This window comes from Anolis carolinensis, chromosome 2 (assembly GCF_035594765.1).
Source record: "Anolis carolinensis isolate JA03-04 chromosome 2, rAnoCar3.1.pri, whole genome shotgun sequence".
In the NCBI taxonomy this organism is placed as follows: domain Eukaryota; kingdom Metazoa; phylum Chordata; class Lepidosauria; order Squamata; family Dactyloidae; genus Anolis; species Anolis carolinensis.
This window is the reverse complement of record NC_085842.1, coordinates 83,766,868-84,055,225: the sequence shown is the minus strand read 5'-3', so window position 1 is coordinate 84,055,225 and position 288,358 is coordinate 83,766,868. Positions and strand designations below refer to the sequence as shown.

The 288,358-nt window shown below is 41.5% G+C and overlaps 14 protein-coding genes across 18 annotated transcripts; 1 reads left to right on the top strand and 13 right to left on the bottom strand.

Moving 5' to 3' along the window:
* Window positions 1-274: 274 nt before the first annotated feature.
* LOC103277925 (taste receptor type 2 member 8-like) lies at window positions 275-1,207 on the bottom strand. The gene has a single exon (XM_008105118.3). The coding sequence runs from the start codon at window positions 1,205-1,207 to the stop codon at window positions 275-277; it is 933 nt and encodes a 310-aa protein (XP_008103325.1).
* Window positions 1,208-8,417: 7,210 nt separating this feature from the next.
* LOC134295884 (taste receptor type 2 member 105-like) lies at window positions 8,418-9,982 on the bottom strand. Its single transcript, XM_062969366.1, has 2 exons — window positions 9,781-9,982; window positions 8,418-9,552 (listed from the first exon to the last, which is right to left on the bottom strand). Exons 1-2 carry the CDS (start codon window positions 9,980-9,982, stop codon window positions 9,086-9,088), a joined length of 669 nt encoding a protein of 222 aa, XP_062825436.1. The 3' UTR covers window positions 8,418-9,085.
* Window positions 9,983-15,485: 5,503 nt separating this feature from the next.
* Window positions 15,486-19,689, bottom strand: LOC134296096 (taste receptor type 2 member 40-like). Its single transcript, XM_062970097.1, has one exon. It carries the CDS (start codon window positions 18,311-18,313, stop codon window positions 17,699-17,701), a length of 615 nt encoding a protein of 204 aa, XP_062826167.1. The 5' UTR covers window positions 18,314-19,689; the 3' UTR covers window positions 15,486-17,698.
* A 2,946-nt stretch (window positions 19,690-22,635) lies between these two features.
* LOC107982344 (taste receptor type 2 member 9-like) lies at window positions 22,636-23,897 on the bottom strand. The gene has a single exon (XM_062970096.1). It carries the CDS (start codon window positions 23,738-23,740, stop codon window positions 22,841-22,843), a length of 900 nt encoding a protein of 299 aa, XP_062826166.1. The 5' UTR covers window positions 23,741-23,897; the 3' UTR covers window positions 22,636-22,840.
* Window positions 23,898-35,503: 11,606 nt separating this feature from the next.
* On the bottom strand, window positions 35,504-37,451 carry LOC103277926 (taste receptor type 2 member 143-like). Its single transcript, XM_016990820.2, has one exon. It carries the CDS (start codon window positions 36,395-36,397, stop codon window positions 35,504-35,506), a length of 894 nt encoding a protein of 297 aa, XP_016846309.1. The 5' UTR covers window positions 36,398-37,451.
* Window positions 37,452-51,713: 14,262 nt separating this feature from the next.
* On the bottom strand, window positions 51,714-53,104 carry LOC107982345 (taste receptor type 2 member 39-like). The gene has a single exon (XM_062969365.1). It carries the CDS (start codon window positions 53,102-53,104, stop codon window positions 52,199-52,201), a length of 906 nt encoding a protein of 301 aa, XP_062825435.1. The 3' UTR covers window positions 51,714-52,198.
* Window positions 53,105-86,633: 33,529 nt separating this feature from the next.
* Window positions 86,634-89,460, bottom strand: LOC134295882 (taste receptor type 2 member 8-like). Its single transcript, XM_062969364.1, has one exon. It carries the CDS (start codon window positions 89,458-89,460, stop codon window positions 88,570-88,572), a length of 891 nt encoding a protein of 296 aa, XP_062825434.1. The 3' UTR covers window positions 86,634-88,569.
* Window positions 89,461-107,161: 17,701 nt separating this feature from the next.
* Window positions 107,162-145,154, bottom strand: mst1 (macrophage stimulating 1). Of its 2 annotated transcripts, none has more exons than XM_008105036.3 (18): window positions 144,588-145,154; window positions 142,615-142,747; window positions 141,063-141,175; window positions 132,043-132,157; window positions 131,618-131,754; window positions 129,156-129,276; window positions 128,069-128,187; window positions 124,779-124,941; window positions 120,521-120,651; window positions 119,442-119,544; window positions 115,754-115,890; window positions 115,186-115,221; window positions 114,887-114,998; window positions 113,988-114,065; window positions 112,001-112,147; window positions 110,842-110,948; window positions 109,101-109,240; window positions 107,162-108,719 (listed from the first exon to the last, which is right to left on the bottom strand). In XM_008105036.3, the coding sequence occupies exons 1-18, from the start codon at window positions 144,640-144,642 to the stop codon at window positions 108,558-108,560; spliced, it is 2,109 nt and encodes a 702-aa protein (XP_008103243.1). In that variant the 5' UTR covers window positions 144,643-145,154; the 3' UTR covers window positions 107,162-108,557. The 2 variants fall into 2 exon arrangements, with proteins under 2 accessions (XP_008103243.1, XP_062826165.1); XM_062970095.1 differs by having other exon boundaries at window positions 124,779-124,938; window positions 144,588-145,153.
* A 7,352-nt stretch (window positions 145,155-152,506) lies between these two features.
* ifrd2 (interferon related developmental regulator 2) lies at window positions 152,507-177,555 on the top strand. The gene is made up of 12 exons (XM_003217617.4): window positions 152,507-152,721; window positions 163,775-163,891; window positions 164,751-164,835; window positions 166,188-166,312; window positions 168,793-168,950; window positions 169,075-169,125; window positions 172,907-173,088; window positions 173,344-173,449; window positions 174,330-174,467; window positions 175,190-175,318; window positions 175,615-175,710; window positions 176,811-177,555. Exons 1-12 carry the CDS (start codon window positions 152,676-152,678, stop codon window positions 176,889-176,891), a joined length of 1,314 nt encoding a protein of 437 aa, XP_003217665.1. The 5' UTR covers window positions 152,507-152,675; the 3' UTR covers window positions 176,892-177,555.
* A 1,559-nt stretch (window positions 177,556-179,114) lies between these two features.
* lsmem2 (leucine rich single-pass membrane protein 2) lies at window positions 179,115-189,044 on the bottom strand. The gene is made up of 4 exons (XM_003217558.4): window positions 188,855-189,044; window positions 181,644-181,793; window positions 181,192-181,434; window positions 179,115-179,995 (listed from the first exon to the last, which is right to left on the bottom strand). The coding sequence occupies exons 1-4, from the start codon at window positions 188,874-188,876 to the stop codon at window positions 179,868-179,870; spliced, it is 543 nt and encodes a 180-aa protein (XP_003217606.1). The 5' UTR covers window positions 188,877-189,044; the 3' UTR covers window positions 179,115-179,867.
* Window positions 189,045-190,410: 1,366 nt separating this feature from the next.
* Window positions 190,411-216,075, bottom strand: hyal3 (hyaluronidase 3). Its single transcript, XM_062970094.1, has 4 exons — window positions 215,904-216,075; window positions 193,703-194,686; window positions 192,364-192,453; window positions 190,411-191,653 (listed from the first exon to the last, which is right to left on the bottom strand). Exons 2-4 carry the CDS (start codon window positions 194,621-194,623, stop codon window positions 191,258-191,260), a joined length of 1,407 nt encoding a protein of 468 aa, XP_062826164.1. The 5' UTR covers window positions 194,624-194,686; window positions 215,904-216,075; the 3' UTR covers window positions 190,411-191,257.
* Window positions 200,938-216,116, bottom strand: naa80 (N-alpha-acetyltransferase 80, NatH catalytic subunit). Its single transcript, XM_062969363.1, has 4 exons — window positions 215,954-216,116; window positions 209,703-209,751; window positions 204,377-204,519; window positions 200,938-202,353 (listed from the first exon to the last, which is right to left on the bottom strand). The coding sequence occupies exons 1-4, from the start codon at window positions 216,114-216,116 to the stop codon at window positions 201,335-201,337; spliced, it is 1,374 nt and encodes a 457-aa protein (XP_062825433.1). The 3' UTR covers window positions 200,938-201,334.
* A 1,616-nt stretch (window positions 216,117-217,732) lies between these two features.
* Window positions 217,733-229,667, bottom strand: LOC100563785 (hyaluronidase 1). Of its 2 annotated transcripts, XM_062970092.1 has the most exons (5): window positions 229,631-229,667; window positions 224,089-225,545; window positions 222,086-222,175; window positions 220,771-221,065; window positions 217,733-220,370 (listed from the first exon to the last, which is right to left on the bottom strand). In XM_062970092.1, exons 2-5 carry the CDS (start codon window positions 225,007-225,009, stop codon window positions 220,042-220,044), a joined length of 1,635 nt encoding a protein of 544 aa, XP_062826162.1. In that variant the 5' UTR covers window positions 225,010-225,545; window positions 229,631-229,667; the 3' UTR covers window positions 217,733-220,041. The 2 variants fall into 2 exon arrangements, with proteins under 2 accessions (XP_062826162.1, XP_008103249.1); XM_008105042.3 differs by lacking the exon at window positions 229,631-229,667 and having other exon boundaries at window positions 224,089-228,997.
* Window positions 229,668-247,916: 18,249 nt separating this feature from the next.
* Window positions 247,917-262,048, bottom strand: LOC100563983 (hyaluronidase-2). 3 transcript variants are annotated; one of them, XM_062970091.1, is made up of 4 exons: window positions 261,906-262,048; window positions 256,482-257,462; window positions 251,979-252,068; window positions 247,917-249,320 (listed from the first exon to the last, which is right to left on the bottom strand). In XM_062970091.1, exons 2-4 carry the CDS (start codon window positions 257,409-257,411, stop codon window positions 248,916-248,918), a joined length of 1,425 nt encoding a protein of 474 aa, XP_062826161.1. In that variant the 5' UTR covers window positions 257,412-257,462; window positions 261,906-262,048; the 3' UTR covers window positions 247,917-248,915. The 3 variants fall into 3 exon arrangements, with proteins under 3 accessions (XP_062826161.1, XP_008103250.1, XP_003217669.1); XM_008105043.3 differs by lacking the exon at window positions 261,906-262,048 and adding an exon at window positions 261,748-261,874; XM_003217621.4 differs by lacking the exon at window positions 261,906-262,048 and adding an exon at window positions 261,591-261,741.
* Window positions 262,049-288,358: the final 26,310 nt, after the last annotated feature.

Sequence of the window (288,358 nt, the reverse complement as noted above, 5' to 3'; positions counted from 1 at the left end):
TTTCTTTTGTGTTAAATGAGCTGTCTTTGTCAATTTTGTTCTGTTGTTTGCCTTGTATTCCTGTTTTCACAAACAGTAATCCTTAAAAGAGCAAGCACCAATTTTCAATGGATGAAAAGTTTTTCATTGCTTCAGTAACAGATTTTCTCTCATTGCGATGATAAATTATGTTTAAAGAGGATAAGTCGAGGTTAAGAGCTTGCCTCCCCACACTCTATAGCACTTATATGGACTTACTACTGTCCCGATTGTGTGGACTATTTGTTGTCCAGGATTAAATCTGTGAACAAACAGTATGTCTGCATAGTTCCTGAGAAATTCTTAGAAGAATCTGGGTAGCTGTCCTCTTTAGCTTGGAATTTACCAGCACCAGAATGGCAGCCTGAGCATGAGAGTACAGCAGCACCACAAATATAGCAGAAATTTGTTTCCCATTCTCAAAATGTATGGTCATACTTAATGTTTCCCCCACATAAAACAGTACATAAAAGAATAAGAGAGAGAGCATTGTCTGAGCTGCCTTGAGATGAGCTTCTGCTTGGATGCTCCTAAAACTTGACTTTTCTCTTGTCATCCTGTGGATATGTCTGCAGAGTGACACAATAGACAAGATGGAACAAAATAAAACCACAAGAAGGGGACAAGAAGTACCGATAGCCAAAAATAAAACTTTGAAATAATCAACAGTCTTTCTTAATGTCTGTTCTTGAGTCCTGTTTGCAACGCTGGCTGTTCTATTGCTCTGGAATTCAAAAAGAAACTCATGAAATGCAAAAAAGGAAATGAACAAGGAAATGAGTAGGGATCCTAACAGGAGACGGTGTATTAGCCAAGATATCCTCATCTTGCACCAAACCAACAGGACATGGGTGCTGTTCACTATCTTGATGCAATAGAAGAGAGAGAGCCAGGCAGTAAGCCAAAATCTGAAGAATGTGACAAAGAAAACAAAGAAAAAGATTATTGGTAATATCAACTGGTCGCTGCAGATAAACACATTTTCACCAATTACAGATGCAGTCTGTAAAATGATGGCAAAAACGTTGGATATTCCCAGAACCAGAAGGAGCTGTTCACTGGAAGCAAGGCTTCTGCATTTGATCCATTTTCGTATAATCACTGTAGCTATAAAGCCATTGGAAATGAGTCCACCCAGAGTCAAGTCAGCTGCAACTACGAGAAAGGCAGTAATTTGGAGAGAAAACATATTTCCTACTCAGACCCTTCTGTAAAGATAGCCTTTACTCACTCAAACAAAGTTGTTTTGTTGAGTTTAAAAGTGCAGGTAACAGACCTGTGCCATGCCTTTTAAAACATAGGGAAATATATTATATGAAATATTCATCAGATTATTCAAATTATGGAGCTCCAATTTCCATAGTGCAACCTCTCTAACTCCTTTCCACAAAGTTTGTATATTGGCTTGCTTCCCTTTTTTGATTATAATTTTTAAAGACAAGTAACAGCACATCTCCATGCCTGTACCAAGCTATTTGTATGATTTTTCCTCTTAATTAAATGTTTCCTTTTCTTGCAAGGTAAGACTGTTTGTCAAACTTCCCACTCATGCAGGGGTTTGCATCAGTAAAAAGGGATTTCAAAGTCAAAACTATGTCCTTGCAGAATAAACAAAATAGGAAAAGCATTTAAATTCCAAAATGCTTATTTATTTTTAATTACTGTTTGAACTGTTTGTATGGACAGTGCTTCAGTACTTTGAAAATCCAGAAGTAAAGAGATGAGGAATTCACAGTTTGGGACGAGTTCAGTCACTGCAGCTTTTAAATAATAATAATAATAATAATAATAATAATAATAATAATAATAATAATAATAATAATTATTTCTAGACCGCCCTCTCTCTCCAGCAGGACTCAGGGCAGTTAACATAGATATAAACGGCAAACATTAAATGCCACAACTACTTCACTTAATATCAAAGTTCCAAATTAATAAAAGTTCCAAATTAGAAAAACAATAAATTTAAACATGACACTCAGTAAAAAACATTATTGCACAGAGCGAGCGTATACCTGGACCGAATTAAATGACCAAGTTGCAGACAATGTTCAGTATTTGTTGTAGTATTCACTTAGACCATAGCTGCCATGGGGTGACAATTATGTGAATCCTCCTCCTCTCCTTATGCTAATGATGACGGAGACCCCCGCCTTTAAATTCATCTGACTGCGGAGGGTTCCACAGATCCGGATCACCAACCGAAGGAAAAACGCGCGGACCACAACGAATTATTATTAATTTCTTTTATCACTCCCCCCCCCCCAGTCCTAACATTGTAACTAATCCCCCAATAAAAGTATCCTTTCTTTTAACTTGAAGCTCTCTCCAGTGGTTATTTTGTATCCCTTTTTCTGGCCTCTCTGCATGCAAAAACCTTTTTCCTATCTTCCACTAACCCAGCCGCTGTTCAACTCTGGCGGGAAGCCTCCTCAGCTCTCCCTGCCATTGCGTAACATGGCGAACGGAACAATCTAACCCATAACTTTACCAAAAATACTCCAAGCATGCCCATCTTTTATATCTAACACTTTTGGAAGCCCCTGGTTCCGGGACCACCAACAGCGCCAGAATCGGTTCAGTTTAAAACTTCGGATCAGCTGACTGTCAAAAAGGCGGCTCCGATCGCTCTTTTACAGTTGCAGCCGCTTCCCGGCTCCCATGGCTGGTGGATTGCCTTTGCAGGGACACAAGCTTCTCCCAGGGCGGCTGGTAGTGGACTGCCATCTCCCCTGGAAGGGAAATGTAGTTTCCTCAAGGACCAGCTGTGATCTCTACTGCGGAAAGAGCTTCCGGATGAATTTCTCCTATTCATTCATCTTCATTTTTATGAATGACCGGACTTCTCATTCATATACTTGTCTTCAGTTCTATGAATCGCCGGGTTACCCAGAACAGAGATCAACAGGAATTCTTTCACTTTATTATTTTTATGAACTTCCAATTGCCTGAGCTGTTTATGAACTTTTCATGAATTGTATGCTTATGTGTTTATGAAATATTGGAATCAATTCTTTATTAACTGTTTAGCCAAATGTAATTTGGTCTGTAGGTCCCCTGGAAGAATCCCAAATTCATATATTTCCCCTTTTTATATATTATATTATATTACAAAAAAAAGGAAACCGGGTTTACTCTCCGCTTTAAAGCCGGAGAGAACCTGAATTTCCTCCTGGTCCCCAGGAAACCCGCGATACAGATTGTTTACACACACACACCCCAGCCTATACTTCGACTCAGAACTCACTCAATTTCACACCAAAAATCACCCTTTTTCATATTTATGCCTATAATCGCCTAGTCTTTAAAATACAACCAGCAGAAACCATTTTTGACCATTTTTCCTCGGCTCAACAGCTGATTGTCAGACAGCGCTCTTTGTGTAAATAGCCTCCCGATCAGCGCTATTAGCGCAGGGAGGGAAAATGAGCTATAAGTGTTAATATTTAATACTTTTTTTGGTAGTTTTGGGGTGAAATGGCTATAATATGATTCTCTATATTCCCTAGTATGTTTTAATCAATGAAGGCACAGTCTGAACTCTAGCTGAACCCGGAAATCCCTCCCTCCCTCTTCTTGAACCTTGAGCTCCACACACAAAGAAAGGTAAACGGTCACCATAAAACTTTATCTATTTGCATCTGCATGACCCATAGCTAGAGAGTGTCACCTAAGATCGGAGCAGCCCCACGGGTGATTGAATCTCATATGGAAATGTTGACCACAATCCCATCCTGGACCCCTAGGGAGCCAAAGGAAGACTCCCCACTGGTCCTGTTTCTGTAATCCCATAGTGTCAATATAAACTGACATCTCCGCCATACCTCAAGGTATTCATGAACTGTGTACGTGCGTAAAGGACCCCGGACATCCCAAATGACCTTATTAAAAAAAACAGCAATAATCTTAAGATTATCCTGGAAGGCGCTAGCCTCGGGTGATCGCTTTGCATAAGATAACTCCAATGATTCATTCACCAAAACCCATTGTCTAGCTGACTCCCGCCTTCCCCAACCTGATTGGCCCTGGCAGAGGCGAGGGTTGCTCCTCATTGGCTCGGCCACAGAGCGGGAAGCCCAACTCCCGCCTAGTGCGGCGCCCTTGCCCAATCAGCAGCCAGATGAGCGGAGGGACGGGGCGGGAAGTTCAAACAGACTTCAAACTTGAAAATGTATAAAATGGCTTTATTTCTCAATGTAAAATTACATCTTGCATGTCGATCTATCACTGCTGGATGTCCGTTCAATAAACACTTTGGCAGTTTTTTCCTTCAACTTGGCAGTCTTTTCCTTTCGGTCTCAGGTAAATTTATATTCCGGGTTATTTTCTGCCTCCCTAACGGCTCGCCAAGGCTCGTTCCCTTTCAGATCTCCCTCACAGGGCAGATCTGGGCTAACTGCGGTCTCGATAACACTAAGGTGCATAAATGTGTCTTTAACTGTTTCTTAAAGGAGAGAAGGATGGAGACCATTTTTATTTCTTTAGGGAGGGAGTTCCAGTATTCCAGCTTTTTCAAAGTGCTTTCAATAAGACTTGGTGGAATGAGAAGAGCTAGCATGCAACAGGGGTTTGTGATGGAACAACTTTTAGCAGCCTCATGCGATATGTTACATACTCAATTCACTATTTACAAAGGGTGAGGAAAGACTGAAGAGGAAGACCCTATAAAAAAGAGAGATTGGACAGAAAAGAAAGCCATAAATGCCCTATGCTCAGATAATAGCATTCTGCTCCATAAAGAAATGTGAAAAAATATACCTTTTTCATTCTTCTATAGTATCCTGAAGTAGTGTGAAAGCGAAATCAAATGTCTTTATGAGTTGTGCACAAGCCAGAACAAGGTTGGAAGCTTTTAAGTGAACTTTTAACTGCAGTTTGGGCTGGGCTGATCTATCTTTCTTGGAGTTTTTGATTTAATAACAATTTGTATAACTTTTATCTTTTGGCTAGAAGCCGCAGTGGCTAAATGGGTTAAACCCTTGTGCCAGCTAAATTGCTGACCCGAAGGTTGGATTGCTGACCTGAAGGTTGCCGGTTTGAATCCACGAGATGGGGTGAGCTCCCATCTGTCAGCTCTAGCTTGCGGGGACATGAGAGAAGCCTCCTAGATAACACTTGGGGGCATCCCCTGGGCAACGTCTCTGTAGATGGCCAATTCTCTCACACCAAAAGCAACTTGAAGTATGTTCTCAAGTCACTTCTAACACAATAAAAAAATCTTGTGGTTGATGGATGAAGTAACAGCACTCTCTCCACCACCACAACCCCCCCCCCTACTTTCACCCCAGGGATACAAGCATGTTTCATCCAGAGTGAGAAAAGAAAGCTAGTTTGATCTCAGAAATGTAATGAAAATTGTATTATCATTTGTAGCTTACAACAGAAAAAACAGTGTTGATAGCATTAGTAGTTTTCTATCTAGAATTACCTATATTTACTTGAGTATAATGCATCATCAAATGTAATACACAACTGAATTTGAATGTGTGCTTTATTTAAAAAAGGATTTGTTGTCAATTGTAATCTGAGGCCTACTGTGCCCCTCCATCTGGTCTTCCCATCAGCCTTTTCACTGCCGCCGCTGCCTCTTTCTTCTCTCCTCTGCTGGGATCTCCTGCTCAACAGCACATATGAGTTTAGGTGTGCAATTCTAAGGCACCATTGAATCTAATGTGCTGTCAGGTTTCTCCCAGGTTTGGCTATGTAGCAAGCAGGAAACACACAAGAGTAAGCCAGAGTCAGTCCAAGGTCAAGGCACCAGTGAATCGCATACAAGGGATAAAGAGTAAAGCAACCCATGAGGACTTTCCAAAGTTCCATTATCCAAGAAATCCATATCAAACACAGTACAAGGTGTAATACACAATCTACCACCAAAATCCAAGATTCAGTCTATCACACAAAGTCCAAGAAAACACACAAGGTCTCAAGGCTACAGCTCCAACAAAGAAATTGCTACCAGGAACTGACTGCCTCAACTCATAGAATCATAGAATCATAGAGTTGGAAGAGACCTCATGGGCCATCCAGTCCAACCCCCTGCCAAGAAGCAGGAAATCGCATTCAAAGCACCCTCGACAGATGGAGCCTCCAAAGAAGGAGCCTCCACCACACTCCGGGGGAGAGAGTTCCACTGCTGAACAGCCCTCACAGTGAGGAAGTTCTTCCTGATGTTCTGGTGGAATTTCCTTTCCTGTCGTTTGAAGCCATTGTTCCGTGTCCTAGTCTCCAGGGTGGCAGAAAACAAGCTTGCTCTCTCCTCCCTATGACTTCCCCTCACATATTTATACGTGGCTATCATGTCCCCTCTCAACCTTCTCTTCTGCAGGCTAAACATGCCCAGCTCTTTAAGCCACTCCTCATAAGACTTGTTCTTCAGACCCTTAATCATTTTAGTCGCCCTCCTCTGGACGCTTTCCAGCTTGTCAACATCTCCCTTCAACTGCGGTGCCCAAAATTGGACACAGTATTCCAGGTGTGGTCTGACCAAGGCAGAATAGAGGGATAGCATGACTTCCCTGGATCTAGACACTATACTCCTATTGATGCAAGCCAAAACTCCCAACTATTTATGCTGGTCCTGCAGCTGCTCCCAATTGCCATCCCTCCTCCCTGCCAAACAACTGGATCTGCCACCTTGAATTCCTTCTCTCCTCAGCTGCAGCTGGGCTGGAATGCTTAACACTTGGTCTTTTAGCTCAGAGACCACTCCTCCCAATATCAATCACTGACCTTTGTCCCCAACTACACCCAGTTCCTCACCCAGGAAGTCCTCTCCAGGCTAAGGGGTGCAGACTCAGACGCAGCAGACAGACTCAGGTTTTCCTGTACTGTAGTAAAGAATTTATTAAGTTTTTCACCATACACATTCCATCTATCATGAGCTTTAAAACATGAGAATATGAGAATAATAAACATATTTTGAACCAAAAGGACAGTGAATTGTGATTTGTACCAATCAGAGCAATATCAATTATTGTCAAATGTCTATGAAATGTCAATGTCTGTAAACAGCGAGCATGTCAGATCTGGGAATTTCTGCTAGCATCCTTCTTTGATCACCGAAGCAGTCAACCTCAGATTCCTTCCCAATCTCTGCATGTCTTGATTGGAAAACATTGGAACAAACCTAGTATTCGGGACGTTTCAATCCATTTGTATGTATGAGGACAGGGGAGGTGCAAACAATGGAACAATACAATATGTAACACACAGCATTTAGGAATGGGGAAATCTTCTCACTGCACCACATTTTTTATTATTCCCTGTGTCCAAAGCTGCCAAACATGGAGGGAATCAGGCAATATGGATTGAGTAAATATCCTAAGGCATCACATCCTATCTGGTTTTGGAAGCAAAGCAACGCCAACCCTGGTAAGTACTTGATAGAAGATTGATGATGAATGCTGTAGGCTAGATTTCAGAAGGAACACGGTGATGTATAATCTGGTATAAGAAAAATCCATGGGGTGAAATCAAACCTATCGAGGCTACTGGACCAGTTATGGGTTAGCAGCAGGTGAAATATCTTTAATTCTGATGTTATAGTATGTGTATATTTCTCCAATTTATGTATCGCTTTTCTCGTGACATAGGACCCAAGGCAGCTTACAATAATTAAAGTTTAGCTAGAAACTTATTTTGTTTCTTAGTTATTGTTTGTCTTCAAGTTGTTTCTCAACATAGTGTTATCTTAAGGCATAACTATCCCAGGATTTTCTTGGCAAGATTTGTTCAGAGGAGGGTTGTACTTGCCTTCCTCTCAGAGAGTGTGACTTGGCCAAGGTCACCCAATGAGTTTTCATAGCCATGTGGGGATTTGAACCCTGTTTTTCAGAGCTGTAGTCTAATGTTCAAACCACAAACTACACTAGCTCAGAAACTTATTTTACAAAATCTTTTAAAAACCACAAATAAATACCAGTTCACATGGTTAAAAGTTAAAATATTTCCAACATAATTTTTAAAATGCAAGATAAAAATATACCATATTATTATATGTTTTCTTTAAGTTGTTCTAGCCAGCAATTTAACTACTGTATTTTGCAATAGGTGCAGCTGCTGAGATATTTTCAAGGTAGACCAATACAGAAAGCTTTGCAGTAATCTAATGGGGAGGTGTCCAGGCCACCAACTACTATGGTCAATTTATAGGCTGTAGTTGCCAGTCAAAGCTGGTTAATCTGCTAGAGTCAAACTGCAGAATCAGGCAGTGAACCAACATGTGGAAGAAACATAAAATATTGTCCAGATAGATAAAATCTACTTCATAAAAGCACTGCTAGATCCAGAGATAAGTCCTTTACAAAGTAGGCTAAATAAGTTATTTTTCAAAGCTGAAAACACAACAGAATTGCAGTGTCTACACAACTAGTTAATCTGCATCTTGTCAGTTGCTGTATCTGTTTCAATGCCATTTTAGATGTCACAACTCTGTGATCCAAAACCTGAGGTTATGAATTGCCATCAGATAGAGTTTGATCACAATCTGATTTCCAGTATTCTTTGCCTCCTGTGCATCAATTTAGAGACTACATTTCTTTGGATTATACATTGCCATTTTCAGGTCAGTAGTGGGAGTCAGAAATCCAGTAATCAGTTCTGCAGTAGGTGGTGGATGTGTCAGTTAGTGCCACATGAAGAATATTCTCTTTGAGATGGATGACTGATTGTGAGCCAAAACAAGTGTGTTCTTTGTCATGGAGTTTGCCCTGCCATACCTTAAAAGAGAACTAAATATCCAGCATAGGTTAGGTTCTAACTAACTAGAAAGGTACATGGCATGAGGGAAGAGATTTTATTTCTCCTGTCATTAAGCTACTTGGATTCACACACACAAACACAAGCAGTGAAGCTTCTTTATGCATTTCCTCTTCTCCATCCCATCCCCATTAATAATGGGTGCAAAACAGCTGGTTTCAATCAGGACTGTTGGAATATGAAAGGTGTAATCTCCCTTTACCATATCTGTTCCAGATCTGTTCCAGTTCCTCTGCCAATTATTTTGGGGTTTTTTTAAATCAAGCATGTCAAACAATCTCATTATTTTTCAAAATGCACATTTATCTCAACCTTCAAGAGACCTTTTTCTTTGAAGCAGCTGATTAAATGCCTCCCTCAGTTTTGGGTTAGTGAAAATCAGTACAGCAGCTTGAGCAGGGGAATACGTTATCAGCACAAATGAAGCAAAAGTCATTTCCATAGTCGCCATTTCTACAACTATAGACCAGGTATGTGCCATAAAATAGGAAACATAAAGGAATAAAAGGAAGAGCACTATCCAAACTGCTTTAATATGAGCTTCTGTTTGGAGATCCTTAAAACTGGACGTGGTACTTGCCATCCGACAGACATGCCTAGAGAGTGAAGCAATAACCATGATGGAGCAAAATAAAACCACAATAAGGGGACTGCTGGAACCAATAATTAAAAATAAAAGACGAAAAAAGCCCAGATAGTCTTTAAACTTTACTTGAGTGTAGCTTGTAACATTTCCTGTTGTGTTGCTTTGGAATTCCGTAGGAAATATCTTTACTGAAATGCAGGAAACAAAGAAGGAGAGGGCCACAGATCCTATAAGAAGCCGGGGTATTAGCCATGATATCCTCATCTTGCACCAAAGGAAGAGGGCATGTGTGCTATTCACTATCTTGATGCAATAGAAGACACAGAGCCAGGCAGTGAACCAGAATCTGGTCACAGCGGCAAAAAATGTAGCAGGAAATATTTTGAATAATAGTAAGTTATTGGTGACATACGTACCCCAGAAATATAGAATTGTTAAAATGGTGCTGCAAATATTGGACAGAGCCAGACTCAGAAAGAGCTGTTCACTGGAAGCAAGTCTTCTGTGTTTGGTCCATTCCCTGATAGTCACTGTAGCTATAAAGCCATTGGAGATGAGTCCACCAAAACCCAAGTCAGCTACAGCTAGCAAAAAGACAAAGATCTGGATTGAAGGCATGTCTCCTGTTGGTCTGGTTTTTGCAGCCCCTATTGTAAAGGGGTGTTCATTCACATGCCCACATTGACTGAGCTGAATTAAAAAGTGTAGGTAGCAGGTATGTGGTGTTCTTTTTAACATACTCAGAATCACATAAGCAGGCTATTCATCAATGTAGGCAAATTAATAGGGCTCTCATTTCCTTAATGATTGACTGGAACCAGGCCCGTAGCCAGGATTTTGATTCGGGGGGGGGGGGGGGGCGAGTCTGAGTGAGAGAGGATCTACCGTAGCAAACCTTTTGTATCGTTATGCCAATACCCCCATGCATATAGCATGGTGATCAGATCATGATATGAATAAACATAACAGTTTAAATAATAAATGTTATTTATTTACTTTCATTAACAAAATGTTTAGAATACTTTTTGACTTATTTTTTACTTTACAGCAACAATCTTCTTTTCTTCTCCCCGGCCATTTTGTCAATTACTTTTTCTGGTTTGATAGTGATGACCCAATGGATGGAAATCATTGCTAGTCCACTAAGTCTCTGGCCTGTCATTAAACTTCCTGATATACTTTTCACTCTCTTCATGGTTGAAAACAATCTGTGCATAGAGGCAGGGATTGGGGAATGATTGCTCTTTTTCAAATGGACTTGTTGTTTTCCTGGATCCAGAGAGTCTTAGAAGGCAGCCGACGGGCTTGACGCATTCCACTCCCAGCCACAAGTGTGGCGAGACTTCGATGCATGGGCGCAAAGGCCTGCCGAATGCACAGGCACGAAGGCCTATTGCGGCCTCCGAATGGTCTGTGGTGTGGCAGCATCCTCTTTGGCGCCTGGGCTGTCGGCGCACTCCCCTTCCTCTCCCGGCACTGAAGGCTGAAACAAGGGGCACCGAAAAGGAAAGAGAGTGAGCCGAGGGCCCAGGCACGGACAAAGACACCACCATGCCACATAATAGTAAGGCCTTCTCGTGGACCACCCTGAGAATTTTGGGGGGAGGGCTGAAGCCCCTCAACCCCCCCCCCCCGGCTACATGCCTGACCGGAACATACAAACCTGAAAGACATTCTATAAATCAGTATCAGTCTCTGTTCTGACACTATGTGGAGAAGGTCTTCTAGAGACAATTCACATATTATTCTACCAGTGAAGGATGTCAGGAGGCACAGTTATTGATGGTGAAAGAAGGAAACCTTAAGGAAGATCAATGGAAAGATTTCTGCAGGCCTTGCTGATGCAGTTTACTACTTCTCTTGCTGATTGCTACTTGAACTGTTCTGAGATACAACTGCCGAGCAGTTTCCATGTTTATTTTTGCTGCTGCTTAAACCAACTACTGTTCTGCTGTGGTCAACTGGCTTCTCTAGGACTCGGTGTTGCGGCCAAACTTCAAACAAAATGCAAACATCATCTATTGACATTTTACCTTAAGAGACGTAGCTTGATTGCAAAGATCAGTCAACTTCCCTGCTTCCCAGTGCATCCAGACCACATACTGTAATGGGAATCTACATGGGCAAAAACCACTACATGGTTCCTCTGCTATTTAAGAACAGGTGTCCCAAGCTGAGCTTGACTTCCATCTAACATCTGTTGCTGCAATAAGGGAATCCCTAACAGACTGTGAATGGATGCACAGGTGCCACAAACAAGATCTAGGCCCATGCGAAAATTGGCAAAAAGTTGTGAAAAAGACAGACAGAGGCTCTAATGCCTGCCTAATTGCTAACATATAATGAAAGTCAGAGCCGGCCCAAGGTAATTTTCAAGTGTAGGCCAACAGAATTTTGGCACCCCCCCCCCCCCAAAAAAAACCCTTCAGGGTGAGAAGGGCGGGACACAAGGAATCAAAATAAATAAATAAATAAATAAAACCAGGACAGTAAAAAAAGAACACTCAAAAACAGGGGAATTCCAGACATGAAGCAATTAGGGCCAGCTAACACCTCCCAACAAAGGATCCCCCCAGGCAGGAAGCAGCCAGGCTTTGAAGCTGCAAGGCCATTCAAAGCTAATCAAGGAGGCCAACTACAACATCCACACTTGCCTAAGACAGACAAAGGTTCTTTGAGTTCTTTCTCCCAACCTTGACATTCCATAGATATACAAACCCCACTTGCCTAGTTTCCAACAGACAACCTCACAATTTCTGAGGATGCCTGCCACAGATGTGGGTGAAACATCAGAAGAGAATGCTTCTGGAACATGGCCATACAGTCTGGAAAAGTCACAGCAACCCAACAATCCAATACTCTGCTTAAATGCCTTCAGAGATATAGGCCCTGTCTAAACTACCATAAAAAAGACAGATTACCAGCTTTGAACTGGATTATATATGGCAGTGTAGACTCATATAATCCATATCAATGAAGTTAATGTGGATTATCTGCTTTGATGGATTACATGGCCGTATAGAAAGGGGCCATAAACTCCTAATACACTCTAAGGCCCCTTCCACACAGCAGAATAAAATCCCACATTTTCTGCTTTGAACTGGAATATATGGTAGTGTGGACTCAGATAACCCAGTTCAAAGCAGATTTTTGGAATTTTCTGCCGTGATATTCTGGGATATAGGGCTGTGCGGAAAGGCCCCTCGCCTCCCTGAACACAGATACAGTACATTCTAGTTCTGTATTCAATCCATGCAACACAGCATACCCACAACGCAGGAGAGGAGGGATCCTCCAGCCCTCTTCAAATCAAACTTTGGAGTCAACATTTTCCCCCCTGCCTCTTTTTTTCCCTCTTGATTTCAACAAGGCTCTAGATCCGGAACAATGTAACAACATCCATTGCAGGAAGAAGAGGGGAGATTGTGAGGTTTATCCACAAACACACACACTGTTAAACACCCTCATTCCCTCTTCTCTTTCTAACAAGTGTCTCTTTAACTCTTTGCCTCCCGCTTCGTCCTGAAACAGCCTGAATGCTGTTCGATGCCCTTTGGAGAGGAGGTCAAATGCCCTCCCAGAAGGACAGACACACTTCTCCATTGAGGAGGGGGATAATAAGAGATCCGCACGAAAGGGGCTAGGAAAGAAGGCCGCCAAGCCAGGGTTCGCTTCTCCAACCATGCCAGATGGGTTCCAAAACCCAATTTCTTCCTCTTCTTTCCTCCCCTGAGCTGCCCAATGAGAGGCGGAGCCAGGCCCAGCAAGGCCCCACCACCCCGGGTGAAGGTAGGAAGAATGGAAGGAGGGAGGAAGCGGCTGGGTCCTTGCTGGGGCCTGGCTCTGCCTCTCTCCAGCACCCCTCCAAAACCAGGAAGGGGGGGGAAGTGCGAAGAAGCCCCGCGCCACTGCCGCCTCTTCAGTTCCGTAGCGGGCGTCAGGGGCATTCTCGGTCAGCTCGAGCCTCGCGGAGGGAGAGGTGCAAACAAAAGGGAGGCAAGAAGCGCAAACAGAAAGTTGTTTTTAGGGCACTTGGAGGTGCCTCAAGAGGAGTCTCAACGGTGCCCCCAGATGATGGCGCCCGAGGCAAGTGCGTCATTTGCCCCGCGGTTGAACCGGCCCTGGTGAGAGTCAGTGGGGAAGAAGTGAACAGGCAAAGAAAGCACCAGAGTCTAGCTTATATAACAGGGAGCAGACTAAAGTGAAGCTTATGATCGGTCCCTTCTCATCACATGCACATTGGCCTACTTTCCCCTGAGCAAATAAAAGCTACACGGGCTCTTGAGAAGGAGAAGGACAGCTGACCCCTGACAAATGTGGCATCCTCTCATTCTGGCATTCCTCTGCCGCTGCAAAAAACACAGTAATTCAGGAATGTTCTTGCGGTCTCAGCAGAAAATGAAACTCCAGTTTCAATAAAACACACATTACATTTATTGAAATGGAAATGTCACATCATTATTGATTATGGATGAAGAGTCTTGGCCCAAGTATGGGTCTGTATCAAGGCATTTCTTAAGGTGTTGCCAACCACGGTGAACCAAGGCAAACCGACAACCTACTGGATATGCCTGGATTGGCAGAATAGGCAGAACCTGCTGTGTGGTTCTCTTGTCCTGTGGAAATGGGGACACAGGGGTCCACGTTCCTCAAACTGGACCAGGACCCATTACAGAAATGCCAGTAGAGGAGTCTGACTTCCACCTCCAGCCAAACCTACTGCAGCTATATCATGACAAAATTTTGTAAAATATTACATCAAATGTCCCTGATGATCCAAGGCCCCTTCCACACAGCTGAATAAAATCCCACATTATCTGATTTGAACTGGAATATATGGCATTGTGGACTCAGATAACCCGGTTCAAAGCAGATGTTGTGGGATTTTCTGCCTTGATATTCTGGCTATATGGCTGTGTGGAAGGGCCCTCAATCTTAATGGTGGTTATCTTTTCTCAGTTGCTTTGTTTCCATCCTGCCAGACTATATTGCAGTAATGCTTGGAAACTGAGCATGGATAATCTCAAGATCTGATTTTGCCTTCTCAGTAACCTGCAGCCTTTTTGAATATCCTGAGATCATTTATGGCAAGTTGAATTACGATCACATTGAGAAGGCTTGACTACTGTAATTTTTTTCAATAACATAAACAGCAGCAAATCCCATAATACCTCTTTCCAGCAGATATAGAGGATATGCATTCAGGTTTCCAAGCAAAGGTGTGTCACATTCTTGGAGACATATTGCCCACTCCCATGCTGGTGGCGTCCAAATTGTGTTCCCCTTTTCTCTGAAAATTCTGCTCTCACATTTGACTCCCATGCAAATCTCAATCATTTGGATTTTATAAATTTATCTTCTTGTATTATTTTACATAAGCCTGAAATTTGCACAGATGTTTCATTTTTATTATCCAACGTTCTGCCGGCCTGTTTATGTTGGATAAGTGAGACTCTACTGTATATTTATAATCTTATATTATCTTCTTAGAAGTGGATTATATGAGGCCCCTTCTACACAGCTGTATAAAATGCACACTGAAGTGAATTATCTGGCAGTGTGGACTCAAGATAATCCAGTTCAAAGCAGATAATATAAGATTATAAATGGGTAATATAGCTGTGTGGAAGGGCCTTGAGTCTACACTGCCATATAATCCAGTGAAAATCAGATAATCTGCATTTTATAGGCAGTGGGGAAGAGGCCTGAGGCCTAACTGTGTCTGTCCCCTGGGCTGAGTAGGTTGCTAGGAGACCAAGTGGGCAGAGTTCTAACTGGCAGAAATTGGATAAAAACAATTATTCTTCTCCCTCTAATTAGGACTTTATTTTTCTTTTCTTTTTGTTGTATGAACGTAGAGGCATGGATGAGGGGTTGTGTTGCCAAGGTTAGTGTTTCTGGGATGTGTAGTTTTGTTGTTTTGTCCTAGGCCGACATTTTTTTATCCTTTTATATATATAGATTGATTGTGTCTGTGAATCTAATTTCCTTGTACTTGCTCCCTCTAATCTTCCAATGTCTTTATTAGTATAAAGGTTTTTGTAATAGCTTACTATTATCTCTTTTAAATCTCCGTCATTAGTTTTTAATTTCACATTTTCATCCCTTAATGTTGGGCTCGGGCTGTGGCGCAGGCTGGAGAGCAAGGCAGCTGTAACCAGCTGCAATGAATCACTCTGACCAGGAGGTCATGAGTTCGAGCCCCTCTCGGAGCCTATGATTGTCTTGTCTTTGTTCTATGTTAAAAGGCATTGAATGTTTGCCTATATGTGTAATGTGATCCGCCCTGAGTCCCCTTCGGGGTGAGAAGGGCGGAATATAAATGCTGTAAATAAAATAAATAAATAAATGTCGATATCTTGTCACTCTCTTTCTTTTCTTTTTTTTAGTTAACTAGCCAGTCTCTTGGTATTATTTATAGAATTAATCTGGAAGTCATTCCTTACTAACATATGTTTGTTACTTTAATTTTCTCTAAATTATATATTTGCTTTTTAGTTTCTTTCCATGTTTCTGTATGGGTTGTTTTGGAGGGTCTGAAATAATCTGTGTTGTTCCTGTTTTAATGTCTCACGTCTCTCCTTAAATTTCTTTGAATATCCTTTTCCATTGTGTTGTATCTACCCCTAATCACAGCTTTAAAAGCATCTCATATTATATTCTCCTTTATATCAGGCATTCTGTTGCTCCTAAAATAGCTGTTTTATTCTGAGTTTTATGCTGGTGTTACATTCTTATGTGTTTTAGTCAATTGTATTTTATACTGTGTTTTATTTCATATCTTGTTTTTAGGCACCTTGTGCCTTGTGTATGCCACCCCAAGACCCTTCAGGGAGATGGTGGTGGGATACAAGAATTAAGTTGTTGTTGTTGTTGTTGTTGTTGTTGTTGTTGTTGTTGTTGTTGTTGTTGTTTACCCCTTTTATATCTTTTATTATATAATTCACAGTTCAGATCTCCTCCAATGATTATGTCCCCTACTACCTGCTGCTCTAGTATTTTAACAGTTTTATTCATAAATCTTATCTGGTTCCAGTTGGGGGCATAGACACTGATTAGTGAGTCCTTTCAATAATTTATTTTCTCTCTTACCATTATAAACCTCTTGTTGGCATCTGTTATTATTTTTTCTAATTCAAAATCCAGGTAATTTTTTATGATAATGGCTACCCCTTGGGATTTATTTGTACCTCTAGATTCGAATTGAGAAATCCAATTGCTAAAACTTAATAATTTAGATCTGTTTTTCTTTTTATGGGTCTTCTGCAGAAATGCAATCTGTATTTGGTTTTCCTTTAGAAGCTTCCATAGCCTACACTTTTTAAATTGTAATCCCAAACCATAAATATTAACCGACATAATGTTTTGTTCACCCATACAGCTTTAATTTGTTAATATTTGAACTCTTCAGGATGTCAATGCCCCTTATTTCAAAGCTATACTTAACTGTTCCCTCTGTTCCCTGTCTGTATTTCAATTCCCCCTGCTGTCTGTGGGAGGAATGGCTAAGATACTAATGTGGGTTCAGGCCCAGGCTATCTAGAAAACTGTATCTTCTTGTATAAACCTGCCTAGGTTCTTCGATCAGCCGAGGAGGCCCTACTCTCAGTCCGACCTATATCCCAAGCATGGCTGCTGGGAATGGGAGAGGCTGCCTTCTCAGTGGCTGCCCCTTGTCTTTGGAATGCCTTCTCCAAGGAGAGCAAAATGGCCCCTCCTTACTCGATTTTAAAAAGCAACGTAAACCATTCTTATGCTCGCAAGCATATGGCGAGAAGGAAGAATAGAGCTTACAACACTGATAAGTAGAATGGAAAGGAAATGAACTTGATATTCCACCTTAGCTGGTTTTAATGGCTTAAGTGTTGATTATTTAACTGATAATTATTTAAATTATCTTACTTGTTTTATTTGTTTTAAGTTACATGTTTTAACTTATGTAATGTATTGTATTGTTTGTTGTTAATATTTTTACTTTATTTTATACAGGCATTGAATGTTTTCCTTTATTATTTTGGAAGTTGCCCTGAGTCCCCTAGGGGAGATATGGTTGGCTACAAATAAAGTATTATTATTAGTTGTATTATTATTCTTGCCATCTTCCAGGCCATAACCCTGGGGTTGTGCTATCCCTGCTCATTTCACCTATTAGTTTTGATACATCAGTGCAGATTACATATCTCAAACTCAAGGCCTTTAATCTCTTAACTCTTAAATCCTTCTAGCTCAGCAATGTCCCTTTTTTCTTAAGCAATTTCCAATACATATAAACACCCCACAAGCAACCCCTCTAACTGTAAGCTATAGTTAACAATTATTTTGCTTAAACAGTGATTAATTGGATCCAATGATCCTCAAAACCAGAATGGCAGCCTGAACTAGACCATATGCCATCATCGCTGCTGAAACAAAGAATCTTTCAGTGTATGTATCTGTAGTCATAGACAAAGTCTGTATCACAAAACATGAAAGATAAATCAACAGCAAGGAGAACACTGTTCCAGTTGCCTCAATATGAGCTTTACTTTGAAAACCTCTAAAAATGTCCTTACCTGTCATCCAACAAACATGTCTAAAGGGTGAGGCAACAACCAGAGTGGAACAAAGTAAAACTATAAAAAGGGGAGAACATGAACCATTTTTTTCTAAAAAGAATTGGAAATGAAGATCACTAGCTCTCAGTAATTTTCCTTGGCTCAATTTTGGAACCATTGTTGTTATGTTGTTTTGGAGGTGTATAGAATCCATTTCCAATGCCTCCAGGGAACCAAAAATGGATATGAGCAGAGATCCTGCAATAAGATGTGGTACTAGCCATGATATCCTCAGTTTGCACCAAAGGAAGAGGAAATGGATGCTGTTTACTATCTTGATGCAACAGAAAACACAAAGCCAAGCACTGAGCCAAAATCTGGAGAAGACAGCAAATATAGAAACTGGGAAGAGCATTTTAGTGCCATGTTTTGCTTGAAGCTGAATATTGTGAAATCATGAATGAAAAATAGAAACAGTTACACTCCAGCCCCAAACACAGAAAGAGCTGTTCAATAGAAGCAAGGCTCCAAATTTGGTCCATTCAATGGTAATTGTTGTAACAATAAAGCCATTGGAGATGAGTCCAATGATGATTAAGACAATTGTGGTTACTGAAAAACCAATGAACTCAAGAAGGGGCATATCCCTCAATCTTCCAGACTCTCCAGTATTGGAAGACTTCACTTGCCCTACCAAAGCTATGGAGCTGAGACAGGGAAAAGCAAACATATATATAGTATACCTATTAAACACCATGGATTAAAATATTGAGCTATTCAAACTATGCAAATAGATGCAGCTTTCCTTTTACGCATTTCCATAGTCACTCTCTTGAACAATTATGCAGATTCTGGTTAGACAGAAGATCTATGAATTCTGCAAATCTCAGGTGATGCTTGGTTTTATCAGCTGCATACATACAATTTTATTCAGGCTATCTTCTGGATGTCCTTAATGTTGCTCTTCTGGGGGAAACTGACAAGAGAGTGAAGATAAGTGGTGTTTGAACAACAGAACATTCAGAAGCAAGGAGGAACACAACCCATCCTCCCAGCTTTGCAGGGGTCAGTTTCCTACCCTATCCTGTTGGCAGCTGCCTGATCTGTGCAAGCACAATAACTGATAGTCCCAGATGTTTCCTTGCATGCACTGGTTGTCTGTTCATAGAATCATAGAATCATAGAATAGTAGAGTTGGAAGAGACCTCATGGGCCATCCAGTCCAACCCCCTGCCAAGAAGCAGGAAATCGCATTCAAAGCACCCCCGACAGATGGCCATCCAGCCTCTGCTTAAAAGCCTCCAAAGAAGCAGCCTCCACCACAGTCCGAGGAAGAGAGTTCCACTGCCGAACAGCTCTCACAGTCAGGAAGTTCTTCCTGATGTTCAGGTGGAATCTCCTTTCCTGTAGTTTGAAGCCGTTGTTCCGCGTCCTAGTCTGCAGGGCAGCAGAAAACAAGCTTGCTCCCTCCTCCCTATGACTTCCCCTCACATATTTGTACATGGCTATCATGTCTCCTCTCAGCCTTCTCTTCTGCAGGCTAAACATGCCCAGCTCTTTGAGCCTCTCCTCATAGGGCTTGTTCTCCAGACCTTTGATCATTTTAGTTGCCCTCCTCTGGACGCATTCCAGCTTGTGAACATCTCCCTTCAACTGTGGTGCCCAGAATTGGACGCAGTATTCCAGGTGTGGTCTGACCAAGGCAGAATAGAGGGGGAGCATGACTTCCCTGGATCTAGACGCTATTCCCCTATTGATGCAGGCCAGAATCCCGTTGGCTTTCTTAGCAGCCGCATCACATTGCTGGCTCATGTTTAACTTGTTGTCCACGAGGACTCCAAGATCTTTTTCGCACACACTGCTGTCTAGCCAGGCATCCCCCATTCTGTATCTTTGCATTTCATTTTTTTCTGCCTAAATGAAGTATCTTGCATTTGTCCCTGTTGAACTTCATTTTGTTAGTTTTGGCCCATCTCTCTAGTCTGTCAAGATTGTTTTGAATTCTGCTCCTTTCTTCTGGAGTGTTGGCTATCCCTCCCAGTTTGGTGTCGTCTGCAAACTTGATGATCGTGCCTTCTAACCCTTTGTCTAAGTCATTAATAAAGATGTTGAACAGAACCGGGCCCAGGACGGAGCCCTGCGGCACTCTACTTGTCACTTCTTTCCAAGGTGAAGAGGATGCATTGGTGAGCACCCTTTGGGTTCGTTCGCTTAGCCAATTACAGATCCACCTAACTGTAGTTTTGTCTAGCCCACATTTTACTAGTTTGTTTGCCAGAAGGTCATGGGGGACTTTGTCGAAGGCCTTACTGAAATCCAGGTACGCTACATCCACGGCATTCCCTGTATCGACCCAACTCGTAACTCTGTCGAAAAAAGAGATCAGATTAGTCTGGCATGACTTGTTTTTGGTAAATCCGTGTTGACTATTAGCAATGACTGCATCTGTTTCTAAGTGTTTGCAGACAACTTCCTTAATGATCTTTTCCAGAATTTTGCCTGGTATCGATGTGAGGCTGACCGGACGGTAATTGTTTGGGTCGTTCTTTTTTCCCTTCTTGAAGATAGGGACCACATTCACCCTCCTCCAATCTGCTGGGACTTCTCCCGTTCTCCAGGAACTCTCAAATATGATTGCCAGTGGTTCTGAAATAACTTCCGCTAGTTCCTGTTGTTACTTAAACCAACTTCACTTGTTCAGTACCTCATTGTGTTCCCATAAAATCAAACATATTCATTTCTTCTCTTTACGAAAGTCAAAAACCCTAATTTTCTAGATGATTCTGAATGAGTGTAATCTAAATATGTATACAGATACTGTTTCAGTCCTGCTGTTTTTTATAACCTACTTTGTATAATGTTGTTTACAGAAAGGGGCATGGAAATGTATGTTCTAGATATGTGGGGGTGGTGGTAACTATATCATATTCAATTTGCATCCCTTTGTTTAGAACAAAAGGCTGTTTTGTCTCATTATATGACATTCTATTTGATACCTGCAAAAATATCATTTGTACACTATGTACCTCAGATGCTACCTTGAAAGTGGATAATGCATACAAGAAAGATGGAAAGACATTCTGATTTTACTACAAAGGAAATGCATTTGCACATAATGTGAAGCAGAAGCATTTGTATTCTGTACAAGTGCACTTTTAATAGGAGAAAATTATGCAGCAGGAATATATATACAGGTTTTCAGAATTCCAAAATCTGAAATATTCCAAAATCCAAAATTGTCCACATGAGTAGCTGAGATAGTAATCCTTTGCTTCCTAATGTTAAGTGTATACACATCTGAATTCATGCATCATATTATCGAAATATTATTCAGGGTGTGTACATAAGATATATATGAAACACGATGAATTTCATATTTAGTTTTGTACCCAATCTCCAAGGTATTTCGTTATCACAAATATTGCATTAGATGGACTCAGGCTTTCAAGAAAACAAGTTCTCTCTTCAAAATATTATTAAAATATAACGGCTCTAAAGTTATAGATGTCATTGAAGCCACTCTAAAACTATCAAAGATGAAGCCCACCAGGACCAAATAACCAAAAATGGGAGAAAACATATATCCTGATTTTCTCACTCTAGCAGATGTAGAGGTCACATTCTGCAAAGAAAGGCAGAATGTATATATTGGAATTTAGGCAGAAAAATGTATTAGGAACTGAACATAATACAATGCAAATTTAATGGGACTCTCCTGTTACTTGTTTCCATATGACTGATGATGGTTAATTGTGTTTGTCTTAGAAGATGGGAATGAAACATCACCGGGCAGCCAAAGAGATTAATTTTTGCATAAGAAATTCTAATATTGACTCTGGAAAGAGGAAAAGTTAGCAAAACTGACAACTACAGATGAGAAGCACAGAAAAAATGGCTCAGGATGTTTTAAATATGTTGGAACTGAATGTAAAGTCATGCAAAGGGGCAGAGTTATCTGGTTATATGTTTCCATAAGATGGAAATGTCACTGATAATTAAGCTATAGATAGTTCTACACCACCATATTTTTTCAGGCTTCAAGAAAGGAGATATAGTAGGTTTGAGAACTTTGTGATAAGAGTTAAAATGAAATCTGTAACATTTAAAGCAGTGGTTCCCAACCAGAATTCTCAATCTAAATCCCAATCAAAACATCCCTGCAACTTAAACGCATTAAAAATTAACTTCCCATCCCATCAGTTAACCACATCTGCAAAACTGCTATAATCAATTTCTTGCTAAGAGTCAATAGTTAAAATTATTTCAAAATCTCTGAGTAGTGTTATTCCTTCTTTTAATATGAAAACTTGTTCCCAGTTTTATACAAAATTATCCACAGATCTCTCTTTAATCAATATGTATAGTTTGTCCAACGTTGTCATTTCCCAACTTTTTATGATTCCTTCTTCTTTTATTGGAAGCATAAAGCAAAATGTTATAATCCCCTTCTTTGAACTGGTGATTTGCAAGATCCAGCAGAAATAGTTCTGAATTTGGATAGATTCTAATTATTTAAATGTTTTGCATCAATATTGTTATCAGTTCCTGTACCTTTTTGCAGGTCAACTACATGTGCCTTCTAGAGATTCATATTTCCAACATATATTATAGGCCTTTTTGAATATTTTTGAAAGTGTTGTTGGGTTTAGGTGCCGTCTGTATCTAAACTCAACAAAAAGGGACAAGAAGTCAGTAGTTGCCACTTAGAGAATGTTACCTTTCTGGTGGATAGCCAACTGAGCAGCAAATTGTCTACCCTACATTTCTCTGGCAACCTTGATTTAAAAAGAGAAAGTTAAATAGCTGCTGAAATTGCTGACTGAAAGGTTGGCAATTCAAATCACTGTATAAACAAAGAAAGCTTCATCTTTGCTTATATCCATTGTCCAAGTCCTAATCTTTGCCTCATAAAATGAACCATAAAAGAAGGGGAAATGCTGCATCAATTTTTCTCCTCACATATTAAGACTGTTCTTTGAACCATCACGGCTAAGGCCTGCTTTAATTTGGGGTTATTCAACACCAGAATGACAGCCTGAGCGGGAGAGTATACCATCATCACTCCTGGAAGAAATAATTGGCTCTTCAATAAGGTCATAGACAAAGTCTGTGCCACATAAAATGAAAGAAAAAGCAATAGCAGAGAGAGCACTGTCCGAGCTGCCTGGATATGAGCTTTTGTCTGAAAACTCCTGAGATGGGATTCTTTACCTGTCATTTGACAGACATGTCGACAGAGTGAGGCAACAACTAAAATGGAACACAATAAAACCAAAAGGAAGGGACAACCAGATCCAACAGTTAAAAAGAACAAAATTAAAATGTTGACACTTTCATTATGTGACATCCCTTGGATCACAGTTGTAGCATTGGCCGGTGGTGATAATATATACATAAAACTTAAAGCCATAATTAAAACAAACAAGGAGATAATAATAGATCCCATCAGAAGTCGGGGTATCAGCCATGATATCCTCAGTTTGCACCAAAGGGAGAAAGTGTGGGTACTGTTCACAATCTTGATGCAGTAGAAGAAACATAGCAAGACAGTGAGCCAATATCTGAATATCACAACAGAGGAAAAAAAGGAGAACCATGTCTGGAAAATGTTTACATTGTAATTGGATAAAGTTGTAAAACTGAAGCAGTACATACTAAAGACAATTGTCACACACACATTGGACAGGCCTAGGCTTAGAAAGAGCTGTTCATTGGATGCAAGTCTCCTGCATTTAGTCCATGCAGTGATCATCACGGTAACAATAAAGCCATTAGAGATGAACCCGCTGATGTTCAAGACAGCTGCAATTACCAAAAAAGCAATGTCCCCAGGAGAAAACATATCTCCTGTGCTTCTGATTCTTGCAAAGGATGCTGTGCGAGGCTTTATTTATATAACCAAGGTTGATGAGCAGAGGCAGAAAATGCTCATTTCAGACCCACACTGTCCATTTTATGTTGATGAACCACCATCACACTATGCAAATTAATGAGTTTCTCATGTTGCCTATTTCCTTACTGCTTTTGTTTATTGCACACTACATAGCCCAAGGCTTGCTTTTGTATCAGAGGAGGAATTGTGCTCAGTTTTAGTGGCTACGTGTGTAAAGGGGTGGGGGTGAATAAAAGGACCTGTTTACCTGCCTCTGCCTTGAATGCCTGAGGTAAGAAAATTGCAATAGTGTTGAAATACTACTGTTGAAAGACAGAAACCCAAAGAGAGGACAAACAAAAGTGGTTTGCAAAGATCTTGGCAGGGACAGTCCAATTTTTCTGTCATGTTGATTTGTATGAGAAAGGTGTTGATATAATTTTGGTGGACCCTTTCCCTGCTGCTTCACTCTACTGTTCCTGATATGGCCTCTTGTCACCTTTTCAGTTCTATACTATGAGACCTTTCCGGCTTTAATCAGAATAAGAATCATGTACTGGACTATGGGCTACATGCAGCCATTGAATCAGGGTCAGTGTGACACTTGAATCCCTCACATGACACACACCAACTCTCCAAGTATCCTGCACCCCTCCAAAAGACTTCTGCTGTGGAGAGAAAACATTCTTTATGGGCATGATTGGCACTGCTCTCATCCGTTTGCCTGATTCTACCTGACTTTGACTTTGCTGGCACTTGATGCTTCCAAATACATGACAGGTTGGTGCAGAGTTTTAAAAACTCTTCTCTTATCACTGACTTAATGTAATTGTTATACACAGGCCAGTTATTTATAGTTTTTAATACTCAAGCATTCCAAGGCAAAATAAATAACAGCTCATCAAAGTTTGGTCTTCAAGAGGCTAAGGCTCCAGGTAGCTGTCCGCTTAGTTGAGGCTAAATAGAAGGACTTTTTTGTTGACCTTGATCTGAGCTTTCAGGTGGGAAATGTTACTATGAAACTCTTTCATTGTTATTCTTAAAATATGCCTGTAGAGTATAGGAACAGTCAGGATGAAAACTGGTAAAACTACAATAAACTTGCCACCCAAACCAATAAATGAGAGATTAAGGCAGAAGAGCTTATATTCAAATAGCTGTGCCTGGCCACGCGTTACTGTGGTGTAGTCCTAAGTGGGGTTTTCTTCATGGCATTCAAGGTGGCCTAGAAAGGACTCCCTTAGGGATGAAGCAGACAGGATTTGAAGCTGTGAGGCTATTCAATGGTATTCAAGTTGGCCAACAATGGAGTCCCCTAGGTATAAATCAGGCAGGCTTCGAATCTGCAAGGCTATTCAGTGGTATTCAAGTTGCCCATAAAATCCCACATTATCTGGTTTGAACTGGATTATATGGCAGTGTGGACTCAGATAACCCAGTTCAAAGCAGATATTATCGATTATCTGCCTTTATTGTGTGTGAGTGACCACATGGTCAAAGCCGTAATAATAATAATAATAATAATAATAATAATAATAATAATAATAATAATAATAATGCTCTGTGAGTGACCACCTGGCCAAAGCCATAAGCATTGCTGTAGCATTGTCTGCTGGTTTTGAAAAAAATGTAATAAATATGTTATTTAGGCAGCAGTGGCCATTCCCCAGATGGAGGAAGAGGAGGAATGAGTGCAGTGGTGGGGAAAAGATCTCCCTCCTAGATTTCACTAGGTAGGAAGGAACCAGGCAAGTGTGGTTTATATACCTGTGGAGTAATATCCAGCGTGGGAGAAAGAGCTGTTGTGTGTTGGAGGCAAGAATGAATGCTGCAATTAGTCACTTTGATTAGCATGTAATTGCCTTGTAGGTTCAAACCCTGGCTGATTCTTTCCTGAGGGAATCCTTTGTCGGGAGGTGTTAGCTGGCCCTGATTGTTTCCTGTCTTTTAGTGTCAATCTGTGGCTGATTCCGGCCTGGGGGAATCCTTTGTTGGGAGGTGTTAACTGGCCATGATTGTTTTCTGTCTTGTAGCTTCAAGCCCTGGCTGCTTGCTGCCTAGGGGAATCCTTTGTTGGGAGGTGTTAGCTGGCCCTGATTGATTTCTATTTGGAATTCCCCTGTTTTCAGAGTGTTGTTCTTTATTTACTGACCTGGTGTTAGATGTTTTTTAATGCTTGGAGCCAGGTTTTGTAGGTTTTGTGGGAGCTACTGGTGTCAGGGAAGAACATGCTAGAACATGTATCGGCAGCTCCTGTATCAGTGTCTTACACCAATTTGTAGATATAATTCTCTGCCCCAAAAGTCAGAAGTCATGAATTTTTGTTAATCACAGTTTGTGAACCATCTTTCCAACCAGTTTGTGAACCTTTTCTCTTTGTCATCTCTGCATTCAATGTGAGGCTGTATTTCCTGGTGTTACAATGTCAATGATTCTTTTTTATTGTTTGAATTGATATATCCAATGGATAGTTCTGTTCTGTTTAAGGATGGCATTGTCAAGTAGTCATTACTATTTGAAGAATGCAGTGTTTCCTTTTTAAATTAATTTTATTAGATTTTCAAAAAGTAACTTAAATCCAACAAATTAAAAAAACAAGATATTAAAATAGAAAGCAAAGCAAAATAATCCAGAACAAAAATAACCACATAATATGCCCACCCTCTTACTTCCTCCCATCCCTGCCAACTAAAACTAACCAATGAGCTCTTTCCTCTGTTAAAAATAATTTTAAAAAACAGTATTATTATTATTATTATTATTATTATTATTATTATTATATTTATTTATACCCACTTTAGCTCCCCCAAAGGAGACTCAACATTTAAAACACTACTGACTTTCCCTCTTCTGAAGCAAAATCAACTATCAAGTTATTATATCATATTATTATATGTACTTCTTGTTCTACTTCATTACATTTCAGTTTCTTCTGAAATGTAATTGCAAATATATTTAAAATTAATACATAACCAGAAGTAACATTAAAATAATCAATTTAACTGCTTTGAATAAAGTTAAACATTTATATAAAGTTATCATCTTTAGCTCAGCACCTCAATATCCCCCCTTTCTTTGCTTTTCATTTAAATTGGTCTTATTTCATGTGATCTATTTCTGTATTTCACAAATTTGTTTCGCTGTAATATCTTATTGCATTTTCCTTTTAATCTCAATATTCTTATTTCACCAGTCCACCTCTTTCATTAAAAAAATCTTTATTTGTATTTTTAATTCTGACAGAATTCTCAGTTTTATTTATCCAATCCATTCTCAATATTCTTCTCATGCCTCAGGTCATCATTTAAATATGTTTAGCATGTTTTCCCATCTGAATTGACTATAATATATTTTGTATGAGCTTTGTATATATGTTTCAATCTTTCTTGAAGACTTAAATATCTTTCCTCCTTTTTTCTTGGAGCATTTTCTCCTCAGTCTGAAGATAAGTTTGTATCTGCTCCCCTGGTTAAGTCATGTCTACATTGACACGTTGAACTGTTTCGAACTCTTTGTGAAAATTCACATGTTTCTTTCACTCTGGTTCTATTATTGTTACCTTTGTCTTTTCTCCTTTTGTGATGACCCATGGGCCTTGTAGTCCTGCTCATGACATTGTGATGCCTGATGAAGAAGAAAACTTGGGTTTTTTACCTTCCCAGTCAGAACTGGATTCTTCCCAGACAGATTCTTCCCAGCCAGATCTGGGAACCTTGCACCTGCAAGAGGGTTATGTTCCAGAAGTATGTCAAACAAACACTGAGGCTACATCTCCTGTGTTTTCTCGCCATGAGTTTTGTAAACAACAGAGAGGTTTGGAAGCAGCCTCGCGCAGGAGTGCTAGAATAATTGCTAAGAATTTAGCCAATTAAGTCTGCTTTCCATGAGAATCTTTAAGGAGTCAAACATCTGGTCTCAGAGATTAGCTTTCGTTTCTGGTTCCCAGAGAACTGCTCTCGGCGGGAAAGTTAGACTCTATATAGGTGTTTTACCCGCGGAGTAACTTTGCGGAGTCAATTCGTCAGCCTCCGGAGCGAGTTGTGTCTGGACAGCGCGCTCCGATCCAAGCCTCGTTCCTGTTCAAGCCTTGTTCTTGTTTTCAAGCCTTCGCTCCTGTTTCCCAGCCTTGTTTACCTACGGACCTTGCCTCGCCTTTCAGGACTAAGCCTTGCCTTGTTTCACGGATTTTACCAAGTAATTCCACGGATCTTGTTCTTGTTCCTTGTTACCTTGTGTCACGATTCAAGCCTTGTTTTCAAGTATCAAGTTAATTCCTAGCCTTGCTCAAGTTCATGGACTAAAGGACCTTGTCATCTCCCCTCACTTTGCCTGGCAAAGTGAGTGTTTCGGTTATTGGATTACAACTTTGGACCTTAATATTTCATATTGGACATTGTTTCTTTGGACTAATTTTGACCTTTCCTGAAAGGTCTGCTTCTGGACTAACTTTTACATTTGCTTTTATTAACTTTATATATTTCCTTAATAAAGATATTAGATAGAATCTGGCCTCTGCGTATGGTTATTGGTGCTCTGTAGCCTGGGTCGCGACAGTTTGACTCCGCCACCCTAAGCACCAATTAACCTCGGCCAGAATGTCTACCGGAGCCGGACCTGGACCGGGCGGCCAGCCGATTACCTACACCATCGACAAGGATGAGGTGGACCGAATCCGTGATAAGCTCAATGCACAGGATGGGGAAATAAAGGGTTTGAAGGAACGCGGAATCCGTCTTCCGGCCATGGCGTTGCCAACCAAGTTTACTGGAGAAGCTTCTAAGGTTCATGTTTTCCGTCGCCAATGCCAAGCTTATCTAGAGGCCCGTGCTGCCGAGTTTCCCCAAGAAGACATCAAGGTGGCGTGGGTTTACAGTCTTCTAGACGGGCCAGCGGCCAACTGGGCGACGGCACTGTTCGACCAAGCCTCTCCACACCTAAGATCAGCGCAACGCTTCTTGGACCACCTTAAGGAGACTTGGGGAATCGAGGACAATTTGGAGGCAGCCGGGCACAAACTCCGCCGCCTCTTCCAAGGAGACAGACCCATGTCTCAGTACATAGCCGAGTTCTGAGTGCTGGCCCACAACACCGGCTGGAACGATGTTGCCCTCAGAGGACAATTTCGGGAGGGTCTCAACATTGAAATGCTGGAGGAAATCTCCAAGGTGGATCCTCCCCAAACGCTTGAAGCACTCATCGATCAATGTTTACGGGCTGAAGTCATGATTGCCAACAGGAAACAGTGGGTACGAGGCCAGAGCGGTAGAGCTGGGGCAAAACCCCCCGCTCCCGCCAGCGTTCAGCCGCGTCCAGTGAGGAGACCCCCACCACCATCCCCATACCCCAGAGGGAGCGAGGAGGTGCCGATGCAGTTGGGCAATGTGCGTCCCAGATTAGATGCCGCCGAGAAGGCCCGCCGCCAACGCCTAAATCTCTGTTGGTATTGCGGGAATGGGGGCCACTTCGCCAGAGAGTGCCCAGCCAAAGGGAAGCCCGCCGCCCGTCTTGCGGCGGCGTCCTCCACGGAGACGAAGGCGTCTGAGGCGGCTGGCACACAGCCGGCGGGGGAAGCCAACGACCGGGCGTAGAGAGGCTCGCCAACCCGGTCAAGAAACCCATTCAAGAGCCGCCAACCGGGGTCCTGTTCCTTCTAGTGGTCACCTTATGGTCAGCAAAAAAGGGACCCGTCATGATCCACGCCATGATAGACTCAGGAGCTACCAACAATTTCATTGATAGAGAGTATGCCGACTCTCTGGGATTACAATATCATGACTTCAAGAATGCCCGTGTGGTGCAAGCCATCGATGGCCGCCCTCTCAAGACGGGCCCCGTAAGCCAGTGGTCGGAACCCACCAGGATGTGGATAAGGGAACATATGGAAGAGATTTCCTTCTTTGTTACTGAGGTTCCCCATTTCCCTGTGATTTTGGGGATTCCATGGCTGACACTTCACGACCCAAGCATCTCCTGGTCCAACAGAGAACTGCAGTTTGCTTCAAAGTACTGCCAAAACCATTGCCTCGTAGCCAAGGTCTGCCATGCCACAGACACCGAGCCCATTATCACCTTGCCAAAGAAGTACTCCGAGTATTGGGATGTATTCAATGAAAAAGAAGCCGAAAAATTACCCCCACATAGACCTTATGACTGTGCCATTGACTTGGTGGAGGGGGCCCCGATCCCGCGAGGGCATCTCTACTCCCTGACTGAACCAGAGCAAGAAGCTCTCAGGGAATTCATAGAGACAAACCTTCGCAAGGGATTCATCAGACCCTCTCAATCCCCAGCCGCCTCCCCAGTGATGTTTGTGAAGAAGAAGTCAGGGGAATTACGCTTGGTGGTGGACTACAGAGCATTGAACAATATCACTAAGCGGAACAGCTATCCCCTGCCCTTAATCTCGGATCTACTAGACCGACTTCGAGGAGCCAAGGTCTACACCAAGCTGGACCTACGGGGGGCTTATAATCTAGTTCGCATCAGAGAAGGGGACGAGTGGAAGACCGCCTTCCAGACTAAATTCGGATTATTCGAGTCCCGAGTTATGAATTATGGTTTATGCGGAGCTCCCGCAACGTTCCAGCATTTTGTCAATGACATTTTTCAGGACTATCTAGATCGGTTCTTGATCATCTACCTGGACGATTTTTTGGTGTTTTCTAGATCACAATCAGAACATGAGAACCACGTTAAAATGGTGTTACAACGATTGCGGGATCATGGACTTTATGCCAAGCTGGAAAAATGCGCTTTTGATCTACAAGAGGTAGATTTCCTGGGGTACCGCATCTCGCCTCTAGGGCTCTCCATGGACCCGGCAAAAGTTTCAGCAGTATTGGAATGGCGGGCGCCAACCAACAAGAAAGAGGTGCAGCGATTCTTGGGGTTCGCGAACTATTACCGCAAGTTCATTCCAGATTTTGCCCGCTGGTCTGACCCAATCACCAGCTGCATCCGTGGGAAACAGCCCTTCCGCTGGACTGATCAAGCAGAGAAAGGGTTCCAGCAACTAAAGAAATTATTCACATCCCAGCCAATCCTTCAGCATCCAGATCCTGAAACCCTTTTTGTGGTGCAAGCGGACGCCTCTGATGTGGCAATTGGGGCTGTGCTCCTACAACCGGTGGGAGATCACCTTCATCCTTGTGCCTATTATTCTCGTCAACTAACCGCACCAGAGAGGAACTATACCATTTGGGAAAAAGAACTATTAGCCATAAAGGCAGCTTTTGAAACTTGGAGACATTGGCTAGAAGGGGCCAAATTTCCCATTGAAGTCCACACTGATCATCGGAATCTAGAACATCTAAGAACTGCCCGTAAGCTAAATCAGAGGCAGCAACGTTGGGCTTTATTCTTTGAACGTTTCAACTTCCAGATTCATTATGTGACCCCAGCCCAAACCAAGCAAGCAGACGCCCTGTCACGTAAACCGGAATACGCTGCAGGACGCAAGGAGACCTTTGAATCCCAACTACTACAACCCGAGAACTTTGCCACGCTCACAGTGGGGAACACCAAATCCACTCCCATTGATTCAACTCCCTCTACTCCAGGACCCATCTGTGCTCAAGAAATCAGGGCTAGTCAGCAAGCAGATGCCTGGGCGCAGGACCAACTTCGTCAAGGTCTGCATTTTCCCTTTTCGCTTAAAGATGGACTGCTTTGCTATAGAAATCATGTTTATATCCCACCCGGACCGGGCAGGGAAAAAGCACTACGTCTGTGTCATGACTGCAAACCAGCAGGGCATTTCGGACTATTTAAAACCATGCATTTGATCCTAAGAGATTTCTGGTGGCCCAAGATCCGCAAAGATGTGGAAAAATATGTCAACACCTGCCCAGTATGCCAGCGCTCCAAGATAAGAAGGGAGAAGCCCTCAGGGCTTCTACACCCCCTTCCTACCCCATCTCGCCCATGGGAAATAATTTCTGCGGATTTTATCACTGACTTACCACCTTCCTGTGGATTCACCACGATCCTAGTGGTGGTGGACCTTTTCACCAAATTAGCCCATTTCATTCCCTGTGAAGGCCTTCCCACGGCCCAAGAGACTGCAGATTTATTCCTCCAACATGTTTTCAGACTACATGGATTGCCCAAGAGTTTGGTCACAGACCGTGGATCCCAATTCACCTCTCGTTTCTGGAAGGCACTACAAAAACTATTGGGCATAGACTCTCGTTTATCTTCAGCTCATCATCCTCAAACGGATGGGCAAACGGAGCGCACCAATGCCACTTTGGAACAGTACCTTCGCTGTTATGTAAACTACCAACAGGACAATTGGGCTTCTCTGTTACCACTGTCGGAGTTTGCCTACAACAATGGAGTCCAGGCTTCTACAAAAGAAACGCCGTTCTTTGCAAACTACGGCTTCCATCCACGTTTCTTTCCCCCTGTCATTGAAACTTCAGAAATCCCCGCAGCAGAGGATTGGCTGCAGGAACTCACAGCGGTGCAACAACTTTTGCTCCAGCAACTGGAACAAGCCAAGGAGGACTATAAACGTCACGCGGACAAACATCGCCAGCCGGGCCCCGAAATCAAGGTAGGAGATCGGGTTTTTCTGTCCACTCGCTTTTTGCCCTCCCATCGCCCTTGCCGGAAGTTAGATGCCCGTTTCATTGGTCCCTATCCAGTGGTGGCGCAATTAAACCCCGTGACTTTCAAACTCCAACTTCCGCGTTCAATGCGCATTCACCCAGTGTTTCACCGCTCCCTGCTCCTTCCGGCGGATGGTGTGCGGCCAGATGTAGACCGGCCGGCCCCCGTCCCTATTTTGGTGGATGGGGAGGACGAGTTCGAGGTTCAGGACATTTTGGATTCTCGCTTTCACCGCCGCCGCCTGCAATATCTCATTGACTGGGTGGGCTTTGGCCCTGAGGAACGCTCTTGGGAAGACGCCTCCACAGTCCATGCTCCTGATCTAACCCGTCGCTTTCATCAGACCTATCCCGCCAAGCCACGACCTCGCGCCTCGGGGAGAGAGTCCCAGTTTGGGAGGGGGCTTGAGGAGGGGGATAGTGTGATGACCCATGGGCCTTGTAGTCCTGCTCATGACATTGTGATGCCTGATGAAGAAGAAAACTTGGGTTTTTTACCTTCCCAGTCAGAACTGGATTCTTCCCAGACAGATTCTTCCCAGCCAGATCTGGGAACCTTGCACCTGCAAGAGGGTTATGTTCCAGAAGTATGTCAAACAAACACTGAGGCTACATCTCCTGTGTTTTCTCGCCATGAGTTTTGTAAACAACAGAGAGGTTTGGAAGCAGCCTCGCGCAGGAGTGCTAGAATAATTGCTAAGAATTTAGCCAATTAAGTCTGCTTTCCATGAGAATCTTTAAGGAGTCAAACATCTGGTCTCAGAGATTAGCTTTCGTTTCTGGTTCCCAGAGAACTGCTCTCGGCGGGAAAGTTAGACTCTATATAGGTGTTTTACCCGCGGAGTAACTTTGCGGAGTCAATTCGTCAGCCTCCGGAGCGAGTTGTGTCTGGACAGCGCGCTCCGATCCAAGCCTCGTTCCTGTTCAAGCCTTGTTCTTGTTTTCAAGCCTTCGCTCCTGTTTCCCAGCCTTGTTTACCTACGGACCTTGCCTCGCCTTTCAGGACTAAGCCTTGCCTTGTTTCACGGATTTTACCAAGTAATTCCACGGATCTTGTTCTTGTTCCTTGTTACCTTGTGTCACGATTCAAGCCTTGTTTTCAAGTATCAAGTTAATTCCTAGCCTTGCTCAAGTTCATGGACTAAAGGACCTTGTCATCTCCCCTCACTTTGCCTGGCAAAGTGAGTGTTTCGGTTATTGGATTACAACTTTGGACCTTAATATTTCATATTGGACATTGTTTCTTTGGACTAATTTTGACCTTTCCTGAAAGGTCTGCTTCTGGACTAACTTTTACATTTGCTTTTATTAACTTTATATATTTCCTTAATAAAGATATTAGATAGAATCTGGCCTCTGCGTATGGTTATTGGTGCTCTGTAGCCTGGGTCGCGACACCTTTTGCATTAGTTGTTTTCTTTGAGCAATCTGATGCGACTCCTAAAATTTGCTTGGATTCTATTTTTCTATTATGTCTTGTTTGAATCTGGTTGCCATTTGAGTTAGGTTTTCCTTGATCTGCAATAACAATGACATAATCTGAATTTTCAATATTTTTTCTGTGTTTTTTATAAAGAGCTAAATAAGAACAAAAGAGAAGAGAATACAACTTTACTTTCCATCAGCAAAGATTGCAATTTATTCACTGGTTGAAATTGGCTTACTTCTTCTTGGAAAATGAACTATTTTTTCTCTCTTTCACTCATTTTAATTCTTGTCAATTTACAATCTTTATGGCTCTTCACCTTTATCTTAGTATTGTGGTTGTCAAGAAATAATTCTCTCTAAAGTGTTTTTTAACTCATGGTTCAGTCTTCCCCTCCTCCAACAACCAAAGAAAGAACAGCCTCATTTCTGAACTCCAAAGAAAGGATGCAAGGGGGAGGTGATAACCACCTAGAAAGCTTGATCTTAAATCTTCTGGTCATATATAGACAGAGTTAATTTGAGAAATAAATATATTTGCCTTTAAATTGAGGATGTTCCCAATCTTCACTCTTTTTTTAGTTGATTATCCTAATGGAAGGATACTTTTCTTGAAATTTATCCAGCTTGAAAGCTAGGGCAAATTCTGAAGAAAGTATAAAGTTGGCTGACCTTGAGATATTATCTTTTCTGTGACCACTACTCCCATATGGATTCACAGAACACTAAGAGAAATACCGGCTCATGTGAATAATCTTCAGAACCTCTATAGAGAGAGTCTTCTACCAGCTGGTTGTGGAGCCCCACAACCAGCTTCCCTCTGTCGTTTGGTTTCCCTCTCATACCAAGCCAAAGTGAAAGAGAACATCAGTCCTTAGTCACACCTGAAGTCAGAAAATGTGATTTTTCAAAGTAGATAAGTTATTTTTCCTACATTTTCTCTGACATCCTTAATTTTGAATAATTTGAAAAATAAGTATTTCAAGCAGAGACACCTAGACTGCATTGGTATCTAGAATGAAGAAAGAGGTGTTTAATCTTTGTACCCACATCTGCATGTCTTCTATTAGGAAAGCTTACTTTTTGCAACAAAGGAAGAATCACATCAATATCAAGTGTAAAAGAGATGTAAAATCCAGTCATGATCACAGGGGTAGCAAAGCTCTTTTCGTGATACCAAATCCAGTTCTTCTTATGTCAACTCGTTTTAAGTTTGTACAATTTCTCCAAAGTCATTAATTTATTAAATGAATCATGTCCAAATGAATCATATGAATACCTGTTGTTTTTTAAATGCAAAGTTTGAGAGAATGATATAAAGGTAAAACCTAGAAAAAGACTTACATATGACATTTGGTCAGCCTTTCTAGAAATCTTTCACTAACTCGGTTGTCTTTTGAATTCCTATTCTCCTGCTTTTATTTTACTGGAATACCATAGTGTATAACTGCCCAAAGAAAACCCACATCAAGTATAACCTTCAAGATGTTAAGGGTTTGCTTTTTGAAACATATGGGTAAATGTCTGTTTCATTTTGGAGCTTATCAGAAGAAAGACAGAAGATGGAACTGGGGAGTCCAGCATCATCACAGATGGTTCATCTCTGCTTATATCCATTGTCCAAGACTAGATAATATGCACATAAAACAAAAAATAAAGAAAGAAGAATTACAGTATTAGCTTTAGTTCTCACATATTAAAGCTTGATTCTTTGAACCATCAAGGATAATCCTTTCTTTAATTTGGGGTTATTCAACACCAGAATGGCAGCTTGAGCTGGAGAATATACAGCCATCACTGCCAAAATAAATTCTTCACTGTATTCTATATTTTCAGTCATAGAAAAAGTCTGTACAATAAAAAATAAAAGATAAAGCAATAGCAGAGATAGCACTGTCCCAGCTGCCTTGATATGAGCTTTTGTCTGAAAACTCCTGAGATGGGGTTCTTTACCCGACATTTGACAGATGTGCCCACAGAGTGAGGCAACAACTAAAATGGAACACAATAAAACCACAAGAAAAGGACAACCAGATCCAACAGCTGAAAAGAACATATCAAAACTTGTGATGGTTTCTTTCAGTAATTTTCCTCGGGTAAGCATTGTATCATTGGCCACTGGGCTTTCTTGCGGTGATATATGCATAGTACTTAATGACACAATGAAAGCTAACAAAGCGATAATAACAGATCCCACCAGAAGTCGGGGTATTAGCCATGACATCCTCAGTTTGCACCAAAGGAAGAAAGTGTGGGTACTGCTCACAATCTTGATGCAGTAGAAAAAACATAGCAGTGCAGTGAGCCAATATCTGAATATCACAGCAAAGAAAAAAAAGGAGTACCATATCTCAAAAATTAAAGAACTGAAATTATCTTCAGATGCAAAACCAAAGTGGAATACACCAATGACAATTGTCACGCACCCATTGGACAGAGCCAGGCTTAGAAGAAGCTGTTCAATGGATGCAAGGGTCCTGCATTTAGTCCACTGAATGATCACAATAACGATAAAGCCATTACAGATGAGCCCACTGATGTCCAAGACAGCTTCAGTTACCAATAAGGCAATAGTCTTGGGAGAAGACATATCTCTTGAACTTCTGATTCTTGCACAGGAAGCAGTTAATCATTTTATTTAGAAAATAAATATTGCTGAGCAGAAGTAGAAAATGCTGGAAGCAGACCTGTGCTGTCCATTTTAGTGCACTGGAAATATCATCAAACTATGCAAATGAATGAGTTTCTCATGTTGCCTGCTTCCTTAGTGCTTTTGTTTGTTGCAGACTACATTGAACTGCCTGTCCCTCAGCTTGATTTTTGTATCAGAGGAAAACTGCACTGTTTTGTTGACTATGTGGGCAAAAGACGTTTGATAGAAATGGCTCATTTCCCTGCCTCTAAAGGTAAGCCGTTGCAGGAGTGTGAAAATACAATTGTTAAAAGATGAAAACCCAAAGACAAGACAAGGAAGAATCATTACACAAGCCTTTGCAGAGCAGTCCACATTTTCTGTCTTGCGTTGATTTGTATGAGAAAGGTATTGACCGAACTTTTGTTGAAATCCTTTCCAGGTGCATTACTCAACAGTTCCTGTCATGACCTCTTGTCTACATCTGTAATCAGGTTACGAATTGTGTAGACCATAGACTACAAAGCACCCTTGAATGTGGGCCAATGTGACACTTGAACTCCTTATGACACACACCAACTCTCCAAATATCCTAGCATCCCCCAAAATAATTCTCATTGGCCTGGTAGGGATCTCCTGTGATGACCTGAGCCTACTCCTCTTATCACTGACTTATTCTCCTACGTGCCAGCTAGCTATGATTTTTAAAACTCAAGCATGTCAAGACAAAATAAAGAACTCATCAACATTTGATGATAATTATAGTAATAATAATACAAATAATAATAATAAACTTTATTTATAACCGACTTCCATCTCCCTGAAGAGACTCAGAGCAGTTCCCATGGGGACCAAGCCTGATCAACAGATAAAACAATACGATGACAGCATATATAATTAAAACAATAACAGTAAAATAACATTCATAAAATACATAGCGACTATATCTCACAACCTCTGAGGATGCCTGCCATAGATGTGGGCGAAACGTCAGGAGAGAATGCTTCTGGAACATGGCCATACAGCCCAGAAAACACACAACAACCCTAATAATTTATTTCTTAGAAAAATTAAATGGTAATCTTATACTTTGTTCCAATTATATTCTGATTCAAAAAATTTTACACCAAAGCAAGCATTATATCAATATCAGGGGCAAAAGAGACATAATGCAGTCATGAAATAGCAACGCTCTCTTCATTATATCCAGTGCAGCTGAGCTTCCAGTGTCAACTTTTGTTGTTTTTGTAAGTTTATAAAATGAATAGAATGTTATAAATGTATAAAATAAGTCATATCAAAACAAAGACTGAATTTCTGACACCTCACTTAAAAAACCTTTGAAATGTTTGGGGGGAAAAAGACACATAGACAAAAACTACAAATAGACTTAGTTTATAAATGGGAAAATCCACATCATGTTTACTCCTCAAGACATTAAAGCTTTTCTTGCTGAAGTATATGGAAAAATGCATGTTTTATTTTGGAGTTTTATCAGAAAGCTTGATGGCAGGCAAAGCTGGCAAATATACCATATGCACTGTAGAAACCAAGAATACTTAATTTCCAGCTATATCCATGGTCTGAGGCCAAATGTGTGCCACATAAAACAAACGATGAGGGAAGAGGAACCATTGCATCAACTTTGGTCTTCACATATTAAGACTGCTTTCTTTGAACCATCACAGCTAATGCCTGCTTTAATTTTGGGTTGTTCAACGTGAGAATGACAGCCTGAGCCGGAGAGTATATCATCAGAACTGCTGAAATAAATAATTCTTCATTGAATCCTATACGTACAGTCATAGCAACAGTGTGTGCTACAAAAAAATTTTTTAAAAGTAATAGCAGAGAGAGCACTGTCCGAGCTGCCTGGATATGAGCTTTTGTCTGGAAACTCCTGAGATGGGATTCTGTACTTGTTATTTGGCAGACATGCCCACAGAATGAGGCAACAACTAAAATGATGCATAGTAACACAACAAGGAAAAGACAACCAGATCCAAGGGTTGAAAAGAACACATCAAATTTTGTGAAAATGTCTTTCAGCGACTTTCTCTGGGTCACTGTTGTAGTATTGGCTTCTGGTCTTCCTTGAAGTGGTGTATGCATGGTCCTTAATCTCACAATGAAAGCAAACAAGGAGATGATCAAAGATCCCACAAGAAGCCGGGGTATCAGACATGATATCCTCAATTTGCACCAAAGGAAGAAAGCATGAGAACTGTTCACAATCTTAATGCAGTAGAAGAAACATAGCAAAGCAGTGAGACAATATCTGAAAGTAATACAAAAGAAAAGGGGGGTACGATACTTGGAAATTTAATGAATTCAAATCAGATGCAGGTGATAAACTGAAGTGGAACAGAGCAAGGGCAATTGTCACCCACAAATTGGACAGGCCCAGGCTTAGAAGGATGGATGCATCACTGGATGCAAGTCTCCTATATTTAATCCACTGAGTGATCATCACCATAACAATAAATCCATTAGCGATGAGCCCGCTGATGCCCAAAACAGTTGTAGCTACCAAAAAAGCAATAATATTGGGACAAAACATATCTCCTGAACCTCTGGTTTTTGTACAAGGAGCTTCGCGGGATTTTAATTATACATCCAAGATTACTGGGCAGAGACCTGTACTGCCCATTTGAACAGGGGCAGTTATTTTATTTATTTATTACATCACTTCTACCCCGCCCTTCTCACACATCAGGGGACTCAGTGCGGCTTACAATATAAACATACACATCTAAAAACGGTTTACATCAGATTTTAAAATCCATCGAGATTAAAAATTACAATAAAATTAAGAGTATACATTAAAAAATATACATAATTATGTATTCAAATATACAATTAAGGTGCTTTCCATGTCCAGGTGGGGTCTGTCAGTAGGTAATATATTCAAATCTCATTTTTGCTGCTACTCATGCTCAAATGCCTGGTCCCATAACCACATTTTTGTTCTCTTTCGGAAAGACAGGAGGGAGGGAGCCTGTCTAATTTCATTTGGGAGGGCCTTTCATAGGCGGGGGGGCCACCACTGAGAAGGCACTGTCCCTCGTCCCCGCCAGCCACACCTGTGAGGCTGGCGGGACCAAGAGCAGGGCCTCCCTGGAAGATCTTAGATTCCATGATGGGTCATAGCGGGAGACACGTTCGCAGGTAAGCTGGGCCGGAATCGTTTGACGCTTTATAGGCTAAAGCCAGCACTTTGAATTGTGCTCGGTAGCTGATCGGCAGCCAGTGGAGCTGATGTAACAGAGGGGTAGTACGCTCCCTGTACGTTGCTCCAGTTAACAGCCTGGCTGCCTCCCGTTGGACTAGTTGGAGCTTCCAAACAGTCTTCAAAGGCAGCCCCACGTAGAGTGCATTGCAGTAATCTAATCGGGATGTAACAAGAGCGTGGACCACTGTGGCCAAGTCCGGCTTCCCAAGGTACGGTCGCAGCTGGCGCACAAGTTTTAACTGTGCAAAGGCTCCCCTAGCCACCGCTGAGACCTGGGGCTACAGGCTCAACTATGAGTCTAGGATCACCCCCAGACTGCGCACCTGCGCCTTCGGGGGAGTGTGACCCCATCCAGCACAGGCTGTAACCCTATATCCTGATCGGCCTTCCGACTGACCAGGAGGACCTCTGTCTTGTCTGGATTCAATTTCAATTTGTTGGCCCTCATCCAGTCCAACACAGCAGCCAAGCACCGGTTCAGGACCTTAGTGACAGGTGGAAAGGAATGACAGAGCTGGACATCATCTGCGTACAGATGACACTGGACCCCAAAACTCCGGATGATCTCTCCCAGTGACTTCATGTTAAACAACATGGGGGACAATACAGAGCCCTGCAGGACCCCACAAGTCAACAGTTGTGGGGCCGAACAGGTGTCCCCCAATGACACCATCTGGGACCGATCCTCCAGGAAGGACCGGAGCCACTGCAAAACAGTACCCCCAAGCCCCATCCCAGCAAGACATCCCAGAAGGATACCGTGATCGACGGTACTGAAGGCCGCTGAGAGGTCCAGCAGAACCAGCAGGGATACACTCCTCCTGTCCAGTTCCTGGCACAGATCATTGACTAAGGCGACCAAGGCTGTCTCGGTACCATGCCTAAAGCCAGACTGTGCCGGATAGAGAAAATCAGTGTCATCCAAGAATCCCTGGAGCTGCAAGGCAACCACATGTTCCAAGACCTTGCCCAAGTAGGGGAGATTGGAAATAGGCCGAAAGTTTCCAAATTGAGTGGGATCCAGTGATGGCTTTTTCAACAGCGGCTTGATCACAGCCATTTTAGGGCTCGCTGGAAACTTGCCCTCCCGAAGGGAGGCATTCACCACCACCTTCACCCACTCGGCCAATCCCCCTCTGGCTTTTCTCACCAGCCAGGATGGGCAGGGGTCCAGAATGCATGTGATCTGTCTCGCCTCTCCAAGGATCTTGTCCACATGTGGTTCAACTGCAAGGCAAATTAGGCAGCTGCCGAAGGTACCATCCTCTATGGGATGCAGTTGAGGCTGGAGGATGGTGCCTTCAGCAACCGTTGAAGCACCTCCGCACAGGCATGACCTTCTTGGGAGTCTCCTTGGGAAGGTGTCTTTGGTGGGGAGGAAACAGCCCTCAGGTGCAGGCCAGGATCGCTTCCCTGTCCTTAAAGGGGCAGCAGGGCGGCCTGGTTGGAGGCCAGGCCAGGCCATGGAGGCAGGAATGCCTCTTACTTGCCGGGGCCTCTGACAACCCATCTCGAGGCAGGCGATGGGACCGAGTGGTAAACCGACTCTGGCCCCACCGAGGGGAGGATCAGTGAGATGGGTGGCCATTTGCACCATGCAGCCGCTTGGCCCCGTATTCTTTGGCCCCGTGGGGCCAAGCAGCTGCATGGCGCATGCACAGTGGTTAGAGAGGGCACCCCGCCCATCTCTCCCATCCACCAGAGGCGGTCCAAACAGCAAGATGGGCAGGGCACCCTCTCCGACCACTGCGCATGTGCCATGTGGCTGCTCATCTCACTGTTCCTCCCCTCGGTGGGGCCAGCACTGGTTTACCGCTCAGTCCCACCGCCTGCCTCAGGACAGGTTGCCAGAGGCCCCGGCAGGTAAGAGGTATTCCTGCGGCCGCGGCCTGTTCTGGCCTTTGCCCTCAAGGCTAGGTCTCCGGGCTGCCTGGCCATGGCATTCTCTCTTGACGTTTTACCCACATCTATGACAGGCATCCTCAGAGGTTCTGAGGTCTGTTGGAAGCTAGGTAAGTGGGGTTTATATATCTGTAGAAAGTCTAGGGTGGGAGAAAGAACTCTTGTCTGTTTGAGGCTAGTGTGAATGTTGCAATTGGCCAGCTTGATTAGCATTTAATGGCCTTGCAGATTCAAAGCCTGGCTGCTTCTTCCTTGGGGGCAGCCTTAGCTGGGAGGTGTTAGCTGGCCCTGATTGTTTCCTGTCTGGATTTCCCCTGTTTTTTGAGTGTTGTTCTTTATTTAGGCTTTTCCTTAATCCCTCCTTATTATCCAACATTTTCGCTTATCCAACGCTTTTATTTTTCAATGATAGGTGTTTTTTTTGGGGGGGGGGGATGTGCCAAAATTCTGTTCGCTTAAACTTGAAAATTACTTAGGGCCGGCCCTACATTTGAATACACTGGAAATTATGTTAACAAACCATTCATCAGACTGTGCAAATTAATGAGTTTCTTATGTTGCCTATTTCCTTGGTGCTTCTGTTTGTTATCCTTTTGCTTCCTTTTTGTACCACTGAAGGGATTTTTAGCAGGCCTTGACAGGGAGTCCAATTTTTCTGTCTTGTTGATTTGTAGGAGAAAACTGTTGACCCAACGTTTGACAAAACCTTACAGGGTGCTCCACTTGACTGTCCCTTTCTTGGCCCTTTGTCTAAACCTTTAATGTTCAGCTTTCAGACCTTTGGCTTTGACCAGGATACCATGGCAGCTCAAAAAACCAATGCACTTTTAGACTATCAATAGGATTATAGTGTCTTCCTAAAGGTAAGGAATAGCACCAATCTACCCTGTTTGATCAGACCTCACTTGGAATAATGAGGTAAGGATACCACCACTGTGTCTGGTTCTGACCATCACAATTCTAGAAGGATATTGAGACCCTGGAATGTGTCCAGAGTGACCAAAATGGTAAAAAGGCCTGGAAGCCAAATCCTATGGAGAATGATTTAGGGATCTCAGAGAAAAGAAAGATAAGAGGGGTCATGATAGCAATGTTTAAATATTTGAAGGGATGTCTTATTGAGGATATCCTTTCGGTATCTTTTCTTCTCCTCCATAAGTAAAGACAGAGCAATGGATTCAAACTGCAAGAAAATAAATTCCACCTAAACACTGGGAAGTGTGTATTACAGTAAGAGCTGTTTGATAATGGACTATGCTCCCTTGGAGTGTGGTGGAATCGTCCTGTCTAGAGGTTTTTCAACAGAGGCTGAATGGTCGTCTGGCAGGGTGTTTCAGTTGTATGCACAGCTGGGGTTTCCAGTCAGTGGGCCATTATTTTGTTTTCTATATTTATTGACGGGTTTTAGATTTAATTAGTGTAGAATATCTGTAATGACTACGGAAAGGCCTTATACTACGATTTTCAGATGGTGTGATTTTAATATTGAATGTAATTTTAATGTTTAATATATATTAATTTTTAATTCAATGTATTTTAGCTTATGTTTTGTATGTGTTTTTAAAGCATTTGATACTTTCCATATGTAAGCCGCCTTGAGTCCCCTTCGGGGTAGAGAAAGGCAGGGTATAAATAGGGTAAATAAATAAATATAGATTCTATCTCTGTAACTTAAGGCAGCTACTCTGGAACGATAGCCGTATTTGGTGAATTATTTCTCCCAAGTGCCTAGAGGGCAGCTTCCAGTTCTCTTTCTAAAACTGCAGGTTCATCTTTAAATGGTTCTTCTTTGAATGAATCTGTCACTCTTTAATCGCTTTCATATAGTTCTCAGTGTATTGTTCCTATTGCCGTTTTCTTTTTTAATCATTTTTATTCACTATACAATAAATAAATCTGTGAATAAAGTAGGATAGTTGTTATACTATTATGGTATGGTAGTTATAGAGTCAAAAATGACTGTGCTGCAGTGAATGTTGCATGATCTATCAAGTTGCTCAAAGGGGAGAGTTGTAGGAATGGTTTTGAAAAGCGCAGCAAATTATGTAAGGAATGTGCCTGTGTTTCTAGTCTTGTGGTGAAAAGGGAATTTTGTTCCATCACCAGATCCATTGCTATACTACTACTTCATTACTCAGTTCTTCCCCAGTCTTGCCTGCTGCTGCGTGCACATAAAATGAGACTAATGGCCTCTTCACACGGTCGCCAAAAAAGGCTCACCTCACCACAGGACGTGGGGAAGCCGCTGTTCCTTGCTCTGCATTGCCTGGCTTCTACAGCTGTTGATCCCATGGGGGGAGCGTGGTGTGCACAGCTTCCCCCCATTAAAGTGAATGGCAACACAGGAATTTTTCTGTGTTGCTGCAGTGATTGTCATCGAAGGAACCCCAAACCCCTGCCTTCAAATTGATCTGACCTGCAGCGGGGAGTTCCACAGGTCCATAAGACCAACATGGGATAAAGAGAAGTGGGAAAGTGTTCCAGCAGCAGCAACTCACCATAAATGCCTCTTTCTCTGGTCTTTCCTAACCCCAACCTTATAACAAATCCCCTAATAAAATGTTTCCTAACTTGCAACTTTATTCCTGTTTTCTGATACACTGTGTCCCTTTTCTTCCAAAAAATAACAAAAAACGCTCCGTTTAGGTGGCATATTCTTCCTGACTAAAATCCTAACACTAACTGTTAGATCACTTTTTTGCACCAAAGGCTCCTGCGCTTAGAAAATAACCTTTTTGTTTTAAGAGCCAAATTTAAAGGGACAAACAGCTGATTATTGAAACTCGCTGCCTCCGCTCTCCCTCATCCACGCCTGGGGATCGCTGCTGGAGATTTCAGACATGGTTCCCCAAAGCTGCGACCCTGGAAGGGAGTTTTAGTTCTCCAAGGACCAAGGGCCAGCTCCGGGGCCCCCACAGAACAGGACTTTGCCTGGGATTCACCCTCCTTCTAACCCCATGGAGACTGCCAGCCTGCTGCCAAGAGATCCGGATTTTCCACTATGTCTTCATGTTCTAATTTCTCTCATTTCCCCCTTTATATGAACTGCATGCTTATATGTTTATGAAATATTGGGATCAATTCTTTATTAACTGTTTAGCCAAATGTAACTTGGTCTATAGGTTCCCTGAAAGACCCCCAAACTCATATATTTCCCCTTTACATATATTTTATTACAGAGAAACCCGGGTTTTCCCTTCCCTTTAAAAACCGGAGGGAATCTGAATTCCCTCCCTGTCATTAGACGAACCGCGATACTGCCGAATTGCCTACCCCCAGCATACACTTTCATTCATAACTCACTCAATTTTGCACCAAGAATCACCCCTTTTCATATTTATGGCTAGAATCACCTAATCTTTAAAATACAACCATCGGAGATCATTTTTGACCATTTTTTCTGTGATCATCAGCTGATTGTCAAACTGCGTTCTTTGCGTAAATAGCCTCCCGCCTTGCGCTATTAGCGTAGGAATGGAAAATAAGCTATAAATGTTAATATTTAGTACTTTTTTCGGTAATTTTGGGGTGAAATGGCTAGAATATGATTCTCTATATTCCTAAATTCCATTATCTCTTTTCCTTGTGCCTGACCTCACTCTGACCTATCCAGCTTCTCTTTTTTTTCTTTCCTCCTTCCTGGAAGGAAGCGCCCCGCCGATTGAAAGGGAGCAATCAGCTTATCATACAAAGTTAATCCCAAAGTACATTTGCATGGGACAGGACAAAGGAATCCTCCTGATTTCGGAGCTGGTCCATCAGCGAGGATTTCCACATGGAAGACTTAGTCATTTTGTTTTGGGGACCCAAAAGAGCCTTAGGAAAGCTTCTTAATCCCCCACAACCATAAACTTCTGTTCTATATTGCACGTCCACCGCAATAATCAAGGAAGACAGGAAAAGCCGGACATAATCCTATCAATGTCCCATCCAAAAAGACAATAACTCTAGACTCCCCTTGTAGGCAAACACCTCGGGGGGTCGATTTGACAGCCGATTACACATGATTCATTTATCAGGACATTGTCTCTCCCTGTCCTGCCTCGCTACCTCCTGATTCGCTACCGCGGAGACGAAGAAAGCCCGTGATTGGTTCCTGGAGTGAGGCGGGAGACCAAGCCTCCTCCCAGCTGGGACGCGCTGGCCAATCAGCGGCCAGTGGGCGGGAGGAAGAGGGTGGGAAATTTGAAGAGGCTTCACTTTGAAAATTGTATAAAAATGGCATTTTTCTCTGTATCCATATGCTTAGCTTGACGAACTATCGCGGCTAGCATCCTTTTCAGCTGAATCGCAATAAAGATCACCTCGGTGGCATTTCCTTCAACTTTGGTTGAGTCTTTCATTTCACCTCAGGAAAATTAACAGATCTATAGGTTGGGCTTCCCCGGCTCGCCAAAGTAGCGATCCCTCCTTGTTGGGATCATATAGTCTCCCCTCTCTAGGGAAGACTTCCCAAAGTCCGTGGTCGATTTCATGATGAGCCCTCTTTCACCCAAGGAGCTGATAGTACATCGTCTGATGGGAGCCATCAGGCTCAATCAACACATGCCGCCGATTTCAGTCCTGTGTGACAAGGTTGAAAGAGTGCATCTCATAAAGGTGTCTGGCCTAAGGTAACGAGGAATCCGAACTCTCTCTTACAGGTTGAAAACTTACATTACTATATAGTAGGTAAAGGTAAAGGTTTCCCCTGATGTTAAGTCCAGTTGTGACCGACTCTGGGGGTTGGTGCTCATCTCCATTTCTAGGCCGAAGAGCTGGCATTGTCCATAGACATCTCCAAGGTCATGTAGCTGGCATGACTGCATGGAGCACCGTTACCTACCCGCCGGAGCGGATCTACTCACATTTGCATGTTTTCGAACTGCTAGGTTGGCAGGAGCTGGGGTTAACAGCCAGGAATATGGCAAATCTGTTCCAGCATGTAAAAGATTGTGATCTTAACTTATATTTGCTTATATTAGGATATTCTTTTAGTTTGAATAGAGACACAGATTTGTTTACTTATGTCTATAGAAAGTGAAATGCAAATAGGTATCCTTGGTATAGCACGATGGTAACTGTACCTATCCTTGATTTGCATTCTTGTTATTGCAGCTGATGGTTCAGTCAGTTTAAATAAAATATATTTAATTCTTGAAAAACATTATATTTGCAGTACCTCTGTGCCTTGGCCACTTGCTTTCTTGGATAAGAATAAGATTCCTCATACAGGGCTGAGAGAAGAGAAAGATGTCTGAACATTACAGAAATCCATCTACACATAATGTCATAGGAAAATGTTTGGATTCTTTGGAACAAATGTAAATTTAATGAGAAAAGGATGGCCATACAGAAAACCCAGTGGAGTAAAACCTTACATTTGTTTGTTCAGAAGTAAAGCCCACTGGGTTCAGTGAAGCTTCTTTTATGGAATTCAGGATTATATCATGTTTCCTGCAGATAATGAAGAACAGGATGAAACTCACACATTTGAAAATAGAATATTCAGAATTACTACTTATGGTTGCCTAATAAATGTACTTCAAGACAAAACATCGGTTATGTAATGGACCTCCAACTATATAAAAAATTGAAAGCCAGATTGCTAACATAAACAATCACAGTTTTGTGTTTGTATTATTGAGCCACTGTAAACCCCCCAAAAGATTTATAGTTCAATAAGAGACCACAAATAAATACATGATTTTCCCCCTTTTCTTAAAAAGACCTTTCCCAGGGCTCCGGAATTGCACAAGTTTGAAGCTTTAGATGATTGGGAATTGACATAGGAGCAACTGTACCCCTTAAACTATATTGGGTCTAACCCTTTAATAAATTAATAATAATAATAATAATAATAATAATAATAATAATAATAATAATAATAATAAGTTTATTTATATCCCGCCTCCATCTCCCCCGAAGGGGACTCGGGGCGGCTCACAGAAATATCAAATAAAAACAATAACAATATACAATACATCAATAGACAAAAACAAAAACATTATAAAATTTAAACACGCTTAATAAAACATAGAATTAAAATCAGCGAGGTTACAGTAACAGATAAGCTAAAGTGTGCTTTATAAGTTGTAAACTCAAGATGACAATTAAAGTGCAGCAAATTTGTTTTAAGGTCAATTTGGGATGGGAGGAGCCCTGAGCTAATGTCAAGTTGACCAGGAGAAGTGCGACCAGTGCAAAAAAGGTTGAGGAACATGATTATTATGGGGATGAACAGTCTTTAACCAAAGGCCTGTGTGAAGAGCCAGGATTTTATAACATTAATATATTATATAAATTTTATATTATAAATTAATAATATAATAATATAATATTGATATATATTACATAATAGATAACATTTTATTTACAGTATTATGTTATTATATATTAATATAACAGAATATTAATGTATTATAGAAATCATATATTAATTATACATTAATAATATTGACATATGTTGCATAATAGATAATATAACATTTTATTATATTATTTTATTATACATTAATATAATATAGATTAATATATTGTAGAAATCTTTATTAATTATATAACACTAATATAATATTGTTATCAATTTAATGGTTTTTGTATAACTTGTATCTTTCCAGCTGTGCACTGTATCAGTTTAAGTGTATGAACTATTGCTTATATGTTTGAAATTGTATCCTGAATGCACCCACCTCCTGGTAACCCTATTTGCACAATCCCTTGGAAACAGGTACTTGGCCAAATCCCTCTAGCTATTTCCCAAGCCAGGTAACTGCCTAGACCAGTGGTTCTCAAACTGTTCTCCGTGGAGCTCTTAGGGCTCCGTGAAGCACTGTCAGGAGCTCTGTGCTTCTCTCCCCTTCCCCCTTTCTCCTCCCCCTCCTAGCACGGCAGTGACAAAGGAGGCACCACCCAGCTGGTTGCCCCCTAACCACCACCAAAAGCAGCGTGGCAAAGAAGGGGTGTTGGCAGGGGAGGAAGGGGGCATGGGGCAGGCCCATAAGGGTGGCGATGGGGCTCTCTGCAAGCTGCTTGGCACAGTAGAAAGGGTCTTATAGAGCACAGGCAGTGTTGGGTCCTTGCCAACCAACAACTCAATGGAGAAGCAATGCTTTGACCCTGCCAGCACAGCCATCGAGCACTGGAACATGCTGAGGCTGTTCCTTTGTGGAAGGGCTCTTTTCCCTTCTCCTTCATTCCTTCCCTTCTGTTCCCTTCTTTGCCATGCAGACTCTTTCCCCTGTGCCGTCCTCGCTTCCAGAAGAGAGTTGGACTGGATAGCCCCTGGAATTTATGCTGTTACTATTATTACTACTGCAAAGGCTGGATAGCCATCTGTTGGGAGTGCTTTGATTTGTGCTTTTACTGCATGGCTGGAAGGGGGGTTAGATTGGTTGGCCGCAGTGTTGCGCCGATGGTGATGATGATGACGATGACGACTACGAAGACTACTACTAATACTACTACTACTACTACTACTACAAAGGCTGGATGGCCATGGATTGGGGGTGCTTTCATTTGTGCTTTTACTGCATGGCAAAAGGGGGTTGGACTGGACGGCCCCTGGGGTCTTCTGTTAAGTTTATGTTGGTTAATATTGTTTTTCATTTTAAATATTGTGTTCTTTCTTTCTTTCACTTCAAATGAGATATGTGCAGTATGCATAGGAATGTGTTCATTTTTTTTCCCAATTAGTTCACATAAACATTCTCCATCCATCTGCCACTGGCCCAGTCAGTCTGTAAAATTTTAAAACGTGATGCGACCTCTGTGTCCAAAGATTTGCCCATGCCTGATATAGATACATTACATATTATATATAACATATAGCATATAAACATTTATTGGGGCTTTTCTTTCAAAAAGGCTCCACAGCTGAAAAGATTTGAGGACCCCTGACCTAGACCATTGTATGTATGTAAAGACAGATGATCCTCTTTACCAGCCAAATAAGCTCAGGATGATTGTCCATTTAAACTGAGGCTGAGAGCCTGCTACTCTTGTGGAAACAGGGGCGTAGAAAATGTGCATACATTAACTTTCTTTATGGACCGTCAGGTTTTTAACTTGAGATCAACATCTTTGTCTCTTAAGTCTTGCACCTTTGTCTTCTGAATTTCATATCTTTCCCTCACATGGAACAGGTCATTTAGGGTAATCAAAACCTCATCAGTATATCTGTGTCATTGTTTCCTCATGAACTGTGCCCTCCCAGGGGGCATCCCTGCAGCTGATTGGCTCCCTGCATAGACCAATCCCCAGCTGCCTTTCTCCTTGCCAAGGAAATCCTGCCTGGAGTTGGTGGCATCAACAAAGCTCCCAGTCAATCCCAGCACAGATCCTAGCAAGCCCTTTTCTTAGCCAGTCATGAGAGGGAGGCTTTACTGTCTTGCATTTCTTTGTATGTTCATGCTTGTAACTTTTGAAGCAAATTGCTTGTACTTGTATCCTTTTTTGCCAAATCATATTAAACCTCTTTGACTTGTCTTCAACCTGGTGAATTGGTTTCTCTGTCCTGGCCTATCTGGTTTAGCATATGCTCACCAGGCATAGAGTCTCTATCTGTGGTCCTAGCTAAATCACTACATTTGGACATTTTAAGGCAATTATTTGGGCTATAGAAGGATCACAATGTCTTGTTCTAGAGAGATAGCTTTTTTTTAAAAAGTCAACTTCAGTTGTGTGGGTTTTTTCCTGTTCTTTTGCATAAAATATTTATTATGAATATAACTCTTGGGTCTTACTGAGTTATTCTTTATGTTCTGTTGGGGGCTGAATTACACAGCAGTGAGCTTCCAGATGTTAATATAGTGGTCTATCATTAACATGTGGTACAAATGCTTGTTTTCCAAAGGAATTGGCAAGTATTTTGGATCCTTCTAAAAAGTCTGACTGTATACCATGATTTTTTAAAAAATAGGATTCCCTAGGAGACTGCCATACCAGTTACAGTGAAATAACAGCATTTTAATACTGTAGTGTGATAATCTCCTTTGATAAGGAAGAAAGCAACATTGTAAAAATAGGGGTAAGTTCCTAAACCACAAAAAAGACGACTTGAATAAGATGCAAACCTTTTATTTAAACTCAAAAATGCACAAGTTAAAAGGACAAAACAGGTTAGGAAAACCTTGCATAAATAAGCAACAGTCTCCCCAGGGGTTGAGTCCCACCAGGGGTTGAGAAAGGCGGGATATAAATATGGTAAATAAATAAACAACAAAAAATTAAATTTTCTAGAGACCACAGGAGCTCTAGATCAAAAGGAGATAAAAATGATCTCATATCTATAGAAAACACATCTATAGAACAGTGGTTCTCAATCTGTGGGTCCCCAGATGTTTTGGCCTTCAACTTGCAGAAACAGGTGGTAATCTGGCTGGAATTTCTGGGAGTTGTAGACCAAAACACTTGGGGACGCTAGGTTCAGAATGAGAACCAGCGCTATAGAAAGACTGATGAAAGCAGATTGCTGCTCTGTCCCAGATCAAGATGTGTTTATTGTATTGCTAACTGCAGACATGGCACTGCAACCCAACAATGAAACTCTGTGTTTCTCCAACCTTCCTTCACCATCTTCTAAATACTGACCCTGTTAAAAACCATTCCAATGAGACAAATAGAAAGCGGGAAAGGGGTCTGGATGGGCATAAAACAGAAGTTTCTTTTGACAGGGGCAGTGCTAAATGAGTATTGACTGCATTTTAATGTTATTTTTAGTTATTATTTTTTTCATTTTTCTGATAAGCTTGAGTCCCAAACTGCATGGAGTCAGTGCATTCCCAGTCAGGATATTTTCAGTTAACCATGATTTATTTCCTATCATCTGAAATCATTTGATGATACATTTTTGTATGATTTAATGTTCCTTGGTTGACAGACATAAAGCTACAAATTAATCTTATTATGGCATTCATATAAAACAGAATTCCATTTTAACAATAATTTGAATAGATAACATTCTGTCAAAGTTGTTGTTTACACAAAATTAAATCAAAGGTGATATGTGGAACTTTGTCTTATGCCTCCTGGAAGACTGGTGTTTGATGACAAACACATTTTGAATACATAGTTTTAACCCATTTTCCCATTTATAATTTTGCAATGAAATATAGATGTTGGCTAAAATCACATGGGTCAAATGGGGAGAGAAAATGAGGCATGTGTTAGAAAGATTTCTGACATAAGATGACACTATCATTGTATTTTCTGGATGCTGAATGTGTGTGACCCACCCAAGGTCTCCTGGTGGATTCCCAGTGTGAAGCAGAGAATTGAAATCTGGTTTTCACAGTCATAATCACTACACCACACTGGCTCCCATCATGTACATTATATTTAAAAGGTATTTTGCAGATACAGGAACCTCAGAACTGGAGAAGAGTTGAGGCAGGTGACAGAAGGATTTAATTTTTAGTTGTTGCTATGTTTCCCATTGGAATCATTGTCCCACCCCACTCTCTGATGCTAACGTTTTGAGCAAGTCTTCAGTTTCTCCCAGTTAAAATCTTCCTTCCTTTGCAAAGAACAGTGGCCAGAGTTTTACAAAAATCTGTGTCTGTACCACAGTTTTGCTCTATGTCTACCCCCACATCGGTTATTTTTTTCCCATCTAATCATTCCAGGAATATATCTTTGGGTGAACATCACACCTTGGCTCTTTGAAGCATCTGCATAGCTGCTTGCTTTAGCTTGGGGTTAACCAGCATCAAGATGGAAGCCTGGGCAGAGGGGTACACCATTCTCACCATTGCCACCAAGGTCCCGTCATCTTTTCCCAATGTCACAACAATAGACAGTGTCTGTGCTGCATAATATGATACGTAAAGGAGCAGGAGGGAGAGCACTGTCCAGGCTGCTTTGATGTGAGCTTCGGTTTGGAGATTCCTGCCATGAGAGTCTTTACCTGCAATCCGGCAGACATGCCTGCAAAGTGAGGCAACGACTAGGATGGAGCAAAGTAGAACCACAAGAAGAGGACAACCAGAACCAACAGCTAAAAAGAAGGCTTCAAAGGTATTGACTGTATGCTTCAGTGACTTCACTTCAGTTGTGTTTGTAATATTCACTGTTATGTTGCTTTTGGCTTGTCTGGAAGTAATCTGTAACACAAACAAAGAAAAAAGAAAAGAGCAGAACAGAGATCCTGCTAGAAACCTGGGTATTAGCCACAGTATCCTCAGTTTGCACCAGAGGAAGAGAAAGTGGGTGCTGTTTACTATCTTGATGCAATAGAAGAAGCATAGCCAGGCAGTGAACCAGAATCTGGACATTATGACAAAAGTAGCAAGAAGGTAGAGTCCTGGCAACAGGAAAATCTCGCTGATGCTGTAATCCCTTAAGGTGGCATTGATGTAAAATGGACTCAGCAATGCTGTGGCCCAGAAATTGGATGCAGCCAAGCTCAGAAGGAGTTGTTCATTGGAAGCAAGGCTCCTGGATTTGGTCCATTCCCTGAGTATTACTGCAGCTATAAAGCCATTGGAGAGGAATCCACTGAGAGCAAAGACAACTGCAGCTACCGCAAAGGCAATGGTTGCGGGAGAGAACATATCTCCTGCTTGCCTTCAGTCCTGGCTATAAAAGTGGCTTCCAGTCAGTAGAAATTGTGTTGAGCTGAAATGGAAATTTCAGGTCCCAGTTCTGTGATGTCCTTTAAAATCCCTTGGAATCATGCTAATGAACCTATAATCAAACTATGCAAAATGAACTCTTTGGTCTGGTAACTCTTTTTCATAACACATGATTCTGGAACAGGGTGTAAGCAAAGAGCTGTCTCATGATTTTTTTAAAAAAAATCAGGACTGGGCAACAATTACAGTTTGACATAAACAATCCTCCAAATAATCATCTTCTTCAAGTAAATAACATGGTAAGAGTAGTTGCTATTATAACAGTAAGCAGACATATGTTTATTGTGTGCAAGCAAAAGCCTATGCAAAATATAAAATAAGGGGAACATACTAAAACAATGCTCAAATTTGAATCTCTGCTGGCTTTCACAGACTGGTGAAGATTATTATTTATTTATTTATTCATTCATTCATTCATTTCATTTCTATCCTGCTTTTCTCCCATGGTTGGGATTCAAAGCAGCATATAGCGTATGATATAAAATTCATACAAATACATTCAACCACAATACATAATCAATACAAAAACCCAATTAAGATATGAAATAAATCAATTAAAAAACTTACAACAAGCACCATTTAGAGATATCCATAACCTCCGGCCACTTAAGTTATTTGTCAAATATTATCAAAATATTTATCAGACTGGCAATGCCTATTGTCATTCATCTGGGAAGGCCTGGCTCCAAATAAAGGTTTAATTTGCGAACGAAAGGCCAGTAAGGAGGGGGCCAATTGTGCCTCATTAGGGAGGGCGTTCCAGAGCCATGGGGCCACCACCTGCGATGTTTGTGGGACCAAGAGAAGGGCCTGTCCTAAGGATCTCAGGACTCGAGTGGATTGGCAGAAGGAGATACGGTCCCTCAAGACATACTTCTGCCTTCAGGCATATACAGAATAATGAGGCTGGCTTCTAGAGTTGATGTGAGTGAGATGAGGGGGAGGGGGAGTAGAGTTTTAAAAGTAGTATAGTATTTCAATAGTATTTTAATTTTTGTACTTCAGACACAAAAAAATGTTTTTTAATCTTTATATTCATATTTAATTTATTAGCTCCATTTTTAATGCCAGTTGTTAGTCACCTTAAGTCCCAATATTGGAAAAGGCGGGATAAAATTAAAATTAATTAGTTAAACAATAACTAGAGAATTATGATCATTAATGCAAAAACACAGTCTCTTAACAGCCACAAATAACAGAATTACAGAGTATGTAATAGATAAATAATTATGAGCCAATTTCTCAGGTGTACAGACAAGTTATAGCTGTAAAATAGGAGAGAGTATCTTTTTCTAGGATCTGATTATAAAAATAGTGAGATATATTTTCAATCTACAAACATAAGTGCATTTCTACGATGTGTAAGGTATTCCTAAGTACAGTAGAGTCTCACTTATCCAACGTTCTGGATTATCCAACACGTTTTTGTAGTCAATGTTTTCAATACATCATGATATTTTGGTGCTAAATTCATATATACAGTAATTACTACATAGCATTACTGCATATTGAACTACTTTTTCTGTCAAATGTTGTATAACATGATGTTTTGGTGCTTAATTTGTAAAATCATAACCTAATTTGATGTTTAATAGGCTTTTCCTTAATCCCTCCTTATTATCCAACACATTTGCTTATCCAACATTCTGCCGGCCCGTTTATGTTGGATAAGTGAGACTCTACTGTATCTCTTTTTAAGGTAACTAGAAATCTCAATTCAATAAAGGTTTCACAAAATTATACTACGTAGGAAATTGTACACTGACAGTAGAATTTCTAGGAGCTTGGGGATTGAGGCTCAGAAGTTTTTCAAGGGTTTCTTTAATGTGATTTGGTGCAACAGTACCCATCCTCTAATCCACAATTGCCCTGGCCATCAAAGCTTAATAAGGGGATGGCCCGACAGACTGTTTAATAACAGCCATTATCTATAATGGGTCCAATCTAGACTACCTGAGATGTTGAAGACACTGAGGGAGGAGGGAAGGGGCCCTAATATCTGTTTCATAAATTTGTTTTGTATCATTTTGAAATTAAATTGACTTCCATTCTGAGATTTCTGCTCCATATAACAGTTGAGCTATCATTTTTGCAACAAATACAAACTGGATCCACAATTTCTGATATAGAACAAGTCCTTTAATATAGAGCAAGCCTTTCTGCTTCATAATACATTTTACACTTGTTAATTTCGTAACTTCCAGGAATGATTCCTTCAAAAATGCAATACCTAGTATTTGAATGAACAAACCTGTTCTATGGCATTCCCACTGCATTCCCGATTATAATGTTATCTTCCCAAAAGCCAAAACCTTGGTTTGGAAGTGGTTTTCACTGGAATGAACAGCTGGACAAGAAAAATCTGGATCTGGCCGTCTATGCTTGAAAGGAATTGTCAGGCTCCCCCTTCCTTCAATCTTTGTCACCTGTAGATCAGTTCAGAGTCTCCATCTTTCAGCAATAAGCATTTCTAGCTTATTGGCTGATCTTATATAAATTGAATAGAGAGTTATGCTGCTTTTGAGAAAAGCAAAGTGTGTCAAGGCCCCTTGGATGTTGTCTACTTTCAGGCGGATGAGCTGTTTCCATTGTGCCTACACCAGTGACAAAGGGTTTTAAAAGCTTCCTTTTCCCCATATGACAGTCTTTCCCTGGCTGTGGCTCACCATCCCAAGTGAGCGCCATTTTAAAAAATATATAGTATACTCAGGTAAAATATGTGAACGAAGGATCTAGTGTGGTCCCTACAGGTTAGGTCACTCTTCTTGGAAGCATCTGATTAACTGCCTGGTTTAATTTGGGATTAACCAGTAACAGTATATAAGCCTGAGCAGAGGGATATGCAATCACAACTACTGTGAGAAAGGTCCCTTCCATTTTTCCCACAGTTACAGTCATAGACAAGGTCTGCACCATATAAAACGAAAGGTAAAGGAACAGGATGGAGAACACAGTCCCAGCTGCCTTGACATGAGCTTTTGTTTGGATGCTCCCGGAATGGTGCTGTTTACACTTCATCCGGTAGACATGTTTACAGAGTGAGGCCACAACTAGGATAGAGCAAACTAAGATCACAAGAAGGGGTGAACCAGAGCCAGCAATTAAAAAAAAGATTTCAGGCGCCTTAACAGTACGATTCCGTAACATTTCTGTACTAATTTTTGTATTATTCATTGTCATGTTGCTTAGGAAATCTGTAAGGACCAAGAAAAACATTGGAAGGGCAATAAACAAGGAAACAACCAAAGATCCTGCAATAAGTTGTGGTACTAGCCATGATGTCTTCAGTTTGAACCAAAGGAAGAGCGAACGGGTACTCTTGACGATCTTGAAGCAATAGAAGAAACAGAGCCAAGCAGTGAACCAATGTCTGAAAAGGATCAAATAATCACTTAAAGGGTACATTATTAGATATGTAATATTCGTTGTGAAAATTGGGAAGATATAGTCATTGATGAACATTGGAAGCACTAGCAGAGTTGCTCCTAGGTTGGACAGAACCAGGCTCAGAATGAGCTGTTCAATGGAAGCGAGGCTTCTGCTTTTGTTCCATTCCCTGAGAATCACTGTAAGTATAAAGCCATTGGAGATGAGTCCACTAAGAGCCAAATCAACAAGACCCAGAATGAAGAGAATGATCTGAGGTGAAGACATGTTTCCTGAATGAATGTTGCAGGTTGTTTTCTGCTATAAAAATGGCATCCACTCAATTGATCAAAGTTGAGATGCAAAATGCAAGTAGCAGATCTGTGGGGTACTTTTTAAATGTTTCAGAAATATTACTAAAATATTTATGCAAATGGTTGAGGCTGATATATAACTTCTTTCCACATGTATCAGACTATGCAAATGGTTGAAGCTGACTTCTTTCCACAATACATGATACTGATACAGGCCATGGAGGTAAATAAACCTGTCTCATGCTTTCCATCTATCAGGGATGGGCTGCAAAATATAAGTGTTGACACCCCTTTATCAAGCTCAGAATTTCCTCTCCAGTATAAAAAAAATGATACTGTGTTGAAAGAAGGAAACATCCGGAAGAAAAAAGCAAGTGGTGGCTTGTCAGCATCATTGACCTTTGCTAATTTTTTTTGGTTTTTCCTTGATTATTTTTTGCCACCTGCTACATAACATTGCCACTGCAGACATAATGTAATTAGATTAATATAATTTCCATATCTTTAAGGTATTGCTCCAAAGGTTGGCCCTGATCCAGGAATTTCTTATTCTTTAGGCTCAACTTGTGAAACCATAACAAACGGAAGGAGAGCTTGTCTTGTGGCTTTCCCAGAGATGGAAAATACATCCCACGTGTGCATCAGAATAGGGAATATGCCTTACATAATCTGCACTTCTTGAATAAGGCCTTTGAGGCCATGCAAAAAAACTGGGAAAACATTACCAATGGAGTCAGAGGTCTTGACAATGTGGATTGAAAAGCAAAAGCAAATATAACTGCTCAATATCTGACAAGCATATTGAATCATGCAACAGACAGAAAGGAACTGAGGCGGGGGAGGGGGGGGTTGCAGCTTTTAGTACTACATAGATAGTGCAGGCCAGGAGGGTAGGGTTACTACAAGAAAGCTGACCAGCTCTGGAATGTTCCATGATTTGATCTGTGCATGCGAAAGATCCCAATTTATGAAGCACAGAGACCCCAAAGAAAAACCAACAGATTTTGAGATAGGGCATAAGAACAAATGCAAATCTATATGATTATATTTCTATATCATTCAGAATCATTAAAAATCTGACACCAGTCTCAGAAAATTGCCAGATATGATCTGGAGAGAAACACATGTACTAATTTGACCAGGAATTAATGCATCTAGTCGGGGACTAGATGACACCAGGGAGGTAATCACACAATTGTTTAAGCCCCCTTGTGGCTCCCTAGGCATGAATAAAAACAGAATTTACTGCACAGCATCATTGTAAACTCATCCCAGACCAAGCTTCAAGTTGTCTGAAAATTGTTGTTTATGAAAAACTTAGAAATGTCTTGTGGCTCCTGAACCCACTTCAATTCTGCTTTTTTAACCATGCAATGAAACAAATTGAGGCTCTGTAATGAGGGAGGGAGGATGGAAGGATATGAAGCCCATTGTGGGTTGAATTTCTGGTCACCATTAAACCAAAAGTTTGCCTTTTTCTTCCCAACTGCAGAAATGGGGCCTTTTCTTTTGGTGAGGCACCAGCACTCTCGGGCAGAGAAGGCTAAAACCTTGTAAAACCACAACTCCCAGAAATCTAGAACATTAAGCAATTCAAGTTGTGTCAAACTGCACTTATTCTTCAGTGTAGATGCACTCTGTCAAATCATTTGTAGCATCTTGATGGCCGCATGATGTACCCAATAAAGTATAGATGCCTTACATGCAATGCAGTGCAATGAAGTCAAGAGCACACTTTGCCAAGCCTTTGATTCCTCCAAGGGGAGTTTTATGTTTATCTAGGAGTGCATATAATAAATACCCTAAAATAGTACCAAAATGCCTGCTCATTTCCCACTTCTTTTTTCCTGATATTCTACTATTTAAGAAAGTTTAAATGAAGTGTTGATGTGAATCAAACTATTTGATTCAACAACTAGAGTAGAGAACGCTAGTGGCCAGAAGGTGATGACAAGTGATTTCAGACAGAATTCAAATTGTCTGAGAAGAGGTTACCACCAAGTAAACACAGGACTGAAAATCAACAAAAATCAATCAAGGGAAAAATAAATGTTGGCACTAAAACTAATTGATCATAATATGGTGGGCTCTTAGTACCTGTTGGGCTTTTGATCTAGATATAGAATCTGTAGGTGCTCTAGTCCTGCTATATATAGTGGCATAGTAAAACAGCACCCTTTATATAAAATGGAAACATCAACATATTTACAAGGCAAAAATGGTAAAATCTATGAATACAGAATCCGTACTATAGTTAATAATTGCTCAAACATCTTAGCACTTTGCCTTCAACTCCTGAATAATGGCTCTGTGTAAATGGGTGAAAATTGTTTTCTGAGAGGTTGAATGGGACTAGATGTGATACATAAGTGATGCTGGATATAGAGGAAGGACACAAGGAAAAGGAAATTTGACATTTAAGGAAAGAGGTTGAGTGCATCTCATGAAAAAAACAGGTACAGTGTTCCCTCACTTATTATGGGGGTTACGTTCCAGGACCACCCGCAATAAGTGAAAATCCACGAAGTAGGGACACTATAGAAGAATGGAAGCTAAAGTTGGGACGCTATATATATTTTAATATTTATACACTATTTTAGTAGTTATACACTGTTTTAAGTCTTTATCAACCAATCATGTGTTGATAAATCGCCTCCTTCTCCTCCTGTTGCCGCTTCGGCTCCTTTTCTCTCCCTTTGGCTTCTCTTTCCTCCCTTCCTTAGGCTGTAAATTGTAATTTTTTATTATTTATAATATTCTTTTAGAGTGTATTGAAAAACAGCAAATCTGTGAAAAGTGAACTGCAAAGTAGTGAGGGAAGACTGTACAGTCAAAACCGATAGAGCTTGGATCTATAGACTTGCAGAGATTCCACACACACCCTTAACATAATCCCAATAATACGTTTGGGAATGAAAATCTGAGAGTGTAATTGTACATACTAGAGTAGAGCTGCTTAGAATTGGACTAAAAGAAGTATTACTAGTATTTTCCTTTAACTATTGTAGAGTTTCAGCATTTGGGAATTTTCATGAACTGCTAACACTGCAGGAGTTTGATTATGCAACTCCTGCAATGTTGCACTACCAGTAGAGGCTGTCCTTTGTTCTGACTTTCTCCCCAAAGTGTTCCTCCTCAAAACTTGATCCCTTGTCCTCTATTCAGCTACAGTGGTGTTCCTGGGAGCATTCCAGTTGCCCTTGTGTTCCTGAGGATATCAGGAAAAATCCAACCTTTATTTACTGGAATGTGAGATCAGACGGAGCACATCCTGGTTTTCTCTCTTGCTGACTTACAACTGGGGAAGCAGAGTTACACAAAAAACTGGCAAATGGGAAATGGTACTGGGCAAGAGGAGACAAGGAAGGGCAGAGGTGCAGAGGGAGGGAGTAAGGCATTGGGAAGATACAAGATGAAGCTAGAGAGATAGTGAGAGATGTAGTGAGAGGGTGCAAACAGCAAGGAAAGTAGATATAAGGTGAGACAAAGTACAAGTCAAGTGCTTTCAACATTACTGTATATTAGTTATTTCATAGTTAATAGTTAATAGTTAAAATAGTATCAAATCTGAAACAGAGTGGCAAAAACATGCAAATTAAAAATATTCCTAATAATCATTTGCATAATATACAAATTAGACGTCTAGATTTCAGAGTCAGGAATATAGCAAACCTATATGCAAAGGAAGTGAAATGCAAATATGTGTCCCTGGTACAGCCTGGTGGTAACTGTATCTATTCTTGATTTGCATTCCTGTTATTGCAGATGATGGTTCACTGAGTGTAAGGGAAGTATTTTTAATTTTTGGAAAGTCTTACTCTTGCAGCTTTTCAGGAACATCAATGTGACCATAGTGAAACATTTCTTCATTGCTTTTTGTATCAATCGTTGTATTGCTTTGGATATTTCTAAGAGTAAAAAAATAATATAAATAGGACAAGAAACAAGGAAACAACTAGAGACCCTGCAATAAATCGTGATACTAGCCAGGATATCCTCAGTTTGCACCAAAGGAAGAAGGAATGGGTGCTGTGTACAAGGTTGAAGCAATAGAAGACACAGAGGCAAGCAGTGAACCAATGTCTAGAGATGACAAGAAAATAACCTAAGGTGTACATTATTTGTTTTGAAAAATTCCTGGAGAATAGGGGGATAATGTAGTCAATGATGTAAACTGGCATCACTGTCACAGATGCCCCCAAATTGGTCAGAACCAGGCTCAGAAGAAGCTGTTCACTGGAATCAAGGCTTCGGCTTTTGTTCCATTCCCTGAGAATCACTGTAAGTAGAAAGCCATTGGAGATGAGTCCACCGAGAGCCAAGTCAACAAGAGCTAAAATGAAGAGGGTGAGCTGAAAAGAAGACATATTTCTTGAAGGAATTTTGCAGATATTTTTCTGCTTTAAAGTGACTTCCACACAGTTGACCTAAGCTATTGCACAGAGGTGGAAAATGCAAGTAGCAGATATGCGGAGTTCTTTTTAATTACTAGGCGATTATACTAAAACAATTTTCCATTACTATGCGAATGCATGGAGCTGCCATGTAACCCATTTCCATAATGTGTGATACTGATACAGGTGATATATATAAGAGGCCTGTCACAAGACCTTCCATCAATCAGGGATGAGTGGATGGCAATCAAGATGTGTTGACATAGGTGATCTCTTTATCAGGCCCAGTATTTCCTCTTCAGTTAAAAAAGAGGTAGTGATACTGTGTTGAAAGCAGGAAACCTTTGGAGAATATAGCAAGAGGTGGCTTACCATCACCACTGGCTTATTATGCTATTTTTTGGTTCTTCCTTGAAACACAGCATTTCAATCATTTTCTTACCTGCTACACTGCACACATAACTTGTAAACATTATTTCCAAATCTTTCTCAAACTGTCCTCCAGATGCTTTGGACTTCGGTTCCCACAGTTCCTAACAGCTGGTAAACTGGCTGGGATTTCTGGGAGCAGAAGTCCAAAACTCTTGAAGGAGCATAGTTTGAGAAACACTGCTTTAAAGGATTGGTCGTGAAGCAAAATTATTATTCTTTAGGCTTGTCTTTTGAAACCATGAAAAATGAGTTTGTCTCTTTGCCTTACCTGAAACAGAAAATTTATCCGTGTGGGCATCAAAATGGGAAATCTTCTTCTGTAATACAGTGCTTGAACAAGGCCTTTGAGGGAAAACACTGCCAATAGAATTGGAAGTCTTGAAAACATTGTCAATAGAGTTGGAAGTCTTGAAAAAGTGGATATAAAATTGAAGCTGACATCAAATATAACAACTCTTGCCAGCAGTAGCAAGACAGTGGAATGGAGGCTTCCCTTTGTTCTGACTTCTTCTCCAGAGTGTTTCTCCTCACAACTTGATCCTCTGTCCTCTATTCAGCTACAGTGTTTATTTTATTTATTAATTTACAGCATTTATATTCCGCCCTTCTCACCCCAAAGGGGACTCAGGGCAGATCACACAACACATATGCAGCAAACATTCAGTGCCATTATACAGACAGCACAGACAACAGATAGAGGTGTGTGTGTGTGTGTGTGTGTGTGTGTGTGTGTATAGGCATTTTCCATCTTCAGCGTCCTGGAGGTTATTCTCGATTCTGGCCATAGAGGGGTGCTGTTGCACCATCCTCCATGTTGAAGAACCCAGATCACAGATTTACTCTTTTCTTTTGATTGCCGGCATTTTTGGTATTTCCTTTTTATGGTACCATAAAATAACCTCCCCACTTAAGCGGTACCTAATTTATCGACTCATTGCTGTTTTCAAACTGCTTAGGTGGGCAGTGAGCTGGGCTGAAGGTCGGGCGCTCATCCCGACCTGGGCTTCGAACTGCCAACCTTTCAATTGGTAAGATTTATTGCAGCTGGTGATTAACCAGCTGTGCTAAAGCCCAGTGATGTTCCTGGAAGCATTCTAGTTGCCCTTGAGTTCCTGAGGATAACAGGAGAAATCCAACCTTTCTTTCCTGGAATGTAAAACCAGATGGAGCATATCCTGGTTATCTCTCTTGCTGACTTAAAACTGGGGAAGCAGAGTTACACAAGACACTGGCGAATGGGATATGGTGCTGGGGCAGAGGAGACAAGGAAGGGCAAAGGTGCAGATGCAGAGGAAGGGAGAAAGGCGCACAGCAAGGAAAGTAGGTCTAAGGTGAGGCAAAGTACAAAGTACAAGTATACTCAACATTACTGTATATTAGTTATTTCATAGTTAATAGTTAAATAGTATCAAATCTGAAACAGAGTGGCAAAAACATGCAAATTAAAAATATTCCTAATAATAATAATTGGCATAATAAACAAATTAGACATCCAGATTTCAGAGTCAGGAATATAGCAAACCTATATGTAGGCATGTGTAAAACTGAGGTCTTAACTTATGTTTACATGTCAAATACCACCAGCATATGTTTTTACTGTCTCAGAACACAGATTTGTTTACTGCCATCTGTAGGAAGTGAAATGCAAATATGTGTCCCTGGTACAACCTGTTGGTAACTGTATCTTTATATGATTTGCATTCCTCTTATTGCAGATGATGGTTCACTGAGTGTAAGGACAGTATTTTTAATTTTCGAAAAGTCGTACCCTTGCAGCTTTTCTGTGCCTCTGTCCCTATTCCACTTTAACTACTATGGCTGCCTCCTGGTAAATTTTGTAGTTTAATCCAGACAAGGACCTTACTGCCTAAGCATATTAAAAGCTCCCTCCCTAAACTGCAAATCCCAGGATTCTACAGGAGGCTGTCATGCGGGTTAAATTGAAATAACAGTATTTTAATAGTATACGGTGATTTTATTTATTTTGTGTCAAAAGCATTGCATAACAAGTATAAAACTGAGCAGCTAAATAATTTAGACCAGAAATAGGCAACAGTGACTGCATTGTCTGTAGCTTAAAACAGTTCTATGATTCTATGATTCCGCTGTGCATGAGGCAGGGCTTTGTGGGCCAGCATACAGATGTGGACTTGATTGTTCTGCTCCACAGTTGCACAAGGTGGAGGATTCTTCTAGGTAGTGCCATTTTGCCAGGTTGTCTTCTCATCTGCCAACTCCACTTCTAAGTCTGTTAAAGGACTTCCAAGTTGCTCATTCTTGGTTTGCCCCTGGAGGAAGACCCTTATGGGGGCCATCCAGTTGGGATTGCCTGATTTTGCTGCCCACAGGGACATTCTTGCTGTTGCTGGAGGACCATTTAAAGGAGTGGTGGTTCTCATGAAACTTTTCCTTGATTTAAGGAAACACTGTAGCTGATGTTCTTATTAATTTTGAGTCTGCACCCCATGCACTTTTAGTAAGTTTTTGCGGGATATTATTGTGTGCAGCTACTTTGCGCTTGGTGTTTGCACAGTGTTTCCTAAGTGTTGGTGTTCGATCTAAGGTGACAACGAGATATTAGGTTGGGAATTTAGTGTGATAATCTCCTTTGATAAGGAAGAAAGAACATGGTAAAAACAGGGATAAGTTCCTGAACCACAAAAAGAAGAGGGCTTGAATAAGATGGAGAACTTTTATTTGGGCCAACTAACATGCTCATGTTCAAAGAACAAACCAGGTTAGGAAAACCTTATATACAGTAAATTAAAAAACCAACATGTAAAATTTTCTACAGGACTACAGCAACTGCTAATTCTAAAATGAATCTAAGGGTGACTTTTTCTTTTACCAGCCTTCATTCACTTATGATTTCCGTTTTATTGACCAGTCTACTGTGATCTTTAAATGTTAGGTTTCTCTTCTTGTGTAACTGCTATAAAAGAAGTGTAAAACTTGGAACAGAGTGACAAAAATGCAAATTAAAAATACTGCATTTACGGGAGTCTAGTGCACATCTTTTTTGGCTGAATTAGATTTGATGGCTTCATTCACAAGGCCTTCAAAATTGGCGCGGGGGGGGGTTTGAAGGCTTTATGAATGAGGCCAGTTGAGAATGGAGTGAGGCTGGTGAACAGGCATGACTTCCCCTTGCTTGTCTGCCGTTCCTCTGCCTGTCTGCTTGTCTGACTGAAGCAGGCAGTGAAAGATCCGATGGACAAGGGTAAGCCACACACCAGCCTCATGTAGGTCCCAAGTGGAACAGCCACGTCCCCTCGCCTGTGCATTACATTTGCTGGCAAATCTCCTTTTTTTTTTGTAATGTGTTCTTCAGTGTCGCACTACACTCACAAGTGTAATAATGTATGTATTATGCAAATAATGATAATTTGCATAATATACAAATGTCAGGTATCTGGCTGCAGAGCACCAATAACCTTACACAGAGGCCAGTCTCTATCTAATATCTTTATTAAAGAAATATATAAAATCAATAAAAACAAGTGAAGAATATAGTTCAGAAGCAGACCTTTCAGATGAGGTCAAATATAGTCCAGAAATGTATTGTCCAATATAAGATATTAGAGTTCAAAGTTTTAATCCACTTGACCGAAACACACACTTTGCCAAGCAATAGTGTGGGGAAATAACAGAGTCTTAGAGTCCAATGAAGCTTGACAACAAGGCTGGAAATAAACTTGATTCTTGGCTAGATCCGTGACTGGAGACAAGGCAAACATGAAGCATGAAACAGAGTCCGTGGTAAAACCGTGAGACAGGGCAAGGCTTGAAGCTTGATCCGGGAAGCAAGGAACTGAGATTACGAAGTCCACACACGATCTCTCTCCTCAAGCTGATCAATTGACTCCGCAAAGAATCCCTCGCGCCAAACACCTATATTGGGTCTCGTTTTCCCGCCAACAGAACTCTTTCCCTAGAGAATGAGAAGCGAAACCCAACTCCGTCCAGATGCATGACTCCTTAGAATTTCCCAAGGGAAGCAGACCTAATCAGCCATTTGTTTGGCAGCGATTCTTAGACTTCTCCGATTAGCCTCCCTGACTCCCCTTTCTCTAGAATAAATTTCCTTCCTGGGAAACGGAGGGGGGTTCTGCCCAAGGCTTGTTTGGCTGAATTCTTGTGGGCAAACATCAACATCCTGCAGGTGAAGAGACTCCAGTTCTTGTTGAACCGGCGAAAACCCCATGTTTTCGTCTTCATCTGCCACAATAGTACTAGGAACAGGACTACAAGGCCCATGAGTCATCACAACAAATTAGACATCCAGATTTCAGAGTCAAGAATATGGCAGACCTATATGTTGGTATGTATAGGACTTTAATCTTACATTTGCTTGTCAAATTCTCCAAGGATTTGGTGTTTTGGGACACAGATTTGTTTTTACTAATGTATGTAGAAAGTGCAATGCAAATATGTGTCCCTAGCATATCTAGTCTTCTATTCCTGTAATTGCAGCTCACAGTTCAAGGATAGTAAGGATAGTATCTTTAATTCTTAAAAGTCTTATCCTTGCAGCTTCTCTATGTCTCAGCCTTGTTAGAGGGGCAGAAAGAACATGGTAGGAATAGGGATAAAATCATAGAATCATAGAATAGTAGAGTTGGAAGAGACCTCATGGGCCATCCAGTCCAACCCCCCGCTAAGAAGCAGGAAATCGCATTCAAAGCACCCCCGACATATGGCCATCCAGCCTCAATGGCTCCCAAAGTGACCCATTTAAGGTGGAATCAGGTGTAAAGCAGGGATGTGTTATTGCCCCTACCTTATTTTCATCGCTATGATACTTCACCTTGTTGATGGGAAGCTTCCCACTGGAGTGGAAATCATCTATCGGACAGATGGCAAGCTATTTAACCTCAGCAGACTGAAAGCCAAAACCAAGGTCACCACAACATCTGTTATAGAACTCCAATATGCTGATGACAACGTAGTCTGTGCGCATTCAGAAGAAGACCTACAAGCCACTCTAAACACCTTTGCAGAAGCATACGAGAAGCTCAGCCTCTCACTGAACATCGAGAAAACCAAAGTGGTCTTCCAACAGGCACCAGCTAAACCCTCTGCAATGCCAGGAATACAACTTAATGGTGTAACATTAGAAAATGTCGACCATTTCCGCTACCTTGGCAGCCACCTCTCCACAAAAGTCAACATCAAACACTGAAATACAACACCGCCTGAGCTCTGCGAGTGCAGCATTTTTCCGTATGAAGCAGAGAATGATTGATGACCGGGACATCCGTAGAGATACCAAGGTGCTTGTTTATAAAACCATTGTCCTCCCAACCCTGCTCTACGCCTGCGAAACGTGGACGGTCTACAGACATCACACCAAACTCCTGGAGCGTTTCCATCAGCGTTGCCTCAGAAAAATCCTGCAAATCTCTTGGGAAGACAGGCGGACAAATGTCAGCGTGTTGGAAGAAGCAAAGACTACCAGCATTGAAGCGATGCTCCTACGCCATCAACTCCGCTGGACTGGCCACGTTGTCCGAATGCCCGATCACCGTCTCCCAAAGCAGTTACTCTCCTCCCAACTCAAGAATGGACAATGGAATGCTCTAGTCTTAATTGCTCTGGTCAGCAAAACATACCACTTCATCACATAACTTAAATTGCACTGAATTCTACACTTAAAATCTGGTAGGCCCTGGATCCACCACATTCATTTTGGTTAAAGTGCAGTTTTTGAGTCTTTTAAATGTTGAGGGCAGCATTTCTTTTCAAACGTAGCAGGAAGAGGTGACGAAATGGATATTTCTCAAAACTCCGGATGTTTTGCCAAATTTCTAATGAAGTAGCAGTCATTGCTCAGAGGTTAGGATTGCCCAGTTTGTGGGAGGAGAAATTGGGGGAGGAGTCAAAATAAACTTTTTTGGGCAATTTCCTTTTGATCCCCAAACAGGAAGGTTTGGTTGTAAGCTACCTCATAACGCTTCTACTTTGCAAAAAAAAAAAAAAAGCCTTTTAGGGTACCTTTATTCCTTCCTTCCATAATTTTTCTGTGGCCTGTGTTGAGAGGGCCAGCGATGTTGCCGTTCCAAAGGGGTTTCCCTCCCATCCCTTTTCTCTCTCTCCCTCCCTGCTCTTGGGAATTGTGGGAGTTGCAGTACCGAAAAGCACCGAGTCTGCAGTGTGGAAACCTCTTCATTGAAAAATACACAAGACAACTGTGTGCTCTAAACAGTATGATTAAAAGGTAGGGAAAAACTCCATTTTATTATGAAATGGACTTAGATTGAACTCTCTTCTTCTGAACACTTCTGAACACATCCCAGCATAATCTGATAAAGTCCATAATGAGAGAATGGCTGCCCAGGGTGTTATAAAAAGGCTGCTATTTGTAACAAGCTGACTCTATTTTGCTTTCAATTGATGAGCTACCTAACACAACCCTTTGATGAGAAGTGGGTGGAGAGGAGTCCTAATATCTGCCTCATAATTTTCATTTGTATAACTTGAAAATGAGAATCTTGAAATAGTTTTCATTGGCATGCTTTCACCAGAATAGTTGGAGAAGCAAAATCTGAATCCAGTAATCTATGATTGGAAACATTTATTTATTTATTTATTTATTTATTCGTGTATTTGCCACTTTTTCTCTCTTAAAAGAAACACCAAGTGGCAAACAGTGCTAAGACCAATAGAATTGACAACTTAAACCCTAAAGCATATAAAACCTAAAATAGAATTAAATTTAGGATTATCAAAAAATAACTAGTGCAAACAATTAGAAACTAATTAATATACATAAAACACTACACAACGCTTCCTGGACCAGACTTAAAAGCTTCCTTCTTTAGAAGCCTGCATGAATAGAAAGACTTTAGCCTGCCTCCAAAAGGACACCATGGAAAGAGTCCATTAGTGCCTTCACAACACAAGAAAACAATGTAACATCTTAAATTATGAGCTTTGTGTCAGATAGACACTCTGCAGTTGCAAATTTTAAGAGCAACGGTGTATCAGGTCCCATTGCTGCAACATCTTTGTCTCCTGTGCAGTGTGTTACGGGTTTGTAGAAAAACAAACTGCGTGCAGTCCTGTCCAGACTTATCCAGTCCTTTGTTGTATCCACAATGAGCAAAAGAAAAACAAACCACAAAAATGGAAGAGAAAATCAAAAATTTACTCTTAGGTAGCAGAGTCAAAAATCATAATAAAACTTCCAGCAACAAAAACTCACATAGTCTCTTGCATTAAATTCATGCAACTTCATAGTAGGCTCTCAGCAAGCATTCAGTAAGTCCCCAAAAGACATTACAAACATTTCCCAGATATACCCCATTCAGGGAGTGGCTCAAGCCTGTTAGCCCTGATTGTTCCAATTACTCAACCATGAGTTGTAATTAGCCAGGTGTTTTTCTCTTAACACACACTTACACAAGTAGTGATCCCACAGAAACTTAGTCACATACATGCATATACAGTAATACAGTGTTCCCTCACTTATCGCAGGGGTTACGTTACAGGACCACCCGCACTAAGTGAAAATCCACGAAGTAGGGACACTATAGAAGAATAGAAGCTAAATAACCTTTTTTTTATTTCCAACCCTTCCCTCCCCCTCTCCCTTTATTTCTCCCTCCCCCCCCCCTTCCAAAATGCTTTTTTACCATGTTTCACTTGAAAAACCTTAATAGAAACTAATTAATATACATAAAACACTGCACAACACTTCCTGGACCAGCCTTAAAAACTTGAATAGGAAGGTTTTAGCCTGCCTCCAAAAGGACAACATGGAGGGGAGGATTTTGGCTGATCTCACATAAGGGTGTGATGATGGCAGGACCATAACAAATTCACTCACAAGGAAATCTTGGAAACTTCTTTAATGCTAGGTTACTACTAAACAGCAAAGTTTCAAATAAAGAAAATGTGGGCAAGCTCTCAGTTCTAAACCCCCAAAACCCACCCTTCAACTCCCCAAAATGTTCTCAGCACAGCCCCCAGGTCTTCCAGTTTAAGCCAGTTCTTCTTATCAGGCTCTTTCCCTCTTTGGCCTCCAGATGTTTCCACTTTGTTTCTATTCCTTAACCTTGGCTGTGAACTCATAGCATGGAGGTGTTCTCGTGTCTTAAAAAACCCAGATTTATCCATGACATCGAAAGGTATACTGCATTTTGGAAAAACAAAATCCAACAATGACCTTAGTGAGTTTTCCGCTTTCAAGCGGGTGAGATACTGAGGGTCCACTCATATACTCTCTTGTACTCCAAAATATCAGAATTCCTTGTACAAATTGAAGCCTTTATCTCATTGCAAAAAGCAAATATATGCGCAGTGCAGTTCCATATGCAATTGAAGGATTTAATGTGGACCTTGCTGCTGCTCAGTCACATAGTAGTTTCCGACTCTTCGTGACCTCATGGACCAGTCCACGCCAGAGCTCTCTGTCGGCTGTTGCCGCCCCACTTCCTTCAAAGTCAGGCCAGTCACTTCAAGGATACCTTCCATCCATCTCGCCCTTGGTTGGCCTCTCTTCCTATTTCCTTCCATTTTCCCCAGCATCGTTATCTTTTCCAAGCTTTCCTGTCTTTTCATGATGTGGCCAAAATACTTCAACTTTGCCTCTAATATCCTTCCCTTCAGTGAGCAGCCGGGCATTATTTCCTGGAGGATTGACTGGTTGGATCTTCTTGCGGTCCAAGGCACTCTCAGGATTTTCCTTCTGCACCAAAGTTCAAAAGCGTCTATCTTCCTTGGTTCAGCCTACCTTATGGTCCAGCTCTCGCAACCATAAGTTACAATGTAGACCTTAGAGTTTAGGTTTCTCTTCTTGGAAACACCTGTGCAGCTGCCTGGTTTAACTTGGGGTTACCTAGCAGCAGGATGTAAGCCTGAGCACAGGGATATACAATAATTGATATTGTAACAAAGATCCCTTCCATTTTTTCCATAGTTAGTATCAGAGAAAAGGTTTGCACCACATAAAATATAAGATAAAGGAATAGAATTGAGAGAATAATCACAGCTGCCTTGACATGAGCTATAATTTGGAGGTTCTTAGAAAAATGTTCTTTATACTTCATCCGGTACATGTGTCTGCAGAGTGAGACAACAACTAGAATGGAGCAACCTAAGATCATGAGAAGAGGTGGACCAGAGCCAACAATTAAAAATAATATTTCAGGGACATCAATTTTACGATAGTGAAACATTTCTTCATTCCTTTTTGTATCAATCGTTGTTATATTGCTTTGGATATATCTAAAAGTAAAAAATGACATAAATAAGCCAAAAAACAAGGAAACAACCAGAGACCCTGCAATAAATCGCGGTACTAGCCAGGATATCCTCAGTTTGCACCAAAGAAAGAAGGAATGGGTGCTGTTCACAATCTTGATGCAATAGAAGACACAGAGCCAAGCAGTGAACCAATGTCTGGAGATGACAAGAAAATCACCTAAAGGGTACATTATTTGTTTTCCAAAATTCCTGGGGAATATGGGAATAATATAATCGTTGATGTAAACTGGGATCAGTATCACAGATGCCCACAAATTGGACAAAACTAAGCCCAGAAGAAACTGTTCACTGGAACCAAGGCTTCTGCTTTTCTTCCATTCCCTGAGAATCACTGTAAGTATAAAGCCATTGGAGATGAGTCCACCGAGAGCCAAATCAACAAGAGTTAGAATGAAGAGGATGAACTGAAAAGAAGACATCTTTCTTGAAGGAATTTTCAGATATTTTTCTGCTTTAAAATGACTTCCACACAGTTGACCTAAACTATTTCACAGAGGTGGAAAATGCAAGTAGCAGATTGGTAGGGTGCTTTTAAATTACTTGGGAATTATACTAAAATATTTTGTTCATAACTATGCAAATGGATGAGGCTGCCATGTAACCCATTTTCATAATGTGTGATACTGATACAGGTGATGGATTTAAGAGGCCTGTCAGAAGATTTTTCCATCAATCAGGAATGGATGGATGGCAATCAAGACGTGTTGACATAGGCAATCTCTTTATCAGGCCCAGCGTTTCCTCTTCAATTAAAAAAGAGATGACGATACTGTGTTGAAAGAAGGAAACCTGTGAAGAATATAGCAAGAGGTGGCTTACCAGCATCACTGGCCTATGCTCTTTTACTTAATAGGTTGTGGCAGCACAGTAGTTAAAACCACTAGTTGCAGGAAAAGTGGCTGACCAGAGGGTCAACAGTTCAAAGCTTTGAGTCAGGAAGAGCTCCTGATTGTCAGTCCTAGCTTCTGTTAACCTAGCAGTTCAAAAGCATGCAATGTGAGTAGATCAATAGGTACTGCCTTGGCGGGAAGGTAAAAAGGGTGCCCCACATGCCAGCCAAAAGATTGGAGATATCTATAGACAGCAAGGCTCCTTCAGCATGGAAAATGGAACAAGAGCCCCTCCCCATGGCCGGAAGATGAGCACCGCCTACAGACGCTGGAAATGGGAAAAAGCGGAAAGGCCTTTACCTTATCTGTGTGTTGTATTTCGTTGTTCATGTAAAAATGCATTGAATGTTTGCCTTTATATGTACTGTAATCCATTCTGAGTCCCTCCAGAGAGATAAAGAAGAATATAAATAAAGTGTATTATTAATATTATTATTATTATTATTGACACAATGATGTTGTATGACACAGCAAACAAGATAGACATGCTGGATTTCGTTTCACAAAACCACAAGTCGAACACTTCCCAAGTGTCTAGGACTGTGTGATGTATTTTCGGATGATGCGTGCAGATCCCAGCAGGGTGGCCTTTTGCAGTTGGCAGATCGTAATTTTGTCAATGTCTATTGTTTCCAAATGCCGGCTGAGATCTTTTGGCACGGCACCCAATGTGCCCATCACCACCGGGACCACCTGCACTGGTTTCTGCCAGAGTCTTTGAAGTTCAATCTTGAGGTCCTGATAGCGGCTGAGTTTTTCCTGTTGTTTTTCATCGATGCGACTGTCACCTGGGATGGCGACATCAATTATCCAAACCTTGTTCTTTTCCACAACTGTGATATCTGGTGTGTTGTGTTCCAGAACTTTGTCAGTCTGGATTCGGAAGTCCCACAGTATCTTTGCGTGTTCATTTTCCACGACCTTTGCTGGTTTGTGATCCCACCAGTTCTTTGCTGCTGGCAGGTGGTACTTGATGCATAAGTTCCAATGGATCATTTGGGCCACACAGTTATGCCTCTGTTTGTAGTCTGTCTGTGCAATTTTCTTACAGCAGCTGAGGAGATGATCAATGGTTTCATCAGCTTCCTTGCACAGTCTGCATTTTGGGTCATCAGCTGATTTTTCAATCTTGGCCTTAATTGCATTTGTTCTGATGGCTTGCTCCTGGGCTGCAAGGATCAGGCCTTCTGTCTCCTTCTTCAGGGTCCCATTCGTGAGCCAGAGCCAGGTCTTCTCCTTGTCAGCTTTTCCTTCAATTTTGTCAAGGAACTTTCCATGCAATGTTTTGTTGTGCCAGCTGTCAGCTCTAGTTTGTAGTGTGGCTTTCTTGTACTGGTTTTTTGTCTGCTGTGCTTTGAGGAGTTTCTGATTTTTGACTTCAATCAAAGCAGGTTCTTCACTTTGCCTTACATATTCTGCCAGGGCATGTTCTTCTTCTTTGACTGCTTGTTTTACTTGTAAGAGTCCTCTGCCCCCTGATCTTCTAGGCAGATATTATTATTATTATTATTATTATTATTATTATTATTATTATTATTATTATTATTATTATTATTAGAAACACAACAAGTTGAGTCCACAGCAGACACTCTGCTGGCTGTTGTACTGGATCACATGTTGGACACTTCCCAAGTGTCTAGGACTGTGTGATGTATCGGCGAATAATGCGTGCAGATCCCAATAAGGTGGCCTTCTGCAGCTGGCAGATGGTAATTTTGTCAGCGCCGATTGTGTTTAAGTGCAGACCCAAGGTCTTTAAGCACTGCACCCAGTGTGCCGATCACCATTGGGACCACCTTGACTGGCTTGTGCTAGAGTATTTGCAATTCGATCTTTAAATCCTCATATCATGTCAGCTTTTCCAGTTGTTTTTCTTGGATCCTGCTGTCCCCTGGGATTGCAACATCAACAATCCATACTTTGTTTTTTAACACGATCGTGAGGTCAGGAGTATTGTGCTCCAAACCCCTGTCTGTCTGAATTCGGAAGTCCCAGAGTAGCTTGACATGTTCATTTTCTGTAACTTTTTCCGGCTTGTGATCCCACCAGTTCTTTGTCACAGGCAGATGGTATTTGTGGCACAAGTTCCAATTAATCATCTGAGCAATGGTGTTATGCCTCTGCTTGTAGTCAGTCTGTGCAATCTTCTTGCAGCAGCTGAGGATATGATCTATTGTTTCATCTGCTTCCTTGCAGAGTCTACATTTGGGATCTGTCGTCGACTTTTCAATTTTGGCTTTGATGGCATTGGTTCTAATGGCTTGTTCATGGGCTGCCAGAATCAGGCCCTCCGTCTCCTTTTTCAAAGTTCCATTTGTGAGCCACAGCCATGTTTTTTCTTTGTCAATTTGGCTCTCGATTTTTCCCAGGAACTGTCCATTGAGAGCCTTCTTTCACCAGTTTTCTCTCCTGCTGTGGATTGTGTTTCTATGGTATTCACTGTTTGTCTTTTGCACTTGAAGCAGTTTACTACTGTTGATTTCCCTCAATGTTGGTTCTTGACTGCCTTTCACATAATCTGCCAGGACATGTTTCTCTTCCTCTACTGTTTGTTTCACTTGCAGAAGCCCTCTGCCTCCTGATTTTCTGGGCAGGTAAAGTCTGTCGACATGAGTAGTGGATTGTCATCAATTTTCTTGTTTTTCTGTCCAGATCATCTAGCTCTGCTTGTGTCCAGTTCACAATTCCAGCAGTGTATCTAATGACGGGTATGGCCCAGGTATTGATAGCCTTGATTGTATTCCCACCATTTAATTTGCTCTTCAAAATCTTTCTGAGTCTTTGGATATATTCTTTGCTGACCACTTTTTTCACATGCCCATGCTTGATATTGTCCAACTGTAGTATGTCCAACTGTAGTATAGGCTTCAGGCTCATTGCATTTTATGGTTTGTCCATTTGGCATCTCTATGCCCTCACTGTGAGTAATTTCCCCTTTGTTTAATTCCACTATGGCATATTTGTCTAGGCCAAACTCCATACTGATGTCAGTGCTGAAGATTTTGACTGTGTTGGTCAGTGATTGGAATTCTGTTTCTGATTTTCCGTAAAGCTTTAGATCATCCATGTACAGCAAGTGGGAATTTTTTAGTGAATTTCTTGCTGTTTGGTAGCCCAGGTTTGTTTTCTGTAGAATTACTGGCAGAGGAACCATTGCAGTGATGAACAGCAGTGGTGACAATGAGTCACCCTGGAAAATTCCTCTCTTGATATTAACAGTTCCATAGCTTTCGTTGCCCACAAACAACTCAGTTTTCCATTGTTTCATTGCATTTTTGGTGAACTTTATAATATTTTCACAAACCCCGATGACATCTAGACATTTGATAATCCAACAATGTGGCAGTGAGTCAAATGCTTTTTTGTAATCAATCCAAGTTGTATAGAGGTTTGTTTTGCGGCTTTTGCAATTCTCCAGTATCATTTTGTCAATCAGAAGCTGATCTTTCGTGCCCCTATTTCTTCTTTTCTTGGCTTTTTGTTCTACTGGCAAGATGTTATTTTCCTCCAAGTAATCCTGGATTTGATCAGCTATTATGCCTGTCAGCAGTTTGAACATTGTAGGCAGACATGTTATTGGCCTGTAGTTTCCTGGTTTGTCCCTTTTGCTGGATCTTTCTGTATCAAATATGTCTTCCCAGTTGTTATCCATTTGCTGATGTTTCCAGTTTGCAGCATCTCATTGAATTGTTTGGCCATTTTTGAGTGCAGGCTACTCAGATATTTAAGCCAAAATCTGTGCAGTTGATCATTGCCAGGTGATGTCCCGTTCTTGATTTTCTTCGCTCTTTCAATGATCATTTCTGTTGTTATTTCCAAGGTTCTCATTTGTTCTCTGAAAAATTATTTTCAAAGTCTTTTGTCCCACTCAACTTTTTTGTTGTAATCTTTTTCTGTTTCCCACAGATCTATCCAGAATGCATTTGTAGCTGTTTTTTCTGGTTTTTCATTTTTCACAGCCACCTGCTGCTTCAGACTCAGGTAGGACCGCCTCTGATCAGATTGGAAGAGTTGATTTTGTTTGTATTGGATGACTCTAGCTTCATATCACTCAATTTTTCTGGCTGTTGCCGTGATTTGTTGTTTAACAATTTCAAGAGCTTCTTCCATTTTTCTTATGTTTAGCCAATATTTTTTAATCAGGTAATTCTTTATTTTGACATTTTTCAGTTTTTGCTCTTTCATGTTTTTTAGATTGCTTGCATCTGATCGTAGGCTCTTGATTTTTAACTCCAGCCTTATTTTCCATTTTGGTTTTCCAATCATTTTTCTTGCGGGTTTCAGTTGTTGTATCCCCTGTTCTTGTGTTACAGTCACTGCTGTGCTTTATGCAAGCTGGTTGGTTTCTTCCATTGCTGTTATCTCAACAGTTGTGAGTGCAGCATTCACATCATTCATTAGAGGTGCCAGATGTTTTCTTGGTACTGTCTTCAATGTTGGCAGTCTTTGCCTTCCTTCCTTCAATGCAGCATGGATCAAAAATTTTCTTTAAGTTCTTGTTGCTTCATGGTCAATGTGCCAGGTGTAGTATAAGCAATGGCCACAGGCTCTTCATGCTCATCGTCTTGAAAAATTCCTGTGTTTTTTTCTGGCTCCATATGTTCAGTGGGCTCAGAAGTTATTAGATCTTCTGAAGCTGTCTCCACAGTTGTTTGTTCTTCTTTTTTACAGTTGCTTTTTATTTCTTCAAGTTCGATTTCACTAAGCACCTTTTTCTTGGTGATGTATCTTCTCTGGTCAGCAAGCCTCTGTTCAGTTACAGTTAAATCTGGATATTCAAGCTTCCATAGCTGGTACATCCATTTTTAGTATCCATGTTTTTGTGGTTCTGATCTATAATAGCAATTCATGACAGTTTGGTTCTGTGGCATTGAGAATTTCTGCTGCTTCTGTAGTTGTTTTGCTTCCAGTTGCCCTACAGGCCCATGCCCTGGTTGCTCAGCAATGGGTCCTGGTTCCTGTAGCCCACTTGTCGACAGGTGCCCAGGAGTAGCATAGTCCTTATTATCCTGGGCAATGATTGAGCCAGTATAGACTTCTTTAGAGTTTGTTTCACCATATTTAAATGGGTTGGGTGTACTTAGTTCTACTTCTCAGTTGAGACCATTCTGGTTTGGTTGAACCTGCTGGTAGTTTACACTATTGCCAGCACAGCTCTCAACATCATAGAAGCAGTTAAGCCCCCCGCCAATGACAAGGTGGCACCCGATGGGGTGTAGTATATTATATTATTGTTATTGTTATTGTTGTTGTTGTTATTATTATTATTATTATTATTATTGTATGACAGAGCAAACAAGATAGATATGCTGGATTTCATTTCACAAAATCACAAGTCGAACACTTCCCAAGTGTCTAGGACTGTGTGATGTATTTTCGGATGATGTGCGCAGATCCCAGTAGGGTGGCCTTTTGCAGTTGGCAGATCATAATTTTGTCAATGTCTATTGTTTCCAAATGCCGGCTGAGATCTTTTGGCACAGCACCCAATGTGCCGATCACCACCGGGAACAGCTGCACTGGTTTCTACCAGAGTCTTTGAAGTTCAATCTTGAGGTCCTGATAGTGACTGAGTTTTTCTTGTTGTTTTTCGTCAATGAGACTGTCACCTGGGATGGCAACATCAATGATCCAAACCTTTTTCTTTTCCACAACTGTGATGTCTGGTGTGTAGTGTTCCAGAATTTTGTCAGTCTGGATTTGGAAGTCCCACAGTATCTTTGCATACTCATTTTCCAATACTTTTGCAGGTTTGTGATCCCACCAGTTCTTTACTGATAGGAGGTGGTACTTGAGGCATAAGTTCCAATGAATCATTTGGACCACATAGTTGTGCCTCTGTTTGTAGTCTGTCTGTGTGATTTTCTTACAGCAGCTGAGAATATGATCAATGGTTTCGTCGGTTTCATTATTATTATTATTATTATTATTATTATTATTATTATTAGGTTCATTCTCGAAGTGTAGAAGCACAGTGTTTCATAATCATTTTCTCACCTGCTACACTGCACACATAACTTGTAAATTAACATTATTTCCAAATATTTAAGGCAGAGTTTCTCAAACTGTCCTCCTCCAGATGTTTTGGACTTCAGTTCCCACAATTTTTAACAGCTAGTAAGCTGGCTGGGATTTCTCGGTGCTGAAGTCCAAAACTCCTGGAGGAGCACATTTGAGAAACACTGCTTTAAGGGATTGGTCCTGAAGCAAAAAATTCTTATTCTTTAGGCTTGATTTATGAAACCATGACAAATGAGCTTGTCTGGTTGCCTTACCTGAAACAGACAATGTATCCATGTGAACATCAAAATGGGGAATCTTATCCTTAAATACAGTGCTTGAACAAGAACTTTGAGGCCATGCAAAAAAGTGGAAAAACACTGCCGATAGAGTTGGAAGTCTTGAACAAATTGATAGACAATTGAAGCTGACAGCAAGTATAACAACTCTTGCCAACATAGTTGACATTACTATTGCTTTGGTTGTCATTGAAATGTAGAAGCATATTTCATAATTATTTTTCACCTGCTTAATTGCAAGCATAATGTGTAGACTAACATATTGCCTGTTTTTCCTCCATTGCCCTTTCCCTCTTCCTGCAGATATCAGAGTCATACCACCCATGGCACACAAACTAACTCCTCTTTATACATATACAACTTTGGATTGACTCAGGCTCAGACTTCTCTCTGACATCATTGCTCGTGGGCTTTTTGTGGTGGCAGGAAATTTAATAAATGGTTATTGCAGCATTTCTAGTGTCAGTCCGTTTTTTCGATTTGTCCCTGAGAGGTTCACAACTGGGAAGGAATTAAGTGTAGCAATTGCCAATGAGGGGACATAATGGGATTACTCCAAAGTACTCAATAGGTGATGGTGATGGCCATTTCAGTGGGTGTTGTCAGAGTGAGGTTGGTTTGGAGCATGGGAAATGAATTGTCCCCACAGATAGCTTCAATCATATCAGTGAGGAACAGAAAAAGGATCCAGGAGTTCTGACACAACTTTATTAGAAATTCCCCTCACAGCTCTCAGTTCATTGTAAGAGGATTATGATAATTTTAAGGGATCGTTTCCTGGGGTCCAGTGGAATTTAAAAAATATTCCAGAGTTAATTCATAAAAGGATCACTGTAGGGATTTGTTTACTGACGTCTGTAGAAAGTGTAATGCAAATATGTATCCCTAGCACATCTAGTCTTGCATTCCTGTACTTGCAGCTCATAGTTCAATGCGTGTAAAGACAATATATTTAAAGTTTTATCCTCGCAGCTTCTCTATGTCTCAACGGGGCAGAAAGAACATGGTAGGAATAGGAATAAAATCTTATGCCATGAAGTGGAAGAGCAATCCAATGTGTATCAGCACCTTTTTTATTCAAAGCAAACAATATGTTTATGTGAAACATTCAGGTTACAAAACCTTGCATGCACAGATTTTGAACTTTCTATGGACTGCTGGAATTGCTTCCACCATCCTCTACTTTCTTATGATGGCCAAACTTACAACTCTACATTCGACGATTAATTATTAGGTTGAACTATCTGCCCATCCAACTACAGGATTTTCTGCCACTACTATTTTGCACTTTATGGACTACTTTGACTGTGAAACTACCTCTCCCATTTTGATATACTCTTCACTTGGCCCAGATCCTTGTTTTAGTCTCCTGTTTTTAATATTGTATGCTGTATGTTGATTTTTATGATGGTTTTATTGATATTGATGTTTTACTGTTGGAATAATTGTTTTATCTTTTTATTGCTGTATGTTTCGGGCTTGGTCCCCATGTAAGCCGCTCCGAGTCCCCACTGAGGAGATGGGGCGGGGTATAAAAATTAAGTTATTATTATTATCATCATTATTATATTTCTTCAACATTTTTCTCTCTGTTTGATGTTCACACATGCACAGTAATAGATTCTCGAGGTACTGATGTTTACCTTGCTTGTTGCAGAAAGTAATACTTGCATATAGAAGGATTTGTGAAAGCCAAATCCTGCTCTGCTCCATATTAAGCTTTTTTTATCATATTACTTGATGCACACATGACACTGCACATGACACTGACACTCTGTGTTTCTCTAACCTTCCTTTTGACACCCTCCAAATGCTGCAATTGCTAAAAACCATTCCAGCTTGACAAAATAGATGGGTGGCTGGATGAGCACAAAAAGGCATTTTCTGCCAGGAGCGATGTTAATTGGGGTTATGCCTGTATATCAATGAAATTTAAGCCTTTGTTTTTCATTCTTTTATGAGCCTGATTCACAGATTGCATGGAGTCAGTTAGTGCCTTCTCATCCTTGATATTTTCATAATGGACCAAAGTTTATTTCCCATCATGTCATTATACATTTTTAATTGTTTAATTATACTATTCCTTTGATAGCAGACAGAAAATTACAAATTAATTTTATCATGGCATAAATATTAAAAAGAACTTCAATTTTTAAGTCAATTTAATTAATAATTCTCAGTCAGATTATTGTAATGGTTCTGTAAACAAAATAAAATCAGAGTTGATAAGTGAAACCATGTGAACTTTCTCAAAGACAGACATTTGTTGACTGATACCTGTACATTTTGGTTTTAACTCATTCAATATATTTGTACCCCTTGCCCTGTGTTACAATTCTCCAACTCACTATGGAAATCAAATGAATGCACACAAGTTAAGTGAATAGCTGGACACCTTTTAGGGGAAACAAAATTAATCAAAGCCTCTTGAGAACTATCTCTTTGAGCCTGAGCTTCTGAGGATCAAACAGAATCTATTCTTTATGACACAATATCCTATCAAGTGGGAAATTGTTCACTAACAACAGAATTCCTTGGTCCTAGGAATTTTCTCCATGGTATCCTTAACCTGAGTGCCCTTCCACACAGCCATACAACCCAGAATATCAAGACAGATAATCCAGAATATCTGCTTTGAACTGGGTTATCTGAGTACACATTGTATATAATCCAGTACAATGTGAATTTTATACAGCCCTGTGGAAGAGGTCTGACTTGTCACAATGGTGCCCATCCTCTAATCCTTGATTGGTCTAGTCTTAATTGCTCTGGTCAGCAAAACATAGTGAAAGAAAGGCTGCCCAAACTGTTTTAACAAAGCCATTATTTGTAAGAAGCTAAATCTGTTTTGCCTTCAGTTGATGGCAACCCTCTGGTGAAAAGTGGGTGGAGGGGAGTCCTAATATTTCCCTCATAGTTTTCATTTGTATAACTTTAAAATCAGAATCTTGAAATAGTTTTCATTGGCATGCTTTCACCAGAATAGTTGGAAAAGCAAAATCTGAATCCAGTAATCTATGATTGGAAACATTTATTTATTTATTTATTCGTGTATTTGCCGCTTTTTCTCTCTTAAAAGAAACACCAAGTGGCAAACAGTGCTAAGACCAATAGAATTGACAACTTAAACCCTAAAGCATATAAAACCTAAAATAGAATTAAACTTAGGATTATCAAAAAAATAACTAGTGCAAACAATTAGAAACTAATTAATATACATAAAACACTACACAACGCTTCCTGGACCAGACTTAAAAGCTTTGCTTCTTTAGAAGCCTGCATGAATAGAAAGACTTTAGCCTGCCTCCAAAAGGACACCATGGAAAGAGTCCATTAGTGCCTTCACAACACAAGAAAACAATGTAATATCTTAAATTATGAGCTTTGTGTCAGATAGACACTCTGCAGTTGCAAATTTTAAGAGCAATGGTGTATCAGGTCCTATTGCTGCAACGTCTTTGTCTCCTGTGCAGTGTTCCCTCACTTATCGCAGGGGTTACGTTACAGGACCACCCACAATAAGTGAAAATCCGCAAAGTAGGGACACTATAGAAGAATGAAAGCTAAATAACCCTTTTTTATTTCCAACCCTTCCCTCCCCTCCCCCTCTCCCTTTATTTCTCCCTTCCCCCCTTCCAAAACACTTTCTTATTTTTTTTACCATGTTTCACTTGAAAAAACTAAATTAAACCCAAGAAACAGCAAACATACCATGATGAATGTGTACATTAATATTTATTGAAAACCTGCAAAACATCAAGGGCACAAAAAGCGAACCACGAAGTAGCAAGGGAACACTGTACATAATTTCAGAACCTACATCATGGAGCAGCATTTCTAGCACGTGGGCTGATCTCACATAAACATCATCCTTGATGATGGCAGAACATTGATGACGATTATGTTTATTCACAAGGAAATCTTGGAAACTTCTTTAATGCTAGATTACTACTAAACAGCAAAGTTACAAATAAAGAAAACATGGATAAGCTCTCAGTGCAAAACTCCAAAATCCCCACCCTTCCCCAAAAGGTTCCTCAACCTTGGCTGTGGATTCATAGCATTGAGGTGTTCTGGTGTCTTGAAAAACACAGATTAATTGATAACATAGAGAGTTATACTGCTTTTGGAAAAACAATATCCAGCAATGACCTTAGTGAGTTCTCTGCTTTCAAGCGGGTGAGATATTCCATACTGTCTTGTACTCCAAAATGTCAGAATTCCTTGTACAAATTGAAGCCTGTATGCAATTGCAAACTGCAGATATATGCACAGTACAGTTCCATATGCAATTGAAGGATTGAATGTGGACTTTAGAGTTTAGGTTTCTCTTCTTGGAAACACCTGTGCAGCTGCCTGGTTTAACTTGGGGTTACCTAGCAGCAGGATGTAAGCCTGAGCACAGGGATATACAATAATTAGTACTGTAACAAAAATCCCTTCCATTTTTTTCATAGTTAGTAGCAGAGAAAAGGTTTGCACCACATAAAATATAAGATAAAGGAATAGAATTGAGAGTATAATCCCAGCTGCCTTGATGTGAGCTTTAATTTGGAGGTTCTTAGAAAAATGTTCTTTACACTTCATCCGGTACATGTGTCTGCAGAGTGAGACAACAACTAGGATGGAGCAACCTGAAATCATGAGAAGAGGTGGACCAGAGCCAACAATTAAAAATAATATTTGAGGAACATCAATGCTACGATAGCGAAACGTGTCTTCTTTCCTTTTTATGTCAGTCATTGTTGTATTGCTTTGGATATTTCTATAATTTAAAAATGCCATTAAAAAGCCAAAAAACAAGGAAACAACCAGAGACCCTGCAATAAATCGCGGTACTAGCCAGGATATCCTCAGTTTGCACCAAAGGAAGAAGGAATGAGTGCTGTTCACAAGCTTGATGCAATAAAAGACACAGAGCCAAGCAGTGAACCAATGTCTGGAGATGACAAGAAAATCACCTAAAGGGTACATTATTTGTTTTCCAAAATTCCTGGGGTATATGGGGATAATATAATCATTGATGTAAACTGGGATCAATATCACAGATGCCCACAAATTGGTCAGAACCAGGCTCAGAAGAAGCTGTTCACTGGAATCAAGGCTTCTGCTTTTGTTCCATTCCCTGAGAATCACTGTAAGTAGAAAGCCATTGGAGATGAGTCCACCGAGAGCCAAGTCAACAAGAGCTAAAATGAGGAGGATGAACTGAAAAGAAGACATCTTTCTTGAAAGAATTTTCAGATATTTTTCTGCTTTAAAATGACTTCCACACAGTTGACCTAAACTATTTCACAGAGGTGGAAAATGCAAGTAGCAGATTGGTAGGGTGCTTTTAAATTACTTGGGAATTATACTAAAATATTTTGTTCATAACTATGCAAATGGATGAGGCTGCCATGTAACCCATTTTCATAATGTGTGATACTGATACAGGTGATGGATTTAAGAGGCCTGTCAGAAGACTTTCCATCAGTCAGGGATGAATGGATGGCAATCAAGACATGTTGGCATAAACACTCTCTTTATCAGGCCCAGCGTTTCCTCTTCAATTAAAAAAGAGACGGTGATACTGTGTAGAAAGAAGGAAACCTATGAAGAATGTAGCAAGAGTTAGCTTACCAGCACCACTGGCCTATGATTTTTTATTTAATGGGCTGTGGTAGCACAGTTTAAGAAAGCATGCCATGCAAGTAGATCAGTAGGTACCGCCTCGGCGGGAAGGTAAAACGGTTGCCCCACATGCCAGCCAAAAGATTGGAGATGTCTACAGACAGCAAGGCTCCTTCAGCATGTAAAATGGAACAAGGGCACCTCCCCATGGCCGGAAGATGAGCACCGCCTACAGATGCCAGAAATGGAAAAAAGGGGGAAGGCCTTTACCTTATCTGTGTGTTGTATTTCGTTGTTCATGTAAAAATGCATTGAATGTTTGCCTTTAAGTGTACTGTAATCCATTCTGAGACCCACCAAGGAGATAAAGTAAAATATAAAGATGATGGTGATGATGATGATGATGATGATTTTTATTATTATTTGGTTCTTCCTTGAAGTGTAGAAGCACAGTGTTTCATAATCATTTTCTCACCTGCTACACTGCACACATAATTTGTAAATTAACATTATTTCTAAATCTGTAAGGCAGAATTTCTCAAATTGTCCTCCTCCAGATATTTTGATCTTCGGTTCCCACAATTTTTAACAGCTGGTAAGCTGGCTGGGATTTCTGGGTGCTGATGTCCAAAACTCCTGGAGGAGCTTATCTGAGAAACACTCTTTGAGGAGACATGTTATGATGACCAGGTGAGTTTTATTTTATTTTTAGGGTTACATTTGGTGTTTGGGTTAGGGTGATGTGGAAGTATTGGAAAATATATATTTTCAGACATATATTGTATGCACATTAGAAGCAGTGAAATACAGAAAAATCAGACTCTCTCTGTACCAGGCACTCAGACGCAGGCACAAAGAAGGTGCAAGAGGTCTGTGTAAATGCACAAGCTGGCAGGACAGGGATGAAAAGGGGGCCTTTTATCTATACATTCCAGTGCAAGATGGTCCCTGGTACAGCTAATGGAGGGAAAGTGGACTTCTCTCCCCTGACAGGTCAAAACAGGCTCCTGATTGATGTCTATAGCTGAACCCTAGTTATCTGTAACTTGCTGCAAGCTGCTTTTAGAGTGTTTAGATAGGAAAATACTGAGACATGCATATATATGCCTCATGTTTGTAGAAAAGGTAAAATGAGCTTTTGATGATGTGTAAAGTGACGTACTGATGGTGAAATGTATGTAGGAGCATGTTTCTTTGTTTGCCTATATTTGAAGATGTATAAAAGAGAAAGTCAGCATCTTTATCCTCACTCTGGTTTGCTTTTAGATGAAATTCCACACCAGGGTCTCAGCAGAAAATAAAACCGTACTTTTCAGCCTCAATAAAGGATCAGTCTTGGTGTTCTCTCTCCTATCAGCCACAACAAGGGAGCGTGTGTCCTCTCAGTTTTTCAAGCTCCTGGAGCCTGAAAAACTGAGTATTTATTTATTTATTTATTTATTTATTTATTTATTTGCCCTATTTCTACACCACCTTTCTCTACCCTGAAGGGGACTCAAGATGCCCTAAAATACATACAAACAGAGACTTAAAACCAATTAAATATTAAACATTTAAAACACTGCACTCAATATTAAAATCACATCATTCGAAAATCAAAGACCAAGGCCATTCTGTTGTCAATTATCCATAATTCCAAGTCTGTTATTGCACTTGGAATTGAAATGGCTGTGTGAATTGAGCCTGGGCATTGCATGATGCAGTCCCCGGTCCAATCTACACAGGACCCACACCTGGTAAGACCTGCATCTTACCATAAGATCCGGAGCTTACCAGGTGTTTAATTAATTTGATTTTACTGGCGGCATCATTCGGATGCCTCTGGCAAAACCGAGACAGGTCCTGGTGTTGGGGCCTGTCTGGATGGGCAGGTTGTAGTGTACCTGACTTGCTACTGGGAAAGCAGAGGAGAACAAGATACTTGGGAATGGAACATGGTGATGGGGCCAAAGGTGGAAAGGAAGAGCAGAGGTGCAGATGCAGAGAGAAGGAGACATCAAGAAGACACAAGGTAAAGCTAGAGAGATTAAGGAGGAAAAAGAAGTTGAGAGGTGTAATGAGAGGGTGCTAGCAGCTAAAGGTGAGGCAGAGTTCAAGGGAAGAAAATGTCATTTCTAAATTAGTTGTTCCTTTCCTCTGCATTTCACCCAATGAAACAGGTGGCAATCTCGGTCCGATAAAATTTGAAGAATGGGAACAAATCTGGAATAAAAAGTTAAAATACACATACGCTTGGGATCTAAAGGAGAATTGGTTAAAGATTTTCCACAGGTGGTATATGACTCCAAAAAAACTAGCATTAATGTATAAAAATTATGGAAATAAATGTTGGAAATGTAAAACTCATGAAGGATCCTTTTACCACCTGTGGTGGACTTGTGAAAAAGTGCAAAAATTTTGGAGAATGATTCACGTAGAGACACAAAAAATATTGGACAGAAAGTTCCTCATAAAGCCTGAATTATACTTATTAGGAATTGTGGACACATCACTAGATTGGAGTATAAATGATGATAAACTTTTTACATATATTTCAACAGCGGCCAGAATAATTCTAGCAAAACAATGGAAAACAGAGCAGATCCCAGAGATTGATCACTGGTTGGAGAAGATAGAAGAAATAAAGAACATGGATAAACTAACTTGGTATATGAAAGAAATTAGAGGAAAGCCGATAAAGAAAACGAACTGGGAAAAAGTGGAAATGTATATTCAACAGAAGGTGTAACTGTGGAAAAGTGAACCGGGATATTGTAAGAAACTTAATTGGAAAGTAATGTACCAAAAAAGGGAAAGAATGGAAGTTTGTTTTGTAATACCCCCTTTTTTTTCCTGCCCCGATTTCCCTTATGTTTCTAATTCTGTATTACTTAGCCCCTTTTATCCCCCTCCCTCATTGTTATCCTCACTGGTAATCCTTGTTTTTATAATGTTTTTGTATGTTATTCACTTTTCTTCTAAATAAAATCAATAAAAAAAAGAAACAGGTGGCAATCTCTCTCATATTTTCATAGAACTATATCTTTTTATATCAGTACAAATAAAAAATTATAGAAATTTGATAATAATTCGCTTTAGAAATGCCTTTATGTGACAAATCATTGTTGATATTGGTGGTGCTGTTGCTGTTGCTGTTATTACTACAACAATATAAATATTAGGTATGGCTGCTTTACATGATTCCTGCCTTGCTATTTTTAACCCCACAATAACTCTGTAAGATATATTTCCCATAAAGATGGCCAAGGCCCAAAGTAACAAAGTCAGTTTTATGATCAAGTAGGAATCTGAACTCTCTCTTCTGAGTTAAGAACTTTCAGTTTTACTGTATTCTAGTGATCTCATAAAATTTATTATTTTTATAAATAGTATCAAAGTTGAAACAGAGTGGCAGAACAATACAAATTAACACATTTGTTATTCATAATAATTTACATAGTATGCAAATCAGACACTCAGATTTGAGAGTTGAGAATATGGCATAAGTCTGTGTCCCAAAATATATTTGCCTCTCAAATTCTAAGGTATTTTTTAGTGTTTGAATGGGTACATAGATTTGTTTACTGATGTCTGTAGAAAGTGAAATGCAAAAACAAGTAAAACTTTATTTTTCTCCTGCCCTATCTCCCTATGGAGACTCAGGGTGGTTCACAACATAAAAGGCAAACATTTATTGCCATTAAATACAACAATAGACTAAACAATTCCAAATTAATAAAACAGAACATCCAGTAATAAAACAAATCACTTGAAGACAATGATAACAGAGTACACAATATTAAAACAGAGTTTAAAAACAGAGTTCAAAACCATAATCAAATTCCATTCCTTGATTCATAAAACTGGATATTTAAATGCTGATATATCTAGAAACAATTCTAGCTACACAAAAAGGGAGAAGGGAAAGAGGGGCTGGAATAGGCATAAAAAAGAATTAATTGTACATTAATGTTATTTTTAGCTCTTTTTTTTTTTTTCATTATTCTGAAAATAGCCCCAGATCATATGGAACTAGTGCCTCTCATCTAGGGCAGTTTCATGATTGACCAGAGTGTATTTTACATCATCTGATAATACTTTTTCACATAATTAGATTATACTGCTCCTTGTTAATAGATGTAAATTTCTGGAAAAATATTGAAGCATGAATCTAAAATAGAACTTTATGTCTAAATCATTTTAATACTTCATTTTCTGTCAAAGTTATTGTAATCATTCTATACACAATAGGAAAATCAAAGGTGATAAGTGGAACCATTTCTTATGTTTCCTGAAAGACTGTCATTTATTGAAAAGTACCTCTACATTTTGAATACATAGTTTTAACCCATTCTCTATATCCCTCCCTCCAATCATTACAATTCTCCAGTGCACTATAGAAATTGGTCAAATTCATATATGTAGATCAAATTGATAGTTAGGATATTTTGTCGAAGGCTTCCATGGCCAGAATCACTGGGTTTCTGTGAGTTTTCCAGGCTATATGGCCATGTTCCAGGAGCATTCTCTCCTGATATTTTTCCCACATCTATGGTAGGTATCCTCAGAGATTGTGAGGTCTGTGGGAAACTAGGCAAGTGGGGTTTATATATCTGTGGAATGTTCAGGGTGGGAAAAAGAATGGTTTTAGGGCAAACAAAATTATCAGTGACTTTTGGAGATTGGAGACATTAGTGACAATGGGTTTCAAAAGCCTTCTATTATATAACAGCTTTTCTTTAACTGTGCCTCACCCACCCACCTCAAGTGAGCATTATAGTAAACCAAGGTAAAATATGTGTTTGAAGGATCTAATGTTGTCCTTACAAGTTAGGTTTCTCTTCTTGGAAGTACCTGAATAGCTGCCTGGTTTAAGTTGGGGTTAACCAGCAGCAGAACATAGGCCTGAGCACAAGAGTACACATACACTGTTGTTGTGACCAAGATTATTTCAATTTTTCCCTTAATTACAATCAGAGAAAAGGTCTGCGCCACATAAAACAACAGATAAAGGAGAAGGATGCAGAGCACCACTCCAGTTGCTTTGATATGAGCTTTAGTTTGGATACTCCTAGAATTATGTTCTTTACTCTTCATCCGGTAGACGTGCTTACAGAGTGAGGCAACAACCAGAATGCAGCAAACTAAGATCACAAGAAGGGGTGAACCAGAGCCAACAATTAAAAACAAGATTTCATGAATACCAGTGTTATGATGCTGTGAGATTTCTTCATTCATTTGGGTCCCAATTAATGTTGTGTTTCTCTGGATATTTATAAGAGTAAAAAATGACATAAATAACACAAGAAACAATGAAACAACCAGAGATCCTGCAATAAGTCGTGGTACTAGCCAGGATATCCTCAGTTTGCACCAAAGGAAGAGGGAATGAGTGCTATTCACAATCTTGATGTAATAGAAGACACAGAGGCAAGCAGTGAACCAATGTCTGCAGATGATAATAAAATCATTTAAAGAGTACATTAAACTCTTGGGAAACATGGGGATGATGTAGTCATTGATGCAAGTGAGAATGACTAAGACAGTTGCCCACAAATTGGTCAGAACCAGGCTCAGAAGAAGCTGTTCACTGGAATCAAGACTTCTGCTTTTGTTCCATACCCTGAGAATCACTGTAAGTATAAAGCCATTGGAGATGAATCCACCGAGAGCCAAGTCAACAAGAGCCAGAATGAAGGAAATGAGCTGAGGTGAAGACATATTTCCTGAATTAATTGTTTTCTGCTATAAAAATGCCCTCCACTCAGTTGACCTTAGCTATTGAGCTAAGATGTAAAGTGCAGGTAGCAGATCTGTGAGGTCATTTTTATAGGCATTGGGAATTGCAGTATATTAATAAACTATTCATCAAACTCTGTAAATTGATGGATCTGTCACGTACCCCATTTCCATAATCTGTGATACTGATACAGGTTATGGAGATAAGAGACCTGCCTCAGAACCTCCCTTTAATCAGGGATGGGCTTCAATCATGAAGTGTTGTCATAGACAATCCATTTATCAGGCTCAGAGTTTCCTTTACTGTGTTGAAAGAAAGAAACTTGAGAAATTAAGAAGGGATCCCAAAAGGCCACCCAGCTAAACCCCCTTCAGCCAGTCAAGAAGAGAGTCAAAGCTCCCATGATAGGTAGCCATCCAGCTTCTCTTTAAAAACCCCTAAAGAAGGAAATTCTACTGGAATCTATACTTTACTAGAGTTCGAAGAGACCCGCAAAAAACATGTACTGCTTGTGCTCGTTGCATGTAATGATGATAGCTGGAGCAATGAAGTAACACAAGGGAGAGGAGGAGGAAAGAGAAATCACTCCCTCCTCTTTCCCATTCCCCCATTACAGAGTGGTGACCACAAACCTTTTCATGTCCTGTGGTCACTGCAAAGCCTAGGATGCTAGGGAAAGTAAGTGCTTACCTGTCCCTGGGCTGCCTGAGCCCAGAGAAGGTGGGATGGTGTACAGGTGTAGCCACTTCTTGATAGGATGCAGCCCAACTGTTTACACTGGCCAGAAACATGGGTTAAATTTTGGAGCTTCAAGGAAGCTCAGGAATATCCCATCACTTTTCGGGAATAAGATCACATTAAGTCAGTGGTTCCCAACCTTTTTTTGACCAAGGACCACTTTGACCAGGGACCACTCTCCAGCATTAGTACCAAAAGGGTTATGCATCAGTTTTTGTTCAACTTTACATTCAGTTTGGTTATCTGGGATGCTGATTCAGAAAACTGCATTAGCTAGACCACATCAGCTCTAGTTTCTGATACAGAACATATGCCATCCAATAGTCACTACAGAAAACCATATTTAATAATCTAGAACTGATGGGGTCTATCCAATGCAATGCAATTTTCTGAATCAGCACCCCAAATAATGCCAGGAACAGGGGTCCAAGGCCCCCCCACTTCCAGGTGCCACATGGAATGGCTCCGCTCATGGGGAGGGAGGAGGAGGAGGAGAAGCAGCAGCCTGGAGGCTTGTCTCACCTCCCAACATCCCCATTGCCTCGGCATTATCAGATGTTTTGCGAGACCAGTCACTCTCATTGCAATTATGTACTAATGGTGAGGCCACGGACCATATTTTAGTTCTTGGGGACCACTGGTCGTCCACAGACCACAGGTTGGGAACCACTGGATTAAGGAAATGGTCCCCATCCATTATGTATTAAACCAGGGGTCCCCAAACTTTTAAGGCAAAGGGCCGGTCTACAATCCTTCAGACTGTTGAGGGGCCGAATTATCATTTGAAAAAAAATACAAACAAATTCCTATGCACACTGCACATGTCTTATTTGTAGTGCAAAACAACAACAACAATGAAAGAACAATACAATATTTAAAAATGAAAACAATCTTAACCAACATAAACCTATCAGGATTTCAATGGAAAGTATGGGCCTGCTGCTGGCCAATGAGATAGTCAAGTTAATTAGGATTGTTGTTTGTTGTTGTTGTGTGCCTTCAAGTCATTTCAGAATTTGGGTGAGCCTAAGTCTAAAATTAAATATTTATTTACTTACTATATTTATTTACTACATTTATATCCCACCCTTCTTACCCTGAAGGGGACTCAGAGCAGCTGTATGTACATACAATATATTATATTATTAGCATAGCACAACATTAGCATTATACATTACTATATTGAACTATACCACTACAGTAGAGTCTCATTTATCCAACATAAATGGGCTGGCAGAATGTTGGATAAGTGAATATGTTGAATAATAAGGAGGCATTAAGGAAAAGCCTATTAAACATCAAATTAGGTTATGATTTTACAAATGAAGCACCAAAACATCATGTTAGACAACAAATCTGGCAGAAAAAGTAGTTCAATACGCAGTAATGCTATGTAGTAATTACTGTATTTATGAATTTAGCACCAAAATATCACAATATATTGAAAACATTGACTACAAAAATGTGTTGGATAATCCAGAACGTTGGATAAGTGAGTGTTGGATAAGTGAGACTCTACTGTATATTATAATACTATATGTAATATATAACATATAATTAATATTATTATATGGTATTATTATTAGTATTATATTGTATAACATTATAATATTTTATCAATATTATATGTATATACAACATATTACATTATTAAAACTGATATAAAAATGTATTATAAAACTGAGGGTGGGGGCCAGGTAAATGACCTTGGAGGGTCACATTCGGCCCCCGGGCCTTAGTTTGGGGACCCCTGTATTAAACAGTCAGAAAACCACTAGAGGTCTCTAAGGAGTAAAGCAAATGACAGTAGGGGAAATTGTGGGGCAGCAGAGAAAGCAGTCACGCTATGTTCCCTACTGTTGGGGTCCACAGTCTCCTTTCCCACAAAGTTTCCCTGTCTGTCCCCACTTTCTCTTCTCTCTGCTGTAGCGGAAGCCAGATTTCCCCTCTTCCCGGCTTCTCGTGTGTCTGTGCGGACGCAGTGGAAGTAGGAGACAGACAACTGGAGTTTTTTCCAAAGAAAGCAGTTTACTAAAGTTCCTGCAGCTGCAGAGGTTCATCCCACGCACAACTAGATGCTGAAAAGGGAGAACCCCGCAGACAGGGTCAAGTGTCTATTTATACAATTCAGTGGGTTCAGTTTACGACCGCCCACATATCAAACCATTGGTGCATATTTGTGGTGCAGTATTACATTTCATTACTTTCGTTTCTCTCAAAACACATGATTTCGGGGAAATCATGTGATATCCCATCGGCTGTGTTCCTGGCCTGCTCGTACCTCCTTATATGGCCATTTCCTCCTACCCCTTCATTCCTGCCTTATTCCCCCATTTTTTTTTTTTTTTTGCGAAGCGTGTATACAAAAGCTGAAGCAAAACAAATGAGCAGACTTATGGGTCCCTCCAATCCCTTCTAGCTTGCAGCCAAGCTATCTTTTCAGTGGAAAATGAGCGCAGAATAGCATTTGTACATAGTTTCATCACCAGAGGTAAACAACACATGAGGATTAAAAATATTAATCAGGTTTTAGAAAGGACATAGTCCACAGTAGAATTCTGATCTAGCCCAGTCATTTGGCTTCTTCCGATGATGGATTTGTTGCTATGGCCAGAGGTGGCCATTCACATACATGTCCAACTTTCAGGTCTTTTCAGTCTTTGGCATAAAGTCAAACTGGGGGTGTGTTTCCTCTTCCTTGATCAAAGGAATAATGTTCAGTTAATTTGAAGAAAGTCTCTTTGTCCAATCAAGTCTCTAGTCTCTAAGAATTGTCTCTGTGTAAAGAAAAGTCTGTAAAGAAAATCTCCATCTCTCACAGGGCTTTAGCTGTCATACCCAGTATACCCAGTGTGTGGCGTGGGGTAGACTTAAACTCCTGCGGGTTTTGGATTCCAAAACAGGCCTTCCAGTAATAATGCCTTATGGATCTCCATTTTGGAAAACAGGCCTCTCAGTAACAATGCCTTATGGATCTCCAATTTAGGAACAGGAGTCCAAAAAGCTGAAAAAGAAAGCAGGAAGACAGTGAGAGAGAATGGGGGAGGGGGAACGGATTACCCATCTGTCGATCATCCTGTTCGGCATCACTTTTGTCTCAGCCAATCTTGTTGAAATCCCTTGTCTCTCCACGGGTGGGGCAGGTAGGCCACTATTCAGCTCCCAAACGACCCCTCCATGGCCTCTTGAGAAATGATTCCTCCATGGGCCTTCTTTCGCGATCTGCAGAAAAGAAAAAAAAACTGTTTGATTTCTTTGTCATGTGTGGGGAATAATGAGTTTCAAGTTCTGCATGTTTCGTGGTAATATTGAAGTGAAAATGAAAAATGAGTCTATAGATTTACACAAAAAATGTTGAGCACAAATATCTAGAAATGTTTTATTACGGTTGAAAAAAATCTGATTCGAAGAGGGTCTGTCTGTGTTAGTTTGCTTTTGCTGACAAGCTGCAGAGAGGCGAGAAAAAGGGAGGGAGGCTGTTAAAGTGGTGTTGAGGCTCAGAAAGTTTTCCTTGTTATTTCTGAGGAACAAAGGCTGTTTTCTTAAAAAGTTTTCCTTTGCACCTGGGCCTCATGCCAAAAAAGATAGTGGGAAAATCTTGGCAGACAGCCCAAGGTAAAAACAATAAGTCTGTTAGAATGTTTCTTCCCTGTCATTCTGGTTAAACTCAGGCGAAATGCCCAGAGAAAGATAATGGAATTCCAGTGGACAGCCAAGGTCAATGAAAGCCGCTGTGAACTAGTGAAGTTTTAAAAATGTAATGTGAATTTAATATGAAAAAAAGAAAGAAAGAAAATGATGATGTAAATGTGTGTATATATATACATATATTATTGGGGTTCTGTCTTTCACCTGGAACTTAAATCCTTGCTTTGAACTTGTTTTGGGACAACTGGGTGAGAATGTTTCATGAGCTGAGAGAGAGTGTGTGACTTTATCTAAACAACTAACCACTAATCAGAATTCCTGTGGACCTTGTGTGAATGAGATGTATGTGTTGAATTCAAAATGCATAAAGAGTTATAAACAATGTTAGTAGATTTGTTCAGAAGCAATTCGGAAGCTGTAGATATTTTTTTGGGGAAAAAAATGGTCTTAGGCTTGAAAAAAAAATCCTTGTTTTGAAAGAACAATGCTTCAGTGTTTTTAGAGAACATGGTGATACAACAGATAAGAGCTGGACATCTGCCCAGAAATTGAATCTCAAGAAAAAAAAATGAGCCTGAACAAGTGTACTTTTGAAAACTCAAGCCTCTGTGGGCTACTCCCCCTTTTTCTGTTCTACAGACTGTTTAAACCCCTTACAGGTTATAGGGAAATGTTGGAGGTTCTTTTTTGCAGCACTTTGGAATACAGGTGATCTTGGTGAGTCAAGAAGAAGGAGAAGGAATGTGAATGAATGTTTTGGAAAGGAGATGGATGCTGAAGGGAGAGGACAAGGAGAGGAGTTATTGGTTGTAGAGACTTTGTATGGAAAACTGTCACAAGGTGGCAGTGCAAAAAAAAATATTTTTGAAAAAAAAATTTATTTTTGGAAAAAAAAATTGATCCCATATTTCTGACACAGAAGGATTAAGAACTGACATTGATTTTTAAATTTTTGATTGACATTTTATTCAAAAAGGGAGCTAGTGCCCAAGTGATAAAAAGTTATCCTTTTGAGAACCAAAGACATGATATAATTGGCTACGTCTCATGTTGCTTCATAATAATTTTGTGAGATTTGGATTCTGGACTTTGTGATTTTGGCCCAACTCTTTCTAAAGGTTACGGAAAGGGAGGACTAGGACTTTTGTAAACGGGACATTAGATCATGCAAATAGGGGCATTTTTCCATCGCCCCCAGCCTGGATTTTGCCAGATTTGAGAAGCGGCAGGAGGCTTTTCAACGTGTGTTACTAACAAATTTTGATCTGTTCAACGAGTCGGTGTAAAAGGGGAATTGAGTAAGTTTAACACTGCAGCAGGACTGGAGTGGAAGATTGCATTGCAGCAAGTGGATAGACGATTGTTAAATCGTTTGCGGAAAAGAAAAGAAAAAGATGTGGAGAAGAAAGATTTTGTTGGATTTCAAGACAGATGAGTGTGTTGTCAAAGGCACAACCTCTGAGGAGGCCTGCCGTGGATGTGAGCGAAACGACTAGAGAGAGTGCTTCAGGAGCCATACAGCCTGGAAGGATGAGTATTTCCCTCCCCTTCTTTTCCCTCTCATTGTTTTTTTTGCTACAGGTCCTGAACTCCTGTATGGGATAAACCCAGAAGTCTATGAGACATGTTTATTGAGAGGCCTGGGAGGGCCTATAGGTGTTGCTGAGTGTTAAGGCTGTGATGGAGTGTGGCATCAGGCTGGAGGCTGTAAGGGCTGACCAACTCAACAACATACAATTTTCTATTTTGACCCAACTCTCCTGGATAGGACCTTTTGTAATGGGACATTGCAAATAATTCGGATTTTTGCCGGATTTGAGAGACAATGAGGGACTTTTTCATATGCCATCTAACAACCTTGCTTTTTAAGCCAAAAGGAGGATATAGCACGGAGGCAATGTGACAAAGAATAAAATAAGTTAACCATTGCAGCAGGACCAGAGTAAAAAAGGATTACTGCAGATCGCGAAAGAAGGCCCATGGAGGAATCATTTCTCAAGAAGCCATGGAGGGGTCGTTTGGGAGCTGAATAGTGGCCTACCTGCCCCACCCGTGGAGAGACAAGGGATTTCAACAAGATTGGCTGAGACAAAAGTGATGCCGAACAGGATGATCGACAGATGGGTAATCCGTTCCCCCTCCCCCATTCTCTCTCACTGTCTTCCTGCTTTCTTTTTCAGCTTTTTGGACTCCTGTTCCTAAATTGGAGATCCATAAGGCATTGTTACTGAGAGGCCTGTTTTCCAAAATGGAGATCCATAAGGCATTATTACTGGAAGGCCCGGGAGTTGCGACTCCTCATGAGCCCTGCACGACTTGGTCTTGGCGCACCCTCACAAGTCTTGTTCTCTGGGGAATTCCTTCTACGGCTCTACTTGCAACTGAGCCGAAATTGTCTAACATACACTGTAATGGGGTGGTGGATTTGAACCCACTGCCTCCCATCCTGCCTAATAGAGGGGACTGCCTTGGACTGGGCACCTGGACACTCAACGGTGTGTGTCAGGAATCACAAGACAGAACCCCTTTATACCTCCCTGGGAACCTTTGTGTCCCTCCCGGCGCTGGTAACTGTGTTCCCTTAGTGTCTCATTTAACCACTATACTTGCCAGATTTCTGTAGACGTCGGACCAACCTTCGCCCCTGGACTTTTCCCTGGATCCTTTTCCTCCTGGCTGGTTTCTTTGGAACCTCGCTGTCGTTGCGGCTCCCACCGTCAGCCGGCGTTGGCATCAGAGGCAAGTACCGCAGCCGGTCTTACAATATTCAGGGGCCCCTTCTCGTCTCACGGTAGTTGCCTCTGGCCCCCACCGCCGAGTTGGGACCGTCCCGCCAACGGGATCCGTCTCCGATCTCCTGGCCCGTCTTATTGTGGAATCACGTCGGGGTCACCAGAAAATGTAGCGGAAGCCAGATTTCCCCTCTTCCCGGCTTCTCGTGTGTCTGTGCGGACGCAGTGGAAGTAGGAGACAGACAACTGGAGTTTTTTCCAAAGAAAGCAGTTTACTAAAGTTCCTGCAGCTGCAGAGGTTCATCCCACGCACAACTAGATGCTGAAAAGGGAGAACCCCGCAGACAGGGTCAAGTGTCTATTTATACAATTCAGTGGGTTCAGTTTACGACCGCCCACATATCAAACCATTGGTGCATATTTGTGGTGCAGTATTACATTTCATTACTTTCGTTTCTCTCAAAACACATGATTTCGGGGAAATCATGTGATATCCCATCGGCTGTGTTCCTGGCCTGCTCGTACCTCCTTATATGGCCATTTCCTCCTACCCCTTCATTCCTGCCTTACTGCCTTTGTTCAATGAGGAGTCAGGTGTACATCCGACTTCTCTGGGCTCTGCTGCCACAATGCTGCTGACATAATCATGTGATGGGCTCCAAGGGACTCCGTGCCGGCAGTGGAGAGAAGCGGGAAGAAGATGCTTCTCTCCCTGCATGTGATGAAGTCATAAGTGTCCCTTTCCCCAAACCAATACTTGAAAACAATCTCAGCAAACTATAAAGACAATGAAAAGTGGCGTTTTCAAAGCATCTTTCTTAATTTGGTTAGCATAAACGCCAGAAAGTTAATTCACCATTGAGTAAACTCATATGGTCCATGTAGATGGGCCCTATGTTTGGAAACAATTTCAAATCACATTCTTTCAGCCTCAGAGGAAGGCCATAGCAAACCTCTTCTGAACAAATCTTGCCAATAAAGTTCTTTGATAGGGACACTTTCATCTGAGGCTGAGGCACACAAATCTGGGTCTAGCCCTTTGTGTTTGGAAATTATTGCAAATCATATTTTCTCAGCCTCCGAGGAAGGCAGTGGGAAACTTTTTCTCAACCATTTTTACGAAGAAAATCTTGTGATAGGGTCACCCTAGGGTTGCTATAGTGCAGAAATGATTTGAATGCATGATGGAACAATAACTGCAGATGCAAACTTTAAAAGCAACAGTTTTTCATGTCCCCTTGTCACAGTTAGTCCCTTTTCCCATATTCACAAAGACACGGACTCCCAGGGAGCAGTAACAGAAGATTTATTGGCAGAACATTGCTCCTCCCAAACCAATAATGTTACAACAGCAGGCAATTTCATACCCTCTTGTATTCCAAAATGTAGTGGTGTTTCATTCAGTTTGTAACAATTAAAACTGTTATTTTATTTCAAACAGGAGATATGCTCCCATTCTGCCTATGCTGGAGAACAAGGGTTTTTATCACAACATTTTCATGACAGTCTCTTTTTGATTCACCCTTACCCAAGTGAGCTCTATATTTTAAAAATCTAATATACCAAGGATAAATATGTGGGTGAAGCATCTAATGTAGTCCTCGAAGTTAGGTGTCGCATCTTGGAAGGATCTGAGTGGCTGCCTGGTTAAATTTACGGTTCACCAGCAGCAGGATACAAGCCTGAGCAGAAGGATATGCAATCACCACTATTGTGAGAAAGGTCCCTTCGATTTTCCCTACATTTGCAGTCATAACCAAGGTCTGCACCACATAAAATGAAATATAAAGAAACAGGCTGAAGAGTATAGTCCCAGATGCCTTGACATGAGCTTTAGTTTGGATGCTTCTGGAATGGTGTTCTTTACACTTCAACCGGTAGACATGCTTACAGAGTGAGGCCAAAATTAGGATGGAGCAAACCAAAACTATGAGAAGGGATGAACCAGAGCCAACAATTAAAACCAAGATTTCATGAACACCAATAGTATGATACCCTGACATTTCTTCATTCGTTTCTATATCAATCATTGTTGTATTGCTTTGGATTTTCATAAGAATAATATATAATTTAAAAAGGGCAAAAAACAAGGAAACAACCAGAGATCCTGCAATAAGCCATGGTACTAACCAGGATATCTTCAGTTTGCACCAAAGAAAAAGGGAATGGGTGCTGTTTACAATCTTGATACAATAGAAGACAATGAGCCAAGCAGTGAACCAATGTCTGGAGAGGACAAGAAAATCATCCAAAGGGTACACGATTAGCATGATGAAATTTCTTGTGAATATGGGGAAGATGTAGGCATTGATGTAACTTGGAATCAGTACCACAGTCGCCCCTAAATTGGTCAAAGAAAGACTCAGAAAGAATTGTTCAGTGGAGGCAAGGCTTCTGCTTGTGGTCCATTCTCTGAGAATCACAGTAATTATAAAGCAATTGGAGATGAGTCCACCAAGCATCAAGTCAATAACAGCAAGAATGAAGAAAATGAACTGAGGTGAAAGCATATTTCCCGAATGAATGTTGCAGAATGTTTTCTACTGTAAAATAGTTGAGCTGAGATGCGAAATGCAAGTAGCAGATCTGTGGGGTCCTTTTAAAATGTTTTGGGAATTATAATCATAAACTATTAATCAAACTATGCAAATGCATGGGGCTGCCATGTCGCCCATTTCCATAATGCATGATACTGATACAGCAGTGGTTCTCAACCTGTGGGCCCCCAGGTGTTTTGTGCCAATGTAGACATATATCAAGTTCAGAATTTCCTCTCCATTTAAAATGAGAAGGTGATACTGTGTTGAAAGAAAGAAATCTTTGGAAGAAATGGGCAAGTGACAGCTTTCCATAGCCCTTGCAAGCACACTAGACCTATTTTCTTGGTCATGCAGAAGCACAGTACTTCAGGATCATTTTCTCATATACTTAATTGCATGCATAACATTTAGATGAATGTAATTTCTGATTTGGCCTAAAGCAGTGTTTCTCAACCTGTGGGTCCCTAGGTGTTTTGGCCTACAACTCTCAGAAATCCCAGCCAATTTATTAGCTGTCAGGATTTCTGGAAGTTTAAGGCCAAAACATCTAGTTTTTAGAAACCCTTTATATAGGTTTATTTTCAGATGAAATAATGATTACTTATATTTTAAGCTATAAATAAGCTAAATAGGCCTTGGAAAGGAGATCTCCTGGAGCAGAAAAGAAAAGTTGAAAGAGACCATAAGGGCCACCCAGTCCAATCTCCTTCCATGCTTGAAAACACAATCAAGGCACTCTTGATATAGAATGAATTACGTTATCATCAATTCCCCCCTCCCCCAGAAATATAGTGGGGGTTGAGGAAATTAGGAAGTCTGTGAATTCATTTGTGAAGAACACTTTCCATGTCATTGTCTATAAAGGAAAATAGCAACAACAACAACAACAACAACAACAGTTGATTTTACAGTAGTCACCCTCATTCCTTGGCCCTCCAAATGTTTTGCACACTAAATCCCAGAATCCCTGGATATCAATCATGTAGGCTGGTCCTTATGGATGCCAAAGCTCAGTACATCTAGAGCAGGGGTCCCCAAACTAAGGCCCGGGGGCCGGATGCGGCCCTCCGAGGTCATTTACCTGGCCCCCGCCCTCAGTTTTATAATATAATATATTGTATGTACATATAATATTGATAATAATATTATAATGTAATACAATATAACACTAATAATACCATATAATAATATTAATTATATATTCTATATTACATATAATATTACTAATAATATTACAGTATAGTGGTATAGTTCAATATAGTAATATATAATGCTAATATTGTGCTATGCTAATAATATAATATATTGTATGTACATATAATTTGTAAGCCACTCTGAGTCCCCTTTGGGGTGAGAAGGGTGTGATACAAATGTAGTAAATAAATGCAGTAAATAAATAAATAATAATAATAAATACATTTTAGACTTAGGCTCGCCCAAAGTCTGAAATGACTTGAAGGCACACAACAACAACAACAACAACAACAACAACAACAACCCTAATTAACTTGACTATCTCATTGGCCAGAAGCAGAAGCACACTTCCCATTGAAATCCTGATAAACGTATGTTGGGTTAAAATTGTTTTTATTTCTAAATATTGTATTGTTCTTTCATTGTTCTTCTTGTTGTTGTTTTTGCACTACAAATAAGACATGTGCAGTGTGCATTGGAATTTGTTTGTATTTTTTTTTTTCAAATGATAATCCGGCCCCTCAACAGTCTGAAGGATTGTGCCGGCCCTCGGATTAAAAAGTTTGAGGACCCCTGATCTAGAGAGACAACACCCAATTTGCAAATTTAGATTCTACACAATAGACCCTGTCCTATATTTAGGCAGTTCTTGGATGTATATATGTAACATATTTTAAAATATATATTATTTACTCTAATTTTATAATATTCCATTATTGTTAGACTTTAGACATGTGTCTGAACTTACTCAGAAGAATAGCATGGATTTATTTGCCCTAATCAGTCAGTCAGTCAGTCAGTCAGTAGCCTTTATTTCAGTCAACAAACCATTGGCTGAAGTCAAGTGAAAGTAGAAAGATGGAATACAACATTTGGATAATTTATGACATCACATTTGACTTATAACTAACAATAACAAGTGTTTCCATTCGCTATCAGTTAAATGACTATCTTTATAATCAAAACAGGAACTCATTACCAATTTGTAATAAGTCTCTTAAGTACTCTTTGTAACACTCTTAGCACTTACAGATTATTTGTGAAGAGGTCTTTTTTAATCAAATATGTATATTCTGCTTCAGGCCCTTTATATGCCCTCTCAATCCAATATCCTAGGGCCCTTCTCCAAGCTATTGATTCCAATGAGACAGTTCCTGATTCCAGTCTTAAAACAGCAGATGGAACACAATTGGGGACAACAAAGAGTTTTCTGAGAAACCCTGAATGAACTTGTTCTACTTTAGATGAGAAGCCTGTGATCCAAATTGGAATTGGGGCTGTGCGGTTAAAATGTGTGAAGAGGGGGACCAGGAAGGTTGTCCACCATGGAATGTTATTTTTTTTAAATTCAGGGGCTATTTGATCTGGCCCTGGGGCTTTACCATTTTTGAGTGATGAGATCTGACTTTTTATCTCCCTGCCGGTTACTGGGGGCCATTGTGGTGTGTCTATGGTACTGATGGAGATGTTTGCACTTTCTTCCCCCTTCCATCTAGCTGTTTCTTCATTTGATCCATATAGTATAGTGGAGTATGTCTCCCACACCTCTGCTGGTATGTGGCATTTGGGAGAGACTTTCCCAGTTCCCAGCATTCCTGTGACCAGGCCCAGAATTGTTTGGAGTTGTTGTTTAAGGAAGCATCAACCGGCATCCCATCTTCTATTCATTTTCTCCCTCTTGTTTCTCACTAACATGGCTTTATATTGGTTTTTCATAGTATAGTACATTTTGCCCAAATTAAAATGCAATTTTGTTTCTCTGGGGTTTTACAAGGATAGAAGGATAAGAACCTGATTTGGAGATTGGGGGGGGGGGGCAGATTCTAAAAATAATGTGGGGGTATTGTCATGCCATATTCTACATGTTTGTTTTACTCATTTAATTAATTAATTTTATCCCACCTTTCTTCCAGACATTTCTTTATATTTATTAAATAATTTTAATATGCATTTTAATTATATGCCTCCCTCACCTTGGGGAGAGGAAAGTAACAAATAAACATTACTTCGATTCAAAAACACATCCCCCCCCCCCCCGCCGCCAATATAAACATCTCTAAAAATGGGTTGTGTCTTAGAATCACTTTGTTTCTGTTGCTGGAATTAGTGTGCATCATAGGATCTCAGCAGAAAGCCCTGACAAAATGTCCTACTTCTCCAGACTGCCACAAGGAAAGAGGGAGGAGCGGGGCAAATCTATCACTCCGTGCACAGCTCCCTCTCAGTCATTGTGAGAAAACCCATTCTGGCTCCATTGGAAGTCTCCCATGCTGGGGTGGAAACATCAGGCAATGCTTTCACCCCAGTTGGGGGCAGGCCCTATGCCAGAAATCACCCTGTCTTATGAGGCTATTACAATGATTGCATCTTACAATAGAAGAAATATAAGTATTATTGTTGTTGCATGTAAGGCATCTACAGTTACCCCAAAAAAGTCAGGTTAAAGTACTCTAGATCTGTGCCATGCAGCCCATTAGGTCCCTAGAGCTCTGTGGCCATCCAGTTGGTCAGTTGGTCCACGGCTGCCATCACCACCATTACATTGGTGCCAACAAGCAGCACCCTGCCAGGGGTTTGTTGGCAATGCTGAATTCATGATCACCTGGTGGACATCAGAAATACCAGCAAGTGATACATTAGTGAGTCATTGAGCAGTGTGGACAATCTGAAGAACTGTAGAGATACAGAGATGCATACCATGCAAGCGAAATAAAGTCTCAAAGAAAAAGAGAAGAGAAAATGAAAAAATGGTTTAAGAATATTTTTTCAGTCCACTTTACACTTCAGAGCCGTCCAATTGCAAATCCCAGAAATCATTACTGAATCCACAGTTTAGTACCAGCAATCCCCAAGTTACAAATATTCAACTTATAAACAATTCAAAGTTAAAAACAGGAGTGAGACAACAGGAAGTGAGAGAAGTAGACTCCTCAGAAGAGAAATTCGCCCCTGAAAGAGTTATGGGGAAAAGGTGTCTCCACTGAAGCTTTATGCCAATCCTTGTTTCCACAACAAGCCTTTTTTTCAAAATCCAATTATCAATGAGGTGAAATCTTTTGAACGGGCACAGATAGCAAAACAAACACCACAAGGGTGTTAATCCTTCCCTGTGCCCTCCAAAGCTAATATTGGGCCTACTAATAAGATTTGAATCATAATCTCAAAGACAAATCTTTTCAAACATCCAAAGTCATTAAAATTCCACAAATAATAAAAATATTTTAAGTTTCACTGAATATGAAGCAAATATTAACTGAAATATGTTTGCATGAAATCATAAAGATCTGTTGCAAGTTGCTTCTGGTTGTGAGAGAATCAGCCGTCTACAAAGATGTTGCCCAGGGGATGCCCGGATGTGTCATGATCCTGCGGGGAGGCTTCTCTCATGAACAGACTGCGCTCTGGCAGCACGAGATGCAGAGCCAACCTTAAGAAATGGGGCTACCAAGTGGAGTCCACGACATGCGAGTGTGAAAAAGAGCAAACCACAGACCACTTACTACAATGCAGCTGAGTCCTGCCACAGGCACTATGGAGGATCTTCTCAATGCAGCACCAGAGGCACTCCAAGTGGCCAGCTACTGGTCAAAGGACATTTAGTAGAATGCCAAGTTGTTGTTGTTGTTTGTTGCTGTTGTGTGGGGGTTTTTAACTTTCTGTTTTCAAATACATTACAACTTGTACCCTCGGTTCACTTCTGACATGATAAATAAAGATCTGTTCAATTTTAATTGACTTACAACATTGTAATGAAAGAGGGCTCACAACAAAACTGATTTATGAAAATACAAAAAAATTGTTACCAACTTTTTTTGCAACATGTTCATTTGATATAAGATAAGAACAGATTAAAGAGTTGGCTGGAACTTGTGGGATCATTGAGCTAAGGCAGAGGCCAATATCTCTGCATAAATATTACTGGAATTTAGTCCTGCTGTGTCCACTTTGTAAATATCCATAAACTGGTAGCCTTGATTAATGTTTTTATCAAGTTATCGTAGAGTTTTGTTATTGTAGGATGATTGATCTGTGTACTGCTGATTGAAGATGCAAAAGTGTGTCGTTAGTGTATCATGATGGCACCTATTTCTATCTGGATTTGAATTCCTGCAATCGCATCTAAAATTTCAATAGATTGAAAATAGTCATTAGATTCCTGGAAAATATTGTTCTCACACTGGCTACAATCAAACATCTCCTCAGAGTAGCATAAATGTTCACATACAGACATATGCTGCACTGATGCATATACTCTCCTCCCTTACTGAAAAGTCCTTGAAACTGTCCCACAAGGATGATCCCTGTTCCATAGACAACAGGCAGGATCACAGAAACAATTACAATAGTGCTGAGACCCTAGAACTGTGAATCTCAATGATAATGCCATACATTTTTACCTGGCTGTGGGAATGTATCCAAATAAAATCATAGAATCATAGAGTTGGAAGAGACCTCACGGGCCATCCAGTCCAAACCCCTGCCAAAAAGCAAGAAAATCGCATTCAAAGCACCCCTGGCAGATGGCCATCCAGCCTCTACTTAAAAGCCTCCAAAGAAGGAGCCTCCAGCACACTTGGGGCAGAGAATTCCACTGCTGAACAGCTTTAACAGTGAGGAAGTTCTTAATGTTCAAGTGCAATCGCCTTTCCTGTAGTTTGAAGCCATTGTTCCACGTCCTGTTCTCCAGGGCAGCAGAAAACAAGTTTGCTCCCTCCTCCCTATGACTTCCCCTCCCATTTTTATACTTGGCTATCATGTCTCCTCTCATGCCCAGTTCTTTAAGCCACTCCTCATAGGGCGCTCCTCCAGTCTTTCTGCGGTGATTCCAGCCACACATCTGAAGAGCTGCTTAAGTCCCCGTGTTTATGTACCTATAAACATTATTCAAAGGAAGAAACAATAAACTGTGGCAGACTATTTTCCCATCAACCAACTTCCCATATTTTATTTGCACTTTTAAAAATAAATACTTTCAGTACTACTCTTCTAGATATCTCAGAGCTCTGCCCCCCCCCTTACTATAGAATACTGGTACATTCAAATAAGGAATGGAACAGTGCAAGACTAATTCAAAAACATTCTGGTTGTAAGCAGATAGGAAAAGGTAGAAGCCTGTTCTGCTGGCTGAACTGTCTTCTTTGCTAGTTCAGTTATCTTAATGCTGGCATTATCTCCCTCTCCTGACAGATTTCACAAGTCAGTAGGGAAAGGATATGCTGGAGCAATTTAAATATTCATTTAATTTACTGGTTCATGTTTTGATAACAAAAGCAAGCTCTTTCCCTTAAAACGAGAAGGTTCACTTTTTCTGTCATCTGTCTCTGTTTTCTGATGAGTTAGAGTTAGACACTTTTGAAAAGAAAGGAAGCTTAGATTACAGTCCAACTAATGGTCCCAACAAGTACTGGGTACAATGTTTAGAATTTGAATTTAATTTGGTTAATCTGGTCATATCAGGATCCCACATTAGGACCATGATATTTGTAACACTTCCAATTAAAATCTCCTATAGACTGAAAAAGGAAAATTATAACTCACAACTGGGGATGAATCAAAGGGAAGGAGGGAGAGAAAAGAAAATTTAGCAGCTCATTTAAGACTTCTTGTGTGTGACCAGTTCTTTTTATTCCATCTTTCTTTTTCCAAAGGAGAGGGACTAGTAGGTCTCCAGGTTTATTGCTGAGACACACTTTCTCCACCCAAGCCAGCAGTATTCTCATGCTGCTTTACAGCTGTTGGCTGTCTGGATATACTGGGTTTCAACTTGCATGACTGATGATCAGAGATTTGGTTTGTTTTGGCAAAACATGCGATAAAGATAGCCTCCAATCAGTTAACCAAATTGTTGAGCAGAGATGCAAAGTATAGAAGACCTGTGGGGTCCTTTTTAAATCCCTTGGGAATTATATAAATGAACTATTCATCGAATAATGCAAATGGATGTGGCTGCAATGTAACCCATTTCCATAATGCATGATACTGATACGGGGTACGGTAACAAGAGACCTGTGTCATAACTTTCCATCCATCAGGGATGTGTTGCAATCAAGAAGTGTTAACATACACAACCCTTTTATCAGGCTCAGAATTTTCTCTCCAGCTAAAAAGAGGGGGTAATATGCAGAGGCGGTCCAACAGCGAGGCGACGCAGGCTCACACCAACAGGTGCAGAACAAATGTTTAACACTTCAAAAAACATCAGGGTTTTTTTCTGTTAGGTCAAAGGACCTTCCACCATTCTAGGTGCATATAAGCTGTTGCCATTTCAAATTTTGAATCATGGGGTTCTAATAGCTTAATCCTTCAAGGGCTCTCTATCCAGCCTGCAACATTCTTCAGCCGACATGTCTGATGCTTGAAAGCATTTTAACAAGTCCATAGTTGTTAACTTATCAGTGTTCTAAAGATCTGTAAACCATTGTGTGAGCTTGAATTGTGCTTTGCAGACCTGGAAGTTGCAGCACTGGGCTCTGGCCACTTTTCCACAGGCATCAGCCCTACTTGCTTTGCTCTGGCCTAGCCTAACCAGTCATTCAGAGCCAGCAGTGTATTGTGGTTTGAGCATTGAACTATGACTTGAAGACCAGGGTTCAGTGCTTTGCTCAACCATGGAAACTCACTGGGTGACCTTGGGTGAGTCATAGATTTAAAAAAAACTCTGAATTGCATTAAGTCAGAAATGACTTGAATACACAAACCAACAACAACAACCAATACGTCATTAAAAGCTTGCTTTTGACCACCCCAAAGCAGGAGTATGGCCTTTGCAGCTCTTCCAAAATTAGAATGAGCCCCTAATGAAGAAAATAATACACACCACCACCACCACATGTAGAATAAACTTTTAATACTGTCAAAACATTCATTTCTTCTGTTTAGTGCAAGGGTACAATTTACTAAATCAGGTGAAGCAGTGTTTGGCCATGGAAATATTGTATAGTTCTTTGACACTTAAAAAAGAACTTATGCTTACATAAATAGTTATACCAATGTAAGAATGATTCAAACTGTAGAAGTGATGTAGTTTGATTTCACTTTCACATGTTTCAGTGCTATTGAATCGTAGGAGTTGTAGTTTGGCAACGCACCAGCATTAGCTAAGAAAACTCTATGAAAAAAGTTGACAGATAACTTGAAAGAAAACATGTGTGCACACAGACAGACACGTGCACATACAAAGTGCATAGCCACTGGGAATTTTCTCTTCTTTGTTTCATATACACATACAAACATTAAAATTAACATAATTAACAGTGTTTTAACATATTCTGTAAAGATTTGCATTTGATAAGGAACACTTCATCTGTAGATTTTTTTAATATTCATCCTAGCAAATATACACTTAGAGGCTTTATATTGCTTTGTTATCTAACATTGTGTGTATCCTAATCCATATTTAATCTATGGTAGAAACACACAGGCATCCATATAAAATAATCATCTTCCTTGGGCATTGTAACCTATTCATTACAGCATCCATTGAGCATACATCTATTCAGATGGCAATCATATTTTATTTTAGCCAAAATCTAAAATGATCCACATGGGTGCCTAAGAAAGTGAAATCTTTACTTTCTGATGTTTCAGTGTATGCAAAATTATTTTAAATATTGTGTATCAATTTACCTTCAGGCTATGCAAATAAGGTATATGTGAAAGATCAAGTAATTTGGTGTTTAGACTTAGGTTCTGTCTCCAAGGTATCTCATGATGTATATGCAAGTATTCCAAAATCTGGGGGGGGGGGGGAATCAAAAGACAAAATTCTTCTGCTTGAATGGACTTGATGCTGAAAGGCAAAATGTCTCTTACCACTTAATTCTTCATGTTCAAACCACTTTATATTAGTAAATTAAGGAAGAAGTGTAACCCTGAAATAATTTCAAATCTAATACTTGAAAATAAAATGAATATTATAATGCTTTGTTCTGTTTTATGCTTGTGTCTCTGTTGTCATAACAAAAGCTATCCCTGTAGGAGTAAGAGAGAAATGAATAATTGTTATGTTTGCTTCCCATGTTCTTTTTCCTGTTTCAATATGCACAAATACCCTTAGAGTTCATGTCCTCACTTCAAAAATATCTTCTCCTTTGGTAACATGGATCCTTCCTGGAGGATCCTAAGGTCAGGTGGTCCTTTGACACACAGTAGAACAAGGCCATTCTTGGGTGAGGCTAAGAAAAGCAGGAAAATGCAGGACTTCAGGATGAACAGGCTTCAGCCAGCTCAGCTCAGCTTCATCACCTTGTTGATCCAGTCAACATAAAGAGAGACACGTATGAAGGTGGAAGGCCGGTCTTTGCTGGCACATACCCGAGATGGGGTGATCACTCCTTCCAATACCCAGCAGTCATGGGTCAGGCAGGCTAAAGGGCCCCCAAAGTCACCCTACAGCACAAGGGAACAAAACACTTTATTCAGGCAAATCAAGTCTGAAGATCAGAGTAACAATGTGGGTTTTTTTTTCCTTATTCTAGTAGCTTGCGCAAATTACGACACTTGAACCCCATCCCAGTAACAAGAACTTTTAGCTTCTTATCTCAGAAAACTGTTTTCTAATGTTCATCAGCCAAGGATTTTCCAAGCTCCCTTCTCTCTCTGCAAGTGGTTTTTGTTTTGTTTTTTGTCTCCCAACCTTGTTCTTCCTTCCCCCAGTTGCTCAGCAAAACCTTCCCTGCTTTTCACTTCAAAATAGCTTCAGTTGCATCATTGCACTCAAGAGCATCCTGAAGCTCACTTCACAAATTATCACCAGCGCCCCTTGCTTACCTCACAGGCCCCCACGCTTATACGCAGGGCTGCTGTACACAACTCGCTCTCCTTCAGGCGATCTCGAAGAAGTATCTTGCATTCGTAGTTGCTCATGATTGGCAGCTTTGCGACATTGAGGACATTTGGGTTACCGGTACCTGTTGAGGGTGGGAGGATATATAGTCAGATCCGGAAAGAATCCATACCACTAAAGCACATGAATAGCTTGCCAAAGGTCCACTAAAACTCAGCCATATCAAAATAAGCAAACAGTCCGAGGCAGGCTTAGTTCGTGAGGAACAAAGGTTCAAGCTCCAATATTAGGTACTACAGTAGAGAAATAAAAACAATTTAAAACAAGCTTGGTAGTGTAAAAATTTGAACTACAATTCCCAGAATACTTCAGCCAGCATAGTAGCTAGATGGAGAATCCTGGGAGATGTGAGCTGAACAAATAAAATTTCCATTTCTTTGGCAATCACTATACTATACCAACTGCAGAGGAATCTTTGGGACTGATAAAGTGGGTGCCAGATCACAACTCTTTTCAAATTATTGCACGCTTTGTATGTATATCTCACCTTGCAAATGATCTGAAAGCTTCATTTGCTCCAAGGCAGCACTGCATATTTACCGACAAAGAATGTATTGGGTAAAGATCAGTGCCTATTTCTGGTCCCAGTTCAAGGTATTGGCTTCAGTTTTTAAGGGACTAGAGACCAGGATACTGAAGAACTTTTCCTTTTCTGAAGTTATGTAGGCACCAAATGAAAGTTTTTTTCTCTTTTCTCACATTTAAAAAAATATTTATATTATGATAATTTACTGGGGGCGGCGATGGCCAACAGGGAGCTCTGGCGTGGACTGGTCCATGAGGTCACGAAGAGTTGGAAACAACTGAGTGAATGAAGAAGAAGAAGAATAAATAATCAACTTTATTTGTATGCAGCGCTATCTTCCCAAAGGGACTCAGAGCAGTTTCCAACATATGTAAATCATTCAGTTACCAACACAAAACATACAACACAACCATAATAAAACATCAACATAATTACTATTAACACAACATTTTTAAAATACCAAATTAAGTTTGCATTTAAAAATATGTCAAAAAGAAACATATAGCTTTATCTAAAGAGTAATTTTGAAGCTTCCTTACAGAAGAGGAGGCATGATGGCCATGTATAAATATGTGAGAGGAAGTCATAGGGAAGAGGGGGCAAACTGGTTTTCTGCTGCCCTGGAGACTACGATGCGGAACAATGGCTTCAAACTACAGGAAAGGTGATTCCACCTGAACATTGGGAAGAACTTTCTCACTGTGAGAGCTGTTCAGCAGTGGAACTCTCTGCCCCAGAGTGTGGTGGAGGCTCCATCTTTGGCGGCTTTTAAGCAGAGGCTGGATGGCCATCTGTCGGAGTGCTCTGAATGTGACTTTCCTGCTTGTTGGCAGAGGGTTGGACTTGATGGCCCATGAGGTCTTTTCCAACTCTATGATTCTATGATTCTATACTCATGTAGAATTAAAACGAGATTCAAATGTTGGTCCATCAGGTGAAATTCAACTGTCGATGGACAAGATTCCAGGGAGGGCCTAAGCAACTATGAGAGGGTGGGCCAGGGCAGGTGCAATGAAGTAACATAAAGATAGGGGGTGGTTAAAGTGCAAACTGGTGGCCAGGATAGAGTTTGGGTTTCTTGATCTCAAGGCCTTGATCTTTTCTTGCAATCATTCTCTAATCATTTCCTCAGGCTGTACCTTGTGTGTCACCCCAGCCTGCAATCTCACACTGTGTGTTAGCAGGCACAATGTAGCGCTCAGGTGGGAGGCAGATGAGTGCCACCCTCTGATTCAGAATTGCTGGCCTGCAGAGAGAAAGAGAAAAACCATACAAACAGCCATATAAAAACATGTTCTTTAGACACATGGTAGACATTGCAGATTAGCAATTACATTTATATGATGTCACGGTTAACTGATTTTGTGTAGCTGATACCTTGTGAAGGAACTGACCTTTTAAATATGCATCTGAAAGGTTGAACCTAGCTATAGTCATAGTTATTCCTTACAATACATGACAAGCAAGTTTGCTTGTTGTCAATTAACACAAATATGCCTGCTTGTGATGATCACCTGAAATAGCTGCATTGATGATTCCTGCTTATGAGCATCAGCAGGGAATTGGCCCATGCAACAATTTACTGTTACTGATGAGCAGGCTTCAGAATCTTGGTGGCTGTGCAAACTGCCCTTGAGAGAGGTGGGTATTACTACTAATAATAATAATAATAATTGGAGGTCAGCTGTGACCAGCAGTGCTGCGGAGTTCGAAGAGGCATGAATGGAGGGCTTAAGGGAGAAACGTGCCAAAAGGAAGGCCTGTCAAGCCAACCCTGATAGGGACCACCTTCCACCTGGAAACCGATGTCCTCACTGCAGGAGAACATGCAGATCAAGAATAGGTCTCCTCAGCCATCTACAAACCCACCCACAGGACCCCACGGCTGGAAGACCATCATCCTTGAACTACGAGGGATCGCCTAAGGTAAGGTACTACTACTACTACTATTGTACTACAAATATCCTTCTTGCAAGCCTCCTTTCTCCAAAAACATGCCATGGAATTGGCTAGTTTGGAAAGTTTCCAAACTTTGGGGAGCATTATTACACCAAATATGTGTTTTTGTGCAAGTGTACTCAGCATTTATTTTACAGAGCTAGAAAATCTTATCCCATCCATTCAGACACAAGAATGGTTTCCCCTGAACTGGAGTAACAAATTCCAAATACTGGAAGTACAATATGCAGTTAGTACCTGCAACTAAAAAAGTCTGTTGTCTGTGTTTTAGGATGTAAAATGTGGAAGTCACTTTCATTCTGTGGGAGACATGGAGACCTTCTCCAAAAGGCCACTTACCTTTCCAATTTCAGCATCACCAGAAGAGATTCAGAGGGACCACAAACAATCTTATTGATGGGAATGGCCTGTTTGTCAGGGTCGTTAGGACCAGGATTCTTAAAGAGGGTTCCAAGCCAGACTTCATAACCAGATAAGTCTGCATCACTGCCAAGAACAGGAGAGAACAGTTGTCAGGGTGCTCCCAGAATTTTAGCCTTTAATAGCAGCGTCCCGTTTACAGGTATACCACTGTTAACAAAGCTTCTGTTTCAGGCCAGAAACAAATGGAAGGCTTTCCCTCCATTCCATCTGCCACTGTCCAGGTCTTGGAGGGAGAGAAGAAAAATTAAGACTCTCAAGGGGTTACAAGAAGCCATGCCCCCAGTTAGAGATAGTATAACCAGAAGTAGATAGACCCACCCCCCTCCTCGTCTACAAGATTGAAGGCACACTTTCAGCTTTAAACTATATTTAGGAGCACCTGGCTCCATGGTTGATTTTCTCAGGAGCAGAGGATTACTCAAGACTAAAAGGTCTCCTTGTGCAAAGAAGTGTGATGGAGTCTCCCTCTTAGAAGAATTTTTAAACAGAGACTATATGACCATCAATTAGGAGTGCTTTGCCTCCTAATTCCAACTCTAGGATTCTATGATCCTCTTCCCAAGGAAACTTAATACTAAAGTGCCTGTATCTGAACTTTACATGGCACCCAGGAATTTCAGCCATAAAAATCCTAGCTATGTCGAATGACTGAGAACAACAAAAGGCAGTTTGATCTTATCGGCTAATTCCACTTCCTCAATATCATAGAAGGGATATTCTGAAGAAGAATATAAAGTGTGCCAAATTTTGGGTCCCAGCTCCCACCATGACTACTAATACTTCATCACTTGGAAGTATCCCAAGAAATGTCCTGAAAGGATGCCTTGAATACCTATGATCCATTGCCCAAAATAAAACTAGTTCTCTGCAATTCCATAGAAACAGATTATGGAGAGTGATGTCAGGGACTCACCAAGACTCCTCTAGCCACACAAGTGCTTTCACACACTATCACTCCTAAGAACTGGAATTAGAAGCAGCCTTCTTGGCTAACTCTAGAGTTGTGCTCTCTCTGGCCCCTTCTACACTGCCATATAATCCAGATTATCAAAGCAAATCATTCACATTATCTGCTTTGAATTGGATGATCTAAGTCTACACTGCCATATAATCCAGTTCAAAGCAGATAATCTGGATTTTATCTGGCAGCGTAGAAGGGGCCTCTGTCTAGGAGTTCGGCATCCCATTCTGCCCAGGATGCCAGATCACATTTCCTAAAACCAGGGATCTTGGACTCATTCTTGGTGGGGAAATCCTCTTTGTGGATAGGACACTATCATCTCAGCGGCTCCCTTTTACTTGGTCCCTGTCAGGTTATGGGCATATTTATTATCATTTATTATTCCAATGTACAACCCACCTTTATGTACACAGGAGCCAAGTGACTAACAATCATAACAATAGTAAATATAGCTGAAATTATTTTTAAAATTAATGTCAGTGGAATAAAAACAACAGATAAAGCCAATGACAGTATATTAAAACATGATAGGACAACATTATTTTTTTAAAATTAGAGCCCACCACTTCCTCCTGGCACTGGAAAGTGAACTGGAAACTGATGTTCATTTCCTAAGTAAGAGCCTTAGACAGAAACAAGCTTGCTGTGGTCTACAGACCTGCTGAAAACTGATGTGCTTGAGTGAAGTTGAGCTAGGAAGAAGTGTCACAAGGCTGCTTCTTTACACAGGCAGTTCATGTTTATTTCAATCCAGGAATAATGATCCATGTGACACGACTAACAGTCCAATTTTCAAGCAACGTAAGCTTGCCGTAATCAGTGTTCCATCATTGTTCCCCTGCATAATGCTCCACTGGAAAATAGTACACTTTCCCAAGGGGGCTCAAAGGAAACTATCTGGTGACGCAGAATTCCTAGAGAAAAGCCAAACAAGCTGCTTACCAAGAGGAGAAGCACTGACGTGTGCTAATGACCCACTGCTCCTTCACCAGTGACCCTCCACAGAAATGCACTCCTTCACTGAACATCAGAAAAAGACAAATCATGTTAGTGAAAATAAGCCCTGAAACAGCAATAACATCCTTAGGCGTTGTTACCATCCTGAAAGCTCACTACTACCCTTTCTCACAGCAGTTGATCCCCTCACATCTATGTTTCCATTAACCCTTAGTGTTCTTTTACAATACACCATAATAGTACTAAGATTTCACTGACTCCTATGGCAATATATTACGGAATTCTGGGATTTACCGCTTAGATAGGGGCATGAAGACTTCTCAGCTAGAGCCCTTCCACACAGTCATTTAACTCAGAATATCAATAATTATCATCATCATCATCATCATCATCATCATCATCATCATATCCTGCCACCATCTCCTCGAAGGGACTCAGGGCGGCTTACAACATAAAACATAAAATACAAGCATTTAACATAGAATGGTACATGAGGATAAAACAAAACCACATAAAATTATAACACATAATATCAAAATAACATAATTTAAAAACACAGAATCAAGACAGAAAATCCCACAATATCTGCTTTGAACTGGGGGCACTTCCACACAGCTGAATAAAATTCCACATTATCTGCTTTGAACTGGAATATAAGTGTGGACTCAGATAGCACAGTTCAAAGCAGACATTGTAGGATTTTCTGCCTTGATATTCTGGGGAAAAGGGCTGTGTGGAAGGGCACTGGGTTATCTGAGTCCACGCTGCCATACATTCCAGTTCAAAGCATAAAATGTGGGGTTTTATTCAGCTGTGTGGAAGGGGGCCTAGAGAGCTCTCCTAGTACTTCTGACCAAACTAGAAGCCCCAGGACTTCTCCTCACCGATTGCGGATGCTGACTGTCCAAGGTGAGTTCCCAGGGGTTCCTCCTACAACACGAAGCCGTGACTCCGCTCGGTCCTCCCTCCTGCCACACTGGTCAAAGACCACATTCTCTGCAACCAAGAAGTCAAAGCGAAGTCAAGTACAGTGTCCTTGTGACTTAAATACAATTTGATTCTAAAAGCTTATTGACAGAGTGGCAGCCAGAAGATCAGAACCCTGTCCTTTAGGTCTTCCCTTTTCACCAGATCTGCTTTCACATCACATAATAAGATCAGTTATCATGTGTAAAACACTCACCTGTGTTTTGTAGGATGGATGGCTTTTTGTCACCAGCTGCAGAAACAGAACAGAAAGCCAGTTCACACATGCAAGATCACCACTGCATTTCTCTACATCTGACTATACTTAATGACTAGCAACTGGAAAGCCATCACTGAAAAAGGCTATGATGTCGGAACCTGTCTCAAATGCAAATTACTGTTTGACTAATCAAGCTTCTAATGGAAGGAAGATGAGTCAGACATGGAAGAAGAGGTAGCTGGCCTTCCTTGTTCTCAAAATAATAGACAACAGGTTTGTCAGAGTGAAAACTGAAGACAAGCAACATCTGCTGAAATTCTCACAACCATACAATCAGTTAAAAATTTGACATGTTGATCATATGTCCATTAGGACTACACTGCCATCACATATTTACTTGCAAGTTATGTCAAAGGTCACTTGGCCAAAAAGAGCCCAAAGGGTGCAGAAAAGATCTTGGGAGGGGCATCCATGACAGAACAAAGCACATCTTCCTCCTGACCCTCTGCAAATTGATGGAAATAAATGTGCTTTTGGTTCATTGCTATGTCTTTCAAATACTTACCACATGGTTTTATGGCACAGTAATCAAATTGAGTGTTGTGGTCCATGGTGTAGCACCAGGGCCCATGACTGTCATTGTCGGGGTTGCGGCAATAATTCTCTTCAAGACGAACAGTAGGGAACTTGATTGGGAAGACCCTAAGAAGAAGGAGAAACAATCGTCCCTTTAATATACTGTTACTCGACATATCTCCATCCTCTATTACAGCCAATGTCCAATCATAGAATCACAGAATAACAGAGTTAGAAGAGACCACCCATTGTTCTGACTCCTAGTTACAAGGGCAGCAGAAAACAAACCTGCTCCCTCTTCCTTATGACACCCTTTCATATATTTATACATGGCTATAATGTTTCCTCTCAGGTATTCCTGAACTACTTCTTTACCTATTTTTGGGTTGCATTCCCCCAATTATCTCTTTGTCTTCATACTGGTCAAGTTGAACAACAATCTCCTTTTGGGAGAAGAATGAGGCAAAGAAGGTGTTGAGCAGCTCTGCCTTTTCCCTATCCCCTGTTGGCATTTCTCTACCTTCTCCACGCAAAGGCCCTACTGTTTCCTTTTTCTACTGACATAACCAAAGAACCCATTTTTATTGGTTTTAATATCCCTGGCAAGCCTGAGTTCATTTCGTGCCTTGGTCTTACAAACCTTTTTCCTACATATGTTGGTAATTTGTTTGAATGATCTACAGGGATTTATTTGAGCACTTAAACGTTTTTGCATTTTATAGCATTTTGCCAACAATAAAATAGTAAAATATTTGGTTGGCAGGAAAATGAAGTTCTTTTGCTAGAGCTAGCAGTTCCATTGTGCAGTCACCTTTTTAGCCAGTTCAGTTGTCATACATACTGAGTTAGTAATATGCTAGCAGAAAAGTGAAACTTGCTTGTGAATATTTCTCTTTTTGGATATGATCAAGAACCTATTTGTTTTCCTTTATGCTCCATCCTCTAATCTTTTGATTCAGACAGTTGGCAACAAACAGAGGTGTTGCTTCTGCTACTTCTTATTGCTGCTTACTGGAAGGAAGGAGAGAGATAAGGAAAGTATAGGTGCTCCAAGTTCCCAGGGAAAGGGAAAAGATGTGTACTCCATCTCTGAGCACAATTTTATTTCTTCCAACCCCTGCTTCATGGTCTGAATTGCCAAAATACAACCTGAAGAACATCTGTTTAGAATGTAAAACATAAGATTTGTACTATTGAACCTAATTGACCAGGGACCAGAACAGCCCTGGATTGAAGCCAAGGACACTGTTAGGGAAGAATGTAACAAAGGAATGCCTCTAACCAAAAAGAAAGAAAAACTCCACCAAATGAAAGATGGAACTTTTCAAGCAATAAGGGATACACTAAAAGGAGTCAGAAATATGGTCAAAATGCAACTATTCAACTTGTGCACAGGGACAAAAAGAACAATGAATGCAGAGAAACAAAAAAAACACAATAAAGAAGATAGAACGAGAGACCTCTTTCACAAGATCTGAGGATTCAAAGGAAAATTTATCCAAAAGTGGGGATGTTATATGTACAACAAGGAAGCACACTGGTCAAGAAGAAATAAAAAAACAAGATGCAAACAATACACTGAAGAAATATAAAAAAGATCAAATGATAACAGATTCATTCAGTGAATGGCCATAGAATCATAGAATAGTAAAGTTGGAAGAGACCTCATGGGCCATCCAGTCCAACCCCCTGCCAAGAAGCAGGAAATTGCATTCAAAGCACCCCTGACAGATGGCCATCCAGCCTCTGCTTAAAAGCCTCCAAAGAAGGAGCCTCCACCACAGTCCGGGGCAGAGAGTTCCACTGCCGAACAGCTCTCACAGTGAGGAAGTTCTTCCTGATGTTCAGGTGGAATCTCCTTTCCCGTATTTGAAGCCATTATTCCACGTCCTAGTCTCCAGGGCAGCAGAAAACAAGCTTGCTCCCTCCTCCCTATGACTTCCCCTCACATATTTGTACATGGCTATCATGTCTCCTCTCAGCCTTCTCTTCTGCAGGCTAAACATGCCCAGTTCTTTAAGTCGTTCCTCATAGGGCTTGTTCTCCAGACCTTTGATCATTTTAGTTGCCCTCCTTTGGACACCTTCCAGCTTGTCAACATCTTCTTTCAATTGCTGTGCCCAGAATTGGACCCAGTACTCCAAGGCAGAATAGAGGGGTAGCATGACTTCCCTGGATCTAGACACTATACTCCTATTAATGCAGGCCAAAATCCCATTGGCTTTTTGAAGATGATCCCACCAGTTTAGAAAGTGAAGTAGAAACCCCATTCAAAACACTTGGGAGAAATAAATCACCACAAACAGAGGGCATACCAGTAGACCTGTTTCAAAATCTGTCAACAAATTTAAAAATTTAATCTCCCACAAAATCAGAGTGTTGCTGAATTTTTTTACAACAAAGATTTTTACCATATATGGTATGAGAAATGCCAGATGTCAAAGCTGGATTTAGAAGAGGAAGAGGCATGAGGAATCATACTAAAAACATACATTTGATAATGGAGCACACCAAACTGATTCAGAAGAAAATCATTCTATGCTGTATTGATACGTAGCAAACCCTTCCATTGTACAGATCATGAAAAACTATGGATTGTTCTTAAATAATTGGGTGTACAACAACATTAGATTGTCCTTACACGTAATCTATATTCAGGACCAAATAAGATGTGAAGGCTAAAATATATATGTTAATAACAGGGAAGTAGGTAGGATTTTTATCAGGGACACAGCACACAGTACTAATTTAAGCTTTTTTCCTTGGACTAATTTCTAAAAGGTAGATAAGGTTTTTCATCAAGACTGCAGCTGGAGGGGTAGTAGGATTAAATTTCCTCTTCTTGTGTCCCCAATGATCGTCTACCCCATGCCCCTTATCAGTAGGGTAGCCAGGCTCAGTAGGGGGGGGGGGGCTGAGCCTTTTGTATCATCCCAATACCCCCACGCATATGGGATATATTGAGCATGGTGATCAGATCATGATATGAATAAACATAACAGTTTACATAATAAATGTAAGGCCTTCTCGTGGACCATCCTGAGAATTTCGGGCGGGGGGGCTGAAGCCCCTCAGACCCCCCCCCCCCCGGCTAAATGCCTGCCCCCTATTACAAAATATCAAAACTCCAATGTGGTACAGTAGAGTCTCACTTATACAACGTTCTGGATTATCCAAGCCATTTTTGTAGCCAATGTTTTCAATATATCATGATATTTTGATGCTAAATTCGTAAATACAGTAATTACAACATAACATTACTGCGTATTGAACTACTTTTCCTGTCAAATTTGCTGTATAACATGATGTTTTGGTGCTTAATTTGTAAAATCATAACTTAATTTGATGTTTAATAGGCTTTTCCTTAATCCCTCCTTATTATCCAACATATTCGCTTATCCAATGTTCTGCTGGCCCGTTTATGTTGGATAAGTGCGCCTCTACTGTATATCCGTATGCATTTAGCATAATCTCCTTTGGCTCTCAGAGAATGGAGAGGTTGAGCAAATAGATCACATTGGCTCTCAGATTCCTTATGAATGGTTACAAGCAAAGAGAAAATAAAAGGCGTTTCTGGCCCATTCCAGTGACCTGCTCCATTACCACTGACGTAGGTTCAAACATCAGTGAAGGAAAAAAGAGCCTCCACCCACAATGAACATCATACACTCACTCACTGGGGTCTGTGAGGCGACTGGTCTTTCCACTTCTGACAGGTGATTCCTTTTCGGGTTTTACTAACAGTGCCTTGATACTCTTCTCCGTTCCCATGATAACAATCTGTGGGGACAAAAGGCTCAATTGAATGCCACACCCTGCTGTTATTTTATGCTTTCCAGTTTACTCTGAGTTCTGGTGAGCCTATCACAGGCTTTTCTTAGCAAGATTTATCCAGAAAGGGTTTGCCTCCACCTTCCTCTGAGGCTGCGAGAGTGACTTGCCCAAGGCCTCCCAGTGGGTTTCCATCCCTGAGCAGGAAATAAACCCCTGTTCTCTCAATGTCCTAGTCCAAAACTCAAACCCCTATAGTACTTTGGTTCTCATCAATCCCTGCTTTGCTTTATTTCCGGCTAATCTCAATTTCCCTTCTATGGTAAAAAAAAAAAAAAAGGAGGAGACAGCTTGCTGAAGGAAATCCCAAAATCTGAAAAATATAGCTAGGTCTCTAAAAGGGAAACTCAATCAGTGGCTGACTGGTGGAGGGAAAACAAACAGATCAATAAAAATAGAAATGCAAAATGGTGTAGCTAGAATTCTGAAAAGTAACAATCCATGCTTTTTGAATCGTATTCTGTCTTTTTGTAAACTGCCTTATGGTTAGGAGAAAGATAGGAATCCTACATCCTTCATGCCATCATATAGACAGGGTACATCTACACCACAGAAATAATGTAGTCTGATCCCACCTTGACCAGCATGGTTCAATGCTATGAAATCCTGGGAGTTGTAGCTTTAACAGGTTTTTAGTCTTCTCTACCAATGCCTCACCAAACCACATATCCCAGGATTCCATAGCATTGAGACATGACGGTTAAAGTGGGGTCAAACCTCATTGATTCCCATATACAAAGGCTTGTTGTGATATATAATGCGTGCCTTCTCTGTCTCTATGTAAATTCAGACCATAATAATAATGTAAATTATAAGGAATCCAGGAGTACAGCCCACCCCACAGGAAGAAGAGAAATAAAGGAGCCACAGCTAAAAGATTTGCACTAGATCTTGGCTGCCAACCAGTAGGCCACCCAAATCTCACCTTCCACCTCCACATCATCAACACAGCGCTTGATCTGGAAGCAAAAGGCCATCCGCAGGTTGGGCAAGGTGGTGAAGCACCAGGGGGCCTCTGAGCCATCAGGGTTGCGGCAGTAGTTCTCCTTCAAATCCCTGGGGAGAGAAGCAACAGCATGACCAGCCCCACTCCACAGACCCTCCTGGCTGGGCTCCAACATCTCCTGTAACCTGCAACTTCTGCAATTCAGGAGCTCCAAGATAAGGCAGTGCATGAACAGGTTGACGGTTCCTTCCCTCATGCTGCCTCTCTAGCACAGTAATGACTCTAGTTTCAAAGGCTTCTGAAACTTTGGGCAGACACATTTCTACACTCTTGTCATAATTAGATAGACTCTAGGAATATCCTGCAAGATTTTTGAAATTTTAATACTTAAGGCTACTTTTGAAAACTGTTCTGGGCATTATTCAGAAAGAAGCTGCTAAATTGTTGACTGGAATGACTGAGCTGCACCTGTTTTGCCACCATGTAACCTAATTCAGAAAGACGCAAACATTGTTTACCAACACAATAAAGTCCATAAAATGTTTGCAGTCTCAAAATACTTTCATTTCACAGGAACCTGGCTACCTCATTTTCCCAGTGTTACTACCCAATGGGGAAACTATTCACTTTAACATACCGTACTTTTGATTTCTGTAACTAATGGACATCAGAGCCAAGATTCTAAAGCTGATTTTAGAAGTCTGGATGCAGACTTTGGAACTGAATATATATCAGTTCCTTTAATCCCTCTTTCCAAAAAATATATATCTGAGACCACCTTTCAAATATAAGAAACAAAACATGCATCTTTAGTTCTTAGTATACTATTGCCCTGCAGCAGACCTCACATTTTAGTCTAGAGAAAATAATAATGAGATGATTATATTTTTTAAAAAGGATCTGAGTGGATTTCAAAACTAAAATAATTGTTTCCTAGAGGACTTTTAATTTGACCTACTCCCACTTTTATAAATTCACGCAGAACTTTTTCTAGCCTGGGTGCAGGATAATGTCCTTGAAGGATATATTACTCCCCCTCCTTTCCACCACTTTTTGCCCTGACCATCTGCTGAAATAACATTAAATTTCATATTGTTTTAAGTAAAGAATTTAAGCAGGATACAAAAATTAAAGTGCATTACAATGTTTTAAGTAGGTATTATTATATAACAATATAATGTTGTCTTTTTGATTTTACATTGATATTTCTAATTGCTTTAAAGTTTTTATGCAGTCATGAGAACTAGAGAAGTCCGCTGAAATATATATACAGTTCGAAATACATTTGAATATTCCTTACCTAAGAAATCCCTGTAAAATTCAAGGGATTGCTTAGAGTTGACAAGCAACTTAAAAGCACGCACATGAGCATGAACACAACACACCAGGGGAATTTTCATTGTCCCCTCTGAAATGTAATATACTATTCAATTATGAAAAAAGTAAATGAGCCACAAAATATTCAGTATATGTTTAAGCCAGGGGTCCTCAAACTTTTAAACAGAACTGCATCCGGCCCCCAGGCCTTAGTTTGGGGACCCCTGCACTATACTGTAATATTATATGTAATATATAATATATAATTAATATTATTATATGGTATTAGTATTATATTGTATAACATTATAGAATCATAGAATCATAGAATCATAGAATAGTAGAGTTGGAAGAGACCTCATGGGCCATCCAGTCCAACCCCCTGCCAAGAAGCAGGAAATCGCATTCAAAGCACCCCCGACAGATGGCCATCCAGCCTCTGCTTAAAAGCCTCCAAGGAAGGAGCCTCCACCACAGTCTGGGGGAGAGAGTTCCACTGTCGAACAGCTTTCACAGTCAGAAAGTTCTTCCTGATGTTCAGGTGGAATCTCCTTTCCTGTAGTTTGAAGCCATTGTTCCGTGTCCTAGTCTGCAGGGCAGCAGAAAACATGCTTGCTCCCTCCTCCCTATGACTTCCCTTCATGTATTTGTACATGGCTATCATGTCTCCTCTCAGCCTTCTCTTCTGCAGGCTAAACATGCCAAGCTCTTTAAGCCGCTCCTCATAGGGCTTGTTCTCCAGACTCTTAATCATTTTAGTCGCCCTCCTCTGGACGCTTTCCAGCTTGTCAACATCTCCCTTCAACTGCAGTGCCCAGAATTGGACGCAGTACTCCAGGTGTGGTCTGACCAAGGCAGAATAGAGGGGGAGCATGACTTCCCTGGATCTAGACGCTATTCCCTATTGATGCAGGCCAGAATCCCGTTGGCTTATTTAGCTGCTGCATCACATTGTTGGCTCATGTTTAACTTGTTGTCCACAAGGACTCCAAGGTCTTTTTCGCACACACTGCTGTCAAGCCAGGTGTCCCCCATTCTGTATCTTTGATTTTCATTTTTTCTGCCGAAATGAAGTATCTTGCATTTGTCCCTGTTGAACTTCATTTTGTTAGTTTCGGCCCATCTCTCTAGTCTGTCAAGATCGTTTTGAATTCTGCTCCTGTCTTCTGGAGTGTTGGCTATCCCTCCCAGTTTTGTGTCGTCTGCAAACTTGATGATCGTGCCTTCTAACCCTTCGTCTAAGTCATTAATAAAGATGTTGAACAGAACCGGGCCCAGGACGGAGCCCTGCGGCACTCCACTTGTCACTTCTTTCCATGATGAAGATGACGCATTGGTGAGCACCCTTTGGGTTCGTTCGCTTAGCCAATTGCAGATCCACCTAACCGTAGTTTTGTCTAGCCCACATTTTACTAGTTTATTTGCCAGAAGGTCGTGGGGGACTTTGTCGAAGGCCTTACTGAAATCCAGGTAGGATACATCCACAGCATTCCCTGTATCGACCCAACTCGTAACTCTATCGAAAAAAGAGATCAGATTAGTCTGGCATGACTTGTTTTTGGTAAATCCGTGTTGACTATTAGCAATGACCACATTTGTTTCTAAGTGTTCGCAGACCACTTCCTTGATGATCTTTTCCAGAATCTTGCCTGGTATCGATGTTCAATATTATATGTAAATACAATATATTATTGTATCAATATTATATCAATATTATATGTAAATACAATATATTATTAAAATGATATAAAAATATTATATTATAAAACTGAGGGTGGGGGGCCAGGTAAATGACCTTGGAGGGCCGCATCCGGCCCCGGGCTTTAGTTTGGGGACCCCTTGTTTAAGCAGTCTGCTCTGCAACTCTGTAAGATTTACATTCCTTGACAGAAGACCTTTCTCTTTAACAACTATAGAAAAATTGTCAGGGCTAGCTTCCCAGGATGATAATGTATTCAAAGTTGCACCTGTTGAATATCTGCTATTGAACATCCACTATGAAGAGAGAGATTATTTTAGATGCAGCATTTTATTTTTATATAGTATTAAAGCCAGCAACAACCACTGTAGCAAAGAAAATTCTTCCAACTTTAATCTTATAAATGATTTACTGCTGTTGGTGGTTTGGGTGTTGGACAACAACTCTGGAGACCTGGATTTGAATCTCTGCTCAACTATGAAACCTAGGACGTAATCCCACATAAGGGGAGGGACAAGCATCATATCACTGTGGTGTTATGTCCCGCTGCATTGGAAAGCAAATTGTCTTGTTTCTCAGTTGCCATCACATGTTGTTCTTTCTTACTTTTTCTCCCGAAATCATCCATTTTCAGATTTATCACACGAGTAAGTGCATTTCCGGGCTATTCCATTAAAAAAAACTTGGAAAAATGTGGTTGATACTGGGCTTTCCCACCACCATACAAGGCTCATGAAGCAAGATTTTGGGAGAGAAATGTCAATGCTTGATTTAGGGATTTCCCATAAGACCACTCCTTAATCCATGTCACTGAAGTGATTCAACACAGGTAAAATTGAGAGATCCCATCCCATGTGTGTCCTCCCTTTTCTCTATTTTCACAGTAACTCCTGAGCTTAGAAGAGAATCTCTGACCACCCACCACTTCAGAAACACTTTTCTGACAATTTATGACCGGAGCAGACAAGACGCCCCTGCTGTGTCATAGGATGTGCTCCATCACACACAATTTCCTTTCTGTTTTAAAAGTGTCTAGAGATGGGGGGGGGGTGAGTTGGATAACGTCCCTACAGAGTAATCTTGAACAAGTCATGCTCTTTCTGGCTCAGAGGAAGGCAATGGGATGTCTTCCAAACAACAACAACAATGACCCAAACAACAACAACAAAGTATTCTCTTTGTAACCGTGTATATTTCCCCCTCAATCGACCCTGTACTTACTTGCATTCATATTTCTCAGGTAGGAAATGATGGCGGTGGGGCGTCTGTGAGTCCCAGCGTTGGCAGGGGATGCCTGAAGTAGTGACATTAACTGAGCCTCGGTAGTTTTCTCCTTTCAGCCTGAAGCAATTGGTTGAAGTAGGTAGATGTCGGTTTTTCTCTGCTTTTATGGATGCAAATGGGAGAACCCATACACATAAAATCACAATTATATTATTTAAATCTTTTTAAATAATTTTTATTTATAAACGTATCAATTAAAATATATAAGTATACATTCTTTCCTCTTTTTACAATATCTTAGACAAAGGAGTATGTCATACTGTATACAATCAAACAGTAATAAAAAATTAAAATCAAACACATCTTTAAGCATATTTCTTATCAGTTTTTAACTTTTCATTACAATTTTACTACATATCTCTCTACTACACACCTTTTATCTACTTATACATGTTTTATTTATTATTATTATTGACACAACGATGTTGTATGACACAGAAAACAAGATAGATATGCTGGATTTTGTATCGCAAAATCACAAGTCGAACACTTCCCAAGTGTTTAGGACTGTGTGATGTATTTTCAGATGATGTGCGCAGAACCCAGTAGGGTGGCCTTTTGCAGTTGGCAGACTGTAATTTTGTCAATGTCTATTGTTTCCAAATGTTGGCTGAGATCTTTTGGCACGGCACCCAGTGTGCCAATCACCACCGGGACCACCTGTACTGATTTCAGCCAGAGTCTTTGAAGTTTATTATTATTATTATTATTATTATTATTATTATTATTATTATTATTATTCCTTTTCCCCCTCTTCCCCTTACCCTCTTTTGTGCCCCCTTCACCAGGACCAACCAAATCATATTGTTTCACAAGTCCATTTAAATCTTAACACCAAAGTAGTATGCATCATCAGTGAAAGAGAAAAACACATAGCATGCATCCTAAACACACCTCACATGATTTAAAAATAAAATCCAAAACCTTTGTCAGATTTGGGCAGGGAAGAAACATAATATTTGAAAAAGGGGATATTGCATGTATATATTTGTGTTGTGTTTGTTTTTAAATGATTTGAGGTTAGAAAATTGATATTTGCACCTTTACAGCAGTAAGGAGGAAAACCATCATACCCAGATGATTTCAGCAATGCCCTTTAGCACAGAAAAATGTGGATTTATTGGATGGAAGATGTTAAAGAGCTGTGTGATCAAGTGAATTGAGGTGTGAAAATAAGTTTATTTTTTCACTGTAGGTTCCAATGTGTATTCTTAAGCCCCTAACATCCTTAAAACGTATTTTGGGGCAAAATGTCTTCTTTTGAAATTGGTCCTTGCTGTCACCACAAGTTCAACTGCAACCCAAAGCCAAGTAATTATTTTCAGCAACAGAACATGAAATCCCCATGCACCATGTTTCTAAGCAAAGTCTCTGGACACCAGAAATGCAGCAGCACATTTCTTGAAAATGACAGCAGAGGCGTGAAAGGCCCAGTGAATTCTGGAGAGGGCAAAAGTGTCTTCACCTTAAAGAAGCTGCCTTAAGGCTAACTAGCCAAAATCTCCATTCCCTTGCAGTTATCTCTTCTCTGAAAGGAAAGTGGTGAGGCTGGGGGGGTGGGGGGAGAGAGAGATAAAAGAATTCTCCATCTGCCTGGCATTCTAAGCAACTAAACTGGTGGAGATTTAGCTTGTTTTCTGCTGTTCTAAAGACTAGGACAAGGCGCAATGGATTCAAATTGCAGGAAAAGAGATTCCACCTAAACATTAGGAAGAACTCCCCGACAGGCAGAGCTGTTCAGCAGTGGAATATGCTGCCTCATAGGGTGGTACAGTGCTTTGATTTTGTGTCCCAACTCTATGATTCTATGAATGAATTGTAGAGACTGGGTTGTTGTGAGCTTTCCAAGCTGTATAACCATGTTCCAGAAGCATTCTCTCCTGATGTTTCGCCTACATCTATGGTGGGCATTCTCAGAGGTTGTAAGGTCTGTTGGAAACTAAGCAAGTGGGGTTTATATATCTGTGGAAGGTCTAGGGTGGGAGAAAGAACACTTGTCTGTTGTAGGCAATTGTGAATGTTTTAATTAATCACCTTGATTAGCATTAATGGCTTTGCCAGCTTCCTGCCTAGAGGAATCCTTTGTTCTGAGGTGTTAGCTGGCCCTGATTGATTCATGTCTGGAATTCCTCTGTTTTCAGAGTGTTGTTCTTTATTTACTGTCCTGATTTTAGAGTTTTTTAAATACTGGTCGCCAGATTTTGTTCGTTTTCATGGTTTCCTCATTTCTGTTGAAATTCCACAGATATATAAACCTCCCTTGCTTAGTTTACAATATACCTCACAACCTTTGAGGATGCTGCCATAGATGTAGGTGAAACATCAGGAGAGAATGTTTCTGGAACATGGTCATACAGCCTGGAAAACTCACAACAACCCAGTGATTCCAGCCATGAAAGCCTTCGACAACACATTGGGTTATAGAGATATCAGGTGGATTCATTTTGATTGAGGTCATAAGAGTTTATTAAATGTATTTATTAAAATATTTATATCCCAACCTAAATCCAGCCATCTCAGTTCCCCCCACCCAAGAACTGCCTAAAACCTATTGGTAGATCTACTGTTCAAAGCTCTTAGATCCAACATGGGTGTTAAAATTAGCCAAACTTGCTCTGTCAGGGAAAGGTGACCACTATAGAGAAAAGGATGGCGGACCCTCTTTACACTTTTCATTCTATAAACAACCTGGGATATTTTATACTCTTTGATCCCCACCTTGTGTCACTTGTACAATCCAAACTGACCCAAGGTCTCAGAACTGATTCAACTGTTGAGTCATCACAACTTGTATGAGTTCATCACATGAGGCAGGCAGATGGCAATTACAGCAGGTTAACAGCGTCTTAGGTTGAGACTTCTCACATGACATTGTTCCTCTCTTGCCAATACACCAATGACTTCCTTTTGTAAAAGAAATTCCTTCCATCACCTGCCCCCAACCAAATAATAGTGAAATCACTAAGGGCGGGATATACATGTAGTAAAAAAATAAATAAACAACCAAAGATGAGTCCATGTGATAAGTGTCACGGTTATCTTGCTGTAATTGTGATTTGCCTGCCTTGTGTGACAAACTCCTAAGCTGCTAATCAATGCTCAGTAGGCACAAGCCAGCCCCTGGGTCTTCCTCGGCAATTCATTCCTTGGCATGATGCTGTCCCTGCCTGCTGTTACCCATGACAAATACATGTTTCATGCAGCCTTTGAAAATTTAGGGGACTTACTGCACTTCCGAATGTTGCAATATTCCCGCTCCTTGGCAGGATCTATGGTGTAACACCAAGGACGCTCAGAACTGTCAGGATTGCGGCAGTAATTGTCAGCAAGGTCTTTCTCTGGGTATCTTTTAAAAATAAAAAAGAGGAAACGGGAAATATTCAGATGAAAACCAGAACTTGAATGATTACTTTTTGAACTAAAATGCCCTGAATCCTCCAGCCACAAGGTAGCTTTGCATACTCCGACTAAAACTATATTCTCATCTTTATTGTTTTCAATCACTGATAGAACAAACATTTATCTGGATTCTCCTGAGGAAGAAATCAAACTGACTCTCTGTGTTTCCTATAGAAAAGCACATCTTTTAGCACAGCTGCTTTATGGCACTGACTGTTTGCCACTTTTGTTTGGAAACTGCCCTGAGTCTCCTAGGGGAGATAGGGCAGGTTATAAATAAAGATTATATTATTATTATTATTATTATTATTATTATTATTATTATTATTATTATTAATATGAAATGCAATCCACTCCAAGATGGCCACTTCTATTCATTATTAACTGACATTCCATTCCAGTTAAAATCAAATGAATTAAAGCTGCCAAGTAACTCACTTCACATCCAGATATGTGAGGAAAGAATATTCTGAGAAAGAAGAAATTATATAATTCATGAGAGACTGTCAGAAAAGGCCAGAGACCAGACTTACAAATACAAATTATCCAAGAATGCAACAGGAAAATTTCTACACAATTATGGTACTGTTTCCACTTACATCATGGAGATGTCCTATGGAATCCTGAGGTTTGTAGTCTGGCGAGGACTCTTTCTCAAGCTGAGAATTCAAAACACCCTTACCAAAATGACAAATCCCAGGATACCATGGGATGCAATCATGGCAATTAAAGTGGAATCAGAGAGCTATAATCACATAGTATGAAAGGACCACCAGGTAGCTTGATGTAGACTGCCATATCTGTTTAAATGCTACATAATCAAGGATGCCCAATCATTTTATAATATTAAATGTCCTTTCACCCACTCCACCCTGCTTCCCCTAAATATGTTACCCAAGAATTGGAGCTTAGTACTTGTTTGGAAGGAATGGATGCCTATGTGGATGCTGCAGATCCCAGCGCTGGCACTCTATGCCAGACTCCGTCTGATCCACAAAGCCCCGGTAGTCCTCACCATTACATGACATGCATACAGCTGCAAGAGAAAGATAAATATCAATATACAAGATGTGGAATTAGGGTCACTCAATACTTTTTCCAGAATAATGATGAAGACAGGACTCATCTTTAAAACTGCTGCTCATAAGAAAATACTGGACATCTCCAAGCAGACATAAACAGACTGAGCAAAACCAGAGAGCAGTCTATTCCTGACAATGGCAGGAAACAGGAGTATATATACACATACATGCTCAGGCAGCCAACTTCAAGTGATATTGAATGTAGATAAAATAATAATAAAGGCTGTCTCTGACTTTACAAACATCCAACCTACAAACAATACATAGCTAAGAATGGGGGTGAGACAACAGGAAGTGAGAGAAATCTACCTCAAGGAAGGGAGATTTGCTCCTGAAAGAGTTATCATAGGGAAAAGGTGTCTCCTCTGAAGCTTTATAACTAATCCTTGTTTATAACTAATCTTTTATAACTAATCCTTGGTGCTTTGAATGTCATTTTCCTGCTTCTTGGCAGGGGGTTGGACTGGATGGCCCGTGAGGTCTCTTCCAACTCAATGATTCTATGATCCACAACAAGCCAAATTTTAAAAACCCAATGATCTCGGGGACAAAAAGTGAAGTGAAATCTTCTGAACAGGAGCACAGACAGCAAAACAAACATCACAAGGGTGTTAAACCTTCCCTATGCTATCCAAAGTGTGTGTGTGTGTGTATGATGGGAGTTACACTTTAAAAATGTTCCTGTCCCAACTTCTAGACAAATTCACCTTAAGAACAAACCTACTGAACCTATCTTGTCTGCAACTTGGAGACTGCCTATAAAAGGAAAAACAAGGTAAAAAGAGCCCGCAAATGCAGATATCAAAGCACAACAGACAGAAGCATATAAAATCTGTCCAAGATCATCCAAACAGGATATAAGGCAACATGTAAACACATGGTGCCAGGAAGAGATATCAGACAATATTAGAAACTGGGCTTGAGATACAATTTGACTGTTGTGTTTTGCACAGTAATTGAGTCAAACAAATGGATTTTGGCTACATCTTGTTTCAGTCTGTAATAAATGCATTGTGGCAGAAATGGGGCAGTTTTGTCCCCACAGCAATTTTTAATACTATCCCTTAGCTTTGGCCATGAAAGGTGAGACTGATGAAAGTCATATGCTAAAACATTTGGGAGGCAAAATAGGCCCATCTCTGTACTGCAACTAGTCAGACGAATTTTGAAGGAGGAAGTATATAGGCATGTGTAACACCAAGTTCAAAATAATTGTTTGCACACTTATAACCAGTCAATTCTGATTTACAGAACAAGCCCTCCTGCAAGCTTCAAAAGCTACACAACTTTCCAGAAAAGATGGAGAAAAAAAGCACAAAATGGACTGTTGAATGCCTTTCAATGTTTTACATTTTTTAAGTTGTATAAAAAATACACAAAATCTTTAATATAGTTTTCTATCTGTATAATATTCTGTGCAGTTCTCTCAAATAGCAAAAAACAATGTTAGCTTTTTTTTTCTTGCAGAGCTTTGCAGCTTCTCAAACTACACATTTCATAAAATGTGCAAACTTTCTTGAATTTGTTTTTTAGGGGGGCAGGGGAATTCCCATAAGTCTAAGGTAACTTTCTTGGTGCTATTTTTCTTCGACAAATGTTCAATCTCAGTTGGAAAAATGTCAGATATTCATTCCATCCCTAGCTAGTTCATGGACTTGATTTAAAACAGTGATGAATGTGTGGCCCTCTAGACTTCCTATCAGCTCAGGTGTTTTGACTTACAACTCACAGAAATCCCAGCCAGTTTACCAGCTGTTAGGATTTCTGGGAGTTAAAGGCCAAAACATCTGAGGATCCACAGGTTGAGAACCACTGTTCTAGATGTTGTTACACCATACTTTCTATCGGCAATAGCCAGCATAGCCAAGGGGTACGGGATGGTGAGAGTTGTCATTCAAGAAACTCACTCCAATTGAAAATAAGTTGGATGAGGTGTCAGTTGATCTGAAGACTTTGCTGTTTTTTTTTTAAAGGCTATTAGAACATGATGAGTTTCAAAAGTGTTAAGAGTACTGGTCATGAAAAAATCACTGCCTCAGATTACATTTTAGCTCTTGCCATGAAATTAAAACTGTACATTATGTTAGAAGACAGGGTAATTCCTAGTATGCTTCACTACCTGTTATGTTGACTAAGTCTGTTGGAAGATGGAGTTCAAAAACATTTGGAGGGCTATATGATTCCCATTCCCCTGTACAACAACACTGTAAATAGATAAATGCTGTTAGCCGTGACTTCATGGACAATTATATTGTGCTACATCAGAAAGTCATGCAGTCTATTCAACCTACACACCATTTTCACATTTCTTGATGCCACAACTTTGATGCCGGATAGCAGGGTCAGTTGTGTAGCACCAGGGACCACGCTTATCATGATCTGGATTCCTGCAGTAATTTTCTTCCAGTCCATTGTGTGGTAAGATAGGAAACCTTGTGCAAAGATACAGAAGAAGAGAATATTGGCAGTCACCACTAAATGCCTCAACTAAAATGAACTTACTAGTTATCAGTCTGCCCTTGAGTCATTTGGCCAGAAACTTCAAATTCTGAAAATACAATTACTTCTACAAATGACGCAAATACTTATTTCACTTTGGTAGAAATCATGTCTAGAAATGCATCCTGCTTTCTGGAGAAAAAGTGCTACTGTCACGAGAAACCTCAAAATATTTCAGTGATGTACACAAAATCTTTCAAAAAGAGCACAGGGTGATTTACCGATGATCATGAGGAAACTTCAGTCGCCACGCTTGACAGGTTTTTCCCTTTTCGGTCACCGACTGGGTCCCTCGATAATCACTCCCATCTCCCATGATGCAATTCCTTACATAACCTGTGGAGAAAAGACACCATACCTGGCATGACTCATGGAAGAAGATACAGGAGTTGACAGTTGAGGACAGTAATCCAATATGACTGACTGGACATAGATGGATGCCAGGGTGATAAGGGATACTTGTTTCCCAATTTGAGACCAAGAGACAAAGGACTATCTGACTATCTCTTTACATTTCTGATTCAAGCAGATCTTCCAATGCATTTTTACATCTTGAAAATAATTGACTATCACTGAAGAACTGATTATTTATGAATCATACTGGAGATGTGGCAGAGTCTGTTTAAATGATACATCCAACCAGAATGTAATTTTATATAAGACTGCATTGTTCTTTTATCTATTTACAAAAATTACAGACTTTGCAAATTAAATACAATTACAATATCACCTTTATTAGGGATCTATGTGAATATCATGCAATACAATACTCTTCAGCACTGTATGGGGACTGGACTCAACCTAAAATACTCATATGTTAATCTGAATATATAGAGTGCACTCATGAGTGGATTTGTAGTTTCCACTTCAAAAATAAATTACTCTCTCCCACAGCAAAAAGAGTGGGATAAATCTTTCACAATCTCAGCACCTGTTTGAGCTCTGAACTGCTCTCTCCTGCTGAAATTATCTCTACCATCTCAGAGTTGTGTGTGAAGGACAAAGAACTAGGGGAATCTTTCCTCCCAATACAAAAAGATTTGCCATCCTGATTTCCATGCACACCACTGCATTTTTAAATCATGCCTGACTTGTGGTGAACCAAGACAAAGCTATCATGGGCTTTTCAGGGAGAAGTGTCACCTAAGATCATCGAGTTGGTTTTCATGGTTGAGTGGGGAATCAAGCCTTAGTCTCTAGGGTCATGAAGCAACACACAGACGACGACACCGCACTGCCTTTGTAACTATACTACTGCAGGTTCGCATAAAAGATTTTTTATGTGTCACATGCAAAAGTGGATCACTGTAGGCTGCAATTAGGGCTGCCAGCTTGAAAACATAGGGCTTTTGTACTTTTAGCTTTGTAGAGGAGGAAATTCCAGCAGGTGCTACTTGTCAGGTGTGACAAGCAGAAGGTCAGGAACCTCTACTGATATTCTCTATTCTACACAACCATTAATGGGACAGGAGTCCTCTCAAGTCAGATGACAAATCTCCACTGAGTGAATCTTGCTAAGAAAACCCTGTAATAAGTTGGAAATGACTTGAAGGCACACAACAACAACACATGGCTGCTAAGAACCAATCCCTACACTCACGTGCACATAATTTTAAAAAATATATTCATTTGGGATCCATTCACAGCTTGGCACTCAGCAAACATGTTTTTTTTTAATCATGTGACATTTTACAGACTAATAGATGTATAACAACAGATGTTTTTAACAATACAATTCATATTATCAGTTGCATAATATATTTTCCACAGTCATATTGTTCCAGCCAGCCCATCCTGTCACTGTCATACCTTTCTTATGTTAGGAAGACTGCTGGCTAATGGCCTAGAACAGGGCAGTGATGTTGACTCAATAGCCAGGAAACAGCAGGCCTCTTTCATAAGTGAACGAATCGGGATAGGGAGCATATCTCTCCTCTACCCAAATTTGGTGTGAGACAGACCCACGCATGTGAGGAAGAAATAACAAGAAAGTTATGAAGGTTGAGACAAAAAATTGCTCTGAGTTAGAAGGCTGAAAGCATGAGTGGAAATTGGACTCCGTGGATGAAGTAGTGCGGAGCCAGTGAATGCCATGTTGCCATAGGAAGCCATGGGGAGAATCCGTGAAATCTACGCTTCCCCCCATGGGATCACTCTTAACTGGAGACAGGTGATGCGAGGTCTGGGGCGCCAGGCTCCCCACACCCACCAATAGCGCAGATCGATTCCAGCAGCCATGTCACAAGGTCACTCACAAGTTTGACCAAAACAGGCTAAAATTTATCTGAAAGCCTTTGGCGGGGCAATAGAGGTAACAAAAGAGCCTTTTCTGGATAACACTTTTGTAGTTGTTTCAGCTCCATTCAAATGTATCCTTCCCATTTGTTGATGATTTCCTCTGCAACTAGCTTCTCTCATTTATATCAGTCTCAATATATATTGTGAGTCCAGGAAAACAACTCTGGCATTAATTAAGATCTGCTTATAAGTTGCTATATGCATAAACACAAAAAGATAAACAGAAACAAGTAGATGTGAGAATGTGGATGTAAACCACGAGACTTATTAGTTTTGCAAGAACCACAAAGAGTGACATTTCTATGAAACATGTGTGGATTAGTGCAGGGTTTCTCAACTAGGGTTCTTGTCAGGACCCAGGCTGCAGAGCACCAATAACCTTACACAGAGGCCAGAATCTATCTAATATCTTTATTAAAGAAATATATAAAGTCAATAAAAACAAGTGAAGAATATAGTTCAGAAGCAGACCTTTCAGATGAGGTCAAATATAGTCCAGAAATGTATTGTCCAATATAAGATATTAGAGTTCAAAGTTTTAATCCACTTGACCGAAACACACACTTTGCCAAGCAATAGTGTGGGGAAATGACAGAGTCTTTAAAGTCCAATGTGGCTTGACAACAAGGCTGGAAAATAAACTTGATTCTTGGCTGGATCAATGACTTGAAACGAGGCAAACATGAAACATGAACAAGGTCCGTGGCAAAACATGAAACAAGGCAGGCTTGAAACTTGATCCGGGAAGCAAGAAACTGGGGTACGAAGTCCACACACGATCTCTCTCCTCAAGCTGATCAATTGACTCCGCAAAGTTCCCCTTGCGACCAGCACCTATATCGGGTCTCGTTTTCCCGCCAACAGAACACTTTCCCTAGAGAACGAGAAGCGAAACCCAACTCTGTCCAGATGCATGACTCCTTAGAATTTCCCAAGGGAAGCAGACCTAATCAGCTAGTTGTTTGGCAGCGATTCTCAGGCTCCGGCGATTAGCCTCTCTGACTCCTCTATCTCTATTATAATTGTCCCTCCGGGAAAACGGGGGGGAATTCTGCCCAAGGCCTGTTTGGCTAGATTCTTGAGGGCAAACATCCTCCAGGTGGAGAGGCCCCGGCTCTGGCTGAAACGGCAGAAATCCCATGTTTTCCTCTTCGTCTGCCACAATAGTACTAGGAACAGGACTACAAGGCCCATGAGTCATCACACTATCCCCGCCCTCAAGGCCCCCCTCAAACATGGCCCCTCTCCTCGAGTCGCGGGGCCGCGGCTTGGCAGGGTAGGCCTGATGGAAGCGGCGGACTAAGTCAGGGGCATGGACTGTGGAAGCGTCTTCCCAAGAGCGTTCTTCGGGGCCAAAACCCACCCAGTCAATGAGATACTGAAGGCCACAGCGATGAAAGCGAGAATCCAAAATGTCCTGAACCTCGAATTCCTCCTCCCCGTCCACCAAAACAGGGGCGGGGGCCGGCCGGCTCCCATCAGGGCGTACCCCATCCGCCGGAAGGAGCAGGGAACGATGGAACACCGGATGAATGCGCATGGAGCGCGGAAGTTGGAGTTTGAAAGTCACGGGGTTAAGTTGCGCCACCACTGGATAGGGACCAATGAAACGGGCATCTAACTTCCGGCAGGGACGGCGGGAGGGCAAAAAGCGAGTGGACAACAGAACCCGATCTCCTACCTTGATCTCGGGGCCCGGCTGGCGATGGCCGTCAGAGTGGCGTTTATAGTCCTCCTTGGCTTGATCCAGTTGTTGGTGCAAGAGTTGTTGCACCGCTGTGAGTTCTTGCAGCCAGTCCTTCGCTGCAGGGACTTCTGAAGTTTCAATGACAGAAGGAAAGAAACGTGGATGGGGAAACCATTGTTTGCAAAGAACGGGGTTTCTTTAGTTGAAGCCTGGACACCATTGTTGTAAGCAAATTCCGATAGAGGTAATAGGGAAGCCCAATTGTCCTGTTGGTAGTTTACATAACAGCGAAGGTATTGTTCCAAAGTGGCATTGGTGCGCTCAGTTTGCCCATCCGTTTGGGGATGGTGAGCTGAAGATAAACGAGAGTCTAGTAGTGCTTTCCAGAAACGGGAGGTGAATTGAGATCCACGGTCAGTGACTAAACTCTTGGGCAATCCATGTAGTCGGAAAACATGCTGAAGGAATAAATCTGCAGTCTCTTTGGCCGTGGGGAGACCATCGCAGGGAATGAAATGGGCCAACTTGGTAAAAAGGTCCACCACCACTAGGATCGTGGTGAATCCAAGGGAGGGTGGTAGGTCAGTGATAAAATCCGCGGAAATTATCTCCCATGGGCGAGACAGAGTGGGAAGGGGATGCAGTAGCCCTGACGGCTTCTCCCTTCGTGTCTTGGAACGCTGACATACAGGACAGGTATTGACATATTTCTCCACATCCTTGCGGATCTTGGGCCACCAGAAATCTTGTAGGATCAAGTGCATGGTTTTAAAAAGTCCAAAATGCCCTGCTGGCTTGTTGTCATGACACAGATGAAGTGCTTTTTCTCTGCCTGGACCAGGAGGGATGTAAACATGATTCCTGTAGCATAGTAGCCCATCCTTAAGTGAGAAAGGGAAACATAGTCCTTGGCGAATCTGTTCTTGAGCCCAGGCATCTGCCTGTTGACTGGCTCTAATTTCTTGAGTGCAAAGGGATTCTGGGTTAGAGGGAGTTGGTTCAATTGAAGTGGATTTGGTGTTTCCCACTGTGAGCGTGGCAAAGTTTTCGGGTTGCAGCAATCGAGATTCTGAGGTCTCTCTGCGTCCTGCAGCATACTCTGGTTTCCGTGATAGAGCATCTGCTTGCTTGGTCTGAGCTGGGGTCACATAATGGATCTGGAAGTCAAAACATTCAAAGAATAAAGCCCAGCGCTGCTGCCTTTGATTTAACTTTCGTGCGGTCCTTAGGTGCTCTAAATTTCGATGATCAGTATGAACTTCAATGGGAAATTTGGCCCCTTCTAACCAATGTCTCCAATTTTTAAAAGCTGCCTTTATGGCCAAAAGTTCTTTCTCCCAAATAGTGTAATTTCTCTCTGGGGCTGTTAGTTGACGGGAGAAATAGGCACAAGGATGAAGATGCTCTCCCACTGGCTGCATGAGTACAGCCCCAATTGTCACATCAGAGGCGTCAGCCTGCACAACAAAAGGGGTTTTAGGATCAGGGTGCTGTAGAATTGGCTGGGTCGTGAATAACTGCTTTAGCTGGTGGAACCCTTTCTCTGCTTGCTCCGTCCAGCGGAAAGGCTGTTTCCCACGGATGCAGCTGGTGATTGGGTCAGACCAGCGAGCGAAGTTTGGGATGAATTTGCGGTAGTAGTTTGCAAACCCCAAGAATCGCTGCACTTCCTTCTTGTTGGTTGGCGCCCGCCATTCCAATACCGCTGAAACCTTTGCCGGGTCCATGGAGAGCCCTAGTGGCGAGACGCGGTATCCCAGGAAGTCTACCTCTTGCAGATCAAAGGCGCATTTTTCTAACTTGGCATATAGTCCATGATCCCGCAATCGTTGTAGCACCATTCTGACGTGTTGCTCGTGTTCCAATTGTGATCTAGAAAACACCAAAAAATCGTCCAAATATATGATCAAGAACCGATCTAGATAATCCTGGAAGATATCGTTGACAAAATGCTGGAATGTTGTGGGAGCTCCGGATAAACCGTAATTCATGACTAGGGACTCAAATAATCCGAATTTGGTCTGGAAGGCGGTTTTCCATTCGTCCCCTTCTCTGATGCGAACTAGATTGTAAGCCCCCCGGAGATCCAGCTTGGTGTAAACCTTGGCCCCTCGAAGCCGGTCTAATAGGTCTGAGATCAAAGGCAAGGGGTAGCGATTCCGCTTCGTGATATTGTTCAATGCTCTATAGTCCACAACCAGGCGTAGGTCCCCTGACTTCTTTTTCACAAACATCACTGGGGAAGCAGCTGGGGATTGAGAGGGTCTGATGAACTCCTTGCGAAGGTTTGACTCTATAAACTCCCTGAGAGCTTCTTGCTCTGGTTCAGTCAGGGAGTAGAGGTGTCCTCACGGAATTGGGGCCACCTCCACCAAGTCAATGGCACAGTCGTAGGGTCTATGTGGGGGTAGTTTCTCGGCTTCCTTTTCATTGAAAACATCCCAAAAGTCCGAATATTTCTTGGGCAAGGTGATGATGGGCTCAGCGTCCGTGACATGACAGACCTTGGCTACTAGACAATGGTTTTGGCAATATCTTGAGGCAAACTGTAGTTCTCTGTTGGACCAGGAGATGTTTGGGTCGTGGAGTGTCAGCCATGGAATACCCAAAATCACAGGGAAGTGAGGAACCTCGGTAACGAAGAAGGAAATTTCTTCCATGTGTTCCCTTATCCACATCCTGGTGGGTTCAGTCCATTGGCTTACTGGACATGTCTTTAGGGGACGGCCATCTATGGCCTGCACCACCCGGGCATTCTTGAAATCATGATATTGTAATCCCAGAGAGTCGGCATACTCTCTATCGATGAAGTTGTTTGTTGCCCCTGAGTCTATCATGGCATGGATCATGACGGGTCCTTTTTTCACTGACCACAGCGTGACCACCAGGAGAAATAGGACCCCGGTTTGCGGCTCTTGAGTGGGGTTTTTGACCAGGTTGGCGAGCCTCTCTACGCCCGGTCGCTGGCTTCCCCCGCCGGCTTTGCCCCAGCCGCCTCGGCCGTTTCCGGCTCCACGCAGGACGCCGCCGCCAGGCGGGCGGCGGGCTTCCTTTCGGCTGGACATTCTCTGGCGAAGTGGCCCCCATTCCCGCAGTACCAACACAAATTCAAACGTTGGCGGCGGGCCTTTTCGGCAACATCCAGTCTGGGGTGCACATTGCCCAGCTGCATCGGCTCCTCCTCGCTTCCCATGGGGCTTGGGGCTGGCGGTGGGGATCTCCATACTGGACGTGGCTGAACACTGGCAGAAGCGGGGGGTTTCACTCCGGCTCTTCCACTCTGGCCTCGGAGCCACTGTTTTTTGTTGGCTATCAGGGCTTTGGCTCGTAAACACTGGCTGATGAGTCTCTCAAGAGTCCCTGGAGGATCCACCTTAGAGATCTCTTCCTGCATCTCGAAGTTGAGGCCCTCGCGAAACTGTCCTCTAAGGGCTATATCGTTCCAGCCGGTGCTCTGAGCCAGCACCCGGAACTCGGCTATGTACCGGGACAACGGCCTGTCCCCTTGGAAGAGACGCCGGAGTTTATGGCCGGCCGCCTCCTCGTCGTCTTCGATCCCCCAGGTCTTTCTAAGGTGGTTCAAGAAACTTTGTGCAGAGCTTAGGTGCGTGGAACCTGCATCAAACAACGCCGTCGCCCAATTGGCCGCAGGCCCATCTAGGAGGCTGTAGATCCACGCCACTTTGACATCTTCTTGGGGAAATTCAGCTTGGCGGGCTTCTAAGTACGCCTGGCACTGGCGACAGAAAACATGAACCTTGGAGGCTTCTCCAGAAAACTTGGTTGGTAGCGCTAGGGCAGGAAGACGCACTCCGCGTTCCTTCAAGCCCAGTATTTCTCCCTCCTGCGTTCGGAGAGTATCACGGATTCTATTGAATTCTTCTTGAGAAATGGTGTAGCTGGGCGGTTGAGCCTCCGCTCCGGTTCCTGTAGACATTCTGGCCTTAGGTTGTTTGGTGCTTAAGGTGGCGGAGTCAAACTGTCAGGACCCAGGCTGCAGAGCACCAATAACCTTACACAGAGGCCAGAATCTATCTAATATCTTTATTAAAGAAATATATAAAGTCAATAAAAACAAGTGAAGAATATAGTTCAGAAGCAGACCTTTCAGATGAGGTCAAATATAGTCCAGAAATGTATTGTCCAATATAAGATATTAGAGTTCAAAGTTTTAATCCACTTGACCGAAACACACACTTTGCCAAGCAATAGTGTGGGGAAATGACAGAGTCTTTAAAGTCCAATGTGGCTTGACAACAAGGCTGGAAAATAAACTTGATTCTTGGCTGGATCAATGACTTGAAACGAGGCAAACATGAAACATGAACAAGGTCCGTGGCAAAACATGAAACAAGGCAGGCTTGAAACTTGATCCGGGAAGCAAGAAACTGGGGTACGAAGTCCACACACGATCTCTCTCCTCAAGCTGATCAATTGACTCCGCAAAGTTCCCCTTGCGACCAGCACCTATATCGGGTCTCGTTTTCCCGCCAACAGAACACTTTCCCTAGAGAACGAGAAGCGAAACCCAACTCTGTCCAGATGCATGACTCCTTAGAATTTCCCAAGGGAAGCAGACCTAATCAGCTAGTTGTTTGGCAGCGATTCTCAGGCTCCGGCGATTAGCCTCTCTGACTCCTCTATCTCTATTATAATTGTCCCTCCGGGAAAACGGGGGGGAATTCTGCCCAAGGCCTGTTTGGCTAGATTCTTGAGGGCAAACATCCTCCAGGTGGAGAGGCCCCGGCTCTGGCTGAAACGGCAGAAATCCCATGTTTTCCTCTTCGTCTGCCACAATAGTACTAGGAACAGGACTACAAGGCCCATGAGTCATCACAGTTCTCCAGTTCATCCTGAGAGTTCACTAAGAATTCAATAAGAAGTCATTATTTTTAAAAAAGAAATGGGGTTCCCTGTGACCTGAAAATTATTTCAAGGATTTCTCCAGAGCAAAAGGATTGAGACAGGCTGCTCTAATATGCTGCTTGGGCTGTGTCATGTGATTATCTTGATAGCAGGAGATCCCCATTTCACTTTTCAATTTGAAATGCTTGAACTGCAAAGTGGCTTGTGTAAATGCCTCCTTTCCAGGCAAGCATCCTAGTAGCAGCTCCTTCATCCTACCCATCATGTTGGAAGTCACTAGTTTGCATTTACTTGTATTTTCCACTCTTTTGTTACACGTACTGCTTTATTTTTCCTGCCTACGGTTTTCTGCCCTGCAAGGCTCAACACCCACATATACAGCCATCTTACCTTTCTTCTGGTAGAGGTCATAGTGGACATTCCTCTGCAGCTGGGTCTGCGGTGAATGCTGGGTCAAAGGCAGCAGCTGGCACCCATGACTTTGCCAGTTGTAATGAAAGGCTCTGGGAGGAAACACACCCATTTGAATTCCCTGGTTTTTAGTTCATCTCCAAGGGCCCTTCCACACAGCCATATAACCCAGAATATCAAGGCAAAAAATCCCACAATATCTGCTTTAAACTGGGTTATCTGAGACTATATTACTATATATTCCAGTTCAAAGCAGATGGGATTTTATTCAGCTGTGTGGAAGTTGCCTGCATGGAATACACACATTTCTGCTCAAAATTAGTCTTGCTTAGTTCAATAAACCTTGTGCATATGTGTTTGTGTGCCTTCAAAATGCCTATCATCTTGCCTATCAAAGTATAATACATTGTATTGGTTTTCTCAGGCAAGGATAATAATTCTGTCTTAGACTTCAGCTACCTATCAGATCTACCATCTTATTAGGACAGAGGGGAGGTTAGTTATTACTTGTGTGCACCTAGAGTTTTAATGGACAGTGCTGGGAAACAGGAACAGGGCTGATGAAGAAAAGGGAGAAGCTTGCATCATTTACTGGGGTCTGGTGATCCATAAGGTGGCCCAGGAACCAATGGGTTGCATATATCTTTCTATATCTGTTACTATTCTAATTTGGTAATTGGTTTTTTAACGCTTGTTGTAAAACTGTTGAATTTCAAAGACAACAATTATGATGCAAAATTTGATATTACAAAGTACTTGTGATCTTTAGCTGGTCTGCTCTTGCTGCAAGGGAAAGAGCTAGAATGGGGACCAAATGAGGGAGAGGAAGACATGGGTGAGCAAAGAGATGCAATGGTACCAGTAATTAGGAAGCAAATGAGAGGGGCAGGTGGGTGGCACTGGAAGAAGCCAAGGCAAAGCACAAGACCTCTGATGATAATTGTGCAGCAGGAAACAAAGATCTAAAAGCAGTCAGGGCACTGTGGTCTTGAAGCTGCCTAGAAGAGGAGGAGAATCACTACCACCACTCTTGTTTTCCCCCACCACCTCTAAGGTGCACAACTTTCCTGTTATTTCAAAAAGAGGGCAGCTCCAAGAGCAGCCCCGAAAAATCTCTTAAGCCAGACATCCTCAAACTCCAGCCCTCCAGCTGTTTGAGCCTCCAGCTCCCAGAAGCCATAGCCAGTTTGTTTAATGGTTAAGAATTATTGGAGGCCCAAACTGCTGGAGGGCCTGATTTTGAGGATGCCTGACTTAAGCAGTTGAGGGCATGTGGCATGGGTTAGGGCAGCCTCTGGATGTGGATGAAAGGATGATGTTGGGCAGGTGACTGGGAGGGAAGGATGCTGGTTGTGGGAACCAGTGTGTGTTCCCACTCCCCAAAAAGAAACAAAGGACCTGCAGGGAATAAAAGCATTTCCAGGACCTGAAAAAAATTACTGGATCAGAAACCATTCTCAGTATCTTTGTGTAAAGTAGTGGAGTGAAACCCTGGCTTGCAAGCTGTCAACTCTTCCTGTTTCCCCTTTACCTGCAATCCAGCAAAGTGGCACATTGCCGGGCACACTCCTCTACCCCCATGGACAGCTCCTCTCTCTGGTGGGACAGGTATACCAACTGTGTTGCTTTCAGCCTCTGGAAACCATTCAGTGGAGAACGCTGGCCTGAAAAGACATAAAAAGGTAAATCATTTTGATGCCTGAAAAGAACCCAGCCATTTCCAACCTATTTGGGCCACAGTCAAAAGAACTGTACAAAAGTTTTAAACTTTTGATTTGTGATGAATAAGTGATTTGGGATGCCAAAGGAATCAGAACTATAGGCTTGCACACAAAAGAGCCCAGCTTTAACTGCAAACTGGTCTGGAAAAGATTAAACTCTGCTACCCTGGGGCCAGCCATTGTAGACAATACTATGCTAGCTCAGGCTTGATGTGAATGTGCTTATGAATGGAAACATCTCTGGTTTCTATAATAGTAGAATGAGCAGAAGGCGAGTCAAATATAAATAATTATAATTTTTATAGATTTTAGACATGCTGAATTGGCATTGACATCCCTTACACAAGGGAAAACTAAAGCTAAATCAGCCACATGGGACAGATTAAAGGCATCTCTCTCAAAGCACATCAAGGTAGCTGAAGAGCTGAGTTTTAAAAAAGATGTTATTTGGATTGCAACAGACAGAATCCATAGCCATCCTAAAATATTTTACTGCCTGAGGCAGAAAAGCAAACAGCAACAATCTACCCAAAGCAAAGTATGAATAAAAAAAACCCAAAGTAGAACATGTTAGGGTTGTTGTATGTCTTTCGGGCTGTGTGGCCATGTTCCAGAAGTATTCTCTCCTGACGTTTCGCCCACATCTATGGCAGGCATCCTCAGAGGTTGTGAGGTATGGATAAACTAAGTAAGGAAAGGAAAGAATATATATCTGTGTAGAGTCCAGGGTGTGGCAAGAGTCCTTTGTCACTGGGAGCCAGCATTAATGTTTCAGTTAATCACCCTAATTAGCATTGGAAATGTTTTGTCTCTTGCCTGGGGGCATCCTTTGTTCAGTCAAGCCCTCAGAGTGTTGGTTCCCATCTACTGTTTTGATTTTGGAGTTTTGTAATACTGGTAGCCAGATTTTGATCATTTTCATGGTTTCTTCCTTTCTGTTGAAGTTGTCCACATGCTTGTGGATTTCAATGGCTTCTCTGTGTAGTCTGACATGATAGTTGTTGGAATGGTCCAGCATTTTTGTATGTTACTTTGTTATGCTAGGGGAAAAACGACACACATGTTTCACCCTTATCCAGCACTAAATAATAATGATGATGATGATGATGATGATGATGATGATGACTATAATAATAATAATAATAATAATAATAATAATAATAATAACAACAACAACAACAATTTACTCTAAGCTTTTTGTGACATGCCAAAATTGTAGCCTAAGGCAACTACCATAATCTGCCTAATGGTAGGAGTTTGCTTTGGACATCTAGGCTCCCTCTGTCCAAGGCAGCTCGATGGAGAAGGCTTCTCCAGGCAGAAATAGTGGTACAGAAAGAAAAAGAGAGACTCCTGGGGCAGCTGATTTATTTCATTACAGTAGTTATAGTCTACCCTGTGTAACAGGATGTCAGGGCAACATATGCTAAGATCAGTTTAAACAATAAAAGGAAAATATTTTCTTTGGTCACAAAGCACAGGATACAATTAAGCAACTGAAAACAAAACTAACAAGACAACAAAGGGTTTGATAAAAAGCCATATTTTTACTTGGCACTTGAACAACACCAGCACGGGCACCAATCAGGCCTCAAAGAGGAGGGTGATCCACAAGGGGTACCATGACAGAGAAGGTCCTCTTCTATGTCTCCCGTCCAATGTATTGTCTCCCCAACATAACCCACAACTGGAAACCCAGAGTGTAAGAGTTGCACCATGGCCTTGGGAGGGAGGCACAGAAGGTGGGAGGAAAGCAACCTGCAGAAAAAGAAAGTGTCCTCACCTGCACTGAAGGTCCAGAGCCCCATGAGGAGAAACAGGACAGCTGGGGACTTCATGACTCTTTCCAACAGGACCGGCCTTCTCAGCTTGATGAGCAAAGCTATCAGCAAAGTTGTACACACGGGAACATCCTATCCGGAAGCTACAGTCAGAGCCCCCCTGACCCTGCTGACCAAATATTTACCAAGGACTCTCACGTGCCATCAGTAATTCCATGGAGAAAGAAGACAGAGAGAGTTTCAGAGTGTATGGGGACAACTGCTTCTGACCTGTTACAGGTTATCACCCAAAATGTGGCATCTCTCTTCCCTCTGCCAGCTCACTGGGCTTTTCCTCCAGCTTTAATTGACATGAAAACACCAACAAGCAAACATAAAAATCAATATGATGCAAAGTTAGATTAGGAAATGGCTCTGCAGCAGTTCAAACTGGCCCCAGATCAAGTGCCTCCCCCTTTCCTGTAAGTGGTATGACAGCTGCGAGCGAGAAAAAATCCAGCCCAAGCTACCATGCCAGATCCCGTCAAGATAGTAAACAGGACTCTCTTGCTTCTGCAGTCTCAGGCACCCCCAGACTGGGCAAAAGAAGACCTGAAGAAGAGCAAAAAACAGAAGAAAGAAGTTCTTGCGGCACTGTTAAAGGTGACTAGATTTGTGGCACACACTTTGATAGATTAGAGTCCACTTCACCAGATCCATAAAGAGCAGAAGATAAACAGATTTCCTGGATGACTTTACTGCCAAAAAAGGAAAAGGAAGTTTTACAGGGAAATGCAGAGCTGTGGAATGACTGTGGAAAGGCAAGTCCTGCAGTTGGCTGCCTGCTGCTTGACATCAAGGGCAACTATGTCTCTTCCCAGGAAATAATGTTGGTGACCCCACAGTATGACAGTCCCAGGGCTATTTGTTATTGTTAACTGCCATTCAATCAACTTCTGCTTATGGTGACCCTAGAAATGAGATACCTCCAAATCACCCTATCCTCAACAGCCCAGCTCAGTCTTGCAGAATACATTGCTTCGGAAGGCGGATACCCAAAGTAGTCACAGTTCTATGAGTCAGTTTCCTCACACACCTCACAAATAAGGTTAATTTGAACAAGATGTAGACTTAATCACTGTTTCCTATTTGTATGTGGAAATCCAACAGGTGTAATTTCCCCCAAACAGTCATGGGAAAGTGACCTGTTGACCTTCTTCCTGTTGCACAGCAGTTCAAGTCAGGATACCTCTTAACAAGATATTCCTACCAAGCACGTTTACTTACTTAGCATTCCACTTAGTTCATTTGCCCGCATTCCCTAGTATATGCCCTGTGGTTGCAAACCGTAATCTACTGTTTCAATAGAATTAACTTTCCTGTAAATGTGGACAGGATTGCCACTGTGAAACTTCAATTCATGATGAGTTTATAGAACGACCAGCGGCATCATTTTGGAGGTCAGAGGGTGACACCAACTGTGAGGGTTTGGATGGAAATGGGAAAAAGGGAGAGAAAGCAGCCAGGTCATGCTGAACAGACTTGCTTTGCAGGGTCATTGGAGATTAGAGGAGGAAAGCTCTGTACTTCCACTCTCTTTACAATAATTTAACTTGCTCTTGTCCCTTTTTCTTGATGCCCCCCTCCCTTCCCCTTCTTTTCCACACAGGAGTGTTTCTCCCCTCCCACCTTCACGTCCTAGCCTTTGGCATCCCCTTTAGACTATATGTGTGTGTGTATTCCTGTGTCTCAGTTTCATTTTCAAGCAGCTAAAAGAACTTTTGACTTCAGCAACAGCGGCTTGTGTTTTTCCTGCTGTATTCCAAAGCACATGCTTTTGTAGCATGCTTTGATTTGTGAAGGGAAATACTGGCTTGATTTTCACTGAGAGGCACGTTTCCTGCAGCTGAATGGGCTAACCCAGGCATGGGCAAACTAAGGCCCAGGGGCTGGATGCGGCCCCCTGAGTGCTTACCTCAGGCCTCCTCATTTTCCCTGTCCTCTTGGAAGAAGCACATGGTGACCCGCCACATCCTTATGCCAAAAAGATGCGGGGGGGGGGGGGGACGTAGCAGCTGAAAGCCCTCTGAAGCACTCTCAGCCACAGTGTGTCTTGACCTCCTCTCAGTATAAGGACGGTGCAAGCGGCCCTATCTTTATGTCAGGAGGATGGCTCAAAGAAGACACCCAGCGGCTGAGAGCCCCCCGGAGCACTCTCAAACATTGCCTGTCTCGCCCTCCTCCTGCCATAATGTCAAGAGGACAGCCCGAGGATTGGGGAAGGAGAGTGGGGAGGGGGGTTGGGAGACAGTCACCGCATGTCCAGTCTTCCTCCCGGCATAAGGATAGGGTGAGCAGCCCCGTCCTTATGCTGGGAGGACAACCTGAGGATGACTCAGGCCCTTCCCTGCCCCTCGTAGCCCTGCCCTCTCCCAGACCCTCCCCCTCCCAGGCCCATCCCACCCAGCATGTGCCTCCCCCCCCCCTCCTGGCCTGGCCCTCCTGGCTTTCCCCAAGGCAAAAAAGTTTGGCTGTGCCTGGGCTAACCCTATGTTTTTGATTTCTGGCTGGCCTTTGCTGCAGCTTCTGCTGCATTCCCTGGGTGTTTGTGCATTTGCTCTCTCACACACACATGCAGTCTCAAAAATTTGGATGGGAGGGTACAGATACTTATAGATTCTAGTATTTTAGCTAAAATGTTGTGATCTGGTACAGAAGGACATCCACAGGAATGACACCGTGACTTGCCACACTGGGTGATAGCAACCTTTGTGGCGCCACTGAATCAATCAGGCATAGTTGACAAGGCTATCATAGCTGACAAGGCTATCACCTGATATGGCACTTTCTATTTCTGGAAGTTTCCCCCATTTTCCACTTCTTCGCTTTACTCTTATCGCTTCATTCTTCTCCATATGTAAATGAAAAGTTTTTTTCACGGGAAGCTGGTTAGAAAACCTGATAAAAAGTAAGACAAGCTCACATATGCTCTTAAAATTGGAATGGAACTGTGGATTCCAGAAAAGTTTTAGTCTTCAACCCTGCAAGTTCCCAGCCAGCAAGGCCAAAGTTTAGACGTTAAAGCCCAAAACAGAAGAAGCAGAAGATGGAAGTGAAGCAATTATTATGTTAATACATATGTGTGTGTTTTAGTCTTTAAGCTTGCATAAAACCCACAGAATTTTAAAATATCAGGGAACGTCTTCCTCACATACCTTAATTACATACCTACACTAGTGAACTCAAATCCTCTATAAGCAAAACACCATTTTCAGTTAAGTCCTTGCCTAAGACTTAACTGAAAATGGTGTTTTACTTATATACCTCACAAATAATGTTGACTATAAAATTCATGGAGTCGCCAAAAGTCCATGTATATCTACGTTCTCTCTTTATTTAACCTGTGGACTTGGGGGAAGGGGTTGCTCTTACGCCACTTCTTTGCCTACTCTGGAAAGTTACTTTTTATGAATTATAATCCTCCAAATCGCTTAGCTAATATGATCACTGAGCCTGCTGGCTACAACTGTTGCAAAAAAATAACTTTTCCAAGTTCTCCTCTGTAAATTCAGGTATATCTTCCTTCACATCTCCCTAAGCATGTCCGCTGTTTATTGCCTTATTTCTTTGCTCCGGCACATTCCTATGTAATATATAGGGCACTCTCTTAGCTCTGAACAATGTACATTTCCTCACCTGACATCTTGCTTCTTGGAGGATCAACATAATAAAAACCGGATTGCCTATAACTGAAGATTTCACTCTTTCAGCCCAAAGAATTGGACAGAAAAGACTTCGACAAATGGCCATTGAAGCAGTCCTCAACTCTTTCATGGCTCCTCTCTGTTTCAATGCATGGTAAGAGAGGAAGAGGAAGGGAGAGGTACATAGGAGAGTACCACGGAAAGGAAAGAGTGTGTTAATTTGTTTTCCAGTGCTTTCATTTGTTATATTGCACTTCTCGGATCCTTTGCCATCCTTTTTTTGCCCATGATCTCTTCTTCTGGCCTTGATCTCGCCAGCAGACATATAGTTTTCTTGTCTCCTCCCTTTCGCTGCACGAGCCTTTCCACAAGGAGGTTGGACTAAATGGCCCAAGTGGTCTCTTCCAACCCTCTTTATCATCATCATCATCATCATCATCATCATTATTAACATAGTCTGGTCCTCCAACGGTCTGAGAGACAGTGAACTGGCCAGCTCTTCAGCTCAGAAATGGAGATGGGCACCACCCCCCAGAGTCAGACACAGCTAGACTTAATGTCAAGTGGAAACCTTTACCTTTATGCCAACTATGGCCCCATCTGCACAGAAATTGCATTGGATGGTCAGATTCAAACTGCATTATATAACAGAGTTCATAGGGCCTATATTTTGTGTGCTCTTACCTGCTTTCAATACCCTCTAATACTATGTAACATGATTTTTGTTCCTAGGTTATAAATATCATTTCGTAATCGATTCTATAATTAAAACATGGAAAAAGGTTATTAAACTGCAAAAGCTTTCTACACCCAACAGCACATTTTGTTGTAGTATAGCAGACCATGGTTGTTGCTGATACTTATGTAAATGGGAAGTGGATCATGGGAGCTCTGGGCCTGCAAACCAACATGAGATTTTAAGTTCTGAAAATGATCAGTCTGTGTCTCCAGCCGATAGTGAAGGTCACATTCCAGAGAGGTGCCAAGACGGTGCAGAGGAGCCATTCTCTGGGGAAACTAGTTTAGAGGATGAAATTCCAGGTGGAGAGGATAATGAACTGCAAGATGATGAGCTGGTTGATAGGAGACTCAGTTTCCATAATCTCCGAAGGTCACAGCACTTGTTGCAGAAGAGATCCATATCAGGCAGTCATGGGAAAAGGCATGATTTCATGTGTATATTAGAGAGGAGGGGGGTTGGCCATCCAGTCTGGTCAACAATGGTAATGGAGGAACAGTTTACCAAATCTTAGTCTAGTCTGCTAAGGGATTTATAGTTCCTTGTCTTTGTTCATGTTTCTTGCTTCCAGGTTTGAAGGATTGTTCCTGGAATTTTTGTATGGAACTGCATACTTCTGGTTTTCTTGTATTCCTGAGCTGGATACCCTGTTGCCTTGGGATTTTGGATCACTCTTGTGCCTTGAAACTCATGGACTATTTTATGCATATAGACTTTGACGTTTTTTCCCTATTTTTGCTGATGCACTTTTATATAACTGAGAGGGACATGATTTTAAATGAGATTTTCCAATGATTGCAAGTCCCATATGTCCTAAATTGCTAGAGGCCTTGTTGGCCAAAAACTGCTGGTGCTTAGAAAAAAGAGCCACCACAAGAAAGTGATTATTCTCTGTGTTCTCAAGGATTAATCTGGCCAGTACTCCCTAAATTTCTCATGCGCTTGAAGTGAAACATGCAAGTAGATAAGCCTGGCCCCAGATGCTATGCCCAGGATCACTGACACGAAAGTACCATTGTTTAAAGAATCATGTGTGCTTTTTGTTTGTTAGAACATAGAAGCCAATGGAAATGTATGTTAGTTAAAATGCCTGTGACCTAATCGATTTCAGCCAATAGGATATTTGATCTTTGAACGCCAATGAAAACATGCTTGGAACTTCCTGTAATAGTAATAAAAAGCCATTGCAACCAATTTGGGGCGCAACAAAACCTTTTGATTGCATTGTATATGTGTTTTGTCGTCATTGCTTTGACCCGCAATAAACAGCTTTCACAATTTGAACATTCAACTTTTGGTGTCTTTCCTAACCTTGCCCTCTTCACCAAGGGGGCTCCTGCCTTCAGTGGGATCATTGGAATACTTTTCCCCTTCATTACCTTTAATAAACTGCTTTGCTAATCTAATTTGAACTGGAGTGTGGCAGTTAAGTACAGAGGTGTTTCCTGGCCTGGAGTGTGTAACAGAGTGGCCTACCTTGTAGGGTTGGTGTGTAAAGCCAGTTCTAGGCCTTGGTAAGAAAGGCAAAGCCAGGCAAGGGAAGGAGAGATCAGGCAGCTCCATATATGGTAGTGGAGTCTGGCTGGTTGTTGGAATTGGAAGGAGTTGTCTAGCAACAAGAGGTAGGTGGCGCCAGAGAGACAGAAGAAGCTACTGTACGATATGCAGAGAGTTAAGGGAGTCAGGAAGGGGGGTTTGAAGAGAAAGGAAGGGTTTGGGAGCTGTTAGTAAAAGAACCTCTTTGAGGGAAAAAGTTTTAATAGCCTTCAGGGAGAAGTGCTAGATATTGAAGCGAGCCTCTAAGGCAGGGGTCTCCAAACTTTTTAAACAGGAGGCCAGTTCACTGTCTCTCAGACCGTTGGAGGACCAGACTATGTTAGTAATAATGATGATGATGATGATAAAGAGGGTTGGAAGAGACCACTTGGGCCATTTAGTCCAACCCCCTTGTGTCTTTGTGCACCAAAAGCACAAACAAAGCTCCCCTGACAAATGGCCAGCCAGCCTCAGTGTTAATAATAATAATAACTGGGTGCCATGTCAAAAGATCTCAGCCGGCATTTGGAAACAATAGACATTGACAAAATCACGATCTGCCAACTGCAAAAGGCCACCCTACTGGGATCTGCACGCATCATCCGAAACTACATCACACAGTCCTAAACACTTGGGAAGTGTTCGACTTGTGATTTTGTGATACGAAATCCAGCATGTCTATCTTGTTTGCTGTGTCATAATATAATAATAATAATAATAATAATGATGATGATGATGATGATGATGATGATGAGGGTCGGAAGAGACCCCTTGGGCCATTTAGTCCAACTCCCTTCTGCCTCCGTGCACCAAAAGCACAAGCAAAGCACCCCTGAATAATTAATTATTAATTAAATAATAATTAAAATACCTTTATAAAGCGCACTGGGCGAGAGAGGAGGCTGGAAAGGCTCGTGCAGCAAAAGGGAGGAGGAGGAGGGAGCCACCACTGCAGGGGTAGTTTGGGAACCCCTGCCCTAGGGGACAGAGTGCTTAGGTTTAGTGCCTCTAGAAGGGAGAACTGTGTGGTTTTAAAAAGCCTGTTTTGTTCTCTTGTGAGAGAACATAATTTTTGAAGCAGTCAAGAACGATTTTATTTTTTAAAGAAACCAGCCTGTATTCTTCTGTAACCTTCATGGTATTGTTCAAATAAACATCACAGTTCTGTTTTACTTCACCTCAAGTTTTCATGTGTCTTCCTGTTCGTCATAATAAAGAGGTGGCCTGTCTGCTTATTAACCTTCGCTCTATCAGACAGAGTTTCCCTCCATTTTTGGGTCTCTCTGTGTGCTGGCCCCGGTGAGCGGTGGCATATACGTTACGATTGGTGGCAGCAAAGGTACATTTAATATAATTGGTGACAGCAAAGAAACATACAATATAATTGGTGGCAGGAAAGGGCCTCGCCTGCCAGACTTTGGCTTCGCACGTTATAGAGTGCAACACCTTTTGCTATACTGTAGTTTTTCAATGAATATCTCATGGAGTCTCAACCAATTCGACATAGTTTGTGGCAGCCACAAAAACGAACTTTATGGAGGATAACAATGTAAGTACTGCACAATTAAACAGGAAACAACACTTTCAAACCAGAAACAGAATTTTATTTTTCAAATTTTGTTCCCTAGTGTAATTTGTGATCCTTTAATCCAGCACCCTCTCCTGCAATCAGTTCCTGCAGTTGCGCGCTTTGTCCACCAGAGGGGTGGGCCTCCTTCTTTTCCCGCGCTCAGCCTGTGACGAGCGCGCTTCTTTAATCCGGCTGGCTCAACGGGCGGGGCGCCGAAACGCCTTCTCTTCTGGGAATCGTAGTCCACTCTTGCCTCCCGCCCAATGCGACCAGCGTGGCTTCAGTCTGCGTCCTACGTTTCCCGGCAGGCACCGCGCGGAGCATCATGGGTCTCGTAGTCCGGGCGCGGCGCTGTCACAAAGCACTTTGGCTGAGCTGGCCGGCCGGCCAGGACTACATTTCCCAGAGGGCGCGGCGGCGGAGGCACCGGCTCGGCGGGGGAAGAGCGCGATCTGGCAACCAAGGGAAGGAGGGAAAGACGGAAGGAAGGAAGATGGTGGCGGCGTGGTTCCCGTGCCAGGCAGCCCCACGGAGAGGAGAAGCCGCCTCCTGATAGCCGGCCATGCCGCGAGCGCGACGCCGAGACGGGCCCCGTAGGGGAGGCCGAGGTACAAGGCCGGAGGGAGGCGGGGGTCCACACTGTAGAGTTATTTCGCTTTGGCGCCACTTGAAAACCCACGGCTCAGCGCTATGGAATCGTCGAAGCTGCCGTTGTGTTTGCAAAGTGTTTCGCCCTCTTTACCTAAGAGTGCGGGTGCCGCTTCAGACTACGGCTTCCAGGCTCCCTAGCAGCTGACCTGATGTCAAACTGCGTTAATTCCACCGTGTAGATCAGGCCAGGGCAAACTTGGGCCTTCCTTCCAGGTGTTTTGAACTGCAACTCCCGCCATTCCTCACAGCCTCAGGCCCCTTCCTTTTCCCCCTCAGCCGCTTAAGCGTGTCAATAAATAACTCATTTAAGTCGTGCGAAGCCCTTCCTACAGCTGGAAGCAGTATTGCCATGAAATACTTCTGCTGGAGCTCAGCAATCACTAGGTCACAGAAAGTAAAAAGTGCTTCTTCTATTATCCAAATAAATATTTTTTTCAATCGTACCAAAGTATAAATGTCCTCTCTATATTTTTACCTTCTTTAGTATTCATGTGATAATTACTGTGTGCTGTGAAGTAGTTTTCCATTTATTATTGTCATGCATGAAACCAGAACAAGTCACATAGCATTTATTTCTTGATTCATGTGGACAAAACTGCGCCCATAAAAACAATAATCCAAAGAAAAGTCTTATTTCTCAGCACATGGTATTAGCATTTAAAGCAAATAATTCCATAAGGCTTTTTCTTAAAGCAATTTAAGTTCTTAGTGTGTAGGACTTTCCAAAAATTGAAGTTTCGGCAGAACTGTACATAGATATGGAAGACATAAAGACAGTCACCTTCTTGTGGCCCAAGTTCAGTTTTTCATACTGCTAAAATATCTGAACTATCAATCTGTATAACAGATTTTTTTAAATCCTTCAATACACTTTCATTGAACAGGAAAACAGTTGAAGATATTTGCTTATCATTTAACAAGACCAACATGATGTTGAAGTGGCATTCACCACACAATGGAGACAAAGTATGGTATAATTAATGCAGTTTGGCACCACTTTAACTACCATGGCTCACTGCTTTGGAATCCTGAGAGTTGTGGTTTGATCTGTCATAAAAATACCACAACTTCCCCTGTAATGCATGCAACTTAGGAGAGAAAAATGAGGGTGAATGTTATGTGTGTGACACCAAGAACACAGCTGGGAACACAATACCTCTCTTGTTTTGTGCTTACTTTTTGGCGTCAGCACCTGTTTGATGAACACCTGTTTACTCACTGGTGTGTTGTGGAACTCTCTAGCCAGGCTTTTGGAAAACAAACTGGCCTATGGAAACCCATTGTTTGTCATTGCTTGACTATGGTGTCATCTGGAAAGTGATGGTGGCGGTTCACTCTTTTTTAAAAAAAAGAAAACCACCTAGCTGATGCTGTTTATGTTGTCTTCAAAGCCTATCAACTGGAATGTCCCGTGCGTACTTTGTATGCATAACATATGTATAAGTTCATTTTCAAACAATGGTTTTGGAATTAGAGCAATTAAGCTGATCATTCTTCTAGAAACATGGCCATTGAAGCTTTTTAGATTTATGATAGCCTTTGGTAGCCAGTTATCTGTGCCCTAGTAGGATCTAGATTTAAGTACAATACTGTGCGCGTCGGGCTGCTGTCCTTTTAGGCCACCTGGAAACTTCCATCACTTCACATTATTGCAGATAATGCTGCTGACAGGCAAGAGGTGATAGTAAAACGTATCTTGTTAGTTCTGTGTCAACTCCACTGGCTCTCTCTGTTTTCGCAAAAGAATTTGAAAGGTCACATAGATTTTTCAAGGATCTCCTGCTCTCATATATTCTCCAGGAGAGACCCTACTCCAGATTCCTGTATCCACCCAAGTCTTTTATGTTTTGGCAGTCTGGTTGTGGAGAGTCCCGGATAAGTACATGTGCCCAGGATGTGTTGTTCTGGGTGTTTACACTCGGTCAATAAACACATTTATTTACCCATGCGCCCATTCAGTACATTGTCCTGCTTTATTGGTTACTGCCTTAGAATTTTAGTTGGATGTGGGGGTTTTTTAACTGCATTGTTGTTTTATTGCTGACTTGTGTGTTTGTATAGATATTACTTCCTTGCTGTTGTTAAATGCTTTGTCTGTTTCATTCCTTCTATTTGTTATTTTGCACATTTGATATAATAGGTGTTTCATATTTTTGTGCTAAATCTAATTTCATTTTTAGCGAGGCAGCATGGTGTGGTAGTGTGAATGTCAGTTTATAACTCCAGAGTTCAGACTTCAAATCTGCAGTTGGCTATTATTATTGTTATTATTTATTACTATCTTTATTTATACCCCATGGGGACTCAATGCGGCTAACACTCCACACAAAGAAAGTTTAAATGGTGCTATACTGGGTGGCCTTGGGCAAGTCACATTCTCTCAGTGTCAGGGGAAGGCAGTGAATAAAATTTGCCAAGAAAACCTTGTGATAGGGTTGTTTTAGGATGACCATAAATCAGAAATGATTCAAAGGCACAACACAACAACTTTATTCTTAGAGTACTAGTGGGACACATTCTGATTTCTAGATGAGGAATTAATAATTTAATAAAAAAAATAATTCATTGACAGAAATTTTTACTAAAAACCCTTATCTGATGCTCCTCTCGTGTACTGTCCATGTGCTCAGTATAATGCCTTTCTGTATTTCCTCCCACTTGCCAAATGTTACTTCTTTTTGTCAAAGACTCTGTTAGTTGTTCAAATTTATTTTTCAACACCCTTCTTTGTCTAATCAGGTTTATATACCATATTTCTTATGAGGCCATTGATTGCAAGACATTCCCTAATACCACCTCCACCAACTAAATACATCAGATATACCCGTGATTCTAAGATGCTCCCCATTTTTAGAGATGTTTACATAAGGAAATAAGTGTGTCTTAGAATTGAAGTAATACAGTACAGGCAGTTCCTAAGTTATGAGCAAGATAGGATCTGTAGGTTTGTTCTTAAGTTGGAACATGTATATATTTAAGTGTATCTCCAGACACACAGACACACACACACACATATATATACTTTAGGTAGAAAAAAGAAGGGTGGACACACCTGTAGTGGGTTTTTGCTATCTCTGCCCCTGTTCAGAATATTTCACCTCACTTCCTGTCCCTGTGAGAATTGGATTTTGAAAAAATTGGCTTGTTGTGGAAACAAGGATTGGTGAGAAAACTTCAATGGCGACATCTTTTCCCCATGATAACGCTTTCAAAAGTGAATTCCACTTTCTCTCACTCTCTGTTGTCTCTTACCCATTCTTAACTGTGAATTGTTTGTAACTCAGGGACTACTTGTGTGTGTGTGTGTGAACATTGTACACAAAGTATGGTCCAGTCCAAATCAAATCTTTTAAATTTCATTCAGAGAATTAAGAATATGGTAGATTGAGTCCAATGTTTTAAAAGTTATATTTGTGCATGTTACAGATGTTTATATATTGCCTTTCATCCAGTGAGTTCAAGATGACATATATGGTCCTCCTCATCCACATTACTCTCTCAATAATCCTGAAAGGTAGGCCAGGACTGTGGGGAATTCCCAAAATCACAACTAGGCCGTACTTTTATTAGGAGCAGCCAAAACAGTGAGCAATTTAAGCTTTTAAGTTTCATTGTGCTTTTATTTTATGGAGTCTTGAAAGAGTCTTGCTGGCTCCCTTTATCTGGTGTTCAACAGGGAGTGAAGCATGTTTTAAGGTGGAGCATCCAGAGTGAAATACATTAAAAGGCACCAGATACCATCTGATCTGTGAAGTTAAACAGAGTCAGCCTGGTTAATAGATAGAAGACCACAACAAATACCAAGTGTTGCAGGCCATGTTTCAAAAGAAAGAAATGCCAAACCATCTCTTGGATATTCCCTGCCTAAGAAAACCCGATCAAATCCATGGGTTGCCATAAGTAGACAGGTGACTTCAAGATAACACATACACATGTAGGTGGCTCAGAAGTTGTGCCTGCTTGCAGCTTTGCAGAACTCAACGTCCTGTTCTGGTATCTCTGTAGAAGGCCAGTGTGCAGTGCCCAAAATAAATATAACCTCAGACAGTTCATTGTGCTAAAGTTCACAATGTGTGCTGCTAGCCCTATTGCTTTTACAATCACCTTGTAAGCTGACTCTAAGGGGGGGAGACACTTTGCCTTGCCCTTTCCTTATGGGCTGTAGGATGCCCACATCATCCTCATGATGGCTAACACTCCAGTGGGATCTGGTGCTGAGTGGTAACTTCTTTTTCTCCCTTTGTACTGCATGGCGCCACTATGGAGCCCTGTTCCACTGTGGGGCCCAGCTGTGAACTCAGCAATATGCTTTCATCTGTCTCCCACTGTCAGGGCAGCCTTTTCCTTCTATTTGGCATGAAGCCAGGAGCCTGTTAACCCTTGAATGGCATTCCCTTGATGCTGCCTACTTTGCCAGCCCCAGCTACAGCATTTAGTGGAGCAAATTGCTCATCCCAGCTATGTTGTATTCAAGCTTGTTGATTACAGGCAGAAGATAAATTACCTTTCATCCTTTTTTCTACACGTTTGGTTACAGCCAGTCTTTTCCCCTTTTCTAAATCTGTTTCACTGCTGGTTTGGGTCCCCCCAAAGACTGTTTTCCAAATTCCTCATGCCATCCTGGTTTTTTCTTCCCAGAAAACAAGGAGGGCTTAAAATGCTCTCCTGAAAGTGTCAGTTCACTTTTTAAAATAGATTGCAAGAATTCTGAATTAATACCTAGTTTTTTAAGCCACAGTGCTTTCATATGACACAGTCACAGTGATTTAACCTTTATCAACCATGATGACATCATGTGGAATCCTGGGATCTATAGTCTGGTCAGATGTTAGAAAAGCCCCCTGGTTGGAAATTCTAAGTCCAGGTTGAGTATCCCTTATCCAAAATGCTTGGGACCAAAAGTCACAAAGGCATCAGATGTTTTAATAACTTCTTGAATTAAAAAATACTGTATATGTAATGTAATTTTATTGCCTATATACTATGTATGACGCTATGATATTGTAAACTACAAATAAAATATAAAAGTTTTTGTAAATAATGAAGTCCCTTTGACTTTTAGCCCAACCTGTGTATACATAGATACCTTGGCGATCGGACACAAATCTAAACACAACATTTATTTATGTTCATACCCTGTTTCCCCGAAAATAAGACATCCCCAAAAAATAAGACCTAGTAGAGGTTTTGCTGAATTGCTAAATATAAGGCCTCCCCCGAAAGTAAGACCTAGCAAAGTTTTTGTTTGGAAGCATGCCTGCCAAACAGAATACCAGAGCTTGCAGGATTGGTAAATGTACGTACCATAGATTGTTATACATGGAAATAATGGTAGTAACAAGAAATTCTTGATAGGATTCACAGTTTGTTAGGTTATGCTGATTTGTGATGACAACTACTGTATAGTATATAATAAATGTTCATTTTTTTTGTTCAACAATTAATGTGAATTCTTCTTCATGGAAAAATCAGATATCACCTGAAAATAAGACCTAGCACATCTTTGGGAGCAAAAATTAATATAAGACACTATTTTGGGGGAAACACGGTATTTACCTTATACACATAGCCGGAAGGTAATTTCATGCAGGTTTTTTAATAACTTTGTGTATAAAACAAAAATTTTGTACATTGAACCAAGAGAAAAGGAAAAGTGTCACTATCCCAGCCACCCATCTAGGGAAAAAATGCAATTTTGGAGTATTTTGGAATTTCAGAAAAGATCTTCATCCCTTTCCTCACAAAATTATGAATCCCTGGATTTGCCTGGGTTGGAGCCTTGGCAGTTAAAACAGAATGATAGTGCTGTAATTCTGTAGTGTGGAAGGGCCGAAGACTTAGACTTCCAACCACTTCTAGTTTTTTCGGACAGAGGACCTTTGTCACTTTGTGCAGCCCTTGAAGATTCTCTTGGGATCAAAGTGTGGCCCTAGACCCAATGCATTGTTTATCCCAAAATCATTTTGAGGTTTACCACCACTCTACTCTTATACAAGAGAGAGGAAATGGGTTAAGGCAATGATTAAGTATACTTGTTTGGGGACCATATTTTGTTTTTGGATTGGACAACCCTTTCCTTTAAGCAGAGTGGCAGTTGAACTGTTAACTATGAGATCAGAATATTAGCTGCCAGATCTAATAGTTACCATATTTTCTAAATACAGTTGTTAACTTGACTTCTTCTCTTTCTGACTTGAAGAGGGCTGTTTAACTGGAAAGAGCACATCTCTCCACTGTATTAATGCAGTTTGACACCACCTTTAACTGCCTGGGTGTTGTGGTTTAGTAAGGCACCGGCATTCTTTGGCAGAGAAGACTAAAGGCCTTGCAAAACTACATCTCCCATAGCATTGAGCCATGTCAATTAAAGTGGTGTTGAACTGCAATTATTCTACAGTGGAGATGCACCCATATTCTTCATTGCTTATGTCTTGTATAGTAGCTATGATATTGTACTGTAGTTATATTCTGCTTGTTGCAGAGTAACACCCAGTGGTGCCTTTGGACTGCCTATCACCCGATTTATCACATTCTCTCCAAGTATAGCAGGGGAAGGCAGGCTTGGCCTAGCAGCTTGGATGCCTTCCCAGATATCCCCTTCTTGCTTTTGCGTGGGGTTAGCTAAGGAGACACATACTTCCAGGCCGCTGAATGTGCTTGAGCTTCTTCCACATTAGGGGGTTTTGTGCCTCTTAGGAGCCAGTTGATTGAAGTGAGTGCTGTGATCAAGCTTCCTGAGAGATGGATACCAAAACCTTGGGTGCATCTACACTGTAAAATTAATACATTTTGGCACCACTTTGATTGCCATGGCTCAATGCTGTGGAATCCTAGAATTTGCAGTTTGGTGAGGCACTTTGATAGAGAAGGCTAAAAGGCTTGTAAAACTACAGTGCACCTGATTGAGCATTCAATCTTTTTCCCCCGCTAAAGTTTTGTCTCCCTCTTTAGCTGCTTGTTTTAGGGATTGCAGGGTAATGTTGGCAAAGTTAAACAAAGATACTTGCAGGCCTCATTTCTGTTTAACTTTTCATATTAATGACATCATTGATGAGCTAGCAACTTTTTCCTCACCTGCAGACAAAAGAGAGTTGCCTTTGCACAGATTAGCTCCAGCTTCCAAGAGACCTCAGAATAGTTTATGCTGTGAGGAATAAGCAGGGCTCCTCATTGCAAAGGGAAGTCTGGCTGTGCCTGAAACAATGCGCACCATAAAACTGTCCTTTTAGTGACAAAATCACTTTTCTGGAAGAATTGGATTTTTTTCCTCATTCAGTGGAAATGAGCAGTTGATCCTCTACATTTGCAGGGTTGACTTTTGCAGATTTGGTTTAAAGTGTTCTCTCTAGGAATCCCTATCCCTACTATGACTTTCTGATGGATACAGTAGAATCTCACTTATCCAACATTCACTTATCCAACGTTCTGGATTATCCAACGCATTTTTGTAGTCAATGTTTTCAATACATCGTGATATTTTGGTGCTAAATTCGTAAATACAGTAATTACTACATAGCATTACTGAGTATTGAACTACTTTTTCTGTCAAATTTGTTGTATAACATGATGTTTTGGTGCTTAATTTGTAAAATCGTAACCTAATTTCATGTTTAATAGGCTTTTCCTTAATCCCTCCTTATTATCCAAAATATTCGTTTATCCAACATTCTGGCAGCCCGTTTATGTTGGATAAGTGAGACTCTACTGTACCTAAAACCCGCGATAATAGCAAGTCCTATATTTCTGTGTACTACTTTAGTTAAATACATTGAATTTCCATGCTTTTTCAAGAAAACATTAGTTATCTCCTGATTAAGAATTAGACAACATGCACATCTTTTTATAATGATGTTGGTCTTTTACTTCTAATTTATTATTGGCCCTTGCATTTTTGTCCACCAGCCCTGTTCTGAAATTCTATTGCACAATTCACTTCCCCCCGAATTTCAGCACCCATTACTGCTCAGACTATTGGCTGTTGATGATGCTGTTTTATGTTATTATCTTGTTGTAATGTTGTTGATTTTATTGAGATATGTTTTAATTTATATTTGGTTTTAAATTTTGTTGGTTTGGGCTTGTCCCCATGTAAGCCGCCCTGAGTCCCTTCGGGGAGATGGAGGCGGGATATAAAAATAAAGTTGTTGTTGCTGTTGTTGTTGTTATTATGCTGCAAGTTGTTTTAGTTAATTTTTAAAATAATATGTAAGAATGTATGTTAGTTTGAGGACTGGGAATACTTTCAAGGATTATAGAGTTCATGAGATTCATGTTGCAATCACAATTTAGTAGTAGTATTTTATGGACTAATGGCAGCTGCTGTATCAGCCTTTAAGTCCTGCCAAAGGATGAGCTCAAAACAAACTGGTTCATTATACTGTCACTATTATTATTATATTTCAACTATACTTGGGATAGGACCATAGCATTGGAGGACCTAGAGATCCCCTGAAATACTTTGGGAGGGGTGGAATATTTCTGGAATGTGGATGAATGAAACCGTGGATATGGAATGTCTGGTTATGGAATCTGTAGATATCCCTATAAAAGTCAAAGAATGTATGTTTGTTGATTGGTTGGTTTGATTCACAGAGGCTCCTACACAGCTTGATGGATCAGTCCAAACTTGATATACATACCCATTATGATCCAACTTAAAATACTGGCAGGGCTTTGGGGGTGCTGATAGAGGATGATGGGAGTTGTAGTCAAACCACATTCAAAGAGCTGGGTGATTTCCACCTACAACTGAAGGTGTGACTCTTCTAACTGATCAGACGGCCAGAGTACTTGGCCAAGCTAAATCTCCCAATATCTTTACCACTTTGCTAGGAAGGATGGGGATGATGAGAGTTACCACATTTTATGAATGTGATTATCATAAAAAAAATTAAAATGAATATTTTCTAATAAATACTATTAAAATTGACCGACTCAGACAATGCCAGGTAAATATGCTAGTACTGAAAGTAGGAAAGGATTCAAGGGTGAGCCTCCCTTTTCCATATACTGCCGTTATCTGCTGGGCCAGACCTTGAATATTTATCAGAAGGGTAAGTCTGAACTGACACTCTTCATTTCAGCCAAGGCAGTAGCCAGCTGATTGCTGTCCAGTGCTCATAAAAAGTATTCCAGGATATGAAAAGGCTGAATAACTTCTTGTTTTAGGTGAGTTGAAGCTGGCATTCCCCTCCACACTCCCTGCCAACTGGCTGAGTCCCCCCACCCCTCCTTCCTTTTTGCAAGAGCCTTCTTCACACAGAGCTGCCCTGGCTTTCTTGATCATTCAGTGCTTTATACGGCATCCAGCTTGGGAAGTGAGGTCAAGATCTTGGCTTGGTTCCCAAAGACCAGAAGAGAAACATGGCAGATGCAGTGAATATGCCAGCTTTCCTCTTTGGGGGTGAATTCTACACTCAAACGAACAAGTCAGGGAAAGGTAGTATATGGACCATCCAATAAAACTATTCTATCTCAGTGCAGGATTTACTTAGTTCTTTGTATTCTTCTACCATTGTGATATAGTTATTAGAGTGCCAGACTGGAATTTGGGAAATCCAGATTCAAGTTCACCTATGAAACTACTTTCCTAGCCTGATCTGCTTCACAGGGTTATTATGAGAACAGACCAGGGGCGAGAAGCATGAGCTCCATCCACAGCTCACCCAAAGAGATATACATGTAATAAGTAGTAAGAAGGGTTTTTAAGGGCACTTTAGTTGCCAGGTGCATTTGAAAATGGACCTTGAATGGGTTCAGAGTGTCCTGTGAAATGATGTGGAGGATATTATTCCAATTTCTTCCTGGCTTCCTCATTAAATTTAGGAAAATTCATAATCTTCTGTTTCCCTTGGGTTTCTTATCAAGTATGGTAAAATTCTTTTCACTCTTTAACTTGACATGGCCAGACAGTTTGTCAAGTGGTAACACATCCAAAATAATACCGTATATACTCAAGTATAAGCTGAGTTTTTCAGCCTTTTTAAGAGCTGAAAAAGCTTCCCTCAGCTTATACTCGGGTGAGAGTCCTGTTTGGCTTAAATGCGAGTCAGATTATACTCAAGTATATAGGTAATCAGAGTGGGACATCATCATAATCATCATCATTATTATTATTATTATTATTATCTTAAATTACAGTTTTATGTAAATATCCAAAAACATTTAACCTACTGATGCCTCAATTAATTTAATGTTGTTGGTGCCTATTTTTATTTTTGAAATTTACCAGTAGCTGCTGCATTTCCCACCCTCGTCTTATACTCAAGTCAATAAGTTTCCCCAGTTATTGTGGTAAAATTAGGTGCCTCGACTTATATTCGGGTTAGCTTATACTTGAATATATACGATATAAGCTAATTCACACAAGTTTATATACTGTGAAAAGTCCCTTTTTCTGTCTTCAAGCAATTTTCAACTTATGGCGACCCTAAGACTAACGTATCACAGGCTTTTCTTGGCGGTATTTGTTCAGAGAAAGTTTGCCTTTGCTTTCCTCTGAGACTGAGAGAATGTGACTTACTCAAGGTTATCCATAGCTGATAACTCTCCAGAGTCATAGTCCAATGCTCAAACTACTACATTACGATGTCTCTTGTTCATGATAAATTACTGCTTGTCAAATAGTTGTATGTAATTATCCTTGTAAAAACCAGCATGGTGGCATGATTTCAGAGTTGGACTAGAGTTGAAGACGAGGATTCCAATTCCCACTTGGCTATGGAAGCCTCCTGGGTGACCTTGAGCAAGTCATATTCTCTCAGCCTCAGAGGAAGGCAAAGCCAAACCCCCTCTGAACCCTGTAATAGGGTCTCCTTAAAATCTCCATACATCAGAAACAACTTCAAGGCACATAACAGCAACATGTCCCTAATCACTGGTGAGGGGGAAAGGAAACTTTCCTTTATTCACATAGAGTTTGCATGACTGAAATATTCAATGTAGCAGGTGCCTTATACAGGTGAACATACAGCCACTTCTGACCTTTTTTGGCCCTTTTTTTTTTGTAAGGAGCTCGCAGCAATGCCAAGATGGAGTCCGCAGCCAGTGATGACGAGGCAGCCAGTGAAGTCTTGAGTCACTACAGCAGCGCCAGTGAGGGCACCAGCGTGGCCGAGGAGGTGCCAGGTAAGTGTGAGTCTGCCATAGCGCCAAAAATAGATTTTGATGTCAACAACATTTCAGTTACACTATGTATGTGTGGTTGTTTCACATTATGCAATTCTGTTTCAGAAAAGCAACCATTTTTAAAAAATAATGATATGTAGGAGTGTGAATGCATGCAGGGAACTGAAAAGGAAGGCCTGATAGTCAACAGAAAGGAGGAGGAGTGAGAGGTACTTCTATAAAGATTTCAAGAAGAAAATCCCACTGTGTGTTCAGGCTCATTAGAGTTTCTGACTTCAGGCAACCAAACGGAATATTTACCAGAGTTAGTTTTTCAGAGTTGCAAATGACTCATAGTTTGCATTGGCCGATAGGGTCATAATTCACCAGTCTGACAAAACACAACAACCTGGCACCTGATGATGATTGGTTATATTTGAACTGAAATTAAGTGTTTTAGTTTGTTGTATATGCCGCTCTACCATATGACCATAGACAGACACCTCCAGAGACTTTGTTTTACCTGACACCCTTCCACCAAAGCAGTCATCAAGAGTGGCTTTTAGCAGAAGGATTCAAAATATAAAAGGGTTCTGTGCTCTTATTAAACCTTCATTCATTACAATATAACTTCATCTGGACTAGCACTGTTGAGCTAACAGCAGCTGCCAGAACAATTCCTATCTCAAGAATTGCCAAAAGTGCGCTGAACAAAAACTCTGTTGAGATGCGAGTATAAAGGATCCTTTTGCAGCCTTGCCATCGGGCACTTGCTTGCTGCCCTTGTTCTGATTGCTGTAGGAGTGGATGATCAGCTGGCCACAGGGTGGGTCTCTCAGATACAGCTTTGATACTTTCCCTCCTCTTCTGCTTATTACAGGGGGAGATGTTGTGGATGAGCAGGCACAGCAAGAGGAGGTGGAAGATAAGCTGAAGGAATGTATTGACAATGTGATGGATAAAAGGTGAGGCCCATCTCCCGTTCTCAGATTGTGTCCTGGTATCTCTGCTTCTCCATGACAGTTCCATATTAACAGGCTGAATAAAGATCCTCATTTGGAGAATATAGTTCCCTGCTTTAAGTATGGTTGGCCCTAAGGATCTATTGCTTATGTATCCACAGATTGAAAATACACAAAAAAATGCAGAAAAACAAACCTTGCTTTTGCCATTTTATATGGGATAGGTCATTTTACTATATAATGGTAATTGAACATCCACAGATTTTGTTATCCATGGGGCAGATAAACAAGGCCCACTATATTTCTTTCCTAAGAAAACGTTATCAAACTCATGAGGTTTCCATAAGTCAACAGGCAACCTGAAGGTGCGGGCACACACTTTAGTCCTTTTTGGCCTTCACCAACAGCATCAGATTAGAGTAGGTGGGTCGCAGTTCCATTGAGAAGAAGCTGGCAAAAGTGCACAGAAGGGTTGGCGTTGTTCCTCACTGCACAGTGTGAATTGCTGGCCTTTTGATTATACAGCCTGTTTATTCAGGGTGAATTTCTGAACCATCATTTTAGGGTATTTTTTAAACCATGTTTCATTCTCTGCCTGTCTCCTTCATTTATTTCTCTCTTCTTGTCTCACAATTCTTTGTGTAACCTGAGGTTCTTCATGCCTGGGGGAAATGCTTAGTCCCTGATGGGCTCCCTGTCCTTGCATGTGGGTTCGTGCGGTTTGTCAGCTGCACGATTCTGTGTTGCCTTTTGTTCTTTCAAGTGTTACTGCTTTGTTCCATGAGGGTATCAAGGGCACCAAAGGATCTGTATCAATGGATACAGATGAAGCCTCTGTACAAATCCAGACAGCTTCATAGTGTGTGTATATATGATTCATCGTGGCACTAGGATGTGAAACCCTGATATATTCTCTGGTGGATTACATAAAATATGAAACTTCATCCTTGTATAAGTTCAAATGAAAACTGCATTTGGGTCTGGATCCCTGTAATAGCTAAAAATTATAATACCTATTATTAATTATGATTATTATCATAATTAACAGCAGCAACAGAATCATTTGTATTTGTATCTTCCTTTTCTCCCAAAATTGGAACTTCAAGCAGCTAAAATGTTTTTAAAAACCAATACAATGAAAGAAAAACAAAAAGTGAACATTACAATGTAATTCAGCTATTCACAATATAATTCGACTATTCACAATACTAAAACAGTTCAGAAGAGGAATTCAATGTAAATGTGCATAGTTAGATAGACCTGCTATTTTTGGTGTTATGGTACTTGAAGTGAGGGTACTGTCAAGGAAAAGTTGTCAGACTATGACCTCTCTTCTCTCCTTAACACCTTTCTAGTGCCAAGACCCGACAGATTGCTCTTGAGAGCCTACGGATAGCATTCTCCTCCAAGACACTCTTTGACTTCCTGTTGGAACGAAGGCTCACCCTCACTGACTCTTTAGAGAAGTGCCTGAAGAAAGGTAGGTCTTTCCAGTCTTTGAGACTGTCCTTTGAGACATAGAATAATAGTTTTGAGAAACCATCTTGTTCAACCTCTTGCCTTGCATAAGTAAACAACAAAAGAGCTTCCGAAATACTCCATTCAACCTCTCTACCAAACTCTGAGGCAGTCTATTCCATTGTTGGACAGTGCTTGAAATATAGAAGTTCTTCTGAATGCTTGGGTGAAATCTCGTTTCTTGTAATTTGGTTCATGTCCTAATCTCTGGAACAGCAGAAAATAAAATCACATTTTCCACAAGACACTCCTTCAGATATTTAAAGATGATTATCATATCACCTCTCAGTCTTTTCTTCTCCAAGTTAAACATTCCCAACGCTTTTAGTCATTCTCCATAAGGCTTGGTTTCCAGACCTTTAATAATAATAATAATAATAATAACAACAACAACAACAACTTTATTCTTATATCCTGCCACAATCTCCCTAAAGGGACTCTGCAGCTTACGGATGGCACAAGGTGCCTAAAAACAACATAAAAGTGATCACAGTATAAAATACAATCAAATAAAACACATGCAACATATAAAACATAATTCAGACTCAATCAAGCTGGGGTACTATAACCATGGTGGTAAATTACTGACACCATGGTCGAGTTGTAAACATTGGAATAAAACAAGTGCCAGCTGCAGTAATGGAGAGAGCATGGGATAAAGTGCAGGATATTCGATTAACTACGTAGGACAACTAGGGTCTAAATATTCTCAAAGGATTGATTGAAGAGCAATGTCTTCAAGTCCCTACGAAAGGAGGACAGTGTGGGGGTCTGTGTAATCTCCCTGGGGAGGGAGTTCCAAAGCCGGGGGGTGCACCACAAAGAAAGCCCTTTATTAATTTTGGTCATTTTTCTCTGGACATGTTCCATCTTGTCAATATCCTTCTTGAATCTCAGAACTATGGAGCCCCCCAATGGCACAGTGGGTTAAACCCTTGTGCCGGCAGGACTGCTGACTTGAAGGTTGGGTTGCTGATCTGAAAGTTGCCAGTTCGAATCCAACCCAGGGAGAGCGCGGATGAGCTCCCTCTGTCAGCTCCAGCTCATTGTGGAGACATGAGAGAAACCTCCCACAAGGATGGCTAAAACATCTAAACATCTGGGCATCCCCTGGGCAACGTCCTTGCAAACGGCCAATTCTCTCACATCAGAAATGACTTGCAGTTTCTCAAGTCGCTCCTGACATGAAAACGAAAATCCAGGTGAGATCTGACCAAAGTAGAACAGAGTGTTCTACTGCTTCCCCTAATCTGGACACTATATTGTTGTTGATGCAGCCCAGATTTATGGTGGATTTTTTGGTTGCTGCATCACACTGTTGACACATGTTTAGCTTTCGGTCTACTAAGAGCCCTAGATCCTTTTCACATGTATGGATTTCAAGCCAAGAATCACCCATCCTATTTTTGTGCATTTCATTTTTCCCACATAGATGTTGTGGTGTGCATTTATCCCCTTTAAAACTCATTTTGTTAGCTGTGGCCCAATTCTCCAATCTGTTAAGGTCATTTTGGATTCGAATTCTGTCCTCTGGGGTATTAGCTATCCCAGTTTGGTGTCTGGAAATTTAGTGAGCATGCTTTCTATTCTGTCATCCAGTTCATCTCGATAAAGATGTTGAATAGCACTGGGACCAGGACAGACTCCTGTGGCAACCCACTGATCACTTCTCTCCAGGATGAGGAAGAGTCACTGGTTAGCTCAGCAACCTATGGGTTTGGCTGGGCAGCTATATACAAATCTGCCTAACAGCCAGCTTTTTAGCTGTGTTCTTGGTGCATTTTTGGAATGCCCTTTATATCCTGTCTGACATCACCTTAGAGTGCTGTGAAAGATTCAGTTCTGCCAAAGGCTAAAAATACCACTCAATAATAATAATAATAAAGCTTTATTTATATCACGCCCCCTCTCCCCAAGGGGTCTCGGAGTGGCTTACAACAGGAAAGACAATATAAATAATAATAAACACATGGCACTTAGTGAGCTTCTGGTCTCTGCACAATCCATAACCTCATTATGACACTGTGTTCAGTGCTGCAGTAGACCCAACACTTCCATACAGAACCCCTGTAAAAGTGGGAAATAAAAAAACACTATATTTTTTATTTAAGATAACACCTTTCTGAGAATCTCTAGGTCTTCCAGTGCAACCTTTATGGTGAACTTCTGCTGGATGTTAGCCATGCAGTTGCAGTGGAAGATCTACAGATGTCTAGAATAAGTGTTGTCTCTAGATCTTCTGGCCAACTGTGTTCAACTTCCGCTGGAGGTTGACCACGGAATCATGCTGAAGGGCTTAGCAATTCCAAAAGAGGACATATTACTCAAATCCGAGAATAATCAAATCAGCAAAACACCCAAATGTAGAGGATGGATTGTAATATATGTTTCTAGTGTCACTTGTACATATTGTGGCACAATTGTGTTTCTTTTTCCTCACAGGTAAAGGGGAGGAGCAGTCCCTTGTTGCTACTGTTCTCACACTACTGTGCCTTCAGATGGGATCAGGACCTGAAGGAGAGGAGGTGTTTCGCAGCCTAAAGCCTTTACTCATCACCATCCTGACTGACTCCTCGGCCAGCCCAATTGCACGACAAAGTGTGAGTACAGCCTTTTCCTTCTGCTTGAAGTGAACCTCAATGTGTGGGAGCACTTGTGGGATGGGATAAAATATTATCAGAATGACCGTGCCAATGATTTGCCCTGTCTCTCTCTCTCTCTTAGTGTGCCACGGCTCTGGGGATGTGCTGCTATATCGCTGCTGCCGACATGGAGGTAAATAATGCAAAGACTTTAACCTTGTGGGCTACTATGCCTAAAAATAATAACTGCCCTCTTGTACTAAAATTAAGCATGTGAGCAGGGCTGGGGTGTTCTTTTCTCTTTAATATATGATTTGTAAGATATTGACATACATTTCCAAGGTTTCCGTATTTTCTCATTACATTTGCATGACACTCCTAAACACTGCAGCTGACACATTAATGTGTCTCTACGCACAGTTTGGAAAGTCAGAACTCCATGAGGTTGGGTGGCAGAGAAATAATAGATAGTCCTGAAGTTCGCATCTGAGTAAAAATTTAAAACCTGGGTCTCCATACTTTAACTATTATACCACCCTAACTCTCCAGCAGGGTGCTATCAATATAATATATAACTAAGCTCTTCACTCCCTTTCACTGCATATTGATCTCCAGAGATTGCGAGGCATAGCTGAGCTTTTGGTTTGTAAACTTTATGCAGGTCATTATCAAACCATTTTGTAGAGTGCTCATTGCTTTGAAGAGGATGGATGGCTAATCCGCCATTTGACTGTGTCCACTTTTTAATTAGAGATTGTTTTGAAGGAGCGAAGAAGCCCCCTTATCTGATTTATCTTTCTGTGCATGGCCCAGACTACACAGAGAAATGTGGTTTTCCAAGATTTCTTTTCCCCTGTGGCCTGCTAGCCTTGCAGTTAAATCTCTGGATTCACATCTGCAGGCTTTTTTTCAGCAATTTCTCTAATGTTATAAACTGGATTTTAATTTAATAATTAAACAATTGTTTATTTGTTGCTTGGAAAGCTAGTAAGAGACTCAATCAAGTAAACACGAAAAAGCGTTTTCTTTGGAGCTGTTCTGTTCTCTTGCATCTCCTGTTATGTACCTGCACGAACTTTACGATCCACTGGGGAGGCCCTTCTCTCGCTCCCGCCATCGTCTCAAATGCATTTGGTGGGGACGAGGGAAAGGGCCTTTTCGGTTGTGGCGCCCTGGCTCTGGAACTCCCTTCCGAAAGAAATCAGACTAGCGCCCACACTGACTTCCTTCAGGAAAGATCTGAAAACCTGGTTTTTCCAAACCACTTTTAATTAAGAAGAAATCAGAGCAAACCCCTACCGCTATTTATCCCAACACTTTGCACCTTATCGCTGTACCATCCCACTTGAAGTTATAATACATTGCACTTTGTTAACCTTATTCTTTGCCCTTTAGTCTGAAGATTGAAGTATCAATTATTCCACTCCTGAGCATTGAACATGTTTTTAAATTGTTTTAAATTGTTTTTGCTGTGTGTTTTATTCTAATGTATTTATTGTCGTGTTCGGATTTGTTTTTACTGTTGTGTTTTATTGTACTGTTGGGCGTGGCCCCTTTGTAAGCCGCCCCGAGTCCCCTAGGGAAGGTGGGGCAGGATATAAGAATAAAGTATTATTATTATTATTATTATTATTATTATTATTATTATTATTATTATTATTATTATTATTGAGCCTCATGCTCTGTTAGAGCAGTGTTTGTGGGCTTCATAGTCAGGAGCTTGTTGAAGTTGGTGTTTCAAAGTTTCATTTAGTTGAGCAATATAGAACCAGGATGTCAAAATGGAGCCATTTTCCAAAATTTGGAGGAAATAGATTTAAGGCTGTAAAAGCAACTAGTGCAGGTGCTTTCAGAGACCTTGGGTTGTATATTTATTTTGGAGAATATAAGAGACCCTAAATGGTAATTGTCCACCCTCATTGTGCTAAGAAGCTTCTAGGATTAGGAGGTCATATCTAACTGGCCCTTTTCCTGCCACACTATCCTCAGCAATGCTGTCTAGCCTCTCAGTTGCTAAGAAAGAGACAAAATAGCTGTTGTAAAGAAGGTGGCTGACTGTTAAGGAGTAGGTGGGCAACTCTCCCATGTCTGGGAAGTCAACATAGCCCATGCCTGTTCAGAAAAAACATTTTTATTCTCCAAAGCCATCCCCCTTCTCAATTAAAATACGAGGGCTATCCAGAAAATAGGCTACGTTTTGGATTTTAAAAAGGACAAAGTATAGAATAAATCATTTACCATATGCAGCTGAAAGACACATCCCAAAACTACAATCTCATGTAATTCCCATTTAAATGTAGCCACGTTTCTTATAGATAAATCAGTTTGAAAAGTACTGCACCGGTAAATTCCCCGCCTCTCTCCTCCGTTTCCAACAATGGGGGCGTGGCTGGCAGCGCAGCGTTTTGGCTACGCTGCAGGGAGGGAGAAGGAGCAGGAGCCGAGGACACAGGCGGGGAATTTACCGGTGCAGTACTTTTCAAACTGATTTATCTATAAGAAACGTGGCTACATTTAAATGGGAATTACATGAGATTGTAGTTTTGGGATGTGTCTTTCAGCTGCATATGGTAAATGATTTATTCTATACTTTGTCCTTTTTAAAATCCAAAACGTAGCCTATTTTCTGGATAGCCCTCGTAGTATTTTAATTGGAAAAACCCAGCACCACAACTTGTGGGGGCTGGAGGAGCACTTTTACAAGAGTTTGTGGAGATTTTTTTCCCATGTAAAAAACAGGCCAAGCTCTTCTTTCTATCTTTCCCTTTGTCCCTCCAAATGTTATCAGTAGTCCCTTTTGATACTGCAAAAGTATCCTTTTGATCTAAAGAAGCTCAAGGGGAGGCGCCTGCTATAACTCCAGAAATCATCCAGATTAAAATATTTTCAAAATATTAGGGGTGCAGGAGTCAAAAGCTGGATGTGAATCACACTGGGACTTTAAGGAGCCCACAGATCACATTTTCCTATCCCCTTTTTTTTAAAAAAAAAGTTTGTTAAGATCCATCATCCCACTCTTAAAGTGGTCACCTGGGGAAACTAGTCTTGCATATCACAAGGTTCCACCATGTCTCCTCAGTCATCAGTTGGAAGCCCCTCCCCACAGCAACAATATAGTAATATATAATACTAATATTGTGCTATGCTAATAATATAACATATTGTATATACATATAATGATCTACCGTGTTTTCCCGAAAATAAGACAGTGTCTTATATTAATTTTTGCTCCCAAAGATGCTCTAGGTCTTATTTTCAGGGGATATCTTATTTTTCCGTGAAGAAGAATTCACATTTATTGTTGAACAAAAAAAAATGAACATTTATTATATACTGTACAGTAGTTGTCATCACAAACCAGCATAACCAGACAAACTGTGAATCCTATCAAGAATTTCTTGTTACTACCATTATTTCCATGTATTTCTATGGTACGTACATTTACTGATCCTGCATGCTCTGGTGTTCTGTTCGGCGGGCATGCTTCCAAACAAACCTTTGCTAGGTCTTACTTTTGGGGGAGGCCTTATATTTAGCAATTCAGCAAAACTTCTACTAGGTCTTATTTTCTGGGGATGTCTTATTTTAGGGGAAACAGGGTAATAATAATACAATATAATAATATAATTATATATGATATGTAATATTACTAATAATATTGCAATATAGTACAATATAGTAATATATAATACTAATATTGTGCTATGCTAATAATATAATATATTGTATATACTTATAACTTGTAAACTGCTCTGAGTCCCCTTTGGGGTGAGAAGGGCAGGATATAAATGTCATAAATAAATACATAAATAAATAATAGCCTTGCATATCATGACCTAGGGATAAGTTGCACCATGGCACAATTTGTGTAACAGATTAATTAGAGACACTCTTCTATCTACATTTCATCCATACCATTCATTGTCCGTTTCGTTTTTGTGAGAACTCGCGGATCACCGTTCTTTCTTTTTCAGGATCTGGTTTCCTGCCTTGCCTGCCTGGAGGGTATCTTCGGCATGTCCTGCAGCACAGATGCCAGCCTCGTGCCCTCCCACCACAGCCCTCTGCTCCAGAACCTGCATTGTAGTGCACTCCAGTCTTGGTCCCTTCTCCTTACCATCTGCCCAAGTACTCAGATCAAGAAGATCCTGGACAAGTAAGCGATTTGTCTTGTCAGACAAGGTTTCTTCTTAACCATCCTCTACTGGCTGTGATAGGTGATAGAAGACATATACTTAGTGCTTTAATCTAAGCAGCTCACAATTGCAATTGCTCTCTGACTCTTTGAGAACATAAATAGCTAAGATACTTGAAGTAGGGAAGCAGATTACGCACATAAAGGACCTTTTGAAGGTTTATTATGTTAAAACTGTCAGTCTTCTCTCCACCTCTCTCTTCTCCCCTTTTGCAGTCACTTACCTAAATTGCCTCTGATGCTGTCCAGTGATAACGTCAACCTTCGGATTGTTGCGGGCGAAACAATTGCACTTCTGTTTGAACTGGCCCGAGACATGGAGGTACGACACTACTCTTATGATTCTTGTAGAGCATACACACTCTCCATTAATGGCCATTTCTGATTGCTTTGCAGAAACATATCCCATCCCACCTACCCACCCTATTGTTGTTTGGGTACAGTATGTAACTGAATGTCACACTTAGATGCTGCTTGGATGCAACAATAGGAAAATTCTTGTCCAGTTTGTGGGTTCCCTAGAAGGTTTCTCCAAGTAGCCTGTGTGGGACACAGGTTGCTGGACTGGATGAATATTTGGATTTGGCCTAGCAAGAAAGCTCTCACATCACTATCCAATAAATTGGAATACTGAGTGGAGTTGTTAAGGTTGTTTTGGGATCATTGTCATCCAGGAACAAGTTGCTCCTGCATTTCCCGCTTGCTACCTTTGTTAAGTGAAATAACAAAGTTGAGGTCCCCTTTAGCTTGATGGTAGTCAAAAGACTTCTCTTAAATTACTCCCTCTTGAGTAAATGCCAGCATTGTTCACATTTTCAGTCAGTAAGTAGCCTTTATTTCCATCAACAAACCATTGGCTAGAGTCAAGTGAGAGTACAACAATGAAATACAACATTTGAGTAATTTATGACATTGATTTTGCTTTTGTCAATAAATCACTCTACCATTGCCAGTCAATAGATTAGGGGCACAAGGTATCCTGTTTCCTCACGGTAACCAAGTTGATGTAGATTTTATCAGATCACGGTATTAGAGAACCTCTGTGTCCAGCAAAAACCTTGCTGTTAGCTAAAGGGAGAGTGGGAGACAAATGTGAAAAAGAAAGTTTAGAGGCTCTCTCATACTAACTTGTTTTTTTGGAAGAATGTGACATGAAAGTGGAAGCTGTAGGGTGACATCTTATCTCCTTTCCTTTGCCACAGGAAGATTTCTTTTATGAAGACACTGACCTGCTGTGCACAAAATTGAAAGCCTTGGCCACAGACAGCAACAAGTACCGAGCCAAGACGGACAGACGCAAGCAACGCTCCATCTTTCGTGATGTGCTACATTTCATTGAGGTGCCCTGCCTGTCTCTTGCCATCCCTGTTCAGTTGTGGGAGTGGGTGGGTCATTTTCCCTAGCATTTCTTCATCCCTAAATGTTATTGAAAGAGCAGAAGCCTTGGGACTCAAGCTTCTGCTTCCGCCACCTCTATTGCTGACGTGTGAAGCAGAGGCTGAGACAATCAATCCTGAGAAGTGCACAATCTGTGCATGTCTAGGGGAATTTCCTGGCCCCGGCCCTTTTCCATATGGCTTTACTCATCCATTGGCCCTTAAATTAGAACCCCGAGTGCATTTTAAGTTCAAGTGCAGGGACACCTTCATATTCTTAGAAAAAGAAAAAAAAAACCCTTTCCCCTCCGGCCCGATTTGGTACTAAAAATGCATGAAAGTGGCTGCCACTTTCTTGATTCTAAAAAAAGAGCAAATGCCAAAACTGATTGAGCCAGTCTTGTCATTTTGTCTCTCAAGGTATTTGTACCCAAGAAGCAGTTCAGTAGATGTCCAGAGCGATGTGAAGATGGTACCAAGACAGAATAAGTGGCACCCACATTGCTTGAGAGGAATCAGAAATGCCCATGCAACGAGTACATTTTCAGTTCCATGAAGTGACTGCTCTTGCCAAGCATTCAATGAACGACAGTGTTGTCTGATGCTCTGCCTTTGTGAGTGATTGGCAAATGAGGCTTTCTGCCCTTTGCTGTGGAGCCTCTAAATGCCTTTTTCCCCTGCTGCAGAATGGGGAGTGCCATGAGGAAACCATCAAGTTTGGATTGGAGTGCATGTATGTGGACAGCTGGGCAAGGAGGAGAATGTACAATGCTTTCAAAGAAATTCTTGGCTCCGGAGTCAGGCACCATCTGCAGGTAAGGAATGACTGCAGCAGAGGAAGAAATTCTGTGCCTGTATATGCGTGAAGCAGAGAGGAGCTTGATGCCCTTCATGGCACTCTATAGTAACCCCTCCCCCCAGTGCTCCTAGATGTGTAGGACTACAGCTTCCATTATTCCCCTAGCCACCATTTTGGCAATACAGTACCAGCCTGGGGGAGGCTGCTGTTATACAAAGCACTACAGCTTGAAGATTCTTTTGCCCAGCGTCTTCTATGTATCTTGAAGCCAAGAGTCTACCTAACGGCTGTGTTTTCTTTGATTGCCTCTAGAACAATGAGTTGCTGCGTGAGATATTTGACCTTGGCCCCCCACTAGTGTTGGATGCTGCAGCTATTAAAGCCAGCAAGATCTCCCGCTTTGAGAAGGTATGTGGGCAACACTACTAGTATCTCTATCATAGGAACAGCCTGGTGTTCTTCTGTGATGCCAGTGAATTGTCTGGCCCTTCCCCACCTTATCACATACAGTTAAACCACTGGAAAACAGGGGCTGTGTCCTCACTGGCTCTTCTGATGCTGGAGCTATGCACAGTGGCAGAAAATATAACTCACCGTTAAGTTGACACAAACTAGGTGCTAGGGCAGAACTTTCCAAATAGTGTGTTGTGATATGTTAATGTGTTGGCTGCAGTTTGTAGGTGTGTCATATGAATGAAGGTAATGAGAAACCTCTGAGTCTATGTGAAATAAGCAATAAATCATATCTTTTTTAAAAATAAATGAAAGGGTTTTATGAGATATGCTGTGTCCTCATACATTTTGTTACTACAATTTATGTATGTGCCTATATCTATTATAAGGCATTGGGTTGAACCTCTGGTTTGCTAGGAACACTGAATTACTGAGTTGCAAAATGATGCATATATAAAAATGGTGTGTCACCAGTTTTAAATGTTTGGAAAGCTCTGTAGTAAGGGATATGGGGATATCCTATTGCTTTCATGCTCCACGTGTGCATAGTGCAGGAGTTATCTGCCTGCCCATGATGCTTGCCTTGGTTATCACCTTTGCTGTAATTTACAGAGCTATTGTGTGCTAATGTTCTTTCTGTAGTTAAAATAAAATAAATGATGAAGAGTCCCCAGATGTTCCTGGACTGCACTTCCCAAAGTCCTAGCTAGCACAACCAGTGACCAGATTCTCTTCTATGGTTTATTTCCATTCCTGTGGTCTAATTCTATGAGATCCTATCCAAAATATGGTCCTCTAGGCTGGGAAATACACAGTTTTCCCAGTTATTGCCAGTCCAACTCCTATCAGCACAGACAATTTTGGAGGTAAGATAGGAGTTACAGTCTGGCAATATCTGGAGCTAAGTTAATCCCCAGCTGAAGTGGATATATTACTTGGTACCAAACCTAAGATAATTTGATCTGGCATGTCTTTTTCCCTCTGATTGTTTCAAACATCTGAGAGATTTCCTCTGAAAATTATTCTGTTCTCTCTTCTTTCTCCATTCCTGGCAGCACCTCTACAACTCAGCCGCCTTCAAAGCCCGGACAAAAGCAAGGAGCCGTGTTCGAGACAAGCGAGCCGATGTCCTTTGAAGAGAGTTTGTTGTTTTCTCTTCCTCCTTGTCCTCTTGCCTTCCATACAAGCCAATGAACTACAGACCTGGACCACTGTGAAGTTGTGGATTGGGGGAGAAAGGGGCACCATGGGGGGCAAACGGGGCCCCATTGCTCTTCCTCATTCAAAAGTCAGACTCGTGCCATTCTCCCTCAGCTCCCTACCACTGTCTGGGGGCTTTTATATATGTACAGAAAAATATTTAAAATATCCTGGATGTTTGAATTGTGGTGGGATGGCAAAGGGCAGGTGCCATTTTTATTTTTTTAACCAAAAATCTAAACGAGGTTGACTGGTGGGGGGGGATTCCTCCCACCCACTGCTTTTTTAAAGCCAGTGATTTTGTTTCTTTGTGAAGCCTCCCCTCCCTGTCTCCGCTGCTGAATGTATTTTGCAGTTGCTCTTGCAATGTTTGCCATGAAATCAAAGACTGGGGCTCCTCCCTGTCCACATCTGCACTCGTGGACTTCCCTGGTAGGAGGTTGGTTTGGGATAAAGGTCCAGGATGGAGGCAGTGAAGAGGTCCGGCTTTAGATTGGTGCCTTGGGTTCTTCCCCACTGGTGTTGAAGGTATTTTGCCTTGAGATGAATGAAATGTATCTTAGAAATCAGTGTAGTTGATTAAAGACTGGGCTGACAGCATCATGAAGAGAGTTACATTGCTTTTCTGCTTAAGCAGTTGCTAATTGTTTATTGTCAGTGGCATTGGCAGTTCTCTGCCATGCTCTGACCAGTACCATCTATAGTTGTGTCATTTTTTAACCTTCAGCTTTGCTTCACACTCACATGGACACTTGCTATTTTCTCCCAGGAAACCACGCTACTGCAGTCACTGAATGAGAAACCGAATAGTAAGAACTAACTTGCTGTTTGGTTTCTCAACTAACATAACCTAAATCCTGTATGTATCATTCTCACTCTCTCTTCCACACACACACATTAGAACAAACCTTATTGGCCAGAATGGAAACATGCCTTTTTTTAGTTACACACAGCAAAATTAATTGAAGGTGTACCTTTCTCCTGATAGCCTCATTCCCTGAAACAGTGCATTGTTGGTTTGCTCTTCACAGCAGGAAAAGTCTGCATTGATAGTTTTTACCTTAGTATAGAGATAGATTAGAGGCAACATGAACAAAAAAGTGGAATAACTTGTAAAGCCTATGCCAGTGCTTCTCAACCTGTGGGTCTCCAGGTGTTTTGGCCTACAACTCCCAGAAATCCCAGCCAGTTTCCAGGTGTAAGGATTTCTGGGAGTTGAAGGCCAAAACATCTGGGGACCCACAGGTTGAGAACCACTGCTCTATGCTTTTACCAGCATAACCTCAACCGCAATGTGTGGGGACATAAAGTTTATTGGTGGCAGGAGAAGTTGTGTATCAGACATTTGCCAAGTAAATAGGAAAGTGTCCTGTTGAAGGCCCTGTTGCTAAGTCTGTGTACAGCACCCTTTCTTACTGTGCATCTTCCAGATCCAGCCAATTTTCACCTATCTAAACAAGGAACATCTATTTCCCCATGAGACAAGTTATCTTAAACAGCCATCCCAGAAAACCTCCTAAGAAGAGGCTCTCTGCTCCAGCCTTGTACCAAACTACACTGCAATTCTCGCCTTTCCACTTGGTTGGCTAGGATTTTCAGAATTCTCAGGGGCCACTTGTGAACCATGGCTTGATGCATCGGATCAATGAATGTGTCTATACCCTGAGCTGTGGTCAGTACCTAAAGACCAGCTGAAATCTACTTGAGTCTAGCATGGCATTTGCAGAATCCAAACTATTATTTTAAATAAAATAAAATCTAGTCTTCAAAAATAAAAGCTTGAGTGTATAAAGGTGATTTTCTGCTTTTAAAAAATCCCAGAAATACTGTTATAAATATGGATCTCTGTGGCTCTGTAAACTGTCAGTTTGTGTTTGCTATTGCACTGCAGTAGTATTCTACCTCCATAAGTTCTTGACTATTTTGAGGGGAAAATAACTAAGATTCTACAGAAAGAGAATGCATCTGTGTGTAATTTACATCACAGTTTAGGCAGTTAAGTAGATAGCTTTTAATGTCATGCCATAACAAAAAGAATATGTAACCAAATCCGGTTTTTGGCAGGCTGATTATTCCTTTTCTATAGACAAAACTTTCCCTGATTTGGTTTAAAGCACACTGAAATACTCTGGGCCCTTTTAGAGAAGAAAACACCTTGGCAAAAGAAACCTTTTGGCTTTATTTTCAGTAATAGCTGCAAAGCTGCCAGAAGAGTATAAAATAAAGCAATACAGGTGGAGTATCCCTTATCCAAAAGGGGTGGGACCAAAATTGTTGTGAACTTTGGAATATTCGTATATACATAAAAAGATACTTCGAAGATGGGACCCAGGACTAAAATTAAATTGATTTATGTTTCATACGTATCAACATAGCTTGAAAGTAATTTTCTGCACAATATTATAATTTTGTTTGTGAAACAAAGTTTGTATGCATTGAGCATCAGAAAGCAAATGTGTCACAAACTCAGCTACGCATGTAGACAATTATGGGACATTTTAGATTGTGGAGTTCCAGATAAGGGCTATTCAGTTGTTACTGTACAAGAAAAGGTGTTAATTAAATCTTTCAAAATAATATAGGAATACAAACATCTGAAAAACTGATGAGAGGCTGCTGCACAGATATCCCTTCTTCCTTTACGTCTCAGAAGGATTGGTGACTGACTTCACCTTTCAATCCTTGGGCAGCCTCCGTTCTCCCGGCATTACATCCACCAGGGTGCAGGGACCTCAGCAAGACTTTCCAATGATTCTAGAGAACCATTTTTCTTTACCTTAAGGCAGTTGCCTAGTCCAAACCACCACATGTCCATATTAAAAATATGTAAAGGAATGAGTCCTGCCCCCCACAAGCTTCTCTCCTCTAGAATGTTAGGGGGGTGGTTGAGAGGAGAAACCATGTTATCAGGTTTAAGTCTCAAGTTCACTGTTATTGAGCTGCTGCCATAGCTGTATGCTCACTGCTCTCATTTGCCGGATGGCCTCCTCTTGGGACTCCAGCCACTGGGCAAGGACCCGGAGTGACTCACGCTGGAGGACTGTAGAGGGGAGAGGAAGACACTATGTGACCAAAATGCAGTGACTATACAGTCTTTGTGTTGAACCGTTTTAAGAAAAAGATAACTTGGATAAGAGACATCCCAGAATCATGCGCCTACATATCTTAGCTCCTGGCATGCCCTAGTCCAGGAGGATTGGATGTACAAGGCACTGTTTGGAGATTTGAATTTGGGAGCCTGAATTAAGAATCTGCTGGAGAGACATGCTTGAAAACTGATGCAACTGCTAGCAGTCTCCAGTGTGAATCTGGTAGCATAATGAGCAGCCAGAGATCAGTGCAACTGATCTGCTGAGTGTCATCTGAGCTTTCCTGCTTTTTCTCTTTTGTCCCATGTAAAAACGATTCCTAATTGTTCACTTTATGTACCCGACATTCATAAGTAGACACAATTTTCTTGTGTATTTTTCCACTACTTAATTCAAAGTATCCAAAGCATTTTACATACAGAGGGCGAGTTAAGATAACAGTCTGAGCACTGTAATATAATACCAATAGCCAGACTGCACTAGCAGAGGGCTGAGAGACACCAGAACTGGGCGCTTGCCAGAGAGCTTGCTGTTTGGATAAGGAATGCTTAGTCCTAGGCGTTGGGCTTCAGTATGTGCTTCCAGTTCCTAAGTCGCATAGATATCTGTGATAGTCTGACCTGTGAATTTATGTCTGTGGGCTTTATATCTCACACTACAGTCAGCCCTCCACATTCACTGGGGTTGGGAGTGTAGGGCTCCCACTAAAGTGGAAAAAACAGAAATGAAACACTTTTTTTTTTTACCAGAGAGAATAACTCTTAAGAATCTCTAGGTCCTCTGTGGCCAGTGTTCTTTGGAAGTTGACCATTTAGTCAGGCTGGAGGACCTAGAGATAACACATTAATCAAATCTGCAATGGTTAAACCAGTAGATGTAGAGGGCCTACTGTATATCTAACTAAAAGACCTCTTTACAGTAGGTGGCAACATTTCACAACTGAAAGTTTCTCTAGAAGAGGATGAATAAAAAACTTCAAAGGCTTGGGGGAAATCTGGTTAGACAGGCTCAGATAGATAAAGGGTTAGGGTTTGTGTCCCACTCAGATGTTCCCAGAAGTCCCCATCCCCATCTCATTATCCAGGGTCCCCTGATGGGCTTTCTATCACATGTTCCTCAAGAGCAGCCAGCCAGGCCAAGGACTTACCACTTAGATAAACAGCTAGCGTGGCCAGACCAAGGCTGGCCACTACAAGGACTCCAAGAAGGGCAAAGAAGCCTGTGGGACAAAATGTGAGGCCGAAGCAGGGGCAGCAGGTGAAAGCAGGTAAGATACTGAATTCCGGGACTGGTAGAAAGCCTGTGTCCTCTTCATTTGGGAAGGTGAAATGCTTGGAGGAAGTAGCACTGTGTGGGGTCCGGGGGGTATTGGGTTGAGACCGTCTGCTTTCTGGAAGAAAGTGAGAAAGAGCAAGATGCAGAGGGGGCAATGAAACAGGCCCCGTAGACAAATGGCTCTTGTAATATTCCATGGCCATCTGAGTCCTGCTTTCAGAATGGAAACCACTGCCATTCTGTGGTTAGTTCTGTGGGTCTTTGTTGCTACATATAGCACTAGAGCTGCTTAAGACCTGATTGAGGATATTGGGGAATACATACCTTCTCTGAGCTTTGCACCTTCGTGCCTGCTGGATGCATAGTGCAGATCACTAATGGATTCCACTGCATGCAAGTTGATCTCTGCCATATCATTATCGCTGAGCTCAATGAGTTCTCTATCTGAGGAAGTCGCATCCTTCAACATGGGATCTGTCCAGAAAATATGACAATTGACGAGAGGTAATTGTCTGCCTGGAACCTGGCAATTATTTTAATCAATGTAATCCAGGCATAAGAGTTGGGTCGTGGTCCACAACAACCAAAAGATCACCCTTGCCTCTCCCTTGCCTTCAGCCCTTGAATACAACTGTTACCCACTGTAGCCCATGGAATTCATTCCCTCGTTGGTTAACATCTATAAAACTGAAAGGAAAAAGTTGACCCTTGCAGTGCACTACTCCAAAATCATCCACATGAATGGCTGATAAAGTGACACATTTGTTTTGTTATGATACAGCATACACAAACTATTTCATGCTCAAAATTATTATAAATATTGTATATGCTTATAAAGTATATATGAAACAAATGAATTTCATTTTTAGACTTCGATCCAATCTCCAAGGTATTTCATGGTGCAAATACAGATATTCCAAAATTTGAAAAAACCAAAACATCTCTTGCCGCAAGCATTACAGGTTAGGGATGCTCAACCTGTAATAAGTAATCTCTAGCATGAAGAAAACACGGTTCTTCATTCCTTAGTGCTTTCTTTTGGGCCACTCATTAATATGCTGAATATTTAATGAGAGTCATGCTTCTGCTAAACTTCTGTGTGGATAATGCTGTTGTGTGTCAACCTAATAAGTGTCCATTGCTTTGTCCAAAGAGCAAAGTTTAGGGAAATTACCTTTAGGTAGGACGATTTTGGGAGCTCTGGTCTAAAATTCTGAATTGGAGGAATGTTCCCTATTCAGGAAAATTGTGGAAGAAGGCCCAAATTCTGCCCTTTAGTCCGCTAGCTCATCAGTATTTCAAGTCTTCATCACAGTATTGTTTGCCAAGTGACCCAATGGTGACAGGGGCTCCCCCATTGCCCCTATCTTCTGAGGCAAAAGGCAACTCTCAGATTTGGACTGGGAGAGGACAACCTAGACAACAATACAACCCGGGTCTTGTGTCCCAGAAGTATCTCCCATTACTGATCTCTGAAAGCCACTTGGCTTCAATAGTTCAGATTCTGCCTGGTAAGAGGATACGCAAAGCATAGCTTCCCAGTGATCTGTCTCTCCTGCCCCCATTTGAACTATTTAGGTAAAGTGCCTCTTTAGCAGGGCAGGAATCCTGGGCCAGGTTCAGTCTGTCATCCAAGCTGTTGTGTGTTATTATAACTGCTGGCCTTTCCCCAAGTCTTGATGGCAAAGGCTTTCTTGTCAAGATGCATAAGAAATGCAGGGTAAGTGGTGGTGATGATGATGGTGATATTACTAGTACTAGTAGTAGTCGTTGTAGTATTTGTACCCTGCTTTCCCCCAGGATTGGGACCCAAAGTGGCTTGCAGTCTTTAAAACTGTACAATTTAATAATCCACAAAAATATAAATAGTTAAACAGCTGTATGGCGTTGTTGTTGTTCTGCTGCCATTCCTGCCTCCCACAACCAGGTTTGCACTTTCACTTCATGTTACTAGATTTCCCCAGCCTCTTCCTTTCCCGTTGTCAAGCTCTTTAGCTGTGGCACAAGTAAAAAATTCAGGAGGTCAACTTTTTCCTATATGTAGAGAGAGTAAAAGCCTCACCAGCTGAACTTCTGCTTGTTCTACCGCTGTTAAAAGAGCAGCATCCTGCCACTGCCGCCCCCAAGCTGGGAACCCTACGCTTCAGTAGGAATGCTTTCATGATTAGAAAAGTGTTGCCAAGTAGCTCTTGACTCAAATAGCAGATGCCTTGGGATCATATTTTTTCAAGGGCACAAAGGACATAGTCATCATAATAACGCTTTAAGGAACTGTGAGGCATAGTTAGAAATCATTTGTGCAGGGGTGTCATCTTTTTACAAGCAGGATCGCATTACCTTTTCTACATAATGCATGGTCACTGTATACATCTCTAACTATACAAAAAGTCCCAGAATTCCTTGCCATAGCCTTTCTGACCAGGGTTGATGAAACTGCAGTTCAACAAGAGCTGGAGGGTCACATAAATTCTCACTCAATCTATATGATAAACATTAGTCAAGTAATCTCACTTTCTCTATTAGAGGGAAATATCTGTTACATTTCTTTGTCTCCCATCTACAGAAAGCACAATACATGTTTATACCACTGCATGTTTACTGAAAATTCTGTAGAGATTAAAAGTGTTTTAATCAGGACTTTTTAAAAATAAAGAACAAAATTAGATTCCCTATTTTTAGAGGTGTTGAAAAGGTGAAAAGCAATCCTTCTCATGGTTGCGTTTAAAGAAGAGTGTCATCAATTATAATAAATGAACTAGACTTATCAGCAAAGAGCGCATAACTCTATGAACTGATCTCTGTGTTTGGGCCATATACAGCAGTTAGTTAAATTAGCCCAAGTCATTGTAGCAACTGGTCTGAGGCAAGAAAAGAGCAATCTTGTAAAAGAGGGATGTACTCAGGTATTATCTTCATAAGGGAACAGAATTGCACATCTTGGTCTTGCCCACAAGGTAACATGCAACGTTCGTACATTAAAGGTAGATGGACCAGAGGACAAAGCTGTGTTATGTTTAGCTAGCTGTGTGTAAATACTCTATGGAGTTAGCATCCACAATTGTGCTTAAGTCCGGGTGGAGTGTTTACTTGTATGCCATAGGCAGTCCTCCATATCCATGGATTCTGTATCCACGGATTCAGCCATCAATGGCTTGAATTCTTTTTTAATTCCCAAATGCAAATCTTGATCTTGTTATTTTTTAATAAGGAACACCATTTTACAACACCTCTGTGTAGTAACGGGATTTGAACATCTATGGATTTTTATATCCATGAGGGTGTCTGGGAACCTTGGGAAGTCAGATTTGGCCACAGTGGTCTATGCTCTCGTTACATCTAGGATAGACTACTGCAACATGCTCTATGTGGGGTTGCCTTTGAAGACTGTTCAGAAGCTTCAAATAGTCCAACAAGGGGCAGCCAGGTTAATAACTGGGGCAGGGTACAGAGAGCACACAACTCCCATGTTGTGTCAGCTCCATGGGCTGCCAGTTAGCTACCGAGCACAATTCAAAGTGCTGGCTTTGACCTATAAAGCCCTGAACAATCCCAGCCCAGTTTACTTGTCCAAACGCGTCTCCTATGAACCACTACGGAGATTAAGATCTTCCGGGGAGGCCCTGCTCTTGGTCCTGCCATCATCAGAGGTGTGATTGGCGGGGACAAGAGACAGGGCCTTCTGAGTGATTGCCCCTCAAGCTATGGAACTCCCTTTCCGACAGGATTAAATCAGCCCCCTTTCTTCCTGTCCTTCAGAAAGATTGTAATAACCTGGCTGTGGGATCAAGCCTTTGGGGCAGTGCAATAATGGCAGCAATAGGAAATTTCACGGCTAACTTGTGGTGGCTTTAAATAATGGTTTTAATGTGAAGATAACTGATTTTAGTGTTTTTATATGATTTTTTTTTTCCGGTATTGAATGTTTGCCATATATATGTTGTGCTCTGCCTGAGTCCCCTTTGGGGTGAGAAGGGCAAAATATAAATGTTTTGAATAAATAAATAATAAATAAACCAAACCCCTGCAGATATCAAGGGCCCACTGTATTTATCACTTTGTCAATGAGAAGTGCAGGCATGGATCTGGTATTGCGCCTGACATGGGTTGGGAGGCAATGTCATCTTCCCTTCCCACGCCCTTTGGATTCTGCAGGTGGAACACTTGGTATCCTAAACTTGACTTTGTGTTTAAGAATGCGTCCAAAGGGTCCCTCCTCCAATCTAAAAAATTATGGCAGTATAAGTGGTGGGACAAATCCATTTGTAATCCTCTTGTTTACAAAAAGACACAGAGAGACTTGTTAAGAAGGGGAGGGATATTCTTGGTGACATTATGCTAAAGTAACTACTTTTTAGACTATTGTAACAAATATCTTAAACAAGTATGTTGGTGGAACTTTACACTTCATAGAAGCCAAATGGAGTTAAGCCTTTTATTATGTGATTTTTGAGTCTTGTTTCAATGGGACACATGCAGAATGTTTATTGAGATAGTAAACCAGTGTCTCAACTAACTACATGGGACTACAATGTGGAACACATTTAAAATAATATTTTAAAATTCTTTTAAAAATCTTTGAATGGAGAAAGCTAGATGTAAGGATGGATAGATATAATCTAGCCTGTTTTCTTTTCACTCTCATACATATTGAATCATATGAACTATTGGAATTTGAAATGGTTCAGTCATCTTAGTGAAAGCTGAGCTCCCATTGCATGTAATATATCAAAAACAACTTTCTGGCCTTCTGGAACATTACGCTTGTTTAGCCTTAAAGCATCAATTTACTTATGTTAAAAATAAGTTTGTAATTAGAATAATTGCTCCATATTGTCTCAATGTTTACCTTCCACCCCCAATCAACTTACATGCCAATAAAATCCTTAATGGTTGTTTGAGATTCCAGTGAAAAGGTGAATTTTCATCTGCTCTCACATAGTCAAGCTCCACAAGAGATAGGCTGAACTCAGCAGCATTTACGCTGTAATCCCAATATGGTATAGTTACCTCAGAAAACCCAGGTTCAAATCCCCATTCAGGCAAGGATGAGATTCATATATGGATCAATTATTCTCTCTCAGCCTAACTTACTTCACAGTATTGTTATGAGAATAACAAGCGGTGAGAGTTGTGTATGCTCCCTTTGAAGCTCAAGTGGCAAATCAATGAACCAAATAAATTCATTATATAACCCATCAGCTTCACTGCAATAATTGTCTAAAGTGGAATCTACTAAAAAGTAGTATGACAATCTTTCTTGTTCTAGTCGTCATGATTCTATTTCTCTACAATCCAATAAGACACACAATTTGCATATAACCAGTAAAGCACTTTTTAACATTAAAAAGGGCAAATAAATATAGAGTCTGGTGGATATGCAGGGAATAGCAACCGCATTCATAATGTGAGTCATTTGTTCAAGCAGAAGTTCCTGTTTGTCGTGCCTGGGACATTTGTTCAAGAATGACATTCTCTTTAAAAAGCAGTGTTGATGCCAACATTTCAGCCACAATTTGGTAGTGTGTAAGGAAGAAAAAAGAAAGATAACAAAGAGACCGGTCATCACACTGTTGTGAATGGAAACTAAATTTGACAGTCACAATTTGGAACTAAAATTGGAGCTAATAAACCAGTCCTAATTTTTCTGGTATCAACTTTGGGGGGGGGGGGGGACAACTACCCCATGCCTCAAAAACAAGTTGAAACAAAAGCCTGAATATAATCCTCAATGGTATGTATTGTATATATCTACTGCTGCAGGGATGGAGAACAGGTGGCTGTCCACATGTTATTAGACAACAGAACCCAACCCTCACCACTGGCTACAACGCCTAGGCAAATGGGACTGTGGGAATGGGCTTTCCCACATTTCAATTAGCCATCGAATGTCTGAATCAGGAGGTGGGGACTCCAGGGACTGCCTTGTACCTGACTGCTTTCTGTGTTTGGACTGAAGACGTGGGAGTGACTCATCTGTACTGGAGAGAGTAAGTCAGACTGTGTGCCTCAGGCAAATTCATTAACCAATAGTCATTTTTGTCTAACTCATTTGATGTTGCTCTGCTTCAGCAAGGCTCATTGCAATCTCTACCTGTACTGACTACAGCTGCACACTTTCTTCGAGGAACTTAATTTTGTTCCAAGACTTTTAACAACCATGCATTCATCTTATCTACCAACATGATACTTTGTTATAGCACTTTGATTGCCATGGTCCCATCCTATGGAGTCCTGGAGTTGTAATTTGGTGAAGTGTGTATGTTGAGAGCCAGCGTGCTGCAGTGGTTTGAGCTGGACTAGGATACTGGGAGGGTTTGAATCCTCATTTAACCATGGAAATCTTCCTAGTGACCCTGGTCAAGTCAGCCTCAGAGGAAAATGACGGAAAACTCACAACCTCTGAGGATGCCTGCCATAGATGTGGGCGAAACGTCAGGAGAGAATACTTCTGGAACATGGCCACACAGCCCGAAAGACATACAACAACCCTGTGATCCCGGCCATGAAAGCCTTCGACAACACATTGATGGAAAACTCTTTCTGAACAAATTCTGTATGGTCACCTGAAATCAGGAATTACTTAAAGGCATACAACAACAAAAACAACACTGAAGGCTTAAAGGCAACAAATGCCTTCTGAACTTGGAAGCTAAGCAGGGTCAGCCCTGGTTAGTACTTGGATTTTTTTTTAATCATGTCAAATGCAAATTGAGAATATACTGCAAGTCGCTTCTGGTGTAAGAGAATCGGCCATCTACAGAGATATCGCCCAGGGGACACCTGGATGTGTTACCATACTGTAGGAGGCTTCTCTCATGTCTCTGCATGGAAGCTGGAGCTGACAGATGGAAGCTCACCCTGTCTCGCAGATTTGAATTGCCAACCTTCAGATCTTCAGGTCATCAGTTCAGCCAGCACAAGGGTTTAGCCCATTGCGCCAGACTGCCAATGAATATCCGGTGTCATAAGCTATCTTTCAGAAGAAGGAAATGGCAAAATCACCTCTTGAATATTCCTATGAAACGATGGGGGTCACAATAAGTCAATAGGTAATTTGAAGCCTCCCAAACACAGCAGGGGTCGTCCAGTGGTACTGTCTACCAGTGAATTCATAATCTCCCACCAAATTACAAAGCTCAAGTCTGTATAACACAGAGCTATCACATTTAGTGGTATTAAAATATTAAAATATGCACGGTGGAGCCACACTAGGATGCAGTCCAGCCCATGTCCCACATCAAGGGTAGATCAGCTCAAATGTATCTCTTCTTCCAGACATCATTCTCAGTTCACTTTGTCCATAAATATAAATATACAAGATGGGAGGGGGGGGGTTGCCCTTTGGTCATTGTGAGATGGCTGAGGTCCCATAGTGAGAAAGGAATCTAACCAAGTCCTTTCCTCCACCTATCTAGACTTGCAGTAGACTGAACTGTTCAATTCCAGATTTATCATCTAGCACTTGAAGGAGATCCCATGCCTTTGTGGGATTCATGCTATCTCTTCTCAACCCAGTTCCCCTGGGCACACCATACCTTCTGCAATTTCAGTGGACATCCCTCTAGCCAGACTCCTCTTCTGGTGATTGTTCTTCCAGAGGCAACTCAAGGAGAAAGGGATAACAAGTGCATGGAAGAAGCAGTGAGGGGACGATACGGGTCCCCTTGGAATGGAGGGGGAAGTAAACACAGGCTCCTGCCTATCACATCAGCTGCTCAGGCTGAAAATAGGACTAGGAGGTGACTAAGGAGGGGCTATAGATAGAGACAGAATAGAAGGGGGTGGGGAGGGTTCGGCATGGACTATATTAGGCTGGAGCACAGCAAGTAAGCTGCAGGGTGGAGCTCTCTCCATAACTACAGAAGGGAGTAAAGGATGGGGTGCGGGAGATTTTCTGGGAGGGAGGAAGTGTGGGAGGGAGGCAATCTTAAAGTGACAAATTCTGGGGTGTGGACAGGGACTGTGGTAGCAGCCTCCATGTCATTCTCACATGCTGCACAATCTGTTCTGGGCCTCTTAAACTAAGCTGCTGTCTTAGGTGTGATGTTGGTGAGTGACACTAACCCATTAGATTTAACTACTATTTCAGCTATACGTGGAAGAGGGAAGAGTGGGTGCCATCTTGTCCTTTTTCTCAAGTCAAACTAATGCCAGAAAAGTGATCTTCAAATTTTTGCTCACTTCAGATTAACAAATTTGTTCTTTTCCCCACCTATTGTAATACATCCCTCATCTATAAAATACTGTATCAAATCTAACACTCACCTTTTTTGTCTAAATTGCCTCTTCAAACTTAGAGTGCCCATTAGATGTGCATCATACAGTCAGCTTAGTGCTGAGATGCTTAAGGAGCTGTACCTGGAGCTCCTCATTTAATTGCCATGGCTCAATGCTGTGAAATCCTGGGATTTATAGTTTGGTGAAGCATTAGCATTCTTTGGCAGAGAAGGCTCAAAGTCTGGTCAATATTGAACCAAAACAGTTGAAGTGCATTCATTCTAAAGCATACATGTATTCCAATGCTTTCATTTTCTGTCTCTGGAAGCTTTGGCGCTCAAACACTTTTGTTTTAGAGACAGAATCCTAAGCAGGCAGCAACTACAATGCAAACTTTTTTCGGCCAAATGACAAAGAGTGTGCCTTTTGCCACTGTGCAATACATTTGACAGTAAATAATTTTAAAAAAAATTGTTTCTAGACTTTGGAAATTGAGGTGCACATTAGATTTGATGGCACATTAGACTCGAGTAAATACAAGTAATCACAATATGTCAGTTGGTTATAATATGTAGTGTGGAAGAAGACTGAACCACAGAGCAATTGCAGGATAATCTATTGTAAATACAGTAGTTACTTGACCTCTCTACAGTAAACAGTCTGTCATTTGCCACAGTTAATGATCTCTACTCAGATAAATTCATGTGGTCACATGCAAACCTTTTGTGTAGTTGTGCAGACATAATCAATCAGGAAATGAGTTTTAAATGAGTGGTTATGGCCATTAAGTTGGGCTTGCTCCCAAACCAAGCACACCTTTCTGAATACCTTTGCTACAGCTCAGAAGGCACATGCTACCAGAACAACAGAAGCATTGAAGTTGTCAAATGTACCTTTATTTTTCCAGATGTGTATTACTACACTTAAACACACATAAGCCCCCAGCTCCGTGTATCTGGGTACAGGAAGATAACTTATACTAGGTCATATTATTTGTCCATCTAGCCCAGAAATTGCCTATCATGGATGGAATGACTCTCGGAGGGGGGGGAGATCTTGCTCATCATCTGCTATCTGATATTGCTATCTGGATGTGTGAGGCTTTGAACCTGAGATCCTTCACATGGAAAGCATGCACCTTATTACTGAGGATAGTGTGCACATTTCTAAAGGGAAGCATTCATCTATGAAAATATTGACTGACATCTGTAATTACTTCCACTGCAAATGCATACTACAGTACAGTACAATCCCTGAATCTGAGGAACCTGTAGCATCATTTACTCACATCTGAAACAACATATATATTCAAGGACATCCAGGCAATTCTGTAGTATTCTTCTGCTGGAGGTTTACCACAGAGTAATGCTGAAGGACCTAGCTATGCCTAGAGAGGTGTCCTCTCTGGTATTTCCTAGGTCCTCCAGCATCAATTTGCAGTATCCTTTTATCAGAAGTCATTCATTTAATGCAGTTCGCTATTACCTTGGTTTCATGTATTCATACAAAGTCTTGGAACATATTCCTCGTAGATATGGTAGGGGCCATACTGTATAGTTGGGTATGTGTCTGCTATTTCCTTACATCTGAACATCACTCAGGAAAGAGAAAATGGAAAATTGATCCAACTGAGGAACATTCACTCTTTGGAACAAAATTCACCAAGTCTGCTCACAGTTAAAGTGCTGCATCTGAAGGGATAGTGTTCGGAGCTCTAGTTCTTAAATGGGGGGAGGACAGATGTTTGACTTCATGATAACATTGCTGTCATGTGCTGCATCGTAAATATTATAATACTGTGAATTAGTGTTGTACTCTGGCCCTTTGATAGGCTCTGTCCACTGTGGTTTCTGACACCACACATCGGTCCATTCAGGATAGCAGTGACACCGAAAGGACTCCCATGACAACCCTTCCTGGTGCTGGAAATCAATGTCCCCATCCGATATCACTGGGTCCAGGTGGAGGAAGGCTCCTAGGTCACTGGGGTGCCGTCTCACACAACGTCCATTCCCGTGACAGAGTTGGCGGCTGCACAGGCGTGCTGCTGTGGTGACATTGATGACGTACGGTCCCAGTGTGGAGGTGATGTAATGTTGAAGGCTCCTGCAGCTTTCCTAGAAGATGGAAAGCAGGAATTACTGCTTAGAATATTAAAATTAGAAGAATACAATATTAAGAGATCCCTGAAGGATCAAGTCCAAAAATCTAGCCAGTCCAAGACTCAGTTCATCCTGTGGCAACCAGGTGCCTATAACAAACCCACTAGCAGGACATAAGTGCAGTAACCTGCTCATGCCCCCTAACAAGCATCTGATATTTGGCAAAATATATAGACACCATATCTAGTAGACAGCCCTAACCTTCATTCATTTTTACAATTTCCTTTTAACCCCTGCAATTTGATGTCCAGATTTATGATAATCATAAATCGTTGCTAGCTGCATCAGTTGACCATGTTCTGTCAGAATTAGCATTTCCTTTTATGTGTGTTCTGAATCTTTCAAGGTTGGGGCAACCCACAATTTAGTATGTTCAGGGAAGGTGAAAAAAATCTTTACTGTTTCACCCTTATTTGCTGTTTTTCTAAGTAAAAATATTCCAGAACCTGATCTACTTCCATTATGTTTCTAACAATTTCCTTTGGGAAGAGCTGTCCTTTCTTTTAGGAAGAATAGATAACCAAAAGTAAGATCATTGGAGAAAAATCCAGCACAGAAAAATACCTGCTGGAGTCATCAATTTTGTGGGGAAGGTATGTATCCCTTTTCTGGCTAATACTCTCTTGTCACCTAAAGGAACAAAAGAAACTTTAGGAGATACTCACAGCTGACTGAGAATAGGAGAGATCACCCCAGAGCACAACCCCTGACGCTCCAAGCGCTGCACTCTCGCCAAGCGTATACAGCAGGTCAGCCTGATGGAAGAAACAAGAACTATTTTACACTGAGGTTCATTTTGACGATGCTAAGTCTGTATCGGGTGTGTGAAGATGCAGATCACTATGCCAATTGTCTCTATCAAAGCAAGGAGCACATGAGGTGGAGAGGTTTAACCCACAAAGGAATCACCTGACCCAGATGGGTTTTTAGGTGAGTGGCACAAGGCTTCTTTCAGTCTCTTAGCACCAAGACTGCACCAACTTGACAATCATATTTCGGAATCTAGCTTGTTCTCTTCATCATTACATGGCGCTTATATTATTGTGATATCTACACCTGCCCTGTATTCTTAATTAAGATTGATAACAAAATGTTGATAATTATTTCAGCTAATCAATCACAAAAAGTCATTTCATCTTTGGTAAGTCCTGACCAGGTCAGACAGAAAGCCAATAATATTTGATTATGGTAGTTGTAGGTTTGATAGCTTTAGGCTTGGATAGATCTAGTCAGCAAGCCATTATTTTTTTAGATTTTGATATAATCATAGAATTGGAAGAGCCCTTAAGAGCCATCGAGTCCCACCCTCTGCCATGCAAGAAAACACAATCAAAGCATTTCCAACAGATGTCCATCTAGTCTGTTTCAAAAACTCCAGAGAAGGAGATTCCACCACACTCCAAGGAGGTAACATATTCCACTGCCATATAGCTCTTTATTATCAGGAAGTTTTTTCTAATGTTTAGGTGGAATCTCCTTTCCTGCAGTTTGAATATATTGCTTCATGTTCTTGTCTTTGGAGCAGCACAACACAAGTTTGCTCAATATCACATTATTTCAAATATTTAAACAAGATCTCGATACCATGCCCTATGAGGCTAAGAGACCTGAGTACAGTACATCTAACCTGAAGAAGATAATGTGTAAAGTGGACATGATAGCCATGTTCAAATATTTGAAAGGATATCATATTGAAGATGAAATGAGGTTGATTTCTCCTCATCTAGAGATTAAATGTGGCACAATGGATGCAAACTGCAGAAAGAGATTCCACCTGCATATTAGGAAAAGCTTTCTGATAGTAAAAGCCATTTGACAGTGGGATACACTGCCTTGGAGTTTGAGGAGTCTCCTTCTCTACCGAGAGTGTTTTGATTGTGTGTTCTTGCATGACAGAGGGTTGGACTGAATGGCCTTAATGTCTATTCCAGCTCTGTGATTCCATGAATTTTTATTCACCTGTCTCATTTAAAAAACATGTTTTGGACATGCTGAGATGCTTACCTCTGCCAGGTACCTTGAAGAATGTCTGTAGGAGACTCTGGAATAAGCTATGACTGGGAGAGGCTGCTTGGGGCCAAACTGAGCCACCCGTAAGGCCTCTCTGAGCCGGTGGTGAATGTAACTCTGGTGGTAGGATGGTGGGAGCTTCGGTGGGAGGTAGATGCTGGGGTACAGAGCCGAGGAGACTTTCCACAGCCACATGAGCTGGTCATTCCACTGGACTTCCTTGGGATTGCAGTGTCCTGTGTAATTCTCCTCTTTCTCCCAGTTGTCATTGAAACACTCAGGAAATCGGTAGAAGCCCCAGAATCCCTGGGGCCTCAGTTCTTTACCTGTATTTAGTGTGGTTTCCATGAGCGCCCGGGCTGCACGCTCAAACTCTACCTCAGCAAAGTAAGATTGTTCCTGTGGGGAGAGGTCAGGAAATCTTCCCAATGCCCACTGTTCAGAGGCCTCCCTGTACACTTTTTTGGGCCCCCAGTTTTGTCTCCAGAGTGGCCTCCATTCCTCCCAGTCAACCACTGCCAGACCCTGGAAACCATGGTTCAAGAGTTCTGCAATTTCCTTTGAAGACCTCTCCAGGTGTTCTTTCAGAGGAACATTCTGGGGTATTCCCCCATTATGCCATTCACCTTCTTCAGAGATGTAGGGATAAAGTCCAAATTGATTTTTGTAAAAAATAGTCATGTTCTGCCCACGAAACACATTGTCTTTGTTCTCAACAATACCATACGCCCCAAGGGGCAAAGTAATCCCAAAGCGCTCTTGACATCTGACTGTGGGAAAGTTCCACACTACAACAAATGGTTCATGCTGGACGATGGGCCGGGCAGTTGTTTGTTCCCAGTTATGCTCTTGAAGGTGTTGGGTGGCTCCAAAGCAGAAGGTGAGGCAGATCCAAATAACTCCATTCACAATCATGGTGGATGTAATAAGCCAACGTCTCTTCTGGGGCCTTTCCTACTTGGTTTACAAATGCATACCCTGGCAGCAAGAAAGGAAAGAAACAGGCTGAATATGAATTTTTTCTTCTCCAACCATTTACAGACCACCACCAGCTACAAAAGACCAGCATAATTGTTGCAGTGTCCCAACTCAGATTGGGAAGCCCACATTCAAATCCGCTGACAGGAGAACAACCTTGGTTAGCAATATTATGTTGTGATCATATTGTTTACAAATTTGAAAAATGGGGGGGGGGGAGCTTATTACTATTTAGTACTAATAATTACTAATGAACTATTATTTCTAGCACTACAATATTATCACATTGATTACTATTACTATTAATTACATGATGATCATCTTAATTTGTACTCTGCCTCCCCCCCCCCTCGAACTGGGAATCAAGGTGGCTTACAAATTTAAACAAATACTATATATCTATAAATATTCCAAAGATCAACATGAAAACATAAATAAACTATTGATGACGGCTAAAAAAATTAAGCACTAGGCCAGAGTTATTTAGAATTCATGACTGGCTGCAAAATGTTTTAGTAGTGAGCACAAAGCGATTGTGAGCCATGTTAACTTCTCTTGCAGGTAATGAACACATTGTAATCAATCGCAAATGCTTAGCCAGGTGGCAAAGAACCCATCAGATAGTAGTAATTAGAAAGCTTTCAAAAGGTTTGGAAAAGAGTAGAGTTTGTGCATGCTTTGCAAATGATTGCCAAGGACCCCTTTCTGCTCAGACTGTGGATAAAGGCTTTGTTTTCTATCCTCTACTTTAAATCCATTCTTTAAAATTCTTCAAATCTAAAAGCCTGTTGAAATAATTCTTTGCTGAAAGACAAAGTTATCATTTTGGCCATCCTGAGAAGGGAATTGCAAGAGCCAAGGGGCAATCACTGGGAAGGCCCTAGAATTTAGTGGGCGAGAGAACATGCACACACGGAATGCTTTTCAGCAATTTCTTTTGCTGGTAATGCAGATCAGAATGTTGGAAGTGGAGATCCCACAGTGGGGCACAGCATAGCAATGCATGAGCTTAAGCCTCATTTCTAGAGCTGCTGCTTGTGACAGAAACAGGGAGAAAGAGAGAACAGTAAGAGGCTAGCTCACTTGCTTCAAGGCTAGCTGACAGACTGTTGCATATGCTCCAGGAGACATATGGCTTAGCAACATCAAAGTATTTCCAAGAGGGCAAAATTTATTAATGAGGAAGAACACACATGCTAAGAGAGGATTCAGCAATTTGCTTTTGCCTGGGTCTACTGAGAACACGATTCTACCCTCCCCCCAATAAGCACCTTTAGCCATTTTGGCACAAATCTGAAGATGATTGCTCCCTGACCCCAAAATCTGTTTCTACACACTTTAAATATCGTTTAAAGATGGAGTCCCACAGGGAACCACTGGAAGTAGTTTGCGTCGTATAATGGGCTCTGTAGGACTCTGTCTTTAATTTGATTTTAAAGTGTGTAGAAACTGAAGTTTAGGTGTTGGGGAACAATTGTCTTCAGATTCTCACCAAAATGGCTAAAAGTGCTTATTTTAACGTGGGATAGGAACGGTCAGATTCCCCTGTGTAAGACCATTGTGGTGACATCAAAGTTTGGGTGTTTTTGAAATGTGCCTTGATGCTACTTTTCTCATCATTTATCTTTTTGCATGAAACTTTAATGGTAATTTTTAAAATAATTTATTCTTCAAGAATTGTGCAATTTTGAAGAAAACTGACAAGTGGGAAATGGAAGATTGAAAGATAAACTGGGAGATTTTAAATACAGTTTGAAAAATAGGATGGCAGAGGATTAATTAATTAATTTATTATTTATTTATTTATTTATTTACAGAATTTATATTCCGCACTTCTCACCCCGAAGGGGACTCAGGGCGGATCACATTATAACACACATAGGGCAAACATTCAATGCCCATAAACACATCAAACAGAGACTGTGAGACACACGCAGAGGCAAGTTAACGGTCTTCTGAGGGGATGTTCAATTCTGGCCACAGGGGGGAGCAGCTGCTTCATCATCCACACTGACGGCACTTCCTCATTCCAGGTCGTAAATTAGTTAATCTTGCCTCCCCACTTTATAAGTGGTACCTTATCTCCTACTTGATAGATGCAACTATCTTTCGGGTTGCTAGGTCAGCAACGAGCAGGGGCTATTTTTTATTTTTAATTGACGGGTGCTCACCTCGCCACGGGCTGGCCTCGAACTCATGACCTCATGGTCAGAGTGATTTAAGGCAGCTGCTCAACAGCTGCACCACAGCCCGGCCCCTCTCTCTGCCAAATGGGGATACTTGGAAGGTGTGGGGTCTGCTAACATGCAGCCTCTGACAAGATACTCTTCCAAAGAAAGAACATATTTTATTCATAGGGGGAAAGCTCCCCTTTCAAGCTATTATTCTGAAATAAGTGCCTTGGAGAAAACTGTAAAGATTAACTCATGGATTTTATTTTTAATCATAAAACAAGTGGCCATCATTTAGCATGGAGCTGCCTGGAAGAGAGCTAGCTATAATGGTTTATGCATAAACCTAACCTAGTATGTTAGATTGGTCAACAGAGGCTGTAAAAATTGCATAGGGGTGGTGAAAGGAATGCCTTTACTATATGGTTGGCAAAGAAAGGCAAAATACAGACTGGGTTACTTTCTCTTGCTGCTGGTTTGGATTTGTTTATTTTGTATCATTTCCCTTGCCTTCACTTTCCACTCCAGCAATGCAGAGTGAATGAATAGCAAGCCTAAGAAACAAGCCAGGCTCATTCTCCTACTATGCTACCAACTGCTCATCGTTTCTGAGGTGGTCTGTTGGAGGAGTTGGTTGCTTCAAAAGCAACATGTATCTAATAAATAGGTCACCTCCACTGACCCCACTTATCCATCTGAAATGATTTTGGATTAGAAATGTATGTTTGCTCTGAGGTGAAGTTCACTATCGTACACTTATACAAAGCACTTGTCACCTTTGCTCCCTAAAAAGAGTCCTGGGATTTGAGTTCAGGCTGTAGCACAGATTGGATAGTTTACTATCTAGCTGAGTGAACTTCTAATTCTTAAAAGTAGTTCAAAATTAACATTGTTTTCTCTGTCAGTTGAGACAACCTTAGCAGTCATCTTTCTGTGTTACAACTCTTTCCTAATAATGTGACAGAGCAGTGTATATCTTCTTCTACACTCTCCCACACACACTATATAATTCAGGAGTTTGTACAGTGTTGCCCATGGACCCCTAGAGAGCCCATGAACTGGGTGTTCTCTATAGGTATATCTCTATCTCTGTGCTTCTTAATTTTCCTTCTTGTTACCTTACAAATTGTGTTGCAGTGCCTTTTTTCCTGGAGAATCCATAGCTTTTCTCTTATTCTTATGGTAACCCATAAAAAGGGTTAAAGATCACTTAAATAATCTAAATTCCATGTTTGCTTGTGGCCCAGTATTTATTAAAAGCAGTGTTCTTCTTGTGTCAGATGTGATGGAATTGACAAACATCTTGGAACCAAAATATTCTTCTTGCATATAGGGCAAGGCTGGAGAACATGTAGTCTTCCACAAATCACTGGGCTGCAGTTTCCAGCATCCCTCACCAGCACAGGCAGTGGTGAGGAAGGGCACCATAGGTTTCAGTCCAATAACATTTAGATAGCCACATATTCACCATCCAAGATGTAGGGTATAGGGAGATCTCTGAATATTTACTCACTAACTGGGGTGTCCTGGGCATACATGGAGACATAAAAGTCAATAGTTTGTTATCTTCCAACAAATAAGTGTCCTCATTTTGACAGGTGGAGTAAAAAATTTAGCTGCTGGAACTCAGATATGCAGAAAATCCTGACTATCATGGGTTTTTCTGGGGCTGAGTGTGTGACATGCCTAAGGTCACCCAGTGGGTCTCTATGGCCAAGTAGGGAACTGAGCCCAAATCTCCAGAATCATAGTCCAACACTCAAAGCACTACCACACCGGCTCTCATATTATTCCAGGGTAGTGATAAGGCAGTAACTGAAGAGGACCAGAGCCCAACAAACCCTTATCCCAAGGCCACAGCAAAGAGTAGTTGAACCCATTCAATTCTCTCCCTGTAGCAGAATACTGTAGAAGCAAAATATCATCTTTGAAAATACCTGAACTGATCCTTTGCAATTAAGCCAGGGACCATATGAGATCAGCCTGAGCATGATAAGCTACCCACTTAACCCCACCCCAGATGTAAATTACTCTTGGGCCAATGATGTTTATGATCAAAAAGTTCATTCCCATTGTAAGGCAAAAGATTCCAAATAATAAAACTGTATTTTGCTGACTTACATGAAACCAAAAGTCAAATGGTAAATAATAAGTTTTTTTATTCTCATGATTTTAAGGCAACTTTGAAATTCAAGTCTTCGGGACTTAGTACACAAGGGGCTAGAACTTAATTGATTTGCAATTTGTCACCATAGAAGGCACTCTGCATGGGTGGAGGAGGAGGTAACCACTGCTCCCACAGGGGTAACCTGCCCCATTTCTCATGTTTCAGTGTGTGGTGACTTAAGACAAACTTTTCAAGGCTACACCGTAAGCCAAAATGAAGCCCTCTTAACGAAGTCCCAGAATGCAAACCAGAAAAAAGATCATCAGTTTGTATGGTCAGACTTTAAAATTCATACATTAAAACAGCCTTCCCCAATATGGTGCTCTCCAAATATACATGGTATGTCTCAAAAGTAATGAGAATGGTTCATTTTTTTAATTGAATATACATGCAATTATAGTTTATCCTGTTCAAAAGAGGTTGTTCCTTGTGATCCAATACAGCATTGCAGCCAGTCTTCATTGCAGCAGAGGAAGCCTTCACTTGAGATGTTGTTCAAAGCACTCCTCACGGCTGCCTGGATGTTTTAAGCTGTCCCAAAATGATGTCCTATAAGGCTGGTATTGAGTTGGGGAAAGAAATCACACAGAGACAGGTCAGGGCTGTCTGGTGGCTGGGAAAGTGTTCAGAACAGCCTCCACATGAGCCACGCTGTTTTCCGTTATCGAAGTTGAAGTAAAGGCATCTATAGCAGACACTGCATGTACCTTGCTTTCAAACAATGTACTCACTGGTTATCAAAATCATACCATAGACAGTAGAACAATTGACCAGTAGGTCAATTTAAAAAAACAAAAAAAACAGAGTAGCAACTCAAGCTTTCTTAGAAACCTCATCCCTTAACTTCTATGAAATGTAACTCTCTAAACCGCTCTGAAAATGTAACTCTCTAAACCGTTCCTTTAACCAGGAATCCCTTTTCTATTAACTCGTTTGTGGGGATTCAAAATGGTTGTGCGAGTGACGTCAGAAGCAAGCTACACGTTATCAACACTGGGTTACAATTCTGGACATTTGAACTGAGTTTTATTTTATATATCAGAAACATGACAAAGTGGGTTATGGAGTTGGCCTTTCTCTTAAATCAAGCCATGAAGGTGATTATTTTAAAATATATAGTAGAGTCTCACTTATCCAACCTTATCAAACATTCTGCCTCCCGCCCAGATCCACAGCTGTGTCTCTAGGCAGCAACACACAGTGGGCCAACACACCCAACAGCAACACAAATGCTGCCACACTCCCAAACAAGTGGCAGACTTGTTGTAAAACATGATGTTTTGGTGCTTAATTTGTAAAATCATAACGTAATTTGATGTTTAATAAGATTTTCCTTAATCCCTCCTTATTATCCAACATTTTTACTGTACTGTATGTTGGACATTAGGAAACTGTTCCTATCACAATTCTGCAATTCTGGAACAGCCATAGACTGGAACCCAACCTGGCTTCTTTTATTCGTTCAGCTTTGATTACATATAAATATGAGAACTGGGGTAGATTTAAATCAATCTCCTCCCCCCCCCCCCCCAATACACACACTCATTATGAGCAAAAGAGACTCTTTCTGTAAGTAGGTTTTTGCCCCTTGTCTCCTCCCTAGTCCGTTATTTGAATAAGAATTACTTTTAGGAACTGAAATATTTAGTTTAGGAAAAAACAAATTAACACAGAATTTTATCTTTTATATAAACACTTCAAAAGGAAGGCATATAAGGGACACTTACACATGTGTTTAAAAAGCTGCCTGTAGGATCAGAAATGTTTTAAATCATCTGAACAAAATGGGATGATGGATTATTTATTGCTACTGTTCCTGATACATTGAGATAGTTTGAGATAATGAGAAAGCCAATTCAAAATGATCAGTCAGGGAAGTATATTTGTGTTTGTACTCACTGCAGAGTCAAGTGTAAACAGTTCACATATTTGTTTATTTGTAAAATAAAATGAGGCATAAAAGGAAATAAATTTGTGATACACTACTCAATGTAGCTCCACCCACTGTTCTATTGCAAAAATCAATGTAGTACATAGGTGAAAGAATATAACAGCCTCAGTCATGTATATTCAAAGAACACAGATTGTTGCTTTAGTATCTTCACCTTTTCATGGCATCAAATGGGCTCTTTTCTTCATAGATGTCTGATGAAACAGAACTGTTAGTTGACCAAATTCTTTGGCTTTTCCTTTTGAAAATGGTGATCTCTCACCATAACTAAAATGGTGAGTTTTCCTTCTCAAGGGCTTCCTCCCCCCTCTAATTATCACTTCATCTTCAACACAGTGGCACAGCATGAAATCAATTAATCAGATGTCCTTCTCCATCCAGAATATGGGCCGACCTTTGAGGTCTCGATATGGAGTTCCCTGAACCACCGGTCCCTTATCCCCCGGTGGGCCACAAGAAGCAAGTTCACATGAATTTGGCTGCCTTGGCAAAGAGGCCACTGGTGGAGGCACAGGAGGCGGGGGAGGTAGAGAAGTGGGCTGTGGGGCAGCCATGGCACTAACGTTGTCAGCAGAAAAAGGCACAGGTTCCAACACACAGGGCCCATCAGGCTGGAAAGAGAAGCTAGGGGGAGGAGGGGGAGGAGGTGGCAGTAGAGGTGGTGGAGGAAATGCCCCTGGAGAAACAGAGGAGCAAGAAGGGGATACCGTATGTCCCAGTGAAGGGAAATTGGATCCAGATTGGCTGCTGTAAGATGCACTTGTATTACTCTGTCCGGCCCCTGCAGGAGGTTCCTCATCATCCTGGGGGTGAGAGACGCTCTCCAGAAATCCAACAGGCACAAGGGAGCTCACAAATCCTGCACATTGAACAGGCTTGGAGTAGCGATAACCTAGGTGGGCATAAAAATGCTGCTTGTCATGAGTAGTGAGGTGAAGATGGCAAAAGCCCCGGGATTTAGCGTAACTCTCGACAGCTTCCATTAGCTTCCTGCCATAGCCCTTTCCACGAAGAGACTTGGCAATGACTACTGTCTCCACGAACAAGCTCTTGGGCCGGCCAACAACACGGGAGAGTCTGGCATGGCCCAGAAGCTGGGACTGATTCTGTTTCCCTTCAGCTGTTTCTTCTACTGGCCTCTGAGTCCTGATCAGCACCAGGCACAAGGGGAAGCTGTCGCTGGATCTCTGCAGGGAGTGGATGCGGGAGGCCCGGCTCCGCTTCCACTCTTCATTGATAAGGTCAACACAGGCCTCCAGCAGATCAGGCCTCTGGTGAAGGGGGACCACGGTGAGCATCTCTGAAACTGAGCCCATTCTTCTCACTATCAGGAGACCAAGCGGCGAAGCTTTAGAAATGACATGAGCTTGGCATGCTCCTGAAAGCACAAAAACAATGAGGTAGGCTTGCACCTGGTTCCAGGGGAGATGCTATCATGGCCACCCCTTTCAGTGACATTATAGGGAAGCTGAGCTGCTTCTTGCATGGAGTAAGCCCAAATGAAAGGGACTGAACTAACCTCTATAAGCAGGCCAAAGGCATAAAGCAAAGAACACCAAGCAGCCACCCATACATCAGCAACAACCACACAGGACTGAATGGAGGGTACACAACTAATCATGCTCCTTTTCTCACCTGCTGCAACATCTTCAGGTTTACACCATAGACTGGGGTCTGAATCATCTACTACCTCTATATTCCTCAACTGAATGCTCTATGTATAGGCCTGGACTACAACTCCCATCATCCGCATGTCGAGATATGAAATTACTGTTCTGCTATTACATCTGCCAATCAATGTAAACTACTACGATGTTTCTATAAATTTCATCTCCCACCCCTTGCTCTTAACCAACCAAGTTTAATCTTATATGGCAACTCCTTAGAATGTGGCTCAGTTGTACCAGAGAAAGGCAAATGCTCTATATTAGCCCATATACTTGCTATATTCTTGTGATCATAGCCTGGGTGAAGGCACCTCATCACCTGTAGATTAGAAATCCCATCCAAAGTATTTTAGCAAAAAGGTGTATTCCACATTTTCCCTTTTCCATTCACAATTGTGAGAAGTGTGTGTATGTACTGTACTGTAAATTTTATACTCCATCTCTATATATGCCATATGACTTCCTAGAAAACTAAAACCAGAGAAGACCAGTGGCACCTTGTGGCTCTCATGTGATAGGGGCTAGAAATCTTTACTGCGTTTTACTATGAATTAAAGATTTAGAGTCCTATCCTAAAACAGGTTCAGCATCTTGATGAGTATTTTTATAGTCAGGAATAAAACTTGAGGCAAGCTCATGACTCCACAAAATGGGAGCCACCAGCTGCCACTAGAAAATGTTTATTCATCTATAAAAAGAAACAATAGTTTAAGGTGAATGCCGAAATTTTGGCTCTATCTTCTTGTAAAGGTCTTGTTGGAAGCTTGATTCCAAGTTAGTTTTGTTAATCTGCAGTATGTTAATAAAACTTGTGTGGTTGGTGATTCAAAATGACTTCACGACTCTTCTCTTCAATAACAGAATCCCTAACATAAATCATATTATGCCCCTTACATTAAAAATAATTCAACTGGATACACAGCTGGGATGTGTATTAACCAGACTTTGGAAAAATATTTTTGAATTATAGCTCTAGTAACCCTAGCTAATAGCAGTGCTGGTTAGGGGATTGAGGAACTGTGCATCAAAACTGTTATTCCAAAACTATAGCATTGCATTAATCAATGCTGGAGTGGAAAATGAAGATACATCACTGAAGACATACACACTAGAATCATAAGCATTAACAACACGTAAGTCTTTACTATCTCAGTAATAGTCACGAAGGAACACCTTATATGGCATTTTTTCTCGAGTCCGAGGTGTCTGGGAAGTAGCCATGAGACTACACATGTCTCCCAATCTCAATATACCACTTCTTCAAAAATCTCCCATTAGTAGACACAGCAATAGATACAGCAAATTGCAAAAAGTGATGTGTTGAAACATTCCCATAACCAACCCAGCATGTCATATGTGATTGACAAATGGTTTGCAGAACTAGCCCACAAAGGGAATTCACACATATATTAATCACATTGTATCTTGAGCTGGAAAAGTTGCAATACTCGTGAGAGTGGGAGGCAGTAGAAAAACAGAAAGACTACAATGTAAATGGATTGGCTCAATCTAGGCTCTGAGTTTGCAAGACCTGAGCAAGATAACCAAGAACTGGGTTTCTTGGAGTTCTCTCATTCACTGGGTCACCATGAATCAGCAATGAGGATTTTGGCAAGTCTCGAAATGAACTCAAGCCACAGCCCTGTCATCTCTGAAACATTCTGGGGGGCAACAACTATAGAAGAGTGGGCAAACATACAATATAAATGACAGAAGGACAACTCCTTATATTACTATTTTCCTTTTTCTTGCCCCAGAGATACTGCAGGTAGCTATCTTTCCACTCTGGTTTAGGGCAGGCCTGCACAACATGCTGCCCAGGGAACGGATGCAGGCCGCACAAGGAGTTGATGCGGCTCACATAGCACTGCACCCACCTGCACCCAGGAAGGAAGAATGAAAGGAGAAAAAGAAAGGAAAGGAAAAAAGGTTGATAGGAAAAAGAGGGATGGAAAGCATGGTGCAGTTATTTGAAACTTGGATTGTGGTTCTGAAACCACTGGGAGACTTTAGGCAAGTAACGCTCTCTCAATTTCAGAGGAAGACAAAGGCAAATTCCCCTGAATAAATCTTACCAAGAAAACTGTGATAGGATCGCTCTGAGTCTGAAACAACTGGAAGGACCACAACAACGATACAAATTAATCATTAATTTTACCTTACTTGGAAAGTGAGGTGCTAAAAACTTATTTGCAACTTCAAGAGGCTTAGCCTATTTAATTTTGGCCCTTTGTGCTGCCAAACTATGCAGACCTAGTTTAGGGCAATGCTTCTCAAACGCTAGCTTTTCCAAGTGTTTTGGACTTTAGCTCCCAGAATCCCTGACCATTGCTAAGGCACTCTTTGGCAGAGAAGGTTAAAGACCTTGTAAAACTACAGTTCCCATGATTTCATACCATTGAGTCATGGCTGTTAAAATGGGGTCAAACTACATTAATTCTACAGTGTAGACACACCCTAAAGCTTCTGAATAAGGAGCAGGCCAGTCCTTCCAATAGAGGAATTTCTCAACAGATTGGGAAAAAGGTACGTTTTTGGATTACAATGTCCAGAAACAGTATAGCCACCCCCTCACCACCACCACCCCTCCAAAAGTAACTGTTGTCATCTCTTTAGTTTCTCATAGCAAGAACATTGGTTTGTTGAGAAGGAGGGGAAGAGGCCTTAACTTCAGGAAAAGGCATTATTTGTAGTTTGGACCCGCAGCACGATTTCATTACTGCAATAGTGTCTGACATTTTTCCCCTTCTACAGTCCAGCCCACATTACACTTCACTCATCTCTTATTTCCACACAGGATTAATGGGTGAAAACAATGCAATCTATGCTCCTTGCACAACTTACTTTTCAACACAGCCTGTGCTAGGTTCTTGTAGTGGTCTTGCATACCTAGGCCTATTTCCCTTATCAACTGTAAATGCTTTTATTAAAAAACCACACATTTGTGAAAGGAAGCGTCGAGGACAGCATTGCCTCAATTACAGCACAAATTGCACTTTCTTACCTCTCCAAACTGCAGGGACTGCCAAGCACTGCTTCTTAGACAATATTGAACTGTCCACCAAAAAGACATTGTGTAATTTCTGCCCCCAGCCACCAAAAAAAGTTGTGGTAGCCAGCTTAACAACCTAACATAAACTTGTGCCAGGAACAAAAAGCAGCCCAACAGCTGGAAACTATTTTACTTTCTCTCACATATATATTTTTTTATTACCAGTAAATACTTAACACATGATCTCTCCACAAGATTCACAAATTAATTTGTTTGCGCCTTCAAGTCATTTGTTAGCATATGATGGCATCATAAATTTCCTAATGATCAGTCTACACCCACCTAATGGTTCATGATGGATAGAAAGATGTATATAAACTACAAAAATGCTTTGATAAGATGGTGGTCATTTTTTGCACAACATGTGTAGCTGCAAGGCAAAGCACATGTTTAGCATGAAAAAGGCTCCAGGTCCAATCTCTGACATAACTGGAAATGGCCCTGGCCTGAAATTCTGGAGATCTGGTCCCTGCTAATTTAGACAATACAAGGGCAGAAGAAGCAGTAGCCATCTCAGTACAAACCTTCATACATATATGTATGACATACATTGTTTACACTGCGATTGTCTTATGTACGGTACGATGTAAATCACTTTGGGCTTCGACTTCTGTAGAAAATTAGAATACAGTGTTCCCTCACTACTTCACGGTTCACTTTTCACGGATTCGCTGTTTCGCGGTTTTTCAATAAACTCTAAAAGACTATTATAAATCATAAAAAATTACAATTTACAGCCTAAGGAAGGGAGGAAGGAGAAGCCAAAGGAGCCCAAGTGGCAACAAGAGGAGAAGGAGGCAATTTATTAACACACAATTGGTTGATAAAGACTTAAAATAGTGTATAACTACTAAAATAATGTATAAACATTAAAATAAATACCACATCCCTACTTCGTGGATTTTCACTTATTGTGGGTGGTCCTGGAACCTAACCCCAGCGATAAGTGAGGGAATACTGTACAAATAAAACACAGAATGGCAATGATTTGGATAAGAGCTGAGCTGCATTTCTGCCAATCACAGCTTGTACTTTGGATCATATTCTACAAATGTTCCTTTATAGCAGTGGTTCTCAACCTGTGGGTCCCCAGGTGTTTTGGACTACAACTCCCAGAAATCCCAGCCAGTTTACCAGCTATTAGGATTTCTGGGGGTTGAAGGCCAAAACATCTGGGGACTCACAGGTTGAAAAGCACTGCTTTATAGCATTTGTGTGCTGCAAAAGGTCCACAGGTGTGCCACATCAGTGAGCCTCAAGAAATGATGGGAAATCCTGAGCAGGTTGAAAACCACTGCTTTACAGTTTCACATGTTTACAAAAGTTCACTCTGAGATAATTTTATGTATTAAAATGGGACAGACAGTGGAAAGAAAATTGCGAATTGTTACTAACACCTTTCACATTTGCATTAGAGATCAACTTAAGTATTACTGGCAAATTGCCTTTCTGGATCACTCATCATCTGTCACCCACGAAGATATACCCAAAGTGTTAGGCACAAATGTCTCACAGCCCTCTTTGCACAGGTTATAACAGAACCCCAAGCTTCTTTGGGGGAGATGGGAAAGGAAACATAGCAATATACGATTCATACTCCCTGTATTACAAAAAGCATTTTCAGAAAGTCCTCTAGTAGAAATTAGGACTATCAGAAAAGAATGCTGCCACTTATAAGTAAACTGATAGTAGAATTCCAAGTTAAAAAACACCACTAGGAGGTCCCTTCATAACTGAAGGCCAACCATAGATAATTATTAGAGATTCTGGCTCTAGTGACTGCAACACTCTTCAGACACGATCAGATAAAAGATTGCACACTACTGTGCTTGTTTTGTACTTATAACCAACCTGCTGGTGGTAGCAGAAAACTTTGCTTAAGAATCTCTTTCTCCAACTTATAGGAACAATGTACTTACTCTTCCTTTCTAAGCAACAACAGCAAAAGACTACACCATTCTGTGAAAGAAGAATTGCGGGAAAAATATCAACTCGGTCACATCTAGTAGAATAGCTGAGAATCTCTCCCCTTGCCACAGTGGGGTGAAAGCTTCCAACCCTGTCCATCTTTGTGATGTCCTGGAAAACATCCCATGTCCCTCAATTTCCACCTTTTCCTTTAAGAACTAAACCCACGTGACAGTCTGAGCCATATATTGCCTAGTGCCTAACTATCATGCTCACAGACAAATATTAAAATATATCTAAGCATATGTCACTATGCAACTCAGTAAGCAGCTTTCTGCAGTAAGACCATCAACAGAAGAAAGACGTATAAGATTACCTGGAACAAATGAGAGATTCCTGAAGAACTTCCTCTCTGCTTTGATGGATCACCTGGAATAGATGGGAGCTTCCTACAGAACTGCCTCCCTCCTGTATCCTTTCATCTTGCAAAATGAGGCCCTGGAGAAACTGTCTAGCAGGTTTCACAAGAATGTGACAGGAAGCTACACAACACTCCTGTAGTTCACTTCTTCTTTTAAAGAGTGGACTCAGTGTTTATTTGAAGGGAGGCTGACCTTGGAATGTAAATTAAATGTTGAATAGACCAGCCCTTACATCAGTCAAAGGTTGATACCCTTCCCAAAAACAACAACAAAAGCAAGCAGTGAGCAAGACCTGACGAGGTTCTTCAAATAGACAGCTTCAACCTTCCCAGCTGACAAGTTCATGTATAGGCTAACTAAAACATCAAAGTGGGGTAGAGAATGAGCTGGTTTGAATTATCAGCTTCTTCCCACTTACAAATGATCTACACAACTCAGTAATACTTGCATCTTATTATTAATAGAGAGAGAGAGAGCAAGAATCAGGGTTAACACTGCTGGAACAGCTCAAAAAGTAATAAAGTCCCAGTAGGCAAGCCAGGTACTCCACAATACAGTACTTCTACCTCTATGTTAGCCATCTCATAAAATGAGCCTCCAGAAACATAATGTTGGTAGCATCTTGTGTCTTTGGGTTAATCAACAGTCTTTGACCTCATCTCACAGCTAGCCTGACCTAGTAGCACATTTATCATAGTACCTCACATGGAAGCATTCCTTCATTCGGTTACAGGGTAGTTACAAGGTATGATATAAATATCCTTCCCAACCAATTGTATGAATATTCAAAGCTAGCATGAAAAGTCTTTTAACAGTCATTTTGATCACAATGCTGTTTTTTAAGTTCCCCAGCTCCTATCCAGCATTTAGGAGGAAAATTACCCTCCAAATTCCTCCCAAAGGGCCCTGGAAATGGCTGCTGTTGTGTGCTCTCAAATCATATCTTATGGCAACACTAAGTTGAACCTATCACTGTGTTTAGTGAGACTATGCACACATGATTTGCCCAGTGGGATTTCATTGCTGAGCAGAGATTCGAACCCTGATCTCCAGAGTCATACTCCAATACTAGAGAAGTGTGGGGGAAGAACAGGTAATTTTGCACATTTTTAGAGATGTTGCAGCTTTTGATAGCATAGGGAAGGGTTAACACCCCTGTGGTGTTTGTTTTGCTGTCTGTGCCTGTTCAAAAGATTTCACTCACTTTTTGTCCCTGTGATCATTGGATTTTGATATATTTGGCTTGTTGTGGAAACAAGGATTGGTGGGAAAGCTTCAGTGGAGACATCTTTTCTCCACGATAACTCTTCCAGGGGTGAATTTCCCTTTCAAGGGATAGATTTTTCTCACTTCCTGTTGTCTCACCTCTGTTCTTTATGAGTTTTTTAAATTGAATGTTTGTAACTTGGGGACTGCTTCTATACAGCCAAATTGACCTCACATTATTGGGAGTTCCAAGAGAATTCAAGAAGCTTAGGATCAAGGAGTCCATGGGCCAAATTGAGAATGAGGATGTGAATGCACTCATCCTGCCAGGAAAGCTGTTGTTTACAAGGTCTCAGAACACAAAGGCCTGTTCTTCTATTTCTGCCTGTAATACCTCCCAGTGTCAATACATGGCAAGGCCAAATAGGAGGAGAAAAGACCCTGCCTTGTTACAGGTAATTTGGGAACATACCTGCTACCAGCAAACACTCCCTGGAAAAATGTCACAAAACCCATGGAAACTGGGGACAAGGGGAAGTGGACAGACTGTGTGCATATAATGGCGTAGCATGTTTCCTACTGTCATTGGCACGGAAATCCACTCAACACAATTTTTCCTGCTCTGAAATTAAAAATACCAATTAGGCTCAGTTCTCTTCCAGACATTGGCTTCTGCAATACAGATTCATATTTATACTGGGGACACTGAAAGCATTCATGCAAAACAGATCTGGATAGTTTGGGTTGCTAATTTACCCATTGTGAAGTTCGAAAATATCAGGCGGGGGCAGAGTCTAGCAAAAGTGAATCATGACTGTACTCCATTGACACTAAAGACACATAACTGCACAACTTTCTACAGGTTTACTCAGACGCAAGTCCTATTGTGTTCTATATAGGTACAGTTAAAAAGGAACTATATTTGCAGTGCAATTCTATTTTGTAAACTGTCATGAATCCTAGTTTAGGGGAAAGAGGGTATAAACCAGAAATGGGCAAAGTATGGCCTGAAAGGACATTTTGTGACTCACATTCCCTCCCATTTCAGCTCCCAAATGCTCTTGAGAAGGTATGGGGGCATTTTTGCTATATTTTGCCTAACTGTGGCCATTTTAGATCCGGGAAAGCCCTTAAAAAAAATAATAACTTCAGCTGAAGCATAGCGGCCAAAGCAAAAAGAGTACATGCCTGGTGTCCAAACCCTGCCACATCTACTGTTTCATCCCATAGGGACCTGGCTCTTTCCTCTGCCTCTGGAGAGCCCACTAGATGCACTTCACCCACTGCAGGAGACAGTGGAGGAACAGAATTAGTTCTCCATAAAACAATTCATGCCCCATATATTTGCAGCTGTTTCATATGTTTAGGCTCTTCTTGGATATGGGTCATCCTCCTCGGCAACATCAGGATCTGCCAAAGAAAACTTCCTGTCCCATAGATGAACTGATGTTTCCATGTGGTTTCAAGATTTCCATCCCTATTCTTACCCCCCTCAAGAGGTGGTTTTGTCCAAGTTTGCTGTGCAAACCACTGTCTAGACTAGGGATTCCAGACCTTTTCGTCTTCTACATGTCTTGGATTCAGCTCCCATAATCCCTTATCATTAGCCATGATGGCTGGAAATTCAGGGTGTTGGAATCTAAAGCATCTGGTGCGCCAAAGGCCATGAACTTCTACTATAGACCAGTGCTCCTTCAGATATCTGATATGGAAGACCAAAAGGAAGTTTTTCTCAGTGTGCCTGGGTTATTGTTCATTGCCATCAAGTTGACTTTTATATTGACCGTATGAATGAAAGTCTCCTTGTTATTAACTCCTGCTCAAGCCCTGTAAACTCAGGGCCATGGCTTCCTTGGTTGAGTCTATCTACCTGTGGTGCTGTTCTCTTTTCCTATTTCCTTCTACCTCACCAAGCAGTATTGTATTTTCTAACGGGTCATGTCTTCTCATGTGTTAAAAGAAAATAGCCATGGCTCGGCACCATATTTGTGTCATTGCCTACAAATTTTTCGTTCCTTCTCGGAAGCTTGCTGTGGACAGGCGCTGATGGCTCATAAACTGGTGCTGGTCCTTCAAGCACCACATGAGTAATGCTGGTTTAGATCGCTCTTTCTCAACCTAGTGTCCTCCAGATGCACTGGACTTCAATTTCCAGAATTCCAGAAGAACATTGGGCTAAAAAAGCATGATCTGTACCTAAGAGAGGGCCAATAGATCTTGGCTAAAACAGTTGCCATCTTCAAAAGCATTTTCCAATCGTTGCAAGTGACTAAAGTCTGTTGCTGTGGTCAACACTATGCTGGGGAATGGCAACTGAAGAATACTGCTTCTCACAGAAATGTGTTCCAATTACTTTTAAAGGCCACAACATTAATAGTGTGCGCCTTTTCATACATAGGTTTCACCTTCTCCAGCTGCACTCAATGAGAAATCATCAATATCTGATGAACTGAGTTTAAGCATATCGCATGCAGCAACTCAAGGCTATGCACATTTCATCAGAAGCAAGATCAAGTCGAATTAACTCTTAGGTAAAGGTCTTCATCAGACTGCTGTCTTAAAAATGTAAACAGAACGAAATTGTAGACAAGGCCAATCACTTTTCTAGAGATACTATTGTATAAATTCAAATGAAATACGATCAATCCCATTGTTCATTAAAGGATTTAGGATGAGAGCATATATGTGTGTAATATGTGCTTTTAAGTTACTTGTGGATTTACAACTTCATGCAATTCATAAGGTTTTCTTAGACGAGGAAATAACTATTGCTATTGCACTGAAATGCAAAACTCAGAGTCCATTGTTCATATTACACCACCTCCCCTCAGACAAAACCAGGCAAACTACATAAAGGAGGGTGATTCATGCTATCAGTACATGCAACTATTGTTCTTTCCCTGTCACTCATTACTGAGGAATGCTTTACACAGATTATACAATCTTTCTCCTCTCAACAGCTATGGGGATCATGAGAGCTGTAAACCAGAAATGGAAACTTTCCCAGAAAAAACCCACGTACTTGGACAAGATTATAGAATTTACCAGTCCTTGCAAAACTAGTTGCATCTCTTCCCCTGACCCGTCATATTTGATACATAACACTCTGTTCCTGTTCCATGAGGAAACTAACTTTGCTCCTTGAGTTTTGAACTTTGAAAATATTACTCATGGTGGCAGCTCTTTGGCACACCTTTCAATGGCATAAACTTGGTTTAAAGCAGCCTTGTTGCATCCCATCCCTTTCCTGAAGAGAAACATAGGTGTGGGAAGAAACCACAAGAGCCATGCAATCTAGCCCCTGCAATGCAGGAATATATGTGCCCTTCTCCAAGGAGCTGCCACCTGCTCTTATTCTCTTCTCCCATCAGATTGCTTCCGTTATCGACCCAGAACAGAGATTTTTTGACATAAAGGACACAAGGTGTGCGCAAATTCTGTCACTGTGCTAAGAGAAAAAAGCCTGCTGCTGCTTCCACTAATTGCAGGGGACGGAAGAGTGGCTTTTCTTTTAATGGCAAACCTTTCTCTCTCCGAATTAGACTATACTTATTGAAGGCAGGCTTTATTGACACGAATTGAGCATTTATAGCATGGATTGCTGTGAGTTTTCCAGGCTGTATGGCCATGTTTGAGAACCATTCTCTCCTGACATTTTGCCCACATCTATGGCTGGCAGCCTCAGAGGTGTGAGGTCTGTTGGAAATTAGGCAAGTGGGCTTTATATATCTGTGGAAAGTCCAGGTTGGAAGAAAGAACTCTTGTCTATTGGAGGCAAGTGTGAATATTGCAACTGATCACCTTGATTAGTATTTAATGGCCTTGCACATTCAAGCCTGGCTGCTTCCTGCCTGAAGAATCCTTTGTTGGGAGGTGTTAGCTGGCCCTGATTGTTTCATGTCTGGAATTCCCGTTTTTAGAGTGTTGTTCTTTATTTACTGTCCTGATTTCAGAGTTCTTTTTAATACTGGTAGTCTGATTTCGTTCATTTTCATGGTTTCCTCCTTTCTGTTGAAATTACATGCTTGTGGATTTCAATGACTTCCACAGATATATAAACCCCACTTGCCTAATTTCCAATAGACCTCACAACCTCTGAGGATGCCTGCCACAGATGTGGGTGAAACATCAGGAGAGAATGCTTCTGGAACATAGCCATACATCCTGGAAAACTCACAACAACCCAGTGATTTTGGCAATGAAAGCCTTCAACAACGGATTTATAGTATGGTTCCATCTCCTTCTTCATGTGACAACCGCAATTCTGTACGCAGAAACACAGAAAAATCAAAATTCAATATAACCCATACATAAAGTCATGCGGGTGAATGTATCCCCCAGAAAAAGTAAAAATATCACTAACATACATAGGTTTGCCAGAAGATGGCTCCCATACAGAAAATAGGGAGTTTCAGTTGGTGTTGCTTATCACACAACCAAGTAATGTGTAACACCTGCTGAAATTCCATCTTCTGTCCAGTGATTAAACGTACAGGCAGCCTCTTCAATTTCTACTCCCCCCCTCTCTTTATAAATGTGTGTGTGTGTGTGTGTGTGTGTGTGTACAGGGAGTCCCAAAATATATACAATCTTAACAACATATCATACTAGGTCTACTTTCTTGTTTTGCAATTTATTTTTTTAAAAAAATACATACTCCCTTAACAGGAATAAAAATCGCAATAGTAGTGCAGCATCAAGAAATTAGAAGAGAAACATTAAGTGAGGCTTGCAACTTTGTGCTTCAACAACGCAAGTAGTGCATCCCTGTACAGGGATGACCGTTTGAACCCCTTAATTAAAATTGCAATTCAAGATGGAATTTGTAACACTGGTGGAATCACTACTATTAACATTTATTCTTCTGTATTAATGTACTGATTTAGCCATCAAATCATCACGATAGCCCAGGCATGGGCAAACTTGGGCCCTCCCTCCAGGGGTTTTGGACTTCAACTCCCACCATTTCTAACAGCCTCAGGCCCTTTCCTTTTCCCCCTCAGCTGCTTATCTGTACACACAAATAAAGACATATACACACACAAGCACAGAGTAGACTCTCAGTTAACCGGCACCCATGGGGATTGGTAGATGATGTCGCATAAATAGTTTCTGGTAGCTTGAGAATTACTGTTAAAAGCAGGCCTAACACCATAAATTCTGGATTGACTTCATACTAATATTGAAATACAATCTTTAAAAGAAAATGAAGACCAATAAAATTTAACGTAACACATTTTTGGGAATGTAGCAATAAATTCATAATCGTGTTGCTGTGAATTTTCCGGGCTGTATGTCCATGTACACATCGATGGCAGGCATCCTCGGAGGGTGTGAGGTCTGATGGAAATTAGGCAAGCGGGCTTTATGTATACGCAGAAAGTCCAGGTTGGGAGAAAGAACTCTTGTCTGTTGGGCAAGTGAGCATTTAATGGCCCTGCAGATTCAAAGCCTAGCTGCTTCCCGCCTGGGAGAATCCTTTGTTGGGAGGTATTAGCTGGCCCTGATTGTTCCAAGTATGGAATTCCCCTATTTTCAGAGTGTTGTTCTTCATTTACTGTCCTGATTTTAGAGTTTTTTGTACTGGGAAAATTCCTCCAAAAACAAGGGAATTCTAGACATGAAACAATCAGGGCCAGCTAACACCCCCCAACAAATTATTACCCCAGGGAGGAAGTGGCCAGGCTTTGAAGCTGCAAGAACTTTCAACTTTCCCGTGCCTTACGGGACTTATCAGCCTTTCGCAGGGCATGTAAGACACACCTGTCTCGGCAGGCTTTTGATTTCTGTTATTGATGTATTTAAGATGTTTCAAAGATGTTTTTAAATTGTTAGATTTTAGCCTGTTCTTGTAAGCCGCCCCGAGCCCTAGGGGAGTGGCGGCATATAAGTTTGAATAATAAATAAATAAATAAATAAGTGGCCAACTGCAACATTCACACTTGCCTCAAGCAGTCAAGAGTTCTTTCTCCCAGCTGGGACATTCCACAGATATATAACCTCTACTTACTTAGTTCCAACAGACCTCACAACCTCTGAGGATGCCTGCCATAGATGTGGGCGAAATGTCAGGAGAGAATGCTTCTGGAACATGGCCATATAGCCCAGAAAACTCACAGCAACCCAATGATTTCGGTCATGAAAACCTTCGACAACACGTTAGCGTAACCGTTTTGTGAATGAAATAATACATTCATCATCATTACTATAACTTCGATACTTCTGCCGGTTGCCTGGGAGTTTCAAGTAACTGGGAGATTGTACATATACACCAGGCATGGGCAAACTTGGGCCCTCCGGGTGTTTTGGACTGCAACTCCCACCATTCCTAACAGCCTACCGGCTGTTAGGAATGGTGGGAGTTGCAGTCCAAAACACCCGGAGGGCCCAAGTTTGCCCATGCCTGATATACACCCATACATACACTCGCACACCATGCAAACGGGCTTCTCCTTTGATCCATGCCCATATATGGGCCTTTCCCATCAGCTTCCTCTGCAGCAGACAAGGGAAAATACCCGCCGCGCGACGACACTCTCCCCCCTCCTCCCGCCGCCGCCACCACCAAAGCGAAAACCCGCCTTCCCCATATACAGTCCCCTACTGCGCCTGCGCTCCTGCCGGGCCGGGCCTGGCTCGCGCTCTCTATGTCTCGGGCGCAGCTGATACTAACATGTTAGCCAACTGCAGAGCCTCCCGGCCACGCGCCCCGCTGCCTCTCACAGTCCCGGCTCCGCTCGCTCGCTCGCTCAAGAGCCAGTTCGCGCAACAAGCGCAGGCCGAGGAAAGGCGGGCAAGAGGGGATGGCCCACCTTGGACTTCCAGAGACGACAGCGCCCTCTGGCGACTGGGAAGTGCCGGCTCTGACCATTTCTGTTGCTTTCATGGCCGGAATCACTGGGTCGCTGTGAGTTTTCCGAGCTATATATGGCCATGTTCCAGAAGCATTCTCTCCTGACGTTTCGCCCACATTTATGACAGGCATCCTTAGAGGTTGTGTGGTCTGTTCGAAACTAGGCAAGTGGGGTTTATATATCTGTGTGGGAGAGAAAAAAACTCGTCTGTTGGACCACTCTAACCACCACCATGTCGGACTACACAGAGAAGCCACTGAAGTCCACAAATAGGAGGACAATTTCAGCAGAAAGGAGGAAACAGTGAAAATGAAAAATATCTGGCTACCAGGGTTTTTAAAACCCTCTAAAATCAGGACAGCAAATACAGAACAACACTCAGAAAACAGGGGAATTCCAGACATGAAACAATCAGGACCAGCTAATCACCTCCCAACAAAGGATTCCCCCAGGCAGGAAGCAGCCAGGCCTTGAAGATGCAAAGCCATTCAATGCTAATCAAGGTGGCGAACTGAAACATTCACACTTGCCTCAAGCAAACAAGAGTTCTTTCTCCCACCCTGGACCTTCCACTTGACTGGTTTCCATCAGACCTCACAATCTTGGAGAATGCCTGCCATAGATGTGGGCAAAACATCAGGAGAGAATGCTTCTGGAACATGGCCATATACTGTAGTTTGGAATTCCCATTTTCTGAGTGTTGTTCTTTATTTACTGTCCTGATTTTAGAGTTTTTTTAATGCTGGTAGCCAGATTTTGTTCATTTTCATGGTTTCCTCCTTTCTGTTGAAATTGTCCATATGCTTGTGGATTTCAGTAGCTACTCTGTGTAGTCTGACATGATGATTGTTAAAGGGTCCAGCATATTTCTGTGTTCTCAACATCTGTTTGTGTACAGACCTGCTCAGTGAAGTGGCCCTCTGGGATGTCACTGGAAAAGGAAGGTGACATGTACAGCAGAGTCTCACTTATCCAACATAAATGGGCCGGCAGAACGTTGGATAAGCGAATATGTTGGATAATAAGGGATTAAGGAATAACCTATTTAACATCAAATTAGGTTATGATTTTACAAATTAAGCACCAAAACATCTTGTTATACAACAAATTTGACAGAAAAAGTAATTCAATGTGCAGTAATGCTATGTAGTAATTACTTTACTTACGAATTTAGCACCAAAATATCACAATGTATTGAAAACATTGACTACAAAAATGCATTGGATAATCCAGAACGTTGGATAAGTGAGTGTTGGATAAGTGAGACTCTACTGTATATGAGGAGAAGGAAAAAGGAAAGAAAAAAAGAGGAAAGAAGTGAAAGGAAATGAAGGAGAAGGGAGGGAGGGAAGGGGGAGGAAGAAAAAGCAAGGAAAGAAATAAAGACAGAGGAAAAGGCAGGAAGAGGGGGGGATAAAAGAGAAGGGTTGAAAGCAGGGGGGTAGCGGCCCCTCCGCCACTTGGCAATGCTGAGTATACACTATTTTTATCTGTTGTACATTATTTTAATTAGCCTCTATGTTTAATTCTATTTTGACGTTTATATGCCACAGATTTTAAAATTTCCCTTTAATGCCGTGGAGCCACTTTGTTTTTAATCAAATGATAAAAGTAGAATAATAATAAAATTAAAAATACACATACATAGTCCAGCTTAGCAGAGCGATTTATTTAGGATATTTAATTTAGAAAGGCAGGCACTACATATTGCAGTTAATATGGAAGGCAATCCTATCTTTCTTACCATATAAATAAACAGGCAATCCCCAAGTTATGAACAAGATACAGAAGGTTTTGTAGGTTTGTTCTCAAGTTGAATTTGTAAGTCAGAACATGCACATTTTTAAGTGTAGCTCCATATAAGATAAAGGTAAAAGTTTTCTCCTGCCATTAAGTCCAGTCGTGTCTGACTCTGGGGGTTGGTGCTCATCTCCACTTCTAAGCTGAAGAGCCAGCACTGTTCGTAGATGTCTCCAAAGTCATGTGGTCGGCATGACTGCATGGAGCGCCATTACCTTTCTGCCAGAGCGGTACCTATTGATCTACTCACATTTGCATGTTTTTGAACTGCTAGGTTGGCAGAAGCTGGGGCTAACAGCGGAAGCGCTCCCCGGATTTGAACCGCCTTTCGGTCAGCAAGTTCAGCAGCTCACTCTTGTATATAGCTTTGGATACCATAAAGAAGGGTGAACACCCCTGTGGTGTTTGTTTTGCTGTCTGTGCCCCTGTTCAGAAGATATCACCTCACTTTCTGTCCCTCTGATAATTGAATTTTGAAAAAAAAAAGTTTGTTGTGGAAACAAGGATTGGTGATAAAGCTTCAGTGGACACCCCTATCCCCATGATAACTCTTTCAGTAATAAATTTCCCTTCTGAGGGGTAGATTTATCTCACATCCTGTTGTCTCAATCCCATTTTTAACAGTGAGTTGTTGGTTAAGTCGGATGTTTGTAACTCAGGGACTGCTTGTATAATCCTCAGCCACAAAGTCTGCCCATCCCCAGCTTCTAATAGATATCACTGAAAGGAATCTTTGGCTTACACAAAATTCAATAAAGGCAGGTCTATATGTGCACTTCTGACATGAAGACAGAGCACAGCCTAGTAAATGGTAAGTAAGACATGCTTTCAAAAAGTGCTTAGGCAGAGGTTTGTATATACTGTAGTTGTGCCCATTCAGTCTCACAATGTGGCACAACACCGCCACCTTTTGGTCCTTCCAGGTTCAGCATTAGTGATATCAACTGTTTAGAACTTTCTCAAAAGACTGAAAACTAATTTTTGGCAAATATATTCAGCCCATCTGATTGAGTATAATCTGTAAACAAATGCATCCAAATTGATGCACAAAATCTACTCTTAAACATCACCAACTCACCTCACCCTATTACTAAAACATTACTAACCCAGTTACTAGGCACTTTACTTCAATCCCCTTTTATTCCTTTGTCCCTTGGTGGTGAAATTGATATGGTTTTTAAATTTCTTATCTTGTTTTATGTATTCATGTATAATTGTGCTTGAATTCATTTTTGATTTTATTCTGCTTGTTGTTTTATTGTTTGGTTTTATATTTTAACTTGTTTATACTTTGTCTATTCTGGCCCCATGTTAGCCGCCCCGAGTCCCTTTGGGGAGATGATGGCAGGATACAAAAATAAAGTATTATTATTATTATTATTATTATTATTATTATTATTATTATTACTATGACAGCCAAGAATATATGCAATATATGGAGGTGTATACAGAAAATGCAAGCTCTTCGGCTAAGAAATGGAGATGAGCACCAACCCCCAGAGTCGGACACGACTGGACTTAATGTCAGGGGAATCACACACAGAAAGAGTATGTATGTGCAAACATAGGAATATACAGTATGACCCCTTTATCTGCAGTACTTGTGGTTTCATTTACATCTGTCCTCCCTTGGTATTTTCCTCCCTTGATATTTTCTAGGTCTTCTAGGTGATGCTGTGGTATGCTTCTGCTGGATGTTGGTCACCCAAGAGTCATACTGGAAGACCTAGAGAGGTTCTAGGCATTTCCTGGGTTTTCCAGTGTGATTTTAAGATATGCTTCCATCAGAAGTCATTCATTCAATAGGGTTTGCTATTATTTGCAGTTAAGCATCTCCATGCAAAGCCCTGGAACATATCACCCACCACAGATACAGGAGTCATACTGAATATGGCGTTACTCTAAGGGAGGATTAGATTAATTGCTGAATGGAGCCTACATGGAGCCAAAGCCTGTTTTTTCTTTTTCTTTGCAGCACTGTTCAACCCCTCCTGACCTTCTGTACCACTTCTTTTCCAATCAAAAAGAGCAGAGAAGTTAATTGCTCCTTCTACAAGTTTCTAGGAATGACTATTTGCATTTTAAATAAGTTCCATGAAACACCTGTACTATACTGTTGACCACTAAGGGGAAAATCCTTTGTATTTTTTTTCAAAATTAGATGTACATTTTCATCTGCTTCCATTTTTTCCTTTTCTTTTTTGCAAGTTCATGCAGCTCCCTGAAGGTCCCAGGGCAGAAAACTGGGACCTCCCCTCCAGGTCCTTCTGTAGTCGCCCACATCTGTCCTAAGGCCTGGCACAAGGGAGAGAACATGCAGCATATGGATGCTTCCAATCTTCCCCTTGAAGGGGAAGAAAGGCACACCTTCTCTGAAACTGGGAACATTTTCTTATATGATGCAAACTTTTGTAATTGGACATGCCATGGGTACTCAAAAGGGACTGTCTTTGTGCAGAATGGGGCAAGGAGCTTCAGCCGTATCCCTGAATGGAGAAAGAAGAAATGAGCATTAGGGAAATTGTTGCTGTTGTGTGCCTTCAAATTGTTCCTGACTTATGGAGACTTTAGGCTAAACCTGTCATGGGGTTTTCCTGGGAAGATTTGTTCTGAGAGGGGTTGCCGTAGCCTTCCTCTGAGGCTGAGAGATTGTAACCTGACCAAAGTTATCCAATGGGTTTTCATGGCTGAGCAGGGATCTGAACCCTGTTCTCCAAGTCATATTCACTCAAGCCACTACATCATGCTGGCTCTCCATTAGAGAAGAAGTGGGCTAAATAAATAGCACAAGGGGAGATCATAATCTAGACTGTTGGATGAGTCCTTCGGACCAGAACAGTCGGGTCTAAATCAACTATCTCTCATTCTAGCTTGACCTTTTCTCACATCGCAGGCCTTCCCAGCCACTATAGCACCGGCACTTGAATTCTTCAGCCATCTTGACCAGATCCTCCTTAGACAAGTAACCTGTCAGAATGAAACCTGGCTCCTTGGGGTGCTTAGTGATGGTGTAGTGATCAGGACTGAGATGCAGGAAAGCTTCTGGGTGGTTGTCCTGCCGCACGCAGCGGCCGTTCTTGGAGCACACGACTTGGCTGCATAGCTTGGCACTGCTGGTTACATTCACAATGTATGGGCCAAGAAGAGTGTCCACATACTTCTTCACTCCGAGACAGGCTTCCTGAAAGTTGAAAAACACATGGTCCCAGAAAAAGATTTAATCTTTGAAGGGATAATAAAAAACATTATAGAATTGGAGTGGACCCCAAAGTCCAACTTCCTGGCTAGTATTGGGAATCTGCACCCAAAGCACCCTAGGCAAATGGCCATCCAATGCCTGCAGTGAAGAAGAGTCCACCAACTTCCAGTGCTCACTGCTTCATTGTCAAAAGGTCCTCAGAAAATGTGTCCCATACTTTATGCAAAAATCATATTACTTGAAGGGTCCTGAAATGGATCTCTCATGAAATACACAGTTCTACTGTACATACATGTATTACCTCTACATACAGATGGAGGAACAAAATAAGAATAAAAACTGCTGGGGAGCCTAGATCCCAGTTATGATCAGACTCTAGGTTTCTTGCATTTCTGACATCTCCAAACAATTCCCCTTGACTTAGACAGTATACCCACAGAGTTACAATATTCTTCTCCAAGCTTCTGGCTGAGCTAAATCTTTAAATCTAGGCTAAGGAATTTGGCCCCCTTTTTATCCTTCCTCCAAAATCCCACAGTGACATACTAAGTTATCTCACCTTGTGCAGTTGTTCCTACAGCAACCCTATGAGGTTAAGTTATGGTGAGATATACAAACAGGCCTAGGACTGTCTGCCCAGCAAGCTTCGTCCTTTTACAATACTAGGGTAAAATACAACAAGACAGACTTATTGTGATAGAATTATTAATTGATAGCTGGTTCTATATCATCAATTGAGTGTCATTTGCCACAGCTGCCAGGCAACTTATGGGCCTTTGTTAATGATGTGTTTGAATGACAAACAAAGTGAGTTTGAATTTTTAATTTAGGGTCCATTTTTATAAATATTGTACCTATAGATACCGTAGTGTTTTGCCAGTTGGCAGTTTAGAGACTGAAAGTTCTTGGTGGCCTTTGGATGCATGCAACAAAGTATTATCAGCATCAAAGAGTGTACTCAACCTTGTACCAATCTTACCACTACACAACACTAGCTCTTACCTGTGAATAACTATAATTGGAGCTCCCCCATAAGATGACCCCAGCTGCCCCTTGAGAAGCACTCTCTCCAATGGTGTGGGCCAGGTCCTCCTGCAGGACAGATGAAAGCAAACAGCATGAGGACACAAGCTCTCCCCTACCAGCCACCTGGACTCAAGCATCCATTCCTTGCTCCTATCAAAAACATCTAGACACTGCTACTAAGGGGCAGAAATAGCAGCCCTATGAGAATATTGGTCATAGGAAAGACAGCATATTAGTAAACACCTTAAGAACTTTACTCCCTTTCCTTTGGTTAATAGGGTGTTCTCGTTTATTTTTAAAGGTCTAAGTTAAATAAGACCACATTTTTCTATTTCAATTGATTTTTTTTAATCATTCTTTATTCAAATCCATTTTATAATACCTCTTACCGATTGTCTCTTGCAACACATGGATGAGAGAAGCTCATGGCCCTATAGAAATTGTTGGACTTCGATTCCCAAGTGTCCTAATCAGTAACAATAATAGTAATAATAAAATCTCTTTATTTATATAATGCCCTATCCCCCCAAAGGGACTCAGGGCGGTAGATCCAAGTCTGGGAGATTTAGTCCAGCAACATATGCACATATATAGTTCATCATCCCTGTTCTAAGGGTGGGGACATATTTTTGTCCAGATTGTGCCAACTATAGTTTGCTTAGTTTGTGTCTTCAAATATCTCCCTCCCAGTAAAGCCTTTTTCATTTTTTTCAGAAGCCAACAATTGTCAAGCTTATCCATGCTGTGTTCAATTTCATCCCTTCACTCACCAATCTCCTGCCAAATCTACTTTTCAGTCTACACTTAAAGCCTCAATAAAAAGTATGTCAATCTCAGATTCTCCATAAATGTATTTTCAACAGTCTTTGTGCACTCTTCTGTGCTTCTACCAATGGAAAACCCTTTCAACTCCCCTCCTTAAATACCATATATACTCGAGTATAAGCTGACTCGAATATAAGCCGAGGCACCTAATTTTACCACAAAAAACTGGGAAAACTTATTAACTTGAGTATAAGATGAGGATGGGAAATGCAGCAGCTATGGGTAAATTTCAAAAATAAAAATAAAAATAGATACCAATCAAATTATATTAATTGAGGCATTGGTGGGTTAAATGTTTTTGAATATTTACATAAAACTGTAATTAAAGATAATAAGACTTTTATAAGAGAAGACTGTCCAATTCTGCTATCCTATATACTCGAGTATAAGCCAACCTGAATATAAGCCGGCCATGACCCTCACCTGAGTATAAGCCGAGAGGGGCTTTTTCAGTCCTAAAGAAGGGCTTATAAAGTATATATGGTATCTTTTTTAATGTAATATCAGTTACATCGAGATATTTTTATACTGTATGTATTTTTGAACTTATCATAATAAGCAGTTGTGATCTGCACGAAAGTTGGGGAACTGATCATCTAAGTGATGAAGTGAAGTGATCATAATAAGCAGATTTTAAAATGGTGATGGTAAGGAGGAGGAGGAAACACGGGGTTTTTTCTAAACCACCACCACTAGCACGGGAAATGGGAAAGTTGACATTATTCGTCTACATTATTTATGACTTCTAAAATGAAAACAAAATGAATTTTCCCAGTTCATGTCATATTTATACCACAAGAATTTTCAGCTCTGACTCAATAGCAAAACCCTATACTTAAAAAAAAAGTGTAGCGTGAAAGAGAAAACGTAACATAAATCAAAACATGTGGCAGAAGTTGAAAAATCAACATTTCTATTTAATCTAGCAAAATGCTGCTGTTCAGACTGATGTTCTGGGAGCATGCTATTTCCCAAAAGAAACATGAGAGCACATCTATCATCTGTGCCTCTATCAGTTGTAAATATTTAGTGCTGAGCGCATGCTGAAACCAAGTCTCTAAGGACACACCACTGAAACCCACAAGTCTTATTTCCAAATATTGCTTTACCTACTGAACAACATTTTATCAAATACTGTCCTGGGAAAAGCTTACCTGAGTGAGGAATATCTGAGTAAATTCATAAGCAAGAGAAGCATAAGGTAAGACTGGGATGCTACCATCCCCTGATTGGTTCGCCATCCTGAAAGCCTCCTGGATTCGGTGACGGACAAATTTGAGGGTCTTGTTGAGGAATTCAAGATCCTTGGGGAGATAAATGCTGGGGTACAAAGCTCGGCTTTGGTTCCAGAGCCATTGTAGTTCCTCGTTCCTTTGCTTCTCGGTCTCTGGACAGTCTCCTGTGTAACTGGCATTCTTGTAATCATAGTTATAGCAGTTTGGGAAACCATAGAAGCCCCAGAAACCTCCAGGCCTCAGCGTTTTGCCGAGAGCCAAAGTTTGTTCCATGAATGCTCGGCCACTTTGCTCAAATTCTAGCTGGGCTGTCCTGGCCACTTTATCAGCCGGCCAGTCTGGATGTTTCTCTTTAACCAGGTCTATAGACTTGTTCTGGTAGATTTCCATGGAATCCCAGTTCCGAACCCACAAAGGACGCCAGCTCTCCCAGTCCACCACGGCCAGGCCTTCGAAGCCCACCTCCTCGATGACTTCCTTAATGTCCTGCTGAGCCTTCTGGAGATGATCTTTTAGACTGGCATTTTGAGGGAGACCCCCAAATACTGGAAATCCATCCTCTGTGTAGTAAGGATAATATCCCAACCTGTTGCTGTAGAAAAGGGTAATATCCTCTCCTGAGAAAAATTCATTCTGGTTGAGGACAACATCAAATATTCCCAGGTCCAGGGAGACGTTGTATTTCTCTTGGCAGGCTTGACTGGGTGCATTCCAAACAGTGATAAAGGAGTGATGTAGTATTGCTGGGCCTTTCCTGGCCACTCCAAAGTCCCAAGGTGTCATAAAAACACTGAGGAAGAAGGCCCAGCTTCCTGTCCAGTCTGCCATGATCATCAGCATTTCGAAACAGTTCCCCAAATTACTCCAGTCTTTGCATTCCTTCCGATACCAACAGCTTCGTGCCAAAGGAAGAATGTGTGCCTTCCAGAAAAATGGGGAACTTTATTTCAAGAGAGGTGGAAAAAAAGAGTCCCTTTTTTTTAAAAAAAAAATCTTCCGTATCCCAATTTACGGATGAAAAAAAAAACAGTTAAAAAAATTCTTGTCACTTCCTGTTGTTATTCCTTAATCTGCTCACAATATTTCTAAAGAAGAATCAAGCAGTGAATAGAAACAAGAATCCGACAATACCCTGTGTTTCTAAGAAGTTGCACTAACCTTTGATATTTGCTTTTCCCGTAAACTTTTTGTAAAGCTCAGTTATCAGAATAGCTGTAAAGGTAGTAACATTTGCTTATGCCAAAGCCAGCTTAACTTTCATTTAGAATCACTTTTGTTCCCCATTACTAAAGATCTCAGGGTCACTCTCTCCAGACGGGTTGGATATATCTAAATAGACAAACTGTTCCAAAATGAATTGGTTAATGATTGATCCCCTAAAAAGAAAAAGTGAGCACATAAGAGGTCAAACAAGAATGTAAAAATCCCAGTTAAAAGTCTTAACACAGCAGAGTCCAGCATTTGTCATCCTTTATTACAGAAACTCTTGCAACAGCTCCTGCTGATACCAAGAGAACAGTGACTTGGCTACAACCACCTAGGAAGCTTGCAGCTGAAATGAGATTTTAACAGAATAATCCCTAGCTCTTCATTCACAATCTTAGTCACATGAAAAGGACCTGAAAAAAAATCAAATTAGACCGATCTATCAAAGCTTACATCAAACTGGAGCTTGTAAACTTTCTTTTTTGTACTTGGCCATGCTGGCTGGGGGATTCTGTCAATTGCAACTCAAAGACTTATATAAAACTAAGTTATATTATTTTTTATCATCCCCTCCATCCCGTGAAAACAAAGATGCATAACAGCAATTCACAGACACATTTGAACATACAGTATATAGCTATATCTTAGGCTACACTGGGGCCTTATTGGATCTCATATTAATGGCATCCATAGCTGGCCAGCTTTTTAATACTGAGCTGTCATTTCTCGATTCCTTTTTACTCTTATTCAGGTATATTGAATCATAGTTTGACTATATAAGTTCCTGTGTAGCAGTGTTTCTACACATGATTCCCTTCATATATTTTGGATTGCAAATCCCATTAGTCCCAACCATCATAGCTAGTGACTAGAGTGATGGGAATTTTGATATAAAATCTTTGTCTGGGCCCATGTGGTGGAAAGATGTTCCACTGGATTTATCATGAAAGTACTTGGAACATAGCTTTTGCAGTCTCCTCCAACCGTATTGAGCTATGGTTTAATTATATAAACTACATGTCAAAAACAGCAATAAAATTCAACCAGGGCGTTGGGGCTTTAGTTATAACATAGAGAGATGAAAAGTTTGTTGTTGTGTGCCTTCAAGTTGTTTCTGACCTATGGCAACCCCATCACAGGAATGTTGTTTCACACTCATGACCAAAACGAGCCTAAATGTTTTGATCTATTCCCACCCCACCCTCTGCTTTTTTAGACAAACATTTCACATTGTTTCTGACAAACTGGATATTTCTAATTTGTTTCCAGAATGTGCAATATTAGAGAATGACAGGAAAGTAGCAGCCAGTTAAGAAGCAGGAATTATCAATATGTAGGATCCTAAAAGAAGGCATTAATGTTGAAGCACTGCCACCTGACCGCTTTAAGTGCTAGTTTATGGTTTCTGAGCAAGCACAAGTCCAATCACCTCCCTTGGCCCAATTAAGAGATGTATTAGAACTCACAGGCTTCTCAGGCGTTAAATCCTCACAGTCCTGCCTTATTAATCATCACGAGACCAACTCATATGAAATCACTTGACTCTTTTTCTGTGAATCTACCAGTCACCGACAATCCCTTTTTCTTTCCAGCATCTAATTAAGACCTGGGCTTTGTTTAACAAGAGTAAAGAACAGAAACAGAGGGAAAGAGAGCCCCCCAAATCCCACCCACCACAATCCCATTTCGGAAGTGGCCCATGAGGACACCCACGTAGATAAGAGCAGGGAGAGATGCCAGGAAATGTTAGTCTTGGCTGTCAAGAGGACTACACGTTTACAGTACAATAAATTCTTCGAGGAGTAGCTGCAAAATCAACAGGAGACACTTCTGAAACTTTGGCTGGTGCTGCATATGAACTCTCTAAAGCAAGCATCTATTTCACCAGATTCAGCACAAAAGAAATGTATCCTTTTTGTTCTCATTGAATGCTGCCATTAAAGTCAATGGTTATGATTTTGCATGCAGCCGCATACACACATCCAGATTTTGAATTGATGATACCTAATAATTTATCAATAACATTGACATTTGTTCGATGATTTATTCATTTATCCAGCACTGCTGCCTCTTCATATTGAATAATGTTACAATAATTATTTGATCCAAGTTACAAAGTCCAACTAAAGTTACAATTTTATGTTAGATGTTCAAATTGTTCTCTCTGCGCATCAGTGCACTGCTTGCATAGTCAATTAATAGAGATGCAAACCTCCCTTAAAGTTTCTCTTGCAGTTTTCCAACATTTCTGTACTATTGTAATCTTTAATATTGTTGGAGTGTATACATTTCTGGGGGGCGGGGGGGATCCAGAATAATAAGCTCTTTGGGGTGTATTCATTTTATACAAGATCCTGTACAGTGGCAACACAAGTCCCTGCTGCAAGTCAACACAGAGCAAGAAAAGGAAGATCTGGATTGCTGTGAGTTTTCCGGGCTGTATGATCATGTTCCAGAAGCATTCCCTGATGTTTTGCCCACATCTATGGCAGGCATCCTCAGAGGTTGTGAGGTCAGTTGGAAAACTAGGCAAGTGGGGTTTATATATCTGTGGAAAGTCCAGGGTGGGAGAAAGAACTCTTATCTGTTTGAGGCAAATGTGAATGGTGCAATTGGCCAGCTTGATTAGCATTGAATGCCCTTGCAGCTTCAAGCCTGAGGGAATCCTTTGTTGAAAGGTGTTAGCTGGCCCTGATTGATTTATGTCTGGAATTTCCCTGTCTTCTGAGTGTTGTTCTTTGTTTACTGTCCCAATTTTAGAGTTTTTAATACTGGTATCCAGACTTTGTTCATTTTCGTGATTTCCTCCCTTCTGTTGAAATAGTCCACATACTTGTGGAAATCAATGGCTTCTTTGTGTAGTCTGATATGGTGGTTGTGAGTGTGGTCCAGCATTTCTGTATTCTCAAAAAATATGCTGTGTCCAGGTTGGTTCATCAAGTGCTCTGCTATGGCTGACTTCTCTGGTTGAGCTAGTCTGCAGTGCCTTTCATGTTCCTTGATTCGTCTCTGGGCAATGCTGTCCTGATTTTAGAGGGTTTTTTTAATGCTGATAGCCAGATTTTGTTCATGTTCATGGTTTCCTCCTTTCTATTGAAGTTGTCCACATGCTTGTGGATTTCAATGGCTTCTCTGTGTAGTCTGACATGGTGATTGTTAAAGGGTCCAGCATATTTCTGTGTTCTCAACATCTCTGTTTGTGTACAGACCTGCTCAGTGAAGTGGACCTCTGGGATGTCACCGGAAAGGGAAGGTGACATGTACAGTAGAGTCTCACTTATCCAACATAAACGGGCCGGCAGAACATTGTCTACAGCTGCATGGTATATGGTAGACTCCTGCAGAGGTGAGAGAATCCCTCCTGTCCTTCACTGAATGCAGGCAGCATTTGTTGGATTTTCTTAGTGGGTCTGTAGATAGTTTGTAGGTTGTGTTTCTTCATCAGCTTCCCTAAGTGGTCAGTGGTTCCCTTGATGTAGGTCCAGGTAATGCCTCCCAACAAAGGATTCCCCCAGGCAGGAAAAAGCCAGACATTGAAGCTGCAAGGCCATTCAGTGCCAATTAAGGTAAATAATTGCACCATTCACACTTGCATCAAACAGACAAAAGTTCTTTCTCCCACCCTGGAGATTCCACGAATATATAAGCCCCACTTTCCTAGCTTTCCAACAGACCTCACAACCTCTGAGGATGCCTGTCATAGATGTGGGCGAAACGTCGTCAGGAGGGAATGCTTCGGAAACATGGCCTTACAGCCCGGAAAACACACAGCAAGTCAGTGATTCTGTCGACAACACAAGAAAGAAATCATTCACATTTTCCAAGTAAAGGGTATGACTCAAAGTCATGCAGCCCTCATCTGGATGGAACTGACAGGCAGCAGCAGTTCCTTCCAAAACTCCCAGGAAGAAATTACTTCTCTCCCTGGCCAAAAATGGGCACTTACACATTCAAAAGTGTAGCTGCCGTTTTGAACTTCAACTCCCACAATCCCAGATCATGGGCCAAAGCAGCTGCGGATAATGGGAGCTGAAGTCCAGGAAAAACCTGGGCGGGCAGGGCTTGGGAAAGAGTGGTTGAGGCGAGCCTGGCTCTCTCTGCCCGGCTTTCCGGCTGGAAGGGGCTTTCGTCCCCGCAAGAGACGCCTGCACTCCCCCGAAGAGGGAGGGGAGGCCGAGGCGGGACACTGGCCTATTATCCTATCTACATCTAAGGAATCTCCGGAAAGGAGAAGAAAAGAAACAAGGCGACTCACCGGGTGCCGGGAAAGCGGGCTACTCCGCTCCCGCCCCTTGCCCAAACTTTGGCCCAATGGAAGGCGAGGCGCGGACGTCACTTCCAAGACATCTGAGCCTCTTCAAGCAGCACCTGGCCCTTCCTGAAGCCGCGCATCTTAAAGGCGCGGTGGGAAATAAAATAGTAATAATAGATTTTTTTTTCTTTCCCGCCTCTCCTGATGGCACAACAAAGGAGCAGAGAAGGCCGAAGACCTTATGAAACTACAGCTCTAAAGACTCTGTAGGAGGCATGGGCAAACTTGGGCCCTCCAGGGGTTTGGACTTCAACTCCCACCATTCCTCACAGCCTCAGGCCCCTTCCTTCCCCCCTCAGCTGCTTAAGGAAGGGGCCTGAGGCTGTTAGGAATGGTGGGAGTTGAAGTCCAAAACACCTAGAGGGAGGGCCCAAGTTTGCCCAGGCCTCATCTAGCGGCTGATATCCAGTAGTGGTCTCCCATCCAAGTACTAACCAAGGCTGACCCTGCTTAGCTTCCAAGATCTGATGTCATAGAATCATAGAGTTGGAAGAGGCCACATGGGGCGTCTAGTCCAACCCCCTGCCATGCAGGAAAAGCACCATCAAAGCACCTCCGACAGGTGACCATCCAGCCTCTGTTTAAAAGCCTTCACCACACTCCTGAGGCAGAAAGTTCCGCTGCTACATAGCTCTTACAATCAGGAAGTTCTTCCTAGTGTTCAGGTGGAATCTACTTTCCTGTAATTTGAATCCATTGCTCCAAGTCCTAGTCTCCAGGGCTGTAGAAAACAAGCCTGCTCCCTCTTCCTTATCCTTTGAAATATTTGTGTTTTTAGGCCCTTTTTGCGCATCATGAGATCAGACTGGCGGAGGCGCTATCATCATACGCTTGTGATGGATCAATCCCCCTTTCCAATTGGCACTGCAGTCTCAATCCTTGGGCCCCTTTCACTCCCCCTGCCCTTTCCCTCAATTCAATCCCTTTCTGGTTGGGGGTGAAACCTTTTATTGTTGGAAATGGCAGCCTCCCCAGCCTTTCACTATTTATATGTTAATGTTGCTAACCTGTATTCTATGTGTATGCTGATTTGCCAGTTTGACTGACCTCTTTGGTGTGCGAGGGGTTATAGACATGTGATTATATTGAGCATGTTCAGACTCAGGACTCCATTTTGAATTCAGTCTGCTTTACATCTCAGTGGAGGTGGATGCATGTTGCTGTTTGGACTTCAGTAAATATAACTATACCTAAAGACTATGGACTATTGATTAGGAATGATACCATGTGTACTCAACACAGAGAGAACTACATTCTATCTATAACTGAACTTTAATAAGAAATGTGCCTGTATGGTGAATTAATACAAGATGTTTTATGAGTAAACAAGATATATTTTTTCAAAGAAAACTTTGAGTTTTTGTTTTTTTAAAAAAAATCTCTGAGTGCATATTTTAAACTAAGAGGTTTCAAGGGAGTGTATATCTTTTGGGCAATTACAGCAGCAATTTCAGCTGCTAAACAAATATATTTTTGTAGTCTTCAGCTTTGGCAGTTCAAAGACAGCTGAGTTACCTGTGTGCCATTACATGAATGCTTGTGAATATCACTTGTTCAGAGAGTTGACTTCTAACAAGTTCATGCTTTTCTTGACTAGTGGTTTTCAAAAGTTGGTCTCCACATGTTTTTGGAGATTCACATTTGCCAAACGGATATGATATCATTTTTCCTCTTCAATAAGGTTATGATTGCCATTTATTTCCAAAAGGATATGTGACCAGAGACTGGGTGCAATTATTTCCAATATATATATGTGGACTTGTGTGCATGTGTTGTTTTGTGGGCTCCTTGCTCATTTGGTTTTATTTAAATAAAATTATTTTATTCAAACATACAACTAAAAGGAAAAAAATTGCAAAATACAACAAACAAAACTAAGAGTACAAAGAAACATTTTTTCTTTATATACAAAAGTAACCAACACACCTTTATCTGCTACATGTAACATACACATTGTGGGCTCCTTGTCATCATAACAAAACAAAAAAGTGGATTTCAAAGACTGAGCTCTGTTAGGCTGGGAGATCAGTATGCAAAGGGATCTTATAGCACCTTAGCAACTGAGAGAGTGAAATTGGTAACTAATGAAGTTTTGTAAACTAAGGGTGCATCTATTCTACACTGTAAAATTAATGTGGCTTGACAGCGCCTTTAAGTGCCATGGCTCAATGCTATGGAATCATGGGAGGTGCAGTTTTACAAAGTCTTTTGTCTTCTCTGTCAAAGAGTGTGGGTGCCTCACCTAACTGCAATTCCCATGATTCCATAGCATTGAGCCCTGGCAGTTAAAATAGCGTCAAGTGTATGAGATGCACCTAAGCTTGCTCCCTACTCTTAGTTGCTATGCAGGAACAGACTAATAAAACTACCCTTTTGCAAATTGCTGTTAAGAACATAAGGTGTTTACCTTGCATAAAAACTGTGGATTTTACTTAATACTATTTTGCATTTTTATAGAACAACTGATTTATTTTTAGAAGGAGAACGATATGTGAAAGTACCATAAAGCACTGCGATATGCCTTTACTTATTGTTCATAGCATTAAGCAGGTAAAGTAGGGTCAAATTGCATTAATTCAACAGTGTTGATGAACCCAAGACATGTCAACCTCAACAACCCAGCAGGCTGTCAAAATAGAAAGGCCCTTGCTGAAAAGAGCTAAGGGGGGTGCCAGAGTAACTTCTCTAGGAAGGAAGTTCCAAATCTTTGGGGCAGCCACTGAGAAAGCCCTGTCCTGTCTTCCCACCTAAGATACCCCTGGCGGTTGGTGGGCCAGAGAGAAGGGCCTCCTCAGCAGATCTCAAAGCACTGGCTGGTTTCTGAGGAAGAATATGGCCCCTCAAATGACATGGACCTGAGTCATATAGGGTCTTATAGATGAAAGATATTTTGTTGCCTGAAGCAAAAGATAACTCCCTTCAAGGAGAGAGGGCAGGTTAAAAATAAATTATCATCATCATCATCATCATCATCATTATCATCATCATTATCACAAGAGGTCCAACCCTTTTTTCTGCTTATAGAAACTGAATGGGCATGACATCTGAATCTTCCATAGTGGTCCTGGGATAGTTTTGGCCATGTTACCTGGAATATATGAAGGAGAAAGCCTTTCTTTGGCACCTTCTTTCCTATGAGGCAACTGCCTCATTGTTCCTTAATAATAGTGCTGCCAGTCCTTTCACTGGATTTTGGATGCAGTGCAGATTGAGAGTCATACACTTTTGTGCAGATTAAGAATCACACATAATTAAAATGGCCAATTTGTTGTGCTGAAGTCATCACAGTGTGATCTAAGAGATACTCTGATGTACTTAAAAGTACCAGTAATGTGTCAGCTTCAGAGCACAGGAAGGACTGGGTACATTTTGTTTCCAGCAAGCCTGCAGGGCTGGAGCAGCCCAGCAGGGAGAAATTCTACAGGCTGAGTTGAGAGATGGCCTATGGTGGTCAAGTTAGGCTAAAGATGGATCTACACTGCCATTTAATGCAGATTAACTGCATTGAACTGGATGATGAGTTTACATTGCCATATAATCCAGTTCAATGCAGTTAATCTGCATTCAAAATTGCATTACATGGCAGTGTAGATCCAGCCTTAATCTGAGTGAGGTTTAGCTCAGGAGATACCTTAACAGCATGCTTAGCCTTCATTAATGCTTGGTAAATGTAGTATTGTGGAGGATGTGACAGCAAGGCTAAATGCACTAATAGGCACCAGATTTTGGAGACTAAGCAGGGTCAGCCCTAGTGAGCATTGGATGGGGGACTGCCTGGGAATACCAGATGCTGTTGACTATATCTCAGAGGAAGGGGCTAGGAAAACCACCTTTAAATATTCCCTGCCTAAGGAAACCCTATGAAATTCATTGGGTCGCCAAACATCAACAGGCAACTTGAAGGCACATATGCAGATGCATCACAATAAAAGTGATCCCAGGTAGATATTTTTTCAAAGTGACCTCTCTCCAGAACTGAAAGGCCCTCTGCCTACCTTCAGATGCTCATGGTGCCAGGCCTTTGGAGGAGAGTTCCCGGACGTAAAGAACCGGATCTTTGGTCACAGCCATATCCTTCAACCCAGGGAAGAGAAACCTTTGGCTGTCTGGATATTTTAGACTAATCAAGCATCCATAACGATTTACTCTGCTGGGTGGGGTCGGTGAGGTAAATCCCAAATGTCTGGGTGACCAAAGATTGCCCCAACTTTGCCTGAACCTCTGCCTGTTTCTTACACTCGGTTCCACATTAGCAAAGTGGAACAGCCAATCTGAGTCAGCTAATTAGTGTCCAGCTGGGTTCATTAAACAGTGAGCAGCTGATCTCAATTATCAATGCTCTTGAAAAATTGGATTTGCTCTGAGTCCAGCGCCTCAAAACATGTCAGCCTAAATTGACAAGAGGCCATCTGACTGGACTACATAATTGTCTCATTAATGTGTCCCTGTGCCACTTGCACATGTCTTCAGTCAGACCAGAAAGCACATAAGAACAACCTCCCTTCAGTTTCCTTCCTAGTTTTTGTAATATCTTGTAATATTTTGTAATATCCCTTTGCACTTGTACCTTAAACAATGGCAAGGTAAGAGGAAATCAAGCTGGTGACATGTTAAACATATCTATATTTGCAGGTGAAAAGAGCCATTTATGCCTGGTTTCTCCTTCAGGAAAAAAACCTGTCAACATCAATCTACTCAGTAATCATTATAGTGCTACAAGCTTTGTTGGTTTTTGTCACAATGGGCTAATAAGGCTGCCTTCTGGATGTTAAATGTCATTTTGTGACATCTTCAGGTTATGTTCTGCCGAAATACATGGGTACGAGGTGGTAGCCCCAAAGCAACAGCAGTCCCTCTGGATTTCTGAAACCCGACTATTTTTTTTCCTTCCATACAAACAGAACAGGTGGGTGGATCACATTCCAGTACTTTGGAGGTGCCTGGGCAAATGTATTTGCTGAGTATCTTATCATGTACTCTTGCCTCTCCCTTTCTTCTTGCCAAAACAGACATTCTTCAGAACCAAGTTATTTCTCATTGCTCTTAAAAGACATTTCCAGTCCACCTTCCAGCTTTGATGATGATTAGCCTTTTTAAAAATCTACACACTAAAGACCTCCAACAAGCCCTTTTCCATCTGTTGGTTGTGAAATATCATGACTCCATCTTATAGATTGCATATAGCATTTCTTCAGAAGGAGTGCTTTTTTGCACCCTTAAAAGTATATGACAAAAATGTTAAATGTCAGGGGGAGAAATCAGCTTCTGTGAAATGCAAAAGGAAAGTGCATACAAAGCAGCTGAGTCATGTTACTTGTCCTTAATAACTTTATAAGTAATATCCAACAAATTGTTATGTGTCATAAAAAATTAATCTTCTGAGGAAATTTCCTGTGCCTCATAATGAGATCATAGTCATAGTACCTCTAACTCACAAGAGAGCATGCATGGTCAGAGCTTAAAGGAGAGATGGACGGCTTTTGGCGATACTGTTTGGGGCTGCTGGAACTTGCAATCCAGCAATGCCCCAGGTGCAGTTAGAGTCTTTCTTTGGAAGCATTTAAACAGAGACTGGATTGTCGTCTCTCTGGATTGCTTTAGTTGTGAATTCCAGCATAGCAGAGGATTGGACTAGATTGCCCTTTCAGTTCCTTCTAACTCAGTGATTCTAGGAGCTGGAAGGCTGCATGATTCCCAACATGGGTTTAAAGAGCCTACTGAAGTGATTTGTAAAACTGAGTGCCTTTCATAAAAAGCAGCATCTCTCATATTGCACCTCATGCAGCATTTTGAATTATGGGATTTATATTTTCTGAAACCAGAGGTTTAATTTCATTATCTGTAGACCTCCATGGATTTGTTCAATCCCCCTTAAAATCCAAAATGAACTGCATTTTGAACTAGCAATGACATTTTCAAGAAGTATTCTAAGAAGTGATCACATCAAATTTCTACAATGCTAGGTCCTGATACAGGAATAAGCATCCACATGATCCAGAAATCCAATGGCTGAGGACTCTAGGTGACATGACTGCCTAATGCATGCAATTGAATGTACATTGACCACCCTTCTACATAGAGTTGTACAAATGCAACACAGGACTGGTATGCAAGAGTCCAGGCATGGGCCCTCATAGCCTCACTCCCATTATAGAACTGTTGTTGAGCACAATAAGAGGTACATCAAACAACTTAAACTACTAAGAAACAGAACCTTCTTCCCTGCCTTTTAAAGCCCCTTTGACTTTTCATGACTTTCGTGGACTCATAATGTGAGATTTTTGTTCTCATATTATTATAGTATTAAATCACCTCCAAGCAGAATGAAAATATTCAACTTTCTTGAGTCTCTGTGAATACACTCCTTCTCTGAATGTTTTTTGTTTTGAAATTTAATGTGATCTTCCTGGGTTTTCTGGGCATCCAACCAGTTTTTTTTTTTTTGGTTGATTTTAGGATTACCACTCTTGTCAGTTCCCTATAGTGACAGCTTGCAGCTCCAATACAAGTGAATCAGTGAATACACTCTGGGTTGTAGCCTGTACCTTAAAGTAGATTCCAAGGATGCCGTATCTCTCTTGTTGATAGGATTTGGTACGTAGGACAGCTCCATGAATATTCAGACCAAACTCCAGAAAGGATTTACTTCTCCGCCATCATCAGTCTCCGGCAGCCATGTAACCATTTGTTTCTAGTGCAAAATAATTTATTTGCTTTATATGTATAAAGATGTTGTCTTTTAGTTGACTTTTCAGTGTTACAGTAGAGTCTCGATTATCCAACGTAAACGGGCCGGCAGAACGTTGGATAAGTGAATATGTTGGATAATAAGGAGAGATTAAGGAAAAGCCTATTAAACATCAAATTAGGTTATGGTTTTACAAATTAAGCACCAAAACATCATGTTATACAACAAATTTGACAGAAAAAGTAGTTCAGTACGGAGTAATGCTATGTAGTAATTACTGTATTTACGAATTTAGCACCAAAATATCACGATGTATTGAAAACACTGACTACAAAAATGTGTTGGATAATCCAGAATGTTGGATAAGCGAGTGTTGGATAAGTGAGACTCTACTGTACCTGGTTTGGCTGCCTCAATCTCAAAATCACCATCAGATTTGTGGTGAAATGTTTCTAGTACCAAATTCCTGGCTTTTCCACCCATAATGATTATGTGTAAGGGTACGTTCCTTTGTGTTTCAGTCTGATGGACTCTGTCCTCTTTGGTGTACAGAGCAATGTTATCAACGTGTGGATGGGGGGCTGCCTCTCCATGGTCTTATATCTTGTTCTTAACTATTTTTCCATTCAACTTTATGTAATGAGTAGGATTGAAATGTGCAGTTGAAAGGATCCTTTGGGAAAGAAAATGGAATTAGAGCCAAATTTCCCCATATAACAACTAGAAGAGGAAGGAAGCAATATTATTTATTTATTTATTTATTTATTTATTATTAAACTTATATACCGCTACTCCCGGTTTGGCTCGGAGCGGTTTACAAAAATAGATTAAAACAATACACTTGGCTTTAAAATAACAATAAAAACAATAAAAGCAATAATAAAAGCAACAATAAAAACAGACATAGCCCCGAGTCTTTCACCCATTGAACGCTTGTCGGAAGAGCAAGGTTTTGCAGGCTTTCCGAAAGGCAATATGATGTTTAGTTCCCTTTTTAGCCTTTCACCTCCAGCCTTTGAGGGTTCAAACCTGTATGGCGTACTCTCCTGCTAACATTCCCTATTAACATGATAGCAGTACATATACTCGAGCCTCAGACCCTGTACCATGGACTTATGGAAGTGTTTCAATTTCAACTTTTTTTTATAGAATTTTAGAATTGGAAGAGACCCCCCAAGGGCCATCCAGTCCAATCCTCTGCTACACAGGAAGACATGATCAAAGTGTGATACATGGTACTTGTGCAATCACAAAAACCGTACCATGCCTTTTAAGGAAAATCTCATATTTCATATACATCCTAAGGAGTGTGACTGTTCTGTGCTGCAAACTCCTTTTAAGTCCTCAAGTAAGTGCGCAGTTCTAGTTTGCACAGCAGACGTTTGAAAGAACAACTCGCCAAAACTATGGGGAGAAAAAAATACAGTGTAACCTATCATGAGTACTGTCCCGCTTTGACTATAAATGTGACAACTGTTATAGCCATTAAATTTAGAGACATGGAAGCTGATCAAATTCAAATCTGAGCCCAGAGTCCTCGGTGGTAAGATGGAATGTTCATAACATATGAAAGATGTGTTTGTCTTTGCCGGTTGGTGTGTGGTTCCATGGAGGTGATTCCACAGCACAACAATTTTGCTCTGCTGTGGACACTAATGAAGTACTTTGGCAACAAGGGAGCAGTCTGTCCATCTGGTATTAATCATGGAGATATATGTTCAGTTTTTTCCTAATGTTTCAGCAGTTTTCAGGAAACTTCTGAAAAGAGTCAACACTTTCTTGTGATTCCTGATAAGATATAGAGCAAAGTAAAATAGTAACAGTTATCTATTCTTATGTTGGATTTGTGTAACATTTTACCAAACCACACTGCATAAAAGAGCACAGTAGTCCAGCATCCACCAATTAGATATATGTTAAACTCAGATTTGGGGCTGTTTGCCTTCAAGTCACTTCTGACTTATTACAACTTTATCATGGGCTTTCCTTGGCAAGATTTGTTCAGCAGGGGTTTGTTTTCCTCTGAAGCTGAGGGAGTATATCTTTCCAGTAGGTTTCCATGTCTGAATGGAGTTTTAAGTTCTGGTTTCCAGAGTCATAATCCAATGCTCAAACCACCACACTGTACTGACACTTATTTGTAGGCCTTATAGATGATTTTAGTGCATAAATTATACAAATCTGAGTTGTGTATCTTAACAGTTCAAATCTGAGTAAAGTCTTAGGTGGATAGATTAGCTTTTGTTATATAGCTCCCTAAAACATTCCCTATCAGCCATTGTAATAGAACAATGGGGCTTAACAATTCTTGCCTTTCTGAAATAATAAATGTTGTGGTGAGTAAGGATCAAGCTTTGTTGGCCTCCCCTGATGAGATGGCTTGTAAATGAAGGTGGGTGGAAAGAGAGAAAGAAGCAGTGAAAATTCTTGGCAAACTCATCAGAGGCAAAAAGAAAGCAAACACTCGCTGTATGTGGGGCTCAGATCTTCTTTGGGTCTTACTGAAGTTAATCTCTGACAGCCTTTCCAAACATACAATTTTACTATTAGATTACAATACTATTTTACTAATGCAGTCACACACTAAATCCAATGTCAACAATGCAATATCCTGCTCCTAGAAAACAGGAGGTAATTTTGTTATGAGAATAAGTTACTTGGAGGCATTATACTGTAGTTTCTCTCGCACCTGCCACCTAGGAAAGGAAACAAGAAGGATGTGTGTTGTGTGTCATGGGAATTTTCCTCCTGGCATGAGAAGAAAGACAAGCAGCAACTTTGAGAGCAAGGACATTTCATTTGAAACAACAGTGCTGTTAGGGGCACCCAAGATAAGATGGTGAATTCTTGGTAACAAGCAAGCAAAACTTTTATACCTTTACAAGCCTTATCTTTTCTATAATTGATTGGCTTTAAAATGTTTCATAGGCAGGAAGACAAAATGATGAAGCAAAGCCTCATTACCTTACCTCCCTGCTGATGTTCTCCCAAATAAGCTCTGCAAAGCACTTGTTTCAGTACCCTGGATTCTGTATCCACATCTTAAACATATCCCCCCACCCCAAATATTTAAAAAGCAAACCTTGATTCTGCCTTTTTATACAATAATCATTTTACTCAACCATTGTAGATAACAAGACTTGAGCACCCATAGATTTTGGTATCAATGAGGGTCCAGAAACGAAACCTCAGCAGATATCAAGAGCCTACTCTATGTATCTGTTTATCAGTGTTAGCTTTTCATAAGTACATTCCAGGGAACTCTATGGCAGAGAACCAATGAACAGACAATAGCTTTAAGAAACTAGAGCACTACCGCGAGAAATGTAAAGCCCAGCATGCTGGACAGAAAACGAAAATACAGCAAGCTCAACAGATTTCTTATGTCATTGTGCAGCATAAGAAATGAAGTTCACACCATCTGGTAAGTTGTATCAAGTTTTCTGTTAATGCTGTCCTGAGTACTAGAGGTTACCCTGAGCTCACAACCAAGATAAGTTTACATGGGAAGAAATGGGTGACTTTTTCCTGTTCAACTTATGCATGGGCTCCAATGTGATAATATAGCAACACAAATTTCAGGCATTATAAACTCTCCTATGATTTTTGCAGAGAAGGTGTAATTGAAGACATTCACTATTGAACCGGGGGGGGGGGGGATACTTTTTAACCTACATGTTATCGCTGTTTGACCACAGCGGTCAGAGAATGGTGGGGTCTCCTTTCCCGGGGATTTTAAACAGAGATTGCACAGCTATCTGTTTGGGGTGCTTTGAGTGTGTATTCCTGCATGGCAGGGAGTTGGACTGGATGGCCCTTGGGGCCCCATCCAACTTTAATTTTGTAGCACTGTGATTCCACAGTAACTGCCACATTTCTAGGGAGTGGAAATTTGGGGAAGTTTCAGCCTGAGAGCCCTTCTAGTGGTCCACCAACATTATAATCTCCATAATTCCAGAGGATTCAACTATGGCACTTGAAAAAGGACCCTAGTGAAAGGGCCCTGGGACTGCTTTCCAATACCAGAATCCAGGCTGTCAGTGGTCCATGAGAAGAGGGAGATGAGAGAAGAATTAGAGAGAGAGAGAGAGAGAGAGAGAGAGAGAGAGAGAGAGAGAGAGAGAGAGAGAGAGAGAGAGAGATAACTCTCCCCACTTCATAGGTCAACATGGGAAATGGGTTGGATTTGTCAGGATGCAGAGCCAGGGTTCAGGGTGCGCGTTGGTGGGTTTCTTCAAACACCAGCGATCAACAGCTCCGGACCAGCACCCTGATGAATTGGTGAACTTCTGCCCTCACCAATTCCTCCAATGTCAGACTCAAAGACATCTGCAGTCTGAAGTTCAAACATCTATTTAATATTTAAAGAGATATTTACAATTGCAGCAGAGTCCATCGAAGCCGGTATTCTTCGTCTCGTCTCGTCTCTCACTGTTTAACAAATGATAAGATAGCACATTCCTTAGTCCGAAGGAAGTTCTGACCTTCAAGGCCGGAAATCATGTCTCATAGGTCACAGCAAGCTATCAGTCAAACTGGCCTGCTGTTAACTGTTTCATTGCTGAAACACACACTTGCAAAACAGCAGAAACACTTGATTTACATTTCATATACACACAACCAAAATCCAACAGGTTTTGCCTTTTAGCTCTCCGATTTGATTTTTACAGTTCAAAAACCTCATCACAGTGGAATCTACCATTGTCATCGGCACTCCTTCCTGTGCTTCTTCTGCACATACATGCATGCAAGCATTCCTGAGCAATTCAGGCATTCATGAATGAACAAATGAGGGAAGAAAGCATCTTAGCCTTACTCCACCACTCTCCAAGTGAGAAGAGCAATAGAAATGCACAATGAAGTATTGAGCTACTACAGTCTTCTTCAAGCATTTATTCAATTGTGCCCCAATAACAACATGGGCAAACAAACTATGGCAGGGCCTCTTCTTCCTTCCCCTACACCATGCCTTCTGTTGGGAGTTCGGAACATGCAAATGGATCGACTGGTCTAAACTTAGACCCCTCTCCACCTACCCCTCTTGTAAACTGCAATATCAGAACTACATACTGATGAATCATGTGCTGAGGAAAAATAAAGCAGCCTGTGTTCTGTTCATGCCCAGACTAGCACCTTATCTCTTGGTTTCATGGAGACCAAATTTGTTGTCCAGATAATAATTCATTAATTAGTCATGGACCAGGAGAAATGGTATTAAGTACACCATGAAAGAAGATAAAGCAAATAATATATTTTGTTTTGGTCTCCCACTGTGTCCCACCTAGCTAGCAACTCTGTCCTCCAGTCTATCTCAGGAAGCTTACAGGCAGCCATGCAGTGCCAACAATTAATGGATGAAAAGGCAGTAGTGTAGGGTTGACAGCAGAAAACAGCCATAAGGCCAAAGTATTAGCTGTGGGAAAGGCAGGATTTGGAGAGAAGGATGAAAGCCTCTTAGAGCTTAAGTGTTGAGAAAGCCCTCTCTGCATCTTCCGTTAGCCCCTCAGGAATGCCTTCATGATTCGTCACCCTAGCCAAGCACTGTTCTCAACTTCATTTAAATTTCAAGTTGCTCCATCCAAGATATGTCTATTCTGCTGCCAGACAGCTCTCGCCAGCTCTTACCTCTGGTGCAGCCAAAAACAAGTTCTCTCCCATCTTCTGAATTACAGCCCTTCAGGTATATAAAGATGGCTTTCATATCTCCCCTAGGTCTGCTGATCTCCATTCAGAACATATTCCCTCAACTGTTTTGTAGCAGAAAAGTGGCGTTTGTTTTTGGCAAGGCTAGAAAACATCCTCAGAACAAATCTGGTCAACAAAATCCCATGGTAGGGTCACATAAATTGAGCGTAGATTCAAAATCTTTTAAGGGCTTAGAGCTACACTTATCTTTGATACAGTTAGTAATACCTATTTCACCTCTCATGCTTTTTCCAATAGATCATTCCCTTTTGGACCATTAGTACTCATCTTTCCCCTTGGAAACGGGGATAGGGCAGAATATAAATAAGGTTTTATTATTATATTATTATTTCCCCTTGGAGTGTTATGATGCACATTTGGTCTGTAAAGTGGGTTGAACAGCTTCTCCTATTCCTTGGGCCACACAAATCTCTCTCTCTCTCCCATGCCCTCCCCCCACCCCCTTTCTGACTTATCTTCCTCTCTTAGACGTGTTCTGTGTCCCAGGGATTTTCCTCTTGACTCTCTATGTTGCGGACAAGGCGCCCATTCTTCAACCAGCAATAAACCACCAGTGGCTGCCAGCAGCTGACCAGCTCTAACCTTCAGCCGCAAGCCATATTTTTTTTCCAGGATAATTACTTATGAGAGGAAGTACAAGACCACATTTTTTAAATCTCTCTTGCCAATTATTATTATCTAATAACTATTTTGGCATCAGTTTTATCATGATATAGAAAACTGAAATGAGGATTCACCTCAATCACCTTTCTAATGTATATGTAAGCCAATTTTTGTTCCTGATTATAAATGTCATTTTTTAATTGGTTCTAGCATAAAAACATGGAAAAGGTTCATTAAACTGCAAAACCTTTGTTTTTGTGTGACATCCTACAGCACATTTTGCTATAAGGTTTCAATGAATATCTCAAGAGTCTCGACCAATTCAACATAATTTGTGGCAGCCACAAAAATGACATTTCTGGAGTATAACTACTACTTTCAAAGTAAGGACTGCACAATTAAACAGGAAATAACACTTCCAAACCAGGAACAGAATTTTCTTTCAAATTTTGTTATAGTGTTATCAATTAACATATGCTTGTTTTATACATGGGAAAAGATAAGGAGGAAATAAATTTAACTCACCCTTCACTTCAGTTGATTAAACTTTCAGATTGGATCTATGGTCTTAAAAATTCAGCAAGACAGTCTGAGCTGAAAATTGAATTCTCAAGGTTATGGTTATACTGTGTGTGCATGTTTTTTAATGTTTTAAAGTTTCTATAGCATTAAGGAGAAGCTTTTCAAAACATCATGAAATAAATATTCAGGGACCACTACTTTGCTTGGTGTAAGGTACACTGGGGCACACCTAGAAAGCTATCACAATCATTTTCAAAAACAACAGAAGCATATTTGTACATGTAATTACATTCTTCAGCCAAGAGCAATGCTGAGTATTAGTATTTTACTCCTTTCTTTAATAACTAAGATCACATATTTCAGCTGACAAATCTTGCTGTTCGATGATTGATTAAAAACAATATGGTGGTGAAATCATTTCTAATCACTTCTAACATGAAGTGATATTATATTGTGTTTGATGGAAGCTTAATACTGATGTGACACAAAATAGAAGGAATAAGAGCTGTCCAACAGTGGGACTCTCTGCTTCGGAGTGTGGTGGAAGCTCCTTCTTTGGAGGATTTTAAACAGAGGCTGGATGGCCATCTCTCAAGGGTACTTTGATTGTGTCTTTCCTGCATGGCAGGGGGTTGGACTGGATGGCCTGTGTGGTCTCTTCCAACTCTATAATGTTATGAATATATTAGATGCTTAACTTTATCATTTTGGTATGACAGAGAAATAAAATAACAAGTTCCTTTCGACACCATGTATGAAACAGCACTAATAGTAATGTTACCTTTACTCTCAACTTGAGAGTTGAGCTCACATTGCCATATATGGATTTGAACCTGGTCTTGCCAGTGAGGCACACTGACTCTTCTGACTCTCTCTCATTATAGATTAGATGGTTTACCACACAATGCCCTCTAATTAAATTCTAAGTAGCTCTCTAGGAAGTCAAGCATAGGTGTCTATTAGTTCACCTTAGCTGAAGTTCTTTTAATTGGAGATAGCAAGGACTGAATTGAAACCTTTGACATAATAAATATGCTATGTCTCTGAGCTGCATGCTCTGTGCAAAGCCCAATACATGCTAGGAAGTGCAATATATGGGTTGTTAAATCTTTGCGGAATACTCAAAAGTGCCTCATATACATAGCGGTGGGTTCAACCATGCTGTCTATTGTTTGCTTGTGATTGCCATATGACAAAACTGAATCCAATTTTCAATATATACTGTGTTGTTTCATGAATTAATGCAGTATGCATTTACTTTACGTTCTTTGAAAATAAATCTTAACTGATCTTGGATTATGCTTAGCATTCTTTAACCAATACTCTTCCTTTGATAGAAGGAATAAAGAATCTCAAAGGTTTTTTTCCTGCTCTTTTAAGGCATACGTCAGATAGAGTGAAAGGCCATCTCCACATTTGTTTTCATGAATACTGAATAAGGAGTTAAAATTAATGCAAATTCTATGAAAACAGAATAAGAAGAAGGAATTTGAATATGGATAGTTTGGTTGGTTCTCAGGTTACTTTAAAGAACTCATAGCACACATCCCAACCACTTCACATGGCTTTTAGGAAATGTTCTTAAAAGGAAAAAGTATTTAAAAACAGTTCTCTTCTTGAATTTGGCATGGTCTTAAAACAAAAGCTGACTAATTAGAGTCTGATTAGAACCTAGAGGTGGAACTTGACAGCACAAAGCATATCCAGACCCGGTGAGAGAGAACCGTGCAATCAACATGACGAAAGAGAATAAAGCAATGAAAACAGTTTTCTGTTCCAATGTCTTGAATATATGGAAATGTGTGGAAAACCTCTTGAGAGTTTGTGAAAGAAATGGGGGGGGGGTCAAAGGGAGAATTAGTGGGAAGGAAACCCATGCCTGATCCTGGGAAAAAGGTTTTGGAGAAGGGGCATTGAGATCAGCAGCACCATGGAAGAATTCATATATGAGATCTGCCCAAGGTTTCAATGGCCTGTAGTTTTACTGAAATGAGAGACATAGTGCCATTTATATGACATTAGCAAGCAATTATATTGGTATTTTGTACACAGTGTCCTCAGAGGGAGAAACAAATGAGCTTCTGATTTGTTGGCTTCCCTTGAAGCACTAGAGGGTGCTCTCCTACTTGGATGGAAAGGAACAGGCAGCAACTTCCCTTCCCTTCCGAAGTCATGACCCTTCTGTGGCAGAAGGTTTGACCAGCACCACTCTTCCTAATTTTTCTCAAACTCACAATAGAGAGCTAAATGTCCCTAGTTTGAATTTTAACAACACAACCTCCCATCTCCATAATAGTTTGAAGAGACTAGTTGATAATTTCCAGATTTACTCCTTGGCAAAGTATCCTTGTCCAAAATGAGTCAGTGAGCGCAGAAAGCAAGGCAAAGTGTGTGGGACTCATGCTTGGCAAATCAAGCCATCTGCCACTCACTGGCTGAATTTGACCCATGAAGCTCCCCTCAGCAGCAACTGTTAGTAATTCTCTACCTCGTCTACCAGTAGCAACATAATGTGGCCCTTGATTAGTCTAATTACTTAAGTCTCACTTGGATTAAAAAAAACTTGTTATAAATGTTCTGTTTGCCCCTTACGTTCCCAGACATTTTCTGCCACACTGTATCAAGGCCTGGGTGACAATGGACTACCGACCTCAAGGAATAGGGAAACAAAGGAGGAGTAGAGCCACTTTCTCCCAATTCAAAGGGATCAATAAAAGAGCAGCCCTGGTTGAACTTAGCGAGTGAAAGAATGCTCCTATCAAAGCACACCCCTCACACATTCCTACAGAGGCTGCGGTTTCAGGCTGGCTCAGGCTTCTTTCCCGTTTTCTGCACTTTCTCCAGGGAACTGTTGTGCGCAGAAACCACACCACACTCCAGAGCTAGCCACATTCCTCTGTGCCCAGGAACTTTTTAAGGAAGCCTTTGTTTTTGCAGACAAGACGTCGTATTCTCTGTGCTTGTGAATTCTTAAGCAGGAGTTTTACTTGGCGTGGCAGGCCCAGTGCCCGCCATGGTGTGTGCATGAGTGCGCACAAACACACACAGCTACAGTGTCTGCATCCTCGACCCATTTTCTCCCCAGCTATAGGACCATTTTAAAGCAACCAGACTAACTAAACAGACTAACTATACACTTCCCATCAACTTTAACAAGATACTCCAAAAGAGAGCACACTTTCCAAGAGAGGTGCCTTCCCTCTGAAACCCATCCTAGGTGCTGTAGCAAGTGCTTAACTTACAGGAACAGCCCACATTTATCCCTTGCACTAGATTTCCAAGGCAGCCATAGCTGCAAACTATCCCCTCACCCTGCTGCAAACAAATACTTTAACCAAACCAACAATTCTGTTTTCATAAACTCTTGCCCTTCGTACAAAAGCATATGCAGCCCTGGACATGGACAGCTCAGAAGGAGAAAAAGCAATCACTTGAAAGTTTTAAAAGACGTTAGACAGTAGAAAGCTCCACACTGGCAGCAAATCCCAAATTAGTGATCTCAAGCAAGAAGAATGGAAACAGTGTGAGTAAAGATCATGAAGGACTTAGATGTTGTCTACAGCTTGACAACTCCAAATGATACAAAGCCCTTGTTCTGATCCAGCATGTATCTGCTTAGGTTCCTCCAAGGCTCTGGGTCTGACCAATATGAAGGAGCTCTCTATTCCCTCAGTACCAATGGTCAAGGAGGACAAAAAAGCAATGCATGCTTTAACTTTGCCTTGTAGCATTCCTGGTGGGCTTAAAAGGCAGGCATCTTACTCAAGTGGCTATCCTGTTGACCTAGCAGCCCAATTAAAGCAGGACCTCGTGGAATATCAAAACTGCATTTGGCTCAGCATTTCAGGCAGTGCCCCAAGACTGCCCAGAGAGTCTCAACCTCTTTCACCACTCTTGGAGATGACCAAGCTAGAGGCAGCCAAAGGAGAAGATGACTGACCCCCAAACCGATCTCAATTGAGGGAAAGAACAAGGCAGCAAAAGACCAATGGTGCCTCACAAAGAAGGAGAAACTGAGTTACATTTTGGAAGGAAATGAGTGGATGGGAACAAGCCAATCCCATTCTCCCCTTTCCTTTGGCATACATTGATTTGTTCCTAACAAGACTATCAAGTCTAGGGGCTTCTGTCTTGCCATGACAGCAGCCTGGTTTTCCCAATGAAGTCTCTGTGACTTATCCATTCTGAAGAGAAGAGAAACCAGAGGATGAGGACCAGGAATATTGGATGAGGAGGTAGCGCCTTCATACTCAAGGTTGGAAAAGGAGAGCTCAAAGCTTGGAGAAGATACTTTGGATAGCAGATTATGAGAGATGTACTCTGAAAAAAGTATATTTTGCAAGCACTGGGAATGCTGAAGGCCAGATTGGGAAGCAGCACCTCTACAAATAGCAGCAGCAAGAAAGAGAGGGAGCCATTTCATTTGGTCTACTTTGGGGGTCACACCAGAGGCTAGACACTGCCAGACATAGGAAATTATCTAATTCGGGCACAATGGTCATATATTCTCCCTGGAGAAACACCAGGGCCGGCAAAAGCCACACTTTTGTGGTGAAGAGAACAAGCCACTCAGAGAAGCCCTGAAAGCATGCCAACTTGTTATTGGGGTCTGAAGGCAAATATTGCTCACAGATGCAGTTTCCTTATTGGCAGGCACAAAGCGGCATGGCAGCACCCTCAAGGCAATTAACACACAATGCAGAACACCAATGATTTTCTCTGTGTGTCTTTAATTTTTTTGAGGTAAAACTTTTTGGTTTTCCCATAACAGATGCAGGGTCCCGACTGAGCACCGGCCACACACACACACGGACAGGGCATGGCATTTCACTTCTCCCACAAATGTCTTTATCTAGGCAATTTTAAAAATATATATTGCTCGCCCATCCACTAGTAAGCAAAAGAGTATTTTCCCTCCAATGCTTGCTGCCCTCCAGGAAAATCCCTACTGACTGAGCAGTACTTGTCCTGCACCTTAAAGAGACACATAACAGCAGCAATTTCTCACTACAGCAGCTCCAATAAACCCACCATGTTCCTCTCCTTAGGTCTGTGCTCCATTTTTATAATGGTGACTCCATCCGTCCTTATAACAGAAGAGCCAAGCACTTCTTTCATCAGTCCTTGCAGTCTAGACCCAGACTTCTCACTCTCTCTCTCAAAAAAAGTCTCAAGATGATGGACGCAGACATTCAGTCCCTCCTTTCTTATCTCCCTGGTCTCTAATGTCTTTTAAACCTGTCTCATTCTCCAAGTCTTGCTTTCCCTTTGGGTAGCTAATCCAAGGCACCAAGTCAGTTCTGATCTCAGAGGCACTTTTGGACAGCTCAAGACCAGGGGCAGCGGGGAGAAAGATAGAGTAGGCCATGCTTCAAGGCAGCACCCCACCATCACTACCAGTCCCTACAACCGTCTTGTCTTACAGTCGTCTCTCTGCCAGTGAACAGAGATACTGTCTGTGAGAGGGCAGAAGGGTCCCTTGAGCCTCTCAAAGGCCAGTGGCACACATGAGAGAGGTAGGACAGTCTCTTAAATAGTAGGTCTGCTACATCACTGCTAAATAAAAATATAAAAAAACCCCGAGAGGCCAAATCACTCCTATTCACCCTTTTCTGGCTACCCTTCACTGCCTACCACATCCCACCTTGCTCCCACTCTATGCAACAGGAACCCATTTGCACACCACTCTGATTCCAGTTAGAGGCAGCCTTAGTGCAAACAGGCCAGAAGAAGAAGAGTCATTAGCAAGTGAAGTCCCAGGTTCCAGGAAAGGCCAGGGCCGCCACCCGGTGGGTTCAGCTGCTCCTCACATCCTTCTCCCCGCCAACCCTGGTAGCAATGACATTGGAAGTTGTGCTGTAGGAAGTCAATGTCTTCCTGAGATAGCTTCCCTCTGGCCTCCAGCAGTGGTGCCTGTGAACCGGGATCATTATGAAGGATCTGGAAGCTGGTTGGGTTGAGATGCAGGAAGACGTTGGCATCGTTTTGACGGCGGCGGCAGCGCCCATGGCCATTGCACTGAGACTGGCTGCAGAGGTCAGCTGCTGTGGTCACATTGACGATGTAACGGCCTAGGTTCTCTTTCATGTAGTTTTTAAGCACCTGGCAGGTTTCCTAAAGAAGAAAGAGTATTCTAATTGAACAACTACCACAAGGCTAAAAGCAAGTGAAAAACAGGCATAGGCCTAGATTAATGAATGTAGCTGAAATATGAGTTGGTTCAAGGTTCCCCTTTTATCATTTAACAACTAGGGATTATAATAAGAGTGAGGACGGTCAAAGGAAGATACTTAAAAAGAAAATTTCAATATCCTACAATCCAGAGAATTCCAGATTTCTAGTAAGAGAATAGCATGTAGCTCAAAACCCTGCATGCTTCACTGGAAACAATTTCTAGAAATTCCAGTGAGACTTTTTCCAGATTGATACACAAAGGATTTCTGCTTTAGCAAGCATTTTCCAGTTTTCTGATCATGACACGTAAAGTGTATTTCGTTGACGTAAATCTCAACTTTCTTTTGTCAAGAAACTCAAGGGCACATACATGGGGGCTCCCAAGCCGTCTCCCATGCAGACACTGACTAGTTTCAGACCTGTTCAGTTTCAGCCATAATTGCTGGAGTTCAACAGATACCAATGACATAATCCTGTTACTGTTGCTAATATCCTTTCAGGTTTGAAAGAAGTGCTCTCCAGAGAGCACAATTACCAAACTTCAAATGTAACACTGCACTGCTCTCAGCATTTGGAACTGAGACAATATGAAGTTGTGGTGGTTAAGATGCTGGACTAGGACTTGGATAACCCACATTCCAGTCTCCAATAAGCCAAAAAACTCGTGAGAGGACCCTAGGCTCGGTCATGCTCTCTTGCCTGAGCTACTTTACAGGGCTGTACTGAAGTTAACATAGTGGGAGGCAAAGACTTTTGCTCCTTAGAAGGAAGGCAAGATGCAAACATTAAATAAATATTAGAGGCAGAAATTCAGTGCTATGGGCTATAGAATAATTAGGAAAAAGGGGCTGCTGGCGTACAGAGTGTTGAGATCCATCTTACACAGGGTTTGGGCCTATCTGTCCCTCAAGTCCCACCCCTCCAATAACTAGTGACTTTTTCAGCAGGAGACAGAGAGCCAAACCTACACGCTACTTCCAACATTAAAATGAAAGTAGCTGTTGGCCACTGCATTCATGACATACCAAAAGGGGCAGTTTTCTATCCTTGCATCTCTATAGAATACGAAGCATTAGGATAGTAATCTGTAATACTAGGAGTGCCACTGAGGCCTCTTTTGAGATAATATGATTGTGAACCAACTGGGAGGAGTATCTCATAAGAGAATCTTTGAGAAAAAAGGCCATTCATGTTTTTAAATCCTTATTTCTTCTGCTGCTGCATTCCCCACTCTGGACTCCTCCATACATTTCCCCCTACAGTTTAGATCTGCATGTCTATTTCTGTGGAGCTGCAAGACTCATCTGCTCCTCCCAGTCACAACATCATTTTTATTTGAAACTAAACAATGCTGATTGTGCAACATGTTTTCAAGCAGCTTCCAGTAGCATTTATCTGCTTACAACAGAAGCTCATGAGAAGCACAGACCTTGGTTTAAAGTGGAAATTGTACTGTTTAGTCAGGTATTTCTAACTGAGGGTCTGTGAGCTCGAATTTGGGGGGGGGGGGTCCACTTATCTTTTTTTTTGTCTGACCTCTGACTGAAATCTAGCATTTCCTTCACTTACCATGTTTCCCCGAAAATAAGACATCCCCTGAAAATAAGACCTAGTAGAGGTTTTGTTGAATTGCCAAATATAAGACATCCCCTGAAAGTAAGACCTAGGAGGAGGGAGCCACCGCCACTGAGGAAGGAGCATGTGGTGCGAAGGAGTAGAAGAGAAAGGCGCGTGCCTTTCTCTTCTCCTTTGCGCTGCAAGCGCCTTCCCCGGCAGAGGAAGAGGGAGCAAAATAAGACATCCCCTGAAAGTAAGACCTAGCGTGTCTTTGGGACCAAAAATTAATACAAGATACTGTCTTATTTTCGGGGAAACACGGTATGAATGTATACAATAAATGCCAGCAGTATTCGTTTCATATCACTTTACTATTGTTGCATACCTTGAAAAATTGTTTACACTCTTTCATACTTTGAAATTACAGTGGTTGCTAAACCAGACACAAGATCACACGTCATCACTGCCCTACTGTGTACAAACTATTGTACAACATGCTGATTTTGAGTGTCATAAAACTGTTTGCTGCTACATTCTGAGAATGGGCCTGTAGTTTTTACCTACTAGTGAAGGGGTCCATGGAAGAAAAAATGTTTAAGAACCCCTGGTTCAAGGTAACCCAATTTTTTTAGCTGCAAATCCACTGGCAGCATGGAGACATAGTCCCAGAAGCCCCAAATGTTGCTTCTCATTTAGTGGCAGGCAGTCCTTCCAACAAATTATGGCATCCTTTCCAAAACAGGTGCCATTCAAATGTGCTGCACCAGAATCCCATCATTTCACACCACTGGACATGCTCCCCTTCCCCATATCTCTCCCAATTACCTACCAATGTAACAGGATGCCTTGCCTGTTTTCTTCAATAGCCTTTTCTGAACGTGTTTAGCTGCTAGAGGGAACAAGTTGGAGAATCACCTGCTTCCTAATGAAACAGAGAAGACCCCCCCCCCCCAAATGACAGAAAACAGATCAAAGAGGGATTTTCTAAACCATGATTCATGGGAAAGAAGTCTGTTCTAGGGGGCAAAAGACATTACATACCCGACTTTTGGTATCTTCTGCATCTCCCCAGAAAATAGCACCAGCTGCCCCCAAGGCAGCACTCTCTCCGATCGTGGAGATCAAGTCCATCTGGAAGAAAATGTTGAGGAATGTCAGGACAGATTACGCAGAGATCATAAGGATATGCTCTAGCTCAGAAGTCATATATTCCACTCCCACTGCTGAACAGCTCCTGTTCTTTATGCAAAGAACTAGAAAGCACTGATGACAAGTTCTGGTGGAAATCAAAGTCCATTTGTTTTTCAAAACATACATTTTAGACCGACCAAGCAGATCCGCTATGGCAGGCATTAGCAAACTTCAGTCCTCCAGGTGTTTTGAACTTCAACTCCTGCCATTCCTAACAACCAGTAAGCTGGTTGGGGTTTCTGGGAGTTGAGGTCCAAAACACCTGGAGGGCCAAAGTTTGCCCATACTCGCTCCATGGCATTTGAGGAAATCCATGGCATTCGAGGAAGGACTATTTCAGTTCCTCATACAGGGATGCTGTTAGGGCATTGTTATGGCATTATTACACAACACGTTTTGGTAAAGGAAGAGTGAAAAGCATTGCTTGGACAGAATTAGGCAAAGCATGTAGTCCTTGCTAGTCATCCCTTGAAATGCTACTGTAGAAGGATAAGCTTCATACAATGGTTATCATTTCCTAAGAAGACATGTTGTGCCCATTATTATGAGCATTGAGCACACATACACTCTGCAAAGTGATGTCGATACAAACTGGAAGCCCAGGTTCCTTTGCATAGAACAATGCATTCCTCAACCCTTCCCTGTGCTTAGGTGTAATTCCCTACACCAGTGGTTCTCAACCTGGGGTCCCCAGATGTTTTTGGCCTTCATCTCCCAAAAATCCTAACAGCTGGTAAACCAGCTGGGATTTCTGGGAGTTGTTGGCCAAAAACATCTGGGGACCCCAGGTTGAGAATCACTGCCCTACACCGACTAGATGTAGCTGTGCCAATATTAATGTATGTGAGGCTCTTGTGCAATTCGGCACCTGGTAATAAATTCCAGAAGGATTGCCTCTGGCATCCTGCAGCAGATGTTTATGTCCTCTTGAGAGCTTAGGTGGGAAGAGGCAATATGCACCTGGTCTCGCCCTGCCCTCTGCACTCTTTTCTCCAGATCATAGGCCTATTCCACAACTGCGATCTGACAAATGCACCCAAGGAAAGCAACTTGATCTAGTAAGTTCCTACAAGGAACAAGGTTTGGGAAAAGCCACTTTGGTGGCCACTGTTCCCTGAATCCCCCCAGCCAATAAAGGCACTTTTTTCTAGTAATCCTAAAAAAAGGAACATTGCCAAGCTCTGAGAGAAAGAGGTTCCTGGACAGAGAGCACTCAAATGAACAGCTCAGCATAACTGCTGACAAGAACCACAGAGGTTTGGCTGCAGCCCAAAGGCAAGGAGGGGCAGGAACAAAGCAAAACAAAGAGACCCTTTTCTCTGGAGGAAGGCAATTTCTTTGCCGTCTCAGAACTAATGGTTGCTTTCACCCTTCGTTCTAGTTCACAGCCTGTCATCTAATCCATCCCTATGAGTAGGCTGACCAACAGCTGATTCTGGCTAGTGGGCCACTAAAAGCCAAACCCATCATATTCTGTATATACATGCTCATCCAGAACCTATAGGAAAGAAAAATCTCAACAAGACTCTATGACAGTCAAAATTTTAATGAAATGTTGGCAAGGGGCAAATGATTTCCCAGGATCCAAGGACAATGAGGCAATTTTCCAGGACTGTTTTAATCTTGACCAAAGATTGAAAAAGTTGCCTTTTTGAACAACAGCTGCCAGAATGGCTTGCGATTTTAACAACTGTAGTACACAAAGTACCTTTTCTAAGTTTTACATGGAACTTACGCAAATGGAGGCAGGGCACCACTTCCAGTTGAACAAACAGAAGGTAGAAATCAATTGTTTTCACTATCATTCTATTATTGTTAGAGCGTGGGCAGGGGAAAAGAAAAGGAAGGGAAATACTCGTCTAAAGTTGGGAAATGTATTTTTTACTAGCTGTGAAGCAAGACTAATGGGAATTAAAACAAAAAAAAGCTCAGTCAGCTGAATCAGTATACCGTACATCAATGGGAAAAGCTAGAATGGTGTTCTTCTTCCCAAAGTTCAGAATATAACTGAGTGAGATATGAATAAGGCACAAGAGCTAAAAGGAGACACTCCCCAGACATGGGGGGAAATCTAGCCAAACACCACAGTCTTAGCCTTGGCATAACTTTCATGCAAATGATCAATGCTTTTGGTCAGTCTTGACAGCAGGATATTCTGTTGCGTGATACAAGAAGTGGAAGACCAAGATAAATAATGCAGCTCAGAATACTAAAAATTCATCCCAAGATAGAGGGGAAAAAACTCTGCAAAGAGTAAACCTTTAGCCAGAGAGTGGCGTTAAAGCAATGTTTTTTTTTTATCATGAGTGCTTGCTATGGAGCAAGCAAAGAGCAACAAGTCATCTAGCTAGAACGATGAATCCCAAAGTTTGTCACCCTCACCTGGAAATGTCTAAAATGATCATTTATTGGTGTCGGACTTGCACTGCTTACTTTTAAGCAATCTACATGCTTTCTGAGCAGAAGGGCTAAAAACCACAATTCACTCCATCCATGGGAAAAATATAAGCCACATGAAGGGCAAGAGCTGTATTTTTGAGGCACCAGCTGGCCATAGTTTTCCAAAATGCTCACTATAAACCTGCTCTTTGCTTGCTTCAGAGGCCAGAAACCAAGGAAAGTATAGATGACAGACTGGGAAAAGCATGACAGTTTTGAAGGATGACCTGTTTCTCAACAGCTCCCTTCTCTTACAAGCCATATGTTACATCAAGGGAACACAGAAAAAAAACCTAGTCCTAAAACTTGTATCAGTGCCCAGTGACCTCAGTAGGATGTGAAGGGTCAGAAAGGCTTGAAAGCAGACTGCTCCCTGCTACTGGGTGCCTTTCTTGCAAGAATGAACACCCCAAGATGTCCCACTATTAGCCATGCTGGGAGAAGCTGATGGGAACTGTAAGACAAGACACCTATACTTTTGACCTACAGGGTTTTTAATCAGAAACCCAGTTAGGAGGCATAAGTTAGAATGCTTTAATTCCCAGACTGCATTACACCTCTAAAAGGTCAACTCCTAGCCCCCAATACTTTCATTTATAACCACAAGGCCATTTTTCCAGACAGTCTCTCCAGCTTGGAGTGAGACTTGAGACAGAAGAACAAAAAACCAGACATTCCAACCTACTGATCAAAGCAGGGATCAAACAGCTCACCAAATGGTTTTGGACTGCAACCCCAAGTACTCCTCACCATAGACTATGCTGGTTAGGGATTTTGGGAGTTGCAGTTCAACAACATCTAGAGGGCCACATGACTACATCATCTTGACCTAAAGGCTATTCTCTACTACACTCATGCTCTGGGTGTATCTATCTGTACAATTCTGTTCCACCTCACAGTAATAGCTACCCCCAATTCACAAGAAAGCAGACAAAATACAGATTGGTTTTCGGCCCAAGTTTACATACCAAAGGTTTGCACAAAGTAAAGCCCGTGATGCTACAAAAACCGAACCTGAAGTCTGCAAACTTGTAAACTCTTTCACCAGCAGAAAGTATCCTCTACCCAATAGATGTTTCCCTAAGCCAGAGCTATGCTCACCTAAAGCAACAATATTGACATGCTACTTTGAATTCTTCTAACACTGTATAGTGAAGTGTCCCATCCGGTTGGATATGTCTCCAGTCCCTGAAAAAAGGGGGGCTAGCCTAAGAGTAATATACTTGACTAATTCTTTCTAGGAAAGTGAAGACACCATTAATATTATCATTCTTCCACATCAGTGTTGCCAGAATCAAGCAGAACGGATGAATGACAGACAGGAGCAGCTGACTCCTTCAGCCCATCTTCACATACAACTTAAGTTTCCAGAAGCCAACAGTACATGCTTCCATGTTTCCAAGTCTGAAAAAACAAAGGTTTTGATGAATTCACTCTCCTGCCAGGAGGGACTATTGACACTGTGTAGGCAGTAAACTACAAGTATTTTCTGTGTGGTCTGGTACTGACCAACAAAGTGTTGGCAGGGAAGGCGGCCTGTTCAAGAACAGTTCATTAGAACCGCAAGTTTCAGAATGCTTTAGATATTATGCCAACAGGCTTTCACAATGTGCAACCCACGGTGTTGAAAGTGGGCCATCAGGACTGTGGCCAACTAGACTCCTACCCTGCTCCCATTTTCCAGCATCAGGAAGGCAGTTCCTCATTTATCATCTTACATGGCTGAGAAACAGCATAGAAAAGTTAACATTCTGGTCCGCATCCTCCGTTCTGGAACCTGTAGTCCAAAATAGTAACTTTCCAAAACTCTGTTAGCTGGTTTGTTACAAGATTGTTACAGCTTTAATCAAACCAGATATCCAATCCCTTCTGGTAGCCAATCTTTCCCAATTCTAATGAAAAAGACCTTCTTACCTCACTTAGGTAGGTGAGATTTTGTCTGCGATTATAGGTGGGTCTGGTGTAGACAAAGACAGGCAGGTCATAGTCATCATGATGTTGCCGAGAGATCCGCAGGGCCTCTTGAACCCGAGACCTGACAAACTTGCGTCCGTTTATGGAGTTGGCCAATACTTCCTCCAAATATATGGAAGGGTAGAGAGCTGTACTCTCCTTCCAAAGCCAGGCTAGGTGGTCATTGCGTGTCTTCTCCACATCCGGGCAATGACCGGTGTAACTGTCCAAGTTCTTGCTGTAATCGTGGTTGTAGCAGTCGGGGAAAAGGTAGTAACCCCACAGCTGTTGGGGACGGAAGCTCTTGGCAACTCTCAGGGTCTCCTTCATAAAGGAAGAAGCTGATGACTCGAATTCATACTGAGCTTTCTTTTTTACTTGGTCCTCTGACAATTCAACATGCCGAGATAGCACAAGCTGACGGGAAGCAATACGGTAGATGTCTTTTGGCTGCCAGTTCCGGATCCAGATGGGTCTCCACTCTTCCCAGTCAATGACAGCCAGCCCCTCCTTTATTTCAGAGCGGATGTACCTAGAAATGCTGACCGCTAAGCGGGCTAGGTGCTCCTCCAGGCTGCTGTTCTGAGGAACACCCCCATTCACTGCCACTTTCTGGGCATTGTAGTAGGGGTAGAGTCCTAAGCGCTCTTTATAGAAAATAGTCAGGTTCTGGTCTACAAAGCCCTCATTGGGCGAGGCCTGCAAGTCAAAGATACTGAAGTCTAGCTGGACCTTGAAACGAGGTTGGCAATCCTGAGATGGCACATTCCAGGCCACAATGAAGGGCCTGCGAGTAAAGATAGGGGTGAACGCCGGCTTCTGCCCAGCCAGGGCACCGGCTACAGCCAGGAACATGAGCCATGCTGCTGCCAGTACTGTGCCTCCCTGCATCCTCTCCAAGTTGTTTGAACACAAGCTGGCAGATCACAGGCAGAACAAGGCCTGCAAAGGTGAGGAAAACAGCAGGAGGCAGTGAGGATACATGAAATAACTTCTGGGACTGAATAGACCAACCCACAATCAATCTGGTCAACTTTGACTGGCAGCAATGACTCCTTTTTAGCCCTGCTTGGAGCTCCCTCATGGTCTCCTAGTCCAGGTACTAACCAGTCCTATCCCTACTTACTTTCCAAACTCAGACCACATCTACATTGACTAGTTAATGCAGTTCAAAACTAATTTCAAATTGTGGTGGCCAACCAACAAACTCCATCAAAAGTGTGCGAAAGAAAGCCCTTAATGTACATCAGTACTCTGTGGTTTGTGTCATCATCACCCAGGCTGCAAAATGGTTCCAGGATTTCCTATGTAATCATCTGCACAATAAAAACACTTCCTTCAGTACATGCCTGAAACTGTGTAGCTGTGGCCTCAGTGTGGTACGATAGTACTACAAAAAGGAAAAGCCACTGTCCTTCTTGGAATGATAGGTTCATACTTTGTAAAGCTGACCATTCTGAATGCTTCCTTGAAAAATTCAACGCGCACTAGTGTCTCTCCTTTTGCATCAATAACACTTCCTCTCTACCACTCTCGTTTTTATCCCACTCAGGAGGGGACATAAATCCTAGAATTACAGTTTGGAAGCTGGCAAATGCCAAGCAAAAAAACCAGAACACTGGCCCAGTCTGATATAAAGTGCTTAATGTAAACTAGGCAATGCGTTCTTCCTCACTGTTGACTTTTCTGCCTCAAGGTTTTTTCTTTGCACTGTGATATCCCAATACACAAGATGCCCACCATCCCCCACCCTAGAGCTTGGCCCGTGACCTGCAGTAACCCACTCTCAAGCCTGCGTCTAGGAACAGTTTGCAGACAGCCTGGCAGAAGGTGTCATGGGGACTGGAGAGAGCAGGGAATTTATTCCACCCTACTCTCTCTCCAGAGCCTCAAGAATCAGCATGCAGCGACGCGTGTCTGGAAAAGTAGTGTGTTTGTTTAAGGGCTTCCAGTGTGCCAGCAAGACAGAGGTGCTTCCTAGGAAGGGCAGCTAGTAAAAAAAAACAACCCAATAATACATTCTTCCATCTCTCTTCCTTGCTTTCCTCCTTTCCCCCTCCAATCCATCATCAACATAATCCTAGACAAATTCATGGACCCAGGAGGAGAAAAGATACAAGAACCCAGATCTCATAGAAGCTCCATTGACTTCAGTAGGTAAAGGGAAACGTAAACAGAAATGTGAGCCCACTGTGACCCTGGCAGAGGAAGTTTTTCATTAAGGGAACCAAGCATGGAAAGAGCGGCCTCCCTTTTTTACTCTGACAGATATTTGTTTTGACGGTTCTTGGAAACTGGAGCAATTTTAAAGAATAGTATTGCAGTTTCTTGGAAATAGGATGCATTGCACATAAACTGAAGGCTTTCCTTTTAAAGCTTGCACGCTTTAAAATGATTCCTGGCTGACTTAAACTGAGTAAAACACATACACACACACACACCAATGGAAAAACAGGCATAGCTACCCGCATCAAGATCTGCTTCCCAAACTCATCCTTTGTTCTAAAACTTCACAGACACCAATAACTTGGACATCAACTTGCCATGTTTCTCAACCTCTTTTTTGGAATCAACACTCTTTCTGAATGGAGAAGGGGAAAGAAGTTGGAAAAAGAATCCCATATCAAAAGGCATTTGAGTGCGTCTCGGCCAGAACTAACAAAGACCCACGAATAGCATTCAATGACTGAGTTTGGAAAATCAATATGCAAAGAGATCTTGTAGTACCTTTGATACCAACTAAGAGCAAAAATATGGTAGCAGAAGCTGGGTTGCTGTGAGTTTTCCGGGCTGTATGGCCATGTTCCAGAAGCATTCTCTCCTAGCGTTTCGCCCACATCTATGGCTGGCATCCTCAGAGATTGTGAGTTTTGTTGGAAACTAGGCAAGTGGAGTTTATATTTCTGTGGAATGTCCAGGGTGGGAGAAAGAACTATTGTCTGTTGGAGGCAAGTGTGAATGTTGCAATTAATTCCATTGATTAACATTGAAAAGACTTACAAGGCCTGGCTGATTCCTGCCTGGAGGAATTCTATGTTGGGATGTGTTAGCTGCCCCTGATTGTTTCACGTCTGGAATTCCCATTTTCAGAGCGTTGTTCTTTATTTATTAATCAAGGAGCATGAAAGGCACTGCAGACTAACTCAATGTGAGAAGTCAGCCATAGCAGAGCACTTGATGAACCATCCTGGACACAGAATATAATCCTAGGGAGATTAGATTAGCACCTACCCTGGCCACATTCCGCAAAATTTGAAGACTTGGATGTTTTAACATGCTTTCGAACAGTAGGTTTTTATCACCATCCAGTCTTAACTATTTACTGCCCTAACCCTCAGCACTTTACCCTATTCCTGAATTTTTGCACATGCCTGCCTTCCCTGTAATTTCTTAATAGCCCCATCCTTTAATCCTGATGCTCAGTATATACTTTATTAATGTTATTTTACCATTATTGTTTTAATTATATATGCTGTTGTATTGTTTTATCTGTTGATTGGGCTTGGACTCCATGTGAACCACTCTGAATCCTGTCGGGGAAATGGAAACGGGATATAAATAAAGTTTTATTACGATTAAGTAAAGGTAAAAGTTTCCCCTGACATTAAGTCCAGTTGTGACCGACTCTGGGGGTTGGTGCTCATCTCCATTTCTAAGCCGAAGAGCTGGCGTTGTCCATAGACACTTCCAAGGTCATGTGGCCGGCATGACTGCATGGAGCCGTTACCTTCCGCCGGAGCGGTACCTATTGATCTGCTCACATTGGCATGTTTTCGAACTGCTAGGTTGGCAGGAGCTGGAGCTAACAGCGAGCGCTCATTCCGCTCCCGGGATTTGAACCTGGGACCTTTTGGTCTGCAATTTCAGCAGCTCAGCGCTTCAACACACTGTGCCACCAGGGGCCCTTTATTACAATTACAGTAGAGTCTCACTTATCGAACATAAACGGGCCGACAGAATGTTGGATAAGCAAATATGTTGGATAGTAAGGATTAAGAAAAAGCCTATTAAACATCAAATTAGGTAATGATTTTACAAAATAAGCACCAAAACATCATGTTATACAACAAATTTGACAGAAAAAGTAGTTCATTACATATTAATGCTATGTAGTAATTACTGTATTTACAAATTTAGCACCAAAATATCACAATGCATAGAAAACATTGACTACAAAAATGTGCTGGATAATCCAGAACGTTGGATAAGTGGGACTCTACTGTACTATTATTATTATTATCAGAGAATATAGAAATGCTGGACCACTCTAACAACCACGATGTCAGACTACACAGAGAAGCCATTGAAATCCACAAGCATGTGGACTATTTCAACAAAAGGGAGGAAACCATGGAAATGAACAAAATCTGGCAACCAGTCTAAAATTAGGACAGTAAATAATGAACAACACTCCGAAAAGAGGGGAATTCCAGGCATGAAACCATCAGGGCCAGCTAACACCTCCGAACAAAGGATTCCCCCAGGTAGGTAGCAGCCAGGCTTTGATTAATGCTAATCAAGGTGATTAATTGCAACATTCACACTTACCTCAAGCAGACAAGAGTTCTTTCTCCCACAGATCTATAAACCCTCCTTGCCTAGCTTCCAACAGACCTCACAACCTCTGAGGATGCCTGCCATAGATGTGGGGAAAACATCAGGGGAGAATGCTTCTGGGACACAGCTGGGAGAACTCACAGCAACCCACTAAGAGCAAGCAGATGGTAGCAGGAGTCTTTGTAAAGTTGATGAAGCCACACTGCTCTCCCTCCAGGGGTTTTGGACTGCAACTCCCACCCTTCCGAACAGCCTCAGGCCCTTTCCTTTCCGCCCTCAGCCGCTTAAGCGGCTGAGGGGGGAAAGGAAGGGGCCTGAGGCTGTTCGGAAGGGTGGGAGTTGCAGTCCAAAACCCCTGGAGGGAGGGCCCAAGTTTGCCCGTGCTTGATGCAGAATGAACGGCTTCCACCTCCAAGGGTATCTTCCAGACTCCGAAGAACACTCTCCAAAGTGGTTGCCTGGAAGCAATGCAAGGATCCCCCTTTTTCCCCCTCTCTCTCCTTCCAAACCCACCTCCTTCTTCCCCGGCGCCTTCCTTAACTTCAGGGGCTCCTCTGCCAGGCAAACTCTCCGATCCGCCTCTCCATTTCCCCCCAATCGCGGAAAGAAAGGCAAGGGAGAAAGCCAAGTAGATCAGAGCCCTCCTTCCTTCCCTCCAGCAACAACTCACCTGGACCCTGAACTCGCCCCCCGCCTTGCCAGCTTAAGTACAAGAGCCTCCCGGGGACGGAGCTGCCCCTTCTTAAAGGGCACATGCGCCTCACGCCGCCCGCCCTCTTCCCCCCTCCGCCGCCTTAGTCAGCTTTTCCTTTAAAAGGACCAGCTCACCCCGGTTTCAGGAGAGGGGTGGCCAAACGGTGCCAGGGCTCTTCTGTGGCAACTCTTTGTGCTGGTTGGGAAAGGACTTCGATACTTCTTTCCCTCGTTTGCAAACATGGTTCTTTCCGTGTTTCCACTGCAGCCTCCTCTCCATGTATTCCCCCCCTCCATACGCGTCCTTTTGGTACATCCCGACAGATCTCTTTTTCAATGGAACGCCGTATGGCTTGCCTCTTAAAGAGACACGAACGTTTTTCGGCATCTGGGAGAACGAAGTAAAGTAAGTACAGTAGAGTCTCACTTATCCAACACCAGGGCCGTAGCCAGAAAATTTGGGGGGGGGGGGGGTTGAACCCCTGACCCACCCGCCCCCCGGGTTCAGACCTGTCAATATCTGCTTGAGATATAAAGATATAAAGAAACGGGATATAAATAAAGTTTTATTACGATTAAGTAAAGGTAAATGTTTTCCCCTGATTTTAAGTCCAGTCGTGACCGACTCTGGGGGTTGGTGCTCATCTCCATTTCTAAGCCGAAGAGCCGGTGTTGTCCGTAGACACCTCCAAAGTCATGTGGCTGGCATGACTGCATGGAGCGCCGTTACCTTCTCGCCGGAGCGGTACCTATTGATCTACTCACGTTTGCATGTTTTCGAACTGCTAGGTTGGCAGGAGATAAAACGCTATAAGAATACAAAAAGAAGAAAAAACATAACAATTGACTAAAACAATCACATAAACAGAAACAATATAATCACTCAAATAACATATGAATCACAGAAAAGAAAAGAAAAAGGACCACTGGGATGGAGGAGAGGATGAGTAGGAGAAAAGATGCCTGCGATTGCGAAACGTCAGGAAAGAATGCTTCTGGAACATGGCCATACAACCCGGAAAACTGACAGCAACCCAGTGATTCTGGCCATGAAAGCCTTCATCAACATACAGGAGGGAAAAGTTTCCTAGGATGTCCAGAGTACACTTCCCTTAAAATGTATTCCTGCAAAGGCGGCTGCAAAAAGAGACGATATATGGACTAGTGGCAATGGCTCTTTTTGAGTGAGAATCGTTGAGTTTTCTTCATTTTACCTACAAATCGCCCAGCTCAGCCACTTCCAACACTTCCCAACAAAGGATTCCCCCAGGCAGTACGCAGCCAGACCTTGAAGCTGAAAGGCTATTCAATGCTAATCAAGGTGGCCAGTTGAAACATTCACACCAGCCTCGACAGACAAGAGTTCTTTCTCCCATCCTGGACATTCCACAGATATATAAACCTCACTAGCCTAGTTTCCAACACCTCACAATTTCTTAGGATGCTGGCCATAGATGTGGGCAAAACGCCAGGAGAGAATGCTTCTGAAACATCGCCATAAAACCCAGAAAACTCACAACAACCCAATTATTCTGGCCATGAAAACCTTCAACAACACATAAGAAGGAAAAGTTTCCTAGCATGTCCAGAGTGCACTTCCCTTAAAATGTATTCCATTATGTATTCCCTATAGCAGATCTAGGAGCCCCTGGTGGCACTGTGGGTTAAACCGCTGAGCTGCTGGACTTGCTGACCGAAAGCTTGGCAGTTCGAATCTGGGGAGCGGGGTAAGCTCCCACTGTTAGCCCCAGCTTCTGCCAACCTAGCAGTTCGAAAACATGTAAATGTGAGTAGATCAATAGGTCCCGCTCCTGTGGGAAGATAATGGCACTCCATGCAGTCATGCCAGCCACATGATCTTGCAGGTGTCTATGGACAATGCTGGCTCTTCGACTTAGATTTGGAGATGAGCACCAACCCCCAGAGTTGTTCCATTAGGACACAATTAAGAGGCATGACAGTCATGATAGAAAGCACATGTAGAGTGCCTGGAGAGTTTCATATACATTCGCCATATCTGTAATGTTGATTTCGGTTGCGTCTACATTTAATGCAGTTGGATACCACTGTAACTACTATGATTCAATGCTATGGAATCCTGGGATTTGTCATTTAGTGAGGCACCAGTACTCTTGGGCAGATAAGGCTAAAGGTCTTGTGAATCTCCAACTGCCATGATTGTATAGCATTGAGTCATGGTAGTTAAAGCAGAGTCAACCTGTATTATTTTTACAGTGTAGATGCATTCTATGTGTAGGAAGCAACTTTAAGGATGGGGCAACTCTGTCATAAGACAATGCCTTCAGCCCCTATCTTGCCAGCCTCCTCTCTCCAGTGTCTCTCAGTGGCAATTGGTATAAGGCTTGCCTTGGGAGCCCCGGCTCTATTATCAAGGCACAAAGCCATTGTTATGTCCAGAGCCTGGAATCCCTTGGAGTATTCATCTGATTATAGACTCCGGATAAGCGTCTGCAGCAGGAGCAGTGTTGGGTTGTGCCTTTTCACTGAATGGCCATTGTCTGGTGAAGAGAGTCTCCTTCCCAGGAATGTGCTCGCCTCCTCCCTGGAGGGGTTCAGCTCCTCCAGCTTTGGCAACAGGCGTGCCACTATCACAGGATTTTGCCATTGCTTGCAATTGGCACATTCTTCCCAATCAGGAAGAAAAGCAGATCTTGAGGGGCAAGATACCAACTGGTTGGATTTGGTTCAACCCTGAAGCTGGGCTACTTTTTTGCTGCACATCCATAAATCCCCAGAGAGTGTGTCTAGTTGGCATTGTATTGTTTTAGAAGTGAAGAGAAAAGGCTGCTGGCCTGGGCCTTGAATGACAATAGTCCGACCAGACCTATCGGCATTCAGTGCCTCTATTGTGTTATTTAAGACTGCCCCCTTAACAGCTTAGGCTGCTGTGATTTGTTATGCCTGCACATTCCTAATGTTACTGGGGGATATCACAGTGTATCACCCTGAGCCCACTGTCCCAATCGAGGGCCCAGGAAAAAAGTTCATGCAGTTATGGATTTGTCCAAATCAGGACTTGCCGCTCCACTTTAAATACGTGCAAAAGAGCAAAAGACTCCCCTCCTGCCGCTACCCTGACTTTTTATGCCTTTTTTGTATTTTCTCAAAACTTCTTGAACTTCTTCCAATCAGCATCTTCTAATCCACTGGTTCTCAACCTATGGGTCCCCAGATGTTTCAAGTCCCGTTTCAACAGGTTGGGATTTCTGGGACCTGGGGATCCACAGGTTGAGAACTGCTGTTCTGATCCAATAGATCTACCCTCTTTTTTTGGGCATTCTTTCATGTTCACTGGCCTTTGCAACCAGTTGTGAAAGCCTCTTATCTGTACATTCAGTCCCCACTATGTTTGTAAGGTCAAAAGTGTGTAGAGGGGCTTTAGCCCAATTCCTCCAGGAACCAAAGCATCACACAGTTTTTCTGACATTGCATCTACGCTGTAGGATTAATGCAATTTGACAGCACTTTAATTGTCACCGCTTAATGCTATTGAATCTTGGAGTTGTAGTTCGGTGAGGCACCAGCAGTCTTTGGCAGAGAAGGCTAAAAATCCTATAAAACAAGAGCTCCTAGGATTTGGTCAGCTGAGGACTGCCATTGCCCAAAGAAAAAATGTGACTTTGGCTGGCATACAATCAAGTACTTTGCAGGCTAGAAATAAGATCATGGTTGGTAGAGTGGGATTAATAAAGGTAACGTTTTTCCCCTGACATGAAGTCTAGTCATGTCCGACTCTGGGGGTTGGTTCTCATCTCCATTTTTAAGCCGAAGACATCTCCAAGGTCATGTGGCCAGCATGACTGCATGGAGCGCCATTACCTTCTCACTGAAGTGGTACCTATTTATCTACTCACATTTGCATGTTTTCGAACTGCAAAAGCTGGAGCTAACAGCGGGGGTGGGGGGGGGGTCACCCCGCTCCCCAGATTTGAACCGCCGACCTATCTGTTAGCAAGTTCACCAGCTCAGCAGCTTAACCCACTGTGCCATCAGGGGCACCGGGGGAGTGGGATTACTTCATTGCATATCCAACCTGTGAGTAAATCAGCCATTTCAATGCTAGGCTTCACACAATGACTGTAAATTTGGCTTCTGACTTTGGGCAGCCAGGTGTGCCAGCAACTTTCCTTTCCTTCCTGCGTTGGAAATGACCCTGCTCAGGCATGACATTTGAGTTTATGCCTTCAGTACCCTCTTTCTGGGATTTTCCTTTGACATAATTCATTTTTTACACCAATGTTCTGGCTAAGCAAATTCTGCGTCACGAGGCATGACCCAAAGTGAGATGCTTTCCAGTACAGGACAATGTCAGCAGAATTGCCACATTTCTGGATCACAACAGGATAAAGAGCCATGCCTCCATACATCTTCAAGCTGAAAGACTACATCTGCTATTTTTTTCACTTGATAGTGGACTTGCAGCAAGACTATTGAATGCCTAGCATTATTGCTTTGGAATTAATTCCCATGAGTTAAGCTTTTAACGAGCACAGAGCCTGGAACACTCTTTAAGCAAGTTCAACCCTAACACATTAGCATTGGTTGTTTTTAGAAACTTGTACAGTGCCAATGTTAAATGTTATTTTTATTATATAAGTAATAAGTAAAAAAAATACCTCAGTAACATGTTATATTTTTAAAGTCTTTTTAAAGCCTTGTTATCCATCAAAGGCAATGTGTTCCTGGAAACGTTGCTACCTGTAATATACCATTAAAATGAAAAAGTGTCCCAAAGAGCCAAATTAAGGATGTGAGCTGTGAGCTAGGAGTTTAAATATCTCCTCAGCCATGAATTTGTTTTTCAGTGCTAGGAAAAGAGATTCCTTCTAAACTTTAATAAAATCCTCCAGATGGTAATTGCTGTTCAGCAATGGAATACGTTGTCTTGGTATGTGTCTCCTTCTCACAAGATTTTTAAGCAGAGGCTGGATGGCCATCTGTTGAGAATGCTTTGATTGTGTGTTCCTCCATAGCATTTGGTGGACTTTGGGGTCTTTCCCAGCTTTGTGATTCTATGATCAGACCACTCCACCATCTGTTGTGTGTGAGAGAGAAGAAAAAGGCAAGGCGGCCATTAATAATACTTCTCAGGCTTTCTGATGTGGATGACTACCGTGTTTCCCCGAAAATAAGACAGTGTCTTACATTAATTTTTGCTCCCAAAGTTGCTCTAGGTCTTATTTTCAGGGGATGTCTTATATTTCTATGAAGAAGAATTCACATTTATTGTTGAACAAAAAATGAACATTTATTATATACTGTACAGTAGTTGTCATCACAAACCAACATAACCAGACAAACTGTGAATCCTATCAAGAATTTCTTGTTACTACCATTATTTCCATGTACAACTAGTATGTATATTTACCAATCCTGCATGCTCTGGTGTTCTGTTTGGCAGGTGCTGGGCATGCTTCGAAACAAAAACTTTGCTAGGTCTTACTTTTGGGGGAGGTCTTATATTTAGCAATTCAGCAAAATTTCTACTAGGTTTTATTTTTCGGGGATGTCTTATTTTCGGGGAAACAGGGTAGCACATCTTTTCCTAATAAGCTAGAGACTGGCACCATATTTGTACCAACTGGCCACAACTGCTTTCTGCTATCCTGGAAATTCTCCATTGACTAGTAGTCAATGGCTTGTAGGATAACACTGGTCCTGGGGCTACCACTTCAAATAACACTGCTTTTTGTTATACTGATCAGTAGAAATTTTGTTGTGTAAATACTTTACATGTGTTGGGAAAATATTAACTATTGTGTAGTCGAAGCCTTTCATGGCAGGAATCACTGGATTGCTTTGAGGTTTCCGGGCTGTATGGTCAGGTTCCAGAAGCATTCTCTCCTGACGTTTCGCCCACATTTATGGCAGGCATCCTCAGAGGTTGTGAGGTATATTGGAAACTAGGCAAGTGGGGTTTATATATCTCTGGAAAGTCCAGGTTGGAAGAAAGAACTCTTGTCTGTTTGAGGCAGGTGTGAATGTTGCAAATGGCCAGCTTGATTAGCACTTCATGGCCTTGCAAATTCAAAGCCTGGCTGCTTCTTGCCTGAGGGAATCCTTTTTGTTAGCTGGCCCTGATTGTTTCCTATCTAGAAGTTCGCTGTTTTCAGAGTGTTGTTCTTTATTTACTGTCCTGATTTTTAAGGGTTTTTTTAAATACTGGTAGCCAGATTTTGTCCATTTTCATGGTTTCAACCTTTCTGTTGAAATAATATACTGTGTCCAGGTTGGTTCATCAAGTGCTCTGCTATGGTAGTTCCTCTGGTTGAATTAGTCTGCAGTGCCTTTCATGTTCCTTGATTCGTGTTTGGGCAATGCTGTGTGGTCCACAGCTGCATGGTATATGGTAGACTTCTGCAAAAGGTGAGAGGACATTCAGAAAACGGGAATTCCAGACAAGAAACAATCAGGACCAGGATTCCCTCGAGCAAGAAGCAGCCAGGTTTTGAATCTGCAAGGTCATTAAATGCTAATCAAGCTGGCCATTTGCAACATTCACACTTGCCTCCAACAGACAAGCAATCTTTTTCCCAACCTGAACTTTCCACAGATATATAAACCTCACTTGCCTAGTTTCCAACAGACCTCAGAACCTCTGAGGATGCCTGCCATAGATGTGGCAGGAGAGAATGCTTCTGGAACATGGCCATACAGCCCGGAAAACTCACAGCAACCCATATTAACTATTATTTGGAATCACCAATCAAGTTTGAATACCCGTGTTTTATATCAAATTAGTGGGGAATTTCATTGCAGCCTCATTGGATGTCTTATAGCCTTCCTGAATACAATCACAAATAAATATTTCTTTTTAGCCCTAATTGTTCCATTTGAAGCTATGATCACTATGTACATTTTATAGGTAAAGGTTTCCCCTGACGTTAAGTCCAGTCGTGACCGACTCTGGGGGTTGGTGCTCATCTCCATTTCTAAGCCGAAGAGCCGGCGTTGTCCATAGACACCTCCAAGGTCATGTGGCCGGCATGACTGCATGGAGCACCGTTACCTTCCCGCTGGAGCGGTACCTATTGATCTCACATTGGCAGGTTTTCGAACTGCTAGGTTGGCAGGAGCTGGAGCTAACAGTGGCCGCTCACGCCGCTCTTGGGGTTTGAACCTGGGATCTTTCGGTCTCCAGCTCAGTGCTTTAACACACTTCGCCACCGGGGATCCTGTACATTTTATAACCAAATATTATTATCATGTAAATTTGAAATAGGTACTGAAGAGGAGCACGTACTGTAGTCCACAAAGTGCAAAATGAGTCTCCATGAGTTTCTTGATGGCCTCTATTGTATTCCATAAAAAGGCTTAAAGAGTATTTTAATCTGTAAAAAGACATTTGATCTATAGATTAAATAATTATAGACCAATGCTCAAACCATTATACATTGCTGGCCTTAAATTGCAGCTTGCTTATTCTGTACATAAGTTCAGCACGGTATGTGCAAGCTGTACTTTGGAGGGAGGGGGGTGAAACCATTTGTTTCTTTTCTAGGGAAACTCAATGGTGGATTTAAAAATAATCCCTGTGCTCAGAGTTTGCAGAGCAGGTCGAGGAGCAAGGAGGCAGCTGTCCATGACATGCTATCTGGCCTGGGTTGCCCCGACCCAAAGCCACCTGTTCAGCAGGAGTCAGGAGGACAGCCGAGGCCTCTCCTGGTGCCTCCAATGTGGATCCTGGGACAGAGGAAGAAGCCACAAAGAGCAGCCCATCTGCAATCTGATCACAGCTCTCCCCCCCCCCTTCCCTGGGAAGGGGCCATGGCTAGAGGGTCTTCAAAGGATGGGGCTCTTTCCACTTCATCAGAGGATCAATTCCCAGTGGGAGGCAGGGACTGAATGAATGCACTCCAAGTCAGGCTGCAAATCTCTCCAGATAAAGGAGGTGCCACTGCCTGCCCTCACAATGGGGCTCTCAAAGGGGGTGGCGAGACTGGGAGGGAGCTCAGGGCTTTGTCCCACACAAAAGAGCTGCGCAGCTCCCACTGCCCGGTAGATAAGAACCAAGGAAAGAAGTGGCAGAGGGGATTTTTATGATCTGGATATCTCCCTTCTTCATTATATTTGGCTCAGAACAGCCTGTTTTGCTTTTACGTCTGCAATTCCTGATGTTAAATTGCAAAAAACAGTTTTCGTTTCTACTTTCCACAATCTACTTTCCACAAGAGCTTTTACCAGGAGTGCATTCCCTTTGGAAATGTGTTGTTGTTGTTGTTGTGTGCCTTCAAGTTGTTTCTGACTTATGGCAATCTTAAAGAGAGCCTGCCACAGGGTTTCCTGGGTTTACATTGTATGGGATGCACTTCACAAGCTGTTGTCCTGATTCACGCTATGTTTTGTCTGTTCAAGACATTTTGGAAAAGACAAACTTTCCTTACTTCTGGGTTGCGGCGAGTTTTCCAGGCTGTAAGGCCATGTTGAGGAGTCCCCAGTGATGCCGTAGGTTAAACCACTGAGCTGCTGTACTTGTTGACTGAAAGGTCAACGGTTCGCATCCAGGGAGTGGGGTGAGCTTCCATTGTTAGCCCCAGCTTCTGCCAACCTAGCAGTTCGAAAACATGCAAATGTGGGTAGATCAATAGGTACTGCTCCAGCGGGAAGGTAACAGCATTCCAGGAAGTCATGCCGGCCGCATAGCCTTGGAGGCGTCTACAGACATAGCCGGCTCTTCAGCTTGAAATGGAAATGAGCTACAACCCCCAGAGTCAGAAAACAATTAGACTTAATGTCAGGAGAAAACCTTTACCTTTACTATGACCATGTTCCAAAAGAATTCTCTCCTGAGGTTTCGTTCACATCTATGGCAGGCATCCTATGAGGTATATTGGAAACTAAGCAAGGAAGGTTTATATACCTGTGGAAGATCCAGGGTGGGAGAAAGAACTTTTTCTGTTGAAGGCAAGTGTAAATGCTGCAATTAATCACCTTGATCAGCATTGAAAAGCCTTGCAGCTTCAAGGCCTGGCTGATTTCTGCCTGTGGAATCCTTTGTTGGGAGGTGTTAGCTGGCCCTGATTGTTTCCTTACTTCTCTTCTTAGGCCCCTTTCACACAGCTGAATAAAATCACACATTATCTGCTTTGAACTGGGATATATGGCAGTGTGGACTCAGATATTCCAGTTCAAAGCAGATATTGTGGAAAAATGAATATCTTTGAGCAATTGTATTTCTAGAGCAATACATATACACACATAGCCTGGCTGTCTTTGCAGCCCTTGACTGCAATAAATGCACACTCCTTGAATGGTTCCTTTTTTGGCCAAAAAGTGGATGTGTAAATCACTCTTTCATCTTTCTACATAAGCTGCAGAGGTTTCCTTGAACTTTAAAAGTAATACCTTTATTTCCAAACCAGATGTGGACTTTTGTTCATTCACAATGTATTTTTTCTTGTCCTTTGGCATGTTTGGCCGTCCATGTGGGCACTGGGTTCCCTCCCTCCCCCAAGAGCCAAGATTCCTGGAGTCATAACAATAACTCAGTCCTGCCCTCAATCTATTTTTAATTTATATTGTTAAAAGAAAAGCACTATAGCTCTTAGTGGCACCACCCAAGATCAGCCACTTCAAATGAGCCTTTGTGTACAACATATAGATTTTTAATAACACTATGTAACACAATTTTTGTTCCTTGGTTATAAATGTCATTTCCTAATTGGTTCTATCATAAAAATGTGGAAAAAGTTTATTAAACTTCAGAAACTTTGTTTTTGCGGGACATCCTACAGCACATTTTGCTATAGTTTTACAATTGATATCTTTAGAGTTTCAACCAATTCAACATAATTTGTGGCTGCCACAAAAATGAAGTTTCTAGAGTATAACAACTACTTTCAAAGTAAGTACTGCACAATTAATCAGGAAATAACACTTTCACACCAGGAACAGAAAATGTTTCAAATTTTGTTACATAGTGTAGTACGTACTTTTGCTAGGTAAAATTGAAAGCATTAAGAAAGTAGGAAGACTATTGCACAGGTAGATTGATTCAGTCAAGGAAGCTACAGCCCCAGGTTTGCCAGTCCCATTAACAACTGAAAGTCCTGGAGGTCTCTTTCACACCAGACCTGAAGAAACTCCCTGAGAGACTGCAGTCTTCTGCACACTCACATAAGAACCAATCCCATTGAACTCATTTGGGACTCAGGGCCCTTCCACACAGCCATATAACCCAGAATATCAAGACAGAAAAATCCCACAACATCTGCTTTGAACTGGGTTATCTGAGTCCACACTGCTCTACATACCAGTTCTAATCAGAAAATGTGGGATTTTATTCAGCTGTGTGGAAGGGGCCTCACTCCTCGGCAAACATGCATCATTGCAATGGGAAGATTCTCTTTGCAATGGGAAGAAATCCTCCCTGGCACCAGGGTGAGAAATTCCTCCTAATGCAAATATTTCCTCCTTAGGTTTACTATGCAGGAAGAAAAGTCATCCCCCCTTGCATGCCTGCTGTGGGAATTATCCCAATAATTACCAGTTACTTTACTCACCCACCCCACCCACTATGATGTTTGCCTTTAAAAAAAACAGCAATATTAATGCAAAGACCTGTTTAATGATATGTCTAGTTTGGCGCTCACTCTGAGTGTGTTTTCTACAAAACAACTGTTTGATAGCAGTGTGTTGTCGAAGGATTTCATGGCTGGGATCACAGGGTTGTTGTGTGTTTTCCGGGCTGTATGGCCATGTTCCAGAAGTATTCTCTCCTGACGTTTCACCCACATCTATGTCAGGCATCCTCTGAGGTTGTGAGGTACATCCTCTGAGGATGTCTACCATAGATGTGGGCGAAACGTCAGGAGAGAATACTTCTGGAACATGGCCATACAGCCTGGAAAACACACAACAACTCAGTTTGATAGCACTTTCACTGCTGCAGCTCTTTCCTATGGAAAACTGGACTCTATTGAGGTGCTTAAAATTTCCTGTTGGGGAGCTCTAGTGCTGTCCCTTGAAGTACTAACAAAGAATTTTAACTACTAGGGTTTCCAGATTTAATATGGGACTGGGCTCCTGTAGTTCATGAACAGATTGGGTCAGGAAGAGGAAGCATAAATTTTGGTGAGTCATAAATAGAGCATATCTTGTCCCGCAACACACACGCCAACACCTTTTAGCTGCTGCAATCCTCCCTAACACTGTTTGCTAGGAAGACACAGAAAAGTATCCAGCTCTTATACAATAACTGTAAATACTGTATATAACTCTGCAAATAACTGTGCGTGTGTATGTGTGTGTGTGTGTGTGGGGGGGGTATCAGTTAAAAGATGGGTTTGAAAGGTTGGAAAAGGAGAGACATGCTATATTGAACGGTACCTCTTCCTGATCCAGGATCCCTTGACATTTGAAGCTTCAAGACCCCAGTATTGTATTCATCTTGGTAACCCCACAAACTATAAATCCCAGTATTCTGTAGGAGAAAGCCAGGACAACTCAAGTAGTATCAAACTGCTGTAACAGGTTTTGCCTCGTGTGAAAGTGACAGCCTCTCGAAGGCCTAATACACATTAAGCAGGTGTGCCTCTGCCTGGAATGTGTACCATTCAGATTACAGGTGAACTAGCCCTTGTGACCTTTAAGTTCCTCCAAACATCCTTAAGCCATCATGTCAGAAAGCATGTTTATTCTTTCCATGGATAATCCCCATATTCACTAACTACATTCCAGGATTTACCACTGAAAGGTGAAATTATGGACAATAATGGATAACTTCTGGCGGAAGTATGCCACAGAATTGCACTGGAGCAGCCAGAAAATATCTAAAGAGAATATACATTTTCAGACGTTGGTAACTGAAAACTGTGAATATTGGTCCTTCAGATACAGGGATAATTTTTTAGCCTAAATATCCCAAACTTACAATTTCTAGGAGACTCTAGATAAAGGTAAAGGTTTTCCCCTGACATTAAGTCTAGTCATGTCCGACTCTGGGGGTTGTGCTCATCTCTATTTCTAAGCCAAAGGGACGGCATTGTCCGTAGACACCTCCATGGTCATGTGGCCAACAAGATTGCATGGAGCACTGTTACCTTCCTGCTGGAGAAGTACCTATTGATCTACTCACATTTTCATGTTATAAAACTGCTAGGTTAACAGAAGCTGGGGCTAACAGCGGGAGCTCACTCCGCTCCCTGGATGCGAACCATCGACCTTTCAGTCAGCAAGTTCAACAGCTCATCAGTTTAACCCGCTACACCATCAGGGGCTCACTAGGCCAAAAAAATATCCCAAATTTTACTTAAACTTATAACAGTCTTTGAAATTAGCAGGGTTAATGGTATGAAAACTTCTCTACATGTAATTTGTTGAATGTATCATTATTCCTATCGCTAGGAAGAGGGAAGTATCTTCTGCAGGCAATAGGATCTGGATCGTCTTCTGTGGGAAGGCGAAACGAGTCTGACACCCTCTACTGCAATGATGGACATTGTCACATCATATGTTGTTGCATACTTTGTAAGTCGTTTCCAACTTATGGCAACCCTAAGGAAACCCTATTATGGAGTTTCTTGGCATGATTTGTTCAGAAAGGATTTTGCCATTAATTTCTTGTGAGTCTGAGAGTGTGTGGCTTGCATGAGTTCACCAAGTAGGTTTTCATGGCCAAGGCGGGATTCAAGGCCTGGTCCTCTTTAACCTAATCCAACACCCAAATCATACTGGCTCTCCATGTCATTAATACTGGGGGAGGGGGGAATCCAGCTCTTCTGGATACTAATGGGGGCAAGAGTATTTTGTTATGTGCCTCAAGCAGTAAAATAGCCTGGGCTGGCCTTGGTGGTTTTAGAAAAAGAACATTAACACTGCAGAATGATGCTACTACTTGCTGTTGTTCACTCTCCCTCCCAAGAAAAGAGAAGAAAAAAGAGAAGAAAAGAAAAGAAAAGAAAAGAGAAAAGAAAAGAGCTGGACAGATGCACATTCCAGAGGAGAAAGGGGTCTGCCTAGCCTCTAAGGCATGTAAAGCAAAAAAAGCCCTCAACAAAAGGGTGACCACATGGCAAGGCACTGGTGGCTGGATAAGAGCTTCCCTCCCCCTCCGCTATTGTCCAGGGCCTTCCAAAGAATTAAGAAATGACCTGGGCCCCTAAAATGGTGTGCTCATTATAGTGTCCTGCAGCAGTCAGGCACATCCCCCACATTCCACATTTGAACAGAGGGGATAAGTAAGTATCTTATCTGGGGGAAATAGTGTGTTTCCTCCATTTGAAACATGATGTTTGAGTGCTGAGAGGCCGACAAAGCAATATGTGAATGATGTGCAACTGGATGCAACCAGGGGAACATGTGAATGATGTGTAACTATGTGCAATCCTTGTGCAGGAAACTGGTCATGCGTGGTAGAATAATTGAGTGGGAACACCTACAATCCGCATGGTGAGAAAGATGATTGCTTACACCTCTTATAGGAAGAAGCTCACAAGGAAAATTTTCGAGAAAAACATAAAGTTTCTTACATCTTTCTTGTTTAAAAAATAATTTTTATTGAATTTTCAAAACCAAACAATAAAAGCCACTTTAAGTGGACAAAGGGGAAATGGGGAGGTGTAATAGGGAAAAGGAGGGAAGGGAAGAAGGGGGAGGAGAGGGTGTGAGGACAGGGTGGGTAGGGTTTGGGAAGGAAAGGTCAAGGAAAAGAGGATGGGAAAGTTGGGGTTATTGGTTGACTTCCTTTCTTCTCTATGATGGCATATTTCTATTCGTTTGAATCCAATTTTGACATTCTTTACTTCACACATCTTCTATAATAAACTCATCACTTTCTGTTTGTGGGCGTTATATCCATATTTTGATTTTTTCTTTTTTCATCCAATTTATTACCAGCATCCAGTCCATCTTACTTTTCGGTTTGTTCTGTGTTATTGATAGTATGAAGGTTAAATGGTCCATATTCATTATATCCCATACTTTAGTGGTGTCCAGTTCTTAAGATTAGCTTTAATTTCTTTCCATTTGTTAATTTAGTTGTTTTGGAGTAATTGTGCATTTTTAGCTGTCAGGTATATCCCTAGATATTTTATTTTGTTTGTGATTTTCAGACCTGCAATTTCGCTTATTTGAGATTGTCTTCCTTTTGTTATATTTTTAGTCATAATCATAGATTTTTCCTTGTTTATTTTGAGTCCTGATATTTTGCCAAATTCTTCTATCTTTTGTAGCCAATTTTTATATTATTCAATGGGTCTTCTATGATGCATATTTCTTAACTCAGTTTGCACTGTGCCCCTTTCCTGAGCTTGGCTGGATACAGCTAAATATGAAGTGATTAACACTTTCTAATCTAAAGAATTTGCTCTGGCAAGTTTATGTCAGCGGAATTGGGAGAGCAGAGAGACACCCAGTCACTGTATTAAAGGATCAAAAGTCTCAGGCCCTATCTTCACTGCCATATAAAATCAAGATTATCTGCTCTGAACTGTATTATCTGGCAGTGTAGACTCATACAATCCAATTCAAAGTATATAATGTGGTTTATCTGATTGGATAATCTGGATTATATGGCAATGTAGAAGGGACTAAAGCCTGAGAGAGTGTGCCTTGTCCAAGCCACTCAGGCCCCTTCTACACTGCCATATAATCCAAAGCAGATAATCCACATTATCTTTTTTGAACTAGATTATATGAGTATATACCCTGCCAGATAATTGAGTTCAGACCAGATAATCTGGATTATATAAGAGAATGTAGATTTTGTATTTCCCCTGAGAGAAATCAAGATACTTTGTTCGTTATGTGCCTTCAAGACATTTGGAATTTATTGTGACCCTAATTAATTATCATTGGGATTTCTTGGCAATACAGTAGAGTCTCGCTTCTCCAACATTTGCTTATCCAACGTTCTGGATTATCCAACGCAGTCTGCCCCCTGCCCGGATCCACAGCTGTTTCTCTAGGCAGCAAGGACTGAACTTTTTACGGCTTTAACTTCCCACTATATTGTTACTGTAAGTTCATTTTATGCAATTCTATCTTTATTTGTAGTCAATTTTTCGTAGTCAATGTTTTTGTAATCAATGTTTTCAATACATTGCGATGTTTTGCTGCTAAATTTGTAAATACAGTAATTACTACATACTGTTACCATGCATTGAACTACTTTTTCTGTCATTTGTTGTAGAACATGATGTTTTGGTGCTTAATTTGTACAATCATAACGTTTAATAGGTTTTTCCTTAACCCCTTCTTATTATTCAACATTTTCGCTTATCCAACATTCTGCTGGTCCGTTTATGTTGGATAAGTGAGATCCTATTGTATTTTTAAAGGGAAAATTCCATTGTTTCCCTCTGATACCACGAGAGCTTGACTTGTCTAAGGTCATCTAATAGGTTTCCATGGCCGAGCAGTCATTTGGACTTAAGACATAGTCCAACGCACAAACCACTACATCACACTGGCTCCCTAACACACACTGTACATCAGTTCAAATCCTTGGTTGCCCACCTTTTTTCTAAGTTATGTGAAGTGTGAGCACCAATCATTGCATTACCCTCCCATCAATGTATTATTCCTACAATTTTGTTTATTTCAATTTTTAGAAGCCCTTCAGAATCTAGCACATAAATCTGACCCTGGCTACAGTTCATCCTACTTCTGCTATTTATTGAATTGGGTGATATTTCCTGGTGACAGCATAGCGGGAAGGCTCAATTAGCTCGAATGCTGGTGTCTCCTTAACGTCTCATTTCCTCTGAACCCAGGAACCTTTCATGTTGGGGACCCACTCCTGGAGACACAGCTCATCTCTTCCTGTCAGACTTCCCTCCTCATTTCAGTGGGCAGCCCATCCCAACAGATCTCACGCTCTATCTAGTCCCCTCGACATGGTGCCCTTGGTGGGCGGCTAGAAGCATTGTCATTTTTCCTGCCTTGTCTCACTGGGTGTGATGGGTGGCAACCACTGTGGCTGAGTGACACAGTAGAAGCTCTCCCTGCCAGGAACAAAGAGGGGGTAAAATAAGGCACCACATCTCCGGGAGATAACATATACTTCCATCTGGCTTTGTGACAGGACAGGAAACCCACATATGCCAGAACCAAAGGAAAACCCTGATGAAACACAGGAAGCCAGGCTTGTAGCAGCCAGGAAATAGGCAAACACTTGCTGACATTCCAGAATAGGGCGTGAAACAACGCCTGCAAATTTCTATAGCCCAGTAAACTGCTCCTCAATCCACCCACTCCCCACATTGCTCAACCATTTTTAAAACTTCAGTGCAACCCTGATAACAGACTCTTTCCCTGCATGCGTTTATGATGGGAGAAACATCTTAAAATGTAACCACTGGTTGTCCAGGGCACACAAGGCTACCTCTGATGTAGCAGCATCTCACACAGTATAGGATATGCTGTTCACATTCCTTACAGCAGCTTCTTCTAGGGAGTGCAGGGATGTGATGCATAAGAACGCTTGAGGAATTTGATGAGTTTGAAATTCCAATGCAAATTTACCTCCTGGTGTGATATACAGATCAGGAATGTCTGTATCTTTCAGATTTCAAACTTCTTCAAACTTTGCAATCCAGTTTTCAACTCATAAAACATACCAACATGCATTTGAAGGTACAGCTTTAAGCTGAAATCCACTGATGAATGTGCATTTCACTGCCATCTTAGTTAATGAAAAGGTTCAAGGAAAATACGTATTCTTTTGAAAAATGGTAGTCTTGATTAAACAAAGCCAAACTTGTGTACAGATGGGTTTGAGGAGGATATTTCTTAAACATAAAATAAATATATTAGATGCTGGGAAGGAACAATTAAACTGTTGGATGGCATGGAAGAAAAATGAGTATTAAAAGAAGATATAGCAATGAAGGGATTGGAAAGAAATTGACGCAAGTATTTGCATTTATCATCACTATAGAAAATGTAGGACAAATACATGTCCCCAAACTTATTTTTCATGGACCTGAGAATTTTTAAATTGTCATGTCCAAACAATATCCATATAAGAATTCTTAATTCAAATGTGAAATGTCTGATCTCATTGAACATGATGGAACCTATCCCCAAGCCTCCAGCCACAGGACAGAGTGGTGAGGTGGTGTCAGGAAATTGCAAAAGAGTAATTCTAATATCTGTCGAAGCTTTCATGGCTGGAATCACTGGATTGCTGAGTTTTCTGGGCTATACAGCCATGTCCCAGAAGCATTATGTCCTGACATTTTGCCCACATCTATGGGAGGCACCCTCAGAGGTTGTGAGGTCTAATATCTAATATATGTTTCAAGTTACAAGGTGACTTGAGTCCTGTGCAAGAAGAAAGGTAGAATATAAATAGAGTAAATTAGCAAGTGTAAAGTGAATTGTTGTGAAGCATTACTGAGAAATCAAATATAAAGATGGACAAATCTGGCAAAAATAAGAATCAACTTTACAAAAATTGGATTCCCTAATACTTAGTATATAAGATTTGAAAGCTATTATATAAAGATAGTAGTTTAGGGAATATACAACTATACTGTCACAGTCAATCTCTAACAGCATTTGACAATTAATAGTTTGTGAGATTTCCTATTTAATATTTTCCACTTCCCAAAAGGCTCCAGGGAAAACCACCAAGAGACATGTGCAAGTTAAAAGTGCACATTAGCAGTAGACATTCATATATGTCATTTGAATTTTGCATTCAGATTTTGCCCCAGCTTCTAAATGTCTGTTTTACTTTTAGCTTTTGCAGCAGTCCAGCCTGCTTCCAGTGTTGCTCAATATAAGCAGCTACATAGGACAGATTATATAAGTCTGAGACACATGTCAGAGCAACACAAATTCAGAAGTAAAAACATTACTGTGAGGAGGAGGTGCATTTGTCACATTATGACTGCCCTGTAAGTGAGAGAAAACCTTGACCAAAATGCAGGCAGTTAGAGCTTTGCAAGAACATCAACAGGATTTGCTGGGAAGCCATCACTCTTTGGGGCTGAATCTGTCCAGCCAAGCAGAGCCTCCCAGACTTGTTCTTGGAGCTGCTCTGGTGTTCAGTGGAGGGCTGGCACAGATGTCCCTATTGCTCTGGCTTAGGCGCTTTTTTCCAGTGGCTAAATCTAATAAAAGGAAGCTAGTTGTATAAATATATTTTCTGCCTTTTGCATGGAAAAGAATTCTGGTTGATTGGACACTGAAACAATGAAAATATTGTGCATAAGGCAATACAAATCTGGAACTCGGTGAGACTCAGGGCTGGTCCAGTCATGAGTGAAGCATTGGCAGTTGGTTCTGCTGGCAAACCAGGAGGGGTGGTGGATGGTCCCATTCGCACACCTACCCCACTCCCATGTCTGCCTCCGCACCCACCCACCGTCTGCCCCTGGTAGTGCTCCACCTCTGCTAGGCTGCCTCCCAAACTTCAACCAGCTGCAGCTGTAGCAAAGTGAGCTAAGCTGTGATGGATTATGGCATTTGGTGGGCCAGGATTCACTGCAACTTGAAAGGCTTGAAGGCACAGGCCAACCAGAATGAAGAACAGAACTGCTGCCCTTCATTTTGCATAACTGTGTATTAGGCATGTCCGATCAATGAAAAATGTTTCAATTCTTGTTTCTAAAGTAGGGGGCCATGGCACTTCGATATAGAAATTATTTCAGATTTTTTCACCCAAAAAGTTTGGATATTTCTGAAAATTCGTAAAGATTCTAAATGTTTCTAAAATGGCGGACGCGCATGCGCAATCACCAAAAAAAGGAACCCGAGGGGGGGGGACTTTTACAGGGCTCTCCCGCCCCCATTTCTTGAGCTATCCTCATCAAATTTGCAATGCCCTTGCAAGTTGTGCAAAGATACTTTGAAAACTAGAAATTCCCTTGCTATATTTGTAAGCAAGAAGGACACTGGAAATCAATGGTGTCTCTGGCTATGTAATCCCACAAGCCTCAACCCAATGCCTTCAATTAGAAATGGACCAGTGACCACCACGCCAAGCAATGCCCTGGCAAGGAGTGCAAAGATACTTTGAAAACTAGAAATTCCCTTGCTAAGAGAAAGAACCAGCAACAAAACCCTAACCCTTTCTCCAAAGCCCTCTGTGGGAACAGCCAGACTGGGCTCCTTCACTCTCTCTCTCCCTCAAGAGGCTTGCTTGCTCTCCGTTTGCAGACCACCACCCTCTCCGCACAAAGCCCAGCCCAGAATGGCTCGCCCGGGCTACACCACGGGCTTTTATGGCAATCTTCCACGTGGATGCAGAGGACCCTAGCTCCCACCTTTGCGTCCATCGTGGAAGCTTCTGATTGGCCGGGGAGCGGCAGCCATGTTAGGCTGCACTAAGCTCCCATTCAAGGTAGGTTGCAGAAACAAAAAAAATTAAAAAAAATTTTTTTAAATATATTTTAAAAAAATTTGGGGGGTGGGAATTAACGAAACATTAAGAGACAATTAGAGAATGGGCCAACAATGGTTCGAATTACATTGCTGGTTGTGCTGTGAGACAATGTCTCGGAATACGTATCAAAAAGTGAGAACAATCTGAAATAAATTCGATATACGATTCAAAATGATTTTTTTTGGATATGTCTACTGTGTATGTGTGTCCATGTGTGTATGCAGGGGGGACAGAAAGACACACAGAAAGAGACACGGGTACAGTAATGGGCTCTACCCTCTTAGAGTGGTGTTGTGTTTTTATTTCCTCATTCTAGAAATCTTTGCTACCAAGGAATGCTCTTACTGGGGCATCTTCATTGGCCTCCACACATACAACTGTAACAGGAAATGAGCCCAAGAAAGCAGAGAGTAACCAGTAGAGCAGCCCTTATACTCTAGCTGAAAAACTTATTTTTGCTCTGTGCTTTAAAGTCAACTCTGACTTATGACAACTATATCTTAGTGGTTTTTTGTACAAGATTTTTCGCCACCTCTGGAGTTTTTTGTGTGTGTCAGGAGTGACTTGAGAAACTGCACGTCACTTCTGGTGTGAGAGAATTGGCCATCTGCAAAGATGTTGCCCAGGGGACGCCCGGATGTTTTTTAAAATGTTTTTACCATCCTTGTGGGAGGCTTCTCTCATGTCCCCGCATGGAGCTGGAGCTGATAGAGGGAGCTCATCCGCGCTCTCTCTGGTTGGACTCGAACCTGGCAGCCTTCAGGTCAGCAACCCAACCTTCAAGTCACAAGGCTTTAAGCCACTACACCACCGGGGGCTCTGCACCTCTGGAGTTAAAAGAGTCTTGCTTGGCCAGTGGGTTTCCATGGCCCAATAGGGCAGAGCTTTCCAAACTGTGTGACGTGACACATTTGTGTGTCGGCTGTAGTGCAGTTGTATCGCATGAAAGTAACGAGAAATCTGAGTTCATGTGAAAAAAGCAATAAATCATGTATTTTTAATAATATAAATGAAAGCTTTTGATGAGGTATGTTGCATCCCTGTACATTTTGTTGTTACCATTTATGTATGTGTCCATATACATCTCTTGCAAGGGATTGGTTTAACTTCCTGTTTGCTAGTAATACTGAATTACTGTATCACAAAATGATGTATGCCTAAAAAGCATGTCACCAACATGAAATGTTTGGAAAGCTCTGCAGCTGAGCTTCAAACCTTCCTCTCCAGAGTCCTAGTCCAACAATCACATCCCTACACCACACACACTGGCTCTTAACTATAAAGCTGAAAGCTGAAAACTAGAATGCACAAAAAAATGATAGCACAAGTTTTTTGCTAGTTGGCAAGGATACCTCTCCCTCCATTTTGATATAAGGAAAACACAGAATTACATGATAGGTCTCTAAATACATACATGTGTGTGCAGTTGCAGCTGTTTAATTACTTATGCTGTAAAATGGATAATGACAGGAAGAAGGGAGGGAGGGTTATAGGAAGGGGGGAGAGCCTTCCACAGAAACTAGGATGGCTCCATCTCTGTTTTTATTGTTCCTCCAACCCTCCTATCCCTGTGAATATATGGGGAGAAAGAGAATAGCTCAATCTGAAAATCAAGTCCTTTATATTTGGTTGAGAAGAGATGGCATAAAGCAATCTTGTTAAGTTATTGCAATAATACGTTCTGGGTTTCTCTAGTGAGCCATAGTCATATTTACCACGCCAAGATGAGATGATCATGCCATCCAAAGTAGTGTTGTCGAAGGCTTTCATGGCCGGGATCACAGGGTTGTTGTATGTTTTCCGGGCTGTATGGCCATGTTCCAGAAGTATTCTCTCCTGACGTTTCGCCCACATCTATGGCAGGCATCCGCAGAGGTCCCTCACAACCTCTAAGGATGCCTGCCATAGATATGGGTGAAACATCAGGAGAGAATACTTCTGAACATGGCCATACAGCCCGGAAAACATACAACAACCCATCCAAAGTAGCCTTGAAATTTCACCTGCAGACAAAGGAACAGGCTCCACTGAACTTTCCTAGGAGGCTAAGTGATTTCAGAAAGTTTCAGATGCTCCACCAGCTCCCTCTTTCCAGCCATTATTGAATCACTGTCCACCAAAGATGCCAAAGCCTGCTGCTGTTTATATACAGCTAGCACTGAGGTGTAAACGTAAGACAAGGCCACAGTCTTAGTTCTGATTTTGCCAGGCCATGGAGGCAATTCTCGTTCAACTCCCTTCTGCCTCTCATTCACCCGTAGAAGTGTAAGCAGGGCAGAGGCTGAAGTGAATAAACTACTGTTATCCTAAAATTACTCGCAGTGTAAAATTGATACTGCTGTTGAATCTATTCTCCGTAACATCTAATAACAAACTCCTTCAATTCAGTGCAGCAAACGTAGTTGCAGTTTTTCTGGGGAACTTAGGAATATTGGGACAGTATGTACAAGCAGCATTGCAAACGTCAGTGATTCCAGCTTGAAGGTGAGAACACATCTCAGTATCATGATAGCAGGATTTCCTTTATTTGTCAAAGTGCTGATAGTTGGCTCAGAAGAACTGAGTCAGCCTGTCAGCCTCTGTCCCTTCCTGCCCCAAGGATACTCGTCTGCCGTGTTTTTCAAGATCATGAGGAAACTAAAAGGAAATGGAGGTTTCCATTCTCTCTACATCCTTCCCTCTGTGCTGTGGTTATCTATTGGGCTATAAGTTCAAGAGAGATCTTGTCATGTGGTTTCTGGCTGCTGTTAAAAGGGGGAAATAGGGAGACTGAACTAAAGGAGAAGGAAAACACAGAACCAATTATGTGAGAGAAATTGGGAATGAAAAATAAAACTATGAAATGAGAAAGACTTCAAATGCAAGTGCAACTGCACTGTAGAATGAATGCAGTTTGACACCTTTTTAACTGACATGATATAAAATCCTGGGATTTGTGATATTACAAGGTCTTCAGTCTTTTCTGCCAAATAGTGCTGGCACCTCATCAAGCTACAAATCCCAGAATTCCGTAGCATATAGCCATTAAAGTGGTGTCAAACTGCATTCATTCTACAATGTAGATGTATCCTTAGAAAGAGTTAGGGGCATGTGTAAGTGTATTAACCAGGAGCTTGTGTGCTGATCTTTGATGGCTGGATTATAATTCGCACTCTGTCATGAACTATAAATGTACATTTGGGGAGAAATGCACAGAATCTCAGCAACAAGGTCCCAGCTACAGTTACCCACACACTCCTGGTACTTCTCTATTCCAAACAATCCTCTTTCCAAATTGGGCTTTCACATTACATCACACATATTTGAGTGTAACATTGGTTAGCTACTGAGCTCCACCAGTTTAGCTCATTCTGAAAAATGTTATCATAATGTACACAATAGGCACCACGAGGGCCGGGCTGTGGCACAGCTGGTTAGTAGCCAGTTTCAATAAATTACTACTGACCAAGAGCTCACGAGTTTGAAGCCAGCCCTCGTCAGATTAAGCGCCCAACCATTAAAATAGCCCAGCTTGTTGTTGACCTAAGCAACCTGAAAGATAGTTGCACCTATTAAGTAGGAAATTTAGGTACCTCATGTGTGGGGAGGCTAGTTTAACTAATTTACAACACCATAAAAATAATCTAGCAATCTGTCAAATAAGAAAATGAGTAAAAACACTATTTCATTTGGCTTCTTAAGTGGAATTTAAAAATCAACTGAAGAATTATTAAGCCTGATTGATCTTAAACATCAGTTTACATTAAAGATAGATTCTTCACCTACCAGTGGAAGACCAAAAAAAAGCCACATTACCCTAATGCTGATCTTCTAAGTCAGATTTCATGAATCATAAAGCCTATGAATTAACCTTACCCTGTGAATGAACACAGTTTATATCTGATTTCAAAAGCTAAGCCTGGTTAAGACAAAACTTCAGAGAGTAGCAGGAATTTCCAAGTAGAGCTAGAAAAGATTTCTGCCTGAAACTTGGAGGGGGTTCTGAAATTGACTGAAACCCAGCCAGTGGGAGATGACAACACTAGCGCAGATGGAACAATGGTCTGACTCAGTGTTTCAGTCAGCTTTTCATTTGATTATGATCAATATTTAAGTCCACTTTTGTCTATATCATTAAGAATCCTGTTTCTTCACTACAGTCCCATCTGTGCACTGCAGTTTTACATTACTCAGCAGTGTCCATTTTGTCAATGATTGGCTGAGGCAGGAGTGACTGACACACACACACATAATTTTTATGTGTTTTATCAAGCCCTTTGTATTTTATGAGACTGCTTTGTCTATTTTATTTTGTTGGTTGTCATTTGTTTATTAAGTTACAGTTAGTGTTGTTTATATTGTCTGATGTGCTTTGTTTTGATGTAAACTGTTTTGTATAGTTTTCCTTGGGCATTGAATGGTTGCCATATGCTTGGAAACATCCCTGAGTCCCTTCGGGGAGATAGGGCAGTCTATAAATAACTTATTATTATTGACACGACATAGTATGACACAGCAAACAAGATAGCTATGCTGGATTTCATATCACAAAATCACAAGTCGAACACTTCCCAAGTGTCTAGGACTGTGTGATGTATTTTCGGATGATGCGCGCAGATCCCAGTAGGGTGGTCTTTTGCAGTTGGCAGATCGTAATTTTGTCAATGTCTATTGTTTCCAAATGCCGGCTGAGATCTCTTGGCACGGCACCCAGTGTGCCGATCACCACCAGGACCACCTGTACTGGTTTCTGCCAGAGTCTTTGAAGTTCAGTCTTGAGGTCCTGATAGCAGCTGAGTTTTTCCTGTTGTTTTTCATCAATTCGACTGTCACCTGGTATGGCGACATCAATAATCCAAACCTTTTTCTTTTCCACAACTGTTATGTCTGGTGTGTTGTGTTCCAGAACTTTGTCAGTCTGGATTTGAAAGTCCCACAGTATCTCTGCATGTTCATTTTCCACTACCTTTACAGGTTTGTGATCCCACCAGTTCTTTACTGCAGGGAGGTGGTACTTGAGGCATAAGTTCCAGTGAATCATTTGGGCCACATAGTTGAGCCTCTGTTTGTAGTCTGTCTGTGCGATTTTCTTACAGCAGCTGAGGATATGATCAATGGTTTCGTCAGCTTCCTTGCACAGTCTGCATTTTGGGTCATCAGCTGATTTTTCGATCTAGGACTTAATTGCATTGGTTCTGATGGTTTGCTCCTGGGCTGCAAGGATCAGGCCTTCTGTCTCCTTCTTCAGGGTCCCATTCGTGAGCCAGAGCCAGGTCTTCTCCTTATCAGCTTTTCCTTCAATTTTGTCAAGGAACTTTCCATGCAATGTTTTGTTGTGCCAGCTGTCAGCTCTAGTTTGTAGTGCGGTTTTCTTGTACTGGTTTTTTGTCTGCTGTGCTTTGAGGAGTTTCTGATTTTTGACTTCAATCAAAGCAGATTCTTCTCGTTGCTTTACATATTCTGCCAGGGCATGTTCTTCTTCTTTGACTGCTTGTTTTACTTGTAAAAGTCCTCTGCCACCAGATCTTCTAGGCAGATGTAGCCAGTCAATATCGCTGCAAGGGTGCAGTGAATGATGAATGCTCAAGAGTTTTCTTGTTTTTCTGTCCAAATTGTCCAGTTCCACCTGTGTCCAGTTTATGATGCCAGCAGTATATCTTATGACAGGTTGTTGTTGTTGTTGTTGTTGTTATTATTATTATTATTATTATTATTATTATTATTATTATTATTAATGCAGAAAAGGTTTGATTTTATACCTATACACAGAGTTATGTAAAAATGTCTCAGTTGGAAAAAGATTGCAAGTGGGAAAGGGTTAAGAAGCCCTGCCATAGAGGACCTAGAGATTCACAGGGAGTATTCTCTCTAGAAAATCTCTAGAACTCCTCTAATGTCACTCTGTAGTTCCTTCCAGGGAAAGCATACCATAGAATTTCCTGGAGAACCTTGCAAATTCCTAGAAATTCCATTTCCCCCCAGGTATGAGTAAGTGAAAGTGCATGATCTTACTGTACAGCATTCTGGCATTTACAATGAAAAATACATAGAAGCTAATATATCCTAATGGTATATATTAGGGGCATCTAAATAAGTAAGTATTGCTAAGGCTGAAGTTTTATAAACCCCTGGCAGCAAAATGATGTCTTTGGCTTGAGAGAAACACAAGAGGGAGGGGAGATATGGAGGAAAGGAAGGAAATGACCTCAGGATAGGTGAGGTGGAGGACAAAGCACAAGCTAATCAAAGCGGATGGGGACCAGAAGTACAGCCAGGGGAACCCCAGCCTGACCTTTATTGTTCAGCAGTCAAGTACAGATGGAATCACCAGAAAGGGGGAAAGAACGTGATATGAACAGCTTGGAAATAGGTTGTGCAAACCAATCCTTGCTCTGTATGATCCAGCAGTGCACCTAGAGCTTGTTTCTTCCTCTACCTGTTTACCATGCTCTGTGTTAACTTCCTAACGCTCAGTTCATACAAAGAAGGAAGAATTGGGACGAAGTAAGGGCAGTGGTGAGGAGCAGAAGTTCACTAGTGTGTACACAAGTATCGGGGGATGGAGGGTTGATTTCATTTTTAAAAGCATGTATGTGATTATTCTTGGCAAGAAATATTGTATTCAGATCAACATTTCATATCTGCATATGGCAACATAAATGACCACCCACAAAGGCTTCCAGGCTCTTCTTAATATTGCTGTAGCTCCACACACAGCTCAGAGTCATCGGCTCCACAGTCTTTAAATAAATATACAGATCTTTAGAATAAAAGCAAATCCCGTTTTGGCAAGCTAAATCTGCTAGAGCACTGTCCACCAGCCCACCTACAGAAACACTCCCCCAAATTCCATCACATTCTGATGTAACCGAGAAACAGAACCCAGGAAGATAAAGAAATGGAACTAAGAAGAAGGGAGACTACTCCATTTTCAGCCTCCAGATGATTTCTGTAAAGAAAAGAGAGCTGAAATTTAGATAGCTGAAAATCCAATATTGACGTGCCCGTACTAGTGTCACAGAGTGCTGCAAAAGAAAATAGTTCTTATCTAAATGTGTATGCACCTTCAAATTGCATGTTGATATACTGCAACTTGATGAATTTCGTAGGAATTTTTTATACAAAGAATATGCAAAAATTATTTAGCCAGTCCCTTCCTTTGAAATATAGACTATAGCACTTGGGATTAGTTGGCGTTCTCCAGCCACGAAAGCTTCTAAAATCAGATGGGATCTGTTGACTTTAAGGTATTAAG

Excerpts from the sequence above, each read along its gene's own strand:
- LOC103277925 (XM_008105118.3), bottom strand. The coding sequence starts at position 1,207 with ATGTTTTCTCTCCAAATTACTGCCTTTCTCGTAGTTGCAGCTGACTTG.
- LOC134295884 (XM_062969366.1), bottom strand. The coding sequence starts at position 9,982 with ATGCCTTCAATCCAGATCTTTGTCTTTTTGCTAGCTGTAGCTGACTTG. Across the intron at positions 9,553-9,780 it reads AACAATTCTATATTTCTGGG|TAAAGATATTTCCTACGGAA; the intron begins GTACGTATGTCA and ends CCTGCATTTCAG.
- LOC134296096 (XM_062970097.1), bottom strand. The coding sequence starts at position 18,313 with ATGCTCTTCCCAGTTTCTATATTTGCTGTCTTCTCCAGATTTTGGCTC.
- LOC107982344 (XM_062970096.1), bottom strand. The coding sequence starts at position 23,740 with ATGTTTTCTCCTGGGGACATTGCTTTTTTGGTAATTGCAGCTGTCTTG.
- LOC103277926 (XM_016990820.2), bottom strand. The coding sequence starts at position 36,397 with ATGTCTTCTCCCAAGACTATTGCCTTATTGGTAACTGAAGCTGTCTTG.
- LOC107982345 (XM_062969365.1), bottom strand. The coding sequence starts at position 53,104 with ATGTTCTCTCCCGCAACCATTGCCTTTGCGGTAGCTGCAGTTGTCTTT.
- LOC134295882 (XM_062969364.1), bottom strand. The coding sequence starts at position 89,460 with ATGTCTTCACCTCAGCTCATTTCCTTCATTCTGGCTCTTGTTGACTTG.
- mst1 (XM_008105036.3), bottom strand. The coding sequence starts at position 144,642 with ATGAAGTCCCCAGCTGTCCTGTTTCTCCTCATGGGGCTCTGGACCTTC. Across the intron at positions 114,066-114,886 it reads ACAGTCAGCATCCGCAATCG|TGAAGGAGTGCATTTCTGTG; the intron begins GTGAGGAGAAGT and ends TCTGATGTTCAG. Across the intron at positions 112,148-113,987 it reads CGTCAGTGCTTCTCCTCTTG|TGATGCAGACTTATCTGGTT; the intron begins GTAAGCAGCTTG and ends TGTTCTTGGCAG.
- ifrd2 (XM_003217617.4), top strand. The coding sequence starts at position 152,676 with ATGCCGCGAGCGCGACGCCGAGACGGGCCCCGTAGGGGAGGCCGAG. Across the intron at positions 168,951-169,074 it reads GCCCAATTGCACGACAAAGT|TGTGCCACGGCTCTGGGGAT; the intron begins GTGAGTACAGCC and ends TCTCTCTCTTAG. Across the intron at positions 173,450-174,329 it reads AACTGGCCCGAGACATGGAG|GAAGATTTCTTTTATGAAGA; the intron begins GTACGACACTAC and ends CCTTTGCCACAG.
- lsmem2 (XM_003217558.4), bottom strand. The coding sequence starts at position 188,876 with ATGTCCACTGAAATTGCAGAAG. Across the intron at positions 181,794-188,854 it reads GTCCACTGAAATTGCAGAAG|ATCCCATGTTGAAGGATGCG; the intron begins GTATGGTGTGCC and ends TTTTCTGGACAG. Across the intron at positions 179,996-181,191 it reads GCTAGCTGTTTATCTAAGTG|TCCTCCAGCGTGAGTCACTC; the intron begins GTAAGTCCTTGG and ends TCCCCTCTACAG.
- hyal3 (XM_062970094.1), bottom strand. The coding sequence starts at position 194,623 with ATGATTGTGAATGGAGTTATTTGGATCTGCCTCACCTTCTGCTTTGGA. Across the intron at positions 192,454-193,702 it reads CTTCAAGGTACCTGGCAGAG|GCTGACCTGCTGTATACGCT; the intron begins GTAAGCATCTCA and ends TTCTTCCATCAG. Across the intron at positions 191,654-192,363 it reads TCTCCTATTCTCAGTCAGCT|GAAAGCTGCAGGAGCCTTCA; the intron begins GTGAGTATCTCC and ends TCCATCTTCTAG.
- naa80 (XM_062969363.1), bottom strand. The coding sequence starts at position 216,116 with ATGAAAGCAACAGAAATGGTCAGAGCCGGCACTTCCCAGTCGCCAGAG. Across the intron at positions 204,520-209,702 it reads GGAGTGTTTGCTGGTAGCAG|GTGGGTGCAGTGCTATGTGA; the intron begins GTATGTTCCCAA and ends TCCTGGGTGCAG. Across the intron at positions 202,354-204,376 it reads GGGCAAGAAAAAGGAAAATA|GAGCATGCCAAGCTCATGTC; the intron begins GTAATATAAGGA and ends TTGTGCTTTCAG.
- LOC100563785 (XM_062970092.1), bottom strand. The coding sequence starts at position 225,009 with ATGCTGATGATCATGGCAGACTGGACAGGAAGCTGGGCCTTCTTCCTC. Across the intron at positions 222,176-224,088 it reads CTCAGATATTCCTCACTCAG|GAGGACCTGGCCCACACCAT; the intron begins GTAAGCTTTTCC and ends TCTGTCCTGCAG. Across the intron at positions 220,371-220,770 it reads TGGCTGGGAAGGCCTGCGAT|GGATACGGCTGAAGCTCCTT; the intron begins GTGAGAAAAGGT and ends TTCTCCATTCAG.
- LOC100563983 (XM_062970091.1), bottom strand. The coding sequence starts at position 257,411 with ATGCAGGGAGGCACAGTACTGGCAGCAGCATGGCTCATGTTCCTGGCT. Across the intron at positions 252,069-256,481 it reads ATCTCACCTACCTAAGTGAG|ATGGACTTGATCTCCACGAT; the intron begins GTAAGAAGGTCT and ends ATTTTCTTCCAG. Across the intron at positions 249,321-251,978 it reads CAGAAGATACCAAAAGTCGG|GAAACCTGCCAGGTGCTTAA; the intron begins GTATGTAATGTC and ends TTTCTTCTTTAG.